The sequence below is a fragment of the Muntiacus reevesi genome, chromosome 3 (assembly GCF_963930625.1).
Source record: "Muntiacus reevesi chromosome 3, mMunRee1.1, whole genome shotgun sequence".
NCBI classification, from domain to species: Eukaryota; Metazoa; Chordata; class Mammalia; order Artiodactyla; family Cervidae; genus Muntiacus; species Muntiacus reevesi.
The window spans coordinates 220,229,203-220,517,560 of NC_089251.1; the positions used below are offsets into that span (position 1 = coordinate 220,229,203).

At 36.7% G+C, this 288,358-nt stretch overlaps 1 long non-coding RNA gene across 1 annotated transcript; it reads left to right on the forward strand.

Moving 5' to 3' along the window:
• Window positions 1-19,725: 19,725 nt before the first annotated feature.
• On the forward strand, window positions 19,726-239,730 carry LOC136163420 (uncharacterized). Its single transcript, XR_010662240.1, has 3 exons — window positions 19,726-19,832; window positions 131,917-132,001; window positions 239,485-239,730. It is a non-coding gene; the product is annotated as an uncharacterized lncRNA (long non-coding RNA).
• Window positions 239,731-288,358: the final 48,628 nt, after the last annotated feature.

Consider the following 288,358-nt stretch of genomic DNA (forward strand, 5'->3'; position numbering starts at 1 on the left):
TTCTCCAGGCAAGAATGCTGGAGTTGGCTGACATTTCCTCCTCCAGGGGATCTTCTCAACCCAGGGACTGAACCTGCGTCTTTTGTAGGTTCTGTATTGGCAGTCAGATTCTTTACTACTGTGCTACTTGAGAAGCACATTTGATTTGATTCATAGTTTCATCATTCATAAAACTTCATAGCCTTGATCATTAATTTCGATGTATTTTACACATTAGGTCAGAAGGGATGTATTTAGCTAAAATGAACATTAAGGATGCAATCTTTCACCTCTGTTTGGAAAAATGAGTGTTACATGATGCGGGATGATTTAGGAGAGAGCCACGAGAATTCCCGGCTTCTATATCATGTAATCATCAAGGGTTGGAAGTGGAAATCTCTATTAATTATCCATCCCCTTGGAAGAATTCTCTTTTCCACTCTGGCTCTCAAGTTGGGAGAAGAAATGAGGTGACTTTTAAATTGTCTGGGACATCTTTTCAAGCCACATATGCTTTTTTCTTTGTTCTCTCTATATGAACATTTCAAAATGTATTTGATATGATTCCAGTTCCCACCCCTCATTCCCTCACTCTGCACCAGTGACCTGACCTGCATCCTCTAACTTGCCTGATTCTCTTCCCCTCTGCCACTCTGGCACCTTGAGAACCATCCACAGTTTTTAAATTTTCTATGTGGGAGTGACCACTGCTGTAGTTGAATGCCCTAAATGTTTCATGATATGTCCAGGTTACATTTACTGCATAGTTTGTGCAAGAATTTATATCATCATATTGATTGCATGTTGGGCTCATAATGTTTGCATTTATTGGGTTAATTAAAATAAAATATACTATCACAGTCAATTTCCCTGTTTCTTTTCTATTTTTATATGTGACTATAAGAAATTTAAATAATTTATCTGGTTTGCATTTGTGACTTAAATTTCTATTGGACACTTCTGTTCTATCTGGTAATGAAACAGAGAGAGAGGAGAAAAAAAGAGGAAGAAATGCATGACTTCTTGGGAAAAATGAGTAATGCATTTCCTTACTTTCAGACATACTCTGTCCTAGAAGAAACAGTTTTGACTATGTGTGAATTCCACTCAAAAACAGGTTGAGCAGTTAGCAATCAAGAAGGTCAGTGACTTGAAAAGACCCGAGAGCAATCCCCTCTTGGGTGGCTGGGCCAGTAATAATGGAGAGGAGAAATGGCATTTCAGCAGGATTCATATGAGAGGATGTCCCTCTCTGGCTTGAGAACCATGTGTAAGGAGTAGTCAGCTCTGAAGAGTGTGACAGCCTCCAGGAAGGTGCAGTCCAGGTAATATCCAGATGTACATAATATATGAAGTTCTTCTGAAAAAGTGAAAAAAGATAACATGGATAAGGAAATAATACATGTGAAAGTCACTCAGTTGTGTCTGACTCTTTGTGACCCCAAGGACTATACAGTCCATGGAATTCTCCAGGCCAGAATACTGAAGTGGGCAGCCTTTCCCTTCTCCAGGGGATCTTCCCAATCCAGGGATTGAACCCAGGTCTCCTGCATTGGGGGCAGATTCTTACCAGCTGAGCCATAAGGGAAGCCTGAGAATACATGAGAGGGATGTAGTTACCTAACAATTAGAAATCATTTATTAATTTATTATTTAATTCCATAAATATCCACCAAGCTTCTGTTGAGGTCTATTGAAGCCTTTTGCAAGACATCGAGGAAGGAACCAAAGAGACAACTTCTCTATATTCATGGTGTTTGCATGTAAAGGGGGATGTTGTTCAGTTGCTCAGCTGTATCCGACTCTTTACAACCCTATGGACTGCAGCAAACCAGGCTTTACTGTCCTTTACTATCTCCCAGAGTTTGCATTTCACTAGAGATGAATTCAACTTACATTAATTGAATTGTATTCTACATAATGCAAAGAAGAATGGGGAGGATCCAGAGAGGTATAGAGAGAGGCCTCTGTACATAATAGAGGTATTATGAAGAAGTTCTTCTTCTCTTCATTCTGCTCAATTTATGTATACCTGATAATTTCATTTCTCAGAGGAGTCCTTATTTTCATGAACTTCTGTATTTGTTCATTTTGTCAGTCTGAGCAAGATTCTAGTTTTCAAAGACTTGGAGGGATATGCAGTATGTTTTGAAAACATGAGCCAACTACTTCATATAATGCTCTATCATAGAAAAATGATTAGTTCCATAGCTGGAGGAAAAACTGGTTGTGCTTTACTAAGACACATTAAAAACTATTTCAATTTTGGCTACACAGTATTATTATCCTACAGATAAAATATGAAAGCTTCAACAAGATACAACTCCCCTTAACTATTCCATAATTTAATTCAAAATCTCCATCTTATCAATGAATATATCACATATAAATTTTGATGGGAATAAAGATATATATTTTTTGCTTTTCTCTAATCTCCCAAACTGGAAACATTCGTGTAATATGAAATTAAGTTCTTGAAATGTTACATTTGCTAGCTCCCAGCTTTTCCTTTCTTTTCTTTGTGAATGTGAATTATTTTTTGTGTACATTTAGCTTTCAGCATTTTCTAGAATTTCTTTAAAACTTGGTAGTTTTTTTTTTTCTTTCATAGATTGAAATATTCTGGCATGAGCATAAAGGGAAGTACTAGATATTTCTTAAGTGAAATTTTAGTTCTTTCATCCCACAAAATGCTTAGCACTAGCTTTTTCCATGTCTGCTCATGCATGTCTTCCCCACAAGTCACAGTTTATTCTGCTGTCAAGGCTCTGGCACAGATTCATCGTTTTCATAAAGTTTTCTCTGACCAATAATGCCCTATGCCAAAAATGTCTACTTATAATGTTTTCATCACATAAAATAATCATTCACTTAAAAATTGCCTTTTAATCATTCATTCAATTATTATTACTATTTATAAATATGCATTGAGCTTATGTTAATTCAGGTATAATTTTAGGTACTGTGACTACTGCAGTAGCAAAATAAACTTTCTTCAGTTCAGTTCAGTTCAGTCGCTCAGTCGTGTCCAACTCTTTGGGACCCCATGAATCACAGCACGCCAGGTCTCCCTGTCCATCACCAACTCCCAGAGTTTACTCAAACTCATGCCCATCGAGTCGGTGATGCCATCCAGCCATCGCATCCTCTTTCGTCCCCTTCTTCTCCTGCCCCCAATCCCTCCCAGCATCAGGGTCTTTTCCAATGAGTCAACTCTTCACATGAGGTGGACAAAGTATTGGAGTTTCAGCTTCAGCATCAATCCTTCCAATGAACACCCAGGACTGATCTCCTTCAGGATGGACTGGTTGGATCTCCTTGCAGTCCAAGGGACTCTCAAGAGTCTTCTCCAACACCACAGTTCAAAAGCATCAATTCTTTGGCGCTCAGCTTTCTTCACAGTCCAACTCTCACATCCATACATGACCACTGTATAGCCTTGGCCAGACGGACCTTTGTTGGCAAAGTAATGTCTCTGCTTTTTAAAATGCTATCTATCTTGGTTGGTCATAACTTTTCTTCCAAAGAGCAAGCATCTTTTAATTTCATGGCTGCAGTCACCATCTGCAGTGATTTTGGAGTCCAAAAAAATAAAGTCTGACACTGTTTTCACTGTCTCCCCATCTATTTCCCATCAAGTGATGGGACCAGATGCCATGATCTTAGTTTTCTGAATGTTGAGCTTTAAGCCAGCTTTTTTACTCTCCTCTTTCACTTTCATCAAGAGGCTTTTTAGTTCCTCTTCACTTTCTGCCATAAGGGTGGTGTCATCTGCATATCTGAGGTTACTGATATTTCTCCCAGCAATCTTGATTCCAGCTTGTGCGTCTTCCAGCCCAGCATGTCTCATGATGTACTCTGTATATCAGTTAAATAAGTAGGGTGACAATATACAGCCTTGATGTACTCCTTTTCTATTTGGAACAGTTATAAAGATCCTACATTCAAAAATGTATCCACAATCAAGTAGAGTGAAGTTTAAGACAGAGAATTCCTAGGTGCCATAAGAACATGCAAGTGAATATTTTCCCAGCTGCATATTGAAATCACCCAGAGACCTAACAGGAAAAAAAAAAAAAAAAAAAAGGCACCTATGCCTTGGTCTCATGCTCATGGTCTGATTTAGTTGGTGTAGAGCTGACCTGAAGCATGAGTGATTGGACAGTTCCCCAGGTGATTCTAATGGAAATTCAGCATTGAGAACCATTGGTGCCCTAGCTGAATGCCTTCTGGGTGTGGGGGGCCTTAGTTTATAGGGTACTAATGTACGTCCCCAGAGAAGGCAATGGCACCCCACTCCAGTACTCTTGCCTGGAAAATCCCGTGGACAGAGGAGCCTGGTAGGCTGCAGTCCATGGGGTCACGAAGAGTCGGACATGACTGAACGACTTCGCTTTCACTTCTCACTTTCATGCATTGGAGAAGGAAATGGCAGCCCACTCCAGTGTTCTTGCCTGGAGAATCCCAGGGAGGGGGGAGCCTGGTGGGCTGCCGTCTATGGGGTCGCACAGAGTCGGACACGACTGAAGTGACTTAGCAGCAGCAGCAGCGGCAGCAACGTATGTCCCTCTGGCCAAACATCAGTACCTCACTGGACTCTTCAACTTTTCACAAAGGATAGCAATAGTGAGGTAAATTTGAAGAAAGAATGGGTACACTTTTAGCATCCATTTTCCTTGAGACCTTTGGTAGCAGTAAGTGATACACCTGTAGATTCTCTGCTAAGCAGCTGCCAGGAAGAGCAAACTCTGACTTTTTCTTTTATTATTTGTTTTTTTTTATTTTTTAATTTTTATTATTTTTTAAAATTATAATTCACTTAATAAAGTGAAGACCAGGCATCAGTGATCTTCATCCTCATAGAAACTGAATAGCATCAATATTATTTTTTTCACCTGCCCCACATAGAAATGTCATGTCCTTAGGTTCTATCTCCAGGTTTTCTTCAATTTTAAAGATGTTTTTCTCGTCCCAACACTTTAATTTCTTAAAAAATGAATAAGTTCTGTGTCTACTGTTTTTAAAAAAGACAAATAATTTTACTAGGCACTCAAGTCTACACTTCCCATACAGAAAATAGAGGCATTTACTGTTTTAAGTCAGGCTAAAAATATTATTTAAGATACACAGATAATCGAAGAAAGCTCATTTTCCCTCCACTCACCATTTTTCTGGATAACTGCCTAATTTTCCCACCCTTCATCATCCTGTGCTGTTAATTTTGCTACATATACAACCAAATCTTCCTTTTTGTGGTGTTTGCTTTTTTAAAGTATGAAAGTGAAGTGAAAGTCACTCAGTCGTGTCCGGCTCTTTGCGAACCCATGGAGTATATAGTCCATGGTAGGTACCCTTCAAATGTTTAAAAAAAAGAGGGAGACTATGCAGCTTGCATCACGACTTAAAACTATTAGAAGATAACAATTCAGTAGTTGGGACAATACACTTCAAAACACCAAAAGACAACAGGTTTAGAGAAATTGGCATATGTTAGTGATTATGCAATCACTCATTTCCCACAGATTTCTTTTTATAGGAAACTTTGGAAAATCCCAGAAGAACTGACCGAGTCATTTAAACCACAACAGGTTTCTTTCAACATCAAAATCATGGGTAGGAGTGGGCGAGGGATAGTTGTTTTTTTTTTTCTAAGGCCTGGATAGCCTTGTTATGAGTGTGTGAAGCTGTGGCTTCCCTCCTATAGATGCCTTCTAAACAGCCAATCTGACTTCCTCCCCAAACCAAGGCATCCTGAAAACATCCAAGCAGAGGAAGCATATTTTCACCATGACATGGGAAAGGGCCATGGAGATCCAAATGGAAACGGACATTTCATGTGAGTGACTGTTTCTATCCCACCTTGGCCTCTTGCCTGATTCAACAGACACTTAGGTGGCTGAAGAAGGAAATTTTTGTTAAAGTGAATCCAGCTCTGAGTTGGACACAGAGACTTTTGACTGGCAGCCGAGCTCCTTGTGCTAGCTGGCAAAATTAGCAAATTTTTCTTTTAGTTGTTGTTGTTGGGTTTTGAAAATACACTTCATTTCCTGGCAACAGTTTTCTTTCTCTAGTAGATAAAGGGAAAGATATCTTCCATCTACACTCCTATCATCTTAGAAACTATTTTCTCAACCACACAGGATCCCCTGAAGTCTCACTCTCACTCCGAGGCCTCTTGACAGTTGGCTTTTAACCAAGTGGTCTCAAAAAAGTCCTCCCTTCCCTGATTGTGTGTGTCAGTGAGAGGCTGTTTGCTGTCATCAGAGGGCTCATCTTACATGTATGGCCATGATAGCCCTGTGTGTGTGTGTGTGTGTGTGTGTGTGTGTGTGTTTAAGAGGTAGGCACAGTGCCTAGTCTTAAGTTTTTAAAAATACTCAAAGACTATAATTAAGAAAATTAGAGATTGAGGTGGCACTTCTTCCCCTGTTGCTCTCCATGAAGCTATAAAAAAACAAAAACAACTCATGGTTATGGCCATATACCATATTGATGTAACACACACCACTGTGTTAATCAAAAATAGTCTTCCACACTGGTGGAAGAGTGAATTGACACAATCTTTTTAGATGGTGTTTTAGTGCAAGTCAGCAGCTTTAAAAATGGCACATCCATACTTAGGAATTGATCTCACAGAAATGTTCACAAGTGTGCAATAAGATTTATTAGTAGTGAATTGTATGCTAAATGGTGAGAACCATTTAAATGTCTAACATTTGGGGAAGGTTAATCAACTATAACATGCCCGTCTAACAGAAGATTTTGTGGTTATGTTTTTAAAGAATATCCACTGATATAAAGTAAGGTTTTGACATAATATAGATTAAAAGAAGAATAAGATATTAATACAGTTCAGTGACAACTTTATATAAGTAAGTATTTATAATTGCTTAAACAACTAGCAGGAAATATACCAAATTGTAATGGTGATTTACTTTGTAGCTTGGTATTTTAGATAGAATGGTCAAATGGATGCATAGATAGATAGATACAGATGTAGATATAGATAGAAGAAAGAAAAAGCATTTTACTAGATATTAAAAATGTTTCTCAGTCTGTAAGTATTATAACTTATTAACATATACATATCAAACTACATTTAGGAAAATATCATCTTTGCTTCATAAGTCTAATCACCACAGAATAGAAATAGGTTTAAAAAAGATAAATTCTAGACAGAGAGCTAAGAGGCCACCTACTTCCTCTCTCTATTTTCTCAAGGAGAAAAGATAAGTACAGAGGGGTTTTTATCAAGGTTTTTTATTCCTTTTATCAAGATTGGAGTTAACTTTGTGATAAAGCCAAAATAAGTCCTAGCCCCAAACTTTTTCTGATATGCAACAGATGACATTTTATTGTTAATGTTGTTCTTTCTTTGTTTACAGGTAGGTCATGGATTTTGAGTAGCATTAGAATTATTTGGTTGGCATATTTGCCTCCCAAATGGTCTTGATTCTTCTATCATGAGTGTTTGACATTCTGAATTCAAAATGGTTGTCATAATATTAACAGCAATCTTGCACATTTTGTTGACAATGTCTGATAAATGTTGGTATGCAGTAAGACCTTCTGTCTTGGAACCTATTATTATATATGTATTTGACTTTTAACATGGATGATTTTGAATTAGAGACTATCCAATGAAAAACATAAGGAAAATAAACCAAAGTTAATGATTTCCAATTCAGTAACTTTGAGTAAGATATAAGTTTTTTCCTGCACCAGGTACAGAACCCTCTAAGAATTCAATAAATACTCAATGATGGAACTAGTAAGTGGATGTTTTCAGAAACATTTACCTGATAGTACAGAATTATATGTAGGTAGAATTGGCAGCAATATTTAATTCATGCAGGTCCTAACTTAAGAGGTATGATCAAATATTTTCTATAGCACAAGAGTAGATTTATTTTGGTTTAAACTTTTCCTTTTCCCAGTGTATAGCTCTTGTGTTGCAGAAATTAACTGTGGAAATATCATATAATACTTACCTGGTATTATAACCTTCTTAAAATTCAGTCAGTGAGTAGTCATAACTTCTAAGTAGAGGATGTTTAATGAATTTTGAATAATATTTATTAACTATATTTTGATGACCCATCCTTTTATTGAAAATATTAAAGTGTTTTAGAACTCACTTTATAAATTTGATTTTAATTCTTTTACCATATTCATAGGCCACTGATTTCTAAAGAAAGAAGATTAAATGATTCAGGTTTTGCGGAAACAAATCACTGTGCTAATCTTCAGGTATTTCTCTTCCTGATATGGCCACTAATGTCTAATTGTAGAAGCACAGGCCCCATCACAGCACTGTTTTCATTAGTGCACCATTGAATTATTTGTCAGGGATTGGAAATCTTGTGTAAGAAACATACCAAGCTGCAGCACTTTCTGAAATGGAGTGGCTTTTCTAAAATAGTTCTCAGAACTGGCTTCATGGAAAGAGGAAATACCATCTTACAGAAGGAATTCAAGTGTAATATAGGAGCTCCTGGAAGCACGAATAGTCTTATCTTCAGGATTCTTAGAATTAAAGATTCTGGCTTCTCTTTGACATGGACTATTGAAAAACCCCAGAGCAGGATTGGTAGACCTGTCCGAAGTGTGGAAGGTGTATAGTTTGACTATAAAGTTCTCTTTAACATTTTGGGAAATATTAATTAAAAGCCAGATTTTCAGCTTCCTTTGATAAACAAAATGATCTAAGATTGAGTTCTCTTCCTCTCGAGGCACTAGTCAGCTTGTCCTGGGGAGAGGCTGCCTGTTTCTATGAGGAGGGTGCCCTTTACTGGCTGCATTCCACCTCTACCCTAGTCTGTTTCACTCATATTGTAATATATTTCCTGCTTGATCAGTACAGAAATTTGATTTTTTAACTCCTGTCAAAGAAATAAAGCATTATTAGTGCTTCCTTCTGCTCCAGGTAAGTTTTGTAACTTGATTCAACATTAAATCCCATATTGTGTCGAAAAGGACACTGAAATTTCAATAGGTAAATATATTTTATATCCTTTTATATAGACTGTCTTTATTCATTTTATCTCTTCTTTTTATGATGCAAGGCTTCTTAACCAGTTTTTCATGGCTACTGCAGTTTTTGCTTTTCTCCCTTTTTTTCTAACTCTTAAAACATTTTTTATCTCTAAGAATTTAGCTCGAAAGGTTGGCACTATTACATTACTCTAGAATTCAGTTCAATACAGTGTTAAACACTTCTTCCATGAAGGGAAAGGATAATGCCTTTTACTAATATTACATATATTAGTAACATTTTTACTGTTATTACTGATGGTATATGTACTAATATTAATTTACTATTGCTCTAACATTACAGAACCTACTGTGTATGCTGAGTGCATAGCAGATCTGCAAGTGTATCCAATGACTGAATCAGTATTTCCACATCTCTACTATTTAACCTAAAACATTAACTTTCTTCAGCATGAAAGTAATATATTGGACTGTAACATATCACACATAATACATAGCAAGTCAAATAATATCAACTCCTCTTTCATGTTCTTAGGAAGGAGTGTTTCTAACAAATGCATAGTACAAAAATATAAGTTCCTGCCCTTAATTTATATTGCTTTATAAGTTTCTTCTTACTGCTACTGAGCCAATGTTTTCCTCTTTTAATTTCTCTATTAACTTTAATTAGGCTCATGAGTTTGCTGGCCAGGTGGGTTTTCCCTAAACACTCACAACTCTGTTTTCCAGGCTAGCAGTAGAATTAAGTTAAGCTGCAGATTTGAGGCAGATTCTAACATCATAAGCTATAGAAGTTTCCAATGCCACAACTCATTTCATCCACTGAGGATTTCAGCAGGCAGCACTTTTAATAAGCCAGGCTTGACATTTTTTAAGGAATACTTTGGGATCCATTTTTGAAAGCAATATTGGTTATGATTCCACAGCTGGAAGATTTCCGAGGAAATAATGTTTGTCCTCTTGAAAACATGTTTAGCCCATGCGGCATAAAGAACATAACAGTTCTCAGCCGCCATTCTAAATTTTGCCATAACATATTTCTAATATGTAATTTTCCAACAACATTGTCATGGACCCATGATAGAATAGGAGGATTAGTTCCAATTCAGTCTTTCATTTTCTTGCATTTTACTTTGTCTTCTAGGAAAGATAAACTTGCTTACATTATTTATGTATTTTAGTGAATTAAAATAGATTTCATTTGTAATTTTCTCATGAAAAATCTTAAGAAAGGGACAGAACAGAGCTGAAAATCTTCCCTCGATCCTACAGGGCATTAGATCGACTCAGGTACTGGCTGCTGGTTTAATAAAAAGATAGGATTTCCATTTACTCCAGGCAGGCTTAATGTATTGTTCTCAGAGTGAGACAGTCAGAATGAGTCAGGAGCCAAAGAATACACTTTATAGACACAAATAATCGTAAATTCAGAATGTCACCTTTAGGCAGAGGCATTTTTATTATTGTTAGTGGAGCTGCTGAGTAGGTTTGATGTTTTATTCTCTTGAGGACTCAATGTTCCCGAGTCCTGGAGCCCTGTCTTTATCAGGCTCACAAGGAGGGAGCCCAGCCAAACTTGCTTCCTATACTTCTCTATGATTGATAGCAGATGGCATGCTTTAAAATAAACCTATCCATTAGCAGTCCTCAGTGTTTTTACTCAAGGCATTTACAACTGTCTCAAGCAGAAAACACATTCACTCCATGAGCTAGTTTCAGTCCGCAACAGCTGTACAGGTGCAAACCTCTCATTAACTCTTAAATAGTGGTGAAATAAACAATGGCTTTTTCTCTGACTTTATTTAAGGGAGGATACTTCAAAGCTGCTGTGGAATTACTCTCCTCCACAGCAGAGCTTCAAAGGATAGTTTTATTAAAACTGAGCAATATTATGCAATGATACACTAGTCCAAGGAATGTACATATCATGTGGTGAATATTACAGTTTAAAAGTTTGTTTCTATGCACACAGATTTAGTGGTAAATTACCAGGCTCGCAGGAGTGTTTGTGAAGAGGAAGAAAAGAGGGAAGATCTCATCAAGGGTCCCTGGCAGCGCTCAGGTTCTTGGTTACACATACCTCTACTCAGGCACAAAGTATCCATTCCCTCCCAGCCCCTTTTCATTGCAGAGGGCGGGTAGGGCTGAGTGCTCATCATTAAACTGAGGTAATGGTTTGTTTTTAGGCAGCCATTTGAATTTCCTTGCATGTGGGTAGTTAAACAATAGCTGCTGCTGTTGCTAAGTCGCTTCAGTCGTGTTCTGTTCGACTCTGTGTGACCCCATAGACGGCAGCCCACCAGGCTCCACCTTCCCTGGGATTCTCCAGGCAAGAACACTGGAGTGGGTTGCCATTTCCTTCTCCAATGCAGGAAAGTGAAAACTGAAAGTGAAGTCACTCAGTTATGTCCAACTCTTAGTGACCCCATGGACTGCAGCCCACCAGGCTCCTCTGTCCATGGGATTTTCCAGGCAAGAGTACTGGAGTGGGTTGCCATTGCTTTCTCTGTAAACAATAGCAACACCATTTTAAAAGTTACCCATATTGAACACCGATGAGATGATTAGACTCAGGATTTTGATTTATGCTCAAGAAGATAAATAAAACTTTCTAGTTTAAAAAGTCTTATTGTTAACACTGGCAGACACCTAATGGCACTTATCTTATGCCAAGTATGGGTTTTGAATCTTACAAAAATGAACTTCTTAAATCTTATCAACAACTTGAAAAACTACTATCACTATTCCTAACATTACAGATAAGGAAGCCACTCTGCTCTGAGACCTTAACCAGAATATTTCCTGAAAGGAGGGCTTAAGAGAATGTGTTCAAAACCAGACTGCCTGGGTTCAAATTTTTGCTCTCGGTATGACAGTGGACATGTCATTTGATGGTCCGCTGTCTCCTTTTTCTCACTTCTTATCCTATAACCCTTTGTGGTTGTTGAGTCACTTTGTTGTGTTTGACTCCTCTGCGACCTCATGGACTGTAGCCCGCCAGGCTCCTGTCCATGGGATTTCTCAGGCAAGAATACTGGAGTGGGTTGCTATTTCCTTCTCCAGGGGATCTTCACAACCCAGGGATCAAACCTGCATCTTGGCATCGGCAGGCAGATACTTGACTGCTGATCCACCATTCTTACTTTGGGCTAATTATTGTCCTTACCTTTTATGGTTGTTTTGATGATAGAACAATGTATGCATAATGCTTAGAACAACTCCTGGCACTTAGGAAATGCCAGGTAAGCTTTAGCTATTGTGTTGTCATGACCATCATTACTAAAATTACTACATTGACATTAAGCCCTTAATATAAACTCATATAAATATGAGTTTTCTCTCATATCTTCTATATTTGGGGCTCTGTTTAGAAAGATTTTAATGTCCAAACAAAGTAAGTTATTTGTTTTTATTTCACACTTTATTAATCAAACATATACATGGTTGCCAATCAGAGGCTCTGATCAGCATGAGGTAATAAGAGTTTTCATATAAAATTGATAAGATTTTGCCCCAAAGGAAAGTGATTTGACACTCTAGTTTTAGCAGCCTTATTATTGGTGTGTATGTTATTCCCTTAGGCCTTCTGAAATAATGAAATTGGTTAATGGAGCCCCTCATTACCTTCCATGGGTCCCCATGGGCCCATGCTGCCATTGTAGGTAAACCTGAGCCAAAATTTCTCTTCAATGGGCAGCTGGAGAGGCAAGCAGGAAAAGTCATGAGATGGACCCTATGCCTACCCCATCCCTTGCTATTTTTTAAAAGATATTGTCTGCATTAAAGGATTTTTGGAGAAGGTTCACATAATAAGACACTTGCCACTGATTTCCCAATGCACACATAATACAGAGAGTTCTGAAAAATATGGTGGAAGAATCCAAGTGTGCATGAGGCATATGCTACAACTCATCTTCATGGTTTCTGCATGTTTCCTCATCAGGAGGCTTTTGTAGACATTTGCTCTCTCATCTTTCTGAGTGCACTCAAGTAAGTTTTAAAATAAATATGTCTGTATACAAGATAAAAAGAAAACTAAGTTATGTGGGAAAATTTTAGTGAAGAGCAACACCTATCAGTACTGCATTACTTTCTGGATATTAGATATTCAATTATTACAACTGCAACAACTGTTTGCTTACCTGAAATATTTCATTTGGATTTCTAAAAAGTAATTCTATATTGGGTTATAGAAGGTAAATGCTGGGCCAATGGATATACCATACTGCTTGCTGTAAGTTTGGAGAGAATATGGCTAGTAATTTGAGATTACTCAAGGGCACCTTGGTGTGCATTTTAGAGGAAGTTGGTATATTAATGATTCCTCTACACTTCATTACTAGTTTTTGTATCACACTGAATGGGATTAAGTCAGTTAGATTTATAAACTCTTTAAACAGAGAGGAAAAAAGGCTAAAGAATGAAGGCTAGGACTAAAGGACACTCATTGGATTTAATGTTGTAAAAAGAGAAATTTTTTAGTTGGAAATTTTTTTTCCCAGAAAAATAGATATTAGGAGCTTAAAAAAACTTAAGAATATATTTAAGCATTATGATTTTTTTTGGTAGAACAAACTAAGACTATATTCTTATAGAAGTATAGCTGTGTGTGAGTTACATTTTTGTTGAGTTCCACAAAATTAGAATTTAGAATGCAGTGGCAGAAAGAAAGGGCGGGGAACTTGACATCAGGATACCTCCATTCTGCAAAGAATAACAACCAATACTGGCCTACTCTCAGAGCAATCACTGCAGCTCTTTATTCCTAAATATAATCCCCCAATGCCTCAGATTTCTCAGCTGTAAGTGAAAAGGGTTGCCCTGAGTCAGCAAATCAAGTAAGTGGCAAGGGGACTTGGAGTTCCTGTCCAACAGTCAGGATAGGCAGCAATAATTGATTACAGGCTCTTCCTGCTGAGCCAGGTGAAAGTGAAAGTTTGCTCAGTCATGTCTGACTCTTTGCCACCCCAGGGACTATACAGTCCAGGGAATTCTCCAGGCCAGAACCCTGGAGTGGGTAGCTGTTCCCTTCTCCAGGGGATCGTTCCAACCCAGGGATTGAACCCCGGTCTCCCGCATTGTGGGTGGATTCTTTACCTGAGTCACAAGGGAAGCCCAAGAATACTCGAGTAGGCTGAGCCAGGTGAGGCCTCTGAATTCTCGAAGCAGTGATTCTAGCAGCCTTCTGAAGGTTTTCATCCCTCAAAGTGAACTTGAGATGAGACTTGTTGGCTATGTCTGTTAGTCCCCAAAATGCAAAAATTTTAGATTAACAATGTTTTTTTTTGCAATGAGGTAGTGTCTGTGTTTAAGTGGGCAGATGTATTAGAGAAATAGATATCTTGCTGAATATGGCATAAATGCTGGTGTTTTTATATTGCCTTCAGTGACTGCATTTCAATGCAGAATGCTTACTTTTAGGGAAATTTTGACATGCTTGCACATTGATTCATTCATTTACTGTTAAGGTTTTAAAACTGCTGAACCTGCTGTATTCTTTTTGTCCACTTGACCTCACATTCAGTACAACCTTAAGATACATTCTGTTAGTTTCAGCCCAGTCTATGTCCTCCTAAACTGATCCAAAAATTGCGTTCTCAGTGCTCTCTTCAATAGCTGTTTATCTTTTGGAACCCCTTTTTGTTTGTTATTTTGAGAATTTGTTCTAGTTTTGCTAAAAACTTGACATTAAGATCTCTCAGATGTGTGTATCTGTCTTTATCCCTGGGCTTTGTTTCACTGGGAAATTTTGGAAGTTGAGGTTCGTTGCAACTGCAGCCTCCAACTGGGTTCCTTTGCATTATTAGTCCTGTGTCAGATACATAGCAGTTATCTAGAGTTTTCCAATGGGAATAGCAGCCTTTGTAAAATCAGGAAATTAGTTTATGAAAGTTGATAAAATGGAACTATTATTTTAAATAATAGCAATTTCTTAATAATATGTTGAGTTTAGCACCACTCCTTATAATAATTCTTCTTTTTCATATAGTTTCAGATGGAGAGAATGAACTATCCCAGTTCAGAACGCTATGCCCATTACACATTTTAATAGCATTTTACATTTTGTGGAGTACTTTGTAGTTCCTCTTTCTGGTGATTCATTAAGGAAATGTAGTCATTTGGAAATGAAGATGTGTTAGAACTTAGGAGACAGACTTTGGGGCCTCCCTGATTCTGCCAGTATAACTTGGGTAACAATGACTAGCGGCCGTGTTTCTCTACAATCCAGCTTTCATCTCTGCAAAATGGGTGTACTAATGCTAATTTTGTGTGTGGCAATAAATATTATCCTAGGTTAATTTCCTTAAGCTCATCAAGAGAAGAAAGCCTTAAGTAGAGCGTGTGAAGTGCTCCTTACTTTGTCATCTAGGACTGTTTCCCACCTTCCTGTTCCCTTTCTAACAGAGAAATAATGAAATTGTCTCTGAGCCAGAGGGGTGACTGGAGAGTGGCCAAGGTTTTGGTTGAATCCTCGGTGGTGTTTGACATTTGTGTTAATCAGTTGGCCTTCTTGTCACCTGGAGTAATGTTAAGTTGGATTTGTATGTTCAGCGCAATGAAACAAGCAAACAGATTTTTAAAATGTTGAATGTTCAGCAAATTAACAGCTATAAGACTTCATATCCAAGAGCAATAAACCACTGTTAAATGATTAAAAATAAACAGAATTTACATTGACAATAAATAAACATATACTTTAACTTGAGGAAAATGTGAGCAAATATATTAGCAGTAATTAACATGTAATACTTTAAATAATACTTTAATTGTTTTCAAAGCTATTTTTTTTAGTTGCATATTTGCAACAGGGCAATCAGGGCTTTAATCAGTTAGGTTCTTAGTGGCTGGCTATCAGATTTGATAAAAATCAGGACAAAGGGGCTTGCTGGTACAATTTCTTCTTTGAGAAATCTTCTTGTGACTATTCCCAGGAAGATTAACAGAAACAACAACAACAAACCACTTTATAATAAACAAAATAGCAATATAACTTTATATGGAACCTTTATTTTCAAAGGATCCCAGAATGCTTATAAACTGCTATTCAAACCATATCCAGGAATCACTAAAGCACAGCCACATTTTGGAGCCAAAAGGAGAGCTGAACTGTTAGTGGGAGAGGATGTTCCTGCTCTAGAAGGGGTGTAGCTTGCATGACCTAATAGGGGTTTTCTGGCTCTAATTTCTGCAGTGCTGCGTGGGTGGAATTCCTGTGCTTTGGAGATGCACAAGGCAAGGCTGTATTGCTGCAGAAAGTGGGAAGTCAAAGGGAATATGGTAGTGGAAAGAGGAGGCACGGGAAATGGACTGTTACAGCTCCCTGACCCTGGGGTAAAATAACTCTGTCCCAGGTGCCATTTGAACCAAGTTACTTCAGTTGCCAAATGAAAAACTCTTCTATGGGAACTTTTTCAGGAGAAAAAAAAAAAAGTAATAAGAGTCAGCTGACTCACATCTAGAGTTGTAGAATGTTAGAATAGGGCAGACCCTAGAGATGATCTAGTCAAATACCTTTATCTTTGAGAAAACTAGCACCTAAAGAGAGGAAGTGGTAAGAGCGTAACCTTAGATCAATATTAGCATCTTCCAGTCGGAAGAAATCTTAGTGATTAACTAGCTACATCCCCCACACTATTATTTAATGACTTCCTAAACAAATCTTTCTAAAAGTTCTTTCAGCAATTTTGTTTACTGACAGGGATATATGACTTCTAAGAGCGACAACTCACACTGTTGGAAGTTTCCCTTTAGAAACATTCTTTAGAACATTCATTCTTTCATTTTTTTAATACATGTTTATTGAGTGTCAATCAGGTACCAGGCATTAAGCTAGGCTTTGAAACACAAAGGAAAATAATACTAAAATATAGCTCTTAATAGTTAATGGGAGCACACTGCATGTTAGTTACCATGGGCTTTACATGTTTTCACTCATTTACTCCTTGCAACAAGCCTGTGAAGTGGAAACTGTTATTTTCCCCACTAACAGGTAAGGGAGAGAGTACAAGCAATTTGCCAAAGAGAAGCAGCTAATAAGTGGCAGAGCAGGAATTTAAGCCAGAGGTGATGGTTTTAGAGCCCATGCTCTTAACCCCAACACCATGTTACTCTTTAGGGAGCAGGTGAAACCATAAATGAACAATGCAATAGTTGATTCTTGTTAGAGTTAAATAAAGACGGTTCTGTAAGAGGCTTAACGGGGGATCCCCATTAACCAGAGTGGTCAGGGAGGACACCTCTGAGGGGAAGGAATATTCCTAGGAACCAGTAATGAAAAGAGCCCTTGTCAAGGGAGGAACAAGCTCAAAAGCTTCCCTAGCAAGGTTGGGGAAGAACCTGATGGATTTTGGAGCCCAAACTTTCTTCCTCTAAAATTCTCTAATTTAGTTGTACTCTTTAACGAACATAGAGTAGATCGAACCCCTTTATCATTTACAATTTTGGTGGTGGGGGGTAAATTAGGATCTTTTCCTTGAAGAACAGTATATAAGCCACTGATCACATAAAAGGTAACTGGTAGTACCCTCATACTCACAGTTACAAACCTTGTAAAGGGACCATACTCCAGACTCTTGATTAATACATTATCCCATCTCCTAATAGAACAGTGAAAAATCATTTTTTTCTACCACACATATCAAAGATGGGCCAACTTATTAAACAGATTCAAATGAAAATATGTCCTGCATTATACCTAGAACACACTCTAACACTTAGAATGTGATATTAGAAAAACTTCACATGCTATCACTATTGATTATGATTCTAGCACAAAGCTGTATCCTTTCACATAGTAATATTGATTTGATCTTCCACAAATAGGCTTCAAGGACAATGGTTAAGATGACAGTCACTTCAGAACACATGATGTGTTCATTTCTCCTGCTAGGTTTCCCTCCTATTGTATTCCTGTTCCTGAGGGATGGGACTGGTAGTCTATCAAGTAAGGACACCTAGACAGGCACAGACACATTAAGTCAAAACACTCCGTTATCTTAGGATATGAACAAAGAAGAAAAAACTACTTGGGGAAGAGTTTAAGAATTTCCTAGTAGAGGAGTATTTTTGAAATTAAATATTTCTCTATGTGAGTTGACATTTAAAATGTGTGACTTAAGAGAGATAAGAAGAAAATTGTGAGAAACATAACCTTAAATATTTTGGATCACATTTTCGTGAATTATGCAGCATTTGGCACAACTTTAAGGAAACAGAAACACTCTGGGGTAATGATGAGTATTTGTATGTACTTTATATGAACATATATGCACACTCACACAGCTATATTTGTGACATAATGTACTAGTTATATGGAATATGTCTACGCAAAATTATTTTATATGTAATATTTCCATCCCTGGGACTAAATGTTGGCAGTTTAGAATTTGTTTTTGTGAATGCTTTCATGCTGAACTTATGGAACGTAGTTGTTGGAAAGCAAAAATGTTGTTGTAATTCTTATGGGCAGTCAAATGTCCTTTGAAAAGTCACCCTAGATCCATCCGTAGAAATGGCATGTTGTAGACTGGACAGAACAAAGCAGCAAAAGAAATAAAGTGAAACCATGTTATCATTGGCTTCCCTTGAAACATATTAAAAACTCTCAGAAGAGATAATCTACAGTAGGGAATAGCACTGTGCTGGCCCAGGGTGTACAGGATGACCTAATGGGTCTTTTCCATCTCTAATTCCTGTGATACTGCAGATCTAAGAGATGGAGCCAGTAATTGCTTACAACATAGCAGATTCCTCTCTCTCCCTCCCCTTCCCCCCCTTCCCTGGAGTTCAGCAGAGAATCTCTTAAAATAAACAAAAACTGTGAGAAACTAAGAGAAGTCAGGGACTGGCCCACTTTTGAGATGCAGAATGTGGAAAGTATGAAGTGCTGATTTGACTATGAAGGCTGGAAAGCAGAGGGGCCAGAGCCATTTACACTGCAGGCAGTAGTTAAAAAAAGAAAAAAAAAAAAAAACTTGAAAAAAATGGGTGTAACCCTGGGCTTTGATACAACTGGCCTTTCAGCCCCCACTTGAGATTTGCACATCCTCAAGGGAAGCTGTGGTTTGGAATAAGATCGTGCATTTAATTTCACTCAGAGAACTTATTGGACTTGGCACCAAAAGAAAGAATTTGCAGTATATTTTTTGTCATGATTAGTGGCCCCCTCGCCACAACATTTGATTATTTTGGAAAGGGAAAAGTTAAATCCTTGTAAAGTTGTGATTTACAATTTTCGAGCATCCAGGTAGGGAGCATGACTTCTGCCAGCTTGATCATGGGATCCACATTTTATTCTAGCTCATTGATGTGAGAAAACAAAACAGTTCTGTGGGGGAAAATAGACTTGAAAATATATCCCTTGATTAGCCTGGGAGATTTTTCTCTCCAAACTACATCTACGCTCAGTCCCATTGATTTTGGTATCCGCTGGAACTAGTAGCAAGAAACTGGCATGTGGCTGGTTAACTTTTCATTTCTCATCTGTAGTATCTGGTATTTTATTTTATCATTTGATTTCCTTGCCCTCACAGTTATGTAAATCTTGAGGCAAAGGAGTTAAAAAGAGGTTCTTATTTTATACCTGGACATTTCACTGGACATTTTTTCTCAGGCTTTATAATTAAGATTGGAGATCTTGTGGGTATTTTAAATATATACTAAAATTTGTCCAAATAGCCACAGGCAAAGGGAATGACCAGCTGGGTAGCTGATGAATATTTTCCTGGTAGATGTACAACAACGCTCCCCACAACTGGGATGCTTTATCCTTTGACATTAAGAATGCTGTTTGCAGAAGTAACATTCCTTTGAACACTCAACGCTCTGAAATCGTGTCCCGCCGCAAGGACTCAAATAGGGTAAGTCTGAGCCTCAACGCTGAGTAACGGCCAGGCTTAATTAGATTCTGTCCTGTTGTCCAGCACTTATATACAGTCTGTTTGGTCTTAAAATAAATCTTGAAGGGGAATTAATAATAAATTCCACTTCTTATACTACTTTTGAATTTTTGGGTCTATTTCTAGCTGGATTTGTACTTGTTTATAATGTTTAGGCAGGGAGTTCTCACCCTGCTTAACTAAGTGAAAGCGATTTGCTGAATAATGTCAATGTAGCAATGTTAGTGGTATTGTTGGCAGAGAGAAAACACTTTTTCTCTCATTCTAGACTTGGACAGGAGATAAAGATAAATACAAGAATTCCACTGGTATTTGGGAAGTACTATACTTGTCCCAAGTTGAGTGTGGTGGTTAAGGGAACAGATGAGTAAGGGTAAAGAGCCTGGGTTCTAACCCCAGCTGGCTGTGTGACCTGGGCAAATTGTTTATCTTCTCTAAGCCTCAGTTTTTTCATCTGTACAATGGAGTGAGTAAAACTACTTAATTTGGTTATTGAGGGGATGGAAAGAGTTAACATATCATTAATAGCATAATGATTGGAACATGATAGGAGTTCAACAAGAGTTTGCTATAATGGCTGTTTGATATTGACTTCATTAGCAGGATATTTTCTGGTTGTGTATTGTGGTAAATTTAGATTCAGCTTCTCTGTGAAACCAAGATAGGAGATCTACTTTCTCTCCACTTGCAATAATTTAATGACAATGAGTCAGTAACAGTTTTCTTATTTGACCCCACCTTTACAAAGCTATTGCAAAATTTGAAACAAGACAATTTATTCTGTGTTAATGAGGCATCTCTCAGTTGACAGTAATGCCAACTTTGTCTTCCATAATTTCTCATGTTTCTAGGGATTCTGATCTCCTTTTTCCCACTTCTCTCCTCCCCTCCCCTCTCCGTTCTCATGAGCATGTGTGCATGTGCACACACATGCACACACACAGTTTTTTTACTGTCTGACACCCTTCTCCAGGATTTACTTTCCTCTCTGATGGATTCATTCTAGGTGATCTGTCTCCATATGTTGGAAGAGCATAGGTGATTTTACAGCTAGCAATCCTAGAGGATATATATCAAAATAATGCAGCACGGAGACAATTCCCATAGCGAAAGCTAAGTTCTCCCTCAAGTATCAATAATAGGTATAAACTCACAAGTTACAACTTGTGGTTCATTTTTCTCTACATAAGATCTTTATACATGAACAATATTTTTAATGCCTTTGCCTAAAGTAATGCAGCTCTCCTATGTATTATAAACAGATTTACCCCTTCCAAAAGATATACAAACTCTAGGCTCACTCTCTTACTGCATCCCAGGTCCAAGCTGGTCTTTAAGGGACGTGTATTTGCTTTGAGTATGATACAGATGTAATAATTTCATGGTTCACTCACTGAATGCTAAATGATGATTTCAATTACCTCCTCCAGAGACAATAGACAAGGAAAAGGGGGATAAATTCATTAAGACTACCATTTAGAAAAGAGGAGGAAAAACAACTTACAGTGGTCAAGAGTTGTTGGCATATACTGTATGCTGTTGGATTAGAGTAGCAGGATCTCTTCCTTCTGGTGGGGAACACAGATTCCTCTCCACCAATCTGGCCGCTCTTACATCTGCTCTCAATGGCTCTTCCATTGTCTATCATAGCTTTATCTGAGAAGGCAAAGGTTCTCCTGCTGTGACGCATTGACTCTAACCAGCTCTTGGCATCCTCACATGGTATCAGTGCCCTGGGGAATGACTTGGGGATGGACCATTCCCTCAGACTATTAATTGTTAAACTTTGAGTTTCTTTGATAAACATCTTTACAACCTCAGTCTTCCCTGGTAGCTCAGATGGTAAAGAATCTGCCTGCAATGTGGGAGACAGGGGTTTGATCCTGGGTCGGGAAGATCCCCTGGAGAAGGGAATGACAACCCACTCCAGTGTTCTTGCTTGGTGAATTCCACAGACAGAGGAACCTGGCAGACCACAGTCCATGGGGTTGCAAAGAGTCAGATATGAGTGACCAATGCACACACTTTATAAGCTCAAAAGACTGTCTATTTGTTGTTTTAGTTTTTTTTCTAGAAGACGTTCACATATTATGATGCTACGATGCTCATTTTTTTCACCTTTTAACAATTCAGAAATCGGGAAGTGTGTTCCAATCAGTAGTAGCTTAGATTATATAAAATAAGGGAGTTTCTAAAATCAGTGAATGCCTGTAATCAAAGGCTAGATTCTAGACCCTATTATGGGGATTTCTTCTTTTAGTAAGATTCTTGGTGTGTGTTGTCCACAGTTGCCCTGCTCTGCTGCTAAGAAACACATTAAAGAAGGCAAAAATTTCTACATAATTCACTCGTTAAAGTGGTGGAATATGGAGGGACATAATGGACAAAGTCAAACACATTACCATGCCCATTTGTTATCTTTATGACTTTTAAAATCTGACAATTTATTCTTATAAATGGGCTTTCCTGGTGGCTCAGATGGTAAAGAATCTGCCTTCAATGCAGGAGACCCAGGTTCGATCCCTGGGTCGGGAAGATCCCCTGGAGGAGGAAATAGCAACTTACTCCAGTATTCTTGCCTGGAGAAGTCTATGGACAGAGGACCCTGGTGGGCTATAGTCCATGGGGTCACAAGAGTTGGACACAACTGAACACCTAGCACTTACAATGCTCTTATAAATACCTCCAATGTTCATCAGTGCCGTTTACCTTAGCACTGTCATCTGGAATACTACTCTGTTCTCTTCCAAAGCATCTCTTGATACCACTTGCAGAGACACAATCGAGGTTGGAATTGACACATGGTTGTGATCAAATCTGGCATTTTTACCATGGGCTCATGAATTTTGTCTCCATTCATAGTTTCTGTGAAGTATTGTCGTTTGCATTTAAAAAAGTAACATCACTATGATCCTCATAGCCTTTTGCAGATTAACTCTATCCTTAGAAAACTATTAGATTTAATATATTTCCAAGGAACAGAGGTCAGTCTTATTTGTGATGTAGATAATTTATCTGTTTTGTCTCCATCTAGCCCTCTCAGCTCTGTGTCCATTTGTTGTACCCACTTCCTTTTCAATCTGCACTTGAGTAACTCAGACCTTCCTGTTGCTTAAAACACACCTCTATCAAAATCTCCATCAAGAAACAGGGCTGGTATTAATTAGATTTACTCTAGTGTGACTTAAAGTCAATCTTAGTTGTACTTTCCTTTTACACTGAAATAGGAACTGTGAGGATATTTCTCACTGAGCATCCTCTCAAGTATGGCTAGTGAAGATACTGCCCACACTGACTAAAAATAAAAGTCTGCTTGGAGGATGGGTTAGATGAAGGTCTAGAACCATATCTGCCAAATATAATCATAAAAATTTATCTGGAGCATTAAAAAAAAAAAATTTCCCGGGCCCTGTTCCAGACTTACTGGATCAGACTCTCTGGAATAAGGTCTTGAGAATCATGTTTAATGAATTCCCCAGGCAGTTATTGTGTCCAGACAAATTGGCCTAAAATAAGCCAATAATGGGAGAGGATACAAACATAAGAAAGCACAGTGGATGCCATAAGACACTACATGACTTGCAAAAGGTTGAAACTGATGAATCTTCAAGTATACTCATAGTTGCTATAATCACTGAAATGATTTTGTTCCTCTTAGGGTTCATTTCTTCCTTTTTATTGCAAACTTTAATACATCTAAAAGGTAGGAGGCTGTATGCAGTTTGAAACCAAAGAGAGCAAATAAGGCTGAATCTCACATGATAGGATGGTGAAAATTGTACAGAAGCAGAACACACTGCTATTTTGTGTACATAAACAGTCCCCTGGTTTCATCTCATTTAGTTTTTGCTGAGTAACCTTACTCCACATTTATTATTTTGTGGGCTTTCATTTCTTCATTCTTTAGTCTCTTAAACATTTTAATTTATTTATAATTTTCTCCAGCTTTATTGAGGATGGATTGACACATAAAATGGTCTATATTAAAAGTGTATAAAATAATGGTTTGATATACATTGTAGAATGATTACCAAAATGAAGATAATTAATACATCCATCTCCTTGCTGTAATATCTTTTTTTGTGTGTGTAATGAGAATGCTTAAATTTACTTGCAGCAACTTTTAAGTCTACAATACTATATTAATAGCTATAGTCACCATGCTGTTTATTAGATCCTCAGGACTTCTTTCAACTGAACATTTGTATACTTTACATACATCTCCCCCCCTTTTCCCTGTCCCTGGCCTCTGGCAACCACCATTCTGAGAGCGTTATTTTAAGTGAAATAAACCAGACAGAGAAAGACAAACACTATGTAGTATCACTAATATATAGAATCTTTAAGAAAATAGTCAAATTTCATAGAAACAGAATAGAATGGTGGGTACTTTAATTTTTCTAATATGAGGTGATTTTGCAAGTATTTTTATTACTTTAGTAAACAGCAAATTTACAGGTAAAAAAATGAATACCATGATATATATTATGTTTTATAACTTTGTACTATTTAATATAGAAACATAAAATTTGTGTGTTCTGTACAGTTAAAACTATTCTAACATAAACTTCTGAATTAAGTCACTGTATACATAGGTGATACAGAAATGGTTAAACTATATTCCTTCATGTAATTTGAATACTGCTTTGTTGCAAGGATCTTGGCAGAGGGATAAAACAACAAAAATAAAAGAATTTGACAAGAGATATTCTGAAGTATGATAGTCCATTATTTAACCAGACCTTTCTATAAGAATTATTCAAACTAGTAGTAGTTCATTAAAATTTTCTAATGATAATTAATTCATACCTTTTAGATGAGCTGTAAACTGGCTTAGATACAAGAATCCTATGTTCCATTTTCATCTCTGCTTTGTAAATATGTTGTCATTACTGGTGGCATTTCTGTTGGCCTAAAAAATAGACCAAACTGCGCCAGGTCTGAGATCATCAGTCCTATGTCTTTCCAGATCTCTTCGTGTAAGAATTTGTGAATCCAGCAAAGAGAAAGAGTTAAACCTATTCTCCTAGTTGGCAGAAACTTTGTAGTTTAAAATTACATACTGACTCTGGTGTAGAGACACAAGAAATTATAGAGCAGACACTGTCCAGGACAACGTATAATTTAAAATGTACTAAAGAATGTATACCGCATGGCAAAGTAAGTGAAGTGCTTCTTCAAATATAAGTGTTTTGCATAGAAAGGCAGTAATTATCCACTCCTAGGGAAATGTTTGCATTCATTCTAAATCAATATTTACTATTCATTTCTTGTGTTCAACAAAACAGAGATTTAACTTTTTTTTAATTTTAATGAAACTCTAAGACTACAATAATTCTACAATGTAATTGTCTTGATATGAAATATTGCTAAATGGTGTTGCTATTTCGAGAAAGAGCAGTATGAAATGGAAGGGTATCCCTATTTGTGAAATGTTTCTTTGGGAACATTCAATTCATACTCAGCCAAGCAGGGAGGCTCTCCAGTTTTCAAAGATAACTTAAGCTATCTCTTTGGTAAGGCCCTTAACTAGGATCATTCAGATGAGTCCTTGCCTACATATTTTTTCTTCTTTTTCTTAACACACACTTTCTGATAATGATTCTGTTTCAGCTCAAGTATTGCCTTTTTGAGGGCATGTGTATGTGAATGTATGTAAAAAAAAAAAAAAAAACTCTTCTATACAATGATTTTTTTTTTCAGGAGAAAAGGATTTCTTTCCCTGTTTTCCCTCCCAATTTCTCCTGATTATTTAGTTCAAAAGAACCTCAGGGAAAATGGTAAAGGGAAAAAATAAGAAAATAGGACACATGAATACTGTATTCTGAGACAAGATAGAAAGTCTCTGGCATATTTTTATTTGTAGAGCTGTGATCTGATCATTCTATGACTTTTCTTTGAAAAATGACTATAATTTTTTATTACAGTGTCTAAAAAAGAACTGGGCAGTATAACAATATCTTATATTACAATATGAATACCCTTTTTCTTGGCAACAGAACAATAATGCCTTTGCCCCTAAATTTCAGGTCAAAGCAGAGTACTTTCATGCCCACCGTTATGTTTCCAAATGCTACATAAATGCCCAAGTTTCCTTATATTTCTGTCTTCCACATCTGTATATATTGTAAGACCTAAGGTATTTTGTTGTTCTTAATTTGCTTTTTTGTTGCTGTTGTTATTATTTAGTGGCCAAGGGGACGTATTTTTGAAGACCCCACCATTCCCATGAGATTTTTCAGATTATTATATTGATTTGCTTATTTGATATTAAAATTTAATCACTATTTTATTTTCAGATGCACAGCTTCTATAGTGTCTCTGTATTATTTAAAACAAGATTTAGAGCTGGAGATAAGTCAAACATAAATTATATACCTTTGCAATCTCATCACATAGTTCATGTGGCATCTCTGGCTCTATTTATTTATTTATTTTTATATAGGGAGATACATTTTTTTCCCATTTATTTTTATTAGTTGGAGGCTAATTACTCTACAATATTGTAGTGGTTTTTGCCATATATTGAATCAGCCATGGATTTACATGTGTTCCCCATCCTGAACCCCCCTCCCACCTCCCTCCCCATCCCATCCCTCGGGGTCATCCCAGTGCACCAGCCCCGAGCACTTGTTTCATGCATCCAACCTGGGCTGGTGATCTGTTTCACACTTGATAATACACATGTTTCAATGTTGTTTTCTCAGATCATCCCACCCTCCCCTTCTCCCCTAGAGTCCAAAAGTCTGTTCTGTACATCTGTGTCTCTTTTTCTGTCTTGCATATGAGGTTATCATTACCATCTTTCTAAATTCCATATATGTTAGTGTACTGAATTGCTGTTTATCTTTCTGGCTTACTTCACTCTGTATAATGGGCTCCAGTTTCATCCATCTCATTAGAAATGATTCAAATGAATTCTTTTTAATGGCTGAGTAATATTCCATGGTGTATATGTACCACAGCTTCCTTATCCATTCATCTGCTGATGGGCATCTAGGTTGCTTCCATGTCCTGGCTATTATAAACAGTGCTGTGATGAACAATGGGTTGCACGTGCCTCTTTCAGATCTGGTTTCCTCGGTGTGTATGCCCAGGAGTGGGATTGCTGGGTCATATGGCAGTTCTATTTCCAGTTTTTTAAGGAATCTCCACAGTGTTCTCCATAGTGGCTGTACCAGTTTGCATTCCCACCAGCAGTGTAAGAGGGCTCCCTTTTCTCCACACCCTCTCCAGCATTTATTGCTTGTAGACTTTTGGATAGCAGCCATTCTGACTGGCGTGTAATGGTACCTCACTGAGGTTTTGATTTGCATTTCTCTGATAATGAGTGATGTGGAGCATCTTTTCATGTGTTTGTTAGCCATCTGTATGTCTTCTTTGAAGAAATGTCTGTATAGATCTTTGACCCGTTTTTTGATTGGGTCATTTATTTTTCTGGGATTGAGCTTCAGGAGTTGCTTGTATATTTTTGAGATTAATCCTTTGTCTGTTTCTTCATTTGCTATTATTTTCTCCCATTCTGAGGGCTGTCTTTTCACCTTGCTTATAGTTTTCTTTGTTGTGCAAAAGCTTCTGCCTTTAAAATATCCATGTAACAGCAGCGTGGGGTGGGTCTGTACTGAGTTTCCTCTCTGTGCCTTCCTGCCATTCATAATTCATACAAGCTCTTTGAGCAAGTTACTATTTGGTATGCACTCGGGACAAATAATATCATTTATGTATTGTGATTGCTACTCTATCTTCTTCTTTATTGACAAGTAACAAGGGTGTTGCTTGTAGTTTTGAAACTAAATGGGGTGCAGAAATTGTCCTTCTCTTTCTGAGAAAGGCACCTTCTTTCTGCAGGAAATGTTATTGTAAACTGTACTGGTATAAATGGTGTGTTAGTTCTCAAGATATCCCTTTCTCAATGACTGGAGTATCAAAGTGTTCCTTTAGCATTCAGTGGAAACAGCCATTGGAAAAAGAGGCAGTTAAGGACATGTTCCTAAAGTCTGGAAAATCAATGGGACGCTAAAAAGGGAGCTGAAGTGGACTGGAAGGAACCTCTTGAGGGTCATTTACAAAACCAGAAACTGATTATGAACAGAGCTTTTACCCAAGGAACTGGAGGGGGCCAGCAAACGCATCCTACTGCCCTCCAGTTAAATGTCTAATAGTTGAGATGTTTTCTGCACAGCCCATAAAGGATAATGAGGAAGGCTTTGATAGCTCTAAAGAAGGTTGCTCTGGGCCTCTCACAAGACCATGATCTGAGTGTAGGTGGCAGATGCTTGCGTACCCCAAAATGAAAAGGGGCAATGCTAGTTAGGTAAGGCAGTTACCTTGCTAATGGCGCAGGAAAGGGATTCTGATGTGAATTTGTACTGGAGGGAAAAATAAAAGTAGGTGATGTCAGAGTGTAAAATCTAAGACCTCATTTCCTTAAACTGCAGTTTTCTGGAGACCTTGAAATTATCTATGATTTTACCTCTACATGATAATTATTTAATATAGGTTAAATTAAGGATTAACCTGCATTCTTAATTCTATTGTATTGTGTTTTTTTTTTTGCAGATTATGAATTGTTCCTTTTATTAGTTGTGATTAAAAATATTGTGTTCTCTTCTGTTGCACTAATTTCTGTTACTTCTCTTCTGTTGCAATAATTATTCTTGTATATCACCACCCCCCAACTCCAGTAAAGATAGACCCCATGAATAATTTAAAAAACAAAAAATAAGAACATACATGTTGAAGTATTTATATTAAGTTTGGTAATGAAGAAAGCAAGTTTCATTAACTGTTCTTTTTATGGTGCCTTTGCTACTCTCAGGGAAAGTCTATTAAAAAGAGAAACCTTAAAATCCTCTCCCAAAGCACTGAGGACACTTGCATTGACCTTGTATTCACTCTTTCAGAGTATGAGATGGTTACATTGAATAAGAGAATAGTTGAATACTTTTGTCGATAGAAGTAATTTGCTACATGGTTGATAGGCGAGTCCACCAAGAATGAAGTGATGCTTCCTTTTGGCTTTAGCCAAGAACTGATCAATTGATTAGCTTCCAAACATTGATGGCACATCTTCTTGCCCTGATACCCAAATAACTGCTGAGAATTAGCTGAGACAGGCACATAATACACACAAAGGAGAAAGAAAAGTGCTCAAAGATTCTCCTTAATTTACCCAGATGTAAATCAAAATTTAATGCCCAGTAGAGACATATTCAATAAAGTGGACTTCCATAAGCATTAAGTAACAATACTCTTTGAATTGATGATCTGAGAGAATGGGCAATGTAGTGTCCTACATAGAATGTCCTCAGCCACTTACTGCTTACATTTTCATGGATGTGCTGGTTATGATTCTCTCTTTATCCCAGCACTGCCGTTCTGGAAGACAAACTAGGAGATGGCAAGATGGGGCACTGCATCAAAATTGGTCATCAGCCACACTTGAACTCGTTTCAGCTGCAGTGATGTTCAGTGTGGGAAATCAATAATGGCTGTATGTTTCTTATTTTTATTCTACTGCCTATGTCAGCGATTCTTAAGCTTTTTGGTCTCAATAATCCTGTTATACTAAAAAAAAAAAAAGATTGAGGACATTAAGTAATAGGATATCTGTCGATATTTTCCCTAATATAAATTTAAAGCTGATCTTTAAAAAAGTATTTATTGTTCAAACAACAATAAATTCACTTCATTAGCAAACTGTTTTTCATGAAAAATAACATTTTCCAAAGCAAAAGTATTTACTGAAAAGAGTGGCACTGTTTTAGCAAATCTCTTCAGAGTCTGAGTTCTCATATCTACTTCTTCATTCAATTTGCTGTCACATCAAATAGTATTCAGCCATTGGGAAACTCCACTGTATACACATGAGAAAATGAGGGTTTTTATACTACACATAGTTTCAATTCTGTGGAATCCCTGAAAGTGTCTCTGGACCCCTCAGGTACTCTCATGTATCACACTGTTGGTCTATAATGTGTTGAAGACATGCCTATTTACCTGCCCTGTATGAGTTCAGTGTAACACCTGGCACATACAATGTCCTTAATACTATTTATTTTCTAATTATTATTCTTCAGCTCAAAATAAATCTTTCAAACTTATGCCTTAGGGCTCAGATAGCTTCAGATGTTAATGATCTTTTATGTATACCTAAATGACCAAGGAGAACATTCTCTTACCCTAGATCTCTTATCAGGACCACTTTTCTTTACCTTTGAAGAAAGTTAATAAAGAAAATGATAAGAAAATGGGAATGGAAAAAAGTAGGTTCTTAGGATCCTTAAGAAGGATGTAATTACATATTTGGGACACTAGATTTCTGTAATCCTTAAGGAGTCAATCCTAGTGGATTCTAAAATATTTTCAGAAGCATTACTAATTTCAAAGCAAATAGGGTGTTGATAGTGTGGTATGGCTGAAGTATGAGTAGAGGGGACTTCTAGGACTTGTTGCTATTTCATCATCTGATAACTGATGCAACAGGCACAGCTTATAAACAAGAGCACCATACTTTTCAGATAGACAAAACTCTCTCTTCATGGTCAGATCAATTTATCCAGTGTATTTAAAGCCTGGACAAAACAAAGGTATTTTTATGGTTTGATACTGAATTTTTGCTAAGGCAAATGTTAAGATTCATTTGTTTTGACTAATGTCTATGGATCACTTGCTATATGCTATGGGTAAAGCAATGTAAAAAAACAAAAAGTATGATTTCTGCCTTCAAATGCATTGCATTATAGTGAAATTTACCCTTAAAACATGGAAAATAATGATACAGAGTAGTGAATACTGGGATGTGAAGAAAGCAAGATGTTTTAAGAATTCATAAAAAGGGACATAACCGAGTCTTGTAGGAAGAGTAAACCTTCAGAGGGAAAGATAAATTACCTAAACAATGAATGGAACTGGCCTGGTTGGAATTCATATGGAACTAAGAAGATATGCCTTGCAAGAGAGTTGAGAGAGCATAATCCATTTGCTGATGTGAGAGAATTTCAATAGTTTAGAAGTACAAACTTCTAAAGGAGTTTGTAGAGTAGTGAGTGAGAAGTTGGAAATGTAACAAGGAGGAGGAGGAGATTTGAAAAGGAGTTACATTTAATTTTGAGATAATTATGGAGCCTTTGAAGGCTTTTAGCCAAAACATAATCACAAGTAGGCTTGAATTTTGTCAAGTTTACTCTGGTTGCAGCCCAAAACCAAGACTAGTGTTGATATATAAAAAAAAAAAAAGGGGGGGGGTGGGAATGGAGACCTATATAGATAAAACAGCTGCAAAATTGATGGCAGACAGTGGACACATTCTAGAGATCCAGAGAACATTGAACAGACTGCATTTAATAATGGTACAGAGGTTGAGATGGAGTGAAGAGGGAAAATTAGTGTAATGCTCAGGTTCCTGGCATAAGCAGTTGAATGTTTTCATTGAAATAGAAACCCAATAGGAGAAATATTTGAATATAAGTGTCAGGGAAAGCTGATGAAGCCACTATTTTTGAAATATCCAAGTAGAGATGTTAAATATTATATGACATCTATGGAATCCACTGAACTATGACATCCATTAGGTTAAAGTTTATGGGATCATATATTTTACCAGATTATGGAATCCTCTAGACTAGCCATCATTAAATGGACAAGTACACTGCTTTGTTTCTCCACTGCCTATCATATAGACGCCTAATAGTGGAAATTCACCAAATATTTGTAGAATAAATGAAAAAACAAATAGTGTGAATAATGAAATATGAGGAGAGATTTGGAATGGCTAGTTAGATTTAGAAGTCATTAGTATATGGGTGATGGCTGAAGTCAAGGGAGTAAGTGAAATAACCCATGTAGGTAACAGACAGTGAAATGAGAAGGGATGTTTAAAAGTATCCAGAAGAATTGCAACATACAAGAAATAAAGAGTAGAAAATGAAAGCTCTAAAGAAGAGCTGAAGAATTAGAAATTATATCAATCAACATTTTTTCATAAGTAACAAAGGTTGTTTTTCAGTCACTCCATCATGTCCTATTCTTTGCAACCCCGTGCAGCTCACCAGGCTTCCCTGTCCTTCACCATCTCCCAGAGCTTGCTCAAACTCATGTCCATTGAGTCAGTGATGCCATCCAACCATCTTGTCCTCTGTCATCCCCATTCTGCTCCTGCTCTCAGCCTTTCCCAGCATCGGGGTCTTTTCCAATGAGTTGGCTCTTCACATCAGGTGGCCAAAGTATTAGAGCTTCAGCACCAGCAAAGTTTCACTTTCTATTATTTTAAGCAAAACTTAAATTTACTCAAGAATATCTGGAGATAACAGAAATGAATGTGGAGAACTAGATTTGGAAAATAAGCATAAACAGATGAGCTCTGGAGAAATGCATCACATGAAATATAATAAGTGTGATGCAGCAAGAACTGTAGGGTCTTCTGTCCCTACCAGTACATGAATATGATGTCTAACCCTACCTACACCCTGACTTGATCAGGTGTTAAAGTTCCTGGAGAAAGTGTGCAGTTGGCTGAGTCCTGCCTACAAACACTGCATCCTGAGTTGGGGTAAAGAGAAGGAGGTTCTGTCCCTTCAGCTTCCTTAATGGAATGTAGCCACGATATCCCACCAGAACTTCACAGGAGTGGGACATCTCTGAGAGGAGAGAGAGGTGCCTATGGCAAAGTGAGGGGAGTAGATGGGTAGAACGAAAAAATGATAAAGATTACTATGAGACAAAAGCTAGAAAACCGTGTCCATCTTCTAAATCAAGATAAATTTAAGTGAAAGAGGAAAGCAAAGACTTCTTATTTGGCGGCAGCAACAAGGCGGTTATTGGTCATTTGGCAAAAGCAGTATGAACCATGTGGTGCTGCTGGAGACCAGACTGGAATAGGTTGGGAAGTGAGAGTTGGGTGACAGAGTGAAAATAGCTGGTGTAGAGGACCTTTTCAAGAAGTTTAACTTTAATTAATGCAAGAGGAAATTTGGTTTTACGATTTGGAAGCATTCAGTATGGCAGAGAAAACAACTTTGCCTTTTGGTAGAGGTTTTTGAATTCTCATGGTCAGGGCAAGGGTTCTTAATAGTGAATGACCCTAGATGGGTAAATTTCCATATCTGGGCAATTACCTTACCATATATTGGAATTTCTTGTTCGTTTTGCAGGGCACCAGTAAGTTGTACATCTCTGTAAATGACTTTGCTTTTACCTCAAATTCTAGGTCACATGATTTCTCACTTATGTGCTTCCATGTATGTTTGCTGTTATAATGAATATTGCTGTCTTTGTGTTTCTCTTTAACTAGAATTTCAAACACATTGAGGACAGGGAGGTGTTTCATTTCTTACAGTATCTATCACAACAGGGACGTGAAATAGTGCCCATGCTCAGGGAGTTTTGATTGATTAGCCTATGGATTTTGAAGAACATTGACTGGAATGACATTCACCCACAAATCTTCACACACAAAAAAAAGATTTTTAAATGGTTTTCCTCCTTGAAGTGTTATTCAATATCCCCCCTGGCTTCCTTTTACCATCGAAGTTGTTATGAAGATGCAGGAAAGAAAAGCACACGTTTTTGCATTTTAAGATAGAATAAACTTTTAGATTGGAAACTTCCAAAACAAACTAAAACCAATGAAAAGTGTGTTTTACTGCTTTATATCTAAAAATGGCTCTACCCAATTTAAGCTATTTTTAAAACCTGTGTATTCATGCAGCTTGCATACCAAAATGAAAATTGGTGAGCTATAAACCCTTGAAAAACAGGGTTTATAATGGGAACAGTAATTGACCCTTAAGTACAACATCAAAAATACAATACTATATAATACAAAGCCCAGGGCTTGGGATCCCATCTCTGCTCTAACCTCAGATTGGCACACTAACCCAACACCACAAAGCCAACTAATACTTATACTCTGGGATGTTTTCTTCTTACACGGCAGAAAAGTAGATATGTGATCCAATAGCCACATGCAGTTAAGCTTTGGAGAACCAGTACTCTGAATATCTTTAATGCACTCACCACTCTAGAGCTATATCACTATTAACTAATTAGACTTGCTTGGATAAACCATTCAATTAAAACAAGAAAACAGAAAAGAAAAAAAAGAAAACAACCCTACTACTATCCCTGAAGTTGTATTTCCTTGTATCATAGACTTTGAGTATGTAATATCATATCACAGGATTCGGTGAGGATAGAATGACCAGTTGTCAGGAAAGTTCATGAAATTACTCAAAATATTTTGAAATATTTAGAGTTGTCTTCAACTTTGCTCTAGTTCAGAGATGGTCCAGTTTCCTATTTCCAAGTCACAGCTATCCATTTTTAATCTTGAAAATGCAATCTAAAGGGAAAAATAATAGTACTAAACTTGACTAATGAGGTATGAAGGATAACCTCAGATTCCATGTTATATCTGGCTCTAGGCAAAAAGGGGGATATGTATACTAACGATCATAGCCTATAAGGATCATAACCTATTCTGTTTTCTTTTCTTTATAGGAGTGGGGCAAGGGGTTAAGGGAGTTTGTTGCTAAAGAAGGAAAGTTCAGAGATTCCTTTCATTTTAAAGTTGAAATGTGAGAGCACTGCCAGCTTATTCCTTTAAGAAGCTTCCAAAGAATTTGTCAACTAAGAATAGAGAAGATTTTGCCTTTTAAAATGTCATCTATTCACAAAAATTTTCAATGAGTTATGTTTATCAAGGGATGGTTGGCAGGATTTTCTGGTGTTTTCTTGTTGGACCTTCTGTTTCTTTTGCTACCTTAAAAACTAGTGAACTTGGTAAGATGAAAGTGAGTAAAACATTGTTAGCTCTGTTCATTATATCTCTTCATCAGTACCCTGTGACCAAAATACTAAGTGAGCTTTAGAGAGAGGTCCGTGGGAGAAAGTTGGGATTGGGACAGAGGAGATATTTTTCTCTGTGGGAGTTTTTAGAAGATCTTACAAGTGACAGTGCCTGTTTTGGGATTCAGCAATTTTGCTAAATACAATTAAAACGTAGGTTTTCTTTACAGTCATGTGCAAAACTGATGTGCATCTTAAAATTTTGTGCTTAAAAGTTTATTTGTTTATTATAATTGTTTTATTTAATAATCTGATGTCACAACAGAGCACTTCTAAGAATTTTTCCATGTCTTTCTTCAAACACTAAGATTATCTTAGATAACATCATGGTATATACTTCCAATTCTATTTACTCAGTGTCATACTGAAGCCTGGAAACCTCACTAACACACATATTTGAATGCAAATACACACTTTCTTCTCTATTTTCTTTTTCTCTTCCTTATTTCTTTCCTTATAGTTCTTTCATTTACTGAATTTGCTTCACCCAATTTTATGTTCTCCATTAATTCTGCAATTTTATTCATGGCTTGTAATACTGTGCATAAATAATTGAGGAGAATTAAAGTTTTGAAATATTAACAGATACTTTCTCTTTTCTTTGACCCTCTTGGTCCTTTCCAGAAAACTCTGGTAAGAAGACACATCAAAATACAAAGTAAAAATATGTAAAGTCTTAGCTTTTGAGTTTCAAGAGCCCACTCTTCAGGGAAGTCAAAGAACTCATGACATGGGCAAAATATTTGGAAAACTACCTAATAAGTAAAAAATCAAGATATCTTCTTGCTTGTTAGATAAAACTGTCTTGGGCTGGGGGCATGAAGAAAGTTCAGAAATAAATATTGAAAGTTTAGAATGGGTGGGTCCCCAAGAAAAGAAAAGGGCTCATGTCCCAGTATCAACAGCTGACTCTAGGTGGATGGGAGAAGGATGCAAGGGGGAGGCTATGTGAGGCAACAATAATATTTAGCAGGATTGCCTCTAAGTCTGAAGGGACTTACAGAGAGCCATGGCTTCAGACAAGGGCCCCAAGGATCAGGGTCACAGCCAGGAGAACCTCTGAGTTATCTGGTGTCCTGAGTTACACCACCCATTTCACGTAGACAGTTTGAGTCTTGCCTGCTGAACCCATTCAGGTCTGACCGATTTCTCTGTTTCCCTTCTTTCCCAAGCTCTTCTTGGATTCCTTTGCATACGATTCTTAGTCCTGTGTCCACTGGCTGCAATCAGTGTTTAGTAAGACTTTTCTTTCCTCCCTTATTTTGCAAAATTGTTACATTTTAATGCAAAATTATGTGAGATTCAGACCTGTACAGTTTTGTTTTGTTTTTAAACAACTTGATCTGAGTGTGATTTGAATATATGTACTGAGAGAAAGTAGTTTTCTAGATTAATGGAAAATTTCTGGCAAACTGATTGGCCTAGAACCCGCCTACCAATGCAGGAAACATGAGATGTGGGTTCAATTCCTGGGTTAGGAAGATCCCCTGGAGGAGAGAGTATGGCAACCCACTCCAGTATTCTTGCCTGGGAAACCCCATGGACAGAGGATCCTGGTGGGCTACAGTCAATGGGATCACAAAGAGTCCAACAGGACTGAAGCAACTTTGCAAGCATGCATAGTATTTATTTTTTTCTTGAGTGAAACTATACAAAGTTCACTGGGTTGAAATGAGAAACAGAGGACTCAAGGAAACTTATTTTGTTCTGAGTTTTAATTAGTCAGGTTTTTTGAAAGAATGCTTTAGGTTTTAGGTTATTCTTGGCTGAAAGCAAAGATTTAAGGTGAGTTCACCTCTGATTCTTCTGTGAAGTGTTCTTTCAGCTCTGTTGCAATAACAATTACCTGCTAAAAATTCCTACTCCCCAGGTCCTTGTACCTGCCCATAGTTCTCATTGACCTAAATGGAGGTTAAATGCATGTTGCTGGAGGGAGAATTCCAGACTCCAGAGAGTATCTCTCTTGTAAGTGACAGAATCTTGTGTGTGTTTGGTGTGATATGTCCAGAAACCACTAAGCCATGGATTTTTACCCCTGCAAGGAAAATAGTTCAATTCTGGGAAATGAAAACTAGAATAGATGTCTAATTCCAACTATATAGGACATGTAGATTCACAAAAGAAAATATTTCCACTTTAGTCATTGCTTCCTTTAAGGTATCTGTAAGTTTCCTAAAGATTGTGTGCCTGTGTGATGACTAATTTATGGAAAATGTGTGTAATTAGAATCAAAAGAGGAAAACTGTATTTCCCATAAATCACATGGCATCAGTGATGCTGTTTACTCTCCTTTACTGTGGGTCTAATTTGGGCATTCCTCTTAAGGTAAATATCAATTTAGTCATCCAGGTATAGCTTCATTAAATAATGTAAAATACAACTTTGAAAAAAGGTTAAATATTTATTGAACACACATTAAATAAAGCTACAGCTAGTGAATCTCTATTGAGTACTTACTAAGTGTCATGGTCCGGGCATGGGTTGGAAAAGAATTTCCAGACAGGAGTCAGAATGAGAGAGAAATAAAGTTTATTAGAGTGGGAGATGCTGTTAGAACAGCAGGCCAGCTCAAGGGAGAACTGACGTTGAATGGCGGTCTTTTGTCCATTTTTATACTCAAGGTACAAGGAGTGGGATAGGGGTCTTGTGGGTCATTTGCTGATTGGATGAGGCACGTATACTAGGTGGGGGAAAGAGTAAGGCAAATACCTCCTCTCTATGGGGTAGGAGGGGAGACAGGTTATACTGTTCCATTAATAGTTACAACATGGGAGAGGGAAGGGTGATAAGGGTCTGGTTTTTCCATTCCTGCATTCCAAGACCCTCCTTGGTTATCTGCTATTTGTCCTTGAGTCACCACAGTAAGAACTGCTGTATCTATACCTTTCTTTTTAATAGTTCCTTGATTTTCTAGGCAGGAAATCTCATGTCCTAGAAAAAATAGGGTGGGCTATTGTTGTTCAGTCACTAAATAGTGTCCAACTCTGCGACACCATGTACTGCAGCACGCCAGGCTTCCCTGTCCCTCACTATATCCCTGAGGTTGCTCAAACTCATGTCCATTGAGTCAATTATGCCATCCAACCATGTCATCCTCTGTCACCCTCTACTCCTCTGGCTCTCAATCTTTACCGGTGTCAGGGTCTTTTTCAATGAGTCAGCTCTTCGCATCAGATGGCCAAAGTGTGGGAGCTTCTGCTTCATCATCAGTCCTTCCAATGAATATTCAGGGTTGATTTCCTTTAGGATTGACTGGTTTAATCTCCTTGCTGTACAAGGGACTCTCAAGAGTCTTCTCTAGCACCATTGTTTGAAAGGAGTGAAAGTCATTCAGTTGTGTTCAACTCTTTGCAACCTCATGGACTATACCCCACCAGACTCCACTGTCTATGGAATTCTCTAGGCAAGAATAATAGAGTGGGTTGTCATTTCCTCCTCCAGGGGATATTCCAGATCCAGGGATCAAACCCAGGTCTGCTACATTGCAGGTGGATTCTTTACTGTCTGAACCACCAGGGAAACCCAGTTCAAATGGAGCAATCACCTAATAAATTGAACTTGTAGAGGAAGTCAATCAACAAGATTTGGTATTTTTAAAATAATTATGTAGCAAATATTTTCACTTCAGCTTTAGTAGAAAAAGAGAAGTACCTTTCCTAGATGTTCCTCAGTTCAGTTCAGTTCAGTCACTCAGTCGTGTCCGACTCTTTGTGACCCCATGAACTGCAGCATGCCAGGCCTCCCTATCCATCACCAACTCCCGGAGTTTACCCAAACTCATGTCCATTGAGTCGGTGATGCCATCTAACCATCTCATGCTCTGTCACCCCCTTCTCCTCCTGCCTTCAATCTTTCCCAACATCAGGGTCTTTTAAAAAAAAGTCAGCTCCTCGCATCAGGTGACCAAAATATTGGAGTTTCAGCTTCAACATCAGTCCTTCCAATGAACACCCAGGACTGATCTCCTTTAAGATGGACTGGTTGGATCTCCTTGCAGTCCAAGGGACTCTCAAGAGTCTTCTCCAACACCACAGTTCAAAAGCATCAATTCTTCTGTGCTCAGCTTTCTTTATAGTCCAACTCGCACATCCATACATGACTACTGGAAAAGCCATAGCCTGACTAATCACCTCCACTAGCTTTGTTCATAGTGATATTTCCTAAGGCCCACTTGGCTTCACATTCCAGGATATCTGGCTCTAAGTTAGTGATCACAACATCATGATTACCTGGGTCATGAAGATCTTTTTTATATAGTTCTTCTGTGTATTCTTGCCACCTCTTACTTCATATCTTCTGCTTCTGTTAGGTCCATACCATTTCTGTCCTTTATTGAGCCCATCTTTGCATGAAATGTTCCCTTGGTATCTCTAATTTTCTTGAAGAAATTTCTAGTCTTTCTTATTCTATTGTTTTCCTCTATTTCTTTGCATTGATTGCTGAGGAAGGCTTTCTTATCTCTCCTTGCTATTCTTTGGAACTCTGCATTCAAATGGGTATATCTTTCCTTTTCTCCTTTGCTTTTGGCTTCTCTTCTTTTCACAGCTATTTTTAAGGCCTCCTCAGACAGCCATTTTGCTTTTTTGCATTTCTTTTTCTTGGGGATGGTCTTGATCCCTGTCTCCTGTACAATGTCACGAACCTTTGTCCATAGTCATCAGGTACTCTTGTCTATCAGATCTAGTCCCTTAAATCTATTTCTCACTTCCACTGTATCATGTCCACTGTATAATCATAAGGGATTTGATTTAGGTCATACCTGAATGGTCTAGTGGTTTTCCCCACTTTCTTCAATTTAAGTCTGAATTTGGCAATAAGGAGTTCATGATCTGAGCCACAGTCAGCTCCCGGTCTTGTTTTTGCTGACTGTATAGAGTTTCTCCATCTTTGACTGCAAAGAATAGAATCAATCTGATTTCGGTGTTGACCATCTGGTGATGTCCATGTGTAGAGTCTTCCCTTGTGTTGGAAGAGGGTGTTTGCTATGACCAGTGCATTCTCTTGGCAAAACTCTACTGATATTTATATGTTCAGGATAATTCCAGAGGCTTCTTCTCAGAGTTGGGAAAAGGTCGTTTATTTGTTTTAAATTCCTGCATATCTTTTTGCACTGATTACTCAAAAGGGAAAAGTGTACTAAATATTCATTCATATTTGGAATTCTTTAAATTGTAGAGGCAGTCAATAATAGTATATTAAAAGAAATAAAAACAGTTACATAAATGCTACATCAGTCTTGGGGAATAGATCAAATTATGAAAAGTTTGAGTTTGTTGTGGTATTGACATTTCTAAAGCAGCCACCATGAAATATAACTTCAAAAGCAGGTTTTAGCAAAGACCACAAAATACATATTTATATTATAGGTTTTCTTAGTGTTTCCTACTGTTAAGGGCATTTGTTCTGCCTTTGAAATTTTGTAAAACAAAATCTAGGAAGAAAGCTCTATTTTTTGAAGTATATTTTTTAGGTGTATGTGGATTTTTTTAAAAATGAGGTTTGTTTCCATTCTTCCTCTATTTCTTTTCATCTGTTACTTATAGGAGTATTATCATTTTAGAAGCACAACTACAATCATTGTCATAAACTTAGAGGAAGTGTCACTTATGGTCTGACTCTGTGAAAAAGAAATATTCTCAATTCCTGAGGGTGCTCATATTCCTTCTCTTCCTTGGGAGATAGGTCTTAATCTTTGGAGTGGAGACTTGTCAGATGTTATTATCAAGATGTTGCTAATGGATTAAAATCTCTTCTGACTTGTTCATTACCTCCTTTTTTTTTCTTTTTAAAAGTTTCTTTCCTCTTCACCTCTACTCCCTCACACTTCCTCCTCCAGTTCTCTAAGTGTGCAAAAGCCACAGCTTCAGTCTTAATAGTCATGGCATATAGGGACCCTTGTACTGTACTTTTAAATGGGATTTAAATAATATTGCTAAGCCTTCCAAACATGTGGCCGCCTTTCTTGCTCTTATGAAGGGGTGAAGAAAATTGAAGCCAGAAGCTGTTAATTTGAACTTTTTCCAAAACTATGAAGTTTAGGTATTCATATTGATAATTGTGATGAATTTCTAAGATGTATGTGTTATGTCTTCTATGCTATGAAAGGAGAAAACATTTGTTTTGGCTGGAATACAACCAAATCTCATTAAATAAAGTTAAATATATTCTTAGTCTCAACATGTGGTACTGGAAATATCTGCATTTGTGATGGAAATTTTAAAATATAACTATAAAATTATTAAGACTGGAATATAAAAAATTGGTTTTTAATTTATATCAGGAAATATTCATTTTTGGGGGCTGAATTTAATGTATATACCATCATCTTCCACTCATATGCACTATCTATATATACTTTGAAGAAAATCTAGTTCATATAGGTTCATATAATCTTAAGGAAAACAAACTGATATAAATTTCACATTTGAACTTAGTCTGGATACTATTCATTAATTCATTCGAGAGACTGTTCTCAGCCTGTCACTGTTCTAGAATCTGAGGCTCTAAAGATAAGGAAAGTGCCTGTGAGGGGTGTGAGTGTATGTGAGTGTGTGTATGACAGTGAGAGAGAGTCCTGCATGTAGAGATGAGTACATTCTAGAGAGTATGGCATTCTTCAAAGTGCTGCAGAGATACCTAGGAAAATATAAGGAAAAAGGTGCAGTGATAGTATTGTCTAATTAGGAAGGTCAGACACTACTTCCTGTCTGAAGTCCGGACTGAAGCTGAATGGAGATCTAAAAGAACAGTAGGGGTTCTTGCATGAGGGGATCTTTAGCAGAGGAGGAAGGAAAGGGGAGGAACCCTCCAGGGAGCAACGACCCAGTGTGGGAACGAGGAAGGTGAGATGCGCTATATTCAATATCCTGTGATAAACCATAATGGAAAAGAGTATAAAAAAGGAATGTATATATGTGTGTAACTGAGTCACTTTACTGTAGAGCAGAGATTGGCGAGCATTGTAAATAAACTCTCAATAAAAAAAAAAAAAACAAACATTGCCTAAAAAAAGAAAAGCAGGCCAAGATTGGAGTATGTATCAATATTTTAGCTTTCACACTAACTAAAGGCATTGGGAAGCCACTGGTATTTTCCTCAGGAAAGGCAGAAAGGGGCACAATATCATCAGAATTTGCATTTTGAAAGGAATATTCTGGCCGTAGTATAGAAAACCATATATATCTTTGATGGGAGGTTCCTGCAATAATTCAGAAAGAGTGGTTGAGAGCTTGGATTGTGATGATGGTGGGAGAAAAGAAGAGAGTAGAAAGCAGTAGGGTGTTACAAAAAAATCCGAATGAACTTTTTGGCCGACCCAATATGTATTTATTAGGTAATGGATGGAGGCTTTGGAGGGAGGGCATTTTACAAGGTGCCCCTGGGTTACTGGCTGTGCCGTTCATGCTCAGTGGGGCCAGTGGAGAGGGGCTGAGGAAGAGAGCCAGGATTCAAGGAAAACCACGTGTTTGATTTTGACTTATTGCCCTTGAACTATCCAAGTGAAAAAATCCAAGGGGCAGAGCACTGCAGGTCTGAAGCTCAGAGGAAAGGTGTAGATCATTGTACAAGAGTACAATTTTCATGTGCTTTTGTGTGCACAACCATAATTGGTGTATAAACCTATGGACTATGAATAAAGTTGTCTAAGGAGAGGAAAGAGGGAGAAGATAAGAGGGATATAACAGGCTCAGGAATCGGCACTGTTTAAGTTATGAGAAAAAGTTAACATCGAGAAAAAAAAACCCCACAATTCAATGGTAAGGAAGATGGAAAGAAAAAAATAGGGTCTCATGTTATGAAAGCTGAGGAAAGAGAATGATTCAAGATGGAGGAAAATAAAAATAAAACTGTTCTCTGTTATCCTGAGGCATGACTGAATTAACATCCCTTTATTGAATCTGTTAATAGGTGTGTAAATAACAACAAGAACAAAAATCCAATGACACCATTTTGATTTGAGACAGATAAACAGAAACAGGAATGTGATGTGTGGCATCGAGTGAGGCTTTTGGGGTCATAAATGAGCAGCACAGTGTTTTATCTCCAGGGCACCTAATGTGGTTTGTAATTATAAGTTTGCCTGCCCTCCTCTCTCTGTCTCTCTGTACATTTCACTTTCATTGCAGGGACCATGTCTAGTTCCTAACCATTGAGCCTCGGCATCTAGCATAGTGCCTACATGTACTCAGAAGGCATTCCATGTTTGTTGAGAAATAAATGAGTGAATTTCAGTTACACAATAAAGGACAGAAAGCTCTGAATTAGGAAAGAAAAGACTTCGGTCTCCTGCTACTCTGGGTCCTATTTTCTTAAAATATTTACGTACCTCTCTTTCTTAGTATAGAAAAGCATATGCCTTGACTGGAAGACTTCCAAGATAACGTCTGATCTAAAGTTCAATGAATTTGCTTACCTAACTCCATTGAAAATTTTGGAACAGATCTCTCTGAGGAAAAAAAAAATAGCCTTTTGTAAAAAACCCGTTGCCATCCAGATTGAGTTTCACCTGTGCCAGTGAAATCTGAAGAAGGCAAACACCTTAAAGATGCTGTGCCCTATTTCACACCCTCTAGAGGCACACCTATGAGCCATCACTGGGGCATCCGTCAGAGCTCATGGGGGCCTGTTGGTGTCTGGTTTCAGCTGCATCCTCTTTCTCTTGCTTTCTGCCCTGGGCTTCTTCCTTTGCAGCCTCCGAGTAAAAGTCTGCTGCACATGTGCACATCTGGAGGGTAGGGAATTCACAACCTCAAGAAACCTTTGGCCAATGAAGGGTGAGAGCCATGAAGAAATACTTTCCTCCACTCATCTCAGGTGGAAAATTCTGGGGTGCATTCCACATGGTTTTTGCTGGTCCCCCAAAACACTGAGACCCAATTCCCACCATGATAGTCATTTCAACCACACTTTTCCTTCTCCTCTCTTGTTTTGCTCTTTCCAACCCCCCCAAAAATTCTCTTGGAAGGCTGTTTAACAGGAAGAACCTAAGTTAAGGGAGCTTTCTGTTGAATTAATATAGGCACACAAAGTTCACTTTACCCAATTAAGATATTTCTGAAATTTTTTAAGTATAATTTGAATTTTTCTAAAGCAATATTTTGCTCTTGATTTACATTTCAATTTTAGAAGCACTCTCTTGGTACTCTGTTATGAAACTTTAATTGGCATGGGCTTGTATGTCTTTTAGTAGCTCAACTAGGGTAACTTCCAACTTTTATAATGAACAAATAATCAAATATTTAAATATACTAGTAATGTAGTTACTTAATAAACTATTAAGGATAAATAGAGCTTTGCTGGTAAAAGCACAATTACTTACTTGCTAACGTGTATTTTCATAAATTTTATCTTGGACTATATTTTGTTATGTCAGGTTTGCAAAGATTTGAATCCTTATTGCTCATGCCCTTCACTTGAAATTCCCCCCCCCCCCCATTTTCATTGAAATGATAATGCTTTTCTCTGATCCACAAATATGTTAAAGTCAATAGTATATACACATAGATGCTTCTCTTTTTATTGGAAATAAGGAAAATATTTTTCTTCCGCTGTTCCCTGAGCCCGTTAATCACAGTACAATATATGCTATTAATTATGCTTAAATGTAGCTTGCTTATATAATTTGTGAACCTCAAATAACTCAAGACTTTCAAATTATTTGTCTTCCATGTGGACATTTTGATTACTAAAACATTCCTAAAGCTAGTAGAAGGAATAATAGCATAGGATTAAAACTATGAATCACCTTTTGATTAGACACTCAGCAGTCTTTGTTGCTAAATGTTCACTCAGAAGATAACTCTAAGTCTCATTTGAACTTGTAGATTTTAATTCCATATTGATCACCATAACCTGGGGAAGGCAATATATATTCGCTCCAATCATAGTTTGAATTTAAACTGGGATATTAATGCTTCGTTATAACAACAGTGCCTCTAATTGTGCAACGCTAATGGAGAAGACTGACAGAACGAAGTCGGCAGCATAAAGTGGACAGTTGCATTTGGTGACACTCTCCATTCACTGTTGAATTTGATATTCTTTTAAGTTGACCTTTTCACTCAATACCATGGAATAACCTAGACTTCCATCCTTAAAGTCTTGATTGTGGTAATAGCAATATTAGATACAAATATAAATAGAAGAACGTAGGGAAAACCACTAGAACATTCAGGTATGACCTAAATCAAATCCTTTATGAGTATAGAGTGGGAATGACAAATATAATCAAGGGATTAGATCTGATAGACAGAGTGCCTGAAGAAATATGGATGGAGGTTCATAACATTGTACAGGAGCCAGTGATCAAGATCATCCCCAAGAAAAATAAATGCAAAAAGGCAAAATGGTTGTCTGAGGAGGCCTTACAAATAGCTGAGAAAAGAAGAGAAGTGAAAGGCAAAGAAGAAACGGAAAGATATACCCATTTGAATGCAGAATTCCAAAGAATAGCAAGAAATAAGAAAGGCTTCCTCAGTGATCAATGCAAAGAAATAGAGGAAAACAACAGAATGGGAAAGACTAGATATCTCTTCAAGAAAATTAGAGATACCAAGGGAAAATTTCATGCAAAGATGGACACAATAAAGGACAGAAATAGTATAGACCTAACCAAAGCAGAAGATACTAAGAAGAGGTGGCAAGAATACACAAAAGAATTTTATACAAAAAAGATCTTCATGACCCAGATAACTGCAATGGTGTGATCACTCACCTAGAGCCAGACATCCTGGAATGCAAAGTTAAGTGGGCCTTAGGAAGCATCGCTATGAACAAAGCTAGTGGAGGTGATGGAATTCTAGTTGAGCTATTTCAAATCCTAAAAGATGATGCTGTGAAAGTGCTGCATGCAATATTCAAGTAAATTTGGGAAACGCAGCAGTGGCTACAGGACTGGAAAAGGTCAGCTTTCATTCCAATTCCAAAGAAGGACAATGCCAAAGAATGCTCAAACTATGGCACAATCGCACTCATTTCACATGCTAGCAAAGTAATGCTCAAAATTCTCCAAGTGAGGCTTCAACAGTACATGAACCATGTACTTCCAGATGTTCAAGCTGGATTTAGAAAAGGCAGAGGAATGAGAGATCAAATTGCCAACATCCATTGGATCATAGAAAAAGCAAGAGAATTCCGGGAAAACATGTACTTCTGCTTTATTGATTACACCAAAGCCTTTGACTGTGTAGATCACAGCAAACTGTGGAATATTCTTCAAGAGATGGAAATATCAGACCACCTGACCTGCCTCCTGAGAAGTCTGATGCAGGTCAAGAAGCACCAGTTAGATCTGGACATGGAACAACAGACTGGTTCCAAATTGGGAAAGGATTACATCACGGCTGTATGTTGTCACCCTGATTATTTAGCTTATATGCAGATACATCATGTGAAATGCCAGGCTGGATGAAGCACAATGTGGCATCAAGATTGCCGGGAGAAATATCAATAACCTCAGATATACAGATGATACCACCCTTATGGCAGAAAGTGAAGAATTAAAGAGCCTCTTGATGAAGGTGAAAGAGGAGAGTGAAAAGGCTGGCTTAAAGCTCAACATTCAAAAAACGAAGATCATGGCATCTGGTCCCATCACTTCATGGCAAATAGATGGGGAAACAATGGAAACAGTGACAGGCTTTATTTTCTTGGGCTCCAAAATCACTGCAGATGGTGACTGCAGCCTTGAATTTAAAAGATGCTTGCTTATTGGAAGAAAAGCTATGACCAACCTAGACAGCATATTAAAAAGCAGAGACATTACTTTGCCAACAAAAGTCTGTCTAGTCAAAGCTATGCTTTTTCCAGTAATCATGTATGGATGTGAGATTTAGACTATAAAGAAAGTTGAAGAATTGATGCTTTTAAACGGTGGTGTTGGAGAAGACTCTTCAGAGTCCCTTGGACTGCAAGGAGATCAAACCAGTCCATCCTAAAGGAAATCAGTCCTGGGTGTTCATTGGAAGGAGTTTCATAGCTGAAACTCCCATACTTTGGCTACCTGATGCAGAGTACTGACTCACTGGAAAAATCCTGATATTTTGAAAGATTGAAAGTAGGAGGAGAAGTGGACAACAGGATGAGATGGTTGGATGGCATCACCGACGGGGGATGGACATGAGTTTGAGCAAGCTCCAAAAGTTGGTGATAGACAGGGAAGCCTGGCGTGCTGTCGTCCTTGGGGTCACAAATAGTCAGACATGACTGAGCAACTGAACTGATAAATGGATACGTAAATCTTTCACATACATTATCTCATTTGACCTGAAAAAATATTTTTTGATGTCAGTGGAACAGCTAAAGTTATTTCCACTTAGGCTCAGAGAAATGGTGTTATTTATGACCAAACTGGACTATCCAGGTAGCACTAGGGGTGAAGAAACCACCTGCCGATCCAGGAGACGTAAAAGACATGGGTTCAATCTCTGGGTCCGGAGGGTCCCCTGGAGGAGGGCATGGCAATCCACTTCAGTGTTCTTGCCTGGAGAATCCCATGGAGAGAGGAGTCTGGCAGTCTACAGTCCATAGGGTCGCACAGAGTCGGACACGACTGAAGTGACCTAGCACACAGGCACATGACCAAATTAAAAGGACTAATAAATGGGAACCAGGCCTTCTGGCTCCCGGTCCAGTGATCCCAGCGTTCACTAACACTAGCCTACTGTCTTCTCAGCTGGCGCCTTGCCCCATCTCCTGCTCTCATAGTCTTCTCTACCTCCTCCTGCCATTTGCTGGATTTTCTCAATAAATGCTAAGATACATACAGGGAGTTACTTTGGACTAGCTGTGTCCTTTGTCTTATTACTCGGTCTGAACATTGTATATATTCTTGCTGTGATGGTTAATTTTATGTTCCTACTTGGTGGAGCTATAATACCCAGTAGCTTAATAGAACCTAAATCTCAGATAGATTATGGTTCACATCTGCAGTCAGTTGACTTCAAGTAAAGCAGATAATCCTTGATAACGTGAATGGACCTCATTCAGACAGTTTAAGAAGCAGCAGCTCCTGCGTGAGTTTCTAGCCTTCTAGTTTGCCCTCTAAATTTCAGACTTGCCAGTTACCACATTCCTGTGAGCTAATTCCTTAAAATAAAGCCCTTTGACATAGGAGATATATATATATATATATAACTACACATATATGTGTGTATGTGTATCCTATGTATGTATTATTCCTATTGCTTCTGTTTCTTTGGTAAACTATGACTGACATATTTGCCTTATATTTTTTTCTGAGGACATCAATTATCATACAGTTGTTCTCCAGTTATGTTTTCTATTCCTTAGATCCTTTCTATTGTCCTTCTTCCTCATTAAAATTTAAATTTTCATTTGTACTCTTAATTTCATAGTTCTCTTCTGATTCATCAGTCTTTTCTCTCTTGTAACTCCAATCTTTTCCATGTCTCAGTTAGTGAACATAATCCTAATTTATAAAACAAAATAATTGCCATTATCTCACTCCCTTCAATCTTTCTATCAGTAAAATTAGGAGCATTTCACATCATATTCCAAATAACTTACTATTAGCTAGTCAAATGGATGCATACATATTAATATATAGACATACCGAGTTCTAAAGAATATGTTGTATTTTATTTTGGGTTTCAAAATACATACCAACATATTTATAATTTCAAAATAGAAGGTTAAGTAGCAAGGAATCAGCTGTGAACTCTATCACAATACTGACTTTCATAATTAGGTGTTGAAGACTTTGGTCCTTATGCTTTTGCATACTAGGGATTCTTAAGTAGGAAGTCATTTTCGGTAGCCTACTGGAATTCACATGGATGTTTCACATGTGACTCAAACCTAGTTAAAATTTAACTCCAACTCTTTCCCCCAAACCCTCTTTCTCTTTTCTTATTTCCCTATTTGGTTGTTGGCAATCTCATTCACAGTTCTCGATGACTCTTGACTCTATTTTCTTCACTAATAGATTTGCCTTTGGTCCCAAGTTCTGTCAGTTCCTTCCCATTACTAAGTGTATCATACTCTGTTCAGTTTTTATGCCTTTTCACACTGATTCATTGATTAAAGAAATATTTACTGTCTATGTAATCTATATCAGGCACGATTGTAGATAACCAGGATACATCAAGGAATAAAACAGAGAAGTATACCTTGTGGAATTTACACTCCAGAAGGGTTTGACCAGCAATTAACAATTAATATAACTAATAAATATGTATGTTAGGAGATGATATTTTTCTCTGAAAAAAAAAAAGAAAATAGGACATGCCCCATGGGAATTGGCTAACTTACTACATATTAAAGAAACATTTACATGTGGACGATTGATTGCATGACCAGTGCTTCAAACTCTAGTATGTCTTATGTTCAATGTCGTGGAAGAAATTTATGTTTAAATATGTTTGCTTTGGTTGGGTGAATATTTGTTTTGTTATCTGTTTGTTTCTTTGTCTTTGGTAGAATAAATAGTAGAATAAATAAATGTCACCATCCTGTCAGAGGATGCTGGCAGATTAAAATACCCAATGAATGGCTTAAAAAAAATAAAGATGTATTTCTAATTTGCCTTCCCTTCCTCTCTCATGCCATTTCTCCTTTTCTTTCTTCTTTCCTTTCTTTCATTTAATTTAGCAGTAACTATGTAATTTCTCCTGAGGAGGGCATGGCAACCCACTCCAGTATTCTTGCCTAGAGGAGCCCATGGACAGAGGAGCCTGGAGGGCTATAGTCCATAGGGTCACACAGAGTTGGACACGGCTGAAATGACTTAGCATGCAAGCAAGCATGCAATTTCTACTATGATTCAGGAGCTATGTCTAGCATTGGAGACACAGGCTTATTACTGAAAAGCCCCTGAACTTAAGGCTCTCGGGGTCAGGTGTTGGATGCACAGTCATACAGGTCAACGGAAGGCTCTCTAGTGGGTGAAAGTCAGGTTTCTAGAACTCTATTCTCTGGCTGGATCCTAGGTTACTCTGTCTGTAGGTCTCAGTCATCTTTTCTGAGAAACAGAAATAAGGCTCTGCTCAGAAATATGTGTTAGGATTAAATGAGTTACTATTTGTAAATTGTATAGAAAAGTCCTTGGCACACAATAGTAATTTTCACTTTTTTAAAAAAAATTATAAGTATAATATGCTCTAATAAGTTCGAAGTGAGAACATGCCTGGAGATTTTGGAAGTATATACATGATAGAACTGAAAATACAGGGACAGTTCTTTCTTGCCTGTAAATTGAAATGAGGATTCCATAATTGGGATGAGGATCAGGTTAGTTATGTGGTTCAAGGAGACAGTGAGTTTGGGAATAGTTTTCAATGAAGAATGAAAGCAAGATGTGATAAAGGACAAGATTTTCAGACAAAACATAACCATATATAATATGGCTCACTATAGCGTCATGAAAAAAATATTGAAGTTTTACTTTAGTATTTAATCTAGGACATTATTGTTGACAGATTATCGTAAAAGTTATTGTTATCTCTTTAAATTGTAATCATTCACTTTAAAGTGCTAATTGTTTGGGATTTGAGAAACTGGGAATTTATAATTAAAAAATTATAGGATTTTTGTTGATTTTAGATTTTTAACCTATTCTATAAATTCTTAGGTTTTTTTACCCTTAAAATGGGCTTAGTCTGTGAAATCAGGTATATTATCATTGAAATCTTATTTCTAGTTAAAAGTTAACACTATAAAATACCTTGTGTTATAATTTCTGCTGGGCATAATTTCTTAGGGGATATAGTTGAGTTCAAGCACACTTTCATATAATGTGTAATGATAACATTAATTTTAATAAATTAGATAAATATTGCATTGCCGAATTTCATTTGTTAATGTAAAACTTGAAAATAATATATCTTTTCCTAAAAATAGAAGAAATAGTGACTTATTCCCTGACACAAAGTAACCTAACACACACACACAAATCTATGAAAGCTTGTATTTGTTCTCAAAGAGCACACACACACACACAAAAGATTTGGAAAAGAGGGCAAACTTGCTAGAATTTTAAATCAATATTTGTGTGACACCTTTTTATCTACTGCCTGAAAGAAATAAAAACACATTAAACTTTTTAATAAAAGTAAGAGTAACTGAGAGCATTTTCAATCACATCATAAAGATCTGTTTCAGACATAAACAGTGACTTTCTGTGAGCTCTACCCTGACATCTAAAGAATTCAGAATGACATTCGCTATCCAACAGGGATTTTCCTTCTGAAAACATCGCCCACTAAGAATCCCCAAACTACTCCGCCTCCTGCGTTGCTATGTAAGAAACCCCAGGCAAGCAAGAAAAAATGAAACTGGTTGGCTGAGGTTTGGCAAAGGAGCCTTCACAATGGGGAGGCTTAGGAGAATTTTCCTGGATCTCCATAACCGGCAAATCAGGACTTCAGATCCTGGCCTTTTTCTAGCCAGGAATGGGAAGGGGAGAGGAAGGAGAAGGGAGGAGGTAGTGGCAGGGGAAGGGGAAGGGAGAAAAACCATGGGAAAGTAGACACATCCCCAAGGTCTGTGCAGCAGCCTATCAACATTCATTCGTTCATTCATTTGATAAATCTTTGCATGCTGGGCATTGTTCTTGGTGCTAAGATAGATTAGTGAATAAAGCAAATCTCCTACTCTCAGTCTAGTTCAGGAGACAGATAAGAAACAAAGCAATATGTGGTAAATCACATGGCAGTGTATACTATGGAGAAAACTAAAATAGAAGGAGAAAAGGGAGTATTAAGGTGGGTTTAGATTGGCCAGATAAAATACAAGACAGTAAAAGGAGAATTTCAGATAAACAACAAATAATTTTTAGTCTGAGTATGTCCCATGCAGTATTTGGGAATAATTTTTAGTATAAGTATGCCCTATGTTATATTTAGATCAATATACTAAAAATTGAACTATTTACTGTTCATTTGAGATTAAAATATAGCTGACTGCCACCCATCCCCAGTCTCCACTGCAAATCTAGTAATTTTGTTTGAATTAGAAAAATGAGAGTGATTCTATTTTTATATTGAGTAGTCAAGGAAGCCTCTGATGTTATGATAAAAGAGCAGAGACCTAAAGGAAGAGAGTGAGGCAGGCAGATATTTAGAGGGGTAGTGTCCATGACAGAGTAGAACATGTGAGTGGCAAGGCCCCAGGTTAGACATATTCCTGGGAGACTAGAGTAGCTGATGGGCAGGGAGAAATCAGGTTGAAGGGTGAAAGGAAATGGACTTGGAGAGTTGGATGTTGAGCCAGATAATGTAGAGTTTTAAAGGATATCATAAGAACTTTGGCATTTACTCCAAATGAGATTAGACGTCACCAGAAAATTTAGGTCAGGAAATGCTATGATCTACATTGAATTTTAAAAATATATGCCTTCCAAATAGGGACTAAAAGAAAGGGTAAAAACTGGAAAAACATTTAGGGGTCAATTGCAAAACTTACAAAAAATGACTATATTTTTTTGAGAGTGTAGTGGCAATGAGGGTAATGAGAAGTGGACATTTTAAACCCATAGGATTTATTGACATACTGGATGTTGTGAGGTCTGTGAGAGAGGCAAGGATATTGGGAATTTTCTCCCAGTTTTAAGACCTGAACAATTAGAAGAATGAGAGAATGGAGTTGACAGGGGCTGAAGAGAAGGCTGCAGGGGTACCAGTGTGAGAGGGTTGTCTAGAGTGGTTTCTTTAAGGAGTTAGGTTACTAGTGGCTTAGTTCTCCAAATGGAGATGTCTCACAGGCAATTGTATATCTGGAGCTGAAGAGAAAGATTGAAAATGCAGATATGTTTGTGAGTTGTTAGCATAAAGGTATTAAATAAAGTTATGAAACCAGATGAAGTCCCCTAGAGAAGAGAGATGGATCTTGGGCACTACTACAGGTAGAGGTGTAATAAATAAACAATTGAGGAGTACTGAGAGATGTTAAAGGAAAGCTGAGGGAGAGTGGTGTCAGAGAAAGCAAGGAAATGCTATTGTTTTAAGGAGGAAAGATAGTCAGTTATGCTAAAGATAATTGATATTTTGAACAATAATAGTAACGGTAACCCCAAGGTCTTTTAAACTGTATTAGTTTTTTTTTTTTTAAAACTGTATTAGTTTTAATGAACAAAATGCAATAAAGGATGAGGGACATGACATGTATCATGGGGTTTGTATCCCCATATTTCTTCCTGTACCTTCATCTTTCTGGATTCGAAGCACTTTGGTAAATAATTGACAAGAGGACAAGTATGAGCTAACATTTGACAATTCCTGGCTCCTAGTTCCCTCACTGTTTCACTTTCACTAACTTTCATCTCATCTTGGACTCTCTAGGTCCCCTGCAATTATGGCCACTCATTATCTGAATCTCCATTTTGGATCTACTGTTATTTTCCTTTTTCTGGGCATACCACAAAGACTTGCAGTCTTAAATCAATATATGAAGGCAGGGCCAAACTAAAGTTTGACTTTCTTGGCAGTGCCTCCATTTATTATAGTTAATATCCACCTTGGTCGAAAAATACATCTGAGTCATTTATTTTCTGTAAATAAAAACTCATCTATTCTGTGATTCCTCAGTGTTCAGCTAACTAATCTGAAAATCAAATTACGTGTTAAACAATTAATAGCATAATAGCTTCCCTTTCAAAACATCACATTTTGAAAGAAATCTTCATAGCACCACATGCTACCAGTTGAAAAAATAATGTTGCATAATTTCTCTAGTGAGGTATGGCCCAACATAGTTGATGGGGAGAAGGTTTGAGTAGTTCCCTAGTGGCTCAGATAGTAAAGAATCTGCTTGCAATGTGGGGTTCCTGGGTGGGGAGATTCCCTGGAGAAGGGCATGGCTACTCACTCCAGCATTCTGGCCTGGAGAGTTCCATGGACAGAGGAGCCTGTCATGCTAGTCTATGGGACTGCAAATAATCGGACACAGCTGAGCAACTAATACACTGAAAAGTAATCCTCAACTCAACTGAGAGTGGGCAGTTGTTCACATCCTAACATGATGGTTCACTTTTTATGTATGAGACAATTACCTTATTTTTTTCCTCAGTTCAGGTTAAATACATAATTTGTAAAATATTTTGAGATTATTTTTAATCAGTGAGTTTCTGCTTTAGAAAAGTCCTATAAAATATTTCTCCACACATTTCTGTACACTTCCCTCTTACTTTGTTTCTTGGAGGGGTATGCAACAAGAATATACTTCTTTAATAAAAAGAAAAGTTATAGTTAGAAGTTGTGTTCACAGTTGCATTTACAAACAAAGCTGTGTAGAGCAGGATTGTCAAACATCCGATGTGGCGCCTAGTTTTGACCAGTGCATTGGTGACTAGACTCATCAAGCCACTAGAAAATCCTGTTCTGGCTCTGCGGTGAGTCTGCCCCATAATGTGGGGAATCTGCCCCGCCTGCAAGTTCACCTCGGACTAGTCTATGGAGTTAGGCAATAGGGCTGTGTGAGTTGTAAAAATGTCACCTCTGTTGAACCCAAAGAACGTTGGTGTCTAGCTTCTAGTTAAAATCTGTTGCTGAGTTGCTTATCTGTTTCTTTTTAAATGCTCAGAACCTTACAAGTTAGTTAGTCTGCAAAATTGGGTTGAAAATTTGGCCAGATTTCTAGAACATCCACCCCTGGCATTTGCCAAAAATATCAAAAGAGCAGCCTTTCTTGTGGTACTCAGCTCCTCTGATTTCAGGCCCAGTTAAATACCAGGCACTTACTTCTTCCTTTCTGGGTGGGAAAATAGGGTATGAGAAAACTAGGCAGAAGACAGAATATTTAGGCATTTAAAAATTAATCTTTTCATATTTTCAAATCTTTGATGGAAAGTAACATAAATGAATGAGTTTGAATGTTTTTTGTTTGAAGTGAAAAGATCAGCCTAGAAAAAAAGAAGAAAAAGGAGGCATCTCTGTGCCAAGACCAAAGGGTAATTTTGTGTCCTGGCAATTCAAGTTGTGGGTTGCTTTTCCACAACTGTGCTTCCACTGCTATTAGTCTGCTCGGAGTTCTACCCTGACTAGTGTCACATAATCTAATAATGAGCAGATGCTCCTGCTGTGCATATGACTCTTAGATGGTGATTTTGGAGGAGGTTTAACTCTTTCATGATACCAGGAGACAATGGAATGAAAAAATGATGAGTAACCTAATAATTAATGCAACTTTCAAATTTACCTAATGTACAGGAAAGACCTAGATCAACAATAATGGAAAACCGAGAGAGAACTGTGTCTTAGGAAACTTTCTCTTTTGTTTTCTGCAATGTTTAAGATATGGGTAAGTATATTCAAACTATCCAGTTTTATTAGGGACCATGAATTAAATATATACACACTGCACAGCTTGGTAGAGGTATGATATTTCCATGTTGTGTATAATTGAGTAATACATGTTCAAAGTTCAATGTCTAGCAGGAAATGTTAATTGGCTAGATGGTGGCCCCTAGAAGCAAGGTTTGGCATTTATTTTGGAGAAAACAAAAATGTATGTAGACTGGTTAGGTGGCTCAAGAATTCCCCCTTTAACCAGAGATCCATAGACACCTCAAGAACAATAGTTTTCCAGAAAACCCAGGGAATAAATTATGTTTAAGAATTTTGATCCAAACATGTCTCCACAAGGTATAAATTGTGAATTTTAGTTGTGCTGGTTCAACCATCGCCTCTCCTAGACTTCACCTTATAATTGTAGAAGAGAGCATAGATAGCTTCCCCTGTGGAAGATGGCAGATCCTTAGTTTGAGAATGTACTTATTTAATAATTTAAATGTTTTTTATAATTTTAACATAATGAATGGAAATACAAGAGGGTATCCCCAAGATAATAATAAAATTTTCTTCCTACAACCTCATAGGTGAACAGTATGGAATTTGTTTTTATCTTCAATTTTTCACAAAACTATATTAAATTTTTTGTTTTCCTATAAAATATCATCATATACTACAGTTTTGTTTTCTGCTCTTTTGCACTTAACATTTCATCTAGAGGGGATCTTATGCTATCAAATATTCTTAAAACATGTTTTTCAGTAGTGTCATATTAATTTGTTACATGCTAAATCACAAGTTATTAAGTCATATCACACTTAGAGTAGTAATGATGACTCCAAAGTTCTACTATTATAAATGAACCACCTTTGCATATAATTTTACAAACATTTCTCATGATTTATTTTGCAAGTCTTTTGTTCTGTGTAAACAGTTTAAAGTATAAAGTAAATTTTAAGATTTGTGATGTATATTGACAAATTGCTTCTTAGAAACATATGCCCTTTGCAAAATCCCATAGTGTGCATGTCTGTGTGCATTTTAAGTCTTTCACGATGTTGTGTTTTCTTTGATTTTTCCTCACTGAGGCTTTGATCTTTCATAAAGTTTGTTATTTGTTTTCCAGTGGCTAGTTTTATAATGAGACGTCATTGTAAGACTCTTATTCCCCTATTTTCCCAGACAGCGTAACATTTTTCTACTAGGAAAGTTCTCCTATTTATTGTTGCCTAACAAACCATCCTAGCATAAAACAACATTTTATTGTATCTTATAATTTTGTGGATAAAAATTCAGACAGGGCTCAGCTGGCAATTCTTCTACTCCTTATTTCATCAAGTGGAATCACTTGCTGGTATTCAGCTGGTAGCTTGGCTGGTCTGAAGGTTTTAAAACGGTGTAACTTACACATTGATGACTTGGAAGAGATGGCCAGAAGCCTGGGCTCATTTGGGACCCTCTCCCTTCCCGCGTACTTGTAGGGCCTTTCTGAGTGTTATGTCTATCATGGTAGTCAAACTTATATGGTAGCTCATGCCACAAATAGTATCACCTGAACACTGGGTAGAAGCTGGAAGGCTCCTTATAACCTAATGTCAACTTCAGAAGTAGTTGAATGATTCTTCAACTGTCTTCTATTGAGAAAACAAGTCACTAGATTCAGCTCTGATTTAAGAGGAAGGGAAGTAGAGTTAAACTCTCAATGAGAAAAGTAGACGATTATTTGTAGTTATCTTTAATCTACACCATTCATCCTCTGGTTACAAATTATTTATGTTCTACCATATCTGAAAGGCTTTAATCTCCTCCCAAGATCTGCAAAAATCTTACCCTTTTACTGTATCAATGTGTACTCCAGGATTTCATCATCTAAATTAGGACTATGTGAGAATTTGCATCCTACTGTTGTGTGAAAATTGTATAAATCTTAATTATGTTGAATTGCTTCATGGTGCTTTTCAGGTCTATTATGTCCTTCTACTTATCTGTATATTTATTCCATTAATTTTTGAGAGTTTGATATTGAAACTCCAATTAAAATCTTAATTTATCTACTTAAAAAAAGCAATTATAATTTACAGTGGAATTATATGTAATTTTGTTGTGTAGTTTCCAAGTTTCCTGTAAATGTGTAATCATATTTTCATAATTTAAAAAATGAAGAAAAAGTATTAATTTTAAAAAATAAATAAATAGTTCTATATGCTCTCTACTCCCACCCTCACCCACACCCCCACAGACATTGACAGGCTCAAGATAGAATCAGTAGATACTCTGACTGAAAATGAAGAACAGGAGGCACATAAAAGTCAATGGCTCACAGAAATTCTGAAATTCAGCAGTGTTCATGATCTAATTCAACTCCTTAATAATGATTCTTTGAGAACCATTGGCTATACTCTCTGAGGTCCTGGTTTTTCCCTCTGAATCATTTTTCCTTTTCCATTAGAAATTGCCAATATTTGAATCTACATAGTTTTCCCAACATTCTTTATATCTATAGAAATTTTGAGTTTTGAAGCTCAAATATCTTTTTATTTCTGTCCATTTTGATTCAGCTTAATATAATTAAACTTTTTGATTTCTTGTTTATCAATTAATAATCTACTCCATTAGACAAAAGGTATATGTACAAATCTCTTTGACGTTAGTCCTTTTTTATCTTAAGTGCCCTGTGAGATTGAAGAGGGGTGACATCCTCTAGTTTTACAAATATCATTGTCTATGGATAAAAGCTTGCTTAGTAAGTTCCCTTCTTGTGGCCCATGTCTTTTCTGCCTCTCAGAAGCTAACCCATTCCCTCAATGCTTCTGGAGTCATTTCTGTGCTTCTTCAGTGGGTCCATGGCCACTATCATCAATAGATATAGTCAATATGTAGAAGATGTTTTTATCTGACACTTTCTGAGATCTGCCAGCACTAACTTCCTCCCCTCTTGTTTTTCATTTTTCACTATCACTCCTATTGCCTCTTTCTGTAAGGATAACTGAAAGGCTTTGTCAATCTCACCTGCCTAATTAGCATATACATAATCCAAAACTTATTTTCTAATTTCCCTGGAATGGGATTCATGAATTTTGCAGTTGTTTTCTTTCTAGTATAGTTTTCAAGAGAGGAGGGATCTCAGATCTAATCTTTTGCCATGTTTCTACTAGAATTAGAATGGAATTATCTGTTATAGTCTTAAATGTTTTTTCAAATGGTCACCATTAGAGATGAATGACAGTTTAGTAAGGAATAAAATCAAGTATTTTGAAACAGTCAATTTGATTTTACCTTAATTTGTGTGGACATAGTTGATTGAGGCCATTTCTGACATCACAATTTTTATGAACAAATAATATCTCAAATGATTCACCCCATCCTTCATTTCAGTGATGAGTTCAGATGTCAGTGAGAGCCAGAGATAAGATGAAGAAAAAAAAAAAGGATGAGGAGATAGATTAAGGAGGAAGACAATATTTAACATTTCATAAGAAGTGTCAAAATGAAGTCAAATCAGCTAATTTCTGAAAGCTAAGTTCAAACGGACATTTTAATAAATATGACATTAATATTGGAGACGGGAGAATCCCACATTACACTCACATGAAAATAAGGATACACATATTATAAAATCCAATGTAAAGGTTAAATTAAGTTTTAAGTTAAAGTATGAGATGGTTTCTGAAGTTCTTTTCAATCTGATCTTTATGTATCTTGCCTACATCATTCAAGTCTCAACTTAAATGTCGCCTGCTGAGGAAAGTTAGCCCATGAGTCTGCAGCCTATTGGTCCGTTTTATTCCTTATATCACTTTTTACTCTCAGATGTTTCATTGTGTATTTTTCTTTTTTTTTAAATCAAGCCTTGCTCCACTTACCCCAATAAATGATAAAATTTATAAGAATGGAAACTTGTAGATCCTTTCCAGTGCTATTTTCTCTGCATCTGGACAGACCCTATTGCCTAGTTGGAATATATTAATACTTTTGCTTATGAATGATAGAAATATTACCAAAATTTCATATTGGTAGCAGTATGTTGAAAAGGCTTTAAATTCCAGGAATCTAGTCACTCTTTTCTGCTCTTAGACATACTGAGATGCAAATAGGACTCTGTTTCAATAAATTGACTATTTCTAATATTCAAGAAGCTAAAAACTTTATCATTTTTCTGTTGCATCTGATCACCTTAACAACATTCAATTTTGCTTTAAGGATTAACTGAATTAACATACAAAGCTTTAAGGATAGCATCTGCTACAGAGAAGCATACTGTATACCATAGCTGTTTATTGTTATAATTATCATCATGATCATTTCCCTCTTGGTTTTATTTGCAGAAGTTTTTGTTTTTTTATATTTTTATATTTATTTAATATTTCTATTATCTTTCTCTTTAATAATTTCTGCTTTTATCTTTACTATTATTTTTCTTTTATTTCACTTAAGAATGTTTCTCCAATTTCTTGAATGCTTGGTTATTTTTTTTTCTCATGTAATTATAAAAATAGTCCAAGGCTGTGATTTTGTTTTTGAGTATCACCTTGGCTTCATCTCATAAATGTTAAACTGTAGTGTACTAATTTCTGTATTTCCTAAGCCATTAATTTTTATTTCTTCTTGGCCCAAGCAAAATTATTCAGCAAAACTATTGTAAATTTCTCATAGTTAGAATTTTTGTTTTGTTTCTTTAGTGTTTTATTATTATTTATTCTTTTATAGCGGTCAGAGATAGTTCCCAGCATAATTTCTGCTTTGCACAATATTTTGAATTATTTATTAAATTATAGATAACATTTTTCTATATGTTTCATGAATAGTATATATATCACATGTTGTAGATTTTATATTTAAATATATTGTTAATTTAATCATATTACTTTTTCCAAATTGTTTTTTTTTTTATCTATGGGAGGCATCAAAGACAGAGAACAATATTAAAGTCATTCACAGAGGTTATGTTTCTATTTTTTACATAGTGTTCTTTAGTGCTATTCATTTAGCATATAAAGATTTGTGATATTTTTACAATTTTATTATTATTGTAAAGTGCACTTTTTCTGTATAAATGGCCTTTTGTAATCTGATTAATTTTTCAAATACATTTTGGTTTTACACTAATATTTTCATCCATGCAATTTAACTTATGGACAACTTTTCTGTGTAAAAGTCCTTTGATGAGAACTGAAAAGATCAAAGTCTATAATGATCTCTTTAGAGCAAAGTAACTGTCCTTATTCTTTTCAAGAAGAACCATCTTTGCCTGAAAATTTTTCTCCTGACATGCAGGTGATAACGTGCAACATTAGCATGAAAACATATGCGAAGGAAGAATTTGCTCTTGACTAGTTAAGAAATAGGCTTAACAATTCACAAATTTCTTATGGGATTAGACTTTAATACCTAGTAATCACCTTTGTCAAGCAAAATGTATTCGACACTGTGGGAAGTAATTGCAATTTATGGAAATGTTTTGAACCAAGAAAGAAAAACCCAATGTCACTATCGGGGTGATAAGATGGAGTTGGCTGCCTGTGTTAAAAGGAAGAAGTTTCTGTAGCAGCTCATCCCTCTGTTCTTCTTCTTAGACAAGACTTCATGTCTGAGAGACCTTCCCAGCTTTGGTTCAATAAACTCATACCTTATCATCACAATTAAAATCCCTTTGCTACAAAACCTTAAAGAGAGATTGCAATTAATTCCTCAGGTGTCTTTTCCTGTTAACCCTTTTTTTTCACAACTATCAGTTTCATTTTGTTTTGTTTTGTTTTACATCTACTACTTATAGAAATGATTGCTTAATGTTTTTTCATTTGTTCATGTCTATTTTTTCCATACAGAGATCATAAGCTCCTAGAGGACATAAATCTTCTTGAGTTTAGTTTGCTCTGTACTACACTGAGCACAGATACATGTTTACAAATCTAGCAAGATGTGCCAGCTATCTCTTTTAAACAATTATCAATCTCTACCTTTTCTACTCCTCCCCACCACCGCCCCCCCGGCCACAAAAAAGAACATAATAATTGATGCTTATCCAAGTGATAGTAAAAAGGTGAGGTATAAAGATGAAAGAAGTTTTAATTTTCCTTTTTACATTGTCAATCCTTGACCACAGTTATTTAAAAGCTGCATTTGACCAGTCATACAATAGAAATATAATATAAATATAGTTTTGAAATGTTTTTGTAAATATAATATAAATACAATATAATAATATTAGTATAAATACAATATAAATATAATATAAATACAATATAAATATGGTTTGAAATGTTTTCGCAAAAGTTGCAATTGCCTGGTTATTTGGGTGCAAGGGAGTAGCAGACAGTTAGGTTAGATGTAAGCTGATGTATCTTCTCATCAAAGGAATCTAAATAGCCTCTTGTCTCAAACTATCTATTAATTTTCATCTACATTTTAACCACTTGATAATCTACTGATTACTGAATGAGCTATTATCTATGTAATCTCATATTTGGGGGCCTTAAAAAGAAAATTGTCTGGAACATGCAGTACCTGTTAGAGGTTAGAATAAAAAAATGCCAAAATACACCAGCTCAATCTCAGGATAGCTAGGATTGCTGAATAGTCTGTAATTGAGGAGCTGAGGAGGAGTTGTACTTGTATTATGTAAAGGAGGGATACATAATTGAATTAAGCAGTGGGGGAAGGGGAAGAAAACAAAGATCAAAGCTCGAATAACATCAGTTCCTGTTCTTGGCGATGACATTAATGACAAAAGATTTCTTTGTTCTTTCCCATATGATACCACCCTACTTAAAGTGAACACACTATTGCAAAATTTGCAGTTTGCTCAAAGACCATTTTGAATGCTCAGAGAAAGCTTTAACAAGTTTAGCATTAGTAGTTTTAGAAATCTCCTCCTAATACTTCCTATGCAGAACTTTAAGGTTGAACATGAAAGTGGCTGACAATGTTAAGGGGGGGAAAAAACCCTTAGGAGAGAACTCTGTTATTGGTATCCGACATATAAACTGTGCAGTTGGGAATTGCCTCAGGGGGCCATTTCCAGGGAAAGCCTCACCTGGTGAGGTCAGAACCTCTGGAGTTTAAAGCAAGGGGCATACTTTATTACAACATGGACTGGAGGTGAACACACAGATCCCATCAGTCTTTAGAGAAGCTATTTCAAAGCTCACCCAAGAGCTCAGGCATAAATACACAAGCAGGAGGCCCTTTAGAAGGGGTTCAGACAAGTTATAATACTACCTGAACGTGAGCCAGGCCAAACGGCTAGGGCCCGAATTAAAAGGAAACAGTTTATAGGCTGTGGGACCTCTTACCAATACATCTTTTTCACTAGAGAGAAAAAAAATCCCTTTTGCAGAGGTGATGAAAACCTGTATTAAAAGGTGACACAGCAGAAAAAAATAAAAAAGTAGGCTAAGCCAATTGATTGAGTATTTTAAAAAACAAGGGGAAAAAAGTCAGCAAGATTTTAAAATAAGTGGGGATGGGAGAGAGGGAGGAAAAAAAAATCATGGTATATTCTATGATTAACCCAGGACAAATGATATTTACAGCAAAGAACACTTAGAAAATTCAAGAATTATATTTAGTTAAACCTGTGCTTTTTAAATAGTTACATCTATGAATGTGTTGGTGAATTTTTTCAATGATGTGAGATGCAAGATTTGTAAAATCCAAACACAAACAATGACATAGGCCCATAAGTAAATGCAATGTTCTTGATGAGTCTAGAAGGAGAAGTCCAGCCAAAGCATAAGTCATAAAATTGATAACTGTTCTTGTCTGTTATAGATATTAACCTGCAGACAAGCTTTGGCACACTTCAAACTCTCCTTCTTATCCCCTCAAGCCCATGGCCACTTGCAGATATGTGTATGTACATGCTCAGTTGATCAGTCATTTCCAACTCTTTGTATCCCATGGACTGTAGCATGCCAGGCTCTTCTGTCCATGGATTTCTCCAGGAAAGAATACTAGAGTGGGTTGCTATTTCCTTCTCCAGGTGATCTTTCCAACTTAGGGATTGAACGCCAGTCTCCTGCACTGTAGACAGATTCTTTACTGTCTAAGCCTCCAGGAAAGTCTAGGATATGGTATAGTTTAATCTAACTCATAATGATTATTACTATTTTCTATTACAGACTGAAACTTGAATGTACATTAATACATATACCTGTTGATTGTCTTTGGTAAAGTGCCCGTGTAGGATATATCTTATCCTTTGCTGTTAATGTGAAAGGTAAAAGAGGATTTGCTAGGTGGTTGTATAACTGGAAAAAATGGAACTGTGTCAGATCCCTCTACAAGAAGGGACTTACTGCCCCAAATGCTAGGTGACAGTCTCCATCTATCAGCGCTCTCATGGTTTGCCAAAGTTTCTATGGGTTTTCTCCAAGACATGCTCTTCCTCCTCCCCACCCCAACTCCATCCCTATCTAAAGACTGACTGAGCAGATATAAGCATCCATCTATTTCTGCCCAAGACAGGCCAACTCTGAAGTATATGCCCCAGAGCTCTCCTGAGCTTGTGACCAAAGCCTTATTGAACTTCCATGGCCATGTGGTGTCTCCTGCCCAAACTTCCTTCTCTCCTAATATATTCTGCTTGCCAAATTCCCTCTCAGTGCCTGCTTCCAGAAAATCTAACCTATGAATATGACCATATTTGTTAAGAGGCTTTCTAATAAGTGATCTGTGCATTCACCTTATTTTATAGATTAGGAAATGAAAATACAAACAAAAAGAACTTACTTGGGATAAACTGTGAATTACATATTAGATATCAGTGCTATGACTTTTATAATCTTCTGACTGGCCTCTCATTCTTCTCATTGTGAGTTGGCCAACTGATTGTAAGTGTTGCCAGGGACATTCAATAAGAATGCCAAACTTGGAAAGTTGTAGCTCCATTGGCAAGTGAATATCTGGGCTGTTAAGTGACTTTAATTGTATATTAAAATTATGTGTAGGGAAGCTAATGAAATAAACCTATGGGATATTAGATAATTGAGAATTACCATTAAGTTTTTATCTTTTTCTAAAATATGTTTAAATGTTCAGTAAAATTATGTAATTTGAGGAGACCTTGAAAATTAGGGAGTTCACCCTTTCTATTGGTAGATAAGTTGAACCTGAAGCTATGATCTTAGAGTTAAACATGAAAAGTAGATAACATGCTCTGACTGAGCCATAAGTAGATAAAACCCCCGAAACAGTCAATACTTATGTAGTACTGAGGGCAGATATGAGCCATGAGAGCTGTGGCAATCAAGGTGTAACTATCTTCATGCTAATTAGCAAGTTTTGTTAACCATTTATTAATATTCATTTACTTATTTTAATATATAAAATGGGTAATGAAACTATATGGCATATCTTCCCTCTTATTTTAATATGTAAAATGGATAATGAAACTATATGGCATATCTTCCCCTTTATTTTCATATATTATAAAACTTCAAATTGAAAAAAAATATGCTCATTTAGACCATTAATGTGTATTTAGTATCTGCTATGTGCTAGGCAATGTTTTAGGTGCTGGGGATATAATGATAAGCCAACACATAAAGTCTCTGACCACTGGGAGCTTAGAATTCTGGTGGAGGAGATAACACTAATTAATAAAGGAATTAAGTAAATAAATAACTATAATCTATAAGTTTGTATTATAATGTCAAGTAAATTATAAAAATAAAGATTAAGCTGGGTAGAGGATAATGCCATTAGAGGCTGCTCTAGAACTGTAAATACTGTACTCTGGGAAGTTAATTTGTCATAGGTGAAAGAAGTGAGAGGGTGGGCCGGGCAAATATCTGGGATACAAGTATTCCAAGCAGAGTATAATAGACTTTAGATGGGAAAGGCTTTGGGTTGTAAAAAAAAATCATCCAAGGAAGTGCTGTGGGAATGCAGTGAATAAGGAGAGAGATATGTAGGAAATTAAGTCAGAGAGGTTGCCAGAGTCTAGATCTTGTGTGGGTTTAGGAGGCAGAATAGTAATTTTAAACCTTATTCTAGGCATATCAGAAAGGCATTGGAAGATTGAGGGTATGGGCATCATATAATCTGCTTTGTCTTTTAAAAGGATCACCGGCTACTGTCTGGAGGTGAAACAGTGGGGAGAAACAGTAGAATCAAATAGTTTGTGGAGTAGTGAGGAGACTATTGCAATAATATAGATAAATGGTCATAATGGCTTGGGTTATGGTGATAGCCCTCGAGATGATGAAAAGTTGTTGGATTTGCTAGTGATTTGGATATTGGATGTGAGAGAAGGAGAGTAGTCAACAGTGACTCTTAGGGTTCAAGGCAACTACGTGGATGATGGTAACATTTACTGAGGCCACTATTTCAGGAAAATAAAACGGTGTCATAAGTAGCATTGACCGATTGCCAGTGTCTCATGCATGACATAATGGAGTTTTCTAGTCTCATCATGCCCAATTATAGCTATCTTTTAGTTCTTAGTCCTTCATCATTTAGTTGGGATTAAAAATAAGTACAAAATCAGAGTGTGACATGCCAGAATGCCAAATGAGGAGAGATGAGAACTGGAAAGCATACAATTGCAGAGAAAGAGAAGCATGTTAGTGGCAGAGCAATTTTTTTTTTCTTGGAATGGTTACAACAAAGCAAAAGATATATTCTGTTCTTCTATCAGGAACATGAAAGACATCACAAGGGCTCTTTAAAACTCTGTGATGTCCCTGTTTTTTTTTAAGATGACCTTTCTGATTACAGATTTCGTTTTTATTCAAGTACAGTGCTTCACCCACAGTTATGTGTTTAGTGGCAAAATAGACAAGTGACAGTCAGTCTTCTAATAATCCTCTTTGCCATCAGCTTTTCCTTGCTGGCTTGGGTGGAGGACCATTTTAATTGTGACCTCATGTATGTTTGTGAAAAGGAATGTTGGTTGCAGGTATTCAAAGATATATTTTTATTTAGGTTTCCCTTTAAATTCCATTCAGTGCTTAAATTCAGTTTGTTTCAAGAAAAAGATTGTTAAGGTCATAGCTATGGTCCCAGCTAGAATCCCTTGAGAATTTTAAGACACATTGGGCTGCAGTGTCAAGAGAGTAACATTTTAAAGAGTACATGTTGATTAATTCTACCAGCTACCATACAACTTTCATCCAACCAATAACACTACTATTAGTCAGTCAGACATGTCTGACTCTTTGCAACCCTATGAACTGTAGCCCACCAGGCTCCTCTGTCCATGAAATTCTTCAGGCAAGAATACTGGAATGGGTTGCTATGCCCTTCTTCAGGGGATCTTCCTGATCCAGGAATCGAACCCAGGTCCTGCATTGCAGGTAGATTATTTACCATCTGAGCCACCTAGGAAGCTCAACCAGTAACAGATGCCTACAAAATAAATTCTTTGTTAGTTCTACTGAGACAAATACACATTTAGCTTGGGAAGGGTTTGTCAAAAGTAGAACATGTTGGTGAGAAGCACTTACCAATATCAACCTATCATCATTACATCAGTGTTATCATTATTTTGGGGTGGGAGGGAAAGAAAATTTGTGATAAGGTGATACAGTTCTTGGACACTAGGACAATTTTCTAATTTCTTTTCCATATACTTGTCTTGTGTCTTGAAATCTTCTAAAATGCAAGTTCAGAGACTAGTAATCATTATAATAAAGCTAAACTTAATTGATGTCCTGCAGTAATATGTAGCTTCAACTAACTCTTATAAAGTGGCAACCAACCTATAGAGAAAAATTCCAATTCTTAATTAATATTACTATAGCTACCTATGTGATTTACCTCTGAAGACATTTCAAAGAGCATTGAATTTACAATATAGGTCAATTAATGTCATATTAATTGCTGTTATTATGTTGCCCCAATTGACCTATTTCATATTTGTGAGACTCCAATGAGAAGGAAGAAGAGGCAGAATAATAAACCTTTCCTTTTTAGCTGCTGTAATGTCCCATCTTTCTGCAATTGCATTCAGAGTAAAGCTTTTGCATGAAAGGGCTTCAGGAAGTTACAAAACTCCTTTACATGGCTTGTTGGATCTGTGTACAATTTCCAGCATTACCCAGAATAAATACCAGGAGACTGGTGTGGTTTATACAAGAGTTTATAGAGAAAAAAAATCCACCCACTAGCTCCCATGCTGAGGATTACAACCAGGTCCCTGCTGCCAAGTTCTGTGTTTAGGTAAAGCATGAGAAAATCTGCCATTTTTTTTTTTTTTAAGTCACACAAGGGTTTCTATAGTAAGGAGTGGTAAGAAGCTGACAGCTTTTTATGCATAAAAGGCAGCTGCTCCTTCTCAGGTAATATTATTAATAAACCCTAAGGTAATGTTTGCTCTGAAATATGTCTAATTGAAATAATTTACTCTGACCCTTGGAGAATTATGAAACTGTTTTCATCATGTTCACACACAGCAAAATAATTATGAGATGCCATATGGAAAAGCCATCATGTGGTAGATGTCTTTCTGAATCTATATTTTTGAAATGTTTCCCACAGATAAATCATATACCTAATTTACAAAGTAGAGGTGAATAGCCCCTTTTCCACATGGAGATTTGATGTGAAATGTTTGCAGTTCAAGAATATTAACAGGGGTGTTGACATCAGTAATTACTGCAGTTATGAGACATTTTTCATAAAGTATTATGAGAGCATTACTTGATCATATAGGGAGGAAAAACGTTGGGGACTTTATACTTAGCATATAAAATTGTGAGGTATCACCAGTCTCAGAAAACACCGTGGGTACATTGGTGACTGAGGTACTTTTTGCCCTTAGAATAAAATCTTTCTGGAAAGTTCCAGCAGTTTCCACTGAGATAGCACATTTGGCAAGATGAGGCTGAGCGTGGTGGTATGTAAGGACTTTCGGGAAAACTTGTCAGCTTTCACAGGGAAAGGTCCAAGTGTTTATGGGAACTATGAAGTGGGTTGGGTGGCTCTCAAAGGGATCTGTGGGGTCATTTGGGACAAGGATTTGAAAGCTTTTTTGATTGAAGCTCTTCTGAATTTATCAAAATGGTTAAAAGTCTGGCTGTGAGTCTCATGAGAGCTGATTTTCTTGTGAAATTTCTGGTATGGTACTTTCCTGCTGGGGTGAGAAAATCTTAGTAGGACAGACTTTCTCACCGTATTTTAATTCTTGAGATCCATGTCCCTGTTAAACCCAGGAAACGGAGAATCACAGGAAACTGCGATTTACTTTCAACCTCTGGGAAGTTAAGATTCAGATTTCTCTAGAGTTTCAATTGTTTAATTATGTCAACTGGCCCAATTTCCTGACCATAACCCCCACTCCCAACCCGACCTAAAAAGGTGGGGTACAAGAAAAAAAAGAAAAAAAAAAGACTTTTTAAAAAGCATAATTCACGTTTCCATAAGCTTCCAGTTTCTCCTGACTTGTATTAAAGAAAAGAATTAAAATGTGGTAAATAAACTATAGCCTGTTAATCCTACATTCCCTACCTCTCCAAGAGTGGTTCCAGAAGCTTCTTTGACCCTTAACATTGTCGCAGTCATTTGAGGGACCTCCATTTCTAATGCACATATCTGGATTTCAGAGCTCTTGGTCACATTTGCAAGAAATGAGCATTCTCTTCTTAAAACGGCTCTTTTGGAGGCGGACGCTGGGTTGTGAATTGTGAGTCTGGCCAGAATCGTGTCATCCTCATAATTAGCTAATAGTTGGCGTTTTGAAATCCTAGTTCCAGCCCCCTTGGGTCCTTTGTAGGGGCCTCCCATTTGTTTACCTCATCTTGCTTCAATTCTCAGCAGTCAGTTATCCTTGGATGTTCAAAGAATGTCAAATTTACATAAAAGCTCATGTATGTATATACAGTTCCCAAATATTTGCAGAGTTTTTTGAGAAACACGTGACAGAAAAGTTTTTCACCTTTTTAAAGTTGCAGTCCTACCTTTGACAAAACAAGACATGGAATTTTTAAGAAAAATAATGAAATGTAAAACTGGAACCTTGACAAAACGATGAAACTGCTCTTTTCTGATATATTTCAGGTCAGATCCTTGTACTTCCCATTTTTAAACAACTGCCAAGCATTTGTTTTTATATCTACTAGACATCTGTGCTATTGGTGAGCACTTTTTGTAGCTATTGACTCTCCTAAAATAAAGGTAACATTTTTGTGTGTGATTTATAGTCTATCATTATTATAGTGCAGCCTCTGAGCCCATGAACTAGAGATTTATTGCACACTCGTGTCTTCTCCCTGACTCATGTAATAGTGAAAAGGTAAAATGTCTTGGCTTGTTGAAGGCTTCCTTCTTTAAGCAGCTGTCTTTTTGGTGTGGTGTTTGCAGCTTGATTAAACTATATCGAGAAGGTCAGTGACCAAACTTCGCCTTTAACAGTTTCTCATAACATGTATTCCTCATAGGGAGCTTTTCTCAGCTCAGGTTATTTCCAGCAATGTTCTCAAACCGAAAGAATGATCTTCACCGTAAACCAATACATTCCCACTTTTTATCCTTATCTCCCATGTAAGTGATGACAGCATTTCTATTTCTTCTGCTGACTGGGCCAAGAATAACTAGATTAATGATGAGCCTGTTTCTTTTTCCTAAGTGTATTATATTCTTTCTTTGACCTTTCAAGACATGGGAATCTTCGATTTCATAAGATGGCTTAAAAAGGGAAATTCCCCACCCCCACCCCTCTCTACTTCTCATCACTGTTTCCCCCTACTTGGCTGGCTATCAGTGGAAATGATGCATTCAGAACACACACACACACACACACACTCACACCAGTCCCAACACATTTACTGGAAATTCAGAGTATATTGCATAATTATAAAGAAAAGCTTGGCTGTAAGATTGGATTCCCACCTTAATCCCACCACAAAACTTTTTGGAAGATACTGTCACAAAAAGATTATATAAACTGCATGAATGTTGAAAGAAAACAGGGTAGCCCACACGAATGAATGAAACTTAGAACAGACATTTTGACACCTAATTTCCTTTGCTGAAATACGTGATATTTTGTTTTATTCCACATTTTTATTTATTAATAGGCTCTGATTTCTGATTATGTTTTATACGTGAATGACTTATAACTATTTGGAATAGAAGCATAAGAGTATGACTAAATTCATAAAGCTAAATCTTAACTAGTGCTTCTTTTATATCCTTCACTCAAGCACCAAAGTGCTTGTAATTTTTTACTTGAGGTTCCAGAATCTCTTTCTTAGGTCATGCAGACCTCCTGTTTTTCCTCCTACTTCCCTCCTATCTTTAATCTGAAATTTAGCTGAGACTAAGACAGAAAATTGATTATGTCCTAAAAGAGAGTGTTGAATGAGGGCAGTTTCTTAAGAGCCTGCTAAATGCAATTGTCTGTTGAGTAATCAGGTCTCTCACTGCTCTCAGAACATAGAAATCAGCACCTGAGTATTGCCTCAAGGTTTCCCCATTTAGATCTTCACGTATATTTGTTATCCCAGATAAAATACTTTTTAGTAAACTGAAGCAGTCAGTCAAATTATTTTACTCTATAGGAGCACAGTGGTTTAAATGAAATTATTCCTAGAAATTCCATTTCTCCCCCTGTGAGATAAAAGCCACAAAAAAGAGTTGGGATCCAACCACTCAGGAGTTAATTATAAGGGAAAAAGAGAGTTTAGAGCCACAGGATGACCAGGAGGCTAGGTCTTTCCACAAATCTCTAGATTCCATTAACCATCTGTCAATTAAAGAAATCCACTTTGCTGTCCTATAGGGATCTCACCATGAACCCATCTCAATAAATGGCACTATTATGATTCAGTTTCCCAAAATAGAAAAGCAAGCATCTTCCTTTATTCCTCCCTTTTTGCAACATCTACAATTTATTTACCAATAAGTCCTCAACTCTGTCCAAGTCTGCTGATCAATACTGCTAGCACCCTAGTACCCTGGATTAAACCACCATCACTTCTCACCTGAACTACTGAAATAGCCTCATGATCAGGGTTAAGTCAATGCCTGTTCACTGAACTTTAGGAACATAAAATGTATTACAAAGTTATTAGAAAAGCTGAAAAGCCAAATATGAATGGTATCTCAACCACAGTATTAAGTATATCAGCAAGACACATCCATTCTTAGTTATAGAGAGCAAAGGGAGAAGAGCCAAGGAATCAGGGTCACCAGGCAGGAGAGGAAATCACAGTGGAAGAGTCTGTCTATACTCTTGATTAGAATTAGAACCATGGGAAGATGAGGTGCTAGCAGACATTCTGCCTGAAGCAGTGGGAGGGCTAGAGTGGTGGGATTGATTTCTCCCTTTTTTTTTTTAGCCCAAAACTCATATCACAGCTTCCCATTTCCCACCCTCCTGGCTAGAGGGTGGTAGACAAAAGTAGCCTGGAAATGTTTGCAAAATGCCATTTCCTGGACAGCAGAGTAAGTATACGGAAAGAATCTGTGAATAAAATTGCGATGGTCACAATCCACCCCTTTTGCTATATAGTATGCATTCTCTCCTACCATACAAAATTTATTCTCATGTAATAACAACTTCATGCTTCTACCTAAGAAACTACAAACCAAACACAAATTAAAATGGGCACATCTCCTCACACAAAGGGCACATGAGGTCTCATCATCACTCACCATTTACTCTCAAAGTTGAATGTCTCTAGGTGATGTAATACCTACATTGATCTACATGTGATTTCTCAATGTATGGTGGCCTATGAATGAAAATGTAAATTTAAGTGTCACCAACAGTCTTCATATATAGAGTGAAGAAAGGGTAAAACATGAATAATTTGTTAATATATAAATGACAAAAATATGCAGGTTATGATATAACCCTCATTTTTGACTCTAATCATGAGGGCAGTTCTTTAATTTGCCCTTTTATATTCTTCTTGCCCTTAGCCAGAACCTCAGTTGATTTGATCAGGGTTCTATATCTGATGGTGATCCAAGCCTTCTTTCTCAAAGGATCTGAATACTTCATGGTTCTAACTCTATCAGTTAATTGTTGTAGATTTTACTACTGGGTTTGGAATTATTGAGGGAGGGAGGTCCCAAGTGGATTTCACCATATTGGTAAGCAGAATCAATATTCACATTTCTTTTCTGCCTGATGGTTCAATGACAAGAGAAACCCAAATAATCCAAGTCGTGGTTTCAACTTGTAATTCGATGGGACAATTATTATGTCATTAATGAAATATTTCTCTTTTGGGAACTAAGACTTCTGAACTTCAGAACATAAAGTTATAAGGACAGGAAGCAAAAATGATTCAAGCATAGATATTTGGTATAACAATGAAACCAACAGCTCCTATTTCTATTTCTTTGTTCCTAAAGGCTTATATATTGCCCATGGGAGAAGTTGAGCTTATACTGGTCCACTATTCAAAGCAATCAGCGCTACCAGGATGTGGTCTTCCACAAGTGAATCATCAGTAAGCACTCACTATTCTATTAAGTCAGTTTCCTTTGGGCAACAGGGTACATTGCAATGCAAGTGAATCTCATGGGTGGAAAGCTGCACTTTTTGCTGTGAAATAAACTTCACCATCTTGCTGGATTCTATGATGAATGACAAGGTTTTTTTCATAAATCCATGGATGATAGTGCTGGCAGATCAAAGCAAATCTATTTACAGAATAGGTATATATTTAAGTCAGAACTTGATGCCCCTTCAGAATTATAGAGGGTCACAGTCTTCAACCTGCTATCAGGAAGTTACTGATCTCTTTGAAAATATTGCAGTGTGAGGTGTAAAGCATTGATCACTGAGGTTGTACGTTGGGCTCTGTACTGTGGGGGTAAATTTGAACCCTTGTGAACTTCTATTTCTGGCATGATGGTACCTTTGTACATGGATCCCTTGAATAAGTACTGAAGTATCTGGGAAAGGATGCTGCCTGATATCCATTGTATAAATTATTTGCCCATCTGATTTGAGAGCTTTCTCAACTGTAGATGTCTTTCAATGAGCATTTAATTTAGGATACAAACACCTTCATGCTTTGTGCCTGTTCTTAGTATGTTAATCTAACTTTTTCCCAGAAAATGTCCACCAATCTTCTAATGCTCTTCTAATTTCTGGTCAACTAGCCAGAAAGCTAGTGATGGCCAATGAATCAGTTTTTCCCTCAGGCCATTTATTATCCTGAGTAAACTAGATAACCGGATTTATTATCTGAAATTTTGCCCATGAGAGAGGATATTCCTTCATCATGTTCTTTGAGTGGGGGTTCGTATTCTTTAAGTCAACTATAGAGCTGTAGCAGAACAGAAATCCACGACTGGCTGGTTTCACTACATCATGCCACCTGTTGGTAATGAGGTCTGAGCTTTTCTTTCTCAGTCCAGTGTTCATAGGAGCTCCCTAATAGGTCACATGTGTGGATTGAAAGAAAAAAAAAAGGAGTGGTGTAGCATACCTAATCTAAATGTTATTTGACTCTAAAATGACCATCTCACTGTTCTGGTTCTCTGGGATTATTTAAATATCTATTTTTCTCAGTCATCACATCTTTGGGGGGTTAGGAAGACTTGGGTAGAAATAGCTTTATACTTCACATGAGTGCTTGTTTCAAGGCCTGAGAATTGTCTGAGTCAAGTATCCCTAGTGAAACCCTCAGAGGTTCTGTGTTGTTATGTCTGTGTAGGTTTATGCCTTGTAGCGTCTTATTTCTTGAATCTGGACCCTGACCTTGATGTTGAATTGCTCTGAGGAACTCTATGGCAGAAAGTGAAGAATTGAAGAGCCTCGTGATGAAAGTGAAAGAGGAGAGTGAAAAAGTTGGTTTAAAGCTGAACATTACGAAAACTAAGATCATGCCATCTGATCCCATCACTTCATGGCTAATAGATGGGGAAGCAATGGCTGATTTTATTTTGGGGTTCTCTAAAATCACTGCAGATGGTGATTGCAGCCATGAAATTAAAAGACGCTTACTCCTTGGAAAGAAAGTTATGACCAACCTAGACAGTATCCATTGGCTTGATTTCGTATGTTACATGTTATTAAAATTTGATCAGTTAAAAAAAAATAGACAGCATATTAAAAAGCAGAAACATTACTTTGCCAACAAAGATCCATCTAGTCAAGGCTATGGTTTTTCCAGTAGTGATGTATGGATGTCAGAGTTAAGACTATAAAGAAAGCTGAGCACCGAAGAATTGATGCCTTTGAACTGTGGTGTTGGAGAAGACTCTTGAGAGTCCCTTTGACTGCAAGGAGATCCAACCAGTCCATCCTAAAGGAGATCAGTCTTGAGTGTTCTTTGGAAGGACTGATGTTGAAGCTGAAACTCCAATACTTTGGCCACCTGATGTGAAGAGCTGACTCATTGGAAAAGACCCTGATGCTGGGAAAGATTGAGGGCAGGAGGAGAAGGGGATGACAGAGGATGAGATGGTTGGATGGCATCACCAACTCGATGGACATGAGTTTGGGTAAACTCTGGGAGTTGGTGATGGACAGGGAGGCCTGGCGTGCTGCAGTTCATGGGGTTGCAAACAGTCGGACACGACTGAGTGACTGAACTGAACTGAGGAACTCTTTCAGTAGGAATAATTGTTACATTTTTTAGTCAAAGTGTATGTGGATAATGTACAAATAGTCTAAGTGTGCATTAGGTGCTAACTGGGGAATCTAGCTTCTAGCAGTCCCCTTATTTTTTCCTTAGTTTCAGTTTATCTCAGTAATTTTCCAGTGTCTCTACGATTGCTCAAAATTTTATCTTGGGTCAGATAATTTGTATTTTATAATTCTATAAATCATGAGAATAATTTATTCTGGTCATTTTTAACAGATGACCTGAACCTCTTCCCCCATATGCTCCCAGAAGTCTGGCATGGAGAAAAACTTTGTCTCCAATAGGACTTTAGTAGAGGTGCTAAAGGACGTATATCTGTCAGGATCCTTGATCCAAGCCAAAGAAATGAGATCTGGATACATCAAGCAGAAAATGGAGTGTCTAAAGAATATTTTGGAGTTTAATGACGGTCAGAGAGCAGGCTCCACCATCTAGAATGTCCACAATCACACCAGAGTTCTAGGCATGAGGACATTGAGTTACTGCCATTCCCCCTACACCACTGATGCTTTTGGTGCTAGATGCTGGGTACAGCTAAACATGTCACATGCTACCATTTTGGTGTGCTTTTTTTAAAAGGATCTTCCCAAATATACATATACATTTTTGATTCTATCCAAACTACAATGTATTTTTTAATGTTAATGATACAATGTATTTTTTAATGTTAACAATACATTGTAAACATTCTTCCTGTGCTCAGAAGCTTTTTATTTCTATTAATTTACAGTAGAACAAATAGATTATCACATAGGTCTATCATAGTTTAGTTAACAAATCTCATATTGCTTGTGGTGTTTCCAAATCTTTATTATCTTATATAATGCTTCAATGAACATCCTTGCATTTGTACTTTATACTCATTTCAGAATACTTTTTTAGAATAAAATTTATAGAGTTTGAATTTCTGGTTCTGTCAGGCTTCAAGTCTTTTCACTGATATTGCCAAATTGCAGTTCTGAGTTATCTTGAGAAATGGAGTGCAGAGACAAGGTCATTTTTTGAGAAATGATTTGTTATAAAAAATAGAATAGTCTAAAATTTTCTTTATTCTCTTATTGCCACTATCATTCTCTAACATTTCACTCATCTGGATTGCAATCTAATTCTGACTTTCCTCTTTTTTTATTAAGATTTTGATAAGGATTAAATTATATAAAGAATAAAATTGTTGCTTACCACATACCTTGCATAAACTAAAACTCTGCAGCAGTCAGCTATTATAATAATGTTGTTATTAGTTTGTTTTTTTTCTCACTTTCCTTATTGATGGTCAACTTTTTATTTTCTGTTTTTCTTTTAAGGACTTTCAATATTCACAGTATGTGCATTAGGAATTCTACCCTCTGAAAACACTGAGATACAGCTTCAAAATGATATTGTTAAGGTGAAATAATTATAGTTACAAAACAGCATTTTTTTTCCTTATTAAATCTCATATAATCCTTAAAGTCTCTATAGAAAGTAATAAAGTGATCTCTTATAAATAGGAAAATATTATTTTCACATTTTTTAGAAAGATTTAGACTAAAAATATATTTTTAATTCATTTTGACAGAAGTAATTTGTTGCAATTACATCACCAACACATTTAGATATTATATATATGTCACCTTGACTTAATAGTGACCTGAGGAGGAAATTTGTAGGTTTAGCAAATCTCTTTTGGTAACACCCACAGAACTGAAAATTTATCCCACTTCTTGGTGGTCTTCTGCCCATCCAAAGCTCCTGAGGATCATAAAAAATATCGTTTTCTCTCCTAAATTGCTGTAAAATTATCCGGAGAGACCCAGGGGAAAATCTTTCTCTGGTTGGGCATTCCATGGAGACTCAATATTCTATATTTTGAAATGTGGCTAGAAGTGGAAATGGATTTACTTCCCATGATCTCTTTGTTTATAATTGGGGATATAAAAAATAAAGTTTAGAACGTGAATAAAATATAATTGAAAAGAAAAGCTTTGACTTTTGCATATAAAATTTCTTTACCAAATGGGTGAGCTGGTGTAACTTAAGATAGTACTTAAGATTAAATACCCGTGAATGAAACTATGAAATACAAAACTTCTGACACCATGAGCTAGTTCCTAGAAAGAAGGCACATACATTTAACAAATATTGTATTCACTACATATAAGGTATAAGAACTTACACATAATTCAGTGATAAAATTAATTGTAATTCGGTAATCATTAGTTATTACTTAATACTCAGTAATAGAGTTAGCAACCACAGTGCAGGTTAGTTTTGTTTTTTTTTTCGTTCCCCTCTGTTCTCTCCTATTTCTATTGACTTTCTTAATTTAGCTTAATCTCTCATTTAAATATAACCTATCTTGTTCCAAAAAATATTTGTGACAAACATTTTATTATATTCATTAATAACTTGAGTATTATCTCAGCAGCCTTGTCTTTCATTTTTTGCTGCATTAGTTGAGACTAAACGCTGTGATTTCTCTCTTTCTCTTCTTTAAAACCATGATTTAGAGATACATACTCCCTTGTGTGTGAAATTCTGTATTGATATGGAATTCACTTTCTTTGATAACCCTTAGTTTGGCTTGAGTCACAGTGATTCAGACTTAGTCAACACATTGACACTTGGTTAATTAAAACATTCTATATGATCAGAGACCCTGGCCAGTTGGATTCTTAGAACTACTTTAGCAGAGACACCACCTCCTTTCATTATGAGCTGGAGACATCATGCTCTTTAGTCCTCATGGCAGTTTTCTAATATATTACTTTCTCCATTTTAAAGAGAATTAAAAGAAGGTTTAGCACTAAAGGTAAACCCAGAGTTTAAATTCAAGTTTGCCTTTGCTTATTCGAACAATGAGTGTATATTATGTGCCTCATTATGTTTTACGCATTGGTGTAATTGAAGTTGTTAGAAATTATGAAGGTGTTATGGTGGTGGAAATTATTCCAAAGTTGCTTTGTATCTACTATACTGTTGCTGAAAATATTTAGGTACTTCCTTGGTGTTTCCTGAAGATTAGAATCCTAATATTGGATGTCAAATTTAATTTACAATTGAATCACACATAAACTAAGCACCAGTAGCCGAATGTACTGGTTGTGTCTACTCTGGCATTGTCATCAACAGTGACAATGTCCTGACATGGTCTGCTTTAGCCTAAGAATCTGTAGGGTCTGGAATATTCAGTGTGGACTTAGGGTAAACACTCAACTGGTATGCTTCAGTGTGGCCATAGCTAGAGGTGGATTTTTATAAAATTAATCATGATTAAGTTTCAGAGGTCCTAGGAGAGACTTTAGTAATGATGATTTTCTTTCTTTCTTTTTTTAATTTGTGAAAGGCAATTTGTATTCACTTCCTTCTTGAATATATTCCAAATTATATAAATTTTTAGACAGAAAAAATTCTTTATCCACTTCTAGTTGTATCAGTATTTAAAATATTGACCTACTCACAAAACTGGTTAATTACTAGCCAAAACCCAAGTCCTTAGGGGTCACCCCTTCCACTCTAGCTCAGTGACTTCTTGGAAATCACCCAGCTCTCATATTTATAAGCTGGCAACTGAAAGGCTACACTAGTACAGCAAGAAGATTGTCGGACTCTACTATTGGGCCATGGCTAGGATCTGTTTGGATTGGTTGTTTCTTGTACTGTCATCACTGGTTAAATGTTTTGAGTATTATATCTTGCAAACCTGAAGATCCAGCTGAACTTCAAACCTCCCAAAGCTACTGAAGGATAGTTACAAAGCAATGTCGACTATTTTATCAGGATTCCATTACTTTGGCTTAATAAGTTGGTAGAACTTGAACCCAGCTCATTTCCTGATTTTCCTAAGTAATTAAGTCAACCTGAGTCAGGGTTAGAATCAAATTATCACTTGATTCATTATATTTGTTACATTGTGATCTTTGACTGTCAGATTTCAGGATCTGGGGAGAGCAGGAGATTGAGCAGGACTGGATAATGGCTAAATCTTCTCCCTTTCATCTCTTTTCCTGAAAGAAGACTGTCTTTTTTTTTCATCCTTCTCAGGCATACACTCAAAGATTAATTTTAAGGCCTGCAATAGTAAATAACCAATATTTAAAATTTGACAGCACATTATTTATATTTTGATCTCAGATGGCCCCCCCAAAGAATTGATGGTCATAAATCAGCAGTCATAAATCCTTGGATCATAACACATTAAAATGATTGATCATGAATGGACCTCTTTCATTTATATTAATTAATTAATTGAAGTTGAAGGGATACTTATGAACACACCAATCTAAGAAATGATTCAGTTCTTATCAGTGACTTGTTGTTTAGTTGCTAAGTTGTGTCTGACCCTTTGTCACCCTATGGACCGCCAGGCTTCTCTGCCCATGGGATTTCCCGGGCAAGAATACTGGAATGGGTTGTCATTTCCTTCTCCAGGGGATTTTTCTGATCTAAGGATCGAACCCACGTCTCCTGCATTGGCAGGTGGATTCTTTACCACTGAGCCATGAGGTAAGCCAACGATAATTTGATACCCTTATCAATAACTAAGGTGACTCTAGGTCCAGTTTTTCTGGGACAGTCCCTGTTTACTATGACCATCCCTACTTATTAACACTGCCCCCACTTCACTCTCAAAATTGTCTTAGTCTTGATGACATATTATATTGTAACTCACCCCTGTGTTTCTTTCTGTCCCACCCCTCTGCCTCATTTCAGAGGAAAATACTATCCTTAATGTTGTGTTTATTGTTTGGTATTTATTTGCTTGTTGTTTTTTTTTTTTCCAGTCATATATGTGACTAAATATTATATTGTTCATTTAAAAATTTTATAAAGAGGATGTCATACAATTCTACTCTTTTGGAACTGTTTTTTTTCCCAGTCAGTGTTATGTTTATTTATGTTATTGTGCTTAGAGGTAGTTCATTCATGTTAATTTTCTCTGCTGTATTATATTCCATTGTGCAAGTATGCTATAACTTACTATTTCAGGGTTATTGTTATATGGATTTTTTTTTTTGCAAGTTTAAGTTATAACATCCAGTTTTGTTCTGAACATTTTGGTTTGCATCTATGTATACATATATGTGATACAAAAATTTGAGTAGAATTGATATATATATGTGGGTTTGTGTGTGTGTGAGTAGAATTACTATAGGGTTAGTGAGTATTCAACTTAAAAAACATAACATCAAAGCATTTTGGGGGCACTGGTATTGTTCTGTTTCCCAAAAGTGTTTTGATTTAACATCTGTCTACAAAGAATATTTATTGACTAAATATTTAAATTTTACCTATTTGCTAACAACATCATATGAAAGTTGCTAGATACACTTTCACCAAATTTGGAGTCTATATTTAAAATGGTCTGACCTAACAAAATATAGTTTACTTGAAATACAAGAATTCCTTTTGTAAGTCATGCAGTTTCACAAAGATGTAGAAATATTTTTCAGAGTAGCTCATGCAATGCCTTTTGGGAGAAAAATGGCATATAAATACATATATTAGTGACAGAAAAAACAACCTGTATTTTAAGCACAGACTCCATCTGGAATGACCCAAAGCAGACAGTTTGAATGGAAAACTTTGATTGACCGAGCACCTTCTCATGACGGGCAGGCAACACTAGGACACCTGGACTCTTCTTGAACTCCTTCACGTTCCCCATCCTGCTTTCTTCCTATTTCCTCTTTGGTGGTCTCTTTTTCTGTCTCCTCCTTATCTTGTTTGAAGTTACTCCTGATTCTGTCCAGGCCTATCTTCTCTTCTCCCTGCCTACTCTCCCTAAGTGACCTCATCATCCTTGTTTTCCAAATGTTCGCTGCAGATTGGTGACTCCCAAACTGTATTCTTTCAGCAAAATTCTCTCTTTTGGGCTCCAGATTTTCCATCTGTGCACTTATTCAGCACTCCCACCTTGTTACCTCAGGGCAGCTGAACTTAATATCTGAAGGTCAGGAGCAGCGGCGGTGAGGAGATACCCCAAGTCCAAGGTCAAATAAGCCCCAGTAATTTGGTAGGTGCTGAGAGCTGGCATCAGAGGGCAGACAGACTGAAACCACAATCACAGACAAGTAACCAATAATCACATGGACCACAGCCTTGTCTAGCTCGATGAAACTATGAGCCATGAAACTATGAGGGGCACTCAAGACAGACAGGTCATGGTGGAGAGTTCTGACAAAATGCGGTGCACTGGAGAAGGGAATGACTAACCACTTCAGTATTCTTGCCTTGAGAACCCCATGAGCAGTATGAAGAGGCAAAAATATAGGACACTGAAAGATGAACTCCCCAGGTAGGTAGGTGCCCAATATGCTACTGGAGATCAGAAGAGAAATAACTCCAGAAAGAATGGAGAGACAGAGCCAAAGCAAAAACAGCTCCCAGGTGTGGATGTGACTGGTGATAGAAGCAAGGTTCGATGCTCTAAAGAGCAACATTGCATAGAAACCTGGAATGTTAGATCCATGAATCAAGGCAAATTGGAAGTGGTCAAACAGGAGATGGCAAGAGTGAACATCAACATTTTAGGAATCAGTGAACTAAAATGGAATGGAATGGGTGAACTTAACTCAGATGACCATTATATCTACTACTGTGGGCAAGAATTCCTGAGAAGAAACGGAATAGCCATCATAATCAACAAAAGAGTCTGAAATGCAGTACTTGGATGCAATCCCAAAAATGACAGAATGGTCTTTGTTCATTTCCAAGGCAAACCATTCAATATCACAGTAATCCAAGTCTATGCCCCGACCAGTAATGTTGAAGAAGCTGAAGTTGAACGGTTCTATGAAGACCTACAAGACCTTCTAGAACTAACACCCCAAAAGATGTCCTTTATATTATAGGGGACTGGAAGGCAAAAGTAGGAAGTCAAGACATACCTGGAGTAACAGGCAAATTTGGCCTTGGAGTACAGAATGAAGCAGGGCAAAAACTAATAGAGTTCTGCCAAGAGAATGCACTGGTCATAGCAAACACCCTCTTCTATCAACACAAGAAAAGACTCTACACATAGACATCACCAGATGGCCAAGACAAAATCAGGTTGATTATGTTCTTTGCAGCCAAAGATGGAGAAGCTCTATACAGTCAGCAACAACAAGACTGGGAGCTGACTGTGGCTCAGATCATGAACTCCTTATTGCCAAATTCAGACTTAAATTGAAGAAAATAGGTAAAACCACAAGACAATTCAGGTATGACCTAAATGAAATCCCTTATGATTATAGAGTGGAAGGGAGAAATAGATTAAAAGGACTAGATCTGATAGAGTGCCTGAAGAGCTATGGGTGGAAGTTCATGACATTGTACAGGAGACAGGGATCAAGACCATTCCCAAGGAAAGAAATGCAAAAAAGCAAAATGGATGCCTGAGGACACCATACAAATAGCTGTGAAAAGAAGAGAAGCCAAAGCAAAGGAGAAAAGGAAAGGTATACCCATTTGAATGCAGAGTTCCAAAGAACAAGGAGAGATAATGAAGCCTTCCTCAGTTATCAGTGCAAAGAAATAGAGGAAAACAAGAGAATGGGAAAGACTAGAGATCTATTCAAGAAAATTAGAGATACCAAAGGAACATTTCATGCAAAGATGGGCTCAATAAAGGACAGAAATTGTATAGACCTAACAGAAGCAGTAGATATTAAGAAGTGGCAAGAATACGCAGAAGAACTGTAGAGAAAAGATCCTCATGACTCAGATAATCATGATGGTGTGATCACTCACCTAGAGCCAGACATCATGGAATGCAAAGTCAAGTGGGCCTTAGGAAGCATCACTATGAACAAAGCTAGTGGAGGTGATAGAATTCCAGTTGAGGTATTTCCAATTCTAAAAGACGAGACTGTGAAAGTGCTGCACTCAGTATGCCAGCAAATTTGGAAAACTCAGCAGTGGCCATGGGACTAGAAAAGGTCAGTTTTTATTCCAATCCCAAAGAAAGGCAATGCCAAAGAATGCTCAAACTAATGCACAATTGCACTCATCTCACATGCTAGTAAAGTAATGCTCAATATTCTTCAAGCCAGGCTTCAACAGTATATGAGCTGTGAACTTCCAGATGTTCAAGCTAGTTTTATAAAAGGCAGAGAAACCAGAGATCAAATTGCCAGCATCTGCTGAGTCATCAAAAAAAGCAAGAGAGTTCCAGAAAAACATCTATTCTACTTTATTGACTATGTCTTTGACTATGTGGATCACAACAAACTGTAGAAAATTTTTCAAGTGATGGGACTACCAGACCACTTGACCTGCCTCTTGAGAAATCTGTATACAGGTCAGGCAGCAACAGCTAGAACTGGACATGGAACAACAGACTGGTTCCAAATAGGAAAAGGTGTATGTCAAGGCTGTATATATTGTCACTCTGTTTATTTAACTTATATGCAGAGTACATCATGAGAAACGCTGGACTGGATGAAGCACAAGCTGAAATCATGATTGCTGGGAGAAATATCAACAACTTCAGATATGCAGATGACACCACCCTTATGGCAGAAAGTGAAAGGAACTAAAAAGCCTCTTGATGAAAGTGAAAGAGGAGAGTAAAAAAGTTATCTTAAAGCTCAACATTCAGAAAACTAAGATATGGCATCTGGTCCTATCACTTCATGGCAAATTGATGGGGAAACAGTGAAAACAGTGCCTGACTTTATTTTTTTGGTCTCCAAAATCACTGCAGATGGTGATTGCAGCCATGAAATTAAGAGGCACTTCCTCCTTGGAAGGAAAGTTATGGCCAACCTAGACAGCGTATTAAAAAGCAGAGATGTTAGTTTGACAACAAACGTCTGTCTTGTCAAGGGTATGGTTTTTCCAGTAGTCATGTGTGGATGTGAGAGCTGGATTATAAAGAAAGCTGAGCGCTGAGGAATTGATGCCTTTGAACTGTGGTATTGGAGAAGACTCTTGAGAGTCCCTTGGACTGCAAGGAAATCCAACCAGTCCATCCTAAAGGAGATCAGTCCTGAGTGTTCATTGGAACGACTGATGTTGAAGCTGAAACTCCAATACTTTGGCCACCTGATGCAAAGAACTGACTCATTTGAAAAGACCCTGATGCTGAGAAAGATTGAGGGCAAGAGGAGAAGGGGATGACAGAGGATGAGATGGTTGGATGGCATCACTGACTCAACGGATGAGTTTGAGTAAACTCCAGGAGTTGGTGATGGACAGGGAGGTCTGGCGTGCTGTAGTCCATGTGGTCAAAAGCGTCGGACACTACTGAGCAGCTGAACTGAACTGAAGTATTGATTCTCTCTCCTGAATCTAGTCCCATGCTGTTTTATTTTCCCATCTTGGTCGATGGTGCCTACTTGTTCAGGATGGCTGCCTGCATATTATTTTTTATCCCTTTGTCTCTCATTTTTGTCTCTGTTTCCATGTCCATTTTCATCAGTTGTGCTGGTTCAAACTGTGTCATTTTCCACCTAGAATGATGAAATATTTTCCTGCTAGTTCTCCCTACCTTGACACCTTATTCTTTCTAATCCATTATTCACTGTGCAGGCAGAATCATCTTCTGAAAAAGTACATCTTATGATACCTCTTGATGCTCAAAATCCTGCATAGCCTCACAGTAAAAATTAAAATCCTCACCATAGACCATAACATCTACATAATTCAGCCTCTGATAACCTTTCCAGGATTTTTTTCCATCCCCCCCATCTTTATTACTCTCCCATCATACTGGTTTTACTTCAGTTCTTCAGTGTAGCCTGTAGTTTCTTTTTCTCAAAATGTCTTTATTCACTCTTCTTTTGGTAATTTGTAATTACCCTTTGGGTTTAAAGAAGGTGTCAGTTCCTCTGAAAATTTTGCCTCATCCCATAGTCCGTGTACATTAGATCTCTTCACTTAGAATATCTGCTGTTCTTCCTCCATAGTACTCATCACCAGCTGTAATTTTACTCATGGTTCTGTGATTTTTGGCTTACTGTTTCTTCTATTCTGAAAATATATATGCCACCCAGGGTGAGGAACCATGATAATTTTGTACTTGGTCCATAGAAGGTGCTTAATAAATTTTGTTGAATGAATTAATAAATAAAATATTTATTGAGTATCTTCTGTTCAGTACAGTAATTATCTTGAAGAAGGAAAAATACACATTAATTCAAAATGAATTAAAACTCCTAAACCACTAAACCTTCAAATAATTAGAGGACAAAGGAAGACAGTATGCAATTAAGTGTGAAAATATGTGGTACAGCATGAAACTGCTAGAGGAATGCAAGCAAGGAAGAGATATCTGAGGCTCCAACAATTGGGGGTGTCTTCTTGGGAGTGGGTAGCACTTCCATGAATATAGGATTTGGTCACTTTAAACCACAGATATAAATTTGTAATCTCCCATAGCCCAGCCTTAATTATAATAATTATTAGTATGTTTTCTACAGCAATTTTTGGGCTGTTGTAAAGGAACTCATAAATATGTTATTATTTAAAATTCCTTTCTTCATGTTGACATAGTCATATGTTTCTCTGCTTTTCATACCACCCATTTGAGTGACATCAAGCAGTGCTGCATTCGCTCTAGAGGACTGTCCCAAATCAGAGTCTTCAGAAAGAATGGTGTTCATGGCACCAGAGTGGCACTCCCCCCACCCCCAGCTGCAGATGAAATATTTCAAAGGGGACATCTGCCACCACCACTGAGATTTTATGGAGTACCCACACATGTAGACTCACTCAAGTGGGCATGACAGCTGAAAAATATTAAAAGTGTGTGTGTTTTTAAAAACAACTTATGGTTAGGAATTAAGAAATGACTTTTAAATAAGAACAGAATTTTTTTTTTTTGCAAGCGTGTAGTTTTTTCTTTTTCTTTTTTTTTTTCTGAAGACCCCACACTTGCAAAATCTTTTAGGTCATGTGTTTGCTTTACAAAACATTTGGCAAGTAATAGGTGCCATGGGAATATATCCACTCCATCTGGAGTCAGCAGATCCTCCTGGTTCCACTGTACCTGTGTTACCACCAGTCCCCACGGCTCACAAATGTTTTTGTTTTGTTTCTTTAATAAATTTTGGATGCAATAATTAAACTGAGGAACCTTACTGAAGTGAGTTCCTCCCTCAATTTTGTAAGGCAAATCTAAAGGGAGAAAGGAAATGTATATTTGCCAATTTGATGTTTACAAAAATTAAACCTGCATAGAATGTAATTACTTCTTTTCCTGGTAGAGCATTTCCTTTCACAAAATAAGGCCCAGTGAACACACATTATTTCCGACCTAGTTTGTTTTTGTTATAATCCCTCCAGTGCAAAACTTTTTAGAAGCTTTTAATTTTATTTCGATAATAGCAAGTTATGGGTCATGTTGTCCTAACTTTCATCTTCCTTTTAAAAATTGAGCAGATATTAAAACTGGAAAAATGATTGGGTTAATCTCATTCATTTATTGTCAGAGTAAGATTGTTTCTTGCTATATCCTTTATTATTTTGTCATCAGTTGAGAATGGTTATATTATTTCACAAAGATCCTTCTGGATTTCCCATTCTTCCCATCATTTTATTTTGTTTTATTTATGTTTTATTTTATTTTAAGGGGGAGGTCATGTAGAAAATCAGGTTTATAATATCACAAATACAGCATCCCTTGTTTGATATTTGGATCTTTCTTCTTTCATTTTGGCAAGAAATACTGTGGGAATAAGTTTTTCTGCCAAGTATCAGTTATTTAAATATTTCATTACCTCACAAAATAAAAAAGAAGATGGAAAAAATTAGCTTCCCTAAGACAATTGGACAAATTCCTGATTTATCAGAAGACTGTTTTTTAGAACAACACTAGAATTTTAAAATCCTTTTTAAAAAATTTCTAGAGGTATTTATACTACTAAATTAATTCAAATGTTGACAACTGAAAACATAGTTTTCTAAGTAGGAAACATTTGGTATCAAAAAAGAACTTTTTCCCACAAAAGCAAAAACAAAACAGAATAACAGCAAAGTATCAGTCTAAATATGTTATTAGAAGAAAGGAAAACATACATACATACCCACCCACACACAAACAGTTTTCTGTGATCTTAATGCCTCCTGCCATTTTCTCGTTACCCGTATATTTCTAATTAAAAATTTGCAGTGACAGTAGTTACAAGAAGAACTTGGTATGGTGTGTGTGTGTGTGTGTGTGTGTGTGTGTGTGTGTGTGTGTGTGTGTGTATGAAAGCAAAAACTGAGCAAAACTAGAGATACTATGTGGAAATTAACTGCTTTTCATGTGTTAAGTTTTTTGTTTTAACTTCTATAAAATACAACTTTGTTTTTGGTGGAGAGCCATAAACCTAAAGATTTTGGTCTTTAAACTTAGTAGAATTATAAGTTAACTAAGAAGATCTAAATTTACTCCTGCAAATATATTTTCTGATTGATCTGGCAAGAAACAGTCAAATCATCTCAAGTGAAACACCCACTGACAGTTTCATGACGATTTTACCCACCGCTTTATAAACGCAGCCTCAATGTCTTTATTGACAATAAAGTCTGCTAAGAACATGACTTAAAGAAAAAGAAAGAATAAAAGAAAAATAAAAGACTAATGTATTTTGCAAGAGGAATCTTATGAGGACATTTCCCACAATGATGGGGTATTTAAGATTGTTTCTTTTGGACATAGATCAAGGTTCTTTATTACTGATAGTTTCAGAATATCTTTGCTTTAAATCCATGTCAGCCATCTGACAAACCCAAAGCAAGGAAACATATTGTCAAATTTCAGTATATTATTATTTAATTATATTTTAATTTCCTAATGACAGATGGAATCCCCTTTATGCCAAATTGCTTTATGCCTGATTTTAAATTTCTATGTTGAAATAAATTCCTCCCATTTTAATCTAGAATAACCAATTTCTGAATGAAAAGCATGATACCTCTGGGAAAATGGAGGTAGTGATAACTCTAGAAAGCACTTCTTGTGCATTTGAATATAATTTGAACACTTGTAGGTTTAGGTTACATATTGGTTCTATGTCAGATACGAGGATCTGACTTTAATGGGTGGAAAGATCATATTTTTAGACATTATAGAAAAGAAAAACCTTTCTTATCAACTACAATTAAAAAAAATTTTATTGCAAAATGTTTGCTTTATAATATTGTGCTCGTTTCTGCCATACATCAACATGAATCAGCAGCAGATATATGTATGTCCCCTCCTTCTTGAATCTCCCTCCCATCTCCCACCCTATCCCACCTCTCTAGGTTGTCACAGAGCACTGGGTTGAGCTCCCTGCATCATGCAGCAAATCCTCACTGGCTATCTATTTTACATATGGTAATGTATATGTTGGTGCTTCCGTCCTAGCTCAGTTGGTAAAGAATCTGCCCACAATGCAGGAGACCTGGGTTCAATTCCTGGGTCGGGAAGATCCCCTGAAGAAGGAAATAGCAACCCACTCCAGTATTCTTGCCTGGAGAATCCCACGGACAAGGGAGCCTGGCAGGCTACAGTCCATGGTGTTGCAAGAGTCAGACACTACTCAGCGACTAAACCACCAACAATGTATATGTCTCCGTGCTACTCTCAATTCGTCCCACCTTTCCCACTCACACTGTGTCCACAGACTCTTCTCTGTTGTTCACCATATCCTGCAAATAGGTTCACCAGTACCATCTTTCTAGATTTCACACATGTGCATTAATATACAATATTTGTCTTTCACCCTGACTTAACTTCACTTGGTACAATAGGCTCTAGGTTCATCCACCGCGTTAGAACTGATTGAAATGCATCATTTTTAAAAGCTGAATAACATTCCATTGTATATGTGTACCACAGGTTCTGTATCCTTTCACCTGTCAGTGAAAATCTAGGCTGCTTCCATGTCCTCAGTTCAGTTCAGTCACTCATGTGTCTGACTCCCTGTGACCCCATGGACTAGAGCACGCCAGGTTTCCCTGTCCATCACCAACTCCCCGAGCTTGCTCAGACTTGTGGCAATCGAGTTGGTGATGCCATTTAACCGTCTCATCCTCTGTCGTCCCTTTCTCCTCCCACCTTCAATCTTTCCCAGCATCAGGGTCTCTTCAAATGAGTCACAACTTAGCAACTAAACCCCCACCACCAATGTATATGTCTCCATGCTACTCTCTCAATTCGTCCCACCCTCCCCACTCACACTGTGTCCACAGACTGTTCTCTGTTGTTCTCTGTGTCTGCATGTCCATTGCTATCCTGAAAATAGTTCTTCCCATCACATGGCCAAAGTATTGGAGCTTCAGCTTCAGCATCAGTCCTTCCAATGAATATTCAGGGTTGATTTCCTTTAGGATTGACAGGTTTGATCTCCTTGCAGTCCAAGGGACTCTCAAGAGTCTTCTCCAATACCACAGTTCAAAAGCATCAATTTTTCGGCGCTCAGCTTTTTTTATAGTCCAACTCTCACATCCATACATACCTAATGGAAAAACCATAGTTTTGACTAGATGGACCTTTGTTGGCAAAGTAATTTCTGCTTTTTAATATGCTGTCTAGGTTGGTCTTTGTTCTAATTATTGCAAAAAAGTGCTGAAATGAACACTGAGCGACATGCATCTCTTTCAGGTATGATTTTCTCAGGGTATACACCTAGTAGTGGGATTGCTGACTCTTATGGTAGTCATATTCTTAGTTTTCTAAGGAATCCCCATACTTTTCTCCATAGTGGTTGTATCAATTACATTCCCACCAGCAGTGCACATCCTTGCCAGCATTTGTTGTTTGTAGATTTTCAAAAGAAGGCCATTCTCTCTGTGGGAGAAGGTGAGGGTGGGATGTTTCAAAAGAACAGCATGTATATTATCTATGGTGAAACAGGTCACCAGCCCAGGTGGGATGCATGAGTCAAGTGCTCGGGCCTGGTGGGCTGGGAAGACCCAGAGGAGTCGGGTGGAGAGGGAGGTGGGAGGGGGGATCGGGATGGGGAATACGTGTAACTCTATGGCTGATTCATATCAATGTATGACAAAATCCACTGAAAAAAAAGAAAAAAAAAAAAGAAGGCCATTCTGACCAGCATGAGGTGATAGCTTGTTGTAGTTTTGATTTGCAGAATGGGAGAAAATAATTGCAAATGAAGCATATGACAAAGAATTAATCTACAAAATATACAAGCAGCTCATGCAGCTCAGTACCAGAAAAACAAACTACCCAAAATCAAAAAGTGGAAAGGATACCTAAACAGACGTTTCTCCAAAGAAGACAAACATGTGAAAAAACTGCTCAATATCACTCATTATTTGAGAAATGCAAATCAAAACTACAGTTTTTATGTAAGATGATACTATAAAGATAAAAAGAATAGACAGTTATATTATAAGTTAAAGAACAAATCCTAAACATAATATACCAATGACTTTAGCTGATAGTTATAGGGTCTCTTCTCTAATCATTATTTTTGGGACTATCCTCTGAAGCCTAGTTAATATAAAACTCTAAACATTTTCCATTACTAAAGATCAGGGAAATTGTGAGTCAGATTAATTACACCTCTCAGATTCTAGATGACATAGAACATTAAACTAAATATTTATCAGTGCTCATGATTTTTTTCATGAAAACAGATTTTAATGGAACTTAATCATTTTTAAATGTTTGAAAGTAGTTTATTCTCTGGTATAATGACTCAGAAGGTGTTCTTCAAAACTAGCAGTTTCTAAGATCGTCCCTTTTATAAAATTTGGTTTTAGTGACTATTGGATTATCTCCTTTTCTTGAATGACTTGGCTTAGTCACAGACACAGACACACACACACACACACACACACACAAACTTGTCACATTATCAAATACATATGTTTTAAATTTTGTTTTCTTGACTGATAAATTTGGTCAGTTTATTAAAAATCTGGGACATGGGCAGAGGTAGATGCACATTTTTGAGGCTGAAACATATACAATGCGTGGGGGACCTCCTCCTTGAGAAAAAGAATGCAAAATAACAACAACAACAAAAATAGGTTCAGGATCTTGAAAGGAATTCTTGCTAGTGAGGTGCCAGAATCTTATACTTTATTGGCCTTTCAGAAATATTTCATTTATTATAGGCCATAGATTGGGACCTATATGTGAAATTTCAATCCCCTGTCTAATCTCCTTGTTCTATTCTGCACTTGATTCCCAAAAGGAAAGGTTAATGTTGACAGTCAGACATTTATGAGATTAACATGCTAATGTGCTAATCTCTCTGTTTTTGTTTTTGTCTCAGGCCCTCTATTCATTTTCTGTCTCTTTCTTTCTCTCTCTCTCCTCAAACTCTCTTTAGTCTTTCTAGAAACTTTTTGCTATTGCTTCTTCTTTATGTGTTCACAGATTGAGACAAGTCTTGAGAAAGCCTATGGGGAGCAATCATTTTGTTTTTATTGAGTAAGAAGCCCTTACTTTTCCCCTTGTCTCTTGAAGTATTTTTTCTCTGAACTCCTTCTCACTTGTCATTGATGTTCTTAGGTAGAGAGGGTCAAGACTTAGGTAGAGAGTTTAGGTCAAGCGTATCAAATCCGTAGCCAATTAGGTGATGAAAATGGGCAAAGAAGTCCTGGTATGAGACACAGCAGTGAGTGACAGAGGTTGGAAGTTTTGCCTCATAGAGCAGCAGAACTTCAGCTCTGGAAAAATGTTGCAGGTTTGCCCATATTTCCTGGGGTCTAAATCTTTTTCATTCTTCCCCAGAAAAAAATAACAGTATGGCTTTCAAATATAAAGTCTTCCGATTTTTAAATGTCTGCAAATCCACATTTAAGAATATGGGCAGGCTAAAGCTCTTCAGTCGTGTCCGACTCTTTGAGACCCCGTGGACTATAGCCTGCCAGGCATCTCTGTCCATGGAATTCTCCAGGAAAGAATCCTGGAGTCAGTTTCCATGCCCTCCTCCAGGGAATCTTCCCAACCCAGGGATCAAACCTGTGTCTCTTGTGTCTCCTGCATTGGCAGGCAGCTTCTTTACCTCTAGCACCACCTGGGAAGCCCTTTACATTTAGGGCCAATACATATATCTGATGCAACTCATAGTCACCAGTTCATAATTTCAGGTCTATAAGATATGGATTAACAGGGCTGGCATTCCAAATAGGCTGGAGGCTACTTAAGTCTGTATATAACTTAGAGAAGAGGAGCTTTCTTCTAGTCCAGCCTAGATTTTCAGGGCATTTCCTACTTCATTGGAGGAATAAAGAACATTTATTTGTTTAGCCATAGCCACTGAATGTATATCTCTCCTCCAAGACTTCATATTGTGTGAATATGGAGTTAGAAACTGATAGTGGTTGATGGCCAATGTTCAGAAATTCATGATCCTGGATTTCTAATAAAATACATTTCAATTTTACCTTTAAGATTATTAACATGGCGTGTGCTTTTCCTTTCACAAAATTTCTGTAACTTCCTCTTGGACTTTTGTGTTTTGTAACTCTGTAGCTGTGGCATTTTGTGGTTTCAAATCCATCCAGGAACGCCGTGCTATTGAGGATTTTCCTATTCCCACATTAAACACAAGAGCAGCATGATTATACAGAATGCATTTCCTGTCATTTGGCCTCTTGACATTTCCAGTATGCTCTATAGCTGAGTCTGGAAGGGGTTTTTATGTAGTTGAAATCTCTTGCACACACACACACACACACACCCCCCCAAAAGCAGGTCTGGAATCTCATTTCTTTTTTCTCTAGGGAACATCCATGCTCTCAATTGACATCAACACATGATAGAAATTGGTCATTCCCTGAGACAGTCATTTAGGAATTTTTGCTATTTTAAGGCCTATTATTATTTCCAGCAGTTGCTACTTCATCATTCAGCAAAATACAGCCATCCAGAATTTCCTGACATACCAGTAGTCCTGTTCAGAGCCTTAACTCCCCAGTAGCCAGCATTGTTACTCAATGCAGACCTGGTAGGGGCAAGAATTCATGGGCTTGGCTCTCACACAAAATGTGATCCACTGGGCCTCAGCCCTTGCTCTTTAACTTCCCAAGGAGTCTAAGTTTCAGAAGCCTTATCTGAGTAAAATCAAGCAGGCTTTGAGACTGTACCTTGTTTATGCTACTCCAGCTGCGTCTGCAGCTTCTTTTTGTGCAAAAAAAAAAAAAAAAAAAAAAAATACAAACAATGATAAAAAACAAAGAGAGCAGAAAAATAAACATGTAGAGTTAGCTGCAAAATACACAGGAGCAGAGAACAGAAAAGATGAGGAAGAGAAAAATAGGGGACTCAGAATGAGTCAAAGGAGGGAATTAAGAAGACACATATGCTCAGTTTCCAGCTGCCTTTTCTGTTTTGACTTCTAGAGAGTATTTGAGTGTCTTATAGAACTTCTTCAGTTTTACAGGAAGCAACTCAATCGAATGATTTTTTTAAATTACAGGTTTCCCCCCCGCCCCCACTATAATGCTGGTTTACTGTAGATTTTACAACCATCTAGTTGCTAAATTAATGCTTCATAGAAGGTAATGCTTGCTGATAGCCTGATCTTCCATTCTTCCTACAAATGCCTTTGTTTGATGTTTGAGGTTTTTGAATCTTTATGATTTCAAAGTATGGGTAACTAAAGATTCATTAACTTAAGCACTATTAAGTTTCTAGACAAAGTTTTGTATGGATGTAGCTTTATATACATAAAAGTTTAAGCAACTTCAGATAATAAAATGTTTTAGATCAACTGAGCATAGCTGGGAAGAGTATGTGAGTTCTCTACAGTTGTGAGGATTTTTTTTTTTTTTTTTTAAGTAATTGAAAAGAGGTCATTTGCAACATAGTTTGGTGCATTATCAGTTTTTAGTAGGTAATACAGACTGATTCTGAGCTGTTGTTTGCTTAGATGACTAACTTGTCATTTTTAATTAGCTTTTGTTTTTCTTAAAGGCTAATTGCTTTTTTGAAAAAATTCAAGGTTACTTGATTGCCAATGACAAGAGTATTATGGTTACATTAAAAAAATAAAAACAAAAAACCAAACCTACCTAATTGTACAGAACTATATTACTTTTAATTTGTTTTACAACAAAGTATATATATTTAAAACCAGAAAAACACATGTTTACTAATGATATTAGTAAAGTAAAATGCCTTGTTTTTGGCAAGAGGATCACTGCTAATATGTTTAATGAAACAAACAAAATATTCATGGTTCTCTCAATTTAAAATATGTTTTATACCTCCTTATGACTATCATAACTTTCTGGACAAATGCATGCTGGTATTTAAATGCTTTTGCTGATACCTGCTGTTGGTGAGTATATGCTACAAGGATTTTCCCCTTTCCAGATCACACCATGAAGGGTGGGCCCTGTGTCACCCACATTTTCTTGTTGTTGTAAACACTGTATACAGTGTTTAGTGGAGGGATACCAATATGGTGTTGTCACTGACTATAGGAAAGAAATTCTTCTTTCTACAGAGCAAATTGGGCCAAAGATTAAATAGCTAGTTAGGCTTGTTCCTGTTCTAGGAAGCAGTTAGTGAAATTAAGCACCTCAGAGCCTTAATCGAAATCTCCTGGACTGCTTGCTGGGGGCACAGGTTCTGAGCAGCTACCACATGCCAGGCACTGTTTGCAACAGTGAACAAAGCCGATTAAAAAGCATTGTCCCCGGGGGTGCAGATTCTGGTGGGAGAAGATAGATTATAACTAAGATGAGTAAGTAAATTAAGTAGAATATTAGAAAGCTGTTGTGTGCTATGGCGGAAAAGTGCTATGAGGAAACAGGAAGGGTAGGGTGCAGGTAGGTGAAGAAGAAGCACAATTTTAAGTAGGTAGGCAGGAGATGGTGTGACTACAAAGATGATACTTGAACAAAAACTTGAAGAAAGTGAAGAAGTGAGCCATAAGGATGCTTGGGGAAAGTATACAGCTAAAGACAATTATCAGTGTCTTCCTGGACTCTCAAGGCCACTGGAGTATAAGAAGACTGAACCAAGGGAGGGACACAGGAAGTTAGGTGAGCGTGATGCCAAGTGCGGTGGACCTTAGAGGGCTTGTAAGTCAGGGAGAGATCATGCTTTCAGCTCCGAAGAAAATGGGAAGAGGGGCTGCTAAGGAGGAGGCTCACTTAGGATCCACTAAGAACACTCCATTTAGCAGTGAATGGATGGGGCAGGAAGGAGCTGGGGGCACAGGGGATCATATAGGAGGGTATATGGCAATGGCCGAGGCAAGAAGAGAGAATCTCATCAGTTACCTTTAATGTGTCTCCAGTTACACAGTTGAGAACGTTGGCTACCTACCCTCACATAGAACACTGTAGTCAAGCATTGAGAAGTTACTGGAAGCTCTCCACATGGCTCCACTCTTCACACACTCCCCATCACAGAAATGACCACAAGGAGAGCCTCCCATCAAACTCTGTGACATTCTGGTAAATATGTACTTATACATGCAACATCTTCATATGTTCTTTCAGCAACCAATATAAACCAGATGTGCAGCGGGCCAGCATCTGCTCTGGAGCTTGTCTGGGGAAAGGAAGGATGTATTGATTTAGATTGCACACCTGCACCTCTTGCTGCCATGTGCTGCTCCTGCTGCAGCTTTGACATCAGCTGCTGAAGGAGAGCCTCAGCTTCCAAAATCCCCTCCTGTTGATTAAGTAGAAGAGCGTTGGGTCAACAAGGTCATCTAATGACCTCACTGCCAAGCACAGAGCATCAGGGCATGGCATCTTCCTCTAAGAAGTCCCTAGCCCCGCCGTGTTTAACATGATCTGCTCTAGAGTGAGCTTGAAGCGATCACTTCTTGTTATTTGTAAAAATAAAGACTCAGAAAAAAACAAATGTAAGAACAGGTAGGGAGTATTTGAAAGGTTATGAATAAAAATGTAACCTTGCTCCATTCTCCAAATAAGTCAAGAAATACGAGCTTTTGGTTTAAGCTAGATCATGGATGAAAGAAAGATGAAGAAAAATGACTTTATTAAATCAACAAATTATCAGAAGAAAAGGATGAAAATCTTGGGATTTAAATATTTATGAGAATAATCCAAAACCATCACCAAACAAAGCAATAAACATAGTTAGATCAAAGTGTTTATGTTGTTTTGTAAATTTCCCTGTTTAAGTCTGAGTGGAACTTTATAACTGGTGAAATATGCATAATTAGAACATTCTTCTTAAATATTAAAAGTCCAATACTTACTGAGGATATCAGCAATAATTCCATCTCTCGAGCTTTGATTTTTTCCCAGATGTTATTTATGTTCACCAAAATCATTAATATGAAATCTTTACTTCTATGTTATTTTATTAATATTTTGTTAACCCATCACTCATAGTTTATTATCATTGACTCTTCCCCTGTATAAAGAAACTCCAATTTTATAGAAACCATGCAATGTCCAAGGTGGAGTAATTTATACACCTTGTGAGGCAAGCAATCTGAATTGCTTTTCCACTTGGTCAGGATGAACTTGTCTTCCCTCCTTTTAATCAATATACCAAGAATATTGGCAATGGAATGATAGGCTCAAAAAAGATTAGTTTTAGGTGATGGAGGAATCATACTCATGGAGATGAGTCACAAATGGGATCGTGGACTACTCAATTCCTTTGGAAAGTCAGAGTTCTTTTCTGTGCTGTCCACTCCTCTTGACATAGCTATGGGTCCTGAAAAGAATGCTCAGCATGCTGAACTTCTCTTCTTCCTTAGTGGAAATCCCTTGGACCCTGTGTTTTTCCACTTCCTTTTTTAATAGAATAAAGACATCTTCTTCCACAAATATTAAGGGTGATAAAATGATAGTGCTTTATTTTTTAAATCTCTGGACAAGATATATGATTTGAGGGCAAGGAAGTGTCTGCTTTTTCTTATTCCTTTTTTTTTCTTTCTTATTAAAGAAAAAAGAATGAACTAATTTCATTTGAAGTAACCCAGATGTCTTCGAGATAGAACCTGTCTGCCAAAAGAGTTCTTTAGAAATTCTCTGATGAGTCAGAATTCCAAGATTCTTTTCCATATTGGCTTGTACAGTTCCCTAATACTGCTTTGAGTTAGGTCAGAACGATAAAGTGTCTCTCACTAAACTGTTCCTCTAATCCTCTCAGTAGCCACTTGATTCTGTGAATCCAGGATTTCTCCAGAATTTTATCCCAAGATGTCATTCGTCATTTCCCACTATGTCTGTGCAGATCCATAAACTGGACAACGAAGAAAATAATGTTTGTATGAATGGTGATTGATTCAACTACTAATTGGTAATATCTGTGTGCAGTTGTTTCCTTCAATATAATTTATATTATACTTAACTAGTCTCCTGTCTAAGATATCAGCCATTATGCATTAGGACAATATTTGTTATACTTTGTTTAATTATCTTTTATAGATTATCAATAAAGCATTAAAAAAAAAATGAATGAAGTGTTTGCAGAGTGCACTCCATAGCTGAATGGATGTGTTTAATTTTCTCCTTGGTAAAATTTCCCAGATACCCTTCTCTGGAGTAGTCATTTAAATGATAGTGATCTTTGGATGATGCTGTTAAGATTAGATAAAAAGAATATGACTCATAAACATGTCATTTAAACATGGGAACAAGTAACTAGAATCCACTCTCTCTGGCCAAAAACCTCTCATTTTTATGGCTTTTCCACCCCCACATAAATGGCATACACCTCAAGCCTCTAAACTGGCAGGTTTTCTTAGAAAAATGACCCATTCTATGATGAAGAATACCTAAATCCCACAAGTAAAAGAAACAGCCTGTTATTACTCTTCCGGTTCAGCTCATGAAAAGCAGAAGTACGTGAGAACCAGACCCAACCTGTAATTTGGTAGCCAAACAACTGATCTGTGCTGTAACAGGAAAAATAAAAATACAGCTCCATTTTGGTATTCTTGGCTGGTCTACCCTGGAGGAGTGAAACCTTGATTTCCTCATTTCCAGAACAGTGTTCTTGTCTGTCATTAGATTCCAAATAGAGAAGCTTGTGCACATGGGGAATTCAATGTTTGCTTCCATTCCAAGGACTGAGATTGAGAGTATATAGTTTGGGTTTCTTTTTTACATCTATGGTCTTCCTCTCCTGCACTTTCTTGCTTTTCTCTTTCTTTTTTTTTTTTTTTTTTTAATAAAAAAAAGAATGAACTAATTTCATTTGAAGTAACCCAGCTATCCTCAAGATAGGTTCTATCTGCACTTAGGAGAAAGAAAGTACATTTTAGGGTTGAACTGTTTTAGGCTTTTTTTTTTTTTTTTTTCCTTTAAGCAAGTGATAAAAGTTAAACTGAAATATATTACAATTTTCAGGAGTTTATTTGTGCATATATGGATTTGAATTTGGCAGTGTCAAACCAGAGGTGGTTAGGAACACTCCACCCACAGGAGCAAAGGGATGGGTTTTTATACAGAAGGAGAAAGGCAAAGGAAAAAAATTATTTGACTGGCTATAGTTTAAGCAGTTGCCTTATTTAGGAAAGCTTATTTGGCTGTTTGTAATTGTTTGTTTGTAACTGTCATCTTTGTGGATTTTAGTTCATTGTCTCTGGCTTAGATTTCTGTTTGTTTTCATAGGCTGCCAAGGCACTAGAGACCTCAATTTGATGGCCTTTTGGCTTAATTACTTTAACACAAGGAACACAGTTACCTCACTATTGAAGTAACCAAAGTTCCTCACATCCTTGACTGACTACAACTTGCTTAGTGAGAGAAAGGACAACTCTTCCTAGTTCAGCCTATAATGCAGTAAAATGGAGATTGATGAGAGTTCTTGTTTTATCAATACCACTAATACATAATAAATACACACATAAATATATGTACACCTATATACACATATATGAATACATACATATGTGTGTATAATTTAACTGGGAATATTCATATTTTTCTTGGCCTCTATAACAACAGCAACAAAAGTAATGAAGACAGTGTTATTCTATAACTGTCATTGAAGACAAGATTTTGTCATAGACAAGTGAAGAAAGGGGACACTGTTTTAAGAGAAATAGCTTTTAATTGACAGAGTCCCCAAAGCACAAATCATTCCATCAAGATGCTGGGAATCTGAAGCTCAAAAGAGAGGCTTGGTCACTTATCTAGTAAGTGATCTGGAGTCAAACCAGAGATTTGATTCTTAGGCCAGTGAGTGCCACTTTTTCCAGGTCGCCTTGTAACCTGAGCTATTTAGATCCCAAGTGTTACTGGTTTCTTATTTCCTTAGCTTTTTACTCCTACTGTCATTTTTATTGAGTATTGTGTATACTAATAGAACCCTGACATTCTAAAAAATATGCAGATTTGTTTCCATCATTAGATAGAACATACCAACATCATTCTAGAAATCTGAGTGTAGTATGTGTTCATAAGACAATATTACAACATAGATATAATATTTTCCTGGGAGATGTTTAATTTAAATAATCGTTTTGGTGAATACATTTGTTGTGGGAAGAATGTCACTAATTTCAGCCAGTCTCTGTCTTGAAAATATGTTAGCAGGCTAAGACAAAAACTAGCTTTGTCTATTCTTTCCCTAGCCTTATCCTAATTTGGTGTTGTTGACATCTGTGTTAATGGCTAAGTTGCCGTTGCTTTCCCATTCACCTCTGGAATAAGGAAAGGGGAGTATGAAGAAGTGAAAGACTTGTATTTCAGGACCATTGGAGAGGATTAATGAGAGCACCAGAACTCAGCGTGTGCTTTGAGCTGATGAGGTTGTGCGACAAGGAAGCCTGGAGAAAAAAAGGTGTTTTCAGGGTGTTAGAAGTCTTCTCAAGGCTGGAAAGTAGACTTCGTATCTCCTAGCCCTAAGGTGATCTATACCCCCAACCATGTGAGATGCCTGTATCCCTCAAGAGGTGGTTTAGGGCTTGGAAAGGTGTGACTCATACTCAGGAATGACCATGGCCATGACGGTCACAGGGAAAAGTACATGTGCCCAGCAGAGAAGGCTCCTAATGGTCTCCTGTGATGAATGTAACAGCAATGTCCAGTATTCACTGGTGATCAGCGTGCCCTGCTCTAAATGATCCCAGGAAACATCATGACTAAATCACAGCTTCTTTCCAGAAAAACAGGAGGAAATTCCGAGCAGAATGTTTGATGAGTAAGAATTTTTTTTTTAAAGTTGAGGACCAAATTTCATTCACATGACAGAAAGTCTAACACACTCAGATGGGTTCTCTTCCCCTTTTTTGTCTATGTGCATACCTTTCATCCAAACTTCGAGGTGAGAAAGATGAGTTGAAAAAAAAAAAAAAAAACCATGAAAGTTATTTTCTGGCATCTTACCCAGGAATGAGTGATGAATAGACCCTAGAAACAGCTTTAAAAGCCATTTTCTTTGCTCATGTGAGGTCATGAGGTTTCTCTGTGCAACTCTCTGGGCACTAGAATGAATGAAAATGGCCCAAAACACACTCAAGGTCTAGCATTGATTTAAAGTGATTGATGGCTGGTCTTGTCTGATTGTGCTATATTGTCGAACCATCCATCATTCCAAACAAACCCTGTACTCCATAGTCCAATATACGGTTACTTGTGGCTGAAGAGTTGAGGGTTTATTTATTTATTTTTCCCAGAGAGCTGTTGGTGGTGGGATGAGGGAAAAGAGGACATGCCACTTCCTATTACAAAACTACAAAGTAGTTGTCTGTTAGGAAGAAAGTACTCTGATGACACATGCTACATTTTTGCTAAGTTTATGTAGGAGTGTGTTCATTTCCATTGAGCAACCCACATTTCATTCATTTCCCACACTTTCTTCAGGTTGTGTCTTTCCCAAGTTTTTTCACAAGACTTAATATTTGTCCTACTTAGAAAACCAGCCTTTTCTGATTCCTAGCCAATCCTGCTTTGAGACAGGAAGTTCACTTTTTAAGACTACCTAAAATGATTGTAAAAATATTTCATCTGTATTATCTAAAACATAGAAGTTATGAAGAGAGAAAGAAACATCAGACATGACTCCCTCTTATCTCACATCCTAGAGGATCTCTGTTCTTTTCCTCCAAGGTGTTTCCTAGGTTTTGTTTCCTTTTCCCCCATGCAATGTTATATCTTGAGTGTTTCAGCTAAGGTCATTGCAAAACCTTCCCAGGAGTGATTCTTTGGGCAGACAGGGAGTGTTAGCCTCTCCTGACTCACTCTGCTAGGTTAACAGGGCTGCGTAGGGCTAAGTCCACCCATTCTGAATCACCATTGCTGCTTATCTCACCCGTGACACGGCATCTCCTTCTCACCTCTGGGCTTCAGAGTTGAGGCCAGAATCTAGCTTGCCATTCAAATCCTGCAGTACTTCCAGTCTCATGAAATCTCAGATCCAATCCTGCTAGAGGTGCCATGGTTCCTAGAACTTGGTTTTTTCTTCAGTCATCACTGAGACTTCTATCTTTATATAGTAATGAGAAGCCAGCTTTGCTCTTGCCAGATGTAACACCTCCCTCCATCTCTTTTTTGTGCACCTATCCTTCTAGAACCTAGAGAAGAGGGTTGTTTTGCCTTGACATCTGAGTACCACTAGCTTAAACCCCATCCCAGCCCTCCTTGCTTCTATGATGCTATATTATGACTGTCTCTCAGCAAGTTCCACTGTGTCTTGGTCGCTTGTCCTAAGAGTGCATTATAAATATGTGTGACTCTATTCAATAGGAGTAATTCCTTTTCCTAGTTGTTAACCTTAGTCAGGCCTTCTGCAATAATTAGCTCTTAAGTCCAAAAGAAACAGGCTTGTTGTGGCGTCAATAGCTGAAAGCTAGCTGGGGGAAAGAGTTGCTCTGGGCTTCTCATTCTCCTATTCTCTTCAACATTTCTCCTCTAATGAGTTTCTTTGATACCTGAATTTTCCTTCTTTGGGAAGGTCCTTTAAAGTGACCTTTAATCTGGGTTTTACATGAATTTTAGGATGCAAATCTCCTGAGTTTCTTGTCTTGGGTTATTGCCTTAAACCAGTTGTTCTTGATTGGGCATAATTTTGCCTTACTGGGGACATTTAGCAATATCTGGAGATATTTTTTATTGTTTTAAGGGAGGAATGCTACTGGGATGTGGTGAGTAGCGGCAAGGGATGCTGTTAAACATCCTACAAAGGATAAGACTGCCCACATAAGAAAGAATGAACTGGCCTAGAATGTAAATAGTGCCACGTTTGAGAAAACCTACCTTAGGCTGTTCACATAAAGTCTAATAAATATACAAAGTCACACTCAACTTTGGTGGACGGCATGCTGAGCCTTCCTTTCTCTGTGATCTTGGAGAAACACTCAACACCCATTCACCTACCTAACTAGACTGCAGTGGGTCAAATTATACCAGGCTCTAAGTTCTCTATGTTGAAAATAAACTGCCAAAGAATCCTGAACTCTGCACCAATATAGAAAAGGCACCAAACTAGGTATTGTGGATCAGACACACTCTCCATACTCCAGAACTTTTAGTCCAACATGTAAAATAAAATGTGTCCACAGATGACCACATAACATACATCAGTATATTCCAACATGAATCTCTCCAAATAATTAAGTATATGGAATGTGGTTACTGCTAGTCTCTTTCTTCCCTTCTAATTCTAAGAAATATCTTCAATTCTAGATAGGCACTCTGACACAAAATATTCTCAATAAAGCTCAAATAACATCCAAAATAATGTATAAAAACCACTTCAGTTCAGTTCAGTTGCTCAGTCGTGTCCAACTCTTGGTGACCTCATAGACTGCAGCACACCAGGTCTCCCTGTCCATCACCAACTCCCGGAGTTTATTCAAACTCATGTCCATTGAGTCAGTGAGGCCATCCAACCATCTGATCCTCTGTCGTTCCCTTCTCCTCCCACCTTCAATCTTACCCAAATCAGGGTCTTTTCAAATGAGTCAGTGGCCAAAGTATGGCAGTTTCAACTTCAGTATCAGTCCTTCCAATGAACATTCAGGACTGATTTCCTTTAGGATGGACTGGTTGGATCTCCTTGCAGTCCAAGGGACTCTCAAGAATCTTCTCCAACACCATGGTTCAAAAGCATCAATTCTTCAGCGCTCAGCTCTCTTTATAGTCCAATTCTCCCATCCATGCATGACTACTGGAAAAACCATAGCTTTGACTAAACGAACCTTTGTCAACAAAGTAATGTCTCTGTTTTTTTAATATACTGTCTAGCTTTATCATAACTTTTCTTTCAAAGAGCAAGCGTCTTTTAATTTCATGGCTGCAGTCACCATCTGCAGTGATTTTGGAGCCCAAGAAAATAAAGCCTGTCAGTGTTTCCATTGTTTCCCCATCTATTTGCCATGAAGTGATGGGAACAGATGCCATGATCTTAGTATTCTGAATGTTGAGTTTTAAGCCAAATTTTTCACTCTCCTCTTTTACTTTCATCAACAGGTTCTTTAGTTATTCTTCACTTTCTGCCATAAGGGTGGTATCATCTGCATATCTGAGATTATTGATATTTCTCCCAGAAATCTTGATTCTAGCTTGTGCTTCTTCCAGCCCAGCATTTCTCATGATGTACTCTGCATAGAAGTTAGATAAGCAGGGTGATGATATACAGGCTTGACCTACGCCTTTCCTGATTTGAAACCAGTATGCTGTTCCATGTATAGTTCTAACTTGCTTCCTGACCTGCTACAAATTTCTCAGGAGGCAGGTCAGGTGGTCTGGTATTCCCATGTCTTTCAGAATTTTCCATAGTTTATTGTGATCCACACAGTCAAAGGCTTTGGTGTAGTCAATAAAGCAGGAATAGATGTTTTTCTGGAACTCTGTTGCTTTTTTGATGATCCAATGGATGTTGGCAATTTGTTCTCTTGTTCCTCTGTCTTTTCTATATCCAGCTTGAACATCTGAAAGTTCACTATTCACGTACTGCTGAATCATGGCTTGGAGAATTTTGAGCATTACTTTGCTAGAGTGTGAGATGAGTACAATTGCGTGGTAGTTTGAGCATTCTTTGGCATTGCCTTTCTTTGGGATTGGAATGAAAACTGATGTTTTCTAGTCCCATGGCCACTGCTGAGTTTTTCAAATTTGCTGGCATATTGAGTGCAGCACTTTCACAGCATCATCTTTCAGGATTTGAAATAGCTCAACTAGAATTCCATTACCTCCATTAGCTTTGTTCATAGTGATGCCTCCTATGGCCCACTTGACTTCACATTCCAGGATGTCTGGCAATAGGTGAGTGATCACACCATTGTGATTATCTGGGTCATGAAGATCTTTTTTGTACACTTCTTCTGTGTATGCTTGTCACGTCTTCTTAATATCTTCTGTTTCTGTTAGGTCCATACCATTTCTGTCCTTTATTGAGCCCATCTTTGCATGAAATATTCCATTGGTATCTCTAATTTTTTTGAAGAGATCTATAGTCTTTCCCATTCTATTTTTTTCCTCTATATTTTTGTATTGATCATTGAGGAAGGCTTTTATATCTCTCCTTGTTATTCTTTGGAACTCAGCATTCAAGAGTATATCTTTCCTTTTCTCCTTTACTTTTTGCTTCTATTCTTTTCACAGCTATTTGTATGGCCTCCTCAGAAAATCATTTTGCCTTTTTCACATCTTTTTCTTGGGAATGGTCTTGATCCCTGCCTCCTGTACAATGTCACAAACCTCCATCCATAGTTCTTCAGGTGCTCTGTCTATCAGACCTAATCCCTTGAATCTATTTTTCACTTCCATTGTATAGTTGTAGGGAATTCGGTTTAGGTCATGCCTGATTGGTCTAGTGGTTTTTCCTACTTTCTTCAATTTAAGTCTGAATTTGGCAATAAGGGGTTCATGATTTGGCCACAGTCAGCTCCCAGTCTTGTTTTTGCTGACTGTATAGAGTTTCTCCATCTTTGGCTGCAAAGAATATAATCAGTCTGATTTTGGTATTGACCATCTGGTGATGTCCATATGTAGAGTCTTCTCTTATGTTGTTTGAAGAGGGTGTTTGCTATGACCAGTGTGTTCTCTTAGCAAAACTCTATTAGCTTTTGTCCTGCTTCTTTCCGTACTCCAAGGCCAAATGCCTGTTACTGCAGGTGTCTGTTGACTGCTTACTTTTGCATTCCAGTCCCCTATAACTAGAAGGACATCTTTTTGGAGTTTTAGTTATAGAAGGTCTTGTAGGTCTTCACTGAACCATTCAACTTCAGCTTCTTCAGTATTACTGGTTGGGGCATAGACTTGGATTACCGTGATATTGAATGGTTTGCCTTGGAAAGGAACAGAGATCATTCTGCCGTTTTTGAGATTGTATCCAAGTACTGCATTTCAGAGTCTTTTGTTGATTATGATGGCTACTTTATTTCTTCTCAGGGATTCTTGCCCACAGTAGTAGATATAATGGTCATCTGAGTTAAATTCACCCATTCCAGTGCATATTAGTTTGGTAATTCCTAAAACGTTGATGTTCACTCTTGCCATCTCCTGTTTGACCACTTCCAATTTGCCTTAATTCATGGACCTAACATTCCAGGTTCCTATGCAATATTGCTGTTTACATCATCTGACTTTACTTCCATCACCAGTCACATCCACAACTGGGTATTGTTTTTGCTTTGTCCCTGTCTCTTCATTCTTTCTGGAGTCTTTTCTCCACTCTTCTCCAGTAGCATATTGGGCATTTACCAACCTGTGGAGTTCATCATTCATTGTCCTATCTTTTTGCCTTTTCATGCTATTCATGGGGTTCTCAAGATAGCAATAATGAAGTAGTTTGCCATTTCCTTTTCCAGTGGGCCATGTTTTGTCAGAACTCTCCACCATGACCCATCCATCTTGGGTGGCCCAAAATGGCATGGTTTACAGTTTCATTGAGTTAGACAAGACTCTGGTCCATGCGATCAGATTGGTTAGTTTTCTGTAATTGTGGTTTTCAGTCTGTCTTCCCTCTGATGGAGAAGGATAAGAGAGACAAACTGTGGGGGAAACTGAGTCTTGTTCTAATGGGCGGGGCCATGCTCAGTACATCTTTAATCTAATTTTCTCTTTATGGGCGGGGTTTTGTTCCCTTCCTGTTATTTGACCTGAGGCCAAACTATGGTGGAGGTAATGAAGATAATGGTGACTTCCTTCAAAAGGTCCCATGCATGCACTGCTACACTCAGTGTCCCCAAGCCTGCAGCAGGCCACCGCTGGCCCAGGACTCTGCAGGAGACTCCTGGACACTCACGGGCAAGTCTGTGTCAGTCACTTGTGGGATCACTGCTCCTTTCTCCTAGGTTCTGGTGCACAGAAGTTTTGTTTGTGCCCTCCAAGAGTCTGTTTCCCTGGTCCTGCATAAGTTCTGGTGGCTCTATGGTGGGGTTAGTGGTGACCTCCTCCAAAAGAAGTATGCCATACCACCAATCCAGTAATTTCATATGGAAGCCATACTCCTTATGCTGCCAAAATTCTCATCTGTCAATGTCCTTCACCTTGCCTAGTAATTCATGTGTTCTAATGTATGGGAAAATGAGATAGGTTGGTTTCTGTCTCGGTGCAATGTATTTTTATTCTCTGTTACCATTGTCCTCTTCATCACCCTTGGTTTTTCCTTTACTTGCGTCCTTCAGCTGAATCCAGAGAGGCTTATCTTAGTCAAATCTCAGCTTTTCCCTCAAATTCTTTTCCCCTGATATCCTTTCAATCTCACCTCTCTCTGGTATTTACTAATTTTTCTTTATTACTTTTTGTCCTCTTAACATTTTACTATAAGAGTTTTCTATAAGTTGAAATAGAATGAACAGCTGTGCAATCACCACCTAGACTATCTAATAATGCTTTGCTTTTATAACATAACTATCTATCCTTGAGTTTTGATGCACTTCAAGGAATGTTCCAGTTATCAGTGTACTTTATCTTTAAACTCTTCAGCCTGCATAGCTTTACTAGAATTTATATCTAGTATTTCTTTTCACACATATTTGATAAAATTTATATGCAGTGATGTGCACATATCTTATGTGTACCATTTGATGAGTTTTGACAAATGAATACACCTGTGTCATCCAAACCAGAAAGACATTTTTTGTCTTTAAACAACAAAGCTGATCTCATTATTCATTTATTTTGACCTCAGTTCCCTGTTTGAGTAAATTCAGCACAACATAACCTGCTGTAGTGATTCACATATCTGGAACTATCTGAGAAATTGCTTTAAAAACATAGATTCCTGTCTTTAGACCATGATTCAAGAAGCCCAAGGGTCCAGAAATCGATGAGTCTTAAAGTTTCTCTAGGTTAATTATGATAATTAGTTAAGTTTGAAACTTCTCTCCTAAGGTAGTATGCCCCAAACTTGTGTGATCACACTCATCCAGGGTTGCTTATTAAGTGTACAGATCACTATGCCTCCCCCTTGGAAATTTTGACTCAGTAGGTGTGGTCAGGACTCAGAATTTGTGTTGTCATTTGCTTTGTTGTTTTCCTACTAGCTATTCAGTCACTTTCTCATTTATTAAACACATATGTTCTGAGCACCTATTATATGTCAGGCATCTGGACAGTTATGAACTTTGGGCAAGTGTGAAAATCACTCTATAAAACATCAAAATGATGTCATGGTTAGAGATAAAATATGACTTGGAAGTATTGAGTGGTAACTTTAATCAACACCACCTTCATAGCCCCTCTTCTCCCTCCTGCAAATGCTGCTGCAGTCAAATGAATGATGTAGAAAGTGCATCTGAGAAGTGAAGTCTTATGCTGAATTGTCCATCACCCAGCCCCTAGCCAGGAAACTGAGTTAGAAGAAAGACATTCTATTGTCAGGTTACAGAAGCATAATCCTGGAACTTCTTGACCACATCTATAGCCTTAATATCTGTTGATTTTTTGAAGGGTCTTGGGTCCAAAATAAATTCATGAGCTGTACAGTCTCCTGAAATGTTGAAAAAAGTCTGTAGTATTTTTCTAATTACTTGGCCATGCCACTGGTATGTAATACAGCAGTTTCTATATCTCTCTAAGGCCCTTGCCTCCCATCATCTTAATGTAAACCCGTGAAATGGGCAGGATGGAACTAGGGTCCCAAAGAACTGAACTGATGGTACCTACAGACCAGGCACTGTGATTCAGGTTAATTGAAATGATAGATAATTGTGCAGAAAAGTAGCAAGGTACTTCTTATTTGATTGGTTCCATGTCAGGGCTGCATCCTCTGTGGGGAATGCAAAAGACTGTGCCCAGCCTCCCAGCACCTCTATGTGTTTACCAACTCAGACACTCAGGTATTGTCCCCACTTTAAGCAGATTGATTAAAACTATAAGGTGCCTATCTCCAAACTACTATGGAGGTACAGATGGGGATATTATACAATTATCTGAGAGTGAAAGCATTTAATGGTGGAAGTGATACTAGGTAGAAGAATGATCTAGCAGAAGGGACAGGCATGGGCTAAGGCAGCCTTGCAGGGAAATATATGACATGTTTAGAAATGAAAAGTTATATGTTTTGATTGGAGTGTAGTGGGTGTGAGAAGGATCAATGAGTAGAGAGGCTGGAAATGTAGATTTGGGCCAGATTATAGTAGGCTTTGAATTTTAAGGCCAAGGGTTTAGGCTTTATTTTATGGGCAATAAGGACCCATTGAGCTGAGTGCTATAATCAAAGCTGCACTATAGCTAAATTACTTTGGCAGCAGCTTGAAGGATAAGAGGCAATATGGACTTTAGACTCAGAAGAAGACTAAAACTGTGTGTGAGACATGCCATGTAACAACTGAGTGAACTAGAGTAGATTACCAAACTTTTCTACACCAATTTCATCATTTCTAAAATGTGTGTAGCAATAGTTATCCTGCAGGGGCTCTGACATGGGTTTGAGATAATGGCTTTAAAATACCAGTACCAAACTTGACAAATATGGACAACCAGTAAGTTACTCACTGAAAAGGAGGTGGCACTGAAGAGGGTTTCTCTACATTTTGACTGAAAAACATAAGAAAAAGGAGAGGGAATGGATAAAATGAAAGGAATATGAGATAATATAAAAGAAGAGTCTCCAGACCTTTTAAGAATGTGGAAAAGAATGAAAAATGACTGCTATGTTGACAACTGGTAACAGCAAGGATGAAGCCATGTCAGAAGTCAGTGTAATAAAGGAAGGTATTTAATAATTCCAGTAAGAATCACAAATGACATATAACTTAGTTCCTCAACTAGTTATTTCTGGAAATAATATCAATTGTAATAGTAGCTAAGGAATAAATAACAATTGTCACATAATTCTCCATGGCAGGTGTTATATTAGATATCATAGATTATTCCTATTTTAAAAATTAAAAAACTGATGTACAGAGAGGCTAAGTAAATTGCTTAAGGTTCTACAACTATTAAGTATCTGAACCAAGCATTAATCATAGGCACTCTGACTCCAGAATTAGGGAGCATCTCTATGCTATATCAGAGGGTAATCTCTATGTTATACCCAAGGGAATTAACATCCTAGGATAATTTCTAGACAACTCAGCTTTGGTGAAGGACTGGTCAGACCTGGCTGGTCTGTTGTGGAGAACTCAAGATATAGTGTGCCAATGACTTCCTGTTCAAACAGATACAAATTTTAGTCAGCAAATTAAGATGCTTATTTTTATTTTATTTAAATCAGTTAAAATCCAACAAAGTCCCTTATTCAACCATGGGTTTTAGGTAAAACCAAAGTTTGTGGGGACTTCTCCAGCCATTAGTCATTATATTACACATTGCTGAGGCCATGTACAATATATACTGTTGTACATAGTTGTGTCTGACTCTTTGTGATCCCATGGACTGTAGCCCGCCAGCCCCCCATGTCCTCTGTCCATGGGGATTCTCCAGGCAAGAATACTGGACGGGTTGCCATGCCCTCCCCCAGGGGATCCTCCCAACCCAGGGATCCAACTCAGGCCTGTCACATTGCAGGCAGATTCTTTACTCTCTGAGCTACCAGGGAAGCCCCTATACTGTTGAAGTTCCATGTATACCAGCCTACATAGGCACCCTGAAGTCAGGTGTGTCTGCAGCTCCCAAGAGCCTTAACAACAGGGAAAGCTGGAGAGATTCTGAGAGTCAGACTTCATGTCCATTATCTTCACCATTTTGGCCCCTCCATAGGACTATGTTACAGTGCCTGATACCCCTAATATCTCCCTAGTTGAGGAAAGTATCTTCTCTTCCTTACTTGCTACTTCATTTGGAAAAATTCTCCTCCTTAGCTTCCCACATAAAGATACCCACATAAAGAAAAAAAGATTATTTTTCTTTTTTTTTTTTTTTTTTTTTTTTTAATATTATTTTATTAGTTGGAGGCCAATCACTTTACAACATTTCAGTGGGTTTTGTCATACATTGGCATGAATCAGCCATATAGTTACACGTATTCCCCATCCCGATCCCCCCTCCCACCTCCCTCCCCACCCGACTCCTCAGGGTCCTCCCAGTGCACCAGGCCCGAGCACCTGACTCATGTATCCCACCTGGGCTGGTGGTCCGTTTCACCATAGATAGTATACAAGCTGTTCTTTCAAAACATCCCACCCTCACGTTCTCCCCCAGAGTTCAAAAGTCTGTTCTGTACTTCTGTGTCTCTTTTTCTGTTTTGCATATAGGGTTATCGCCACCATCTATCTAAATTCCGTATATATGTGTTAGTATACTGTAATGTTCTTTATCTTTCTGGCTTACTTCACTCTGTATAATGGGCTCCAGTTTCATCCATCTCATTAGAACTGATTCAAATGAATTCTTTTTAACGGCTGAGTAATATTCCATGGTGTATATGTACCACAGCTTCCTTATCCATTCATCTGTTGATGGGCATCTGGGTTGCTTCCATGTCCTGGCTATTATAAACAGTGCTGCGATGAACATTGGGGTGCACGTGTCTCTTTCAGATCTGGATTCCTCAGTGTGTATGCCTAGAAGTGGTATTGCTGGGTCATATGGCAGTTCTATTTCCAGTTTTTTAAGAAATCTCCACACTGTTTTCCATAGTGGCTGTACTAGTTTGCATTCCCACCAACAGTGTAAGAGGGTTCCCTTTTCTCCACACCCTCTCCAGCATTTATTGCTTGTAGACTTTTGGATAGCAGCCATCCTGACTGGCGTGTAATGGTACCTCATTGTGGTTTTGATTTGCATTTCTCTGATGATGAGTGATGTTGAGCATCTTTTCATGTGTTTGTTAGCCATCTGTATGTCTTCTTTGGAGAAATGTCTGTTTAGTTCTTTGGCCCATTTTTTGATTGGGTCGTTTATTTTTCTGGAATTGAGCTTCAGGAGTTGCTTGTATATTTTTGAGATTAATCCTTTGTCTGTTTCCTCATTTGTTATTATTTTCTCCCAATCTGAGGGCTGTCTTTTCACCTTACTTATAGTTTCCTTTGTTGTGCAAAAGCTTTTAATTTTCATTAGGTCCCATTTGTTTATTTTTGCTTTTATTTCCAATATTCTGGGAGGTGGGTCATAGAAGATCTTGCTGTGATTTATGTCGGAGAGTGTTTTGCCTATGTTCTCCTCTAGGAGTTTTATAGTTTCTGGTCTTACATTTAGATCTTTAATCCATTTTGAGTTTATTTTTGTGTATGGTGTTAGAAAGTGTTCTAGTTTCATTCTTTTACAAGTGGTTGACCAGTTTTCCCAGCACCACTTGTTAAAGAGATTGTCTTTTTTCCATTGTATATCCTTGCCTCCTTTGTCAAAGATGAGGTGACCATAGGTTCGTGGATTTATCTCTGGGCTTTCTATTCTGTTCCATTGATCTATATTTCTGTCTTTGTGCCAGTACCATACTGTCTTGATGACTGTGGCTTTGTAGTAGAGTCTGAAGTCAGGCAGGTTGATTCCTCCAGTTCCATTCTTCTTTCTCAAGATTACTTTGGCTTATTTTTCAATGAGTTTTGGGTTTTACAAATAAAGCAATAATGTCTCCACTTTAGACCTGCAAAAATACAGTTTTTGTCATACAGGAGCAACATATAATAAGCAAAGAGATTGAATCAGTAATTTAAAGCTTTCCTACAAAGAAAACCCCAAACCCAAATGGCTTCACTGATAAATTATACAAATGTTTAATAAGAATTAGTATCAATCTTCATGAACTCTTAAATAAATTAGTATAGAAGAGATTTCCCAATTTATTCTGAGGCCTGTATTACTCTGACACTGAAGCCAGACAAAGACATCACAAGTAAACTACAGACCAATAGACATGAAAAATTCATCAATAAAATACTAGCAAGTCATATTCAATAACATATAAAAAGGATTATATACCAGGAATACGTGGGATTTATATCAGGAATACAAAGTTGGCTTAATATCTAAAAATCAATAATGGAATACACAATGCCAATAGAACCAAGGGCAAAACTATATGATCATCTCAACAGATGCAGAAAAAAGCATTTGGCAAAAAATTCAACACTTTATCATGATAAAAGCATTTAATAAACTGGAATTTAAAGGATCTTCTCTAACTTGATACTGGACATTGATGAAAAACCCATGACTATCTCCATACATAGTGGTGAAAGACTAAATGCTTTCTCCATAAAATCAAGAACAAGACAAAGATGTTACTCTTGCCACTTACATTTAACTTTTTACTGAAAGTTCTAGCAAGGGTAATTAAGCAATAAAAATAAATGCACCCTGATTGGAAAAAAAAAAAAAAAAACAAACAAACTATCTGTATTTGCAGAAGCAATGATCTTCAATATAGTAAGTCCTAAAGAATACACTGAAATATTCAGACCAAAAAGTCAGACACAACTGAAAATGCACACATAAATAAATGAATCAAACTAGGGTTCAGGGTACAAGATCAAAATACAAAATTCTACTGTATTTTTATATACTATTAATAAAAAATCTGAAACAAAAGTAAGAAAAAACTTTCATGAAAAATACTTAGAAATAAAGTTAGCAAATGCAGAACAAAATTTACACTCTTAAATTTGAATACATTTATTAAAAGAATTTAAGAATGGTTTGGGCTTCCGTGGTGGCTCAGATGGTAAAGAATCTGCCTGCAATTCAGAAGACCTTGGATGGGAAGATCCCTGGAGGAGGGCATGGCAACCCACTCCAGTATTCTTGTCTGGAAATCCCCATGGACAGAGGAGCCTGGCAGGCTACAGTCCATGGGGTTATAAAGAGTCAGACAAGCACACAGCACACACACACAAGAATGGTTTATGTAAATGGGAAAACATCTGACATTCATGGATCAGAAAATTTCATATTGTAAAGATGGTAATATTCCCAAAATTGATCTACAGATTCAATACAATCTTTATCAAAATCCCATTTTTTTGTTTTAAACAAACTGGTCCTAAAATTCATTCAAGGGACCTAGAACAGTCAAATCAATCTTGAAAAAGAGGAACAAAGTTAAATAATCCACACATCCTATTTTAAAGCTTACTACAAAGCTAAATTAATCTAAACAGTTTGTAGTGGCATAAGGACAAACATATAGATAAATGAAGTAGAATTGAAATCTCATACATTATTCTGACAGGAAAAGTCGGGGGTGGGAGACACGAAGCAAAACCTAAATTTCTATCTTGAAAGAAATAATTCTATATATTATCTGTTTATCATGCTATGATTTTTTTTTCATGATTCTCTATGGAATGATTTGGAATGAGCATAATCAATGAGAATATATATTTTCCATTTGGCAATTGAATAATTTTGTTGCTTCAAAGAAAATAATCAGTATTTCTTTTCTTCACTACATTATTCCCTTCCCACCTCATTCACCCCTGGCCCCATGGTCAGTCACCTGGTGAACTCTCTGGAAAGGAGGAGCATTGGCTGATTTAAATGCACACTGAGGTATAAACTATTCATATCCCAAATTTGTCTGAAGCTCACAGGTCCTTGGAGGTTTAGTGAGCCAGAGTATCCCATAAGAAATTCTGCAGTCTCTGAAGTTTGCAGACAGACCCAGGCGAATCACCATGATATCTAGGATTAGAATTTAGAGCATTTCAGGTAATTTGGTAAGAGAAATTACCTAAACTCCATTAAAGTTACTATAAAGTAGCAAGTGTTATAAAAATTGTGTCTTGAACCAGAACCAGAGGTTAATATTTTAGGAGAGTTGGGAGGATTTTAGAAAGAAGTGAGGGACATTCTAAGGTATCAACTTTGAGAAAAATATAAAGGAAAAAATGTTCTTTTTAAGAAATTAAAAGTAGGAAAATGAGGTGGATTTCTCTTGTTTCAGAAGGGGCAGTGAGGGGACAAAACAAAACCAATAATTAATCTTACAATATATGAGACTGAAGGAAATTAAAGTAAAATGAATACGAGCGACTTGAGTTTGTTTTGGAATAGAGACCCTATTTAATAATGAGGCAACTGCCCAGACTGAAGTGAAATGTTTTGGGAGGGATGAAGAAAAGTTTATAAAGGCCAAATTTATTGAGCTCTTAAAATATGATCATGTTGGAGTGATTTTCAGAAGTTGTCATTATTAAAACTACTTACTATTTCTCTTCATTTTTACCCTGCCAAATACTAGCAGTTAAAGAGCACACAAGTTAAAGCTATTGTAACAGAGTTGATAGAATCCGTAAAACTTCATTTAATGTCCCCCAAAACACACTGAATCTACAAAAATCAATTCTGCCTACCTCTCAAACATTCCTTTCATCTTGAAGTATCTGTAAACAGTGTCTGTAAACTCTGTATATAGAGTTGTAATGAAAAGAAAAACTGTTAAGTTGCAATTGTTCTGAAGATACTGTGATATTCATCTCCAAAAGAAAATATTTCCCATTAGTGCCCCTCCTTCCACCTAGTATTCTAGCAAATACAGATGATATGTGCTAAGTCGCTAGAAAATCATAATCTAAATACCTAAGCATAATTTTTTAAAAACCCAAACCAGAAATGTTTCTTCCTCTGAATTAAAAATAAAGCAGATGAACTTAAAGAGAATATACAAACTTGGTGGTAAGAGTTGGGGAAAGAAAGATGGAAAGTCAGGACAGAGGCACAGTACTGCTGTAAATATACTGATGGACTAACAATTAAAAAATTAAATAGCATTTTATTTAGTGCAATTGCCTGCTCACTTTTACAGGAGAAGGTTAATCTAAAATGACACCAGTCCTGAAAATGTTAACTGTCACACTCAATAGCAGGGACATACAGTGGCCCTTGGCTACCTAAGGGGAGAAGTTGGTAAATCACTTTCTCCAATTCATGTACTTTCCAGAAAGACCAGCTCTTTGGTGTCTTTGGCTGGCCTGCATTAGGAAGGCTTCCCCTCCCATGGAAGGTTTTGTTAACCTAGCTAGCAGCAGGTCCTGATTGGTCATGGGAGAATCTGGGCTAAATGGTATACATTTCCGATGATGTAAAAGTAAATTAGAGAACAGGGCAAGTTATTACACCAGAGAATGTGGGGCAATGGGGAATAATAAAAATCAGGCTACTCTAATTTCCTTTGAACAACTAAATATATACAGGTCATTATTTCCTGTAATCCTCAGGCCTCCCAGTGCAAGTCCTGGCCCTGCCTTAAAGCCTCCGAGACAAAAACAACAAAACGCAGCGTGGAGAGAAATGAAAAAGGCTGTAATGCTATTTAAAGAATGGATTAAGTACAGTTTTCAGATGCTGGATTTCTTCTCCTATTGGAATGTTAGATTAGACAACTGAGAAGGAAAACTCACCTTGCTTGAAAAATTCAGATGTTTCCCTAGTAATTTCCATGTATATTCGCTGCAGTCTGTTCCTGAACATCACTGATGTGACTGAAACACATTTGAATTTCTCTTTGCCAAGGCTAGATCATGAAGGGAATCACAGTTTCTTTCTGATTGGGGTTTAGGCTATACTTAACATTATTTCTCTGGAGACTAAGCTTAGTTCTTAATTTCAAGTCTATGCCAAAATTGGTCTATTTTCTTAGGACACACACCATGCCATTTTTATAGGAATGAGGGAGTCTCTTTCTCAGTCTTAGGTAGGTCTACACATCCCTGCCAATATAGGAGGCCTCCAAGGCAACCAGAAGAGGCTACTACAGGCTCCTGGCCTCCTGTGTATTGGTAAGAGAATGACTGAGAAAGATGAAGCCTTTACCAGTGCTTTCGTTTGTAGGGACCCTTTATATCCAAACTGCCTGCGAGGTTTATTAAGTATATTGATTTGGGAGCATCTAAGCAAACCTGCTGAGGGGGTGGAAGCTAGTAACCATTTACAGTAAGGACCCCAGGTGGTTCTTAAAATAAATACTAAAGTTTAAAACCCACTCACTGCCAGTGATTCTTTACATTTTCACAAAACTTATACAAAGGAACCGCTATGAACCTTCTCTATCATAGTTGTATCTGGAGACAGCTACAACCAAATTCATCATGGCTATGCCAAGTTTTTTTTTTTTAATAACTCAACTAGCTTTATTTACAAAATATTTGTGAAGCATTTTTTTAATCTACAAGTGTTTTATTTATTAAGAAAGTTTTTTTTCATTTATTTTTATTAGTTGAAGGCTAATTACTTTACAATATTGTAGTGGTTTTTTGCCATACATTGACATGAATCAGCCATGGATTTACATCTGTACCAAGTTTTTACACTATAATATTGTGGAAAATAGCATTTTTTCCCCATACTACTAAATTCTTGTTACTACTAAGCCAACTTCTAATAGAGTCTTACTGCATTTTCACATGTCCTTATTGTTTTTACCCATGGAACAAAGAATAATCCATAAAGTTTCCTAATGTGGAGATTCTTGGCTACCAGGCAACTAGACTAGGACAGAGGGGATACCGAATGATGGTAGAGAGTTCCCACTCTGGCCTGCAGACACCAAAGTTTCACCTGGTTCCAGTTAGTCTACCTGGAAAGATTGGAGAATATTTGGTGATAGCAAAGGTTGAGTTGAGAACCTAGGAAGCTAGTAGTGTTGATCCAAGAGTTCAGCTTAAATGAATGGGGGCAATAAATGAAAAAGGCAAATGGACTAGCCTGGCCAAGAAAAGAAAAGATCCAGTCATCTAATGTCCAGTAGTCCTTTATGCAAGGTTTTGCCTTCTGTCATGTTAGTTATCCAGTTTGAAAATATTAAATGGGAAATTTCAGAAATAACTCACTTGTAGGTTTTTAATTGTGTGATTTTCTGAGTAGCATGACGAAATCCTCAGCCTTCCTGTTCTGTCCACTCAGAAGGTGAATCATCCCTTTTTCTAGCATATTATGCATTAGTCACTTAGTAGACATCTCTTTTATCAGGTCGACCTCTGTGAAATCACAGGGATTGTGTTCAAGTCACCATTATTTTACTTAATATTGGTCTCAGAGTGCAAAGTCACGGTGCTGGCAACAAGGATATGCTAATTAGAAGCCTTAAAATGTTTCCTTTAAGTGAAAAGGTGAACGTTCTTGACCTAACAAAGAAAGAAGAAGAATGATATGCTGATGTTGCTAAGATCTGTGGAATGAACAGATTTTCTATTCATGAATTTATGAGGATGGAAAAATAAAATTTGTACTAGTGGTACTGTTGCACCTCAAACTGAAAAAGCTATAGCCATACAGTGAGTTAATTGCTTAGTTAAAATGGAAAAGGCATTAAATTTGTACAATAATATATTTTGAGAGACATCATATTCACATAACTTTTATTACAGTATGTTTTAATAAATTGTTTTATTATTAGTTATGGTTAATCTCTAACTGGGTCTAATTCATAAATTAACTTTATCATAAGGATGTATATATAGGTAAAACATAGTATAAATAAGATTTGGTGCTATCCGTGAACTCATGACATAAGAGTTGCAGGTTTGATCCCTGGTTCAGGAAGATTCCCTGGAGATGGGCATGGCTACCCACTCCAGTAATCCTGCCTGGAAAATTCCCTGGAGAAAGGAGTCTGGTGGCCACAGTCCACAGGGTCGCAAAGAGTTGGTCTTGACTGAAGTGACTTAGCATGCACAGCACGCATGTGGTTTCAGGAATCCAAGGGGGTGTTGGAATATAAAGGGGCACTACTGTATGTCTAAACATAAATTTCTTTACTATCAAGCAATTAGGTAAAAACATAATGTGTCTCATTTTACCTGGAATAGTTCTGGTTTAGGCCTCTTGTCCCAGTTCAATCACCAATTGTTCCATTTTTACTCTCAAAGGTGTTCAGTTTGCATAAAAATGGTATGTATGTGTGGCAATATCTAATCATCCCATTACCTTTACTGGTCTCAAAGGAGGACATATATTCACATTCTATTATTAAAAGATTACCATCCCTTTAGAGTTTTAGCTTTTAGCATTACATAGCCTCAGAGCAAGTTTTAGCGAGGTCAGAGAAATCATGGGTCCATTGCTACCAGATGTTGAGTGAAGGGTAGCATCTAAGAGAATGGTGTTAAAGAAGATTGAGCATAACTTAGTGTCTGATTCTACTGAAGACTCCATTACTTTTGAGAGTTGTTATTTTTTTTTTCTAAAGACGTTGTCTTCATAATTCAGAGCACACAAAATGGAATTCTCCAGGCAAGAATACTGGAGTGGGTTGCCATTCCGTTCTCCAAGGAATCTTCCCAACCCAGGGATCAAAACCATGTCTCCCACACTGCAGACAGATTCTATGCCATCTGAGCCACGTGGTTCAGATAAAATTTAGAAATGTTCTTTTTTGTCAAACCATTGAACATACTTATTTTTCTAACTTTTCCTGATTATTAATAATACTGAATATTAAATAATAACATTTGAAAATCTCACTTTTACTCTGATTTATCTAGTATTAATATTTCTAGTAACATTTTCCAACTTTTCCCTCCTCACCATCTTTGGTAATAGCCTAAATATTATTAAAGACATAGTAGAGAAAAAAAAATGTCCTTTCCAAAAGATGGAATTATTCTAAAAATCACAGAAAATTGGACATTATTGCTTAAAGAAAGATATGAGTTCTATTAGATGTAAGAGGCATAGAAGTTAAGCAAAATAGAGGGCTAATATGTATTATTTTGAAATCAGGTGGTAGGGGGGAGAACAGAACTCGTAGAACTAAGTTCTGCTGTCACTACCAGAAAGTGTCTCTGAGAAAATAAACATATACACCCCCACCAAATAGAAAAGTGAGAGCAGGATATTTTTTCCTCTCTTAATTTGCCATTTGTTTCTAAAAAAATAATCCACCCCCACATAGATCAGTTGGAATTCATTTTGTCTACATCCTGGACAGCACGTAGGGAGACAAAAAAAAGAAAAAAAGAAAAAAAAAAAAAAAAAACCGCCTGGGATCTGAAAGAGGAATGTGGTAGGGCATGGGAATTGCAATGTCGTGGTGGTCACCAGAGCATATTTTGGCTTGTGTTAAAACAAGCAAGCATCGTTGGGCCTTTGGAATAGGAGCAAATTAGTCCCGCTATCAGGCTACCTATCAGAAGCTGGCTGCCTGAGAAAAACTGTGTGGGTCTGGAGCCGCAGCCCAGGGCGCTGGCAGACCCTCTGTCAGCCCTGCTGCCTTCTGACTTGCAGAACTGTTCAGCGACCTCTGCCCCTATTGGGTGTACTGTTACAGTTCATTTCAATAATTAAGCAGTTCAGGGATGGCCAGACTTTTATGCTGTCAAGAGAAAATCAGGGCAGTGGCTTTCTCTTGATACTGAAATCAGGAGTGTTTGGGTTTAATTATATTAGCTAGGGCCTGTTCATTAATTTTCCCAATCACAGGAAGACATGTTCGCAGAAAGATTGGCAATGGGTTAAAGTGGTTATTAAGTCAGGGCATTTGAAAGGCGAGGGATCCGAACTCTGGCAAAATCAGATGTCTGAAACTTCAATCAAGCTCCCTGGGTTCTGATGGCAGCTTTACTCTTTGAAATAAGACAGCTTCTCTCCCATCTGGAATCCCGTCTCTCAGCGCACTGGACTCAGTCATTGGATGCCAACCCCAAATATGCTGAGTTCTCAATGCCAGAAATATAAATGGCTCCTTTCAAACTCCAAGTCATTGGTTCATGGTACCTCTTTGGAAAAGTCTCTTACATCCTCACTTACTATTACTCACTGAAGCTTTCCCACATCCCCATGTCAAGGAAGAAAAAAAAAAAGGCAATATAATGTGCTTAGTGAAACCAGCAAATTTACCATTTTTGCTACTTTAGCAGAAGTGTTAATACTTCAACTTTTTGTTGGGGATGTCTTAGAAATTTTGCTTATTTTTTTTCTCTCTGGAGAGTTTAATGTGTACCTTTATGCCCCCTTTCATTATTGGCCTGGCTTCCTTCCCAGCGCTTCCCTGCTGACTCCAGACCTATCTTGGTTATTTTGCAGCGGTAGCTGGCTCCTGGTCATTCAGACATGTTTGTGGCTTATAAGTGTATCAAATTAGATGCTACAGTCTCCTAGGTCTCCTCCCTATGCTCTGAGAAAATTTGTGTTGCTCACAAATCTTCACTTGCCTCCCTATACTTTTTTTTTTCATCATCTATTTCCTTTGTGAGCTTGAGAAATGCCCCAGCTTGCCTCTACTCACAATGAAAATGGGCAAATTATAATAATTCAAAGGTGTCCTACTAACCCTTTTTAATCCTTGAGGATACAGTTCATCAATGAATAGCTTTGGTGTTAAAGCTTGCAGCCAGTTGTGTTGATTATACGAAGGCTCTAGAGAATGAAGTGATGGCTATAATAACCCTATGTTTCTTTTGTGACTAGCTGAAAATTCCTGTAGCGATAACCATTAGGATCTGTGCAATATTTCTCATATTTAGTTCTGCAGGGTTTTATTTTAGTTTGGCTCTAACTCCTATGCGCTCTTGAGAGCTATGCAACAGAGTGTTAAGAATGTGGATTTTGGAGCTAGATAACCTAAGCTCAAATCCTAATCTTGTTTCTTTTTATCTGTAAGACCCTGGGCAAGTTACTTAAGGCCTATCACCATTTTCTCATCTGTGAAATGGCCTTTATAATAACATCTATTTTAGAGCATTGTTGAAATTATTAAATAATACATTTATAGAACTGAGTCTGTCACAAGGTAATGCATGTCAGTTCTTAGCACCACCAGCCTTAGTCTATCATAGCATCTAAGATTCTGACTTGTAAATTTTATTTATATGCCTTTGTTCCTTTGTAAACTCTAAGAAGAAAGACTTGAGTTCTTTTCATGGTTGTGCCCTTAGTTTAGTAACATAGTGTTTTGTGCAAAGTTATTTAACACTGTCAAATGGATGGACAGATGGAAATATGGACATCTAGCATTGGGGTTGGTCTTCAGCCATCATTTTAAGGTCATGAGGGGTGTCTCTAATGATATCGTCTTTATATCATTTTCTTTATCTGTTCACATCGTGCTGCCTTTCCAAGCTTGGACATGCTCCAAGCCTTGTTTCTCCTCCACTCTCCTATCACAGTTTTCCTTCCTTTAGTCTTTCTAAGTGACTGATTATCTAGTTTGATCAGTAAGTGAAAGGAGCTTTATGTGCCATGACTTAAGATAGCTTGTATATTTTATCAGATAATTTTTTTTCTCACTGCTTCATTCCAAGGAAGTGACTAATATGGGAATTTCAGTAAGGCTGTTAGAAAAAGTATTTTTGTAGGATGTTTTTGGGCTTTAAAAAAATCATACCCTATAAATATCTGCCTTCTTTACCTGGGGCTAATGCTGACACTGAACAGTGCTTTGTTCCAATATAGGAATGGCTAATAAATTCATACTGGATGAAAAAGTAGGGGGTGGATATTGAAAGACTGAGAGGCCACCAAGAAGCCCCTGTGGCATAAGCTGAATTATAGTTTAGCAAGAGGTTTAACACGTGTAGTTTAGCTTCCCCTCCAAACCCCAAGGGAAGTGAAGCTGGAGTGTCAACATGAAATATTCAAGCCTCATATTTTCCAGGTGTACATAAGCCAAATCTTGCAATGATATTGGCGATGTCTCAGAGTTGCAAAATAATGGAGATATTTTCAATTGAATGATTCTCTGGCTTTTTAAAGAATATCCTTTATTTCTACTTGTTCTTTCAAACTTAATATTTCAACACTGGTGAAAGGTCAAAGTGGAACTCAGACAAGTGTCACACATGTTGCTGTGGCAACAAGTATAAAAGCTAAATATATAATGCATGAAACAAGAGTTGAAAAAAAACTTTGAAAGTTAACATTTACACTATGGAGGCATTTAGTAGCCAGGTTGGGAATATGTCACTATCAGTTTTCCAAATGCCTGAATAATGGTTGCAATAATGTTGAGAACACTGTTGGGAGGGGCCTCAAACTACAAGGGGAAGTACAAACTGCTGGTATCACCTTTTCATTATAAACAATACCCACTCTGTGGATGCCCTGAAAAGAAGTTTGTAAAAGAAGATGCAGAGGGGAAAAGGGCAAGGTATCTTGATTTCACTCTTGGTGAAAGGGTAAGGACTGAAGGCAACCAGTATAAGAGGTGAAAAAGGAGCAGTCAAAGGGGAGAGGGGAAGATTGATGAATTTAATCCGACAGATACAAGGGAGAGAAATAATGACCACTGAAAAGTATTACCTGCAGAAAGATCAAACTGTGAAAAATGAGGAACAGAGAGAAGATATATTTATTATTTACCTAATATATTCTGAGCAGAGTTGACCGTGTTCTATCACACAATTAATCCTCTAATGTAGATACTTTTGGTCCCCAATTCATAAAATAATAAGTTGGGGCCCATTGAAGTAAAGTCACATGATTTATGTCAGTGCTAAATAAAATCTTAGATTCTAAGACTCCAATGCACATTGTCTGGCCACATCTAATTTTTTTTTTTTTTTTTTTGTAGTTTGTGCACTTTTTCCTGTACTTCCTGCCTCAGGGAGGGCCTATAATTTGTTCCTTAACTTCCTAGGTAAAGGTGGAAACTCTACAGTGGGTAGCATGATATGGTGAAGAGAAAGCTGTTATGGGAGTGATGGATCCCTTGGCTCTAGTACAAGTTTTGTTGCTAACTAGTTATGTCCTTTTAACCAGTAGCCTAGGTTTCTTTCTTCTTCATCTGTGACACAGGGGGCTAGGGACTCAGTGTTGTCTTAAAGTAGCTTCTGGTTTCAATAATCTGGGGTTCAATTAAATTAAATGGAAGTGAACATAACTGGACAAGGGCTGGGCCTCTAAAAATAATGCATTAGGGTACTCCTTGACAAGTCAATGTTGTTAAGGTCATTTAAAAAATACTTCAAATTTAAATTCCGTTTAGAATAGCACGTTAGTAGACGAAGAATAAATTACATGAGAATACTGAACAAATATGAAATTCAAAAGACAGATATTTCAAAACTTTTTGGAAAGCATTTGAAGGGAAGAAAGAAGGGAAGTCGGTAGGAGAAAGGTTGATTCAAATATTTCCCCCCTTTGGGGAAACAGCTGCACTACCAGTGTTCTCTCCTCATACCAGAATTGTGTACTTATTTCAGAGTATGGAACCACTTGTAGAATTTTTTTCCTATGCTTAATAGTTTAAGCAAGTAGATTATAACCCTCACTAAGTCATCCCATATTCTTTGTTTATTTTATAATTTTCCCTAAGTGCCTTGAATATTGATGATTAATCTATCTTTCTATTCCATTCAGAGACAACTAAACTAAATTAATACAAGTTATAATCTTACTCTGCCTAATCATCAGATCTTAAATCTCTAATGTATTTAAACATTTCTAAGCTATTTTCTATATAACAAGACCTCTTTAGATCTTTTATGCAGTAAAAGTGGTATGAATAAATAGATTAAATTACAACTACATTATGAAATTTGATTTTCACACAGTCTTATGAAGGAGATAAAGCAGATTTATTATTTAGATGATAAATCTGAAGCACATAGAGGTTAACACACTTGCCTGAGTTTCATCAGTTAATTAGTGGAAAGATGAGTCTAGAACCCAGGTACTGTAATTCCTATTCACACTTTACTCCCTTGATGATGGCCTGCCTAATATTCTGTTTTACACTGTAGTTTGTCTTAGGGACATCATAAAACAGAAACATCAGACATTGGAGAAATAGAATAGAAGACAGAAAATAGGATGAAAACAGCTTGCTCTGGTGCCAATGTGAACATCACCAGTTAGGAGCTGTTTGGCTTCGGGCAACTTACTCAGCTTCTCTGAACTTTTTCTTCATTTGTAGAATGTGAATGATTACACATAACCTGAAAGGCTGTTGTCTGAAAGAAGTAAAGATTATCTCTTTGAATATAATTTTAATAGTACTTTTATTATCAATAAAAATGTTGAATCCAATTGAATAATTTTATACTTAATATACATCACCTATAGTACTATAATTGTAAAGCCAAATCTTTACTTGTCCTTGTTTCTGTCATATAATAGAACATATATAATTAAGTAATTCCAATTTTATTCACTTTTAGTTTTAATATAATTTGTTTTCTGTAATTAGGTATATAACATGGTCATATTATCAGAAGGAAAACAAACATTTAAAAATCAATATGGCCTTTCTATCCCTAGATCTTTCACTTCTCCTTGTGCCTACAGAAAACAGCACACTTCTTTGATCAGTGGTTCATTTTTTTTTACTTAGAGTATAATTGCTTTACAATGTTGTGTTAGTTGTACAACAAAGTGAATCAGCTCTAAGTATGCATAAATCCCCTCCATCATAAGTCTCCCTCCCAAGTCTCATTCCTCCAGGTCATTACAGAACACCAAGGAGCTGAGCTCCCTGTGCTATGCAGCAGCTCCCCACTAGCTCTCTAGTTTATCCATTGAAGTGTATATATGTTAACGCTACCCTCTCAGTTCGTCCCACCCACTTCTTCCCCTGCTGCTGTCTCCACAAGTCCATTCTCTATGTCTGCATCTCTATTCCTGCCCTGCAAATGGGTTCATCAGTCATTTTTCTGAATTCCACATATGTGTGTGTGTGTATATGTGTGTGCGCATCGCTCAGTCATGCCCGACTCTTGTGACCCCACAGACTGTAGCCTGCCATGTTCCTCTGTCCATAGGATTCTCCAGGCAAGGATACTGGAGTGGATTGCCATTTCCTGCTCCAGGGGATCTTCCCAACCCAGGAATCGAACCTGAGTCTCCTGCATTGCAGGCAGATTCTTTACCGACTGAGCTACGAGGGAAGCCCATTCCATATATATATATACACATTAACATGTGATATTTGTCTTTCTCTTTTTGACTTACTTCATTCTATATGACATACTCTAGATTCATCAAAAATCTGTAAACAATAATTGCTGGAGAGAATGTGGAGAAAAGGGGACCCTCTTATACGGTTGGTGGGAATATAAATTGATACAATCAGTATGGAGAACAGTATGGAGGTTGCTTAAAAAATTAAAAGTAGAATTACCATTTGACCCAACAATCCCACTACTGAGCATATACCCTGAGAAAATCATCATTCAAAAAGACACATGCACCTCAGTGTTTATTGCAGCACTATTTACAATAGCTAGGACACAGAAGCAACCTAAATGCTCATCAACAGATGAATGGATAAGAAAGATATAGTCCCTATATACAATGGAATATTACTCAGCCATAAAAAGGAATGAAATTGGGTCATTTGTAGTAATGTGGATGAACCTAGAGTCTGTGATCAGTGGTTTTTGAAGTGTGGTCCCCAACCAACAGAATCAGCACCACCTAGGAACTTGAAAGAAAAGATGAAGTTTCTAGGATCTCTTACCAGACCTACTGAATCAGAAATTCTGGGGTTGAGGTCTAGTTATCTGTGTTTTAAAAAGGTTTCTAGGTGGTCCTGACTCATGTTAAGATTGGAGAACCAATGCTTTTGATTAGTGTAGCTACTATATTTCAAGTTCAGTTCAATCACTCAGTCATGTCTGACACTTGGCAACCCCACGGACTGCAGCATGCCAGGCTTCCCTTTCCATCACCAACTTCTGGTACTTGTTCAAACTCACGTCTATCGAGTTGATAATGTCATCCAATCATCTCATCCTCTGTCATCCCCTTCTCCTCCTGCCTTCAATCTTTTCCAGCATCAGGGTCTTTTCCAGTGAGTCAGTTCTTCACATCAGGTGGCCAAAGTATTGGAGTTTCAGCTTCAGTATCAGTCCTTCCAATGAATATTCAAGACTGATTTCCTTTAGGATTGACTGGTTGAATCTCCTTGCAGTCCAAGGGACTCTCAAGTGTCTTCTCCAACATCAATTTTTTCAAAAGCAATTCTTCAGTGCTCAGCTTTATGGTTCAACTCTCATATCCATGCATGACTACTGGAAAAACCATAGCTTTGACTAGATAGACCTTTGTTGCCAAAGTAATGTCTCTACTTTTTAATATGTGGTCTATGTTATTCATAGCTTTTCTTCCAAGGAGCAAGTGTCTTTTAATTTCATGGCTGCAGTCACCATCAGCTGTGATTTTGGAGCCCAAGAAAATAAAGTCTGTAATATTTAAAATAAATCCTGCCAAATCCACAAATATTCAGTGAAGGGCTACTAAAGGTAAGGTACTGGGCACCCAAGTAAAGAATTCAAATATAAAGCAGGTCTGTGACTCCTCAATCTGACTTTTTACAGTCTAGAAGCAAATAGGGAAGGAGAAAGGGCTGTGTCAAGTACACAAGTACTTAAAGCCCACATCATCCATCAAGTCAGAAACGGCAATTCACTTCAGGATCCAAGGATGTCCCTGTCTGTAACAAAGGAGACTTAGCCCACATGCCCGAGAGCTGGGCCTTGACAGGATATGTTTCTCTCCTGCTAGCATCATGGATCAGGAACATACCTCAGAACAGTCAGGAGAGGGAGAGGGAACACAGTGTTTGTTCAGTCACAAGACATCTTTCAGGACAGAAGTGATACCTTTTGTGCTCAGCCCTTTGAGCAAACATACGTTAGAGGAGGGATGGTGAAAGAAAGGGGCAGGCCAAACAAAGGAGGTGGAAGTGGCGGTTCCATGCAGATAAGCTGAAAAACCCCCGCCGAAGGCACCGCAGCCCCGTGGCAGTCCCGTGGGGGGTTGTCTCAATAAGTGGGCGAGGAGCTGCCACTGCCCGGAGGACATTCCCTGAGTGTGTCATCAGAAAGCCGTTCAGGAACAAAGACTTCCCATTAGTTTGAAGTCATAAAAAGTCAGGGTTACACTCTCACAATGTATATCTGTTTGGGTATTTACTTTTATAACTTTTATAAATGTACACTCAGTAAGACACAGACAATAGCATGTAAAGGATAAACGCATGCCAATAAAATGGCTAATATTGTCTCTACAAGCTCACTGGTCTGCCTGCTCACTTCACTGTGGAAGCTCCTGTTTCTGACTAAAGTGAAAAGGAGCTGGGTCTGCAGTGGGAAAGGAAAGATAGGTTTGCTCACTGTATCCTCAAGCAGCGGTGATCCAAATAGATGTGTCAAGATTGCAGTTAATACGTATATGAGTATGCTTGGTCCTGCACATACTAATAGCATAAGATAAACCTTCCCCCATCCTGGTACTTTCTCACCAGGTTCCTTGAGAATCCAGCACAGCTCTGTCTAGTGGCGGGGTGGTCACCATGGCATGTGAGGACAGGGATGTCTCTGAAGGGACTTAAACATATTTGGCTGACACAGTACCCCTTTCCCCATGACTCACGAACCCACAGTTCCATAAACAAGACAAAACAAAACGATATAAAATTAGCCCTGTGTTTGCGGCTGCTTTGGAAAGGTGGGAGGGTGTTAGGTTACTTGGAGAAACCCAAGGAAGGTTTAAAGGTAGACTTTTAAATAGCAGTTCAGTAAGGAAGAATTCAGGGAACACAAGGAATTGGAGCCAGATATGACTCATAATCATTTGAAGAAATCTTGAGTAGGTTTTGGAATAATTTCTGTTTCTGTTAAGTGTGTGTGTGTGTCGTTTATGTGCAGCAACGTCAGATACATGAAGAAGATGGTTTTGTTGGGGGGAAAACAGCAGGAGAAATAAATCAGTTTGATCTAGAAATAAGAGGTAGGCAGTTCAGAAGGCGCTCTCAGGTTCTTTAAGCTGGGGATTTAACCTATCACAGAGAGAATATCCATATTATTCATAATCATGCAACCCAAGTCAGAAAATTAAGAGGCTTCCCATGGTATCTATTTTGGGGCTGAATATCCTCTCTGTATAATGAACTGCCTAATACTATTTTACTTTATGGACAGGATCATGACATTCAAATTCTTCTCCCCGTGTCCTTTCATATGTACCTTGTGAGTACTCACCTTAATGTGGCAAGCATTGTCCTATTTGCTGTGACTACGTGGTCAAGATCAGGATGACTAAATCCTTGCACACAGTCATTTATCTCCACTGCATGAATTGTAGGAGTTTATGTAGAAAAGAGAATATGCCAAAAAAAAAATATGCTGATTAGTAACTTCAGATGGAATCCAACGATGTATGTAGTCTATTTTTTGTGAACCAAACTTAACTATGTGTGAGCCTCAAGAATTCCTTTGGCTTGTTATTAATTAGATGGAAGAAGACCCCAGACCCCACTAGTACTGTGAGAGGGAAAAGTGAGATGGGGGGTGGTCCAGTAGACAAGCTACCTCAAAGAGAATTTTCCATAAAGAAGTAACAGCTTCTAACACTGTCTCTTTCCTCTCACAAGTGAAAATCACTTATGAGACACTAGTATAGGACTTGAGGATGGAATGTGAGCAGAGGGAAGGGGGACAGGGTCTATATTGCTTTTCATAATTACAATAGTTTACTTTTTTGTTTGTATGAAAATTATCACTTTCAAAAGTCATTGGGAATCCTCAAATACTAGATCTCTATATTTGAGGAGTAAATATGAACCAAACTGAAGATACACTATCATCTTCTATAATAATCTTGATTTGACAATCAGGTTTACTATCATTATTGAAGCAAGTATATAAATATGTTCTTCACACAATTCAGAGAAGCATTTTGGAAGCCTTCTGGATTCTTAAGTTTTCACATTCCTAACCAAGGATGCAAAATATCCACTTCATTTCAAATCTCAATTCTGCTCTTTAGTGGTGACTTCTTGGAATACATGTTGAAAATAATTCCTATACCATAAAATTTCCACATATAATTTGCAATGTCTTCCACTGGAATAGAAAATGGGAATGGAAGGATGTATTCATGTATTTGACATTCAAGAAGAATGGGAGTAGAAAGTGAAAAGAGTAAAGAAGTATAACAAAGGCTAGTGGATATTTATAGTGTAAACAGAAAGTAAAATAGGAAGAAATATCATATGAGGAAAAGGAAGATTCCCAAGGAAAGGACAAGGTTTATCCTTCAAGATCACACAGCAAGCAAGTACCAGATAATTGATATAAAACAATTTCATGATGCTATTATCAAAAAACTTCAATTCTATGCACCCTTAAAAGATACTAAAAATAGGCTCTAGTGAGAACAACTTTGTGACTCTTTGATGTAGGACAAATTCAGGAAAGAGCCATTGGAGCCCTGCGAGTGAATTTTCCCAAAGCATTATAAAAGGCTGCAGTCCTGGGACAGTGCACATTCCTTCTCACGGTCTCTACCTTTTCCCTGCTTCCTTTCTGCTGCTGCTGCTTGTTTATGGCTGATCATTTAAGGCTTCTTCCTTTTAATGAATTCTTTAGCCTTTGACTTGCCTGTCACCACTGAGTTTTATGCCTTTGTTATAAGGCAGTGAGCTTGCTCCACACACAGTCCAAATTGAGCAAAACCCCCTTCAAAAGCCCCCCAAATTATAGTATTGTCCTTTTAAACAATGTTTCATCCCTTGTGTTAGAACAGCTGGAATGAAATGAATAGAAGGGATTGAGCAGTTCTGCAAAATCTTTGATAATAGAGAAGTACAAGTGTTCCCCATCAGCAGTTGAATGATAATTTCTCTGGTATGAGTGATGTAACCAAGTGGTTGTATATTACTGCCCCATTCTTTCCTGTCCCAAAACACCCTTGGAAAAGCGATGCTGCATCTCAATGAGATTTTCCAGTACAAAAATTCTTTTCAAATAACATAATTGTGGATACACACCACTCCTACAGAGGTAAATATACTGAAGATGTGCCAAAACATTAGGGCAGAAATTCAGTTCCCATGGCACACAAACAGGAATCTAACCGTTTGCTGCAATAAATACATTTTGTGAACTCAGAGATGATAAAGTATACACTCTCTATATGACTCAAGTTGCTTGTTCATTTGTTTTGGAGTAGAACAACCTGAAGATGAAGCAGGAGAGAAAAATATACAGGAATACAGATTTTTTTTTGCTTCACAGCTGAAATTAGTATATTTCTATTTCTGTCCAACATAGGAAACCTTTAGGTGTGAGTAGTGATGTAAATAAATAATTTGTTGCTACACATTGAAAGTCAAGTTCTTCCTTGACTTTCAGAGACTATATAAATTAAACAAGCAAACTAAATAGCGGCAATAAAAAAAAAATCTTCTAACATGAGATTCAACCAAAATGTTGTTCAGGGAAAAAATGTGGTAAAATAGTTGGAGAAAAAATGAACATAATAGTTGGATGTCAAATTTCTGGAAAGCATGTTATATACATAGCAGTTGCATAAACCTGCCTTTAAACATGTGAAAAATCTATTATGTACAACACAAATGAACATAACCTGGATGGGTTTAGAAGCAAAAATTAGAACCAGTGGGTAACACATAGAGGGAGAGATACCAACTTAAGAAAGTATGTTTTAACTACATCTACTTAAAAGTAATGATGATCAGTATCATTGGGAGTTCTTCAGCAGAGATAGGAGTAAGGAAAGCTAAAGGACTTCCTGCCATCATTCCTAAATTTCCTAGGTGTGATAATGAATCTACAATGGTACAATTTATACTTGAGGAAGCTGATTCACTTAGGAGCAACATGAAGAATGAAATATAAAGATTTCTTCTTTCTTCTGTTAAGAAGTGGAAGTGGGAGGTAAGGAAGGGTTGGACCATGGATCACTCTCCAGAGCTGCAGGCTTCACTGGATACTTGTTTTTTGATCTAGCTCTCATTCCTCCCCTCTTTTGGGGGCAGGAGTAAGACTGATTTTTCAGGAAAAAAAATCTCTCATCCCTTCCCTCTCTTTTGGATAAAAGTCACCCTGATTTTTAGAAGAAAGAAAAACCCAGTTTCTCTCTTACTCTTACATCATTCTATTGAGGTTCACATCCCTCAGTTCTAGAAGAAATCTTGACTTGGGTGTCCTCATTAAAATAATGACTTTCATGGCTACAGTGATTGGTTAAGCAATGAATGTGCGATTCATAACCTGGCCAATAGGGTTAAATGAGGAGTCTCTATGCTATAGTTGTTGAGAGGTTACCGCAAAAGCCTAGCACTTCCGGAAGCCATCTTGGTATCCTGACTGAAGAGATTATGTTAAAGTCAACTCAGGGTAAAACAGCTGAGATGGAGGCAAAGTAAAAAAGAGTTAAATTATGTGTAAGTTTTTGAAAGTGGCCATGTTAAAACTAACTCTACCCCTAGAATGTTTATTTTTGAATTCTTCTCCCCCTAAATGACTGTTGTTCTTCAGGTTATGTGAGCGGGTTTCCTGTTGTTTGTGTGCTGTGCTTCGTTGCTCAGTCATGTCCGACATTTGTGACCCCATGGACTGTAGCCCACCAGGCTCCTCTGCCCATGGCGATTCTCCAGGCAAGAATACTAGAGTAGGTTGCCACCCCCTCCTCCAGGGGACCTTCAACCCAGGGATCGAACCCAGGTCTGCTGCATTGCAGGTGGAATCTTTACCATCTGAGCCTAAGAATACTGGGTGGGTAGCCTATCCCTTCTCCAGGGGATCTTCCCGACCCAGGAATTGAACTGGGGTCACCTACACTGCAGGTGGATTTTTTAAAAAGCTGAGCTACCAGGGAATGCTACCAAAGTGTTTTGATTACTACAGCAATGTCCAATGAGAAGCATAGTGTCAAGTCCTTGGACAGCCACCAGTCACCAAGGGCCAGGAAAAAAGCAATAACAAATTTGGTCTCCTCACAGTTTCTTTAGGACCTGGTACTGAACTACATTCACTACTGATCTAACCAGATTCTCTCTTCACATTATTGATTAAATTTGGATTTTTTTTCTCTCAACCTCTGCTAAATAATTTAGTTTTCTTTTACTTTTTCCAAACTAATCACATCTGATTTCCTTTGTTCCAGACTTCAGTCCATCTTACATTTTTATAGGCCCAGATATGCAGATGTAATTTGGTGCAATGAAAAAAGTTGATAATTAAATTGATTGAAAATGTTTACCTGTTATTGTCTTTCTGTATCCCACACTCTCCATTTCCTTATTCTTATATTATTTATTATTTTTTATTACTAATGAGTTTTGTATTATCTTTGTGTTTCATTTGCATACTCTAGAAACAGGGAATTACAATGATGTAGTATTTATACAAACACTTTATGTGTGTTTTGATATTTGTAAATTTTAAATTCTCCTTAAAATACTTTGGTCAAGCCCCTGGTAAATATTGTTTTTATTTGCATTGGAATTTAATTCAATTTGATTAGACATAATTTCTGATACATAATGAATCCTTAAGCAGATGTATTTTCTTTCTATTTTGTTTCTGGTAGAGCGTGCCTTGCAATGACAGAAGATAGCATGGTGAGAAAGCTCGAGAAGTAGGAAAATGAAAATTTAGTATGTCAGCATCATGAGGTAGGTAAATGCTATGAGTTTCTTAATTTCTCACCTTTTTAAGATTTATTTTTTATTGAAGCATAGTTGATTTATAATATTGTGTTAGTTTCTGGTATATAGCAAATTGATTCAGTTATACATATATATGTATATTCTTTTTATATTCTTTTCCATTATGGTTTATTACAGGATGTTGAATATAGTTCCCTGTGCTATACAGTAGGACCTTGTTGTTTCTCCATTCTGTATATAATAGTTGACATCTGTTAATCCCAAACTCACAATCCATCCACCCTTCACCCCCTCCTCTGTCTTGGTAACAATAAGTCTATTCTGTATGTCTGTGAGTGTATTTCTATTTCATAAGCAGGTTCATTTGTGTCATAATTTAGATTCCACACATAAGTGTTATTATATGATATTTGTCTTTCTCTTTCTGAATTATCTTAGTATGATCATCTCTAGGTCCATCCTTATTGCTGCAAATAGCATTATTTCATTCTTTTGTTTAACTGCTGAGTAGTATTCCACCATGTATGTATAGCACATCTTCTTTAGCTATTATTCATTTGTTCATGGACATTTAGGTTGCTTCCATGTCTTGTCTATTGTAAATAGTGTTGCTGTGAACATAATGGTGCATGTATATTTTTGAAATATAGTTTTGTGTGGATGCATGCCCAGGAGTAGATTTGCTGTTCATATGGGTACTCCATTTTTATTTTTTTGAGGAACTTCCAAACTCTTTTCCATAGTAGTTATACCACAACTTCTCACTGTTGACTGTTGGGAGAAAAAACCTAGGAACTCATCTCTTATGAAATAGTGAAGGAAATTAGTACCTTTTTATGATTGCAGTGCTTCTTAATTTTTCAATAGTAATACAATTATGGAAAACAATAATACTTCTCCTGAATACTAAAGTTAAAAGACAAGATTGCTGTCACTGAGGGGACTGGCTCAGGTTCCAGCTCATCTAGTCTTATCTGACTAGTCTTAGGGCAGAAGAATGCAACAGTTTGTGTTTATTTTTAACTTCAAATGATCGCCAAAATTAATTATTCTGAAGTTTTGTTGCTTTTAGTGACCAAATGATTCCAAGAGGAGCAGAACTCCAGTTTATTTTCCCACTCAGTTCCATTTCAAACCTTTTCAGTAAAGAGAGAATGAGAAGATCATTTTAGTATTGCAAATGCTTGTTGAGATAAGAACAACTTGTTCATATGGAATTATCCCACATAAGCATCTCTTTCTTTTAAGAGGAGCTACCATGTACTTTAGTGATTTAGAATCTTGTTTATAGAAGGTTTTAAAGTGTGTCTTTTCTTGCCTTCATTTAATCATTTGTCAAATATAAATATAACAGCTAGGACCTCTGACTTTGTATAAGAATGTACTAAATCTAGAAAGTTATGGTTGAAGGTTATACCTGCAAGAATGTAAAAGTGTTCCTTTTATCTGAGGAATAGTACAGATAACATATGCAAAAACTATAGTAAAAAGCACACACATTTTTTTCTTTATGGTCTCCCTAAACACTTTATTAATACAAAACCAAAGACCCAACATAAAGATCAAATTGAAGTTTAGAAAAAAGAAATATTACATTTGCATAGTTGAGAGAAGTCTGATTTAGAATTCAGGGACTATGGAATTTAGCCTGACTTTGACTCTGCACTCTATCCTCTGTCAGGAGGCAGTTTAGACCAAGAGTGCTCAGCTGAAATGATTGTGGGAATCACTGGTCAGGCTTGTTAGAAATACAAATTCCCAGGTGGAACCTACCCTTAGAGATTCTGACTCGGCCAGTCTGGTGGGAGGGCGCGGTGGGTGAGAGGGATTTATTCACATACCCGGTGAAGCTAATGTGCTGATTTTTGAAAATTCACTGGTCTAGACCTCAGTTGTCCTTGTCCTTATAATGCAGAGATCTCATTAGGCCTATTGATTATAGACCCCAAAATTAAAGGAGGCAACAATTTCTACTTTTGAAAGGGAAAACAATATCTGATTATAAGTTCCATATATTAAAATAATAATAAAATTTTAATTTATATTAATAATAGAACTATATATCTCACAAATGCCTTGTAAGAAAATACAAGATGAATATTGGTATTAGGGTCCAGAAATGGTGATAAAAGCATTGAATGTCTAAATTTATCTAGCTGGATGGCAGGAAAGGTAGGACTAGCCTTGTCTCACAACTTAAAGGCCTATTTTCTTTCATTTATACTTCACAGCTTTTTATAAGTGAGCCATATTCTCTTATAGCCTGTTATTATTCATGGTATTTAGAAGGAGGATTCTGTTTTGCATGGGTCAACATGACCCTTGAACATAGCTCTGTGGCAGAGACAGGTGATAGCTGAAGAAGAAGAAGGAAAAGGAGAAGGAGCAGAAGAAAGAGGAAGCAGAAGTAAAGCAAAGCAAAATTAATGATAATAATAGCATTTTCTGGAATAAGATACTTGTCATCTTTGAAGGTATCAACAGTGCTAACAAGAGAGTCCCCATCTGCATTCTTAAACAAGACTCCTCAAATCGATTCCTGTGGCTTTGTAAGTGGTGGTGCAAAGTTGTGTCTGACCCTTGCAATCCCAGGATCTGTAGCCTGCCAGGTTCATCTGTCCATGGGATTTTCCAGGTAAGAATACTGGAGTAGGTAGCCATTTCATACTCCCAGGGATCTTCCCGATCCCTGTATATTATATATATATAATACATATATATATAAAATACATGTGTGTATATATGTATATGTGTGTATATATATATAAATGTATATATATATATATATACACATACTAATTGAGATGAGATACCAGATATGAACAGTGTTAGCTAAGATTGCAGTTCTGTACCTTCTGCCTAAACCTTAATTACTGTCCCACACCAACAAGTGTTTGCTCTGACCTCACCTTTAATATCTCAGCTGCTGGGAAATAAATCCCCAAACATTCCTTAAGTTCTTGTTTCATGCTTGTGAGTTAATAATGAGATGCTAAGCCACAAGGTGGGGGCATTGTTAGTGACAACTAAAATTAAAAACCAAGTGAGAACTGATTGTTTCCATAGGTGTCAATGGGGACCCCTCCGAAGGGAAGCCAGGATGTAACTCCAGTTGCTATGTTGTGTTAACAGGGATTACATCAGTTTGTATATCACCCATAAACACCAGCCATTTGGTGCATAATGATATTTTAGGCTATCCAATAGGTTGGGTCCCATGAGGCTTTGTTTTCTTTCTTTGTTTCAGGCATATTTTTATAGACACTTTTCACACAACAGCTTTGCTACTCTTAAATATGAAAACAATTTGCAAATGATATTATTTGACTTCCATTCTTTTAGTTGCTATACCTTTAGCCCATTCATTTTAATCTTGATTTTGGAAAATTAATTTTGAAATGTATTTCTGAATTGTGTACAAGGTAAAAGGAATGATAATAGTTATTTTGTAATAGGACTCCCTGACTTATAGTTTATAGACCAGTAAAATTAAATAAAAATAAGTACTTACATTGAATTGGCAATTTTCTACTTAATGAAAAGAGCAATGAAAACATAACACCTCTTATTATAAATCTCTCATTTATCAACAAACATTTTTTAGAATAAGTAGAAAAAGTATGAAGTCAAACATTTTGAATTAGCTTTATGAAAAATACAAGACAATATCTTTATTGTTTTTTGTTTAAGATGCACTCCTGAAAACTTGGTTGAATACCTATTAATGCCAAGAACCCCTGTTTTATTTTTTTACCTTTACATTTTATACTGAGGTATAACCAATTACGGAGAAGGCAATGGCAAATCACCCCAACACTCTTGCCTGGAAAATCCCATGGACGGAGGAACCTGGTAGGCTGCAGTCCATGGGGTCGCGATGAGTCAGACATGACTGAGCGACTTCACTTTGACTTTTCACTTTCATACATTGGAGAAGGAAATGGCAACCCACTCCAGTGTTCTTGCCTGGAGAATCCCAGGGACGGGGGAGCCTGGTGGGCTGCCGTCTCTGGGGTTGCACAGGGTCAGTCAATACCGAAGTGACTTAGTAGCAGCATAGCCAATTAACAATATTGTGATAGTTTCAGAGAAATGGTGAAGGGACTCAGTCATACATATACATATACATATACATGTATCCATTTTCCCTCAAACTCTCCTCCCACACAGGCTGCCACATAACATTGAGCAGAGTTCTTGCTTGTTGGAGAACCACCTGTTTTAGAGAGTGTGTCATTTATCTTGTCAACAGTTGAGGAGGAAGTCATGTGATAAGCATACTTAAATGATGATTTTATATAAAAAACAGCGCTTGGGAAAAAATGATGTGCTTAGAGACTAAGGCTCTTAGAAATCTCAACGCTTCCCTCAGTATTGACTAACTAGTGTGCATGGCTCTGGCCAATAGCTCTATCTTTTCTCATCAAATCTTGAAAGGCTTATTAAGTATTCTATTACCATGAACATTTTGAGAATTTTATGCTCAATGAATTATCATAATACTAGTAGGAAAATGAGATTTGTCTTTAAAAACTTTACTTTGCTATGAATATTTGCTTGCATTCTGTCATATGATATGAGTGTTTTTCATGTCAGAAGAAAAAGTGGCATGTATTCAGACTGTATATAGATTTTGGCCCATGAAATTGCATTATCTGGTAGAACCCTGTGTGTTCAGTAAAGCACAGGCTGGTGGGCCCCTGTTTGGTCAGGACCAGAACAGCTAGACATCATGGCCTATTGCCTGTAGGCTGTATATCTTGGCCTTAAACACCCAGCCAGGCTGGGTCTGATAGTGAAAGCTTGCAGATGGTCAGCAGTAGAGTAAGGTCTGGGATCTGCTTCTTTGCTGTGGTTCTCTAGGCTCAGCAGCAAAGGTAGGACACATCCACTTTAGGGGCCGGGTGCAGAGCTTACTGTGTCCATTGTGAATAAAGACCTTTTGGAATTTATTTCAGGTTTCCAAGGAGGAAGCTATGTAGCCCCAGTTGGAGTGGGAACTCTGCTGGTTGACTGGCAGTGAACTGGAGTCAGAGTTGAGGGGTTGGCATTACATTGTTGTTTTACGTGTATTGAATTCATGTATCTTATTGTGGACTAGTTGTGCTCTAAAAGGCTAGCATGTTGTTCATGCTAGCTGTATGACAGCTGCACTAATCATATATATGCTTATAAACTGATGGGAAAAAATCTGTTGGATTCAAAATTATTAAAAGAAATTTCAACATTTATGAATAACCTTTATCAATAAAGGTTACCAATATCAATAATCTTTCAGATTCACTAACCCTAATTTTTTAGCTGTTTTAATTTCTAAATGGTTTTAAATATTGATTTTAAAGTTGTAACATCTGTCTGTGATACACACACACACACATATATATTTTTTTTACTAGTGATAACTATTAATGGTTTGAAGATGCTATTCATTGAAGTGTCTAAGGCTGGGATGTGCTTATATCATTTTAGGTATGGGTGTGATATAAAGTTTTAGACATGCACCCTGGTACTCCTGGGCAAAGGTGGAAGTTCTGGCTACTTTCTTGTTCTCTACTGATGCTACTCTGACACCATGTGATTTCAAACCCCCGTGAGTGTGAATGGAGGCTGAGCTGGGGAACTGGAACTGCTTTCTCAAACTGGTAGTGATGCAATATGCCCCATATTCCCTTGCCAGAGTGGGTACTAGAGGAAGTTGGCAGAAATAAAAGATTTAAATAATATCCAGAGTGTCATAACTTGATAACCCAGAGTCCAAGTTCAATAAAAAACTAGTCCTATCAAGGTCTGGGCAAATCTTTGAAAAAAATACAACCAATAAATGTCAGTTCCAAGAAGACAGAGCTGTTAGAATTATTTGATAAAGATTCTAAAGCAGTCATCATAAAATGCTTAAATGACTAGTTGATCTTTGACCAATAATACGCAGGTCAAATGAATTTGAAAATTCTAGTAAAGAGAAAGAAAATGTCAGCATATAAATAGAACACAAAAGAAAAACCAAATGGAAATTTAGAATTGAAAAATGTAAAAAGTGAATGGGTTCAACAGGAGGAAAGAGGGAATAGAGGAAAGAATGTAGACAATAAAATTTTCCCAATTTGAAAAATGAAGAGAAAATAGACTGGGAGGAAAAATCAGCGAGACTTAATCCCTTTAGGGCTGTATCTAAAGATCTAACAGTCATCTATGGAGTGTTAGAAGGATAAGGAGAATAGGGCAGGGCAGAAAAGTAAATCGTATGCTGGGCCAAAAAACAATCTTGATAATGTTAAAAGAATTGAAATTATACAAAATTTGTTCTTTGACCAAATGAAATCAAGCTAGAAGTCGAAAACAGAAAATAATAGGAAATTCTCAAGAGGGTGGTGGTATAAGTATAATTATGGCTGATTTGCGTTGTGTACAGCAGAAACCAACACAACATTGTAAAGCAATTTTTCTCCAATTAAAAAAAGAAAAACAGGAAGTTCTCAAATAACTAGAAGCTAAACAGTTGACCTCTAAATAATTTATGGATCAAAAAGAAAGTCTCAAAAATTAAAAATATATCACACTGTATAAAAATGAAAATATAATATGCCAAGCATTTACAGGACACAGCTAAACCAGTAATGGGAGAGATATTTCTAGCACTAAATACTTATGAGAAAAGAAGTCAAGTCTCAAGTCAATAATTTCATGTCCTACTTAAGAATTCAGAAAGAAAAGATCAAACATAATAATAGCAACCAGATAGAAGGAAATAATAAAATAAGAACAGAAATAAATAGGAGTAAAACAATGAAGTAAAAACTTTTTTTTTTTGCAAAGATCAATAAAATTTACCAACTGACAAAGAAAAAAGACAAAATTTACCAGTATCATTAATGAACAAGGGATTTCACTACAGACCCTACAGACATCAAAAGAAAAAATAATACAGTGTTTATAACAAATCTACTCAGATAAATTTGGCAGCTTAGATGAAACAGACCAATTTCTTGAAAGCACAAACTACCACAAATGACCAAATGTGAAATAGATAATTTGGGTAGTCCTACAACTATTAAGAAAATTGAGCTCATAATTTTAAAACTCATAAAGGAGAAATTCCTGGCTTAAATCATTTCATTGGGGGAATTCCACTGAATTTTATAAAAGAGTTAATACAAATTACATACAATTTCTTTCAGAAAAGAAAAGACATGGAATATATGCTGCCTTATCTTATTAAGCTAGTATTGCACTAATATTAATACCAAATGTAGATAAAGACAAGAAAAAGAAAACTATGGTCTGATATCCTCATGGGCCACAAAAATTTTTAATATTGTGTTAGCAAGTAGAATTAGGTAATACATAAAAATAATCATATGCCATGACTAAGTTAGGTTTATTACAGTGATGTGAGATTGCTTCAATATTAAAAAAACTATGAATATAATCCACTGTATTAGTAGGTCAAAGTAGAAAAAGCATATGGTCATATCATTGATACAGAAAAGACATTTGACAGAATTCAATACCCATTCATGAAAAACTCTAAGAAAAATAGGAATTGAGGAAATTTTTCCAATTTGATAAAAGGCTCCTATAAAAAAGTCTTACAGTCAATATTTAAGGATGAAGAATTAAAATGCTTTTCCCCTGCAGTTAGGAGCAAAGCAAGCATATCTGCTTTCACTGTTTTTCAACACAGTGCTGGAAGTCCTAGCCAGGGCAACAGGGTTAGCAAAGGAAATAAAATAAATGGCACACAGTTTGAAAAGGAAGAAATAAAACTCTATTTGCAGATAACATAATTGTCTACATAGAAAATTCCTAAGATTCTTAACAATTCCTAGAAAATAAGAGAATTCAGCAAGTTTGCAGGATACAATATAAACATCCAAAAAGGAATTGTCTTTCTACATGCTGACAATGAACACAGTGGACACCAAAAGTAAAAATATAATGACACATTTGCTCACAAAAAGAGAAACACTTAGGTGTAAACCTAAAACTGTATGGATAGGACTTATATGCTGAAAAATATAACATACTGCTGTAAGAAACCAAAGATCTAAATAAATAGATAAACTGTGTTCATGGATTGGAAGACTCAACATAGTAGAGATTTCAAGTGTATTCAAATTGATAAATAGGTTTACTGCCATTGTTATTAAAATGTCAAATTATTTTGTATATACAGAGAAGAGTATCGTGAAATTTGCAACAAAAGTCAAAGGAGTTAAAATAGTTAACACAATTCTTTATAAAAAGAGTGAAAAGGGAGGAATCAGTCTACCCAATTTTAAGAATTATATATAGCTAAATTATATAATATAATATATATATAGCTAAAGCATTTAAGACTACGTGGCATTGGTGATCATACATATAGATCAATGGAATACAATAAGGAAGCCATAATTAGATCCACACAAGTATGCTTAACTGAATTTTTAAAAAATATAAAAGCAATTTAATGGAGGAAAGATAGCCTTTTCAACAAAATATGCTGGAGCAATTGAACAATCATAGGCAAAAATATAACCGTGACCAAGACCTATTATCTAAAATAAAAATTATTTGAAAATGAATTATTGACTTAAATGTAAACATAAAATTATAAAACTTTTGAAAAAATTATAGGTGTGAATATTTAGGATCTAACAGCATGATCCTTAGAAGAAAAGTTGAATTAATTGTGTTTCACCAAAATTAAAAACTTTTGCTCTGGAAAAGACACTTTTAAGACAGTGAGAAAACAAGCTAGAGACTTGGAGAAAATATTTACAAATCACATGTCTTACCAAACTATACTATCTAGAACATGTAAAGAGCTCTGAAAGTTTAACAATAAAGTCTCAAACAATACAATTAGAAAATAGGCAAAAGACTTGATCATACATTTCACTGAAGAGGATATATAGGGGGCAAATAAGTTCATTCAGTAAGTTCAACATAATTGGTCATTAAGGAAATGAAAATTTAAAAGGTAAGATATCACCACATGTCTACCAGAATGAAATTTAAAAAAATAGTCATAAAACTAAATGCTCATAAAGATGAGGAGAAATTGAATCACTCATACGTTGCTGGCAAGAATGAAAAATTGTTCAGGCACTTTATAAAAAAGTTTCTCAGTATAAGGAATTTAAACATGCAAACACCATACAATGCAGTAATTGCGCTTGGGAGCATTTATCCCTGAGAATTAAAAGCTCATATTCACACAGTAAGCTCTATACAAATATCCAAAGCATTTTTATTCATAATAACCAAATACTGGAAACAACCAAGATGGTCTTCAGTGGATGAATGACTAAACAGTCTTAGGTATGTGGAATACTACTCAGAAATTACAAAGGAATGACCTGTTGACACACAGAACAACTCGGGTGAATCTCCAGAGAGTTACACAGTGAAAAACGCCAATCTCCAGAAGTTACATACTGAATGATCTCATATGCATAACCTTCTTGAAATGACAAAATTATACAAACAGAAAATAGACTAGTGGTTGCCACAGTTTAGGAATGAGGGAGGCACGGAGACTATAGAGAGAAATGTGAGTTGTTTGGGCAGTGACAGAAATGTGCTGGCTGTATCAGTGTCAATATCCTGATCGTGATATGGTACTATGGTCTTGCAAGATGATACCACTGGGGAAAACGGAGTAAAGGGAACATGGAATCTGTGTATTATTACTTACAACTCCGTGTGCATCTACAATTTTCTTCAACAACAGCAACAAAAAGTTTAATTAAAGTATAGAAACAAGCTCAACTTTCTCATAGATATTTTATAAAATATAATCCCAAAGTTTAAAAATTCATTTTAATAATCCCTTAATATTTGAGATTTGTTCTTATCACAGGTATTTAACATAAGGAAAAGAATGATTAACTATTTTCTATAAGCCCAAACTGAATATCCACCAGGCTTATGCCAATTTACCAGGATATATGTTTCAAAGAAATGAAGATTTTCAGGATAGAGGGAATTGCACAAAAAAACAAAAAAATACATTTTTTTAAATCACTGTTTTCCAACTTCCAATAAGTATAGTGCATTTTCCTGCTGACTTGTCATATGATACCAGAAAGCTATATTCTTGTTCAATCTCATGAAATTAGAAAAAAAAAACAACAACATGCAAATTAAGTGTGAAACATAAATTATTCTGAAAACAAACAAGAAAAGCAATATTAAAATAACAGGGTCATCAAGGAAAATTCAAATCCAGGACACAACTGTGTAAAACCTTAGAAAGTAAAAAGCAGCAACTTTCATGTAAGGAGGGAAAGGATTGCATTAAAAGAGAATGCTTGAATAAAAAGAGACTAAATATATTTTTATTTAGAGGAGACCATTTCAAGCTATTTTATTAACTGTTTAAACATATCTTTAAGGAGCAACTTTCATTTACATTATAGATGACACAATGAAATTTTTCTTTATTTTGCATGTCTTTATAACTACAGGATGTATAAAATGAATATGCTGTTACCTAATGTAGTCAAAGTAGAGATTACTCATTCATTCATTCACTAATTCAACAACATTTTACTGTTTCCCTGCTATGTGAGAGACATTAGTTCAAAATTAAGGAGGTATAATTCTCAATTTTCATGTACTTGAAATCCTGCCTGGGATACTAGATATCAAATAGAAACAATTATCACAGGAAAATGTTATCAAGAGAGATATACCTAAAGCTCAAGCAAAGCACAAAGAGGCCCCTAGTCATAGAACGCACATGGAAATTAAGTTTTGGAGACTAGAAGAGTTAATCTACTGCGGCAAAAAAGATGATGATGGCTACAGTGGTGGTGGATGGTGAGAAGTTACTGGCCCTGCAAGCAGAAGAAACCATATGAAACATCTGTGGTTGTTCAGTCGCACAGTCATGCCCCACTCTTTTGTGACCTAATGGACTATAGCCTGCCAGGCTCCTTTGTCCCTGAAATTTCCAGGGAAGAATACTTGAATGGGTTGTCATTTCCTTCTCTAGAGGATCTTCCCAACCCCGGGATTGAACCCAAAATGTCTCTTTCATTGGCAGGCGGGTTCTTTACCACTGGGCCACCAGGGAAGCCATATATAAGACACAGTTGTCTGCAAAAGCTTGAAATGTTCTAAAATTTAAATGATTTAGGTTGGGCAAGAGGATATATTTTGGTGGCCAGAAGGAGGTGCTGGAGGTGAAATGGGCATAAAGCACAAAGAGTCTGTGTGATAAACTGTACTATAATGTAATATAAACAAACTAAGGTTTATATTATAAAGCATAAAAATGAATTGAAGGATATAAAATGGAGAGGACTGATATGAACTCATAGGCAATTCAGAATGATATCCCCATTCTCAAGGAGAATGGCAGTGGGTGTTAGAATATCACAGAGTTGGTAAGAAAAGCAGTGAAGTGTCTATTTTAGTAATGTTCTCCTGTATCTAATATTTGTGGTTAATAAGAAATTATTAATTATGAAATTGTGCTAGTCATTCTCATATCTGTTTTGTGCCTTTCTCCTCCTCTGCTCTATGAAAATGTAACTGATCTCTGCAAAATATTACCTTTCCCAGCCTCCTCTGTCCACTGGGCTTCCAGTGAAGCTTGCCCAACTAAAGTTACTGGTGGGAGACTGGAGGCAAGAAGTAAAGAGAAGTCAGTCTACAAACATTTCACTTTACTATAATTTAGGACCCAGTGTACTTTTCTTTTTTGTTGTTTTAAACAATGCCCCAAGAATAGTTGAGTACTGTGATAAGATACCCCCAAGTACAGTTCAGTTCAGTCGTGTCTGACTCTTTGTGACCCCATGAACCACAGCACATCAGCCTCCCTGTCCATCACCACTGCTGGAGTCTACCCAAACCCATGTCCCTTGAATTGGTGATGCCATCCAACCATCTCATCCTCTGTCATCCCCTCCTCCTCCTGCCCTCAATCTTTCTCAGCATCGGGGTCTTTTCAAATGAGTCAGCTCTTCACATCAGGTGGCCAAAGTATTGGAGTTTCAGCTTCAACATCAGTCCTTCCAATGAACACCCAGGACTGATCTGCCTTAGGATGGATTGGTTGGATTTCCTTGCAGTACAAGGGACTCTCAAGAGTCTTTTCCAATACCACAATTCAAAAGTATCAATTCTTCGGCTCTCAGCTTTCTTTATACTCCAACTCTCACATCCATAAATGACCACTGGAAAAGCCATAGCCTTGACTAGACAGACCTTTGTGGACAAAGTAATGTCTCTGTTTTTTAATATGCTGTTTGGTTGTTCATAACTTTCCTTCCAAGGAGTAAGCATCTTTTAATTTCATGGCTACAGTCACCATCTGCAGTGATTTTAGAGCCCTCCAAAATAAAGTCAGCCACTGTTTCCACTTTTCCCCATCTATTTGCCATGAAGTGATGGGACTGGATGCCATGATCTTAGTTTTCTGAATGTTGAGCTTTAACCCAACTTTTTCACTCTCCTCTTTCACTTTCATCAAGAGGCTCTTTAGTTGTTCTTTACTTTCTGCCATAAGAGTGGTATCATCTACATATCTGAGGTTATTGATATTTCTCTGGCAAACTTGATCCCAGCTTGTGCTTCCTCTAGCCTGCGTTTCTCATGATGTACTCTGCCTATAAGTTAAATAAGCATGGTGACAATATATAGCCTTGATATACTCCTTTTCCTATTTGGAACCAGTCTGTTGTTCCATGTCCAATTCTAACTGTTGCTTCCTGATCTGCATACAGATTTCTCAAGAGGCAGGTCAGGTGGTCTGGCATTCTCATCTCCTTCAGAATTTAGCCAGTGATGCCTCTGTCGTCAGATGATGAGATGGTTGGATGGCATCACCAGCTCAGTGGACATGAGTTTGGGTAAACTCCAGGAGTTGGTAATGGACAGGTAGACCTGGCATGCTGTAGTTCATAGGGTTGCAAAGAATCAGACACAACTGAGTGACTGAACTGAACTGAAACTTCCTGATGCAAGTGAGCATAATCTAAAGCAAATATTCAATAGATGGATGAGTTTTTTTCATATTAAAATTTAAGGAGGACTTTTTGGTCTTAAACCCCCACACTCTTACCTCCAGAAAACCCTTGCTCATTGGAATTCTGTGTTTTCCAGTTTATATATATTGGTAATACTCTTTCTAAGTATTTTTTTGCTCTGGATCCAGAAATTTGTGACTAGGCTCTGATCCCAAAGCTTTTATGCTGCTCCCAGTCCACATCATTAGTTCTAGAACCCTTGTTAATTATTAGGTTTCCTGGCTGCCTACATCTTTCCTATCAGATACACACTGATACAGGAAATAAAGAAAAAGGGCCCATAATAGGCATACAGAGAGAAATACCAGGGAACTAGGAATCATAATGGTCAATGATGCAATGGAGACAAAACTTTGAGATGCTGTCGACTCTAGCCCTGAGAATAAACTGAATCATGGTTTGAGCTAATTAAAACAAAGCCTATAAAACCCATTTCTTTTTGATCAGCTGATAGTCTCACTCCATACCTGAGCCCTAAGAAAATTTTGTTTCTCAGGAGACAGGTCAGGTGGTCTGGTAATCCCATTTCTTTCAGAATATTCCACAGTTTATTGTGATCCACACAGTCAAAGGCTTTGGCATAGTCAATAAAGTAGAAATAGATGTCTTTCAGGAACTCTCTTGCTTTTTTGATGATCCAATGGATGTTGACAATTTGATCTCTGGTTCCTCTGCCTTTTCTAAATCCAGCTTGCACATCTGGAAGCTCATGGTTCACATACTGTTGAAGCCTCCTTAGAGAATTTTGAGCATTATTTTACTAGCGTGTGAGATGTGTGCAATTGTGTGGTAGTTTGAGCATTCTTTGGCATTGCCTTTCTTTGGGATTGGAATGCAAACTGACCTTTTCCAGTCCTGTGGCCACTGCTAAGTTTTCCAAATTTGCTGACATATTGAATGCAGCACTTTCACAGCATCATCTTTTAGGATTGAAAATAGCTCAACTGGAATTCCATTGCCTCCGCTAACTATGTTCATAGTGATGCTTCCTAAAACCCACATGACTTCGCATTTCAGGATGTCTGGTTCTCGGTGAGTGATCATACCATCATGATTATCTGGGTTGTGAAGATCTTTTTTGTACAGTTCTTCTGTGTATTCTTGCTACCTGCTTCTGTTAGGTCCATACCATTTCTGTCCTTTATTGTGCCCACCTTTGCATGAAATGTTCCCTTGGTATCTCTAATTTTCTTGAAGAGATCTCTAGTCTTTCCCATTCTGTTGTTTTCCTCTATTTCCTTGCACTGATCACTTAGGAAGGCTTTCTTATCTCTCTTTGCTGTTCTTTTGGACTCTGAATTCAAATGGGAATATCTTTCCTTTTCTCCTTTGCTTTTTGCTTCTCTTCTTTTCACAGAAAGGTAAATCATGTATAGTAGAGGAAAAGGACCTGGAGAGAGTACCCACATTTCTGCTATGCCAAAAAGGAGAAAATCAATGATAGTCACACAAGCAATAGGGAAAAACCACCTATAACAACATGCTCCACTTCTTTTTAATGTTGGGAGGCTCATAGTGCTTGGCACACTCAATAAATAATAATGTACAATAAATTGGTTTAATGAATGAATGCAACATGAATTACAAAGTATATTTTTAGTATCCCTTGAATAGAGCATAATTTTTAAGACTTGTTGCTGGAAATAAAGCATTCTTTTAGTTATCCTTAAATCCAAGTCATTTCAAGCAGGTACACTGAGATCAAAATTATTTATATTTTTTTCTATTTTTTCTTGGTTTGATAAAAGAAATAAAATTTTATAGGTACCTCAAGTGAGTCCAATAAAATTTTTCCCCTTGAAATGGTGAAGACCGAAAGTGTAAACCTCCTGCAAGATGCAATCATATATTGATATCTTCATTCCATTCTCAAGGTATGAAATTAAGCCTTCTTTTATTTTAGGGATGAAAATATTAGATCTAAGGTTAGGAAGGATAAACTTGAATTTTCTTAGTAATAAAAATTCAAAGTACCATTGGCAAAACCTCTATATCCTTCCAAAAAAGTGAAGCACCATAGATAGAATATTCCAGTGGGCAGATGTTAACTTAAAGTGTGCATTGTTTGGAAAAGGAGTTAATTAACAACTTATTAATTGGATAGAAAATCTGAAACTGTTGTACTTCTAGCAAATACATAATTTTCTTCAAGTATTATTAAAGCGTTTTTGTTGTACCTATTAAAGATTCTTGTCTCTAAGTTAATTTCATTATGCTAATAAGCTATCATCGTTACAGAACCTAAGCTTTGATCCATGTTAATTGTCGTGATCTTCAAAGACAAAGTCACCACTTACTTTAAATGAATTTTACATCTTTTTAAAGAATCACACGGAAATTAGGGGAAGTAATTAATTTTTTATTATGTGTCTCAATATTTTTAAGGGAGGAAGTCAATGGTATTGGCTAGAATTCATTTTAACATTTAACTAGGGAAAACAGCATGAGGCAAAAAAAAACGTTCAGATGCAAAAGATTAAAGAAAATTTGAAACTGGGACCTAATTTGTCTTGATAAACTTTGGTGTTTAATATGCTTCTTTTGTTCTCAGTGTGAAACTGCAGGGTTTTGATTTGTAAAAACTTTTTGAAGAATTAATTCTTTCTAATTTTTATTCATTCCTTTGCCTTTCTTTTACAGTAAGACAGACAAGTTGACCTTCAAACCATAGCACTTTTAAATATCTATGAACTTACAAGGTTAAATCTATTAGTGATCTGATATTAGCTATTGTACACTAACAGAGTATGTTTCTTCTGAAGCAGATTAGACCTAGCTGTTCCTATATAATAACTAGTTATTTGAACCTTAAGGGGTATAAGCAAATAATGTTATTAAATTATTTGCCTTTCTCTTTGTAACAAGAAAAAGTCAAGTGTAGAAATATTAATGCCTTCATTTTAGAAAATATTTTTTGTATGAAGATAAAATACCCTTTAAGAACATATCTGAAGTGGAAAATTACTGGTTTTGCCTTTGTTGTAACCAGAGTGATGGGCAGGTTAGAGACATTCTTTAAGTCCCTGTCAAACTAGATACAAAAAGGATTAAACAAAACAGGAAGGTGAAGCATAATAGAACACATTTTTTTTCTTAAACATTCAGAGAGAAGGAATGAACTGCCATAATTTAGTTTTATAATCATTTATACTATATCAAGCCACCTGACATTCTTTTTGGAAAGATATGGGATATGAAAGAAATATACATACATGTAAAAAATGCAGAATTCATTAGCTGATGTAAATAGGTACTTCACTGTAAATGGAAATATGTCAAATAATTTTTTAGAGAAAATCTAGTGGCTCTAATATAATGGTTAACAAAGAGAGCCATCTCAATGTAACAAACAAGCTAATGGTGAAATTCTGCCTTGCTGTGAAGAATTTCTGACATCCATTGCAGATGGATGAAATCATCATAATGATTTCTTGATATGGAAACCAGTAGTCCGTAATTCTTTCTGTTCAAGAAAACCACCTAGGGATGGCAAGAATGAAAATTCCATCATGATGCCCAAGAGTTCATGTTCTTAACAAGTATTGTCGGGTGATTCATATACATTTGATTCATAGACCACAAACATTCAACCGTTGATAAGATTTATAACTAACTCTGTTTTATCTGAATTTAACTTTATCAGACTTTAAAATACATTTCAGTTAGTAAAATTATTTACTAGCCAAGGTGCTAATTATCTGTCTAGAAAATAGGCATGTAAGTATTACTCATCAACACTGAGAACCTATATACCTTTTATGGTATAATTGTCATTTTATAATGTTTTCTTTGCATGTTATAATAATGGCAGTTATGGATATTTGTAATATGGAGAAATTGGATTTTCATCTTTTATGTTGTAACCCAGTATATGATCCAGTTTGTTTATTCATTTTATTTACTAAACATTGCTGGTTTTTTAAGCAAATCATAACTACAGAAATAGAATAGGCATTGTCTATCCTTGAGATTATTCTAAAAACTGTGTCAAAGTTTCTGAAGATATTTATATGAGTTTTTGTGATACCTTAAGTTCTATACTAGCAAATGAACATGATTTCCATGTGCCTTACAATTTTAATAGACAAAACCACACATTTGCATTTGTACAAAGGTATAATTTCTCGCAGACTTGTTGGGATGTTGTGGTGGTTCTACACTATATTTTGAGATTGAATTTTCACATAATTTAGGGTGGAAAGACTTACAAAGAAAACTTATTTACACTTAAAAGTATGTAACTCCTAAAGCCCTACTAAAGACCTCTATTATTCTTTAACATCTCCCTCAAACAGTTTAAATCACACTTAAGATGCATTCTAGAAGTAAAAAGTAGTGTATGAAATCATCCACACGTTAAAGACGTTGACTTTGTCATACAAAAGGATTTGCAAGGGACAGAGTAAGTGTGGCTTTCTTGATGGTGCCTCAGCAGTAAAGAATCTGCCTGCAGTGTAGAAGATGCAGGAGACACAGGTTTGATCTCTGGGTCAGGAAGATCCTCTAGAGGAGGGTATGGTAACTCACTCCAGTATTCTTGTCTGAAAAATCTCATGGACAGAGAAGCCTGGTGGCCTACAGTCCTTTGGGTTGCAAAGAGTTGGGCACGACTGAGCCTGGCGTGACAGATGTGACAAAGACCTCAAAGCCCATCCTTTGTAGGACCGTGTTAAAGTAGGATTGAGGAGTGAAAAGGTCAATGACTCATATCTAGGTCTATCAGTCTCTTTCCAACTTGTTAGAGGGAACTGATGGAGGGAGAAGTAAAATTTTAGGGAGATTTTCCACCTTTGTAACTAAGGAAAGAGTGAGGTGTGCACTTTTTTACTCCCACATATCTTATTAATAGCATGGACATTCATAGCTTCACATAGGTCTTGCTGTTCCAACCAAAGCTGCCGATGGTAACCCAAGAGGTCACTGTTGCATATAATGGCTAAGAGCAAAATCCACTATGAACAAGTGGCATATCAGAGGAGAAATATAAGAAACGTCAAACCCTCTGGATATAGTGCTGCTAAGTTAAATATTTTAGATCAGGTTTCCAATTGATAAAAATTATGAAGCAGTATATTTGAAGTTAGGAGGCAAAAAGCTTAGGAAACTGAAACTGCTGAATCATTTAGTCAAAGATGGAATTTGTTGAATAAAAAACTTTGTTGTAAGATTTTTTTAAAAACTGTCAGAACTGCACTTCAATGGCTTCAAAGGTATTTGTGATCAAAGGTGTAACAAATTCTATGATTAAGGACCATAACCCAGACTTTGTCAAAAGCTGTAAGCATTGAAGAGCAAACCTCTAAATGACATCTGATTTATTTCTAAATATCCCATGGCTTTCCATACAAAGGAATATAATATGTGCTGAAAGAAACAGTCATTTTTCCAGCTTTTACTTGAATTAGGAGATCCTTAACATTGTTTATTATATTTTATAATACAGATTGCAAACTGGTATTAATCATATGTTTGGCTTACATAATATATAAAATATTTTAAGGTTAGTTTCTAACATTTAAAAATTGTGTGATTGAATATAATATCTGGATATCTAGATTTAATTGAAAAACATTCACCACCTGAAAATATTGAGCATTTCCTCTTACATAGCAAAAGTAGGAGATGAAAGAGTCTCAAGACCTAAAGACATTTGAGTTTTCCACAAACTGATAAAAAGGCCTATTAGAAATAAATATTAATCTTGTATTCACTGTTGGGGATCCCTCTATCTGAAATCACTGGAATACTTTAAAATTCAAAAAGATACAAAGGGCAATATTGTAAGAAATGAAAAGAAAGTAAAAGAATGAGAAGAGAATAAACTATTAATTAAGAGACACAGTCAGATAGGTTCATGCTCCAGTTACATTTTTTTGAGCACTTCAGAAAACCGTGGGTGAGTCTTTGAGTATTTGGCAAAACTTAGTTTAAGGAAAATGAAACCTTAAATTTTGGAGCAAATAATCTTAGTTCCTGCATATAATATGTAACATTCTAACTGAAAATTGTTAAAATACTTCTGACTGAAGATTGTTGTAAGATGTTTGGGGTTAACTGTGTTAGATGCTTTCCTCTTCTAAAGACCTTTGCTTTTAACTAAATGCTTGCTTATCTTTCTAATTTAACATAGTCCCACATTCTTCTTTGTAGTAATTTTGGGCTATCTGATAACATATAATGGAAAACATGTTTATGTCTTCCACCCGTTCTTGTTGCATATTTCAAATGCTTAGAACAACAATTTTCAGAAGCTTTCATTAAGGTTAATTTAAAAACTACATTAAATACAAACAGATTTTCTCACAAACAAAATGCAATGTGTACTTAACAGACTTCTGTATGTTATATTTGATAAACTACCTCATATAAATGCAAATTTTGACTTTCTGCCAGAACCAGGTGGTATGGAAAATATTTCTATTAAACAAATAATGCTGGAAGAGAAAACTTCAAGCGCTGGTATGTTGCATAGGAATAGAGGATGTTTTCATTCAGGTTTGATGTATATTTTCATATTGACCTTTTTGTATACAAAATGAAAGGAATATATTGAAGAATAATATGTGGTGAGCGCTTGTCTCTGGTGTGAAAGAAATTTCAGAAAAATATACTTTGGGAGGGATTTTACATATTCTGAGAAATAGGCTAAAATAATTTCTTCTGTTTTTTGTGGTTATTCGCGAGCATCATCTCATCTCCTCTGTTATCAGAATAGCTTTCATCTCAATCACTAAGACTGAACAAGGAGAGCTAAATAAAGCAGGATGAGCCCAAATGTTGCCTCACATGGAAAAGCTTTTTTTGAACTCTCAGCCAGACAAAATACAATCAGTACATAAAAGAAAATAGAAGACCTCCCCCAAACTGATAACTGTAAGTCTCACCATGAGAAAAATATTAGGGCAAAAGCATAATTAAGAGACTTCCTACAAATTATCTAATTAGTATTCCCCAAGATTTTTCAAGGTCATCCAAAATAAGGAAAGTGTGTGATATTCACAGACCAAAGGAGACTAGGAAGATGTGAGGACTATATGCAATGTAGTATTTTCTGTAGGACCTTGAAACAGAATGACATGGAAAACCTAGTAAAATCCAAATAAAGTGTGGATTTTAGTTAACAGTAATGTACCAATTTTGGCTCATTAATTCTGATGAGTGTACTGCAGAAATGTAAGATATTAATACTACGAGAAACTGGGTATTAGGCACATGGGAATTCTCTGCACAACCTTTGGAATTTTTTGCTAAATCTAAAACTGTTCCCTTAAAGTTTTGTATATTAAAAAAACGACAAAAACAAGATAAACAGAGGACATATTATGTGGCCCAATGGTCCATTTTGATCCTTACAGGATGCTTCTTGTTCACTCTTAATTGGGAAAGCCCTCAGAATTGCTGTATCAGAGGTAATGATGACTGTACACAAACTGTATATATTTTCTTGATTAGTTACACACACAGTGTCTAGCAGAGAGCTCAGTGTCCATCTGAGAGAAGGTTGTTGCCACATGATGTGCAACAGGAAAATCCATGACCTTGATCCCACTAGTACTGGATTGTCCATGATCTTGACCATCCTGGTACTAAGTGCTAAATCAAAATGGTCATGGGTTGTATTTGTGAAGTGTTGTTATAAAATTGATCTGAAGACCCTAGATAAATGTTTGATTCAGGACAAAGTAGTAATATTTAAGAAAGTTGCAGATCATTTAAACACTATATTGTTGATAATATGCAAAACTGAGAACAACATAATGATACCTTTGGGGTTTTCTATAATATTTTAAGTATCTAAAAATAAAACACTAAAATATTATATATATACACACTCACACACACATATGCACAAAATGATGAAGGAGGAGGGAAAGTAGGGGAGGAGGAAAAAGAAAGCTGCTTTTTTGGAGCTCTCTATTTAAGCACTGAGCTTCAAGTGTTACTCTGTCCTATTTGGTATATATATGTTATATATATACTCTACCTATTTGGTATTACTGTCCCTATTTCATAGACAAGCAATAACATTCAGAAAGAACAAGTAACTTACATTCACAACTTGCAAATAACATAGTAACTTTCCTTTCATCAATCACTCATAACAACATCTATGACCATCCTTGTCAAACTTTTTCATTTATCAAGTCCCCAGGTTTTAATCTTCTTGGTATTTGTTCCTGACCCTCCCTTTAAACTAGGGAAAGGCTACCTACTCCAGTATTCTGGCCTGGAGAATTCCATGGACTGTAGAGTTCATAGGGTCACAAAGAGTGGGACACGACTGAGCAACTTTCACTTCACTTTCTCTTCCTTTAAACTAAGGACTCACTGTCATGGTCTCAGAGATCTTATGTGATAAACCTAAGGTTCTCACTCAAGTCCAGACAACTCTGTCTTAATCAGTTGAACTGGTGTATTAACATGCCCATGATAGAGTGTATTTACCTTTGAAATATTATTAAATTAACACATTTAATTCCTGGAAATGTTAAAGGTATTCCTGACTAAAGGGTCGGTTACCAAAATTTTTTTTTGAAGAATATAGAATTCAGTATTCTTATTGGTGACATATTAACTTCAAAATGTATATGTTACTGTATATATTAACTTCATAATGTAAAATTTTTTAAGAATTATAAAAGTGAGTAGAGAACAGAGGAAAAAAAATGAGGATGACACATTGATACACTTTGATAGGTCTTAATGAATTAAGTTACCAGGAAGGGAACAATAGATTTTGTTGTTATTATTGTCTGTTTGCTTAATATAACACTTTTAGATTTTCATTCCTCTAAAAATACCTAATGTTGTCATACAAAAATGTGTTCCTCCTGCTAGAGAAGATAAACTAGGCTAGTTGAGACTCTGAAGATTTCATTAGACCTCTGGTCTAATCTGTTATTTCTGCTAAACTGAGATTAGCATTACTGATTCATAAAATAACTTCAAAATTGCCTTTAATGACAACATCTGACTGAGCGTACACATCATATGGGACAATCAGTTTGAATAAAATAATTCTCATTAGTATCATAACATGTTTAATTTTATTTTAAAATCAAAATGGAGCCAAGGTTTAAGAGTTCATGAATTTTCAAAAAGAGTTGTTTTCTGTCCTATCAAAATGTAAACAGTTTCCTAAGAAATCCTTGTCCTCAAAGAACTAGTAGATGTACATATAAATAGTCAGCATAGCCATTATTCTAAGAGGACGTTAAATTTCAAAATTAGAGATATTTTATTAAGTATTCATATTAAACATTTTTCTTAATCCTTGAGAGAATTTGAAAGTCAGAAAAGGGTTTGATTATATGGCACATGAATTTAGTGGTGGCTTAATAAAATTATGTGTACTCTAGAATGTTTAATGTAAGGAAAACTGACAAATGGCATCGATTTTATTACAAAATAAATATTTGCCTTGCTAAGTTGGGTAAATTCATTTCTGTAAATTTTATTTAATATCAAAAGAATGAAATTCAAAGAATATGCAAACCAAGAGGCTTCCAAAATTAAATATAAAGTGAAACATTATCAAAAGCTGTATTAAGCTGGTCCTGATTAGTTATTATTTAAAGCAGATAGTCATATTCAGCTTTTAAAAGGTAAAGTTCTCATATATTTTAATGTGAGTGACTTCAAATTTAATACTATTATTATTTCTTTATATTTTTCCAGGGAAAATTTCAGATTTTGAGCCAAGTATAGAATTATATGGTTGGAGGTTACATAATGCAGACCTACAGAGTGTTTTATATTATGTCTATGAGACAGAGCATTAGGTTTCACAGAGAAAGTCACAGAGATGCCACATTGTTGAAATTTCTGATCTGGTTGCAATACTTAGGTTTGAATGAAAAACCCAAGAGCCAAATTCACAGAACAATTACATTTGCTTCTTGCATGCTTGATGCCCCCAAAATGCTGGAATATGCACTTTTAAACTGGCAAAATAAATTCTCTCTTTCCTACTTACTAAACTTTAAACTTACAAATGTTTCTTACCTAACTTTAAGTATACTCCTTAGGGTATCTTCTGGCCTTAAAAAACTGCAGGGAAGCAAGAAAGGTGTTCCCTGCTCAGCCATCTTATTTATCTATCTTCTCATCTCCAGTTCAGTCCAAAACACAGGCACACAAAGAATCCTACTGAGGCATCAATAAGATAGGTAACATCACTTAAAAAGTAGTTTATGTCATTAGTTTTTAACACATTGTGTTTATTTCCAAAAGAGAATTCAACAGTATTACCAACCAGACTCCATTTCTCTTTACTATTAAATATCAAGTTGTATCCATTTAAAGTTTACTCCTAACCATCGTTTTCGGGAAGTGTATATGTACATATTATATACAATATTATACATATTCAATAGACATCAAAATTTCTTCAAATTCTAGAATTTTTCCTTGATATTGTACCTTTTTAATGTCAGAAATCTATTTGTAATTCATACTACAAGTTTTTAATCAGCTATAAGAAAAACATAATTTTTCTTGCTGATCAAAAATAAATGGAAAATACATTAAGAATTGACACAAAGATGGCATTTGTCTGTGTGGATGAACAATTTTAAAGTTTTTCTTTCTGATCGTTCCGAAAGCTACTAATACATTATAAGTACTTCAATAATTTTTCCCTCATCAATTGTTCTTAATAGGTCCTTGTCAGTCTTTCTCTCTTATCAATTCTCCTTGGTCTTCATCCTCTTCTATTGTTTTCTGGTTCTTTCTTTAGACTGGGTTCTCATCTTCGTAGTCTCATATTCAGGTTTTTAGTTGTATATGCTCTAAGAGAGTTCTTTAGACTGTATCCAGTGCTGAACTACACTTTGCCTGGATAAAGGACTATCCCATCATTAAAATACCTGTGAAGCAAGGTTGACCTGTAAGTATACCAGTGGTGAAATTACCAGTACCTAAGGTGGCCACACATCTAGACTTGCTGAGGCAATTCTGTTTATGTGTTTACCAGTACCCACTTGTACTCTTAAAAGTCCTTATTTGATTACTATATCAATAGCTAATTTATTAAGATAAGTTGATTGGGAATAAACTCATGAGTCTTCAGGGACAGTTTTTTAGGTAGAAACACTCTTTAAATTATGTACAATGAATGTCCCTCTACTCCTAATAAGAATAAATGAATAAAACCCAAACTGTAGGGTAAAGGGTGTTCTATTCTGATTCCAGAACAAGACTTTAGAGAAGGCAAGTACACAGAGATTTTTCAGTCTAAAAGCTTCAGTGATCAGGTGCTAATAATTAGCATTTATAAGTTAAAATATGCCAAATTGGTCTAAATGACAGGACTGTGATAAACAATGAATAATAAAAACACCTAAATTATATTTTTAATGATAAGTTCTGAGATGCCTCCAATAGCAGTCTGAATTAAAAAAAGAAAATATCACATATTAAGGGACAATGATGTGTCAGTCTTCATGATATACATTATCATTATGCAAGAAATTGTAAATATAGATATGTTAACACAGGGTGGGCAGAGGGCCTCGTGTAAGGTCATGGTAATGAGATGATCTCTTGGGATAAATGAAGAATCATGGCAGAAGAGAAATAAGGCAGGTAGTGACAGGGTATGATGATTTCCCTCTCTACACATATAGTGGAGAAGCTCAGTCACTGCTGCTGTGGAAAGCTCACGCTGTCTTAACAGGTGGGAAGGGAAATGGGTCCAATAAGGGGTTGGCACTGGCAGAGAAGTCAGATAACTGTCTCTGAAACATCTGAGACAGAATTTCTGACCAATCTAAGTACTGGGAAATGTAAAGGCTGAATTTAACATAAGTGTATGCCAGGTTAGCTTATGCACAGTTGAGGACACCCAGAAATTCCTGGGATAAAAAGACAGTGTATTTATTTAATGCTCATATGCATTTTCTATGTTATGTGTTTTGTTTCCCTGTAATTTTTGTGACAAAAGTTACAGAGTGGAAAGAATCTGCCTGCAATGCAGGAGACTGGGGTTCGATCCCTGGGTCGGGAAGATCCTCTGGGGAAGGGAATGGCTACCCACTCCAGTATTCTTGTCTGGGAAATCCCATGGACAGAAGGGTCTGGCAAGCTACAGTCCATGGGGGTCGCAAAGAGTCAGACATAACTGAGTGACTAACACTTTCACTTTTTCTTCAGGGAGAGGAAGTGAGAAATATACTATTCAGCAGTGTCCTGTAACAGCGGTGCCCAAACTTTTGGGCACTGGGGACTGGTTTAGTGAAAGACAATTTTTCCACTGACCAGGGTGGGGGTGGGAGTGCACACAGTAATGCAAGTGATGGGGAGCGATGGGGAATGGCAGATAAAATTCTGAGTCCACCTCTCACCTCCTTATATGCTGCCCAGTTCCTACCTGTCCTTGGCTCCCAGGAGTAGGGACCCCTGTTGTATAAAACTTTCATGAACAATTGCACGAATGTAAGAATGAATCTACTTCATAAATTATGTATATTCTATCCTCAAAACAACCTCCAAAATAGACATTACACTCGCATGAGAGATGAGACTGAATATAGGCATACCGAACAGCTTATCCAAGGTTACACAAACAGTTAATGGCAGAACTACCCTAACTTGAGATAATTAAAGTATATTAAGACCATAGAGCAGTGATTTTGATTCAATGCTTGCAGCTATCACATGGTTTTTATTTTTGTATATACTGTGAAGCAGGTGGTCTGAGATAGGCTTTGGATGTAATGATGACCAGTGTGTAGGTCCCCACACATTTTGAATAGCAAGGGTGTAGGGTAGTGGATAAGACAGAGTATTGTTAAATTTTTAGGACTGTTGATGTATCTTTTGTTACAAGTTATTTACAGATTTGTTTGCAGGGATTTCTTTTGAATTTCATTGCTTATTATTTTAAGGAACTCTAAACTATCGTTTATGAAATCAACTCCCATCATTTATATTTTCCAATCAAGCATAATATTTTGTTGGAATGAATAACTGCAGATGTAACCCTTTGTGAGTTAATGATATATTTTCAAAATTAAACAGGGTCATCATGCAGGGTTGGTGTAAGGTAATATTTCTCAATACTCTGTTTTCAGAGTTACTACCAAATTGCCCACTAGCAATATTTTAGTTGCTGTAAGGTAGCACTCAAAATATCTCCAGCCTAAATATAAATTTTAGTGCAACGGTTTCATGTTTCTTCTAAAACAAATTTTAAAATTCCAAGTAAATACAAAGCAATAAAGCAAAAACCAACACCCCAAAATTAAAATGCTATGATTAAACCAGGTATCACCAAGATAGTTTTTAAAAATAATTTTTATTTATGTATTTATTTTTGGCTCTGCTGGGTCTTCATTGCTACGTGGGCTTTTACCCTAGTTGCGGTGAGTGGGGGCTTCCGTTCATTGTGATGTGCAGGCTTCTCACTGCTATGGTTTCTCCTATTGTGGAGCACAGACTTTAGGGCACGTGAGCTTTAGGGGTTTGGGCTCCAGGCTCTAGAGCACAGGCTCGATAGTCATGGCACATTGGGTTATTTGCTTCTATCGTGTGGGATCTTCCCGGGTCAGGGATTAAATCCGGGTCTTTTGCAGTGGCTGGCATTTTCTTTATCACTGAGCCTCCAGGGAATCCCCACCAGTATAGTTTCAATGAGACTATTTTCATGGTACAGGTACTGTATGTTGAAAGAATTCCCTCCTCTATTTATTTCACAGTTTTTAATGTAATTTCAGTTACAGTATTATTATTATTTTTTTCTCATTTGAGACATTTAAAACACCGTTGTTCAGGAAGCAGGGAAGATCTTAACCATCAAATATGTACCTGGAGAGCAAGCTATGAGAAGTGGAATATTTCATCGAACTACTTAAAAAAGAATTATCTCAGAAGTTGATTTAAAATAATAGGAATTTTAAATAATTTCATTTTTGTTGAAAAATCCCTTCCTTAGACTATAACCTCTTTAGAAGAAATTTCAAGTATTTTATTCCTGAAATGTTCAAATTTTACAAATTACAGTAATTACTAGTATAAGCAATTACTACTAATCAACAGCAAAATTTTAATATGAAAAAAACATAAGAATTATCCTTGCCAATAAATCAGTTTGTGTGTTAGTCACTCAGTCACGTCTGACTCTTTGCAATCCATGGACTGTAGCCCACAAAGCCTCTCCTTCCATGGGATTTTCCAGGTAAGAATACTAGAGTGGGTTGTCATTTCCTTCTCCAGGGGATCTTCCTGACCCAGGGATCGAACCTGGGTCTCCTGGTTACAATCTGCATTGTAGGTAGATTCTTTACCGTCTGAGCCACCAGGGAAGCCCAACTTAGAGTAACACTATCTCTCAAAGTAGTTCTTACTTACAGTTATTTTCTATAAAGGAGAGTTCTTTTATTTGTACACATTAATTTTTAGCTGACATAAAAACAGAACATAATATTTTAAAAGTCCTCTAAAAAAAAAAATAAGTGATTTGACAAAGTAATTCAAAAGTATATATGGAGAGGTAAAAGACCCAAAATAGCCAATACAATACTGAAGGATAAATATAAAGTTGGAAGACTCATACTATTTGACTTAAAGCATTACTGTATAGCTACAGTAATCAGAAAAGTGTGATATTGGCAAAAAAAAAAAAAAAGATAATTTGATCAGTGGAACAGGATAGAGGTCCCCAAAGTAAACCCATACAAAGATATTCAATTGATATTTGACAGAGGAGCAAGGGCAATTTAATGGAGAAATGAGGTCTTTTCAGTAAACAGTGCTGGAACAATTAGACATCCATATGCAAAAATAATATCATCATCATCTAGACATCAACCTTACATCCTTAACCAAAATTAACTCAAAGCGGATCACACTCCTAAATATAAAATGCAAAACGATGATATTCTTAGAAGATGATATAGAAAGTCTAGATAAAATCTTGCCTTTCATATTCATATTTTAGATTAAATATCAAAGGCACATTTCATGAAAGAAAGGATTGATAAATTCTACTTCATTGAAATTTAAAATTTGTGTTCTTGGGTCTTCCCTGGTGGTCCAGTGGTTAAGAATCTGCCTACCAATGCAGGGGACTCAGGTTCAATTCCTGGTTGGGGAAGATCCTGCATGCTGTGGGGCTGCATGAAGCTTGTGTGCCCTTTTCCTGCTTCGCAGGAAAAGAAGCTACCACAATGAGAAGTCCATGCTCTGCAACTAGAGAAAGCCTGTGCATAGCAATGAAGGTCCAATGCAGCCAAAAATAAATATACTTAAAAAAAATTCTTTTCTCTTTTGAGAAACACGCTGTCAATAGAAAAAGACAAGTCACAGACTGGAAGAAAATATTTACAAAAGACTTACAAAGTATTGTTACACAAAATATACAAAACACTCTGAAAACTCAGTAATAAGAAAATAAAAAAAAAAAAACAAAAAATTAAAAGATCTGAACAGACACTTCACAAATGATGATAAACAGATAGCAAATATACATAAGAAAAGATGCTCAAAATCATTCATATTAAAATAGCAATGAGATACCACTACACATCTAATAAAATGGCTAAAATCTAATCTACTGACAACATGAAATGCTGGTAAGGATGTGAAGCAATAGGAACTCTTATTTTTGGTGCAAAATGGTACAACCACTTTGAAAGGTAGTTTGACAGTTTCTTACAGAGCTAAACATACTCCTTCCATATGATCTATCAATGATGCTCTTTGGTATTTATCCAAATGAGTTGAAAAGTTATGTCCACAAAAAACCTGCATATGGGTTTTTGTAGCAGTTTTATTCAGAATTGGCAAAATTTGGAAGTAGCCAAGAAGTTCTTTAGTAGGTTAAATAGATAAAACTGTGGTACATCCAGACAATAGAATATTATTTAGCGCTGAAAAGAAATGAGCTTTCAAACCAAGAAAAGAGATGAAGGACCCTTAACTACATATTGCTAAGTGAGAGAAGTCAATCTGAAGAGCTTACATGCTGCACGATTCCCAACTGTATGACATTCTAGAAAAGGAAAAATCATGAAGATAGTAAAAAAATACCAGTGTGTGTCAGGGATTGGGGGGAGGGCATGAGGATGAAGACTGAAGCAGAGAAGATTTTTAGGGCAGGATACATACCAGTATATATTTATCAATATCCATATAATGTATAACACAAATAATAAACCCTAATGTAAGCTATGTACGTTGGTTGATAGTGTTGTATCAGTGTTGATTAATTGATTGCAACAAATGTACCACATTGATTACAGATATTTTTGGTGGGGGTGTTTGTGTATATAGGAATTCTCTGAACTTTCCATTAAATTTTGCTGTGATCCTAAAAGTGCCCTAAAAATTAATACTATTAATTTAAAAATAAAAACAAAACAAAAAGGATGTGATGAATTTAACTTACATAGTCTGTTAAAGAATGTATAGTATTGTGGGTTTTGTTTTGTTTTCCTAACATGGGTGAATTCTTCTGACATTTATCCCCCAGATGAACACACACACTTTTCCTATGCATGTTTAGCACTTGTCTGCTTATCTCCCACACAGATTATTTTTCATTACCCGAGAGATACTGTATTAAGGAAAATGTATTGTGGTGGATTGTGATTAATTGTAGGTCTAAGGCATTGGCTTTCTTTGCCTCAACCCAGTGGGTGTGATGATGTAAAGGAGAATTGGTCTATTTAAATGACTGAATCTATCAAAGGAGCAAATATATTTTAGACTCTATCATGAATTCTTAATCTAGAAAGGTTTTAGTACTAAAATTTCATATCTAAATGTTAAAATGTAAACTGATAATGACAATTGCCCAAGATCATATAAGCACAGGCATTGATGATCACAGGCAAAAGATTTTCTGACTCAAGTAAGGTGATGAGTGATGGATGAAGCACCTTGGTCTGTGACATTCAGATAAAGGACACTTGAGAGGACATGAATGAATTCCTGATCACCAAAATTTCATATTTGTTTCAGTGGTTTATTAATAAATGAAAGTATTATAATTTAATATACAGAAATAGAAGCCTGTAGCAATGTGTATGTGTTAGCCTTTTACAAAGAAAATGTAACAGCAATGATTTTATTTCCTATATTTTTTTCTCCAACTTTAAAATTTGATGTTTGTGGTGAATCATAGATATAAGATTTCAAGCATATGGAAAAAAAACAAATATATGCAATATGTACGGAATCATCTCTGGTGCTTTGAACTTTAACCAATTCATTCACCATTTAAAAACAATTAAAAAATTCATTAAGCTGGATTCTGCCCTTGGATACACACAACAAAACCCCCATTGAAATCAATGGAAATTGTACATGCATATCCAGGGGCAGAATTTGGCCCACTGTGTTTAATTCACTCTGATCATTCCTATTAATTCAATATTAATATTTCCGTTCATTTATTCAATTAGTTCTGTGGTATTCAAAATTCATTGTATGTAATACATTGTGATCAGTCAATCATTTCATTTCCAGTCCACTTTCTAACAATCAATATTTGAAGTTAGTCAAGGCAAAATGCACTTAAAAACCAAACAGAAATAGAAATAGTCCCTCTGCAGAGCTATCTCCTACTTTGTTTCCTGGTTTCTTGGGCCTGACCTCTCCCTGGAGATTTAGTCAGTGCGAGAGACGTTAGCAAATTGTGGGGCAGAGTTGGCCCTTAGATCAAATGCTGCTTTGTTGGGTAGCCAAGTAGGGCTATCTAATAACAGCCAGATGTGAGAGGCTAAGCTCATGAAATACCCACCACTTAATTAGGTCACACAACACCACTTGGCTCCCAGTCACATTTGGGCTATCTCTGTTCTGAGCAGAAGGATCTCTTCTGTCTTCAAGGAACATAGATCAAAATGAATACAGTATGTTAACATTGTGGTATAAACATTACATGCATGAATAAGTGGGACTAAACTCAAGAAGTGTAATGATGTCTAAGTTCCAAATTTATCTAAGTATTATTTCTTTAGGTAGGCTAACTTAAATTTCTTGCACAATTTTAAATGTATTATAAATATCCATAGTATGTGTGATTATCAGCAAACTGGTAGAAAGGAAGTATATGAAACTTGACAATTCATGTTTCGATATTCATTAAATATTCTAAAAAGAATTATGTTCACCATTTTTGTTTTGTGACAGATTTATTGAGTTATAATTGACATTAAAAATAAACCACATATTAAAAAGGCACAATTTGATAGGTTTTAGGAAATGCATACACCTGTGAAACCATCGTTGCAATTAATATATACTAAATATATTTACCATCCCCAAAAGTCTCCTCATGTCTCTAAACAACTCCCACATCACTGTCCAGGCAACCCCTGAAGTGTTCTCTGTTATTAGAAATTAGTTTATGTTTTCTAGACTTTTAACTAATCAAAAATACATATTCTTTAGTGTCTGGCTTCTTTTATTCAGAAGAAATGTATTGAGATCCAACCATGCTATTGTTTCTGTTCGTAGGCATTTGGAGTGTTCGCAGTTTGGTCTATTATAAGTAAAGATGCTATGAACATTTATGTACCAATCTTTACAGGGATATCTTGACCGCTGACCTTGAGAAAATAAGTAGGAGTGGAATGGCTAGTTAGTATTGTATATGCATGTTTAACTTTTTAAGAAACTGCTACCGTGTTTTCCAAAGTGATGTGCAATTTTACATTCCTACTAGTAGTGTAACAGGTTTCCAATTCCTCTAAATCCTTAGCGATGTTTGGTATAGTCAGTCTTTTTAGTTTTAACCATTGTCATAGTGTGAAAGTGTTGCTCAGCTGTGTCCAAGTCTTTGCAACCCCATCAGACTGTAGTCCACCAGGCTCCTCTGTCCATGGAATTCTCCAGGCAAGAACACTGGAGTGGGTAGCCATTCCTTTCTCCAGGGGATCTTCCCAATACAGGCATCCAACCCTGCAGGTCTCAACCCAATGCAGGTCTCCTGCATTGCAGGTGACTTCTTTATCTTCTGAGCATAAGTGTACAGTAAAATCTATTGTTCCTTTATTTTGGATTTCCTTAATGACTAATTATGTTGAGCATCTTTTCGTTTCTATTTTCCATCTACTTATCTTCTTTGGTAAAGTGCTCAAATATTTTGCCTATTTTTCATTTAGTTTTGTTGTTGTTGTTCAAAATTGCTTATTTTCTTATTACTGATGTCAAAGAGTTATTTCCATATTCTGAATAAAAGTCCTTTATCAGATATATAGATGGCACATGTTTTCTCTGAGTCTGTTCTCTTATTATCTTAACATTACTATTACAGAGGGAAGTTTTTTCCTTACTTTTGATGACAGCCAATTGGTCAGTTTTTTCTTTGCCTTTTAGGCATCATACTATTGGTTTTATATCTAAAAAGTGTTTGCCTAATAAAACATCAAAATATTGTCTTCTGCAAGTTCATAAATTTATATTCTGTATTTAGGCACATTCATTTAGATTTAGTTTTCATATATTTTACAAGATAAAGATTAAAGTTCAATCTTTGTGCATATTAATATTCAATTATCCTAGCATCATTTTTTTGTATCAACTAACCATTTTCCACTGAATTTTGCACTCATGTCAAAGATAAATTGTCTATATGTTGTGGATCAGTTTCTGATCTAATTATTCTGTTCCACTGATCAATTTTCTGTTCTTTATGTCAATACCTTTCTATCTTGATTGTTGCAATCACTTTACAGTAGTTTTAAAATTAGGTAGTGTTTGGCCTCATGTTTTTTCTATGTTGTTTTGGCTATTTAGATCTTTTACATTTCATGTGATTTTTGGAATCAACCTGTCGCTGTCTCCAGAAATACTCCTGGGATATTGCTTCATTGACTCCACTAAAGCATTTGAGTGTGTGGATCACAACAAACTGTGGAAAATTCTTAAAGAAATGGGAGTACCAGACCACCCTACTTGTCTCCTGAGAAACCTGAATGTGGGACAAGGAGCAACAGTTTATAGTTGGACATGAAACAATGGACTAGATCAAAATTGGGAAAGGAGTACGACAAGGCTGTATGTTGCAACCCTGCTTATTTAACTTCTATTAATTTCTATGCTGAGTACCTCATTAAAAATGCCAGGCTGGATGAATCACTAGCTGGAATCAAAATTGCTGTGAGAAATATCGACAACCTCAGATATGCAGATGATACCACTCTAATGGCAGAAAGTGAAGAGGAATTTAATAACCTCTTGATGAAGCTGAAAAGAGGAGAGTGAATTTTCTACAGTTTGTTGTGATCCACACAACAAGGCTTTAGTGTAATCAATGAAGCAGAAGTTTTTCTGGAATTTCCTTTCTTTCTCTGTGATCCAGTGAATGTTGACAATCTGATCTCTGATTCCTCTTCCTTTTCAAAACCCAATTTGTACATCTGGCAGTTCTTGGTTTATGCACTTCTTAAGCCTAGATTGAAATATTTTGAACATAATCTTGCTAGCATGGAAATGAGCTCAGTTGCATGCCTCTTTGAACATTCTCTGGCATTGCCCTTCTTCGGGATTGGAATGAAAATTGACCTTTAGCAAACCTGTGGTCACTGCTGAACATGGTATATTTCTATATTTATTTAGGTCTTCCTTAGTTCATTTCAGTGATATTTCAGTTTCCAGTATACAAGAGTTAGGCATCCTTCTTCAGATTTATGTTTGAGCATTTTCTATGCTATTGTAAGAGGTATTTTTAGAATTTAAACTTCAGATTGTTAATAATATATGATTAGTGTTTTTTTATATTAAAATTGTATCCTTCAGTCTTGCTCAACTGACTTATTAGGTTTTGGAATTTTGTTGTAGATTATATGGAATCTTCTGTATAGTGAATCATGTCATCTAAGAAAAAGGACACTTCTTTGATTCTAATTTTTTTTCAAAGCTTATTGTGATATCCAGAACCTCCAGTAAACTGTAGAATAGAAATGGTGAGAGCAAATATTCTTGTCTTGTTCCTGATCTAAGGAAAAATGCAATAAGTCTTTCACCCCTAGTATAGTAGCCGTAGGTTTTCCCTAGATGTCCTTTATCAGACTTTGAGCATTTCCTTCTATTTATAGTTTGTTGATTTTTTTTTTTAATTAGGAATGAATGTTAAATTTTGCCAGATGCTTGTGTGTGAGTGTTGTCTATGTGTGTGTGTCTGTTAAGATGATCATATGGTTTCCCTTGTATGGTTTATTAACATTTAATGGTGAATTACATGGATTGATTTTTGAAAGTCAAATCAATAAGCAAAGCATTATTCAGATAAACTCCACTTTGTTATAATATAGTATTATACTGCTTTATATTGCTGCAGTTGACTTATATTTCAGAGAGAATTTTTGCATGCATGCCATAAGGCATATGCATCTGTAGATTTCTTTTCCGTGTAACTATTTTGTGTAGTTTCAATATCAGATTAATGCTGGCTTTAGGATGATTTGGGGAAGCAGTTGCTCTTCTTGAAATTTTAAAATAAATTTGTGTAGAAAAATTGTGTAGAAATGATGCTTTTTTTTATTAAATGTCTGAGAAAATATAATAGTGGAGACATCTTGGATAGAAAAAAATTTGGAATGTTTTTATACCTGAATTAAATTTATTTAAAAGATATAAGACTGTTTATAGAATCTTGTTCAGTTTAAGTGAGTTTTGATGGCCTTTGTCTTTCAAAGAATTTCTCCATTTCATCGAACTTGCTGAAATTTTTTGCATAAAGTTTCTCATCTTATTCTCCTTTTTATTTGTAGACATTTTAGTGAACTACTTTTCTCATTTCTGATGTTGATATTATATGTCTTTCTTTTTTTATCTGAGAATTCTAGTTAAATGTTCATCAGTTTTACTGATTTTTCACAAAGGAAAATATTAGGGTTATCATTTTTTCTATTGTGTTTTTCTGAATCTTGTTTAATTAGTGTCTGCTCTGATGTTTACTGTTTTCCTTTTTCTCATTACTTTGGGTTGAATCTCTTCTCTTACTAGTTTTATTTTTTTCTTTTTAAGATAAAACATCAAGCCGTTGACTTATGATCATTTCTATTCTTTAATATGGCCATTTAGTGTTATAAATTTCCCTGCTTATACTTCATTGTACTTCTTTATCAACATCTCACGTATTTTGACATGTTGTGATTTTATTCTTATTCAGTTCATACTACTTTTTTTTTCTTTAGCCAAATAGTTACTTAGGAGTGTGTTGTATAGATTCCAACTATTTGTCGTATTTATGGAAAACTTTACATAATTGATTTCTAATATAACTTTTTTATAGACAGTGCTGTGTTCTCAGTCACTTCAGTCCTGTTTGACTTTTTGTGACCCTATGGACTGTAGCCCACCAGAGAACATGGCTGTTTTGACCTTTAATTATACTGAGCCTTGTTTTTTGGACCAAAATTTAGGATATCTTAGTAAATGTTTCCATGTATTTGGAAAGAATGTATATTTTAACTGTTGTGTGGATTTTTCTATATATGCCAATTATATCAACTTGGTAGTATTTATCAGTTCCTCTGCATTCTTTCTGAATTATATTTAATCTATCAATTTTTGAAAAAGAATTATTGGCATCTCTGACTATGACAATGGGTTTATTTATTTTTTCCTTGTGATTCTTTCCATTTTTGCTTTGCTTAGTTTGAAACATTTTTCTTGTTGTTAAGTCTCTAAGTCATGTCTGACTCTTTGTGACCCCATGAACTGCAGCACGCCTGGCTTCCCTGTCCTTCGTTATCTCCCAGGGTTTGCTCAAACTCAAGTCTATTGAGTTGATGATGTCATCCAACCATCTCATCCTCTGTTGCCCCTTTCTCCTTCTGCCCTCAATCTTTCCCAGCATCGGGATCTCTTCCAATCAGCTGGCTTTTTGCATCAGATGGCCAAATTATTGGGGATTTTTCAAGTATTGCTATTAGGCATATCCAAGTTTAATAGTGTCATGTCCTCTTATTGAATAGATGTGATTATCACTATGAACTTATTTTCTTTGGCTATATTCTTTGTTCAGAAATCAATTTTCTCTGAAATTCATATAGTGACTTCATATTTCCTTTCATTAATGTTAGTATGGTAAATCGTTCATTCTTTTAACTTTAGCCTATCTGTGTCTTTATATTTAATGTTGATTTCTTATAGGCATTTACAGTTAGATCTTCCTATCTTCTTTAATCTGATTATTTCTGGCCCTAAATTGGAATTTTTAGAGTATGTCTATTTCACATGATTATTAATATAATTAGGTTCAGATCCATTATATTTTGTTTTCTGTTGGTCCTATATACTATTTGTTCCCATTTTTCTTTTTGTCTTCTTTTTGACTGAGTAGCTTTCATGATGTCATTTTAGTTTACTAACTGTGACTATTATTTTAATGATTGACTTGTGGTTTAGAGCATGTTTCCTTAGCATCACAGTCTACCTTTCTGTATAAGAACCTAACTACTGTGTACTTCTATCACTCTTTTCATATGAACAAACTATTATTGTTTAAATTAATAAACCCCACAATGTATTTTTACTGTTTTTTTTGTTGTTTAAAGAGTCCATTATATCTTAAAGAAATTTAATAGTAAGAAAAAAATTGTTTACCCACATATTTATCTTTCCCAGTGGTCTCCACTTCTTTGCGTGCTTCTATGTTTTCATTTGTTAATGTTAGCTTGAATGAATTCCTTTACTATTTCCTATAGTACAGGCCTGGTGATAATGAATTCTTTCAGTTTTTATAGACATGCAAACATGTTTTGTTTCATTTTGATTTTGAAAGATATTTTTGCTGAATGTAGAATTCTAATTTGGCAGATTTATTCATTTGGTTCTTTAAGGATGTCAGTCTGCTGTCTTCCTGATATCACTGGTTTTGTTAAGAAATCTACTATATCCTTGCCTTTATTTCTCTGTATGTTATTTATCATTTTTTTCCCCTGGATGTTTTTAAATTTTTTCCCTCTTTATCCCTGCTTTTAAGTAATGTGATTATAATGTGACCTAATGTATTTTCTTTGTTTTTTGTGCTTAGCATTTATTGAGCTTCTTGGATCTATAGTTTATAATTTTTATCAACTCTAGATAATTTTTAGTCATTATTTCTCCAAAATTTTTTTCTATCTTCTCTCTCAATAGCTCCAATTACATAAATATTAGGATATTTGAAGTGTTTCCACAGCTCTCTAATATTTTGTTCATTTTTTTCAAATTTTTCTTTATATTTTGTTTTGGATTTTTTTATTCCTATGTCTTTCAAGTTCACTATTCTACAATGTTTTATCTGCTGTTAGTTCATTATAGCCTAGTTTCATATCTGACATTGTACTTTTTATCTGTAAAAGTTTGATTTTGACATATATGGGCTTCCCAGGTGGCTCAGCTGGTAAAGAATCTTTCTGCAATGCAGGAGACCCTGGTTCAACTCCTGGGTTGGGAAGATCCCCTGAGAATGAATAGCCTATCCACTCCAGTATTCTTGGGCTTCCCTGATAGCTCAGTCAGTAAAGAATCCACCTGCAATGTGGGAGACCTGGGCTCAATCCCTGGGTTGTGAAAATCCCCTGGAGAAGGGCATGGCAACCCACTCCAGTATTCTTGCCTGAAGAATCTCCATGGACAGAGGAGCCTGGCAGGCTGCAGTCCATGGGGTCACAGAGTCAGACACAACTGAGTGACTAAGCATATATATATACATTATATATATGTTTTATCTCTTTCCTTAACTTTTAAACTGGTTATAAAGTCTATCTGCTAATTCTAATATCTATGGAAGTTCTCGGTTAATGAGTTTGATTTTTCTCCCAATCATGGGCCATAATTTCCTACTTCTTTGCATGTCTGGAAATAGTTGATTAGATATCAGATATTCTGAATTTTATCTTATTGAGTGTTCAATATTTTTGTGTTCTTTTAAACATTCTAGAGCTTAATTCTGAAATACAATTAAATTATATGAAAACATTTTGGTTATTTTGACTTTTTCTTTTAAGATTCATCACTTGGAACTTAAGCAGAACTCAGCCTAGGCCTAATTATTCAGGCAAGATTCTTCTGAATATTCTATTCAGTGACATATTTATTATGAGGTTTTCCAGTCAGACTGGAAGAGTTAGGCACTATTCCTAGCTATGTGTTATCACTAGACACTGTTACTTCTAATCCTTTTTGGTTCTTTCCCCCTCAGGCTTAGGCAATTTCTTCAATAATCAGTACTCAGCTTAATACTAGAGGAGAACTCTATAAGGGTATCTGGGGTTCTTTCTATGTAACACTCTATCTCTGACACTCTGTTCTGTAGCATCATACCTTGGTCTTTCACCTACCTGGTCTCCTTGACTTAACGAATTTGCTTGATTGACCTGGATTCCCCGTTCCTGGAAAATACCCTGGAAACACTTTCAAGACAGTAATCTAGGGCAATTGTATACTCACCTCATTTTTTTCTTCATCTTTCAAGGATCACTCTCATTAATAATCTGGTGTTCAGTGTCTTAAAAATCATTGTTTCATATATTTATTAATTTTTTTGTTTGCTTCAATTACAAAGTCAAAGTCGGTTCTTGTTACTTCTCCACAGTCAGAGGTAGAAGACAGGCTCATCTCTGAGTCATTATTTATTGTGCCTTGGCCTTTTGATTTGACTTCCCTGCTAGCTCAGCTGGTAAAGAATCTGCCTGTAATGTAGGAGACCCTGATTTGATTCTTGGGTCAGGAAGATCCTCTGGAGAAGGGATAGGCTACACACTCCAGTATACTTGAGCTTCCCTGGTGGTGTATGTCAAACAGGGCATTCAAAAGATCAGTTAAGGGTTCTTTTTTTACTATGATCCATCTGAATTTTCACAAGATGAAGAACTGGGAGAACTGGCAATTATTAGGTTGACTAACTGTAAATAAGATCCATAATTTGTAGCAAAAATGACTTAGGGTTCAGAAAAATTTAGCTTGGCTAAAGTAATTCTAGTCTGAATTCAGTTACAAATTCTCATGTGACTATGCTCTTTGGGGGTCTTCCTACATGATACTAGTGGTAAAGAATCCACCTGCCAATGCAAGAGACATTGCGTTCAATCCTAAGACCTGGGTTTGTTCTCTGGTTTGGGAAAATCTCCAGGAGAAGGACATGGCAACCCGTGCCAGCATTCTTGCCTAGAGAATCCCAAGAACAGAAGAATCTGATGGACTATAGTCCACAGGGTCTCAAAGAGTCGGACATAACTGAAATGACTTAAGACTATGGCCCCCCCCTTTTTTTTAATCAGTGTATAAGTGGATGTGATTCCAGTCATGCCACAGTAGCTTAGCAGAAGCGAATTCAGTAATTAGCTCAATCATTTCACCCTTCTCTTTGGGGACATTGCAATATACCAATCAACAGTTCAGTTCAGTCATTCAATCATGTCTGACTCTTTGTGACCCCACGGACTGCAGCACGCCAGGCTTCCCTGTCCATCACCAACTCTGGAAGCTTACTGAAACTCATGTCCATTGAATCGGTGATGCCATCTAACCATCTCATCCTCTGTCATCTCCTCCCACCTTCAATCTTTCTCAGCAACAGGGTCTTTTCAAATAAGTCAGTTCTTCACATCAGGTGGCCAAAGTATTGGCATTTCAGCTTCAGCATCAGTTCTTCCAATGAATATTCAGGACTGATTAGGATTGACTGGTTTGATCTCCTTGCAGTCCAAGGAACTCTCAAGAGTCTTCTCCAACACCACAGTTCAAAAGCATCAATTCACACTTCAATACCATCTACAGAATGAATTAAAGATTCAGATGATTATAAAGACTACTGAAGGTCTATCTGTACTGGTTATCTTGCCATTTGCTTTAAAAAACAAAACATAGCTACAAGTTTACTTTCCAATCTCTAGAAACATCTACTTATTTTTCTCTTATTTTATCTTTAAAGATATAGCTAAATAAGATAATTATCTTGCTCACTTAAAATAGTCATTTCCTCTTACCACAGTTCAAAATTACATAAAGGTTTCCATTATTTTAATCCAATGATTTAAACAACCCTTGTGATTTCATAAGTGGAAGAATTTGACTACAGGTGGGGATTAATTTGCAAAGGCAGGAAAACTGCTGAAAACAAAGAGCTAGTGTCCAAGTAAATATCTCTTGAGAAATTAGGAAATACAAGCTACATTGCAAAGAATTATTGCTAAGTATTATGATTTAAAGAATTCCAGGTGGTCTGCGTGGGTCATAATGCTAGCATTTCATCTTGGAATAATCTTTGTCCTTTCCAGTACATTTTTTAAACTAGTCATTCTCCTGCAAAGTGCTGGGAAGTTTGTTCATATAGGCTCATTAAACCTGTAGCTATATAACAAAAAATTGAATAGTGAAGAAATGATCTGATGGAGAATTGTTCTTTTGTACAAACTATAGAGATAAATAAAGTAAGAAAATTGAGGGCAAAGGAAGATTGAATTATCTGAATCAATGCTTAATTCACCATTTAGCTTTCCTCATGCAGATATAGCACTGTCTCCATAGTTTGAAACTTTATCTTAATTCAAGGCTTTTCTAATTTTAGTTTGTGAAAAGAGAAAGGGATTGAAGTTCTTTTTACTTTCAAAGAAGGAAATAGATATTGGTAAATCGTAAACAAGAGAAAGTGGGGGTAGGTGTTTAGGAATGATGAATAGGATAAAATATTCATGGCCTCCATGAACGTCTATCTTTTCTTCATCTATCAAGATGGACCTTATAACTCAGTCTACAATAAAATCTAGCAAATCCTGCTACAAATTCAAAACAGGCTGTTCTCTACAAGACAAATGAGCAAATTTTATTTACCTATTTAAAGTCAATTATTTCATGCTCTATATAAATCTTCCAATCCTTCCTATTGCCTGGAGAAAAAAACACCTTGGCATAGACTGATCTCTTTTGCAATCTAGTTCCAACTTGCCTTTCTAGCTGCATCTCATGTCATATCACCCCTTGCACTTTATTCTTCAGTTGCAATAAATGGTAATATTTTTCCAAAATGTCAAGAAGTTTTATGTCTCTTTCCTCTTAGGATCTTTTCTCTACTCAGAAATTTTTTCTTTTTACTTACCAAGTATACTCTTGTTCCTCCTTCAAGAAACAGATCAAATGTCTTATTCTCACTGAAGCCATTCTCAAATACCTTAGGAAGAGTCACCTCTTTACCTATTCACATACATTTATTATTATTTTTGGTTGTATTCATTTTTATTTTTAGATTCCACATATAAGGGGAAACACATAGTATTTGTCTCTATATGACTTATTTCACTAGGCAAAATACACTCTGTGCCTACCTATGTTGTTGCAAATGGCAAAATTTCCTTTTTACAGCTGAGTAATATTCCATTGTGTATGGAATCTTCCTTATCCATTCATGATGAATATCTTCTTTATCCATTCACAATGGATGCTTCGAGTTGCTTCCGCATCTTGGCTATTGTAAATAATTCTGTTAGGAACATTAGGGTGCATGTATTTTTTCAAATTAGTATTTTTATTTTCTTCAGATATATATCCAGGAGTGGAATTACTTTATCATATGGTAGTTATATTTTTAACTTTTTGTGTAAGCCTCATACTATTTTCCATAGTGTCTGATTTACATTTTTCTATTACATTTACTATTTTCCATAGTATACTGATTCATCTTCCCACAAACAGTACATGATGGTCCCCTTTTCACCATATCCTCAGCAGCACTTATTGTTGTCTTTTTAATGGTAGCCATGCTGTTCTGTTAGTTATGGGGCAATACTTCCTTGTGGTTTTAATTTATATTTACTTCATGATTCATGGCGTTGAACATCCTTTCATGTTGGACATCTTACTATACCTTTATATTAAGGCTTAACATGTACCATTGACTATCATTTCCAGAAACAAGATGTTCTATCTCCATCTTGCTATCTAACATAATTGGTACAAAGTAGACCTTAAGGAAATGAGCATATGAATGCATTTACTTAAATTAATGGATAAATGGATTCTTTCTTTCACACATAGAGACACCACTCAGAATTGACCATGTTCAGTCTTAACTTTTCTTTTCAAAAGCATAAACAACACACTGACTTCATCAGTAGAAATTGCTCTAGCTCATTTGGGAAGGATTTTGTTGCATTAGGTAGCTAGTACCAACAAAGAAGCCTGGGTGTCCTTGTGTCTTTACAGCTTGGATGGCAGAGTAAAATAAAAACTATGGAAGTTGAGATTGTTGCTTAGCTAGCCACCAAAATGATACAATGAGCAGAAAAGTAAAAAGTGGCAAAGCAATGGAGACTTCATATAAGGGAACAGCATAGTCATGCGCCTGTTTATTGCTTTGACCTTTGTTCAAAGACTTCATAAAGTTGTTCTAGTAGTAATCTCCCAGTTATTCGTGCAGTGACTACCAGTAAAAATAATAACAGTTAGATACTGTAACTGTAGCCACCTGGAATTGTAATCCCTTTACTATTTTCCATCAGTATCTCCACTGCCACTTACAGCTCCTCAGAATAAGCAAATAACATCCCCTTTATAGTGGAATTACTGAAATATTTATCTATCAAGTAATATCCATAAATAAGTGACAAATGAATTTTTAAAAAATTGCTTCTGTTCTTAACTTAATGCTTTGTTTAAATAAATAGCATCTACTTTCCTTGTCATGGGTATTAGTGTATAAAAATTGTACTTGTTCAGCCCAGTGAATAAATGACATAATTATGTTTCATATTTTGTTTGTTTCTTAGGCTAAAAGAATAGATAAATACAGTATGTCTGAAACTGCTGGTAAAAGCTTATAGTATGGCTGAAAGAATATATGTCTGCTTTCATTTTTTTTAGATCTCTGAACTCTAGTATAAGTAAAAGATGAAATTAAGGTAAATCAAATTAGTAAAGTGCATCCAATATTTTAAGAACAGATCTTAGAATTTAATTTTTCTAACTTCTGGCCTGGATCTTTGGAACTATTGCTACCTCTCACATGCCCCCTTTAAGTACAGTAAAGAGGAAAAAAAAATGCATGAGACAACTATGAAATATTTTACAAGATTTTAACATTACTAAAAAACTTTCATTCCCTTTGTTTAGTGACCAGCTGTAGCTGACACAATATATGGTAGCTAGTTGCTAGCCTGCCCTGAGAGTGAGATTTTATATAAAGATTTATTTATGGCTAATTTATTTATCTTTATATTGAGTGTAATACTTGCCAGTATCTTTCAGCTTGTAATTATTTTTTTTCACATCAAAGAATAGCCTTAGAAATTAAAGTCCATTCAGTGTCATTTATGATTCACAGCCTCTGTTGTTGATGCTGTGAAAGATGCTTTTTTGTTTTTTCCTTTTCTGGATCTTCTTCCCTCTTCCTTCTGCTCTCTGCACCTGTCTACCCCCTACTTCCCATTATTAGGTTCTTTCAGTGTTAGAAATATGTGCTAATATATATTATCAATATATAAATGCACGGGAAAGAAACATTTTCCTGCCCATAAACCTGATACACAATCCAAATAAACCTCTTTCTTGGCCCTCAGCATCTAACTTTTACAGTTAGGTTGTTTGTGCAGACATCCTAAAGAGCTTGCTGCTTAAGAGTGACTTGGTTGGTACTGAGATGCCTTCACTTTCTTCTCCTTAGTGTGGAATCCTATAGCACTATGAAACTTATAAATAATTGAGTTATTTTTAAACCACTGGATGTTTTCCAGTCACTCTATTTCACACTGGATTAATTATGTAAGAAAACTGAATTGTTCCTCACCAGTGTTACAACTTTTAAAAACAACATGCTGTTTAAATTCAACTTTGGCAACTCCAGCCCAAACCCCCTCAAATTTATGGCACCACACCCATAGCATAATAAAACCTTTAGTGGTCCTTTGTCTTTTAGCTCGCCTTCTATTTTTTCTCAAGGGTGTTTTAGGCTGGAAGATGCAAACAAAAGTTGTCCAGATGTTATTTGTATCAGAGCAGGATTTCAGTCCAGCTATCTGTGGTTGCAAATGTTTATTTTAATGGGTTATTGTGCAATCTTGCTGTGTAGACCTTCATGGCCTTGTATGCATGTTCTCAGCAATGCCAGGACATTGTCTTTTAAAAGATATGATTTTAGTCCAGTTGAATGATTACCAGTCATTAGGGAAGCAAAAAGTGTAACACCTGTAGAAACATAGAGGATATTTTTGCCGATGCCCCCATGGTGACACTGTGAAACTGCCTGATTACAAAACCATGACCAATGGGCTTTAGGTAAGCAGGAGGAAGGTGTGGTCCACACCCTAGCAACAGCCTGGGCCTGAGACAAAGTTACTCAGTTACATGACTGCAATAAACATAGCAAGCAGGCAGGGAAAAAAAAAAAAGACCAGCTGCTACCCCATACCGGTTGATGGAATGAAAGAGGCACTCAGCTAAATCACCATAGTGTGAGCTGCAAGTTTATTTTAGCTATTATAACAAGCACAGGGCTGGGCTTATTATTCATATTTAGAATTCTAATAAAATCTTAACTGATGTTTCCTTGATACAAGAGTAAGTTGTTTACCCTGTATCTAAAAACACGTTATGTCCAATGCACCAAATAGAAATGGGGAATTTCTAGTCCTTAAACTAAATGTGGAAACTAAATTACATCATATGAAAATGGATTTAGTTTTTCAGAATGTGCTAAATTTTAGAGCTACTAGTTTTCCCTGAGAATTTATTTAAAATCAAAAGATACTTCTAGTACATTTGTAAAGGACACATTCTCCACTATTGGGGAAAAAACACATTTTAAATCTATTTATTTTTAAGAGGAGTTGAATAGACATTTTTGTCTTTATTTCTATTTAATGAAGTATAGTTGATTTACAATGTTGTGTTAGTTACAGGTATGCAGCAAAGTGATTCAGTTATATATACTGATATACATCGAATTTTTCAAGTTAGTTTCTAAATCTGTGGGTCTCTTTTTTTTAATATAAGTTCATTTGTATCATTTAGATTGCACACATAAGCGATATCATAAGTTATTTGTCTTTATCTGGTTTATTTCAGTTAATATGATAACCTCTAGGTCCTTCTGTTACTGCCAAAGGCATTATTTCATTCTTTTTTCAATGGTTGGATAATATTCCATTGTGTGTGTGTGCATGTGTGTGTGTGTGTGTGTGTGTGTGTGTGTGTGTGTGTGTGTACCACATCTTCTTTATCCATTCATCTGTCAGTGGACATATAGGTTGCTTCCATGTCTCAGCTGTTGCTAATAGTGCTGCAATGAATATTGGGGTGCATGTATTTTTTCAATTATGGTTTTCTCTGAAAATATACCCAAGACTGGGATTGCTGGTTCATATGGTAGCTCTATGTTTAGCTTCTTAAGGAACCTCCATACCATTCTCCATATTGGCTGTACCAATTTACATTCCCACCAACAGCGTAGGAAGAGTCCTACTTTGCCACACCCTCTCCAGCATTTATTATTTGTAGACTTTTTGATAATGCACATTTCACTGGTGTGAGTTTTGATTGTAGTTTTGATTTACATTTCTCTAGTAATTAGCTATGTTTGAACATCTTTCCATTTGCCTTCTGGCCACTTGTATGCCTTCTTTAGAGAAATATCTGCCCATTTTTTTTATTGGCTTATCATTTTTTTTTTAATTGAGCTATATGTTTGTATACTCGGGAGATTAATCCCTTGTTAATCATATTGTTTGCAACTATTTTCTCCCATACTGTAGGTTGTCTTTTCATGTTATTTATGAAAAGACCTCTAAGAGGAATATTATTTTAAGATGTTTAATACCAGCAAGTGATATAACCTCACACTAAAGATGTCACTTGGAAGTTTTGATTGACTTTCTAAAAGAAAGCTAAATATTAAGTTGAAAGTAAAAGTTGATTATAATAATTTTATAGATCCACTCTGAGGTAAATTAAATATTGGCATAGTTTCATAGATATAAGAAGCCCTGATAGTCTAGAAATTAGAGTGCATGATAAGAAAATGTTTTTAAAACTTGGGAAAGACAGATTTTTTTGTTATTTCATATAACAGTATGTATAGTCAGTCAACATTATAATAAAACTACTTTACCTTTGTAATAGTTTAGAAAGTACATTGGACATTACCTTGCGCCTTTATAGTTTTGGATATTTTATAATGCCATACTGTTGTCCCTACCTGGATTCTGAAATGTCCTCATGTACTGACTTGTTTTCCACAGGTGTGTGTACAGTGTTATTGATAATTTTCTCTAAAAGTTTGAGATCATGTGATCCTGTGGTCGTAACCATAGTTCTTCAAGGAAGAGTAACACTCAAGTTGTTCAAGATGTGAGGAACAAAGGTGATTTTGCACAAATCTCAAAAAAATATTTCAGCACTTTATTCTGATTATAAATTTTAAAATGTGTTGAGATTTGCTACATTCTATTAAAAATGGACTATAATTTTTTTTAAAACCCAGTTAATCAAAGTTGTACAAAATTAATTTTTGTTAGTCAAGGTTTGATTATGGCTGCCAAAAGAAAGCAGAGTCATTAATTCTAGAGCTCATTTTATAAAATATTTACCAAGTATCAGGGAATTATAAAATGAATAACATTAAACTGGACCAGGCAGTGGTCAAGGTTTTCAGAGTAGTTAAGATTTGATACTGAAATCAACTCTATGGCTTTCTGACTAGGAAACCCAAGCAATTTACCTTCATTCTCTGAGTCTGAATTTCCTCATCTGTAAAATAGATAGAGGAGTTAAGGGATTTAATGAGCTTGAAAAGTGTTTAAGGGTATATCTGGCACATATTAAACACTTACTACATTTCAGTTTCATAATGGTGTTGATGGACGTGCTAGGATTGCTGCCATCAAAGTCCTAACAATCTGCTAAAGGGGACAGATGTGATGCAGGGCAAACTACAGGTGTTCAATGATCACAAAGAATGAGCACAATTAGAGAAATATCTTCCAAGAAGGTGGAATAAATAAATGGTTCTTAGAACACAAAGTTTCCCATAAGTAAGGTCAAGAGTCAGATTGAGGGGCTGAATATAAATCAAAGCATAGAGTTCCAAATGTACAGGTATGCCTGGAACATTTAAGGGGCCCACGTTCCAAGTGAGACACAGCTCTCTTATATCGTTGGAGAGTCCCAGGCCTCAGACCTCAGACTCGAACCTTCCTGTCTACCCTAAGTAGAAGGTAGACTTCTAGAAGGCAGACTTAAGTAGAAAGACTTCCCTTACAGTCCTTAAGCTGATCGTATCTATTCTTCATAGTTTAACACTGGCAGTCCACTGAGAAACTCCAACTTTGGGTTGAAGAATCCTAAATTTAGGCTTCCAGATAAGCTCTTTTCCATGAGCTTCATTGTACATTTACACAAATTCATTTGAATATCTAATGAGTATCCCACAAGTAACATGGACAAACTCAATTCTTTATATTTTCTTCAGAAAATATTTATCCTCCCCATAGTATTTCCCAACTCAGTAAATGGAAACTTCATCCTACTAACCATTCAGGCCCCAAACCATTGTGTCTTCATTTTCCTCGCTCTCTCAAACAACATATATACTTCATCATCAAATCTATTTTCTCAGCTTTGAAAAAATATTCAGCATATGACCTCTTTTTACCTTCTCTACTAGCATCATGTTGATATCCCTCCTAGATTATTGCAATGGCTGCTTCCTTTTGAGAACCCTGAATGTCTCTTCTCCATATAGTAGCAAATTTAATCTTGTTTGAGGTAGTCATTGCTTCTTTTCAGGGCACTGCATGCCTCTAGCCCCATTTCATCCATATAAAAAGCCCAAGTCCCCACATGTTCTAGAAATCTTCTCTAATGTCACCTTTGATTCACTGCTTTATTTATTTCCCTCTTGATTATGTCATGCCACTCATACTGAGTTCCTTGTTCAACAGATGTGGCTTCAGTTTCTCAACTTGGGCCTTTGTTTTGCCTATTACATTTACCAGCAACCCCTAGACATTTTTCTGGATAATATCCTTACCTTTTTAAAAATCTGTTCTTAAAATTCATCTTCCTCTGCTAATCTATACTGACTATCTTATTTAATTCTGTAACTTGCACTTCACTTTCAGTGCTTGCTTCTTTTTCAGAAGGATTCTGCTGTACTTATTTTTCCATACCCCTTACTATCTTATAACTGGTATATTATTTACTAATTTTAGGTAATGTTAATCTCTTAACATTATTCCCCTAGGATATAGCTTCATGAGGGCAGCAGTCATTGTGTGTTCTGTTCACTAAAAAAGTATTCGGCACATGTAGATGTTCAATAAAGAAAGAATTAATTAATTAATTAATTCTTCTGACATGTGTCATTAGTACATTAACACAAATCATTCCCAAGCAAAATCAATGCATGATACTTATTATTTAAAAGATCTTGGATATGATTTCTATACTCTTTAAGCATTTTCTCCATTAGAAAGTGAAATATGATATGAAATAAAGAATTATTATTTTAACTTTGAAATATTCTTTTCTGGAAAAAATAATACTGCTAGAACCATGTTAGGAAAAATTAATATATAACACATTGAGTAACTCCATTATGTTAATCATTATATGTATTATTTCATTTAAAAATAACACTATGAGTGGGTGTTTTCTCTACTTAATGATTTGAAAACTGGAGATCAGAGAGGCTAAGTAATTGTCAATATACACACAGTAATTGGGATTATCTGGAGTTGGAATATAGGTGTTTCTGAATCCATGACTCTTATTATTGACTGGCCATTTTGATTTAATAAGCTAATAGCTATTTTGTAGATACAAGAAACATTAAAAATGCATAAATATCCCTGAACCTAACAAGGGAAAGATCAGTTCAGTTCAGTCGCTCAGTCATGTCTGACTCTTTGAGACCCCGTGGACTGCAGAAAGATAAGTTCTTTTAAATAAACATTTATCTTTATGAAGGGAATTTATCATATACTTATCTTGCTTTCAGGCCATTCCATAGAGAACAGCTCTGTAGATGTAGAAAATAACTTAATTATAGATAAATAGGCTTATGAAACTTAAGCATCTGTATAGAAAAAGCTAATTAGTAAGTTATACTTACTAATTATTGCAAAGATGTATAAACTATGACAACAATAGGATGCAGTCATACTAAATTTTTCAAAAAGCTCTTTTTATTAGCACCTCATGATGTTTAATGTCAGAAAATGGTCTTTGAAGTATTTTACTTTTGGTTTCGATAGTTTTAAAGTTTGTTCAAAACTTTGGTCTGAGTTTTCACAAGATTTTATTCTTGTATCCTGTATTTAAGCAAAATACTTCCTTTTATTACTGATACCTCTCCTATTATGTGGAAGCTACCTATGTTTTTAAAAGTCTCTTTCATGTCTCTCTTTATATATTGTTATTGTTCAGTTGCTCAGTTGCGTTCAACTCTTTGTGACCCCATGGACTGTAGCCCGACAGTCTCCTCGGTCCATGGGGTTTCCCAAGCAAAAATACTGGAGTGGGTCGCCATTCCCTTCTCCAGGGGATCTTCCTGACCCAGTGATTGAACCTGTGGATTCTCTACCACTGAGCTACCTGGGAAGCCAATATATGTCAACTGTATTAGGAGGCAGAAGCATTCTGTATAAATTTCTCTCCACTGATTTTACATTCCATGTCCTAAACTCATATTAGTCATATGTGTCATTTCCCTTATGCTCTCCTAGAGAAGTCTTATTTTCTTTCTAAAGTAATAAGTGCTACTTGCGGAAGGAAATTTTTCAAATTTACTTAAGAAAAAAGATATTTTGTGTTTTTTTTTCTTTTTTACTTCGTTTCCAATCTCCCATCAGCCAAAAGTAAGCAGATTCAGCCCCACAATTACTTTATGCATAAACATAGATGCATAGAATCTTGTAAAAGAAGGACCTTTTGTCCACAGAAGAAGCCGTGTTGCCCATTTTGCTCCAAGTGAAGCACAGTGGGCTTAAATGATTTCCCCAGATAAGCATGTTAGCATATTTCAGTTTGGGACAATGAAAATAATTGCCAATGAAACTTCAGACTCATTTGAGGAAGTTAAAATCTGAAAAGAGAAATTCATTTGTTAATTTTCAAATAAGATTCAGTATAACAATCTATGTAGATTTTCTTCTTTTTTATCTATGTATGCAGTAAACAAAAACCATGGTTAACTTCATATGCTTTCCTTTTTAAGCCATACTCCAGAAAAGAAGTTAAAAAAATCAAATTAGATAGCAAGATTTCCAGTGAGAGAAGTTTGCACATCCTTAGTTTATCTTCTGCAAATGAGCATGTGTAAAATAGTCCACCTACTGTTCTAGTTGCCATGGTTTAATGCAGTTCCACTGAATGATCCTGTTAACCTAACCTTCAATTTGCTGGGGTCTGAACTCTGAATTACAGCTTACGAACATAGTTTAACAGCTGGTACAAGGGCTTCCTTTGAATTTTTAATCATATGAATTAAAGATTACTGGAGATGCTTTTTTATGCTTCTCCTTGGAATGATCTAATGTATAGAAAGTCAAGTATAGATAAACTCAAGGAAACTGAATCACAGAGATACCAGACCTGGAGACATGAGGCCACACACTCTGCCCACCAGATTGAGATAACAACTACAAAGCATTCATTAAAAATTGCATCTTCAACAATTATAACATTATCAAATATTATACTTTCCTCAAATGTATAACACATATTTTGTAGTTAGCTTCAGAGAGACATTAGTCAAGTAGAAGTGAGCATATCGTCAAAATTCTCATTACATCAAAGTCTTTAACTGGTCCGGAGATAAATCAGAAGGTAGTTAATCCACATTCTAAAGGATTACTTGATTGTGACTATAGAATTTCTTGAAAACAGCAGTGTTTTTCAAAGAAGATTTTTGCAAAATGTACTGAATACTGAAATTAATTTAGTGGGACTTAAACCAATTTTTTAAAGAACAAAACAGAATAGAATAGAAAATAACTGAATGTATCTCATTTAGCACAGTTCAATTGTGTGAAATTTTGTGTTAGCTATTTATGTTTGTGTGTCTCTGTGTGTATGTGCTTGGAAAATGTATTTTTCCTCCTCTGAGAACAGTTTGAAAAACTATTCAGGCAGAATGTTTTAATTTGATTTGAATTTCCAATATTCTTACTATTTCAATGCATTGTCTTAAGAGTATATGTAGTACCGACACAAAAAAGAATATATGTAGCATGTATGAGCAAATATATACAGAATTGTAATAGTAATAGGAACATAGTAAAGTTCAGGTGTTTAGTAACATCTAGAAAAATGCCAGGAATATGTTAATTGTCTATAAAGTATAATTTGAGGGCAGAAATATTTAGTATTAGCTTTTGTCATTTTCAAAGTTATATACATGTGTCTATGCATTTAATAAACTCTTTTTTTACTGTTTATTTCAGCATAATTGTCCTTACATACTGAAAGTTGCAGGGCTTCAGTGTAGTACAATTGACCATACTCATGCATATCAACAGACTGGTGGTTGAAGTAAGAGACAATTCTTTGTTATTTAATATTTCACATTTGTGCCCTTGTCAAGCATGAGGACAAGTGTACACCTGATCAAATAATTTTCCAAAATACTTAGAAAAGAATATCAGGGTTTTTGCTGGTGGCTTGGTTGGTAAAGAGTCCACCTGGAATGCAGGAGACCCAGGTTCAATCTCTGGGAGGGGAAGATACCGTGGATAAGAAAATTCAACCCACTCTAGTATTCTTGCCTGGAGAATCCCACGGACACAGGAGCCTAGTGGGCTACAATCCATGGGATTGCAAAGAGTCTGACACTATTTAGTGACTAATCCACCACCACATCTGATAGAATATTGATAGAATACCAAAATACTTAGAGAAGAGAAGTTAAAAACAGACCAAAATATTAGAGCATTAACCAAAATGATTCACGGGTCTTCTTCATTCAAAATTCTGTGACTTCTCTAAAAGGTTCCTCTCCTAATGGTTGCCATTTGATGTTGTCTTATTGTCTAGACAAATGCAGCTTAACTCTGTCTTCATAAACATGAAGATGTGTGTGTTTCTTTTGTACACCACCATATCTTTTTAATAACAAATATATTTTTGAGAAGCTTGGATCAATACAGAGGTTGAGAAAAGTGATGTATTTTGCTCTTTGGAATTGTACAACTCTTCTTTCCATCCTGAGAATCTGTACATTACTCCCTTATTCCCTTTAAGTCTTCAACAAGGCTACTGAGAGAGGAACTTACCATTCTTTGTGGCTGTGTATGTTTTGTTTCTTATAATTTGATATGAACAGATCAAAGTTAGATAAATGCAAAGTAATAACTTAAGACAGTTTAGTTAATTGAAAGGGCTCAGGACTGGCCCCAGAATAAGGAATTGCACTGAGACAATGGTTTCAATAACTGATATGGCTCCTTGTGGTGAGGCAATAAGGCAAGAGTAACAGAGGAGAACCGATTTTGGAGAGCTTTTGAATACTTTTCTTACCATGTGATGAAATGGTTGCTTAAAGCAGCTGGCTGCACTTAATTATTTTTATTTCAATTTTATTTTTTTTAAATGTGGTTACTTCATAGACACATTTATTTTCCAACATCAGCTCCTTAGTAGTATAATATAGAATGCCTCATTAGCAATGGAAAATGGGCTTAAGTTCGTAGCAGGAATGTTCTGAATAATGTTTTTAGATGTGGAAGAAGTTAGCAAGGGAGATTATAGAACCTCAGTCTTCCCCCCGGAGGACTTTAAAACAAGTAAGAACTTTTAACTTAATCCACAAATCTCCCATACAGCCCATCCTCATTTACTGGTACTGGTTTTAGTTCAGTTAAGTCTCCCTAACCCTTGCTCTGAATTATGCTACCTTTGCTTGGAGAGGCCACAGGGAAAAACAGAAACATCCCTCCTCCACGGGGAGGAGGGCATGGGCCCGGCTCCAGCAATGTACTGATCCATCCCTCTATCCACACTCTTTCTCATGTTCTAAATTGTCAATCAGAGGCTGGATTAGTGCCATGGTTTTCAAAATGTAGTATCCAGACCAACAGTATCAGCACCACCTGGGAAACTATTAAAAATGCAAACTTTTGGATCTCATATCAGTTTAACTGCATGAGAACTCTTCAGTGTTCCAGGAGGCTGAGCTTCTGTAGACTCAGGTATGCAATGTTCTATCATGATTGAAGTAACTTAGCAATTCAAGGAAATGTCTGGAAAATATGGTGAAATAGCAGCCACAAAATGACTGCAAAGGCTGATAAAATTTTTTACCTGGCAATATCCTCTGCCCAATATGACACAAATATTTGCATGTTGAATGTCTGCTCACACTTTAGACCCAAAGAACAAATTCATCCTAGGTGGTTCCAAAAAAATTTCCTCTGTCTAGTCAACAAATATTCATTAAACACTTGGTATGGGCCAAACACTGTTCTATGCACAGAGGATGTAGTTTAAAGATGACAGTTGTAGGTTCATTGCATCAGATCCTCTGCAGAGATGAGAAAATTATTTGTAAAGCTGAATCGGGCCCTCTTTTTTTTTTTCCCCTTGGCTGCTGATGCTACCACAGAAACTTTTAAAATTTCCAATAGTTTATGCCCTGCAGGTGGAAAAGCCTTTCCTATCAGAGAGGATGGTTACATTCCCCTGATGAAATTTCCTCTGCCTGACAGTGTGTTTACTGAGAATGCTATCTTTAGGGCATTCTAAAGAAAGGAAACAACAGGACCAGAAAGTGCAGCAGCTGAGAGGCTCACATGTGCCTCTAACTCAGATCTGAAGGGTGAAGCTGAAGCATCGGCCGCAGCTGGGAGAATAGGGAGCAGAGAACTGGCGATGGGCAAAATGGTTATTCATTTCCTCTCTTGTGATCTTTCAGATTTCATTTTTTGTGCATCTCAATACATAGTTGAGACTTTTCCCAGATTCACAATCAACCCTGATTATCTTCCTCCTCTCTCTACTTTTCCCTTTTTAGTTTCTTGGAAGCTGTTAGAGGAAGATTAAAAACTATCTGGCATGGAACATTCTTGCCTTTTTTTTTTTTTTTTTTTTTTTAGGTCACTGAATATTTGTCTAAGAGTTGAGAAAAAGAGACAAAGGAGAGAATAAGGTCAAAGGATAAAGAGAGACAGAAAGTTTTGTTTCTCTTCAAATATGTTTTTCATCTCTGACCTCACATAAAACTTTGCAGTGCATCCAGTCATAATATTTACATAATTTTAAACAGGTAGTGATTCTTTTGGTGACAAAATTATTTTACAATGTTAATCCCCTCTTATACTCTCGTGGTTTGGTAGCTTTTTATTTTCCTTGGTATTTAGTGCATGTGTACAATTTAGTTTCTGTGGACAACCTAGCAACAGCTTGATTGCTTTAAGCTGTTCATAGTGTATGTTGTTTTTTTTTTCCTTTTGCTTACCTGAGCTCACCTAAGCATCAACTCTTTAATTCTCTAGAACTATTCTAAAGCTATATATGAACACAATAAGGTCCACATAGTGGTTGAGGATATACTGTTGAAGGTGACATTGAGAGGCACAGCTCAGGCTACAGCCTAGAAGCTCCATCTGCCTTGGGACCTGTGTCTTTATCTTGAACAGGAGTTTCCAGTGGTCTGCAGGAAGACTTACCCAGTTAAGAGATTTACCAGTAAATTCTATATATGTTAAAAGTCATGGAGCTAGTTTTCCAAAATCAGAAGGTTTAAGTCATGAGAGCAAGTGAATATATCAAATGGGAGATCCACAATCTCTCCCCCACTCTACCCTGCCAACAGATGCTGAAAGATGTGGGAAAATGCTGAAAATCTAAAACCCTGGACAGACTCTAATATGATTAAATTTTATAGGAATAGTTGTAAGGTCCTACTCTGGGATTCAGAAACAAAACGCACAAAGGTAAGACTGGAGGAGATAATACTTAACAACAGCATGTGTGAAAGAGGCATAGGCATTTAGTTGACAATAAGCTCAGTAGGAGTCAACAGTAATGTGGCTGCCAAAACAGCTGATGGGCCCGGAGGCTGTATTAATAGGAGTATTGCCTTGTGCTAGAATTAGGGAAATTCTAATTTCTCTACTGGAAGCTGCGCACACATTTCCTGGAGACGGCAGGCAGCCGTGTGGGCTCCTTGTGGACCCATTTGCAAGGACCAGTGATAAGGCAAGTGAAAGTAGTGGGAATTACTATCTGTGAGGAACAGTCGTGGTAAGTGAGACTTAACTTTAGAAAAGTCTTTAGAAGTATGTGATGCCATGAGTGATGGAGTTGTCAAAAAAGATTAGACTTATTCTTCATGATTAAGAAGAAGAAAGAGAATCACTCGTAGAAATCTTGGAGAGAGAATCTAGAAAAATAATATGGTCATTGCAGTCACACAAATCTGACATGGGCTTCCAGCTTATAGGTCTACTCTATGAGCTTGAACAAAGTTTTTTTTTTTTTTTACCTCTTCTTATATTCACAATATGTGGACAATACCTGTCTTGTAGATTTGATATGAGGATTAGAAATAATGCATTCAAAATACCTAGCACCCTATGCTTGTCATCACATGTACAGCAGTGAAGAAATGCTATTCTTCAGAAGAAACAGAAATGAATGAAACTATGTTCATTAGAAATGGTGGTGAGAGTGATGTACCGAAGAAGATATAGTGTTGGGAGTGGACAGGTGACTAATCAAATGAGGTATAGGGTTTCATTGGATCTTGAGTGCTATGATAAACATAACATAGTGATATATACAGAAACATACCACATTGAAAATAGAACTAAAATAAACATCAGTCAATCAAAGAAATTTATTCAACTTTTGGTCTTAGGTATTTTAAAAATATTTGAGAATATATTTCCCTTTAAAAATCAGGAACTTCTTAAAGGACTTCAGGAGACTGTAAAAGCATCACTTAGTAGGGAGCAGAGATAAGATGGGTTTAATTATTGTGACTTATAAAACATTTTTTCTAAATTCTTTGAATAGATAATTTATTTCATGGAGCAAAATCAACCCTTCTCACCCAGTTGACATCCTGCTTTTTTCAGTATTCTGAGGACAGAATTATTCACATCCGACTAACACTGCGCACATTATTTTCTTTCATGCAACCTTAAGTCAGTTGACCTGTAATAGGACTTGCCCCTTTGCTGTTTACTTCCTTTCTTTATAATTAAGAAGAGCCTGATACATATCTGAGATAAACTGTGTTCAAGTATAGTCTTTTAAATGATGTTCAAAAGCTACTTGTGGTGTTTAAAATTCTCAATGAGCTTGTTGCAATTCTGACGTTGCTTCAAGACAAAGTCATCCCCTAAAACCCACAGCTGCTCAGGGAGAAAATCCAGAATCCACAAATGACCTTCCACAGTAGGGAGGTCAAGTCATACAGGAGGCACTTAAAACCTCAGACCAATCCCAGCAAAGGGCCATCCATTTTTATAGTTCCTTAAAATACTAAAGAACTATGTATATACTCATGAGGATATATTCTGCATCTGTTTCCTTCATGAGTGTGTGTATTCTAACACTTGCTCATAGTAGGTTACAATAAAAATTTCTTAACAAATGAACAGATGACTCTTTATTAGTGGTTCTCAATCAATTACACATTAGAATCACTTGGGAAGCCTTTAAAACCATGGATGCCTGAGCCCACCCAGAATGAGGGAGAACACAACCCTGGGAGGTGGAGGGTAGCCAGGCTTGGTGTTTTTCAGAAGCTTCCTGTCAACTTACTTGAAGGCAGGATTGAAAATAGCTATATTATATAATCCTGTTTGTACTCCTGGCATCTATTATCTCCCTCAGGTCTTATAAACCACTTTTCTGTACATTTGATAAAGGATGCTAAGATTTGGTAATCCCCAAATCATAGGGTTTACATTTATACCTTAGAATTTTCAGACAAGCTATTCTTTCCTTCTGGCAGTTAAATGAACTAAACAATATAAGTAATCTGTTTAAAAACTATGAGACTTAGTTTATTTTTGGATAGCTATTTAGTGATTGCTTTCTTGGAAGTTTTAACTATTAAGTAAATCAGAATTCAAGATTATTTGTATTTTAGCTTTAAACTAAATACGTTGAAGCACATTGGTTCTGTTCAAAATTGTTCACGAGGGAACTTTTTTCTTATTTTGTTTACTGATATATCCCATCCGCCAAAAATACTACCTGACAGAAAACAGTTAATAAGTATTTGTTGAATAAATGAATGAATAAAATTTCCATGATTCACAGAAATCCATGCTTAATCTGAAATCACAGAGCTATAAGTCACACATATAAGAGCATGGAGAAAATTTTCCTTTAGAGAATTTTCAAACTGGTCAGTAAAGTATTTTAAAATGAACTGTATTACACATTTATTTAGGTTGAGTATGCTCTCTCATTCATACAGACTCCTCATTCCTTATTGATGTTGCTGTTTAGTCACTAAGTTGTATCTGACTCTTGTGAATCTGTGAACCGTAGCCTGCTAGGCTCCTCTGTCCATGGTATTTCCCAGGCAAAAATACTGGATTGAGTTTTGCCATTTCCTTCTCCAGGGGAGCTTCCTGACCCAGAGATCGAAGCTGCATCTCCTGTATGAGCAGGCAGATTGTTTTATCCTGATTCATGAAAACATTTTTGCGGGGGGTGCTTTACAGACATTTGAATATGTAACCAGTCTACACAAGTGTTTTCCACTTTTTTCTTATCCCTGAACCAAAAACATCAGTATGGTTCCATGTTACCTTGGAACTTGCCAAAATGTAAATACTCCGGTAATACATGGGTTACCAAGTTACTATAGGTGATTATAATACACTCTAAAGTTTAAGAACAGCAATCAATTTTAGGAAAGCATTACCTGGTAACATCTTTCAGTTAAGGCATACCTTGGAATGACAACAAAACAACCAAACAAACACAACGAAAATAAAGCAGATTCCTATGCCTCATCCCAGACATACTAATAGAGCCAGAATCGATGGGATGAGGTACCAGAACGCTGGGCTTTAAGTTAATCTTTCCTGTACAACCTCACAGAACAACTCTTTTGAAGTTAGGCTAACAAGGTCCAAAGACTGGTGTTGAGGGACCCGTGGGCTAGGTAGCTTGCCTTTGCAAAGCGGGTCAGTCACCTTTCATGCTCCATCAATGAGAGAAGCTTTAAACATAAGGATTCAAACCAGATGAATGAACACTGTACTGCTTTCATCACTATGAATACTGACTCTTGTCTTTTTTCCTTCACTTTATGAAGCACCAGGTTCTCTCTGCCCTTTGCTGACTTTCAATTTAGTGACAAGCCTCATGCTGATGAAAGTGTTCCTGGATCTATCCTAATAGAAACCAATTAACATGTCACTCACGTAATCTCTCAGGATATGGCAATAGAGGATCCCCTGGGAGTATAGTTTTATGGAAATGTGCACACCTCTTTTATTCTGGTCTCCATTTCCATTCTATACTTGTGCAATGAATCTGCTTGGCATTATGGTTATTACTTTTACTTTTCCACTAAAAAGTTGCTGATTAATTAATCATTTTGCCAATGGATTTCTTCTATAATCCAATCCCAAAATACCTTTCCACTCGTGGCTCTTGTTGATGTTGTTCAGTTTCTAAGTTGTGTCCAACTCTTTGAGACCCCATGAATTGCAGCATGCCAGGCTTCCCTGTCCTTCACTTTGCCCAAACTCATGTCCATTGAGTCGGAGATGCCATTCAACCATCTCATCCTCTATCACCCTCTTCTCCTCCTGCCCTCAATCTTTCCCAGCATCAGGGTCTTTTCCAGTAAGTTGGCTTTTCCTATCGGGTGGCCAAGGTATTTGAGTTTCAGCTTTAGCATCAGTCCTTCTAATGAATATTCAGGGTTGATATCCTTTAGGATTGACTGGTTTGATCCCTTTGCTATCCAAGAGGCTCTCAGAAGACTTCTCCAGCACCACCATGTGAAAGCATCAGTTCTTGGTACCCAAATATGCAAGTCTTCTGTGTTACCCAGCAATTTAAGTAAGCTCTTCCACCTCCTTCCCATATAGCTGCTCATTGTTCATCTTAAGCGGACCATGTTGAACTACATGTCTTCTGGACAGCCTATACACTGCCCAGAGAAGGCTGTGACATTATTCTCAATCCTCCAGTAGTCATTCCTGAAAGAGTTTGAGTGGTGTTTGTATTAGGAATAAAATGCAAAGAATGATGGTATAAGAAACACTGCAAAGATGATCATAAAGCCATTTATAAAGGCATCATGGATGTATATTTTCCTTCAAAGAAGATTCAAATAAAGCTATTACTTGCCTTAATAACAATGACTAATTAGCAAAATTCAAAGGAACCAAACCTCTACATCACATTTTTTATATTCAAAATGTCAAGTTTGACTTAATACTACAAACAGCAGTAAAAAAAATCACTATATAAACTTATTGCAAGAAGGAGATCCTCTGTCCTGTTCTTCCATCTTTCATTTCTTATAGAAATTTCTATGGTGCAATGAGTGTAATATAAATCAAAACACTTAGTGGTGAAAGCCAAATGCAGAACTTAATTCAAACAAGATAATTCAAATATTTGCTTCACTGAAGTAATATAAAGTATCATTTTATTAGGTCATGTTTTCACTTATGTAAAATGAATATGGTAAAGATATGCGTAGCATATATATATGTGTGTATATATATATAAATTATTCAAAATGGCACATATGTATGTGTACTTATAACAAACCATAGGAGTTAGGGAAACTTTTGAAACATTTTAGAGTAAAATACAAAGTAAGATAAAAACTTTATCTTTTTGATTTGTAATAAACTTATGGGTCCTTAAACCTAATTTTTTAATGTTAAAATGATTAATATGTCAAAAATGATAAATCTTTTTAAAATGTCCATAGAGACCTCCAAAAGACTACATCTTCATAACATACAAGTACACCAGTGTTTTATGCAGGTATTAGATGTTGCTATTTTATTATTTAATAAAATAGAACTGCTGAGTGGCAATGATTCCTAAGACATTTTAATCTGATTTATCCTGATTTCTTTTAAAGCAGTATACAAATACATGGCTACTCTTCTTATGTCCTGAGTCTCACACTTAGAACAGAATTTATCTACTCTCTCTTTTAAGTCACTTGTCAATAGAAGAAAGAAGATATTGTATATTGATGAGAGTTTTTCCTAAACTTGATTCTGAGAAAGAAGGAAGAGAAGAGAAAGAAAACGAAGACTATAATTCTGCTTCTTAGCACTTCTCATGCCCTTGTCAACGTGTTGGTGCTGTTTCATGTGCTTTCCTCTCAAACCCTTCAAAATGGCCCTAAATGTGATCTTAACTTAAAGGAAATTTAAGAAGCACTGAATTACTGTATTAATCAGGTTAGGTATGGAGTGGATGGTTGCAGCATGTCTGATACTTTGACATGCCATGCAGAAATCTAATCTGGGTTGTTGCCTTTATCAAATCAATGCATTGGACAATGGCTGCTACGTCTTCAAGGAATAGAAGTGTTAACAGCTAAGTTCTGGTGTAATTGCAGGAGATAAAGATAGATGTTAGGCCAGGTGGAATTTAAGACTCATGAACTTATAATGTGATTTGGAATGTAAGAAGAACCTATTCTGTGTTTTGTATGGCAAATAGCTGGGGATAAAGTATATCATAATACTAATGGCCTTTGTTACAAATGAATGACTTAAATCAAAAGAAACAAACCTTTAAATCTAGTGAATATAAGTCTATCAACCAAATAAAAAGGATAGTTGGAAAGGCAGACATATCTAACAGAATTCCTTTTCACAAAATCTATAGTTTACTGGGGAGAAAAGAATAAATATATGGAATTAAAAACAGCATATATATATATAGATATGTATGTTTCTACATATGAGTAGTATATACATGTAAATTCAATGCTATATTGCATAATGTAGGCAAGAAGTGTTATTAGTATTAGTAGAATTAAATTATAATGCATTGAAATAGTTCCACTGAGGAGGTAGACATGTAATCCGATCTTTGAAGAGGAGCAAGAGGTATAGCAGCAAGATGACTGGACATTCCTATCAGGAGAAAATATAGTACAAAATACAATCCTTGGCCTTTTTGATAAAGCATGGCACATATACCTGGCTGAAATTACCTTTGGGACCATGTTGGGTAAGGATGGTGGAGGGGAGATTTATGCTGATGAACTTAGAAGAGGTAAAGATGGATGCTGAAATTCACAGTGCTGCCTACCCTCTATTCCTTGAGCCTGAACCGAAGGATTGTTGCTTTTGAGCTGTGGTGTTGGAGAAGACTCTTGAGAGTCCCTTGGACTTGAAGGAGATCCAGCCAGTCCATCCTAAAGGAAATCAGTCCTGAACATTCATTGGATGGACTGAGGCTGAAGCTGAAACTTCAACACTTTGGCCACCTGCTGCAAAGAACTGACTCATCTGAAAAGCCCCTGATGCTGGGAATGTTTGAAGGCAGGAGGAAAAGGTGAAGACAGAGGATGAGATAGTTGGATGTCATCACTGACTCCATGGACATGAGTTTGAGTAAACCACAGGAGTTGATGATGGACAGGGAGGCCTGGTGTGCTGCAGCCCATGGGGTTGCAAAGAGTCGGACACGACTGAGCGACTGAACTGAACTGAACTGAACTAACAGGAATAAACCTTACTCTATTTTCCTGTCTACTTAGCATAGGAAGGCAAAGTAACATTTTCCTGACTGAGAAGAACTGTATGCACATTTAAAAGCACTTCCTGTTAAGATCTCATCTTACCTTTATGACATTTCCCATCATTTAGTTAGATGTGGAGTAATGAAGTTATGATGAGATGTAATTTTGAAGTAGAGATGTTTAAGTCAGAACTGCATATACTGTGTTATTACATGTATATTACACAGATCTCAGTAGCAACTGAAATAGTACAGGTTGCTCTTCCTACAAGCACTTACTTCATTTCCCTAGTGCTTAACTTTCTCCAAATGTTTATATGGAGGCAGGGAGCTGGGCCAGAAGAGTAATGTGACTGTAACTATGAGGCTTTCTGGGGCACAATAAACCAAACAGCAATGCAGAAATAATTTGAATACAAATCCCTGAGAGCAAAACTGTCCCCCAGAAGAAAAAGGTAAGAGCTGGTCATCTGAGTATAGACATATAGGTCACAAACATGGCCTGTGGATTAAGGAACTCAAGAGAATGCTTGCTCAGTGGTTACCAACATAAGTCACATCTTCAGAGGCAAACTGCCTGGGCGTGTCATCAGTTGTTACCTGTGCAACCTGGGACTGTGACTTCGCTTTTCTAGGGCTCTGTTTTCCCATCATAACTGGCTTCATAAGGTTGTGAAGAGAGTTAAAAGAATTATACTTTGTGAAAATTGGAGCACTAAGCAAGCCGTGTCACAGAATGCTTGTGAACATGTACTGTATCACCGTAATTATGACAGCTTTAAGAGTTAAAAGGGGTGCTAAAAGCATTAAAGTTTATAGATTATTTTGAAATGTTTATTGGTCAAAACCACAGTTTCATCATAAACACCAGTAGTTTATTAAAAAATAATTTTAAAAATAAGCCTTTTTCTTAAAGATGAAATAACAGATTTATACCAATTAAAACAAAAGTACTTATTTATTGACTATTATGAAGGAACATAAGTAGAAAAATATTTTTGTTACATTTTCATGAACACAGTCAGTTTTGTTAGTGTATTTTCATTATTATGTTACTGGTTTTGTTCCCTAGAATGTGTTTTGTTTCTTAATGTGGTTTTTTAAAATGTTTTAAACAGCTTTATTGAGGTATAATTTACATGTTGTAAAAATTCATTTACGTGTATAATTCGGTATTTTTAAATAGATTTCAGAGTTGTGTGAATATCATCACAAAGGTTTTCTATTTTTAAGTTCTTCATAAAATTACCTCTAACATTTTTCCAAGTTTCTTTTTTTCTGATTAATCAATTTGAAATTGTTAATGCATTCAATTACTCTTCTCTGCGGACCATAATGGCTTCCCAAGTGGCTCAGGGGTAAAGAACCTGCCTGCCAATACAAGAGACACGGGAGGCACAGGTTGGTCCCTGGGTTGGGAAGACCCCTGGAGTAGGAAATGGCAACCCACTCCAGTATTCTTGCCTGGAAAATTCCATTGACAGAGGAGCCTGGAGGGCTACAGTTCATGGGGTGGCAAAGAGTCAGACACAACTGAATGAATGAGCATGCATACATGGACCATGATAATTTTAAATGAGAAAACGATGTGTTAGCAGATACTAAAGTACTTAATAAGCTCATGGTAAATTCTAGAAAGGAAACATATTCAATTCTAATTTTCTTTAATATAAATATATATCCATGGTACTATCTACTTTTACAGGTAATTGCATTTTGTTTCATTCACCTTATCTTTAACCAATATCTAAAATCTCTTTTCATAAGACTACACTTTTCAAACACATTAGCTATTTGTAACTGTTTACCATATTTAAATCCTATAAAACTATTAGCTTTCTAATTTTTTTCCATTTCAATATACTGTATACAGTATTTCAATTTAAACAAGGAATTCCATATTTTTCCCCCCACAACTTATTTTGCAGTCCAGTATCTGGATTTACAAATTAAATAGTGCAGGCTGTTTGGGTATTCACTATTTAAATTTCTCTATTTTCCCATTGTTATCACAAGGATAAATTTTAGTTTCTTTCCATTTGCAGAAAGCTTCCTATTTTTTTTTAAGGTAGATGAACCAATTTTCATTTCCACCAACAGGGCACAGTGTTCTCTTTTCTCCATGTCCCCAATACTCATCTTTTGTCTTTTTGATTCTGTCCCTTTTAATAGGTGTGAGTTGATAGCTCACTACAGGTTTGATTTGCATTTCCATGGTGATTAGTGATGATGACCTTTTCTTTACTGACCATTTTACATCTTCTTTGGAAAAATGTTTATTTAGATCTTCACATTTTTAAGGGACTAGTTTGTTTTATTGCTATTGAGTGTATGATTATTGCAAATATGATTTACAAATGTTTTATCCCATTGGATAAGTAAGTAGCCTTTACATTTTGCTAATGGTTACCTTTGCTGTGCAGAGCTATGTAGCTTAATGTAATCCTAATTGTTTGTATTTGCCTTTATTGCCTTTACTTTGGTATTAATTATAAAAATTAAGCCAAGGCCAATGTCAAGGAGCTTACTTGACATTTTCTTCTGGTAGTTTTATGGCTTCAGGTCTTTTATTCAAGTTTTTCTTTCATTTTGAGTTGATTTTTGTTCATGGCAAAAAAAATGGGGTCCAATTTCATTCTTGCATGTGACTGTCCAGTTTTCCCAACATCATTTTGAAGAGACAGTCCTTTCCACACTGTATATTTTTGTCGTATTTTATATCCTAGACTCCTTTGCCCTAAATCAGTTGACAGTATATGTGTGAGTTTGAGTTTCTCTGTTTTGCTATATTGATCTATGTGTATGTTTTTTATGCCAATACCAAAGTACTTTGATTACTGAAGCCTGAGAGTTTTAAATCAGAAATTGTGACACCTTCACCTCTATTCTTCTTTCTTAAGATTGCTATAGCTATTAGAGATCTCTTATGGTTCTATACAAATTTTAGAATTTTTTTCTATATCCTTATTTTTAACACAGTGATACCAAAAATATGAGTTTTAATACCATTTTTAGAGTACTTAGGTTGACTTATGAAGCAGTTCTTCAATGGGTAAACCATTTCTAAAATCTGTTTGGTGATGGAAAACAAAAAGAGAAAGCATTACTACCAAGTTACTTTTTAAATTATTCATCATTAACTTCATCACAAAAATTCTGTATTTTAGCTAATCCTACTTTACAGATTTTTTTTAAACTCTAAATCCTGACCACACCTACTTCTATTTTAATTAGAGATTTTCTGTTTGTTTGGAAACAAAAGGATAAAATATCAGAAACAAACAATATCACAAACAAACAAAATATCACAAACAAAAGGATAAAATATCACCACAACTAAATCCAAGTATATTTCTGTTCCATAAGCTTCCTAATTTAGCAAGAATATTTTTAACATAACTTTTTTCACCAATATATATACTTATGTTATCTTTACAAAATAAAATAATTTTTAAATTTATTTTTATCCTTTTTAAACTAAATTTACAATACCAGGTGTTTCATTTCAGCAAGATAAACTACCCTAATTTTTACTTTGTTTTATAAATAGCATTAAAAAATGGAACCATTATTGGAATTAACATGTTGATTTAAAAAACCTGATAACAAGGATATAAAATTAATATAATATAATATACCATTTGTAAAGTTCTGGTAATAGAGTTAATACATAAACAGGTATCACTTTAACTTTTTTATGTGAACTAGAAATTTTGGACTTAAGTGGAACATAATTAATAATATTTACTTGATCTAAATGAAACACGTTCTTTTAAGAGTAATATAAAAACCTACCTTCTTTAATTACATCTTTAGTGTATCATCTTTGGCAAGTCATCTATACATTGCTACCTTTTGAAGTACTTGCTGAAGCTTTTCCAAAAGACTTACATCTTATTTTCTCATATTTTCAGTGATTTCATTAAAACCCCTATAGTGAATAATAACTATCAATAAGTATTTTGTGCAAGTTAAAATTTCATCCTCATTCTTGGCATATAAAAGTCAATAGCTTTCCATTAAGAATATTTTTAAAAATAATTTTTATTTATAGAAAAAGGTAAAAAAGCCAAAAGAAATTTAAGGAAAACATATATAATATATAGTAATTATTACATATTAAAGTTATATCTATATATCCAGTGACTGACTGACTGAAAGGTAGAGTTGTAACAAACGATCTTGATGTATTTGATGCAACTATGAGTGTTAATGCATTGCTTGTGAATTAAAAATCTAGGACAATGCTAACAGGAAGCAGGGACAACAAATGTGAGTTTAGACTCTCTGGGCAAACTGGGTATATGATTCCCGCCTCCCCCTCAACAAAAGATTCACCACTATTACTGTCTGTGCATTGAGTACAGACATGAACTACACGTGGAGTAAAGCACAATCCCAAATCCCATTAGTCATGTATGCATTTTTATATGATTTACATTTTAATATTGGATTGCCTATGTGTGTGAAAACACCAAATTTCAAATTGATTTAGGGCTGGCATGATTTTGCATATGCTAACCTAGCTCCCTCCCCAGTCACTCACCATTCATCATTCTGTTAGCTGAAGATTCAATTAAGTCTGCTTTTTTGTGACTTTTAAGCATGCCTACTGAGTGGAGACTTAATACCTTTACTTTATTTCCTTTTTGATGCTGCACGTAGGATAAAGACAAGCATATATGCTGACAGCATCATTGAAGGGGTTAGCAAGCAAGGAAAGTCTGTGATTTGCTTGAACATCAGAGGGTCATATTAAGTAGTATTTGTTGACTGTTTCTATAATAAGGTATTAGAAAGTTTTTATGATACCCATATGTTGCTGGGTCAGTCCTATCATCTCTTCAAATAAATATTCTCATCTCTTAAGTAGATGTGTATGATTGTCTAAAACGTCTATATAGAACTGAGTGTATTAGGAATATCAGTTACTTTGGAAAAACATGTTTATTGTGAAAAACATGATTTGGTCCCAATAAATTGTTAGTATGCTTGATCACTGATATCTTTAACAATTAAAAAAAAGTATTTTTATTCCCAGTTGCACTGATGAGGAAATGAATACAGAAAATTCAGAATAGATTCTACTAGGCCACACAGTGAGGTCTGATAGAGCCAGGAGAGACTTTATGAAATCCAGACTTCCAAACTAATGTCCTATCAGCTAGACCTCCATGTGAGCCTCACAAATTGTAGGTAGGAATAGCTTTCCCTAAAATGCTCATGAAGCAAAGCAGAGCAGTGCCTCATTTCATGTGATTTCTAATTTGAAATGCAAACAATTGCCAATTTGTTTGACTTGTATTTATAATTATTTCCTTGTGAATTACTCATCACTAAATGCTTTATAAATATTTTCTCTTTCCCAATGTCTATGGAATGATCATAGCATAGAAAATGTTGGCTTTCAAAGATTTATTAATATCTCTTTTTGAAATAAAATACATTTGTAAGACAAAAGCACTTTTAAAGAAACAAATCTTGAATTTGAATTCTCTCTCAGATAATGACTCATTTGATGTGCTTATTAAGATGAACTGCATAGTGACTTTGATTAAAGGTGCATATGAAGTCGTTTCAGTTGTGTCTGACTCTCTGTGACCCTATGGACTGTAGCTCACCAGGCTCCTCTGTCAGTGAGATTCTCCAGGAAGATGACTGGAGTGGGTTGCTGTGTCCTGCTCCAGGGGATCTTCCCAACTCAGAAATCAGACCCCTGTCTCTTATGTCTCCTGTATTAGCAGGCCAATTCTTTACCACTAGTGCCAATGGGAAGCCTTGATACAAAGAGAGCCATTGTATAGCAGCTCAGTTCAGTTGCTCAGTCGTGTCCAACTCTTTGTGACCTCATGAACCGCAGTACGCCCAACTCCCGGAGTCCACCCAAAACCATGTTCATTGAGTCGGTGATGCCATTCAACCATCTCATCCTCTGTTGACCCTTCTCCTCCTGCCCTCAATCTTTCTCAGCATCAGGGTCTTTTCAAATGAGTCAGCTCTTCCCATCATGTGGCCAAAGTATTGGAGTTTCAACTGCAACATCAGTCCTTCCAATGAACACTCAGGACTGATCTCCTTTGGGATGGACTGGTTGGATCTCCTTGCAGTCCAAGGGACTCTCAAGAGTCTTCTCCAACACCACAGTTCAAAATCATCAGTTCTTTGGTACTCAGCTTTCTTTAGAGTCCAACTCTCACATCCATACACGACCACTGGAAAAATCATAGCCTTGACTAGACAGACCTTTGTTGGCAAAGTACTGTCTCTGCTTTTTAATATGCTGTCTAGGTTGGTCATAACTTTCCTTCCAAGGAGGAAATGTCTTTTAATTTCATGGCTGCAGTCACGATCTGTAGGGATTTTGGAGCCCTAAAAAATAAAGTCAGCTACTGGTTCCACTGCCTCCCCAGCTATTTGCCATGAAGTGATGGGACCGGATGCCATGATCTTAGTTTTCTAATGTTGAGCTTTAAGCCAACTTTTTCATTCTCCTCTTTCACTTTCAAGAGGCCCTTTAGTTCTTCTTCACTTTCTGCCATACGGTGGTTTCATCTGCATATCTGAGGTTATTGATATTTCTCCCAGCAATCTTGATTCCAGCTTTTGCTTCTTCCAGCTCAGCACTTCTCATGATGTACTCTGCTATAAGTTAAATAAGCAGGGTGACAATATACAGCCTTGATGTACTCCTTTTCCTATTTGGAACCAGTCTGTTGTTCCATGTCCAGTTCTAACTGTTGCTTTCTGACCTGCATATAGGTTTCTCAAGAGGCAGGTCAGGTGGTCTAGTATTCCCATCTCTTTCAGAATTTTTCACAGTTTATTGTAGTCCACACACTCAAAGTCTTTGGCATAGTCAATAAAGCAGAAGTAGATGTTTTTCTGAAACTTTCTTGCTTTTTCGATGATCCAGCAGATATTGGCAATTTGATCTCTGGTTCCTCTGCCTTTTCTAAAACCAGCTTGAACATCTGGAAGTTCACTGTTCATGTATTGCTGAAGCCTGACTTGGAGAATTTTGAGCGTCACTTTACTAGCGTGTGAGATGAGTGCAATTGTGCAGTTGTTTGAGCATTCTTTGATTGCCTTTCTTTGGGATTGGAATGAAAACTGACCTTTTCCAGTCCTGTGGCCACTGCTGAGTTTTCCAAATTTGCTGACATATTGAGTGCAGCACTTTCACAGCATCATCTTTCAGGATTTGAAAGTAGAAAGCAAATTTATGTAGTTGAATTTAGTTGAGCAAAGTGTCACTATCAGCTCCTTTTGATAGATTCACTACCTTGTGTAAGGTGAAGGTATTGCATTGAATGCATCAGTAAATCTGGTTTTACTTGAACAAGCTAGTGGCCATAATATGGCAGCATGCACCATATACTTACCATAATCTAAAATGTTAACTCTAGGTGAAGAACTGAGCCTTTTATTTCTCAGTATTTTTGAACATGAGACATAATTTAAAGCATTTCTAGATTGTAACATAATTATCCCTAATTTACAAACTTAAATTCAGATTAGAATACAGAGCTCAATTATGTGATTCAGAATATTGTTTTTACTCTGTGTGTGTCATAATTTCAATATTAAATACTTTTTAAAGAAAAAAGGAAACAGCAATTCTCTCCCTTTTTGGTCCTGGTTACTATCATATGGTGATTATATATGTATTTTTCAATATTTCTCATGAAAAACTTGTTATGAATTCAGATCATCCTAACTACTAAAAAATCTAATATCCCATTTTAAAAGCAGAATTAAAAATTGTTAAACATTAACAGCAATTCCCTTAAGCAAGAGAAAAAGGAAAATCATTAGAAGCAGTGAAGAGAAAAATAACATACTTATTAAAGGGCCACAGGATTGACATATAAGGAAAGGTTAAAGAAAAAAAAAATTAAATAAAGCTAGATTTGTTGCAGGAAAAGACCATGATGATCAGAGCTGCAGTGGTAATATAAACAATCTGGGTGGAGACACTTCAGATTTTAGTGTGAGGGAGGAAAATGATCCAGTTCATTTGCTCATGGTGAGTGTTATTAGCTGCCAAAGGCAGTAATCAAAAAGTAAATCCACAACTTTAAATATTATTTAAAATATCTAGAATAAAGACAGTTTGAAGTGATAAAATATGATAATAATCAAATGAATAGGAAGTTTTAAAAATATTTATTCAACTCAATCTCTACTTCCCCACCCAGATCCTCAAATAGTGGAAGAGAGAAAGCAACATAGACATAAAAGTCTCAACTCCATATCTTAACAGAGGTTCCCTTTAGATGACTGAGAGAAATGCTTGCAAAGGAGTAAGATAATATGAGGGACAAGGCAAAAAGGAGAGGACAATGTTCATTTTAAAAAAGAAAAGAAAAGATTGTGTGAAACATGAAAGCCACCCCATATCTGAGAGAGGTTATAAAGAGAAGACAAGGATATTGTGCAGTTTCCCATTCCCCTTACCTGATTCTTTCTTCTTGCCACTGCATTGGTTAAGTTTTATAGGTTGCAGTAACTGGCACGGAAGAGGTATGCCTGTCAGCGGTTCACAATGCAGAATTTTGAAAAGGTCAGCATAGTAACAATATGACAGGCCATGTAAGTCATTATGTGACTTATAACTCATTTGTAAGTAGAATGAGATCTAGAGCAAATTAATGTAAACTCTGCCACAAGAGCTCTGAAAACATGTTAGCTATATTGAAAGCTAGGTTTTCCTTTTTATCTTGAAAGACAAATAGATATTTCCTCACAAATGCATTGCCTTCCTTAGGAGCAGCAGAAATGGAAAATAAGTTCAATATTCTGTGAAGAGGTTTAAAGAAAAGATATTAGCCGAAGGAAAGCAGTTTTAGGGATCTTATACGTAATAAAATATATACACAGATATATGTGTTTTGGTTCTGTTTGGTGCCATTTGGAAATCATTTCCTAATTTAGAAAAGAGTCTTAAGTCTTCAAGTCACACATTTTCAGGAATGTTAAAATAACATTGTTAGTCAAGAGAAAATATTTATGATATTCCCTGGTTTTATTGTGATGGATCTATTAATTGTGAAACTTGATTTTATTACCATATGCCTAATTTTATACCACTAACCAAATATTGTTTTTTGAATGAAAACTAGTAATGTACACACATATCATAGCACTTTCTTTAGTCCTGAACATGCTGCAGGTGATTGATATGGAGTAGTGAAAGAGTTAATTATCCATAATACCATCTTTCCCACCAGGCATTCCACTGTGCCTCTGTTAGACACTTAGGCACAGTTCCTAATGGCAAAATCTATTAGAATGCACAGTATTTTCCCAAGGGAGGTGGTGGAAGTCCTGTCACTTGAGACAGTTAAAACTACACTTGATAAAGCACTAGAGAGCCATGAGTGCATGTTCCCCAACCCTCAGGATAGAACATGACCTAATGGGTGCTTTTCTGCCCTTTAATGTCTTTGATTCACTGGGTGTTTTAATAGCTACTTCATATTTAAGTAGATCTAGAACAACAGTCTGTTTTTTCAGTGGGAATTCAGTTTGGTCTATAAAGTGTCAAGACGGAGGTGACAAGGCAAATCACAAGGGAATGAAGGAAGCCTCGTGGAAATTTAATTGATTTAGAGGAGGTTTGAGCAAACACAACAGTGTATTAGGGTTTAGCAAATGCCTCAACTTTTTTCAAATGTTTTCAGTTCAAGGAAACCCAAAACACATTTGGCTAAACACTTTTCCCTTGATTTTCAAACCCATGTGTATTTCAAGGGAAATTTAATCCATGTGTTTCTGATTCATTTACACTTAGCTCATCAAAATGTGGTTTCGTAAGACCCATTTGATGTCTAAGAAGCCTTGTGAGTTTTTTGTAAGCCTTTTTTCTTTGAACCAGGAAGTTGCTTTTTGCCAAGAGTCAATGGAACTTCAGCCCGAAAAGAGTCAGTTGTGTTTGGGATTTTGGAATCCTCGAAGTTGGTGGGAGCTAATGAGAGAGGGTGAGGACCCTGATTCGGCTATAATGAATGTCCCCGTTTCTAATATATTACCTATTCAGATATCTTAAAAATATCTATTTTTTCCTCAATTGATAGGGCAAAAAAAACCCATCTCAAATTCTTGAAAATCTTGTGGAAAACATAAGGATGAATTTTATTACTGGATATGCTATTGCCATGTGTTCTGATAATTACCCACTAATGTGCCTCTTGGTGATGAGTAATCAGGGCAGTAATTCATATTTATCTCAGAACAATTATAAAGAAGTGACTCCGAAAGGTGTTTAGCTTGGCCATCTTTCTGTATTGAAAAAAAAAAAAAAGAAATCCTCTGCCTAGCTTTTCTTGCTCTGTACACAACACTACTTGTTCTGAAAACAAGAAGGGAGACAAATAAGACTCCGTGAGTGTGCTGATTCAGGTGCACACAATCCTCTATCTCATTGCCGTTGTGCTTAAAGAGCATCTGGGGTAAGGAAACATACATCCGGTCCATCCGTCAAGAGTCCATGAGAAAGCTAACAATGTTTGCACCTGCAGGATGAATTACATCTTTGGTGAGTGTGGGAAGCTACATAATGAGACAGCTGAATAACTGATGCATTTCTTTCCTCTTGCCTTACCACACCTTCTTTTTGCACCAGCTTTATTTTTCCTAGTTCTTCCTCTTCAATTTCCCCCACCTTTACACTTACCACTAGATAATAGAGCAAATGTGATGCGTTCATCCAAGGATGGGTTGACATGGTTTACACATTGCTTTCATTTGGTTGTTCTTTGGATGAATTCTTCGTTGAGAACAAGATAATGAAAACCATACGGTCATTGAACACAAAATGTGCCGTCACTTTGGCTGTTCCCTTCCAACCCGTTTCATTTCATGTAGGCTGGCCCCTGAGTTTACTCCCATATAAGAGCCCAGCCAGGTGGAACCCTGCCCCCTATGGGTTTCGATCATTCAGCAAATACTGCCAATTTAGTTCTTGCCTGTCACGCATGTATCAGGGAGCTCATTTGAATGTAGCACCTCTTGCTAGCCTGGTGTAGCTTTAGAAACTTGGCCTTTTAAGTATTCATGGAGTTCTGTTCAGGCACCTTCATTGTGAAACCTGAAGACAGAAGAACCAGGATAGGTGACAACAAAGAATTAAAAGAACATTAAAAATGGTTTCATGCATGCTGACCTCAAATTTTGAAACACTGCCTAAAGGAAATGAATATTTTGAATGCTATGGTGAATGAAGGCAAATGTGTCTTTAGTTCCTGGACTGAGTTTTGACAGTATACTGGAAAATTATAAATTTTTAACTGTGGCAGCAAGTTCAGACTACAGGTGTGAGGATAAAGAATTATTTATTGACTCATACTCCCATATCAGTGAGCAAAAAGGCTCAAAGGAACAAAAATACAGATGAGGTCCCTGGCATTTGAAGAAAAGAAGTGTATTTTCATTTCTAATTTGTCACTTGCTTTACACAGACACCAAAGACATCTTAACTATATAAATTCATCTCTGAAAACACAAAGGTAAAATTGTTACTTGTGGTTTAAGATGCAAAAATATTTTCTCTTAAATTTGGCTGCAGAGACTCTTTTTGCACTGACAGAATTTATGAAAATATGAAACTTATTATATCCAATTTCATTTCCTTTCTCACAGACATATAATTGAGAATAAAAACTACAGTCAATATTAAAAATGTAACCCATACATAATGCAGGAGAAATGTTGTCAATTTCTTTCTCAGTACAAATATATATTTTGCTTTTAATTATCAGAAATCTTTGTCATTATTGATCAAGCAAAACAAACTTTGTACAGTATAGAATTATCTTGTTGTCTCTCCCCATAACTGGAGAAATGGAAACAAAGTGATTAATAACAAAATATACAAACTTCTGTAATTTATGTTCCTGAGAGATGGAAAGGAATCTGGAATAATTTTGTCCAAACTCTGAATTTTATGTGTTAACATACAAAAAATGTAGCAACTTTAGGAAACTTGTTCAAAGTTCACCAACTAGCTTGTATTAGACTGTACATTCGAGTTTCATTTTCTTAAATACTAGTCCAGTGCTGTTTTAATAATCAATAAAATTTCTATAGGAAGGATAATGTTCCTGGGGTAGGGCCCACCAGATAAGATGATAGGGAGTCATTCAAAAAGTTCTCACTAGGTAGAATTTTCATATTTAGAACAGCTTAAAGTTGAACTCATTCCCTAAGGTGGAGTTGGGAGCCCTAGATCCTCATGTGTTTTATCTCTCTTACCCCCATCTCCTGGGAGGACTCTAAGGCATCTTAGAAGAATATCATGATTTTCCTTAGGACCATGTCTTGAAAACTCTGTAACTTCTCCAATTTTAGAATAAACCCTAAAGTAACCCCTAATACTGACTGCATTAGTTTGCAATAAAAAAAAAAATTACTACAGAGTGAGTGGCTTAACAACAGAAATTTATTTTCTGGGGCTTAGAAATCTGAGATGGAGTTGTGAGCAAGGTTGATTTCTTCTGAGACTACTCTCCTTTACTTGTAGATGGCCATCTTTTCCTGTGTGTTTTACTTGGCCTTTCCCTTGTACTTGTCTATCCCCCACCCTCCTTTTCTGATAAGGAGAACACCAGTCATATTAGACTAGAGCCCACCTTAAAACCTAATTTTGATTTAATTACCTCTTTAAAGACCCTATCCTGAATTTTTTTAATCTTTCATTTTTATTGAAATACATTTATTTCCAATGTTGTGTTAATTTCTGCTTTACAGCAAGGTGATTCAGTTATAGATATACACTTTCTTTTTATATTATTTTCCATTATGCTTTATCATAGAATATTGAACATAGTTTCCTGTGCTATATAGTAAGACCTTGTTGTTTATCCATTATATATACAACAGTTTGTGTCTGCTAACCCCAAATTCCTACTCCATCCCTCTCCCACGCCACTTAGCCCTTGGAAACCATAAGTCTTCTCTATGTCTATGAGTCTTTTTCTGCTTCATAGAAGGTCATTTTTGTCATATGTTAGATTCTACATATAAGTGATATCATATGGTATTTGTCTTTCTCTTTCGGACTTACTTCACTTAGTATGATCATCTTTGTGTGTGTGTTAGTCGCTCGGTCACTCAGGGTGACTGTATAGACTGTAGCCCACCAGGCTTCTACGTCCATAGGATTCTCCAGGCAAGAATACTGGAGTGGTTTACCATTCCCTTCTCCAGGAGATCTTCCTGACCTAGGGATCAACCCTGGGTCTCTTGCTTACAGGCAGGTTCTTTACCATTTGAGCTACCAGGAAAGCCTGTGATCACCTTTAGTTGCATCCATATTGCTGCAAATGGCATTATTTCATTCTTTTTTATGGTTAAGTAGTATTCCATTGTATATATGTACCACATCTTCTTTATTCATTCACCTATAAAAACCCTATCTTAAACGCTGCCACATTCTGAGGTACTGGAGTCGCACTTCAACAAATGAATTTGGAGGATCACAGTTCAGCCTCTAACACCTTCTCCCACTTATATCTTTGTTATATATAATCTCCTCCTTTGAGAGTGGGTGAGGATTTTTCCTTGACTCCATCTAGTGGAATATGGCAAAGGTGATAGGAGTCACCCCCATGATTACACAACATTTTCTAATAACCTGCCTATTTTGCTAGCAGACTTGCTTTAGAGACTTTCTCTCTTTGTCTTCGAACTAGTAAGTGGCTATGTTAGGAGGTCTGCATGACAAAGAGGTGAGAAAGGCCTCCAGCCAATAACCAGCAAGAAGCTACTTCCCTCAGTCTTATAGTCCCAAAAAGAAAAATTCTGCTATCAACCTCAGTGAACTTGGGATTGAATTCTTCCCCAGTCAAGCCTTCAAATGAAAATCACAGCCCTAGCCAACACCTTAACTGCGGCCTTGCTGAAGAGTCAGCCAGGACATGCCCTGACTACAGCCCCACAGAAAGTGTGAGATAGTAAATATACGTTGCTTTAAGCCACTAAGGTTGTGGTAATTTGTTACATGGAATAGAAAACTGACACCTAAAATTCATGAGTGGCTTTGGAACCAGGCTGTGGATGGAGATGAGAGGAACTGTGATGAGTAGGATAGTAAATGCCTTTATAGTTTAAAGCAGATAATTGGCAGATGTCTGGCCAGCATTATTAAAGACACTGTCGATGAAAGCTTATGAAGAAGAGGGAGGGGCATGTTATTGAAAGTTAGAGGAAGATGGATCCTTGTTATTTAGTCAAAGAAAGCATAGCAACATCGTCTCATATAGATACATGGAAAGCAGAACTTGCAGATGATGAATTTGTTCACATAGCTGATGTCCAAGCCAAGTGGTGAAGGTGCTGATTGTAGTAAAATGTGAGAAAAGAGGCAAATTGAAGGAAGAACTACTAAAAAATATTGAACATTAAGAGATTTATTTCTAGGAAATCTTGCTCTGGAGAAAAAGTCAAGGATTTGATTCTATAGCCTTTCAGTTAAGCCGCAGAAAATTAAAAGGTTAAGGTATCCTGTCACCAAAAATGGGCCTTTCAAGAGAGCGACAATATGCCTAACTGATCCTCCCAACCAAACCATTAAGATTCTACTAAGTTAAGTGTGGTGTCCTTTAGCCATTTTAGCAGGACACCAAGGTTGGGAAGGATTATCACAAAAAGCTCTGTGAGCCTGTTCTTTGTCTTATGACATGAAGCCCATTAGAGTTCACAGGAGACCCAGAAAATACTTGAGTTAATGGTTTCAATGAAGAAGTTACTACCAGATTAAAAAGGGCAGTGAGTATAATATGAAAGAAGACAGTCCAAACCCCCAGATTCTACTGTCAGAAACTCCTGGTACAGTTTCTCAGCTGTAAATCTGTGCTTACTTCATGAAAGAGGAAGGGTGATCAAAAAGCTGAAGCAACAGCAAGGGGATGGAGCCTAGAGCCACAAAGAATTATTCTCAGTCCTTGAAATCTAATCAAGAAACCCAACATTTGCCTGGCTGAGTAGTGACTCCTTTTTATCTTGGCCCCCTCCCCTTTTGAACTTGACTGTCTATAAATGTCATTTTTTCTGCCTCACTATTTTATAATGAGTTTGTTAAAGGCAGACAACTTGCATTTTTAGCGTTACAAGGTTACAGATGGAGAGACTGCCTCAAGAGTTAGCTTTTCTTAGCAGATTCTACCTGGAGACCTCATACTTACCTAGACCTGGCTTACATGATAAGATTTTGACCTTGTGCTATAATGGGATGAGACTCTTGGGGACTTTGGAAGGGGTGATTTTATTTTGCATGTTGGAAGGACGTGAATCATTGGCTGAATGATGGCTTTTGGTAGACAGAAGCTAAAGTGAAAGTGAAGTCACTCAGTCGTGTCCAACTCTTTTCAACCCCATGGACTGTAGCCTACCAGGCTGTCCGTCTATGGTATTTTCCAGGCAAGAATACTGGAGTGGGTTGCCATTTCCTACTCCAGGAGATCTTCCCAACCCAGGGAGTGAACCTGGGTCTCCCACATTGTGGGCAGATGCTTTACCGTCTGAGCCACCAGGGAAGTTCCAGATGACAGAAGCTAAGATGACCCTAAAGAGCCCTACTTTCAAGCCCCTGTATAATGGTTTCCTCTAGATTGTGGAAGGAACCTCTCTCTACCTTACCTCTAACTGTAACGTATGTACAAGGTGAGGATGGGGTTCAATCCCTGATTCAGGAAGATCCCCTGAAGAAGGAAATGGCAACCCACTCCAGTATTCATGCCTGGAAAATCCCATGGACAGAGTACCCCGGTAGGGTACGGTCCATGGGGTCACAAAGAGCAGACACAACTGAGCGACTCAGCACGTGCTACCGCACATGAGGAGGGGGTGTCCCTCCCAAATTTATATTACGTTATATAAGAATCATGTTGCTGAAAAATCTGTTAACAGCCTGAATCATCTTGTAAGTGAACCTGTCCCCAGGCAAGCTTGCAGATAAGAAACATTTGTTGTTAATCTTTTTTGTGTCCTCTCACTCCTATGTACATATGGTATCTTCAAAACAAAGAGATTGCAAAATTTTGAAATTAAGGATTATGGCTGCCACTTCTATTAAACCCTGGCATTTAGTGGGGTGGTAGTAGAACACAGTGAAATGGTTTTAAAAAGTCAGGATTAACTTTTTCAATGACCTGAATCTATCTTCTCTAGCAAGATCAGCAAGTTGGATTTTTTTTTTTTTAAGCCTATAAGATGGGTACCCTAGTTCCAAGTATAAAATGAGATAAAATGATATAAAGCAGAAGATAAGGAACCACTTCTCTAAGTTTATTTTCTCAACAACGAAGCATTTTTCTGGAGTCCCATAGAACCATCTCTCTGCATATCTCCTTGGCCAGTCCTGGGTCACATGGCCAGTCCGGGGTAACGTGCCCACCACACAACAGCTCCCTAGCGAAGCAGAATGATAGGACAAGCACAATCTATCTTAAGAATCATCACAATTCTCCTGAATTGCTGAGGAAGAGCTGGTTGACAAATTTGAACAAAATTGACATCTGCCAATCTGGGAGAAAAGGTGAATTGTTGATCTTTTAGACAAACAATAGTATTTTCTTCAAGAAAATAACATATTTTTAAAAATACCGATATTGCAAAAATGCCTATAAAATCCATAAGTATTAACTGAACACCTGCCATAGGCAGTACTCTAGGAGCTAGGGTTACTACAGTGAAAAAACAAATATATATATATATATTTTTTTTTCTAATTCAAGTGAATAAAGTCACATGTTAGTGGTGTAAAAAGATAAAATTTATAAAGATCACATTTATAGATGCCTTGGTCAGGTGCTTGAGGGCTGATTTGTGTAGTCTGGTAGTGTGTATATCCATGGCAGAATTGCAAGTGATAAATATAAACTGACCTGAATTCACATTTGTCTAAATAAAAAGCCATGTACCACTGTGGCCCATTCCCCTGTTGCATTTGGGTTTTGTTTGTTTGTTTTGGCTGCACTGGGTCTTAGTTGAGACATGTGGAATCTTTAGTTGTGGCATTGGAATTCTTGGTTGCGGCGTGTAGATTCTAGTTCCCCAACCAGGTATCAAACCCAGGCCTCCCGAATTAGAAGTGGAGTCTTAGCTACTGGATCACTGGGGAAGTTTCCCATTGCACTTGTTTAGAATCTCCCTCAGTTTCCCTAGAGTCTCTAACCTGTTCTTCCCTATTAGCCACTTTTCATGAACAACTCAGCAGGCCCTCAACTTTCTCACTTGAAAAACGAAGACTAAATAAATAAGCCCAGTGCCACTGTATAGGGCTGCAGTGTCTGAGTATTGCACAACTCTAGGGGGATCCATACACAGACAGTTGTACAAATAGTTCCAATGTGGAGTCTCTGAAATCATCCCTGCTCTAGCTATGGTCTTATCCCTCTACCCTCTCCAACACTGAAAAACTCTGTAAGATAATTTTGTGTACTAGTTGCTTCTCCCTGATATTCTGTTTGTTTCTAAAACCACTATAATCTGGCTTTCATTCCACCACTCCTGCAAGATCAACAATGACATATTCTTACTAAACCCTTTTCTGTCCCTATGTTGTTTGATAGTTTGATAGCATTGGATTCTCTTTCTTGAAATACTCTCTTCCCATTTCACATTTCCCTAGCTCCTTCAACCCCTCTGACTCTTTCTTCTCAGCCTTTCGGAGAATTTCTTGGAATTCTGTGAGGCGCTACTTCTGCCTGGACTCCTTTTCTTCTCATCCATGTGGTACAGATAGAACCCTACAGACTCAACTAATCAGAATCTTGTCGGGCATTTTAAAAATTGGTACATAAAAAGTTATTGATGGATTTTTGTTACTTTAATTCATGTCAACTGTGTTCAGTTTCATTTTGGACTTTAAAATGGATATTTTTGAAATGAGATGAATAAATATACAAATAGATAAATAGATATAGGTTGATCAGTCTAAATTAAATCTATGCAACAATTAAGGGTTGTTTTACCTAAGACACTGTGATCTGGCACCTGACACATCTTAGATGCTTAATTAGTAATTGATGAATAGATTAATGAATATCATTTTTAGGGGAGATTATAAAAAATATAAAGGTATGGTCACAATCTGTAAGGTATAGATGTGTAATGGCAAAACATGAAATGTAACTTGGATGGTTTATTTTCCACCCAAAAATATTCACTTAAGTGAATGTAAATATATAAATTTATATATAAATAATCTGGCACTCTGGAGGACTAGAATTTTATATCTAATATGAGATGGATTATTTATTATTTCACATCTGAGGTTAAAGGTCAAATACTTCTTATATTCTGTGGCATGTCCTTGGCCACAGTTATAAGAAGACAAACATAAAAGTTAATAGAGCAGAGAGATTTGTTTGGCATTTGAATATAAGATGCAAAGTCAAAAGACACCAAAGTATTTTAGGGTACACTTCGATTATTTAGTTCATGATTTATGAACAAGAAAGAAATCTCAAACTTACTGAAATATCAAAGAAAATATGAAGCTGAAGAAATTACATTCTTGTATTTTTGAGCATAAAGAGGAAGAAAAATGAATCAGACTTCTAAACTTCCAGCCAAGCTTCCCAAGGGTCAGTTAGACATTTTTATTAAAAGGAAAAAACACACAATATAATACATCCATTATTCTTTCATTTTGCAAAATGTCAAACTCCATGTGATCCTTTTAATTTCTATGGGTGTTCTAAACAGATTCTATCTAGAGATGGAGCTAATACACAGCTTGGCAAGTATAGATCAGAATGTGCATAAAAAGCCATCATGGCTTACACACACACATACACACAGCACAGTGTCAAAAACCCTTGAAGTGAAAGTTTTCTTTCTTTTGAATTTGCCATATCTAACATATCTATTTTTTGACCAATTTTTCTAATGAAAATGATTTTTCTGTCTAAAGGATATGAATTCTACAATGCATCTATTCTCTTCTTTCACTTCCTAGAGCTGAGAAAAGGTCACTACTTATTCCTTGAGTAGCCAAATTGATATTATTTTCTGAAGTTGTTCATGGGAGTTAGACAACACAATGGTGAGACTGGATAATTTCATCTGAAATGTATCGCTTCCTTTCATCTCTTCTTTGCCCGCCCAAGGCTAGAAGTCACTTATTTATGCTCATCTTAATATTTGAGATTTTAAACAATTCCTTGATGCAGTGAATAGACTGATCAAACATATGTGTTTAAAAGTGAATAAACTTTATACCACGTCCACAGAAACCGAAGTGAATGACTTAAATGTGGAAAAACAGAAATTTCTCTTCCTCACTTATCAAAAACCTTGAGGACTTCCTGTTTCATCCTTCTTTAAGTCTAAGTATAGTGGTCTGGAGGTGAAATGCCTGAATATTAAGCCATAATCAATCATTGTACACACACTAATTACTTTCTGTCCTCCCCTTTCCTTGTCATCATGGTCCAAAGCAGGTTTTTGAGACTGAGTACATTCATCTGAGCTGTTAGCTGCTATGCTCCGCTGCATCCTCCTATGATCTGCCTGGTCCAGACCCCTGGAGAAAATTTGTGCATGCATACAGTATGTGAACTTTAGATAAATAAATAAACACGCGAACCAGCTTCCAGATAATTGAAAGCGAATGAAGGAGGGAGCAAAAAGAAAACAATTTCTCTGGGGATAAGCAGCTAAGGTGGCAGGTATGATTAAAATCCATATGATTTATGGGCAGGTGGATTACTAACATGACAACCCTGTTAGTGTGTGTTTGTTTTGGTGCATTTGACAATAAAGTTTTGTTGTTGTTGTTGTGCTTGCTGTGGGTTTTGCTCAGGAGTTAGCCACTCAGGAATTCCTAGTGCCTGACTGAGCAGTAATTTAGCAAGCTCTCTTGTGCTCTTTTCCTGTCAGCATTAACATGTCAATTCATTTTAATAGTCTGGGCATGCTCAGTGGGCAGGCATTTTCTCAGTAGGCATCCCAGGAGCCCACCCCGCAGTGAAGAAATGTGTTACAGCTTGTCTCAGACCTCGGAGACTTCAGCAGGTTTATTTTCATTATGGCCAAGTGTATTTGTTAAGACAAAGCCAAAATAATATAGAAAATCAAGACCTTAACAAATGAAATGGGTTATGTATATTTGATTGGTAATCTAAGTTCCTTCAAAGATCAGGTTGGACAATCTTTATTTATATAAAATTATTACATAGAGCTTTGTAAAAATTTGTGCTGTCACTGCCTCTAGCTTTTGGAAGTTAAATGATAATCTGTAACAATGGGGATTTTCTCTAATCATGATTAATAGTTGAAGTGGCTTTTATGTTAAACAAGAATTTGCCTATGTTTCTCATTAAAGTGGGTTTTTGTCTAATGTTCTGTCCATAAGGACGTGGATGGATGAATGTAGAAATAGTACATAAGGACATAAACAAACACAGGCACAAACACACACTCAAATCAAACTACCAGTTAGAAATCTTGATGCTTCATAAATCCATTGTGACTCAACTTGCAATGCAGGAGACCTGGGTTTGATTCCTGGGTTGGGAAGATGCCACGGAGAAGGGAATAGCAACCTACTCCAGTATTCTTGCCTGGAAAATTCCATGGACAGAGGAGCCTGGCAGGCTATAGTCCATGGGATTGCAGAGTCAGACATGACTGAGCAAATTTCACTTTCTTTGTCAAAGTAGATCTCAAATTAAATCCAAATTTCAGATATGTTAGCAAATACCTTATCAGAAAAGGAAGTGAAAAAAGAAAAGAAAGAAGAAACTTAATTCCACAACCTCAATAAAATTTGATTCACCATTGCAGAAGAGTTGGTAATTTATGGCACTTATACAAGTGACCGCTTTAAAAAGCAAGCTTTTGAGGGCATACTTTAAAGCAACTAAAAAATTCAAAGTGTCGTAATGTTGACAGTTTTGAATCTCAGAATTTTTTAAACTGCTGAACAATTTTGTAATATCAAAGTAAACAAAAAAGTTGGGAGAAAGATATCAGCATAGAGAATACATCAGCTTTTTCTTTGGATTATTGTTTAGACATTAAGTCATTGGAGAAGGCAATGGCACCCCACTCCAGTTCTCTTGCCTGGAAAATCCCCTGGACGGAGGAGCCTGGTAGGCTGCAGTCCATGGGGTTGCTAAGAGTCAGACACGACTGAGCGACTTCACTTTCCCTTTTCACTTTCCTGCACTGGAGAAGGAAATGGCAACCCACTCCAGTGTTCTTGCCTGGAGAATCCCAGGGATGGCGGAGCCTGGTGGGCTGCCGTCTATGGGGTTGCACAGAGTCGGACACGACTGAAGCAACTTAGCAGCAGCAGCAGCAGCAGCAGCAGACATTAAGTCATTTCCAACTCTTTTGTGACCCCATAGACTATAGCCCTTCAAGTTCCTCTGTTCATGGGATTTCCCAGCCAAAAATACTTGAGTGGACTGCCATTTCCTTCTCTAGGGGATCTTCCTGACCCAGAGATTGAACCCTCGTCTCCTGCATTGGCAGAATTCTTTACCACTGAGCCACCAGGAATACCCACCTCAAATTTTTCTCTTCCATCCCTGTTTTCTTGATCCTGAGTTGCAAACTTTGTCTATACAGTTATATTGGGAAAGTGAATTGATGGTGGGTAGGCCCATAAGATTTTTCTGTAGTACAGTTGGTGGGAATGGTCTGGCTTTGGTGCATCATTACACAATAGAACAAAATTCTGGTGAAAATTTAAAGTTCAATAGAGGGTGTTTTACCTCAGCTCTACCCTTGTCTCCCACAAAGTATTATTTAAAATAATATCAAAGGATAATTTTATAAATTATTTTACTATAGGTCATTTTAGAAATTTTTGACACAAACTTCTAGAATTCTCCATAGTGTCATAGTTTCCCTTTTTATCTCCTTTAAGTTTTAACCATGGATACTGACTAGTTATACATTAGCAAGGATTCTCTTAAGGCTTCAAATATTCAGTGGCTGGAAATATAAACCTGGGATATTTAAGCAGTGATAAGTTATTCCAAAATCATTTTAATATTTTAACTAATACCACCATTCATAGGACATACAATGCTTTTTACAGTCTAAAAATATTCACTGAACTCAGGAAGTAGCAGCTCATAAATACTTACTCAGGTTGGGGGAAATGTTTCCCATACTCTGTATCCCAAAGGGCAAAGTGGAAAGATAGTGGATCATAGGAAGTGGATACAGAGGAGATTAGATGGATGTGAAGGCAGAGGTCAGAATAGATGGAGTGGCTCTTCTTCCTGGGGCTTTGCTTCCCTTCCTGCGCTTTTCCATCACTGCCTCGTGCAGACCTTTAGAATCTTCTAGTAGCCCTTCTAGGTATGCCCGCCCGCACACCTCCCTGTGCATGCATATGTCTTTGGGTGTACATCTATCCATATATTACAATAAATGCATGTTCACCTTAGATGATTAGAGAAAAGGAAAATGAAGGAGCAAAAGACATTTCTTGTCTTCTAAATCTTAAACCACACCTATCCTTTATGGCACTTCTTAAGTTTGCACACTGGGAAAATCTTGACTAGCATTTAGTCTTTTTGTCAAGATGAAAAATGGTAACTTTTGCCCCAAAGTAGTGAATATTCTTTAACTCGAAAAAAACTTTGTTCACATAAAATAGAGTCAAAAAAGCCCTTTGTTTATAAAGTGCTTTCAGATGCTCATTGAGAGGCACTCTATTTTTGTGATTCAGTTTCCTCATGCATTCATTAATATTATTATGAGAAAACAATTATAATTTTAATAAAACAAACTAGAGAATATATTCTGCCTGTCTCCTTCTCTCTGTGTTCAGTATACAATGGATTACCTGGTAGCAATAAATTCCCTGGCTTGTATTTTAACTCAAAATATAATGTTTCCAATTTTTTAAATAAAATTTTTGCAGATATATAATTTGCATAATCTATGATTGATGGTGCTTATTAACAAAACTCCAAATTTCTGTCTCATTTTCTCTTATGTACAAATAACACTCCCCCCAACCCACCCACACACACACACGGAACACGCACACACAGACACAAACATGCTCTCTCTTCAGGGCTCATCCCAATCTAATAAGGATTGTTTTCACAGCATTCCAGACATAATGCTCCAAATTATTATTCTATATTCCTTGTTCTGCTGCAGATAAAAGGAGAACACATTTAAAGGACCATTGCTTAGAAGTCTCTTTTATTTAAATGTTAAAACAAAAAAAAGAATTAGCTGTGAAATATACAGGAAGGTTCCATGGGATTCTGAATGACTTCTTTTAACAAAGTGTTTACATATGTTATCTGTGACTAGAATAATGGAAGTGGTAGAGAATACCATATTTTAATCAATTTTCAGAATTATTTTGTAAAGGACTTTAACTTTAGAACTAATAAAAATGTAGCACATAAATGTCCAATAGCCAAAATATACTATCTCATCATTTGCTTTTTATGGAAGTAGTGGTGAGGATAGTAAAATTATTATTTTCTTTAAATATCTTTGTCAATTTCTTTTAATCTTACAGTTTACAGCTTCCTTTTTACAGTGAAACTACCTTTCAAAGAATTACTTATTCTTTGAAAACTTTACAAAGGCATCCTACATGATTCATTTTCATGTTATTTACAGCAAATACGTAAATCATATACTAATGACAGTAGCATCTTTGTAGTTCATTCTAAAATATGGATGAAATATGAGTTTTCTTCCAAGGTACAAAAACGTCATTAAGGGCTCAGGTGGTTAAAATCAACATGAAAAATACATGCTGCATTTTCTCCCCTTAAATGCAATAATGTAATCAGATTTCAAGTCATCTTACCTACCTCACTTACAGCTTTATGGAGATTAATTAGTTTTTAGACCCCAGTCACATGATCTTTTCTGACTGCCATTTAGCTGGCTGACTAGAACCTGTAAGCTGTCTCCTGCCCCAAAGGACAGATTAAATTTTAGTATTGTTTGTCTTCTTTCTTTGATTTAAAGTTGTATTTTGAAAGTTATGGTTTATTTTATTTTGTTGTTAATTGGAAATTTACTGTAACCTTGTTTGGGGGAAGTTAAATATTTGAAATTATAAATATTAGGTAAAACAAAATGTTCTCCCTCTTTTGCTATAAAGACCGTTATTATACAGACACCTAAAAAATAGGCTTTCATTATTTATGATCCAGATGTTACAAGTATTCAAATAAGTTTTCTACCGGAGAATGGCACTTCACAGGGGAAGTTACTCAGGAGCTCCAGGTTAAGAACACTAGTAGTTGGTGGTCTCAAAACAAATTTCTAAGATCAAAATGATGATAAAAAATATTTCTAATTACTTGGAAATTTAAAAACCAAAAAAGAGGATAAGTTGCCTCAGTGACAAAATTCATACCCAGAAACATAGAAAATAAAATTCAACACAACAAAATTTAATAGTTATGCATTTGTTATTCATTAACAATGTATTTTCTATGATTACAATTATCATTTGTTAACTGTTGCTGACTGAGTTGAGGATTAAAATGGAAAGATCACAGCCTTAGTTTTTATTTTAGTACACTTAGCCGTGGATTCTCAGTAGGAAAAAAGAAAAAGAAGAAAACATTGATAAAGTACTTCAATCTGCTTTACAATATGTGATTAAAGAAAAAAAAAGAAACCTTGTCTGCTACAGTTGTTAAAACATTGATATTTCTAGCTGGGGTCCTAATTAAGGTGTAATGAGAGATTTGAAGTGCAGTGAATTCCCTTCATTCACGTCACTAAACCAGTGAACCACAACTACACATAGAGTTTCAGGGAGAAATAGGACCAAGTGAATTAGTTATCCTGTAACTTATGAGCAATTGGTTCTGCATTGGAGCCACTGGGGCGTAGATGCGCAAGGAATGTGTGACGTCTGTCTGCTATTTGACTGCAGATTTCCTTTTATGGATACTAAGCAATAAATAGTCACTCCATTTAGAAGAGAACTTGATTCCATAAACACATGGAATTTCCTGGCTCTTAAATAAAGACTCCACAGGATTTTCACTGCTCAGGTGTTAGTGGACTCAATGCTGATTCAGGAACTGAAATTATCTATTTCCCTTGTCTGTGAAGTTGGATCTTTGCCTTTGGCATAACCCCAGACTCCTGTGAATGACGAAGACATCCCTCCATGCCTACCTAGAAAATAGCACCAACATGGATGCCCTTAGAAAAGATTCAACTGAGTGAATGCTAAGAAAATTGCATCTTCCATACCTTGAATGAAGAGGCTGGATTGAGAACAGGTTGAAGCTTGTTCCCTTGAATAGAATCGTTGGGCTAATCAAAGTCTCTTTAAGGACACTGATATCAGATTTTCTCACCTTTTTTTTTTCTTCCAACACATAGTTCGTCTACTTGTGTTTCCTGCGTGACTTTGGTGTTAAGAAATTAATCACACCCCTCTATGTTCTTTAAATAATTAGAACAGAGATCAATGATATGAAAGAAATCTCAATACTCATCCTGGAGTATTTGTATAAGTAATAGATTTGATAAGGTTTGTATTCATTTTCTTCATAATGAACTTTGGAGAGTAAATTTCATTTCAAATTACCAATTTGTAAATAACAAAAAGCCAAAAGCAAGGGATAGGTAACAGAATAATCCAACGCCTCTATAGATTCAGTGGTCTCATCGACCTCTATGTCATTCCTAGGAAATGTATTATTATGTTTGAGTTCTTTACCAGGAGGCATTGGTTCTTTACTCCATGACATTCTTTTGGCCCTATACATAGCTTTTGTGCATTCCATGGTCCTTGTTTTCATTGTTTAGTTGTCAAGTCATGTCTGACTCCTTGCAACACCATGAATTGCAGCATGCCAGGCTTCCCTGTCATTTACTGTCTCCCAGAGTTTGCTCAAACTCATGTCCATTGAATCAGTGATGCCATCCAACATCTTATCCTCTGTTACCACCTTCTCCTCTTGCCCTCAATCTTTCCCAGCATAAGGGTATTTTTCAGTGAATCAGCTCTTCGCTGCTGCTGCTGCTCCTAAGTCACATCAGTCGTGTCCGACTCTATGTGACCCCATAGATGGTAGCCCACCAGGCTCCTATCCCTGTGACTCTCCAGGCAAGAATACTGGAGTCGGTTGCCATTTGCTTCTCTAGTGCATGAAAGTGAAAAGTGAAAGTGAAGTTGCTTAGTCATACCTGACTCTTCGCGACCCCATGGACTGTAGCCTACCAGGCTCCTCCATCCATGGGATTTCCCAGGCAAGAGTACTGGAGTGGGGTGCCATTGCCTTCTCCGTCAGCTCTTTGCATCAGGTGGCTATTTTCTGGCATTTTTTTTTTCTTCCAACACAGTACTGGAGCTTCAATATCAGTCCTTCCAATGAATATTCAGGGTTGTTAGCCTTTAAGATTGACTGGCTCAATCTCCTTGCAGTCCAAGGGACTCTCAAGTGTTTTCTCCAGCACCACAGTTCGAAAGCATCAATTCCTTGGTACTCAGTCTTCTTAATGGTCTAACTCTTACATCCATACATGACTACTGGAAAAATCATAGCCTTAACTATATTGACTTATGAAGGTAAAGTGATGTCTCTACTTTTTAATATGCTGTCTAAGTATGTCCCTGGCTTTTCTACCAAGGAGCAAACATCTTTAATTTCATAGCTGCAGTCTTTAGTGATTTTTGAAGTCCAAGAAGATAAAATCTGTCACTGTTTTCACCTTTTCCCCATTTATTACCTATGAAGAGATGGAACTAGATGCCATTATCTTCATTCTTTGAATGTCGGGTTTTAAGCTGGTTTTTTCACTCTCCTCTTTCACTTTCATCAAGAGGCTCTTTAGTTTCTCTTCACTTTCTGCCATTAGTATGGTATCATCCTCATATCTGAGGCTGTTGATATTTCTCCTGGCAATCTTGATCCAGCTTATGATTCATCCAGCCCAACATTTCTCATGATGTACTCTGCATATAAGTTAAATAAGCAGGGTGACAATATACACCCTTGAAACACTCTTTTCCCAATTTTGAACTAGTCTGTTGTGCTGTGTCCAGTTCTAGCTGTTGCTTCTTGTCCTGCATACAAGTTTCCCAGGAGACAGGTAAGGTTGTTGGGTATTCCCCTCTCTTTAAGAATTTTCCATACTTTGTTGTGATCCACACAGTCAGAGTCTTTAGCAGAGTCAACGAAGCAAAAGTAGATTGCTTTATCTACAATCCCTTGCTTTTTCTATAGTACAGCAGATGTTGGCAATTTGATCTCTGATTTCTCTGCATTTTCTAAATCCAGCTTGTACAACTGAAAGTTCTCAGTTCATGTATTGCTAAGGCCTAGCTTGAAGGATTTTGAGCATAATCTTGCTAGCATGTGAAGTGAGAGCAATTGTATAGTAATTTGAACATTATTTGGTATTGTCTTTCTTTAAGCTTGCAATGAAAACTGACCTTTTCCATTCCTGTAGCCACTGCTGAGTTTTTCAAATTTGCTGGCATATTGAGTGCAGCACTTTCACAGCATCATCTTTTAGGATTTGAAATAGCTCAGCTGGAATTCCATCACCTCCATTAGCTTTGTTTGTAACCAGATTTCACATTCCAGGATGTCTGTCTACCTCTGAGTGATCACTCCATCGTGGTTATCCAGCTCATTAACAACATTTTTTTTTTTTTTTTTTAGAGTTCTTCTGTGTATTCTTGCCACCTCTTCTTGATCTCTTCTGCTTCTGTTAGGTCTTGACATTTCTTTCCTTTATTGTGCCTATCTTTGCTTGAAATAGTCCCTTGGATCTCTAATTTTCTTAAAGAGATCTCTGGTATTTTCCATTCTATTTTTTTTCATCTATTTCTTTGTATTGTTCACTTAAGAAGGCTTTCTTATTTTTCCATTATCCTGTTTAGCTAAAACAATAGAAATCCCAATATCCTCCCATTGCCATGTAATCAGTTGTCTCCAGCAGTCTTAAAGCTTCAGAGTTAAAACTGCATAGTTACATTTTTCATTGGCACCTGTGAGCTGCCTGGTTCCCCACAAAAGAGACCTATTTCAGCAGCAGTGGAAAGGAAATGGCAACACCCTCCAGTTTCCTTGCCTGGAGAATCCCATGGACAGAGGAGCCTGGCAGGCTACAGTCCATGGGGTCGCAGAGTCGGACATGACTGAAGCAACTGGGAAGACAGTAAGCACCTCTCCAACCCCTCCAATCCATGGAAATGGCTATAAATAAACAAATGCCTGGATATGTCCATTTCTATCACTAGTAGGCAGAATTCCAAGCCAGGCATGTTGATCCTAGGTTTCTGTTCCATTGATAAAAGGGAATATGCCATTTTCATTCCAGTCCAGAGCCGTCCAGTGTGTTCTTGTGAGGCAGGTTTCCATGTTGAGTGAATAAGGATCATTGTTCCCTACATAATGAACCTCCCTCTCCTTTGGCTCTCAGTGAAAGGCTGCCACCACACTGGCTAAGAAATAGTCCTGTTTAACCGCCAAGTGTCTGCTGAACACAGTGTGGTAATGGGAATGATTTTCTTATCCATCATTACATGACTGGCATGTGAATAATTTTGCCCACCAGGTCATCATGTCACATCCTCCATGGTAACTAGCTCAATCAAATGGAAAAGCTGTATTACTCCACCAAAATGATCATTTTTGTAAGAAAAATAAGGAAATGTCTTCATGTCTACTCCCTTCCACCTCCATACATTGAAGATGTTGGTTTCAGAGATGAATAGTTAAGAAAAGCCAATAAAGTACATTGATGAATTCATCACCAACTGAGCTATCAGGGAAGCTAATGAATTCATACTGTAATTTAAAATATGTTCTCAAGTGGTGCATATGTTTTATACCTGTTTCTGGCTGGGGTAGCCAAAGTAAGGATCTAGATATTAATACTAGATCCAGTTCACTAATATTTATTGCTCTAAATCCAATCTATATTAGCATGTCAGCCTTGAATCAAAGCAGAAGACAGCAGTATTTATGATTATTAGTACAATATTGAATCATCCTGAACCAATTACTGATCCAATTACTATGTCATTATTATCTTCTGAATAGGGCTTGATTTGTCTGTGATAAATAAGATGCAATTAAACCACCTTTTTACATAATAAAACACTGCAGGTGTTTATTCTTAAGAGTTCACAGATACCAACAACCAATAGATTTAATTTAAAAAAATCCTTGATATAATTGTGAATTTCATTGCTTTTTTCTATCTTTATTGTACATTTAAAGTGTATCTTATTGAAAGATACAATTGTGTAAATCTCTCGTCTGGCTATTGTTTAAAAACTATACTGTTAGACCAAACAAAAATTAACATGGTTGTTTAATATTCTGATTAAAAATGTCATTTATTCAAGTCATATAAACATTGACTAAATTACTAAAGAAAGTTTTTAGTAACAGTTATGTTACAAAAAGAGACTGATGACAAAAGCATATATGCAATTTTGAAACAGTTTTAGCTGCATGTTTAAATATACTCTATTTGAATGACCCACTTTTCAACCAATCTAGATATTAATAATTCTAAGAACCTTCATCTAAAAGACAAAAATCTTAAAAAGGAAAATAATAAAGTTATTATTTTAAATGTTGAAAATATCCCAAGAAATTGTCTTAGTTCTTGATGTGTTTCCTTCCTCTCCTCACTCTCTCTAGCCCCAAATTTAAAATCAACATTTATAAGAGGAGAAGAAAAAGATTATCAATATCAGGGTTACAATTTAGGGGGATTTTACAAAGATATCTTGATTATCATAATAATCAATATATTTGATAATTATTATATATTTTAAAGCACTAAAATTCAAGTTAAATCAGAGATTTCTTTTTGTAAAGATGAACATCATTGATCATCAATTTTCAAAGGCATAAACAAAGTAAATGAGGAATTATGACCTTATAAAAAAATTGATTACAAATAATGCATTCAGAAACAAAACCACCTTGACAGGTTCAATTTATTGCCAGCTGGGTCTATTATAGTATTTCTATCCTGCATTTTTCTTGATACATTTTGGGGAAAGAAAATTTGATAAAAATCTTCATCTATCTCTCAGGCTAGTAGCTCTTTAACTAATGTCATTTATCAATGAAACAGTGGTTGCCACCAACACCTTTTATGATGATGTTCTTCTAAATGTGGTCATGGAACAGAACATGTGTCAGTGTTTACTGCCTGCATTATTGTAATCAGTCAAGGATTTCAAAGTGGTTGACAACATATAGCTTTTATTGTACACCTTGCTATTGGCCTGTCCAAGTAATTATCAAAAGTTTGTTATTGCTTTGAGACTATAATTATATAAATTACAGTTTTGTCTTCTTTCATCTGCTTTGCTTCTGTCTTTCCCTTCCTTTCCCTCCCTCTCTTTTCATGAGTAGTCCTAAATAGGAGGGAGGTCCCATTTTTATTGCCAGCATTTCAATAATTGTAGATGTGTTCTTGTAGAAATCAATTGATAATTCTGAACACCTACCATCAATATCCAATTTTCTTCATATTTTGAAAAGGCAAGAATAAATTCAAATCCATTCCAAGTAGATTAACAAAAATGCACTTAAAAAAAAATCACATTGTATATAGAGCAGGGGGGAAGAGTCTGTTGTGCCTCACACAAAGGAGTATTAAAAATTAAAATGAACATTTTCATTGGTGCAGACTAAAATTTACTCCTGTAACTACAGAAATTCAGTGTGAATTAAGAGTTTGTAAAAAATTGAAAATAGGTACTAGATTCCAAACAATATTTAATTTAATCTAAGTGTGAACATAAAAGCAATAACACTGTGAATAAATTAATGAACTACAATTAATTATATTTACAATAAGTGGGTTGGGTTTGAAACACCTACTCTCTGTACTGATAAAATAAAACCTACATCCACAGAAGCGAAAGTAAGTTAAATGAAGATGCTTTTAACAAGGTTATTACTTAAGCAATGACAGGTTTACAGATTTTAGCACCACTGGGTTTTCACAGGAGCTACAGTAAGTGCTAAAATAACACACACCTTCAGGTTCATTAAATTCACCAGTGTGATGAAATAACTGATATTTTGCTATATTACTATAGTTCCTCAAAGTACCATCTATAAATAAGATACACTAATAACTGATTGTGCTGGAAAAAATAATCAAATAATTCTTCCAAGGCTTATCTGCAAGAGAGAAAGTGTTTAAGCAATACTGTGAGCATAGCTATATCTAGTAATTTTTATTTCTTTGGAGTCACATATTTATTTATTTACCTAAAATAGGTATGTTCTATAAAAGGTTTTGCCATGGGGCTGTACTCAGAAGGAAACTTGTAAAAAGATGGTGTGTATTAAGAGGAAATAAACTGAATCTAACCCCCAAATATTTACTTTACTGTCTGATGTTTTCTAGGATATTTATGGAGACTGTTTTATTTAAAGAACTTATAAAATCCCAACAACCGCCAGAAACAGCAGCATCTCTGATAAATCCTTTACTGTAGTCTGTTGTGAAATGAGCCAAAAGCATAAATAGTAGGTTTCTTATAAATCAATGGAGCCTGGCCTTTGGAGACCCAGAAGACATATGGGCAGTAATAGACTATCTCAGGTTGTCTCATGAGTGATTCCATCTGGATGAAGTCTTGGTGTTATTCACAGCCTACTTCTCCCCTAAAACACCTTCAATCTTATCCACAGCCTCCATCTCAAATGTCAGACCACCTGGGATATGCAGCTGTCAGGCTGAAAGGGGAGCTGCCTGGGACTGGCCCTGGCCTGCTCATCAAGGAGATCCGGCCACCAGCCTGCAGGCAGGGTTAGGTGCCCAGGGTGACTGCCCTACAGAAAACAGGGGCTCCGCCCAGATCAGGATTTGCAATTTTAAGGGAAAAAATAGAGAACTTAGCTGAAACTATCAATGTTGCTGCAACAGAGCTGCCTCAGATGTGAGGATGTGATATTCTCTCCTTTAAAATCTTTTCTTCTTTTTTGTCAGTATTCATGTAGAGATCCATATAGTTTGTTTATAAATCAGTAAAAATGTTTAATAATCACAAGTCTATTTTTTCGCACTTCACATCATTCTTGAGTTTTTGCCATATGTTCTCTTACACTGGCATTTATATTTATCATTATTAACCACATTTACCTTGACCAGTACGTGCCTTCCAAGGTGATCTTTTCTTTATTATAACTGTGTTTATTGACCTCCTTTCTCCTTCCTCCTTTCTTCCTTGCCCCCTCAGTCTCTGCTGGTTTGTGGCTCTGACAGCCTGGCAGAGGGCAGAACCCTAATCCAGGTGAAAATTTTAGTTAAGAAACGACTAGTAAGAATTCAATCAATTTAATATTTCATGCTCCCTTCTTCACTCCCTTGAGCCCTCCCTTTAAGCAATTAGAAAACACAAAATTCCTATTTCAACTTCAATAATTGCTCTCCTCTTTAGGGGCTGAATTATACTTCGATCATTCCGATTCTTCTCCTTTGCAAGGGTATTGAGGGTCTCTTAACCCCACTAAAAACTGACCCCTTTTATCACAAATGGTGGTTTCTACAAAAGGACAGATTTCCAGCTTCTTTACTTGTACTTTTAAGTTTCAGCAATGATTCTTGGCACTCCAACATGTTTATCCAATGAATGACTGAATTTGTGTCCTCCTTTTTCCCTATGAAAGACAAATTTTCTTCATGGATAATCAAGACCCAATGTGTTGTGAAGTTTTATTTGCCTTAAAATATTTCTTTCCTAAATTTCTTTCCTGTGTACACTCATTACAATCATTTTATTCCTTGTTTAGATCTTTCCCCCAGTATTAGGAGATGCTTATTGGTTTTTATTTTCTGTTTCTAACCCCTGATCTATTGTACTTGGTTTTAAGATAGGCTCTGATAGTTATTTGTTGGTTGGTTTCCAGTTTTATGAGAAAGGAATTATAACTTTTTCAGGGAGGCAGTGCAGCATAATTGTTAACAGCATGGATTCTGGAGTCAGGTGGAATGAGTGTGAAGGTCAGCCGTACACTGAACAGCCTGCATGATACTGGGCAGGACTGGAGTGGGTGCTTAGGTTCTCCACACTAAGGACATGACATGACATGACCTGCCAGGTTAGGTGGTCGAATTCACTGTGACAAGTGTTATGAAGTTCATGTCATAGAGTGCAGCACTACCACTGAATACCTAATAGTTGCTCTACGATGTTGCCTTACTCTGTGAGATAAATATTATCATCCCCATTTCACTCTTAGGAATCTAAGCATGGAAGTGTTAAGTTCGTTCGAAGTCACATTGATGGTGAGATGGGGTTTGAATTAAGGTTAATCTGGTTCTAATGTCTTCATTTCTTCTGCAAGTTACCCAGGAGGCAACTTGTATCCCTTCGTGTAATTTCACACTCTATATACATAAAGAGCAGGAAGACTACTGGACCCCCCTCTAAAATAGATCTGGAATCTGACCACCTCTCCGTCTCCAATACTAACTCCTTGGTCTCAGCCTCTGTATCTTTTGCCTGGAATTCTCTATTGACCTCTTAACAGGTCTCTCTCATTCTAATACTCTTGCCCTGTATCTTTTCTCCTCAACACAGCCACTCCTGTGATCTTTAGAAAGTGGAAGACCTATCTTGCTGTTGTTCTGCTGAAAATCCCACACTGAAACCCCATTGAATGGAGCCCAAGAGCCCCAAATGCTTGTAATGGCAAACCATGTCACATAAAGGGTTGGCAGTTATGACCTTCATACCAAATCTGCCCATTACATATTTTAATAACCCGTGAACTAGGGATGGTATTACATTGTTCAATGGTTAAAAAAATTGTAACTGTAGAATATGTGAAATTTAACTTTCAATGTCCATGTTCATACATGCTCAGTCTCCAACACTTTGCAACTCTAAGGACTGTAACCCACCAGACTCCTCTGTCCATGAAATTTTCCTGGCAAGAATACTGGAGTGGCCTGCCATGCCCTCCTGTAGGGGATCCTCCTGACCCAGGGATTAAACCCATGTCTCCCATGTCTCTTGCATTGTAGGCAAAATTTTTACCATCTGAGCCACCAGGGAAGCTCTTCAATGTCCATAAATAACATTAATTGGAACATAGACACTTATATTTACTTACATCCTGCCTATGGTTGCTTTGGTACTACATAGGTAGAAATGAGTTGTTGGCAATAAAGACAACGTGTTGCAAAGGCCAAAATTTTTACTATTGGGCTTTTTAAAGAAATGTCTGCTGACCTAAAAAAATCTGGCCCCAGTTGTTTCCATGACCTCACACACTACTCTTCTCTACTCACTGCACTTTAGTGGCACCAGCATTCCTGTTCCCACCTTGGGGCCTTTGCACTAGCTGTTTCTTCTTTCTGGAATACCCATCCCCTAGATCTCTACTCGGATAATTTAATTTGTCTTTTTCAGCTTTCACTTGCTGCATGGGGTGGCCTACACTGAGCATCTGCTTTGTTACCACAATGGATACGCTACATTTTAGAGTCCAATTCTCCTCCCTCCACCTAACTTGCTCCATGTTTTCTTCTGTCATAGTACTTACCACTTTCTGACAGGCCATACCATTTCCTTACTTATTATAATTGTCTTATTCTTTTATTCTGTCTCTCCTTGCTAGACTAGAAGCCCCAAGAAGACAAATGTCTGTTTTGTTCACTAATATACCCTAAGAGAATATTGCTGCAAAAACAATTGCACTCTGCAAGCATATCTGTTGACTGTTGCAGGTGATGCTATAGTGCCTCTTACTAAGAAAAGGATTTTAATATTTGACCTCTGGCACCTCACTAGAGCTGCTATTTAGATTCAATATCTTCCCTCAGGTTCATAAGTCGCTCAGTCGTGTCCGACTCTTTGCGACCCCATGGACTGTAGCCCCCCAGGCTCCTCCGTCCATGGGATTCTCCAGGCAAGAATACTGGAGTGGGTTGCCATTTCCTTCTCCAGGGGATCTTCCTGATCCAGGGATCGAACCCAGGTCTCCCACATTGCAGGCAGATGCTTTAACACCTGAGTCACCAGGGAAGCTCCAAAGGAAAATATACTTAACTATATAGTTAACTAATTTGATCGTAATAGCATTTGATACTATTCTCCCTTTTTCAAAAGGAGTCCATCCTTCTATTGCCTTACTTCAAAAACAATGGAATAACTTTTAATTCTTAAATATATGGAATGTCTGATAATTAATGCTTTTATAGTCTTGAGTTGTGTATACAGTTATTTTAATGTCTTTTATGCAGGGAAAAGATTGTCTAGAATATTTAAATAGTATAATTCTTTATAAGATATAACATTAAGAATAAATTATTCATATATATTTTTGAATAGTGTTGTAGATACTCATATTAACAACATTTTTTAAAATGATAAATAATGGTAAATAATGTATGATTTATTTTCTATTTTTGGCTTATATGTGGCTTGTGTAGTTTCCCTACTAAGGACAGAATCCATGCTCTTGCCAGTGAAAGTTCGGAGTCCTAACCGTGGACCATCACTGAACTGCCAGGGAATTTCCAATATATGGTTGATTTTAAATGAAATTTTATAAGATACTTTGAAGAAAAGTATCTTTACAAGATACTTTGTTCCAAAATAATGATTCCTTCATTGTCTATATAAAGTCTTAAAATTTTAAATTTAATTTGGCCTTTGTTGTTGTTCAGTTATGTCTGACTCTTTGCGATGCCATGGACAGCAGCACACCAGGCTTCCCTGTCCTACACCATCTCCTGGAGTATGCTGGCTTTATTCATTTCAAAAATATTAATTAAATGTAACATGAAGTAAGTTTTTAGGTGAAAAGCTTAGCCTTTCTCCTATAAATTTAATTCCTTGGACCAATTTTCATTGACTGTTGCCAAATATGTCCAAAGTGAGCAGAAAATTCACATTCACCTATAGCAAAATTTACTGAAAATGCATAGAGAAACATGTTTCATGTAAGAATTTGAATAATTTATTTCAACAAAGAGTCTGAGGATATAAAATACAAAATATATTAATCAAATGACTTGCTAAAATGTTAAAAGCAGAAAATTAAAGCTATGGCATTCTACGAAATGAAAAAGCATTTTACCCACTTGTTTACCCATACATAATAGAATTCGGTCTGATATTCAAAATGACACCTCGAAGAAATTTTAAAATCCTACAAGCCCATTTGAATCATCTCATTACACTTTACTATCTTAGTAAATTTTGTATCATTCTTTTCATTTCAAACTTAGCCAACTACTCTAGAATAAATACAAATGTTTTAGACAGAGTCTCCACTAATGTGAGTAAAATAGAGGCTATACACTGATCTTATCAAACATACATCACTTGTTTTGAGACTGGTAATAATCCATTATTACTGGCATTCAAATTATCCACTGTGAATAATCACACTACCTGCAAACAATTAACTGGCATCCTCCTTCCGGCTTCCCCTGTGAAGCTTCCCATAGCTCTTAAAATGAGGGAAGAGAGCCACACTTCAAAGCTCAGAACTGACTACTTCTGAAGTGGCAACTATTTTAGGAAGAAATTATCAGGTGTCAGTGACTCTCTGATACTATGTTTTGTATGAATGCAATCAATGCAGTCAATGAATGCAAATTAGTAATAGCAATGTGTCGATGACTATAATTCCATCCAGGGATAATAGAAATTGAAGGAAGTGGGGAAAACCACTAAACCATTCATGTATGACCTAAATCAAATCCCTTATGATTATATAGTGGAAGTGAGAAATAGATTTAAGGGACTAGATCTGATAGAGTGCCTGAGGAACTATGGATGGAGGTTTGTGACATTGTACAGGAGACAGGGATCAAGACAATCCCCAAGAAAAAGAAATGCAAAAAAGCAAAATGGCTGTCTGAGGAGGCATTACAAATAGCTGTGAAAAGAAAAGTGAAAAGCAAGGGAGAAAAGGAAAGATATACCTATTTGAATGCAGAGTTCCAAAGAATAACAAGGAGAGATAAAAAAGCCTTCCTCAGTGAGCAATACAAAAAGAGGAAAACAATAGAATGGGAAAAACTAGAGATCTCTTCAAGAAAATTAGAGATACCAAGGGAACGTTTCATGAAAAGATGGGCTCAATAAAGGACAGAAATGGTATGGACCTAGCAGAAGCATAAGATATTAAGAAGAGGTGGCAAGAATACACAGAAGAACTGTACAAAAAAGATCTTCACGACCCAGATAATCATGATGGTGTGATCACTCACCTAGAGCCAGACATCCTGGAATGTGAAGTCAAGTGGGCCTTAGGAAGCATCAATACAAACAAAACTAGTGGAGGTGATGGAATTCTAGTTGAGCTATTTCAAATCCTAAAAGATGATGCTGTGAAAGTGCTGCACTCAATATGTCAGCAAATTTGGAAAACTCAGCAGTGGCCACAGGACTGGAAAATGTCAGTTTTCATTCCAATCCCTAAGAAAGGCAATGCCAAAGAATGTTCAAACTGCTGCACAATTGCACTCTCTCACACACTAGTAAAGTAATGCTCAAAATTCTCCAATTCAGGCTTCAACAATACATGAAGAGTGAAATTCCAGATATTCAAGCTGGTTTTAAAAAAAGCAGAGGAACCAGAGATCAAATTGCCAATATCCACTGGATCATCAAAAAATGAGAGAGTTCCAGAAAAACATCTACTTCTGCTTTATTGACTATGCCAAAGCCTTTGACTGTGTAGATCACAATAAACTGTGGAAAATTCAGAAAGAGATGAGAATACCAAACCACCTGACCTGCCTCTTGAGAAACCTGTATGCAGGTCAGGAAGCAACAGTTAGAACTGGACATGGAACAACAGACTGTTTCCAAATAGGAAAAGGAGTACGTCAAGGCTGTATATTGTCACCCTGCTTATTTAACTTATATGCAGAGTACATTATGAGAAACACTGGTCTGGAGGAAGCACAAGCTGGAATCAAGATTGCCAGGAGAAATATCAATAACCTCAGATATGAAGATGACACCAACCTTATGGCAAAAAGTGAAGAAGAACTAAAGAGTCTCTTGGTGAAAGAGGAGAGTGAAAAAGTTGGCTTAAAGCTCAACATTCACAAAACTAAGATCATGGCATCTGGTCCCATCACTTCATGGCAAATAGATGGGGAGACAGTGGAAACAGTGTCAGACTTTATTTTTGGGGGCTCCAAAATCACTGCAGATGGTGACTGCAGCCATAAAATTAAAAGACACTTACTCCTTGGAAGGAAAGTTATGACCAACCTAGATAGCATATTGAAAATCAGAGACATTACTTTGCCAACAAAGGTCCATCTAGTCAAGGCTATGGTTTTTCCAGTAGTCATGTATGGATGTGTGGAGAAGGCCATGGCACCCCACTCCAGTACTCTTGCCTGGAAAATACCAGTGATGGAGGAGCCTGGTAGACTGCAGTCTGTGGGGTCACTAAGAGTCAGACATGACTGAGCAACTTCACTTTCACTTTCTACTTTCATGCATTAGAGAAGGAAATGGCAACCCACTCCAGTGTTCTTGCCTGGAGAATCCCAGGGACGGGGGAGTCTGGTGGGCTGCCTTCTATGGGGTCACACAGAGTCGGACACGACTGAAGCGACTTAGCATCAGCAGCAGCAGCAGCATGTATGGATGTGAGAGTTGGACTATAAAGAAAGCTGAGCACCGAAGAATTGATGTTTTTGAACTGTGGTGTTGGAGAAGACTGTTGAGAATCCCTTAGACTTCAAGGAGATCCAACCAGTCCATTCTAAAGGAGATCAGTCCTGGGTGTTCATTGGAAGGACTGATGTTGAAGCTGAAACTCCAATACTTTGACCACCTGATGCTAAGAGTTGACTCATTTGAAAAGACCCTGATGCTGGGAAAGATTGAAGGCAGGAGGAGAAGGGGATGACAGAAGATAAGATCGTTGAATGGCATCACTGACTCAATGGACATGAATTTGGGTGAACTCCAGGAGTTGGTGATGGACAGGGAGGCCTGGAGTGCTGCAGTTCATGGGGTCGCAAGAGTCAGACACAACTGAGCCACTAAATTGAACTGAACTGATAGTAGAAATAGGGGACAGGGAAGAGAATGACCCATTTAGTGAACTGGACAGGAATTAGAATCTTGACGGAATGGGCCTAGGTAGCCAAATACTATAGTTAGTATGCATTTAACTTTATACATTAGTTATAATTTCAGTTGACTTGACGTGCTGTCCTTGACTTTTGAGGGAACTTTGTTTTCCTCAAAAAGAAAAAAAAAAAAAAAAAAGCTAGGGAACCTACAAAAACTTGTCTATAAACTGGAAAAAAAAAACCACTCCAGGTCACATATTTTCAGCATCTTCTAAAAATTAATGGTCAAGTGCCTTAAAGATTCTAAAAGTAGGTTTTAAGAAAATGAATGTTGAGAAATAATGCTTATGAAAATAAATAAAAATTGCAGAAAAATATTGATCTTGGTTAGGTTCTAGATATTTTTATATGAATAATGTAGAAAAGGCCATGAGCATGTATCTATAAGAGATACTGAAAAACTATAGTATTGTACACGTACAATTATACAGTTCCAGCACTACAACTTTGTAGGTATTCATTGTATGCCAAGAAAAATAAAACACCTAAAGTTGGTACTGCTTTGGGGAAAGCTGAGTCATGGGAAAGACAGTTAAAAGTGAAAAATGTGGAAGTGAAATAATTAATGAAGCCAGAGGCCCTGTGGAAATTTATCCTCAGAGCCTTAAACAGAGAGGAGTGTCATCTTTGGAAAACTCATGGACCCTACACGGAATTACAAGTGAAAGATGTGGGAAACCAACGCAGTGTTGGAGTTGTCATAAGGACAGAAGATTCTCTATGCTTCTGGGGCTTCAGGGAAGGTAACCAGGTTACATATTATCAATCCAATGTGTGTGTGTATGATGTGTGTACTGTGCTTGAAGTGAAGTCGCTCAGTCGTGTCCGACTCTTTGCAACCCCATGGACTGTAGACTACCAGGCTCCTCCATCCATGGGATTTTCCAGGCAAGAGTACTGGAGTGGGGTGCCATTTCCTTCTCCAGAGGATCTTCCCAACCCAGGGATTGAACCCAAGTCTCCCGCATTGTAGGCAGACGTTTTACCGTCTGAGCCACTGGGGAAGTAAGTCATGTCCAATTCTTGGCAACCCCATGGACTGTAGCCCCACCAGGATCCCCTGTCCATAGAATTTTCCAGTCAGGAATACTGGAGTGGGTTGTTATGTCCTACTCCAGAGGACCATCCCAACCCAAGGATCCATGCTTCTCGTGTCTCCTGCATTAGAGGCAGATTCTTTACCACTAGCACCACCTGGCAATCTCGTCAGTCCCATGGTTACCATCAATTTTTACTTCCTCCAAAATGTACTCAACTATGAAATACTTTTTAATACCATTTTCAAACAACTTCCATATTTAATAAATTCTGTTTTAAAATGTTTTAGGCCTTTTATTATCAATTTTAAAGGAAACTTTACTTGGTGTATGCTTAGTCACTCAGTCGGGTCCGACTCTTTGCGACCCCATGGACTGTAGCCTGCCAGGATCCTCTGTCCTTGGGGATTCTCTAGGCAAGAATACTGGAGTGGGTTGTCATGCCCTCTTTCAGAGGTGTCAATTTTAAAGGAAATTTTACTTGGTAGCAGAGTTCTAATAAAATTAAGATTGTGAGGTTAACAAAGGTCTTCTTTGGGAATGGACCTCTTGGTGCTTGGATCCCAGGAAATACTATTTTTTATGTAATATGTTGAGATGTTTTGGCTTTGGAGTGTAAAATTAAGCTAGAGATTTAAATAGTTTTCTTCAAATAGTTCTGCGCCTATTTGTTGCATTCTCCTCAATGTTCTGTGTATATTATTTTCTAGAAAAAAGAAATTTGTCTAGTTTTCTGAGCTAAGACTTGCTTGGACACTGATTGCCTTCTAAGCAAGTGAGGTTTATATCATTTTTCCATAACTTCTTACTAAACATTTGAATATTTCTTTCTCCTGTCCTTTTCCACCACAGTGGAGGAAGGGTGTCCTTGAGACTCCCGAAAGCAGACCAGTAGGAAAGGAATTATATCAAACATGCAGTTATTGCACAAGATAATTTGTCAAGTTCTGCTGGAAACAGTGATTAGTGGAGAATGGAAATTGCTTTCTAATCCTTGAAGTCTAGGAATTTTGTGGGAGCTTCTCTGACTTCAACCCTTACTATCTTTGAATAGATTCCAGGGCATTACTTTCTTTAGAAATGAAACAATTCATTAGTAATGCATTAAATGTTTTATTTGTTTGTTCATATGTTTCCAGTCAATACAGTATAATTATCAATTTAAAATATTTCATCCTTAAAGAGCATGTGATATGTCTGTGTGTGTTTGTGTGTGTAATGGAATATTACCCAGCCATTAAAAAAAAGAATGAAATAATGACATTTGCAGAAACATGGGTGGACCTTGAGATTATCATTGCTAAGGTAAATAAGTTAGAGAAACACAAACAGCATATGATATCACTCATGTAGGATCTAAAAAAATACATGATACAAATTAACTTATTTACAAAACACAAATAGACTCACAGACATAGAAAACAAAGTTATGGTTACTAAAGAGGAATAGGATGGGAAAAAAACTAGGAATTTGGGATTAATACATACACACTACTATATATCAAACTGATAACCAAAAAGAACCTATTGTATAGCACAGTGTGATATTATATATACATATGTGTATATATATATATATATAATTATGTGTATATATATATAATTCAGTAATGCTTAGGTGAAAAGACAAGACCTGTGACTTAGCTTTGTGATCTGGCTTCAAAAATCCATCACCTTAGTTTAAATAATATTAGCACTTTAAGTGGGCTTCCCAGGTGGCTCAGCAGTAAAGAATCTGCCTGCAGTGCAGAAGAGGTGAGTTTAATCCTTGGGTCAGGAAGAGCCCCTGGAGAAGGAAATGGTAACCTGCTCCGGTATTCTTGGGAAATCCCAACTCTGGGAAATCCCATGGACAGAGGATACTGGTGAGCTACAGAGTCGAATACAACTTAGAGACTAAACAACAACAACACTTTAAGTGGTAAAATAGCTACAATATGATTATTTCTTCATTCATTTTAGGATATTTTCATTTGAAAGAACTCTGTTCGTGTAGGTTGCTCAGTCGTATCTGACTCTTTGCAACCCAGTGGACGATAGCTTGCCAGGCTCCTCTGCCCATCGAATTCTCCAGGCAAGAATACTGCAACAGGTAGTCATTCCCTTCTCCAGGAAAGAGAACTATATGGGTAACTAATATCATGGCCATATCTGCACAGAGACAAACATCTTGGAAAGGGGGAGAGAAAGGAGAGAGACCCAGATCTCTGGGTCTTTGGTCCACATGAATGATTCCACATACCCAGATTCTTAGAAATATCTACATACTTGAATGGGGTTAACACAATATTTGGATGACTGAAACCATTGTTCTCTTTACATAGAAATATTTGAACATTTTTGCATAGGTTACCCCCAAAATAGATTATATAGTGTAACATGTCAAAGATTTATACGTTTTTATGTGTTTGTGAGAAATATATGGGTCCCAAACCTCCAACTATGTCGGCAGAATGGACTTGCAATTCTACTCTGTTAGCCTAACTCACTGTAAACCGATGGCTAAAACAGACACAAAGATTTACAAAGAATGACAACATTGATGGGACACCATAGAAATTCATGCTGCACCTGTTCTCAAAAATAAAGTTTTCTCTCTTTGAAGCTTTCAATATAGCACCTTTCACTGATGCTAAATTTGTTGATTATTAAAAAAAAGAAAGAAAGAAAGATACGGACAGATAGGGAAATAAGGTGCTGCGACACCCCCTGTTGAAGGCTGCATTGCTTATTCCGCTTGGATGAATTTGTATTGGATAAATCTAGTACGAAGTGAAAACCCTATTTCCAGCTGAGACTTAAAGATGTTTTAGTAAAACATGCTTAAGCAAATGCATTTTGATGCCTCACAAGGAAGATACACACAGAGTTCTTTTTACAGAAGTTCAATAAATTGTGTAACAGCAGCTGAAGAAAGATGTTCTCTTTCTGATTTGCACTCATCGTTTGCATTGACTTCATTTAAAATTCATGGTATGCAAGGAAGAAATGGTTAAATATGACTTTTGGATTATACCTAACAAGGGAAAGTAACTTTTTCTTTCCTATGCAGTTGTTAGCCACGCTGCTGAAATTCCACAAGCTCACCAGAAGCTACTTTTCACGGAGGGTCCCTTCCTCATAAAAGCCTAGGACAGTAGAATTGCACCTTCAACTGGCATCTCTCCACCTTACAGGGTTCTAAAAGCTTTCAAATCCACCTCAGGCCCAGGCAGTGGCAAAGTGGGAGAGGAATTGAAGAAGCAAAAATAAATATTAAAGTACATAAGAATTAAATGTTACCTATTTAAATGGCAATTATGCAGTTGAAAACAAGATCATCACACCTGTACAAGAAAAGGCATGCAAGCCCAAAACATCTGCTTGGATCCACCTGCCAGGCACCTGTTTTGCTGTTTCAATGCCATTTGATTGCTGGAGATGTAGAGGCTCTTGTGAGGTAATGAGTGATTTTACATTATGCATGATTGAAAACAGGTGTTCTAATGCTGTTCAATTCTATGCATGAATAATTCAGTTTGTTTAGAGCAAGATCTTTAAAAGAAGTACTGCATGGGCTTTATTATTTCTATAAACATGAAGGTTTTTTTTTTTTAATTTACAACGATTGTTCCTTTTTAGTCAGCTTGTTTATGGCAATTTTTGTGTAATTTTATGGATGAGGAGTAATATCTTGAAAGGTAAAATTGATCACATTTAAAACATGTAAGAAATAAAATTGAAAGGTCTGTTAGCAAGAGGAAAGATGGTATTAACGTTCAATGTTCTAAGTGAAAATGCCTGATTATTTCCTTCCTGCTTTGCCTGCTTTCTGATGGTAACAAAACATTTGTCTGAGGGCTATAATTAGGGAGGGGTGAACTATTTGGGAAAATAGAGAAATTGTTTTGTATCTCAGCCCAAACATCATGCAGAGCCCAGACTTCCTTAAAGACAGAATTGATGTTAGTCAGCAGCCCTCTGTTCTTAGATATCACGAGTTCACACCCTCCTGTAAGCCATGTAGGATGCCACTGAGAAAGACAATCTCTTTCACTCCAATTCCCACGTCGTTTTTTCTACCCTGGTTTTCTAGAGTCAGAAATATTAGTATCAGATTATGGTGTTTCAAATAGCAAGTAAAATCCCCACACTCCCAATGTTAAGATTTAGAACCTCACCATGATGCACGAGACTTTATCTCTCAGAGACTTGGTCTCTTGGACACCAGAGACCAAAGACACTGTGGTGTCTTGAAGCACATGTTATTAAATATTTTACACTTCTAAGGTATGAGAGAAAGCATATTTGCTTCAATTAATATTATTTAAGTAATAGAAATGCAAGACCAAAGAATTATAGTCATTATCACGTTGCTATTACTAATTTACATCTGTTGAATGTTTCATACCACACAAACCATAGTGTAAGAGTTATTGACACATAATAATCCCTTCCCAAAATATACCACCTCAGCAAGTAGTCAGCTTCGAGCTTTGAGGTTTGGCTCTCTTCCCTCATTTTAAGAGCTGTGGGGAGCTTCACAGGGGAATCTATTATTGAAAAGCTTTTCAGTTAGAAGTAAATTGTAAGACTGGTCCTTCAAGTGGGGAGCAACACTAGGAAAGTCACAAAGAAAAATAGAAGATTTAGTATGAAGGAGAACACTTTCACTGCTATTGACACAGGGAATTGACCTTATTCCCTCCCTTGGGGATAAGGTTGGCGAGGAGGCCTTTACAAGTATTCACCAAATATAAGCGTTGGCCTCATAAACTCAGAGAATCAATGCCAGCAAGGGCTTCAGGAATCTAAACTAAAGGATATAAGTAACCAGAAGATAAAAATGTTGGTCTGGCAATTGTGACCTAGCATTAAATGACCTCTGTCTCTAAAAGTTAAGATAGCACAATTTTCTTTTTAAATCTACTAGTTATTTATATAAAGTCTCTTTTTTTGCTACACAGTCCAATGTGGAAGGACACCTAAAATATTAAGTTGAATCATATGAAATTGCAGTTTTCATTAGTCAGAGTTGGTTGAAAATTAGCCTTTTCATGTGATCTGATCTATCTCTGCTAAGGATCCCTCAGTTGGAGGCATCACTCATTCTTGAACGCAATCAACCATACCTTCCATTGCATGCTAGTAACAAAAGCCATGCTTTCTGATAGGAAGAAACACAGAGACAGTCAAAGTGTAATAAACCACTTTATGAGCACATCTTGCAACCATGATAGAAATTGGGAAATGTTCCACCTCGTATTAAGAGGTGATCTTGTTTCCCATGACTCAGCTGTTCTTAACGAATAATTTGACAAATAGATTGAGGTAGAGCTGTGCAGTTCTGTCCCTGTATCTCAGAATGAGAGTTGGTAGGATTCTTTCTCTAACATAGTGAGATTCTGCTTAGGGTCACACAGGTCAAAAGACTCAACTGAGCTTTCAACCCATTCTCAACATCATTTCACGTGCACATGAGGGAGTCAACTTCACTGTCTATCCTAAAGGAGGCTTCAAATGTCCCCAACCCCAGTATCCTCTGCAAATACTTACTTGATTAAATATGACTGCCAATATATCGACACTCCTACAACCGACAGGCATGGCCTATCTTTCCTCTGACTTTGGATGACTTTGATCTTTAGAAAGTGGTAGAAGCGGTGTTCTGATCTACTTGTAAAAGGTAGTTGTAGACCTACTTATAAAGGGATTGACAGATTTTGCTCCTTCTCTCTAGGAATATTGGCTCTTAAAAGGCAATGTCCATTAAGAAATAAGACTTTTCAGCCTGTAGCCCAGTGAGAAACCCGAACCACATTGAGAAGCTATGGATGATGTGATGCAATGTTGGCCAGAGACAAGAAGTAATGGAGGCCACAGGTTTGAGTGGAGAAATCATGGAGGAAGAAGTTTCATTGTCCTGTGATGCTCCAGAGGAGGCCCCAAGAATCAAAGAGGAACCCTGCCAAGCCCTTTGCACACCCCTGACCCACCAACATGTGAGTAAACAAAACGGTCATTTTAAGGCACTATGTTTTGTGCAGGTTTGTTATGAAGCAACACATAACTCGAACGTGCTTAAGGAAATAACACAGATTCAGCCACTGAATGTGACTAATATGGGAACTTAAGAAAACTACTCTCTCAGCCTCTATTGTCACATCTTAAAAATGGAGCACTAGGGGGAAAATGGAGAACTGGTAGATTCTGCCTGCTAGGAGTGTTTTGAGAAAGAAAATATATGATGCTGTGAGAACACTGCCCAACACTTAAAAATTCTCAAAAATTGTGAGTTTTTACAATTAGAATTTAGAGCTGTACAAAGAATAGAAAATAGCAAAATTCTTAAAACCAGTGTGTCTGAGTCACTTTACATTGAGATGCAAAGCTTCTTGAAGTGGCCCTAGCTTATTACCTTCTGCTTTTTTATGTGACAATCGTAGGATTCCTCTTAGTATGAGGCGGGGAATTTCCCAACTTCTGTCATTTTTTGCAAGGCCTTCTCATAAAGTGGTTGCTGACTGTGTGTTAGCACGTTGTCTGCTTCTGCATTTGCTTCTTTCAGAGATATGTAACTTTGGAAATCTGAAAGACTGAAGTCAGGTGCTGTATGAATGCAAATTTTTAATTTAAGTGGCAAATTTCACTCAGAGCACAGTGAGCATAAGACAGTTCTTTGTACTTATCTGAGGTGTCCAAAAGGGTAGCTGCTGCTAGGAGAGGTGGTGTTAAAAGATGGGAAGCTGGCAAAGAAAAACTATTATCTTTTAGCTTTATCCAGACCCTTTTGGGACCCCTGGTGTGTGCCCATGGGCCGATGTGACAAGTGATAATTTTTCTGTGGACCAACAAATGGTTAGCAAGCTTTTTAGAGTGTCTTTAGTATATAGTTACAATAATCCCACATATAAGGCTCAATTTCTGCTAAATGTATTGTCAGTGTTTTGAAAAGTTTTCATAAGTGGTGAGTTGAAGTAGGTGAATATTACTGATCATTTGATTATAATATTTATACGAAATTGTCAGTAACTTTAAGTGTTAGTTTTTTAAGTACTGATTTAAATTGTCAGCACCTTACTAGTAGAAATCATGTCTGTTGATGCATTCAAAGTCTTAAGCATTTAAATTTATTATTTAATTGAAGGATAATTGCTTTACAGAATTTTGTTATTTTCTGTCCAAGCATTTTTAACTGGACAGGCAGCGTTGTGTAATGGCTAAGAGCATGGGCTTAGCTCTGGTTCGTGACTTACAAGCTGTGTGGCCTTGAACAAGTTACTTTACACTTGTGCGCTTGCTTTGCTTCTTTATAAAGTGTATATTCTAGAAGTATCTACTCATTGAGCTCCTACGAGAACTAAATTAATATTTTCAAGGTGCTTGGAACAAAACTAGGGCCAGTGCAGAGTGCCATGTTAGTATTCCTTAATAATTAGTCTTAATATTTATACTTTAGAAATGAGGAAATTGATCCTAGACAAGATAAATAGCTTGGATACCCTTCTTTGCAATGTCATCATAGGGTGCCAATTAGAACACATATCACAGAAATGGAAAATAATTATTCAAATACTGATAAAAATATATGAATATAGTAAAATGAAGTGAGGATTAATATAACAGTTTTAAGGTCCTCAGTGTTGGCAAACGTGGTACTGATTTTGCAATTCAGAACCAAATCAAGGTATCTGCTTAATGTTCCTAAATTTGGAAAAACATAAATGAAGTAAACACAACTGAAAACTTCAGAGAAGCATGGTATAAATTGAATTATCACAATAGAGTGTATTACTGGGTGAGGCAATTGTGCAAAGAGTTCAGAAGAAATTGAAAAGCAGAATGCCGGCTCCTGAATTGCTTGGAATGTGCTAAGGAATGATGATCTGAATATTTAAACCACCCTGAGGACAGTTTAGTTAGGACCAGTCCAAGAAAGGACTAGAATCATTGTCCATAGCAAATTCACATGTGGAATGAGCAGACCACAAATTGAAAGAAAATGGAAAATGCCCTTTAGTCATCATTCACAGAAGTTATGACAAAAAAATAAGCACTTTTATTTGGAAAGTGAGTAAATAGGTGTGTGTAAATATTTGTAAAATTATCATATAGTCCATTTATGAGAAAAATATGCTTATTATATAGAAGTTGGTTCTCCCCATCCCAGTGTTACTGCTTCTTCCCTTTTCTAGTTCCTCCTAATCTCCCCTAGTTGATTGCTCCTTTTTAATTCCACTCAGAGTGCACACTTCCAGTTTGCTTATACATTGCAGATAAATACACAAACGTACATATACACAATAAAACTTTGGTATGCCACAGGCATGAATGCCAAGTTACAAATTAAGGTGATAAGGAATTTAATTTTTCTAGAACTGAAATTCTCCATTTAAGCTTTGTTTCACACTTATTGAAAATTAAGTCCACATCAAACAGTCTCCCATCCCTAAACTCAATCCTTGAGAAAGGAGTACCTGGTATTAAGAATGTATGGTGTGAGGTGAATGGGGCAAGAGGAATCTGGTTCAGGTTGTTAGCACTCATCCAGAGTTGGACATGACTGAGTGACTTCAATTTCACTTTTCACAGTGATATCTACTGACACTTCAGTCACCCATAGGACTTCTGCTCCAAAATAAATGCATTTTATTGCTGCTTTCTCCTTATTGCAAACCCAAGACCTTTCCAGACCAGCTCTCTCACAGAAGGTATCTTGCTCTTCTTGGCCTCACAGATGACCTTGACCTGCTTTCATTCTGGGATTCCTGGAAATGTGTTCAGTCAAGCTCTATCTAGATGTTCCATGAAGCTGTATCTGTGCTATTCCGCCTTTCCATTGCTGGGTAGTTGGCAACTGTGGATCTTGCTGGTGCTCTAGACTTGATATGATTTGTGGGCATATTCACCTATTTCTCAGAAAATACCCAACCATAGTTTAAATCATCCCTACTTTCCTCCCTGTCCCTTTCCTCAACCTGTGGAATAGTTTGTATTTCCAGAGGAGACCTTCTCTTAACCAGGGATTAGTCCAAGTTTTGTTTTTTTTTGTTTTTTTTCTTGGTAAAAATCTTATGCCATAAGTAACTTCTATGTTGAGAAACACAATAATCCGAAGGTTCTCAGGGCAACTGATGCCTCATGGTCCAGCAGATAAGGAGCAATAACTGGATAAGCAGTCATTAGATGGGGAGATGGCAGGGAAAGTAAATTAGTTAATATGAAAAGTTATACAGTTATTTGTAAATCAGCAAATCCTGGCATTTCTGAACCTGGCTCTAGGTTACTTTTCAATAGCTTCTCCTGTATATTTCCCCCAAATTTTAGATCTCTGAACACAAAGCATCTTTCATGCCTTTGTACCTTTACTCATGTGACGACTTTGGTTCAAACTACCTCTCCGTCATTGTCATTCAGTTGCTGAGTCATGCCCAACTCTTTGCAGCCCAATAGACTGCAGCACACCAGGCTTCCCTGTCCTTCACTCTTTCCCATAGCTTGCTTAAACTCATGTACTTTGAGTTGATGATGCCCTCAAACCATCTCATCGTTTGTCGCCACCTTCTTCTCCTTCCCCAGCATCAGGATCTATTCCAGTGAGTTGGCTGTTTGCATCAGATGGCCAAAGTATTGGAGTTTCAGCTTCAGCATCAGTCCTTCCAATGAATATTCAGGGTGATTTCCTTTAGGATTGACGGTTTGATCTCTTTGCTGTCCAAGGGACTCACACAAGTCTTCTCCAGAACCACAGTTCAAAAGCACAAATTCTTCAGTGATCAACCTTTTTTAGGATCCAACTCTCACATCTGTATGTAACTACTGGGAAAGCTATAGCTTTGACTATATGGACTTTTGTCAGCAAATTGGTGTCGCTGCTCTTTAATATGTTGTCTAGGTTTGTCATAACTTTTCTTCAAAGGAGCAAGTGGTCTTTTAATTTCATGGCTGCAGTCACCATCCACAGTGATTTTGGAGCCCAAGTGAATAAAGTCTGTCACTGTTTCTACTTTTTCCTGTCTATTTGCCATGAAGTGATGGTATCAGGTGCCTTGATCTTAGTTTTTTGAATGTTGAGTTTTAAGCCAGGTTTTTCACTCTCCTCTTTCACTTTCATCAGGAGGCTCTTTAGTTCCTCTTTACTTTCTGCTATAAGGGTGGTGTCATCTGCATATCTTAGGCTATTGATATTTCTCCTGGTAATCTTGATTCCAGCTTGTGCTTCATCTAAACTTCTGGCATTTCACATGATGTACTCTGCATAGACGTTAAGTAAATAGATAGCAGTATACACCTTGATGTACTCCTTTCCCATTTTTGGACCAGTCCACTATTCAATGCTTATTTAACTTATATGCAGAGTACATCATGAGAAACGCTGGACTGGATGAAGCACAAGCTGGAATCAAAATTGCCAGGAGAAATATCAATAAGCTCAAATATGCAGATGACACCACCCTTATGACAGAAAGCGAAGAAGAACTAAAGAGCCTCTTGATGAAAGTGAAAGAGGAGAGTGAAAAAGTTGGCTTAAAACTCAACTTTCAGAAAACTAAGATCAGGCATCCGGTCTCATCACTTCATGGCAAATAGATGAGGAAAACAATGGAAACAGTGACAGACTTTTGTTGTTGTTGGGGGGGGGGGGGCTCCAAAATCACTGCAGATGGTGACTGCAGCCATGAAATTAAAAGACACTTCCTCCTTGGAAGAAAAGTTATGACCAACCTAGACAACATATTGAAAAGCAGAGACATTACTTTGCCAACAAAGTTCTGTTTAGTCAAAGTTATGGTGTTTCCAGTGGTTATCTATGGATGTAAGAGTTAGACTATAAAGAAGGCTGAGTACTGAAGAATTGATGGTTTTGAACTGTGGTGTTGGAGAAGACTCTTGAGAATATCTTGGACAGCAAGGAGATCCATCCCCAGTCCATCCCAAAAGGAAACCATTCCTGAATATTCATTGGAAGGACTGATGTTGAAGTTGAAACTCCAATACTTTGACCACCTGATGCGAAGAGCTGACTCATTTGAAAAGACCCTCATGCTGGGAAATATTGAAGGTGGGAAGAGAAGGGGGACGACAGAGGATGTGATGATTGGATGGCATCACCAACTCATTAGACATGAGTTTGAGTAAACTCTGGGAGTTGGTGATGGACAGGGAGGCCTGGAGTGCTGCAGACCATAGGGTCACAAAGAGACAGACACGGCTGAGCAACAGAACCAACCTGAACTGATTGTTCCATGTCTGGTTCTAACTGTTGCTTATTGATCTGCATTACCTGGGCAATTCTACACTTAAGAGTAAATAGTCATGGGAAAGGGGTCTCTGGGTTCAGGCCTCAAACCCACTTACAACTTACTCCATGTGAGGAGGTATTAAACAAGTTACTTAACTTCTCTTGCCCAGTTTCTTCATCTGCAGATTGTGAATTACAAATGTGCCATCCAAAAAAGTTTGTCACAGAGATTAAATGAAATAATATATATAAATTACTTAAAGTGGTATTTGGTGAATAATAAGCACTGGCTATTTCCACTCATCTTTCAAGACTCGCTCAATACCATTGCTTCTGGATGGCCTTCATGAATGACTCAACTTGGACCTCTATCTGTCTTCGGAGGCCTGACATCTCCTCGTGCTCACCCCATGTACCCCCATTCTTCTGCCTCTGGGAGTCAATTAAATACAGCGGCTAGCCAAACTTCAGTGCAGGAGGGTGGAGAAAGAAGGGGTCAGAGGCATTGATTGGGAAGGACACAAGGTGCATTTTCTCAGGTGAGAACAGTCTTTCACATTCTGCAGAGTAGCCTCTTGTGAATATATTTATGGCAGTTTTGATGTTAAAAGTCTGTTTCCTTCCTCAATGCAACATAATATTATAAACTCCACTTCTGCTAGATTAGCACACCAGGTGGATTGGGGGGGGGGAGTGGAAGGACAGAAACAAAAAGATTTGTATCAAAATATTAGTAGAACTAGTATCTAGTAGAAAAATATCCCTACTTTTTCAAATAAAGGAAAAAAGGTTAATAGAGACAGAATGACATATTCAAATTTATTGGTCACATGGCAAGCAGCAAAGTCAAGACTCAGTTTAACTCTTAAGACTTCTATCATCTTGGTTTTAGGTAACTGTAATTCTACTTCTCCTGGGAGTGTGCCTTCCTTGAAGAGTGTATTATAAGTGATACACTCTTCTGTGTGTGTATCACTGGAAAATGAAGACAGAAAAGATTTTGGTTCTAGGAATTGGACTCTGGTTTCTTTCACTGTTCTGCAGGCCTGCCTGGCTTGATTGGGATGTAATCCCAGTTTCTTAAAGTTTTACTATTAAACTTATTGACTTGAATTTTGTCCCAATGTCTCAAGTTTCTTGTCACAGATACAGTTTTTATCTTAAAGCAAATCCTTCATTTTCTTTGTACAAAATTCCAGGGCCTGGATATCATCTTGTCTTTGGGTAACATCTTCCAGATTTGTTTTAAGCTGATTACATGTTGCTGAACAATCAGATTTTCTGCTCTAAGCCACACAAAACCAAGTGATGACAGCTCTGGCTCCTGGCCACCAGCAATGTGATGATGCAGCATGGGTCCTTGACAGCCATGATTTGATCTTGGGTGTTCTGAAATGGTGAAATACCCCTAAAGAGTAGAAAATGGACTCTCGTGCATTATGACACAGTGACTGTGTCATGGCTCTTTGAGGCATCTGCACTCCCCCTTCTTGTTCTCTGTTGTACCTTTCACAATCTCTTTGCATGACTTCTTACATTTTTATACATGCTTATATTTCTAATGGATGCCTGTTAAATGTTTTTTAAAAGCTACTTTAGGAAATAGAGTCCAGTGGAGGCTGTATTCTGTTTGGAAACACAGGAAGCACTAGACATGTATTTTTAGGAACTACTGAACCTGAAGGGTAGAAAATCTTGAGCTAGGACTCCATTTTTCTGGTCTAAAGTCCCATTCAATCGCCCTTCCTTGTTTTGCTGGTCTGTCATGTCCTGAGCTTTAGTCACTGATGCCATGTGCCAATGCATGGCAGTGATTCCTGTACTTTTCAACCCACCACTATAGGGAAGCAGAAATGTGTATCTGGAACACATAGTCAGCTTATTCAGCCTCTCTGTACCTGAATGCTTAATTCTGGGAAGTCACAGGGACATTTGCCATTACAGAATGGACCGCTAATAACTTAAAGAAAATGCACGGAATGAGAAAATGACAATCAAGGAAACATTCATTGAGCTTTATTAAATATTTACTAGGAGTAGTGTCCTGAGGTAGGAAGTGTAAAGTATACTAAGAGAATGCCCCCATCTTTCAGAATCTCAGTTTGGGGAATTCCAGCACATTGAAAGTAACTGAAAATACTGAACATGACATACAGAGTTGTAATTTAGTTCTTAAGGAATTAGTTCTTTAAAACATTTGAAAGTAAAATGGAGATCATTATGATTTGTAGTGATTAGAGGATCCTTTAAAATCTGGAACATAAACTGGGCTGTGAAGAGCAAGTAGGAATCAGAAATTTCAGAAGTAAAAGGAGTAACATTTCAGGAGGAAAGGAGATGTGAGCAAAATTTTCACCTGGGTGGGGGAGGGGAGGTTTGAAAGAGTGGGAAAGTTGAGGGACTGAATTTGGCTAAAGCCACGTGCCTTTCATGGCTTGAAAGGCATGTACATTTCAAGTACATTTCAGGCTGTACATTTCATGTACATTTCAAGCTGAATGACTGTGCTTGCCACTTGTGAAATACTTGATAAAATGTTTAAAAGATGGGTTGATGTCACATTATGATACATGGCTATTTTCTGTGTACTTTTTTAGTTGAAGGTGACTCTTCTCTGACTTGAGCCTAAAAAGCTCACAGGTGATGGATTTCCTAAGCACGTTAATGTTTGAGAATATGTGTTCTTTCATGTTGTATTTAAACAGCATTTGTTCTGCATTCTATACTTTCTGATCTTCTTCCCATTGCTTCCCTGTCTTCTAGCTTTGAATTAGAGAAAAGATAAAGTCTATGAGGAAAGAGTTTTGTCTGTTTTCTCTTGTGGCCTGAAACCATTGCACCAATTGGAAATGCTCCCAAAGCATTCATGTAACTAATGAAGGAATATTGTGTAAAGAATCCTGATACTGGCCTGGATTTTATTCCTGTTTGGGTATCTGAAAAATTCTTTCATAATTTTTACCTTTTAATAGCTTAACTGGGATGTATTCTGGCATTGGCTTTCTTTATATGCTTCTTATTGAACAAAAATGGACCTTTCTGTAATTTCAAGTAAATATTTCTCCTTTTTTGTGAAAACTATCAAATTTAGACAAATTGTTCGCTGAAAAAACAATGGGGATAATAATGGTATCTACCATGGATATTTAAATGAGTTAATACAAGTAAAATATTCCAGGGACATAATTTTTATTTTATCTGACACATCCTCCTAACATTATTCTATTACAAAAGATCCACATAGAAGACTATGATCACATTTCTCATCTTGAACAATTTATGATTTTCCCTAGTTAATAATTACCTTGCTTTTTGTTTGCTTTAGTTTACCTTGTATTAATCACTAAATCTCCCTAGAAACCTTACCTAGAGTAAACTTCAGTATGTCTAAACATATCAATAGTCTATCAATTGTATGTTGTTCAGGACACCTCTCTCTGAGCCTGCTCACCTGGTCTAATATGGACTAGAGGCTGTGCTTCGCACCTGCCTTACAGCTATCACCAGTCTTGCCCTTGACAACTACCTCTGTTCTTAGATAATGTATCTGTTTTGAATTACTATTTTGTTTGCCCATCTTCTAGGAATTTCCTAGTTCCTAGTACTGTAGTTCAATAATTTGAGAGCGTACATGTTGGGAGATAAATCACATTTATTTTCACATTCTACTGAATTTTCTGCTGAAATATACTTAATTTCCAAAAGCTCTGGACTTTCTTTGCTGTTGTTCAATATTTGTTTTTAAATAGCTTACTGCTGTTTAATTGATCTACCACTTACTCTATGATCTACCTCTAGTCATTGCATGCTTTTAATTTGCCTCAGTTTATCTTTTTATTGACTTGATAAACTTAAATCCACATTGTTGTTGTTTAGTCACTAAGTCATGTCCAACTCTGTGAGCCCATGGACTGCAGCATGCCAGGCTCCTCTATCCTTCACCATCTCCTGGAGTTTGCTCAAACTCATGTCCATTAAGTCAGTGATGCCATCCAACCATCTCATCCTCTGTTGTCCCCTTCTCCTTTTGCCTTCAGTCTTTCCCAGAATCAGGCCATTTTTCAAGGAGTTGGTTCTTTGCATCAGGAAGCCAATGTGTTGGAGCTTCAGCAACAGTCCTTCAAATGAATATTCAGGGTTGATATCCTTTAGGATTGACTGATGTGATCTTGCAGTCCAAGGGACTCATGTCTTCTCCAGCACCTCAATTCAAAAGCACCAGAATTCAAAAGCATGAATTCTTAGACATTCAGCCTTCTTTATGAACCACATCTGTAACTGACCACTGGAAAAAACATAGCTTTGACTATACAGACCTTTGCCAGCAAAGTGATGTCTCTGGTTTTTAATATGCTGCCTAGGTATTGTCATAGTTTTCTTTCCACCGAGTAAGCATCTTTTAATTTCATGGCTGCAGAAACTGTCTGAAGTGATTTTGAAGCCCAGGAATAAAATTTGTCACTGCTTCCACAATTTCTCCTTCTGTTTGCCATGAAGTGATGGGACTGATGCCTTGATCTTAGTTTTTTAATGTTGAGTAAATCCATATGTATAATTAAACATCATTAAATGCATCTGTTAATTGGGAGCTTCTTTTCCATATGTTCAGATCTCTTTTTTGGTAATATCAAATACTTTTGTGTTATCCATATGCCCCCAATTTTATTAACATTGTTATTTATTAAAAATCTCTATCACTTTCTCTGCAATCAGAAAAATTTTATGACACCTCCCTCACTGTTGGTGGTATAGTTCTCATGCACATTCTTTGATTTTCTCACATTAATTGTAGGTGTTTTCTTAGGTAGACCAAATCCATTTTCAGCTAATTCTCCTTTTTACCTGGGTCATTCATCTTTGAGCCCTAATGCTGTTCCAGTTTAAAGTCTTCAGTAGTGTGAATCAGTCATAGGAAATGTTATTTTGATCCTTTTGTTGATTGTTCTGGATTGTGGCCTTTATCTTTTTCTTTTCTTTCTTTCTTTCTTTTTTTTTTTTTTTGCATCCTATATCCTTTATGTTTTCTTTTCCTAAAATATGTCTTCATACTTTTCTTTGTACTTTTTCTTTAATTGTTCTAGCTTAACAGAGTTTTTAGTCAAGTTTTTATGCTCTAATATTAAACTGCTCAAAAGATTTGTTTGAGTTTTTTCATGGAAAACCCAAACAAATGTTTTGACCATCCCAATATAATAGGGACAAATTCTCCTGTATCATTTTTCATCTTAAGAACAAGTTTTTCTCACTTCAGAAGTGCAACATGCTTTCTCTACAGTCTATGATGTTGGAAGGAGGTGTGTGTACGTGTGTGTGTGTGTGTGTGTGTTTGTGTGTGTGTGTGTAGCAGATTAAGTAGAGGAGTGAGGGGGAGAGGGCAGAGCTCAGTTGGAGTATGTACATGCTGTCTTGTTAGAAGTAGATTCTGCTCCCTTTTCTAAAATTTTGGCATATTAATAATTAGTAACATGAGAGCAGTGGTCTAGGATTTAAACAATTTTTCTCTCTGTTCTCTCTCTGTTCTCTTCTCTCCCGTCCTCTCCCCTCTCATCTCTCTCTCACCCCTTCCTGCCTTCTCTTTCTGGTTAAACCTAAGACCTATTCTTCTATCATGGAACCCAATTCACTTGTTAATTTATTCTAATTCCTTGCTGCTTGAAATATTCTTGGACCAGCAGCCCAAGCATCGCAAGGGAGCTTGTTAGAAATGCAGAATCTCAATCCTTGCCCCAGATTTCTTGAGTCAAAATCAGCAGTGATTAGGAAACATATTAGGATGCCCATAGCACCAATGCTGACAGTTAGAGATGAGGATGTCACATAGCCCCCGGGGCTTTTTATGTGCCTTCCTACATTTTCTGTTTCCAAAAATACTATCGTCTTTATTTTTTCTTGGTATTCAATTCTAATTAAATGAAGTGAAGTGGCTCAGTCCTGTCCGACTCTTTGCGACCCCATGGATTGTAGCCTACCAGGTTCCTCCTTCCATGGGATTCTCCAGGCAAGAATACTGGAGTGGGTTACCATTTCCTTCTCCAGGGGACCTTCCCAACCCAGGGATCGAACCCGAGTCTCCCGCATTGGAGGCAGACGCTTTAACTTCTGAGCCACCAGGGAAATTGTCTAAGATAGTCAGCTTCATTTGATTTTGATAATGGGCAGCTACCTCTCTGGCCACTCCCCTAATCTGAGAGTATAAATAATAGGGGAATCCCAGTGATCCTTTCTAAGTTGTCCCCTGAGGTCCTGCCACTGTAGATGGGTAGAACTTCTCCTGATAGATTTTTGTAATTGACCACCTGTCATCCCAGGTTTCTCTATGGACTGAGTGGTTTGCTTTAAAGTTAGCTCCTTCACATTGCCTCTCCAGAGCTATATTTAGAGAGAGAGGGAAAGCATAGCTGACGAGCAAATATACAAGCCACATTAGACTCGTCCTTTTTCTCTCTTTGGCTGCCGTATTGAACTTCTCCCTTTTATGTTACCCTTGAGGTAGTCATGGCAGTGATGGGCTTTCCTTTCTTTCCTGAAGCAGATAGGATGTATTGTGGGAAAGAGACACTGAGTTTTAGTTTTACTCTGCCTCCTTTACCCTTAGGTACCATCTATAGTTACTTTAGGATTAATGATGTTTTTACAGAAGCACAATCTTATTAAGACAAATATACTTGTACATTTTGTCCTCTTCCCAAGGAACATGGGAATAAAAGCAACAATGGGAAAAGGCATTCTGAATTTTAAATCTGTTTTATCTTACAATGCATTTGCAATTGGACAATGCTAGTATTTTTAAGGTTTACGTATTGATGGCACTCTATCACTATGGGCTTTGCTGGCAGGTACTTTTTGCTGATATATCCTTACTACACTCCTTTCAACCTACTCAAAAATGTCCATGGAGTTGCCCTTACTAAAGCTGTGTTTTATTCAGAGCCTGGTAAGCTGTGAGCAATATTACTGTGAGCATCCATACATTTCTTACAGCCTTTACCAGGAAAGGTCAACCTCCCAGGGTGAGAGAGAATTCTGTTTTCATGATCACTTCTGCTGAATTGTACTGTAGTATGTGTGATCTGACTGGAATGGTGTCAGTCAGGAGCATGCCACTCTACCTCTAACACAGAGTAACAGAACATGAAAGAACAAACAAATTATTGTTATTTATAGGAAAAAAAAAAAGACCCATGTGCTGTATGCTGGAGATCTACCATATATCATACATGGATTTGCAGCAATTCAGGATAACATCACGTAGCTAATGGGTTCATGTTGTTAGTCAACTGGTTAGAAAGGCAGTGTATTTCAAAATATAAAAGAAGTTGTGGTAGCAAAGAATAAGGGGGAAAGAATAGGGGAAGGGGAGAGATAAAGAAGATTACATTTTCAAAGCTTATTCGATTAGATGATTATAGTCTATTTGAGAGTGCAAACAAACATGCAAAATTCATATCCTGGAATCATAATTTTTTCTTACCCTGTTACTTCTCTGAATGAAGCATAATTCATCATTGAAGTTTTAATTTTATAATTAGAATGGATATTCGTACCATTTGATCCCTCTCAAGAAAATTCAAATTCAAAATATTTCTCCATTTTGTCTGAATGGTTCTTTACACATTAAATGGTTTGAATCTCTTTTTATGTAGTAAGTTTCCTAATAAAAGTGTGTGTTTCTAGTAGAAGAATCATAAATTTCCATATGCATCTAATAGCAGGCAAAGCGTGGGAGTAAGCAGAAGAGGTTTTTAGTAGATTTTATGTAAAGTCAGAAAGTATGTTTAGAATTAACCTTGACTTTCCTTCTCTGCTCATCTTCCAAATTCTGTTCTTCCCTAAATGGGAGAGTAGCTGTCTATTTATGACCATCTACTTAATTTAACCAAACTACTGTTATGAAGCAGATAGTTTCCTTCAGGATTATTAAATGAGAATAGCCATTGATTTCACTGACAAATGTCCCCTTATTACTAATATTTGAGAGCAAAATTTATTAAGCAAATAATTCTACTACTTTAGGAATATGTCCAAAATGAAGGGAGGGAACTTCCCACATTGCCTAATTAAAAGAAAAAAAAGCAACTTGCATCATTTTGAAAGAATCACAAAAATTGATTCCCTAATAACAGTGGGAAATGTTTTATTCTTTCATATCACAAGCATTTACTGAACACCTTTTGGCTTCTAGGTACCATATCAGGCACCAATAAGCTCACTCCTTGCATCATAATTAAATGCAAATATAGAATAAAATAAAGAACTGTCTTATAGCTTCTATATCATTAAATCTAATTGAAAAATGTATTGGGTTAAAAGTCCCACACTAACTTTTATCAATTGTTTATCAAGTTATTCATGTACATTATTTATATTTATTTTCTATTTACCTTTCATTACTTATTTCCTCCTATTGTTTTGAATTCTTTTTGTCAAAAAAAATTGATAAATATACGAATCTCTCAATGTCAGAGGTATAAGCCACTCAAAATTACTTGTCCAAACTTGTTTATTTTACAAGTTGGTTGACACAACTCAGTTCAGTTCAGTCGCTCAGTATTGTCTGACTCTTTGCAACCCCATGAATTGCAGCATGCCAGGCCTCCCTGTCCATCACCAACTTCTGGAGTTTACTCAAACCCATGTCCATCGAGTTGGTGATGCCATCCAACCAAACCATCCTCTATCGTCCCCTTCTCCTCCTGCCCCCAATCCCTCCAAAAATCAGGGCTTTTTCCAATGAGTCAACTCTTCGCATGAGGTGGCCAAAGTACTGGAGTTTCAGCTTCAGCATCAGTCCTTCCAATGAACACCCAGGACTGATCTCTTTTAGGATGGACTGATTAGATCTCCTTGCAGTCCAAGAGACTCTCAAGAGTCTTCTCCAACACCATAGTTCAAAATCATCAATTTTTCGGGACTCAGCTTTCTTTATAGTCCAACTCTCACATCCATACATGACCACTGGAAAAACCATAGCCTTGACCAGACGGACCTTTGTTGGCAAAGTAATGTCTCTGCTTTTTAATATCCTATCTAGGTTGGGCATCACTTTCCTTCCCAGGAGTAAGCATCTTTTAATTTCATGGCTGCACTCATGATCTGCAATGATTTTGGAGCCCCCCAAAAAATAAAGTCTGACATTGTCTCCACTATCTCCCCATCTATTTCCCATGAAGTGATGGGACCAGATGCCATGCTGTTAGTTTTCTAAATGTTAGTGTTTAAGCCAACTTTTTCACTCTCCTCTTTCACTTTCATCAAGAGGCTTTTTAGTTCACCTTCACCTTCGGCCATAAGGGACACATAAATAGGAAAGATATCATTGAGCCCTGCCTGAGACACTCCAAGAATGGATCCATCAGAGAAGGAATTTCTAGGTGATGGAACTGACAAGTAGCCAGTGATAAGTAGAGATTAGGCTTTCTTAGCTTTCCTTGCTATTGTTTGGAACTCTGCATTCAAATGGTATAACTTTTCTTTTCTCCTTTGCCTTTAGCTTCTCTTCTCAGCTATTTGTAAGCCCTCCTCAAACAACCGTTTTGCCTTTTTGCATTTCTTTTTCTTGGGGATGGCCTTGATCACTGCCTCCTGTACCATGTCAGGAATCTCTGACCATAGTTCTTCAGGCACTCTGTCTATCAGATCTGATCCCTTACCAGAATACCAGACCACCTGACCTGACTCTTGAGAAATCTGTATGCAAGTCAAGAAGCAACAGTTAGAACTGGACATGTAACAACAGACTGGTTCCAAATTGGGAAAGGAGTATGTCAAGACTCCATATTGTCTCTCTGCTTATTTAACTTATATGCAGAGTACATCATGAGAAATGCTGGACTGGATGAAGCACAAGCTGAAATCAAGATTGCGAGGAGAAATATCAATAACCTCAGATAGGCAGATGACACCACCCTTATGGCAGAAAGCGAAGAACTAAAGAGCCTCTTGATGAAAGTGAGAGGAGAGTGAAAAAGTTAGCTTAAAAAACTCAACATTCAGAAAACTAAGATCATAGCATCCTGTCCCATCACTTCATGGCAGATAGACGGGGAAACAATAGAAACAGTGACAGATTTTATTTGGGGGGGGGGGGCTCCAAAATCACTGCAGATGGTGATTGCAGCCATCAAATTAAAAGACACTTGCTCCTTGGAAGGAAAGCTATGATCAACCTAAACAGCATATTAAAAAGTAGAGACATTACTTTGCCAACAAAGGTCCATCTAGTCAAAGTTGTGGTTTATCCAGTAGTTACATATGGATGTGAGAGTTGGACTATAAAGAAAGCTGAATGCCAAAGAATTGATGCTTTTGAACTGTGGTGTTAGAGAAGACTGGAGAATCCCTTGGGCTGCAAGGAGATCAAACCAGTCATCCCTAAAGGAAATCAGTCCTGAATATTCATTGGAAGGACTGATGCTGAAGTTGAAACTCCAATATTTTAGCCATCCGATGCAAAGAACTGGCTCACTAGAAAAGACCCAGATGCTGGGAGAGATAAAGTGAAGGGGAAGGGGACGACAGAGGATGAGATGGTTGGATGGCATCACTGACTCGATGGACATGAGTTTGAGTAAGCTCTGGGAGTTGGTGATGGACAGGGAGGCCTGGTGTGCTGCAGTTCATAGGGTCGCAGAGTCAGACATGACTGAGCAACTGAACTGAACTGAGCCAGTGATAATATGGGACGCTTTGTATGGTGTCTTTTTCAGCTTTCCTACTTCACTTAAATAGTTACTTAATTAGGCTTCTAAATCATGAAATTATTGAGATTTGGGGCAGATAATTATTTTTCTGTGGGGACTGTCCTGGGTGCTGCAGGATGTTTAGCAGCATCCCTGGTTTCTGCCCATTAGATGCCAGCAGCAACCCCTACTTGTGCGAACCAAACATGTACCAGACGTCACTGAAGGTACTCTGGGGGGAAAATCACCCATATTGATAATGACTGTTCCAAGCAAATTCCTCCTTGCTAAAGGGATAGACAAACCTGAACATTGGTGGCCAGTCTCTTAGCAAAATGTATTGAATTATTTGGAAGTATTTTATGGCTAGGAGAAGGCAATGGCACCCCACTCTAGTACTCTTGTCTGGAAAATCCCATGGATGGAGGAGCCTGGTAGGCTGTGGTCCATGGGTCGCTAAGAGTCAGACACGACTGAACAACTTCATTTTCACTTTTCACTTTCATGCATTGGAGAAGGAAATGGCAACCCACTCCAGGGTTCTTGCCTGAAGAATCCCAGGGACAGGGGAGCCTGGTAGCCTGACATCTATGGGGTCACATTAGTTGGACATGACTGAAGTGACTTAGCAGCAATACTATAATATCAATAAATGTGTATTTTCATATGTGTGTGTATATATATATATACACTTTGTATTTTCATTAGTGAACAGTTTTGTAAGCTCATGTAGGATTTTTGGAAGGTAAGCAAAATATAACTTTATTTTTGGCTGCCAGTATCCCATTAAAGTTTATTTAGAGAAAGTCTTTTGCAGTCGCTAGAGAAGTACAGTAGCAGGTCCATTTTTTCCTCTGGGCATTCACTGATAGTAAAGGTTCTCTGGTAACGTTAAGTCACAAACCCATTCTTAATTCAGAAACTAGAACACCCATCTTCTGGAATAATCCTGATTTTCACTTGATGTGGCACTTAATCTTCTCTCCCCCAAGCCAGGGTCTGCTTGGGGCAAAGGAGAGGACAGGATGGTCTGGGCTTCTCTTTGCCATCCATTTCTCCTTCTCCTCCAGCATTTTGTTACTTCTGACCTCTTAAACATCAGCCTGAGGGGGTTGAGAGGTCAGGGGGAAGAGTATAGCTAACCCCATGTGGAGGGCGCCATTGTCACTGGCATGGAGACCCTCTGGTGGGCAGATGTTTAATACTGACTTTCACTTCATGGGCGCTTTCATGAGTTCTTCCTGCCCTTTATTGGTCCCTCTGATGATACTTTGTGTCATAGATATTGCATTCTTTATGCTTATTGCCCCTGCTCCTCACCTCCTGGCCTTCCAATGGCCATTCTTCCCAAACTCTCTAATGTCCTGCTAGGTCTTCTATAGCAGGTACCCAAGAAGCCATGAGTGAGTCCTCTTCCCCCTGTGGCCTGTGTCTGGTGAATGGGAATACTCACATCTTCTGCCATTGGGAACTTTGGGAATGCAGGTCTAAGCCCTGCCCCTCTTTACTGCTGGAGGTGAGTGTAATTAATTATTAAATAGACATAGACACCAGTGTTCTGGGTCTTCCAGAGTAAGCTCCCTACTTAAGTAATTTCCTACTAGTTCTGGGGTAGCTGATCGAACCAAGATCCCTGAATAAATATAATAGCATTTCAGTAGTTCTTTTAAAAAGTGACCATAAAATAATCTCTTAATTTTGAACTCTTGATTCTGTTTTGAATCCCAAATAGGAGGTGAGTCTCTGAGTATCTAGTAACCTGGTCCTAGATTACCACTTTCATTTTTTTCAGACTGGTCTGCCTCTCCTTCAATTTGGTGCTTGATTTGGTAAATCTAGGTGTCTATGTCAGACTGTTGTTTAGATCTTCTCATCTGTCTTTATAAGTAAAGACTTTATTTTTATACTAATTTTAAACTAAAACGTAGAAAATTAGCTCCAAGAGAATGGTGTACTAATATACTAATTCCCTATTGTTTTCAAAATTCTGAGAAAATCCATCTGGACCTCTATATAATCATCTATAAAATGACTGCATTGCACCAGATGATACTCAGGTTCATATAATACTTAAAATTCTGAGTCTCTATATACTACAATTCCCAGGACAAGCCTGTATGAATAAAATAACTGATTCTATATTTCTTAACTTTTATTCATTTATTTTCTTATTAAGAAGAATCATTTAATATTTAGGACTATAGGTATTTTAAAGCATGGGAAATAGTTTAATAAATATTGAGTGCTTACCATGGACTAAGAACTGTGCTGTTAGAGCATATGAATGTTGTTATACAAGTTAATTTACTTTGCCATTTAAAGAAAATCAATTTCTACTCTAAAATACTAGAGTATTTTCCCATGGGTATTTGGGTAAATTAACCTGCCATTAAACCACCTTATGATGGTAAGAGACATCTTCTCATATGAAAGTACAGTGATCATCTTGCCAAAAGGTTTGGTAAATCTTCAGGACCTACATAGAGTAGTGGTACTAGCTAGAGATATCACCAGAAGTGGCTAGTTCTTTATGTTTTATATTTATAGCTGCTTCTTAGGAACTTATAACAGTTATTCCCCAATGGAAACAGTGTCTCTAGTAATTATCTTTCCAATGTCCCCAATTTTATTTTCATGCACCTTAGTATGCATTGCCAAGATACATGGAGAACCAAATAATGAAAGTAATCCTTTGAGTGCAAATACTCAGTGTTCACTGAAAATGAATGCCATCTCTGACTTCATCCCAGAAATATGACTGGTTCAGACACCTTAGCTTTCAAAACAATTAAATTTACCTCTATTTGCTCTAGATGCAAAAGCAGGCTAAATAACTGTTTTCCCATTTTACGAAATTTGAAAGTTCTCGATCTGCCATTCATATATACTTTTGGAAGGCTATAGACAAAGGTGGACTGTCTTTAGCAGAGAAACTGAAGAGAAGTCTTTCATGCCTAAAATTTCAACTTTAACATGCTGGACCACATGAAATCTTTTTATCATGTATCTGTTTACACATTTCATAAATAATAAAAACTGTTGTGGTTGTTCACTTGCTAAGTAGCTTCCAGCTCTTTGCAATCCTGTGGACTGCAGCACACCAGTCTTCCTTGTCCTTCATTATCTCCCAGAATTTGCTCAGACTCATGCCCATTGAGTTGGTGATGCCCTCCAACCATCTCATCTTCTGTCGTGCTCTTCTCCTCCTGCCCTCAATCTTTCCCAGCATCAGGGTCTTTTCTAATGAGTTGGCTGCTTGCATCAGGTGGCTAAAGTATTGGAGCTTCAGCATTAGTCCTTCCAATGAATATTCGGGGTTGATTTCCTTTAGGATTAACTGATTTGATCACCTTCTGATCCAAGGGAGTCTCAAGAGTCTTCTCCAGGACCACCATTCAAATCTATCAATTCTTTGGTGTTCACCCTCCTTTATGAACCACATCTCACATCTGTACCTGACTACTGGAAAGACCATAGTTTGACTATATATACCTTTGTTGGCAAAGTAATGTCTCTGTCTTTTAATATAATATGTTTGTCATAGCTATCCTTCCACGGAGCAAGCATCTTTTAATTTCATGACTGCAGTAACCATCTGGAGTGATTTTGGAACCCAAGAAAATAAAATCAGCTGCTGTTTCCACTTTTTCCCCATCTATTTGCCATGCAGTGATGGTACTGGATGCCATGATCTTAGTGTTTTGAATGTTGAATTTTAAGCCAGCTTTTTCCCTATCTCTTTCACCGTCAGCAAAAGGTTCTTTAGTTCCTACTCACTTTGTCATCAAAGAGGTATCATCTGTGTATCTGAGGGTGTTGGTATTTCTCCCAGCCATCTTGAATACAACTTGTTCTTCATCCAGTCCAGCATTTCACATCCAGCCCAGATGTGTTCGTCATATATGTTAAATAAGCAGGGTGGCAATATACAGCCTTCATGTACTTGTTCCCCAGTTTTGAACCAGTTCATAGTTCCATGCAAGGTTCTAACTGTTGCTTCTTGTCCTGCATACAGGTTTCTCAGGAGGCAGGTAAAATGGTCTGCTATCCCCATCTCTTTAAGAATTTTCCACAGTTTGTTGTGATCCACACAAAGCTTTAGCATAGTCAATGAAGCAGAAGTTGATTTTTATTTTATTTTTTAAAATTCCTTTGCTTTTCTGTAATCCAGTGCATGTTGGCAATTTGATCTCTGGTTCCTCTTCCTTCTCTAGATGGAGCTTGCATATCTGGATGTTCTTGGTTTACTTACTGTTGAATCCTAGCTGGAAGGATTTTGAACATAATCTTGCAAGTATGTGAAATGAGTGCAATTGTACAGTAATTTGAACATTCTTTGGCATTGTCTTTCTTTGGGATTGGAATGAAAATTGACCTTTTCCAGTCCTATGGCCACTGCTGAGTTTTCCAAATTTGCTTGCATATTGAGTGCAGCACTTTAACAGCATCATCTTTTAGGATTTTTACATAGCTCAGCTGGAATTCCATCACCTCTACAAGGTTTGTTTGCAGTAATGTTTCCTAAGGTCCACTTGACTTCACACTGCAAGATTTCTGGCTCTAGGTGGGTGACCACACCATCATAGTTATCTGAGTCATTAAGACCTTTTTTGTACAGTTCTTCTTTGTATTCTTGCCACCTCTTCTTAATATCTTCTATTTTCGTTAGGTCCATACCTTTTCTGTCCTTTATTGTGCCCATCTTTGCATGAAATGTTCTCTTGGTATCTTTAATTTTCTTGATGAGATCTCTAGTCTTTTCCATGCTATTGTTTCATCTATTTCTTTGCATTATTCACTTAAGAAGGCTTTCTTATATCTCCTTGATAGTCTCGGGAACTCTGCATTTGGTTGGGCATATCTTTTCCTTTCTCCTTTGCCATCTGTTTCTCTTCTTTTCTCAGGTATTTGTGGGCTTCCTCAGACAACCACTTTGTCTTATTGCATTTCTTTTTCTGAGGGATGTTTTGGTCACCACCACCTGTACAATGTTACAAACCTCCATACATAGTTCTTCAGGCACTCTGTCTACCCGATCTCATCCCTTGAATCTATTTGTCACCTCCACTGTGTAATCATAAGGGATTTGATTTAGGTCCTCCCTGACTGGCCTACTAACTTTTCCTGTGTTCTTTAATTTGAGGCTGAATTTTGCAATTAGTTCATGATCTGAGCCATAGTCAGCTCCAGGTCTTGTTTTTGCTGTCTGTATAGAGCTCTCCATCTTGGCTGCAAATAATATAATCAATCTGATTTTGGTATTGACCACCTGGAGATGTCCATGTGTAGTGTCGTCTCTTGTATTGTTGGAAGAGGGTGCTTGTTATGACTAGAGCATTCTCTTGGCAAAACTGTTAGCCTTTACACTGCTTCATTCTGTACTGCGAAGCCAAACTTACCTGTTACTCCAGGTATCTCCTGTCTACTTTTGCATTCTAGTCCCCTATGATGAAAAGGACATCTTTTTTTGGGTGTTAGTTCTAGAAGATCTTCTGGGTCTTCATAGAACCATCCAAGTTAAGTTTCTTAAGCATTATTGGTTGGTGGATAGACTTGGATTACTGTGATGCTGAATGGCTTGCCTAGGAAATGAACCGAAATCATTCTGTTTTTGACATTGCAGCCAAGTACTGTACTTCAGACTCTTTTGTTGACTATGAGGGCTACTCCATTTCTCAGGGATTCTTGCCAAGTAGTAGATATAATGCTCATCTGAATTAAATTTGCCCATTCCCATCCATTTTAGTTCACTGATTCCAAAGATGTTGATATTCTATCTTACCATCTCCTGCTTGACCATATCCAATTTACCTGAATCCATGGACTTAACATTTCACGTTCCTATACAATATTGTTCTTTATAGCATCAGACTTTACTTTCACCACAAGACAGACACATCCACAAGTGAGAATTTTTTCTACTTTGTCCCAGCTGCATCATTCTTCATGGAGTTATCTCTTCCCCATTAGCATATTGGACACCTACCACCCTGGGATGCTCATCTTCCAGTGTCACACATTTTTGCCTTTTGATGGGCCTTTGCTCTGGCCCCCAGGCAGCATGTTGACTGATTCCCAGCAGTTGATGAATGTTTACATGCTCAACAAGGACCAGCAGGGGGACAACCAGGGTGCTGGCCATGTTGTCTGGCAATGTGGAGCAACTGAAGGGGGCATATCCTTACTAGTTAGGACCTGAAAAAAATGTGGTTCATTGGAGAAGGGAATGCAAACCACTTCAGTATTCTTGCCTTGAGTACCCTGTGAACATAGTGAAAAAGTCAGCAAGGAATAGAACAGCTGAAGCTTTGGTTGGTCCCATGGGATATATACACAGAAGAACCTTAAAATATATGCATAAAGAAAAAAAAAATCACATTTCTTAGTGCTTCCTTCTGTCTACAATACTTTTCTGACCTTGAGGGAATTATACTTAATTATATATATTCCCTTGAGGGAATTATCACCACATACTTAGAGGTGATCTAAGTAACAAATTACCAAGATGTTTGTTAACTTTGTTGAGAATTGAAATGATTCCTGATTTTACGAGCACCTCATTGACATATCTCTAACCTAGTCTGCTTGTAGGAATCAATGCCATTTTTTCCCTTTTCCCTTGTTGTTATTATTGGACAGTGCCACTGATGCAATGACCATGCTTTTATGTCTTGTCTACCAAGGTTGGTCTATGGGCTGGGAGAGAAAATGAGAACTCTGTCAGGGAAGGAGTATCCATAGTGTAGTCCACACATTTCCATGAGAAAGTAGGGAAAGCAGGTGGGATCTTAGTTGGGATAAAAGAACAAATGACAACTCAATTCAAGACAGTTTATATTTTTGGTATCTGGATCATCATGCACTTTCCCATCATCTCACAACCTGTCCCCCACTCTACTCCTTGGTTTGAATTTTTTTTGCCATCGTGATTTCTCTTTTCCCCTTCCTTTTCTTCCTTCTCAGTCCCTTTCCCCCTCCAATTTCTCCCTCCTTCATCTTGGTTTCTTCCTCCTCTTTCTCCCCATCTCCTCTTTGATCTTCCTCTTTCTTCTCCATTAAGCTCTTTCCTCTGTCCCCATTTATCTCATATGGAGAGTATAATTTGTTCTTTGTTCTATAATTTCTTAGCTCTATAGTGTGTTCATTCCTCCCTCCTCCACAAACTTTGCCTTTGCAGTTGACAGAATCCCTCCCATTAAGAGCAGGTAAGCCCTAAGAAAGGCATTGAGAAGAGTGGCTCTGCTCTGGATAAGAAATGGAACAAAATTTCTCCAGGACAGATATTAGAGTGGGTAACCATTCCCTTCTTCAGTGGATCTTTGCATCCTAGGGATTGAATCTGGGTCTCCTGCTTTGCAGGCAGATTCTTCATTGTCTGAGCCACCAGGGGTGCTCCTAACAAGCCTTAAGCAAAATATTGAGAATTGTGGCTCTGCTCTGGATAAGAACTGGAACAAAATTTCTCCAGGGCAGGTAGGCAGATGAATGTGGTTGCTCAGGGCTCTCTTTTCTTTAAACATAGACTTGACTTTCCTCCAGGAATTTGGAGTAGGAACTCATCCCCAGCACTCTATGGAAACAGTTTGTTCAGATAAGTGAATGCTAACCATAATGGACTCCTTAATTTATTAGTTGTGGGTAAGGAAACAAAGGCTCTCTGCAGTGGAGACTTTATTCCTCTTTTGTATGGATTTTAATGATGTGGCACAGGCATTCATTCCCCATCCTGGACACAGTTGTGAATGAGATTAGTACTTAAATCTACATTACTGCAAAAATAGACCACGTGTGAGAAACAAGTTACACAAAACTTTGCAAAGCAACGTGTCAACAAGTCAAACTCAATTTGGCACAGTACAAATTGAAAACAGAACTGCCTGCTACCTGTATTATTTGCCACAAAATGGCTTTTTAGAATAAGTATAGTTAAGGTTGCAATGATTTCATTGATTAAAGTTAACATCTATTTAAGGGAAGATAACTGAAGTGCCATCAGAAGTGCCAGGTTCCAATCCTGTTTAGCTGTGAAAATTTTGGTAAGTTAAAAATTTCAATTTCATAATCATGAAATAAATGTAGAAACAGGATATTACTGAAAAATAAAGTAATTTAAATCTTGGGATCATGGGCAATGTAATACATAATTTTAAAATATTGACTTAAGGAATAATAAGTGCAGATCAAACTAAAAGTAATACCAAATCTTCATTCTTTTACAGATATTTAATATATATGTTTGAAGTGTATTTTAATTTTGATGGCCTTTTAAGAAAAATATAGCATTGTGAAATTGATTTACACTATTTATTTACCAAACTTGATGTCATATAAGAAAGTTTATCTAAAATGTGGGTAAATATTTGCTCTATTCTGTAAATAAATTATAGCCATCACTGTATTTGATTTTTCTTTGAGACTGTATAGTCCATGAAATCCTCTTGGCCAGAATACTGGAGTGGGTAGCCTTTCCCTTCTCCAGGAGATCGTCCCAACACAGTTCTTCTACATTGCAGGCAGATTCTTTACCAGCTGAGCCACTGGGGAAGCCCAAGAATACTGGAGTGGGTAGTCTATCTCTTCTGCAGCAGATCTTCCTGACCCAGAAATCAAACCAGGGTCCCCTGCATTGCAGGCAGATCTTTACCAACTGAGCTACCAGGGAAGCCCTAGCAAGGCTTCTCCAAGGGCAAAGTATTAGCCCTAACAAGATGGTAAGAGGGGCAAAATCACGTTTTGAATCAAACCCCATACCCGCCAGAGACTCTCAGAGGGCTCAAATAAAACCTTGTGTGCACCAGGACCCAGAGACCCCACAGAGACTGGGCCAGGCCTGTGTTTGAATGAATGTGTTTGAGTCTCCTGTGGCGGTACTGGTCAGCAGTGGCCTGCGGCAGGGGCAGGGGCCCTGGGTGCAGCTACCCGGGTCACACAGCCTGTGGCATAAGCCCTCTTGGAGGAGGTCGCCATTAACCCACCATAAAGCTGCCAAGCAGACGACCCACACACTGCAGAACAATTATACCAAAGAAATTCTCTCACTGTTAAGAGAGTTCTAGGACCCACAACAAATTTACCACCCTGGGGATCTGTCAAAGGGACTGAGAATGCCCAGAGAATTTGACCTTGGAGGCCAGTGGGATTTGATTACAGAACATACCCAGGACTGGGGAAGCAGGCTCTTGGGGCACAAACAAAACCTTGTGTGCACCAGGACCCAGAAAAAAGGAGCAGTGACATCACAAAAGACTGACCCAGACTTGCCTGTGAGTGTCCAAGAGTCTGCGGCAGAGGGGTGCGTCAGGAGGGGCCTGCTGCAGGGTGGAGGGCACTGCATGCGCAGAAGCCTTTGAAGGAGGTCACCATTGTCTTCATTAGCCGCACCATAGTTTGGCCTCAGGTCAAACAACAGGGAGGGAGTAGAGCCTGCCCATCAACAGAAAATAGGATTAAAGATTTACTGAGCATGGCCCCGCCCATCAGAGCAAGACGCAGTTTCTCCCACAGTCAGTCTCTCCCATCAGGAAGCTTCCATAAGCTTCTTATTCCTATCCATCAGAGGGCAGACAGACTGAAAAACACAATCACAGAAAACTAATTAAACTGATCATGTGGATCACAGCCTTGTCTAACTCAATCAAACTATGAGCCATGCCATATAGGGCCAGCCAAGAAACAGACGGGTCATGGTAGAGAGTTCTGACGAAACGTGGTCCACTGGAGAAGGGAATGGCAAGCCACTTCAGTATTCTTGCCTTGAGAACCCCATGAACATTATGAAAAGGCAAAAAGATAGGACACTGAAAGATGAACTCCCTAGGTCAGTAGGTGCCCAATATGCTACTGGAGATCAGTGGAGAAATAACTCCAGAAAGAAAGAAAAAATGGAGCTACAGCAAAAACAATGCTCAGTTGTGGATGTGACTGGTGATGGAAGTAAAGTCCGATGCTGTAAAGAGCAATATTGCCTAGCAACCTGGAATTTAGGTCCATGAATCAAGGCAAATTAGAAGTGGTCAAACAGGAGATGGCAAGAATGAACATCGATGTTTTAGAAATCAGTGAACTAGAATGAACTGGAATGGGTGAATTTAACTCAGATGACCATTATATCTACTATTGTGGGCAGGAATCCCTTAGAAGAAATGGAGTAGCCCTCATAGTCAACAAAAGAGTCCAAAATGCAGTACTTGGGTGCAATCTCAAAAACGACAGAATGAAGACCTACAAGACCTTCTAGAACTAATACCCCAAAAAGACGTCCTTTCATGATAGGGGACTGGAATGAAAACTAGGAGGTTAAGAGATACTTGGAGTAACAAGCAAATTTGGCCTTGCAATACAAAATGAAGCAGGGCAAAGGCTAACAGAGCTTAGCTGAGAGAACGCACTGGTCATGGAAAACACACTCTTCAAACAACACAAGAGAAGACAATACCCATGGACATCACCAGATGGTCAATACCGAAATCAGATTGATATTTTTGCAGTTAAAGATGGAGAAGATCTATACAGTAAGAAAATCAAGACCAGGAGCTGACTGTGGCTCAGATCATGAAGTCCTTATTGCAAACTTCATACTTAAATTGAAGAAATAGGGAAAACCACTAGACAATTGAGTTATGACCTAAATCAAATCCCATACAATTATACAGTGGGAGTGACAGATTCAAGGGATTAGATCTGATAGAGTGCTTGAAGAACTATGGAGGGAGGTTCATGACATTGTACAGTAGGCAGTGATTAAGACCATTCCCCCACCTCCAAAAAAAATTGCAAAAAGGCAAAATGGTTGTCTGAGGAAGCGATACAAATAGCTGAGAAAGAAGAGACATGAAAGGCAAAGGAGAAAAGGAAGGATATACCCATCTGAATGCAGAGTTCCAAAGAATAGCAAAGACAGATAAGAAAGCCTTCCTCAATGATCACTGCAAAGAAATAGAGGAAAACAATAGAATGGGAAAGACTAGAGATCTCTTCAAGAAAACTAGAGATACCAAGGAAACAGTTCATGCAAAGATGGGAAGAATAAAGGACAGAAATGGTATGGTCCTAACAAAGCAGAAGATATTAAGAAGAGGTGGCAAAAATACACAGAAGAACTGAACAAAAACAATCTTAATGACATAGGTAGCCAAGATGGTGTGATCACTCACCTAGAGCCAGACTTCCTGGAATGTGAAGTCAACTGAGCCTTAGGAAGCATCATTAACGAACAAAAGTAGTGGAGGTGATGGAATTGTAACTGTTAGCCTTTGCCCTGCTTCATTTTGTACTCCAAGACCAAGTTTGCCTGTTACTCAAGGTGTCTCTTGACTTCCTACTTTTACATTCCTGTCCCCTATAATGAAAAGGACATCTTTTTTGGGTGTTGGCAATATTTCATTCTCTTTTATTGCTGAGTAACATTCCATTGTACATATATATCACAACTTCTTAAGCCAATCATCTGTTGATGATTACTTGGGTTGCTTCCACATCTTGGTTATTGTAAATAGTGCTGCTATGAACATTGAGGGGTGCGTGTATCTTTTTGAAATTATATATATATACTTTTTTTTTTCTATATGTACATATAACCAGGATTGAAATGACTGGATCTAGTGAATTCTAGTTTTAAAACTAAAACTAAAACTTCATACTGTTTTCCATAGTCCTTACCCCAATTTACATTCCCACCATTAGTATAAAAGTGCTAACATTTCTTCACATCCCCTCCAGCACTTGTAATTTGTAGACTTTTCAGTGGTCACCATTTAGATAGGTGTGAGGAAAAATCTCATTGTAATCTTGTCTTTTTTTTTTTCTAATTAGCCATGTTGAACATTTTTTCACATTCCTGTTAGCCATTTGTATGTCATTTTTGGAAAAATATTCAAATCTTCCCATTTTTTGATTGGATTGTTATTTTGATACTGAGATGTATAAGCTAATTATAAATTTTGGATATTAGTCCCATTATTTACAGATACTTTCTCCCATTCCCTTAGGTTAACTTTTCATTTTGTCAATGACTTCCTTACTGTGTATAAACTTTAAGTTTGATTAGATCCAATTTGTTTTTTCTTTTATTTCTTTTGCCTTAGGGAAAAGATCTAAGAAGATATTGCTATGATTTATATCAAAGAGTGTTTCACCAGTATTCTCCTCTAGGAGTTTTATGGTGTCGTATCTCATGTTTAGGTCTTTAAACCATTGAATTTCTGTATATGATATGAGGAAATATCCTAACTTCATTGTTTTACATGTAGCTGTTCAGCTTTCCCAGCACCACTTATTCAAGAGACTCTTTTCTCCATTATATATTCTAGCCTTCTTTGTCATAGATTAATTGACCATAGACGGGTGGGCTTAGTTCAGAGCTTTGTTGTCTGTTCTCTTGATCTGTGTGTCTGTATTTATACCTATACCATGCCATTTTGATTAATATTGCTTTGTAGTATAGCCTGAAATCTGTTTTTTTCCTCAGGATTGTCTATTCATGGTTTTTGTGTGTGCGTGTTTACATATAAATTTTAGGATTATTTGTTATAGTTCTATGAAAAAATATCCTGGGTATTTTGATAGGGATTGCATTAAATCTGTAGGTTGCTTTGGGTAGTATGAGCCATTTTAATAATACTGATTCTTCCAGTCAAGGGTACAGGCTACCTTGTCATTTCTTTGACTCATCTTCATTCCCTTTATCAGTGTCTTATAGTTTTCAGTGCATAGGTCTTTCACCTTCTTGGTTAAGTTTATTTCTAGGTAATTTTTGATGAAATTTTGAATGAGATTGTTTGTTTACTTTCTCTGATATGTTGTATTTCTTTACACAAAAAATGAAATATTTCTGTATATTTAATTTTGTATGCTACAATGTTGGGCTCATAGAATGAATTTGGAACTATTCCCTCCTCTTCAAAGTTTTGGAATAATCTGAGAAGGCTTGGTATAATCTTTTATATGTTTAGTAGAATTCCCCAGAGAAGTCCAGTGTCTTTCTTGATAGTCCAGTGTTTTGAGGAAACTGGCATGGATTTTTTTTTTAAGAGGACAAAATAGATGAAGTTGTGGTTAAAAGGAATGTATGTGTACCAAGGCCTTTGTAATTATATAATGAGTTTGAGTAATATACTGCATGAAAAGTACCTTGCAGCATTTCTTCTCAATAACATAATTTCCTTAGAAATTAGTTTGAAAGCCATAAAAAGGGCCTGTAATAGCGGAACTATAGAGGTGTCGTTTGTAATTAAGACACTTATGTTAATAATAGCATATGTACTTCTACAAGTTGCCAGGTGTTGATGTTATTATATATTATAGACTGTAATTTTTAGTATGTTTTTGAAAAGAAATAAATGTTTTCAAAAAGTTTAATGAAATGAATAGTGGCCAGAAAAGTCAAACTGCTTAAAGCCTTATAGTGCTAATACTAAAAATGGTTTTTTTTTTTTTTTTTAGGAGATTAGTGTTATCACATTAAAAGTATGGGTTGTCCAAGACTATTGGTGTTGTTAAAAAAAATTTTTTTTTAAGGTGTTCTGCAAATTTAGGATAAAGTCTTGATGTGGTTCAGTAGCTGGAAGCATTGTAATGAACAATGTTCTGGCCTTTAAATTAGTTGCTAGGAAACTGAGACCAAAGTCAACTTTCCCAGTACTGCTGCGGTTCCGCTTTACTGCGACATGTTCATAGAGCAGGGTCATTTGCTTCCTGCCTTTGAAGACCTCTGTCCAGAAGGGGCTTTTGCCAAGTCACTGAGATTCATTCCAAAGGGTCAGATGCTGAACACTCAGACGGATGGCATGAACCATGTGATAAAAATGGAGGCAGTATGTGCAGCTGAGATCTTGAATGCAAGGGCTTTTTCTGTCAGCTGCCATGATTGACAATGCTACTTGTTTAAGTTGTTCTTTCCCAGAAGGCTCCTTGAGAATGACTTTGTGGTCCTTCCTGACACCTTTAAACTTTCAATAACCATTATTCTTACACTTATTTTTTAATCCTGTCATAACATTTTCCATCAGAATTATATTGATTTTTGTGAAAAATATAATAATCCTCATAATGACTGGATTTCTTCTATTTCTAGCAGAAAAAAAATAAAAGGTATTAAAATGCTTGCACATCTCCCTCAAACTGGTAGTATGCATTTAAAATACTTTTGTAATAATAAATACCACATGGACATATGTAGCCAGTAAAGGGTTTCCGTTTTTATGACACTTGCTTCTCAAAAACAGACATATTCTTTAAATGAAAAAAAAAAAAAAATTGCCAGCTCTGAATTGATTGACATTTGTTTACTTAACTCTCTCCTTTTGAAAGCCTGCACACCTATTTCAACCTTGAACAGTTTCCAACTGTGGTATACTGGAACATTTTTTCATTTATTAAGTTCAGTGTTGCCAACCCAAACAAAGTATAATCAGCGATGATCCGAGCAGACCAAGCTGTCTAGCACCATACAATGTATCTGCATACTAATTTCCAAATTCCCTCACATTTCCAGAGAACTAATGGGATCATTTTCATTCTGTTACAGCAACTCAACAGTTACTGAATCACCATCTGTGTTTTCGTTAACCTGAATCAGATATGAATTCTGTTATTGCAAGGTAGAGCAGCTTGTTTAATGATTCTTAATCTTTTCTTTAATTAAATCATGCAGCCAACCTGAAAAATCTATCTTAATGCAAATTAGGAGCTTTTTTGGCATTCGCTTACAGTAATGCACTAATAAGGTTAATTTATGAAGGTTCTCTTCCAGTCTGTACAGATGATATTTGTTCACTGCATATTTTTAGCATATTGTCCCTTTTTGTAATATTTTAAGTAATAAAAACATAGCTATTTTTCACTTACACAAATGAGAGATACTGTAAGCAGCACCCTGTTACCCAAAACTAAGTACAAAAAATATAAAGAATTCTAGATAAGAAGAGAATTCATTTTGTTGAGTTTCAAATACCAGTTCCCTGGAAATAACTGTCTCTCTCTAATCATTTTCTAATCATTTTCTTTTTTCTTAGATATATGAGAAGGCAGAGAACTGAATAATTAGAGGAGTACTTACCTTGAACATTTTTTTCCTTTTGGATGTGAGTTAGTAATATAAAAAGTAAATAAAATACTATAAAATTATCCTATCAAAACTTTGCAGTTACATACTTATTACAAGTTATATTTTGATAATTTAAAAATACCTCATCTACATGATATTTTCAATTAGGTATTATAATAATTATTTCTTGTAATGCTAAATTCAGTATAAATACACAATCATGGTGCTGGAATAGATTATAGGAAATAGTTCAGGATAAAAACAAATAGCAGCTTGTAAGAACAGTGGGATTAAAAGTTAATGAATGAAAGAATAATACCAACTTTACTATTCTAATATTTACAAATGGGGCTTTTCTTTATGAAAGAGTTAGCCACTGTATGAATTAGTCTTCTCTATATCTAGATTTAGCATTTGAATAACACCAAAGATGGTTAATTAAAGAAAGAAAGAAAGTGAAGTGGCTCAGTTGTGTCCGACTCTGTGACCCCGTGGACTGTTGCCCTACCAGGCTCCTCCGTCCATGGGATTTTCTAGACAATCCCTGTAGTCTTCTCCATTTCCTTCTCCAGGGCATTTTCCCGACCCAGGAATTGAATCAGGATCTCCTGCATTGTAGGCAGATGCTTTACTGTCTGAACCACCAGGGAAGATTAATTAAGGTAGAATACAAATAATCTGCCTAAATTGGTTATGGTAAGCATACGAAATTGAGAGCAACATATAGGCTAAGCTTATTACACACATATACATGTAGTGATGTGAATAAAACAAGACATTGTTGTCCTTAAAATCTTTAATTATTGGAAGGATTAGTAACTTTGCACTCACAAGGTTTTCAAATGTGACTTCAAGTAGGTGGCAGTATTTTCTGAAGTAGTTATCTTCCTTGCCTGCCTGCCTGTATGCTAAGTCACTTCAGTCATGTCTGACTCTTTGCAACCCCGTGGACTGGAGCCCACCAGATGGGATTCTCCAGGCAAGAATAATGAGTGTTTTGCCATTCCCTCCTCCAGGGGATCTTCCCAACCCAAAGATCAAACCCTCATCTCTTACGTCTCTGTCTCCTGCACTGGCAGGCAAGGTTTGGCTAATTAGCATGATCGTATACTAGTTAGATGGTTATTCACTAAGGATGAACTAATCTTTTTAAAGATTACTAACAATGTCTATCCCATGTTACATTTCAAAATATCCTACAGTAGAATGCACCTAACCTATGAAATAAACTGTATAATTGTTTTTTGTTTTGACCTCATCTTTCTCCATGATGTATAGACTCAATTCCTAAATAGTTGTGTGATGAAATTATATTTTAATAGCCAACTTGTTTCTTTAGAACATAATTGAGTATAGATTATTTCCAAAAGGAAATTTCCTTATCTGTTATTTAGGTGGAAAATTAAAATTAAAAAAAAAATACCTTTTAGGTGATTTCATTATGGAATTCTGTAATACGAGTATGTCATTCATCCCCCAAAGCACTGGAACATGGTATAAGTAAAAGAGGAGTGCTGTGGCCTTAAACAAAGTAATAAATTGTAATGCAAATCTTGACCTGTGGGTTTATATCTACTAGACTCTGAAAAGATAAAAACAAACTGATTAATGAGGTAACAAATATATTATTGCCTTTAACTTCTAAAGTCCAATATGGCTGTTGACTATATTATACCTCTAGGTTAAATTCATTCCAGAGGGAACTGGGCCCAACAGAAAGCACCAGTCATTTAGAGAATAATGATATAGCTTAATTATAATTAGAAGCAAAGCAAGACACTGGTGTTCAATTGCCACTAGCAAACGGGATAAAGTATTTCAAATACTTTGGGTCAGAGATTAGAAGATATATTAAAGATGTTCTTGATGTGAGTGAGATCCTCTTATTTGAAACCAGATGACACAGAAATAGTTTTATCTAGGAAATTTGTAAGTTACATTGCCTTTTTATTTCTTTGAGGCAGAATCTATAAAATACTGAATTATTACCTTACAGTAAAGCTGCTATTTTAAGAATTTTAAACTAATATTGACTGCTGTCAGATCAGTTTCTAGATTTATTGACTTAAGAAGTAAATATAAACTGAGGTGAAGGCGAGGTCAGGTCAATATTTATCTTGTGAATCAATAGATTCTGATATTACCAAAATTGAAGCTCAATAAATGTATGTGGCTGATAGAGGAAAAAAACTTATCAGAAAGTTTAGTTTTGAAATTTCCTAAGCAAGATTGACTTGTCAGTTTTAGATATGGGATTTTATCATGCCATCAGGGTATACAGAAGAAAGTAATTCTGCGTAGTAGCCCTGAGAACTTACACTATATAATAGACATTGGCAATGTTCCTGTGTAGAATCTTCTCTTGTGTTGCTGGAAGAGGGTATTTGCTATGACCAGTGTGATCTCTTGGCAAAACCCTGTTAGGCTTTTTGTTGCTTCATTTTGTACTCCCAGGTCAAATTTGCCTGTTACTCCAGGTATCTCTTGACTTCCTACTTTAACATTCCAGTCCCCTATAATGAAAAGGACATCTTTTTGGGGTGTTAATTCTAGAAGGTCTTGTAGGTCTTCATAGAACCATTAAGTTTCAGCTTCTTCAGCATTACTGGTTGTGGCATAGACTTGGATTACTGTGAGATTGAGTGGGGTGCCTTGGAAATGAACAGAGATCATTCTATCGTTTTGAGATTGCACCCAAGTACTGCATTAGTGGCTCAACATTTGGAAAACTGACATCATGGCATCAGGTCCCATCACTTCATGGCAAATAAATGGGGAACAATGGAAACAGTGACAGACTTTTGGGGGGGGGGCTCCAAAATCACTGCAGATGGTGATTGCACCCATGAAATTAAAAGATGCTTACTCCTTGGAAGAAAAGTTATGATCAACCTAGACAGCATATTAAAAGCAGAGACATTACTTTGCCAACAAAGGTCCATCCAGTCAAAGCTATGGTTTTTCCAGTAGTCATGTAAGGATGTGAGAGTTGGACTATATAGAAAGCTGAGCACTGAAGAATTGATGCTTTTGAACTGTGGTGCTTGAAAAGATTCTTGAGAATCCCTTGGACTGCAAGGATATCCAACCAGTCCATCCTAAAGGAAATCAGTCCTGAACATTCATTGGAAAGACTGATGCTGAAGCTGAAACTCCAATACTTTGGCCACCTGATGTGAAGAACTGACTCATTGGAAAAGACCTTGATGTTGAGAAAGATTGAAGGCAGGAGGAGACGTGGATGACAGTATGAGATGGTTGGATGGCATCACTGACTCAATGGACATGAGTTTGAGCAAGCTCTGGGAGCTGGTGATGGACAGGGAAGCTTGGCGTGCTGCAGTCCATGGGTTCTCAGAGTCAGATACGACTGAGTGACTGAACTGATTGATACTGAATGTTTCTGTCTCTATGAGACATATGTTTTTCAATCATATGTTATTAAAGATTTTTCCTTGTTTCACCTGCCTCAGAAAGAAAAAAACTGGAGAATGTTTGCTGAAGAGGAATTTTGTTCAACTTGTGATGCAACATCATTTGAAATGTGGTTCCCGAGATGAACTATAACTGCTTGGTTTAGTTGTATCTTCATCTTTATAGCACCTGTGAGCTCTAAGGTACCAATATGTCTTAGTCCATTAAGGCTGCTATAACAAAATATCATAGACTGGATAGCTCATAAAGAATAGAAACTTATTTTTCATGGTTCTGTAGGCTAGAAGTCTGAGGTCAGGGTGCCAGTATAGTTGAGTGAGGGCCCTTTTCCAGGTTGTAGACTTCTCATTGTGTCCTCACAGGACAGAAGTGGGCAAGGGAGCTCTGATTTGTCTTTTATAAGGATATCAATCTCATGACCTAATCACTCCCAAAGCTTTTAAATGACTAATATCATTGCATTGGCTTTCAACATAGGAACTTAGGGGAAAAATAAACATTCACACTGTAGCACTTGCATACTGTAACACAAAATTTTATTTTTTTAATTTTTATTTTTATACAACTTTAAAGGTTACTTTCCAGCTAGTTATTACAAAATACTGGCTATATTCCCTGTGTTGTACAATACATTGAGCCTTATACCCAAGAGTTTTGTATCTCCCATTTCCCATCCTTATATTGTCCTGTCACTAGTAACTACTAGTTTATTCTTATATCTGTGCATCTGCTTTCTTGTTATATTCAGTAGTTGTATTTTTTAGGCTCCACATATGAATTATACCGTACAGTTTTTTCTTTCTCTTTCTAATTTCACTTAGCCTAATGCCCTCCATCCAAATCTATCCATGCTGCTACAAATGGAAAAATTCAGTTCTGTTATGACTGAGTAGTAGTCCACTGTGTGTGTGGAATGTTTATTCATTTGTTCATTTTTTTCATTCATTTTTATTCATTCACATTTTTATTCATTCATCTGTTGATGGAAGCTTAGGTTGTTTCCACATCTTGGCAATTGTAAGTAATGCTTCTATGAACACTGGAATGCATGTGTCTTTTCAAATTCATGTTGTTTATTATTTTTCAAATATATACTCAGGAGTGGAATTTCTAGGTTTTATGGTACCCAGAGCCTTGGCAGCTCACACAGTAAAGAATCTGCCTACCTATGCAGGAGATTTGACTTCAACCTCTGGGTTGGAAGGATCCCCTGGAGAAGGCAATGGAAAACCACTCCATATTCCTGCCTGGAGAATTCCACGGACAGAGGAGCCTGGTGGGCTATAGTCCATGGAGTCGCAAAGAGTCTGGCATGACTGAGCAACTAAACATGCATGCATGGTAGTTCTATCTTTATTTTTTGAGAAAATTCCATCCTGTTTATTTCACAATGACTGTACCAATTTACGCTTCTACCAGCAGTGTACAGGGGTTCTCTTTTTTTCAAATAGTTGTCAACATTTGTTATTTGTGTTCTTTTTTATGATAGTCATTATGACAGGTGCGAGTTGATATCTACTGTGGTTTTCATTTGCATTTCCCTGATGATTAGTGATGAGCATCTTTTCATGTGCCTGAAAGCATGAGCATCTTTTTATCTTAATTTCCACTTTAGAAAAAATGTCTATTCAATTCTATGTTCAACTGAATTGTTTATTTTTTGCTATTAAGTTATATAAGCTGTTTATGTATTTTGAATATCAATACCTTGTTTGCATCGTTTGGAATTATTTTCTCCCATTTGCTCTATTGTTTTTTTCATTTTCTCGGTGGTTTCCTTTTCTGTAAAAAGCTTTTACAGCTTTTCATTATTTTAATACTTTAATTTTACTGGAGTATAGTTGATTTACAGTGTTGTTAGCTTCAGGTGTGCACCAAAGTAATTCAGTTATATATGTACATATATTCAATATTTTATAGATTATTTTCTCATATAGGATATCACAGCATACTGAGTATAGTTCCCTGTGCTATACAGCAGATCCTTGCTGGTTATCTGTCTTACAAATAGCAGTGTGTATGTATGTATGTGTTCATCTAAAGCTCCTGATTTATCCCTCCCCTGCCACGTTTCCACTTTAAGTGGAAATTTGGTGACTTAAGTTTGCTTTCAATATCTGTCTGTTTATATTTTGTAAATAAGTTCATTTGTATCTTTTTAAAAATTAGATTCCACATATAAGTGGTATTTGTCTTCCTATCTGACTTCAGTTAGTATGATAATATCTTGGTCTATCCAAATTTCTGCAAATGGGATTATTTCATTTGTATGACTGAGTAATATTCCATGTGTGTGTATATATATAATGTAAATCACTGGGCTTCCCAGGCAGTGCGATGCTAAAGAATCCACCTGCCAATGCAGGATACACAAGAGACATGGGTTCGATCCTTGGGTCAGGAAGATCCTCTGCAGGAGGAAATGGCAACCTACTCCAGCATTCTTGCCTGGAAAATTCCATGGACAAAGAAACCTGGCAGGCTACAGTCCATGGAGTCACAAAGAATTGGACATGACCGAGCAACTGAGCACACACAGATAAATATTAATATACCCCATCTTCTTTATCCATTCCTCTGTTGATATTTCATTTACGTCTATGCCTTGTCTGTTGTGATGCAGTGAACATTGGGGTGTGTGTATCTTTTCAGATTATGGTTTTCTCCAGATATATGACCAAGAGTGAGACTACTGAATCATAGGAATAGCTCTGAATTTAGTTGAAGCAAGTTTCATCTTGTTCCCAATAATGGCTGTACCAATTTACATTCTTCCCAACAGTGTAAGGGGAGCAGTTCCCTTTTCTTCACACCCCTTCCAGCCATTTATTGTTGGTAGACTTTTGGTAAAGGCACTTCTGACTGGTGTGAGGTGATACCTCATTGTAGTTTTTATTTGCATTTCTGATAATTAGTGATGTTGAGCATTGTCTCATGTGCCTCTTGACCATCTGGATTTCTTCTATGGAGAAATGTCAATTTAATTCCTCTGCCCATTTTTTGATAAGGCTATTTGTTTTTTGGATATTGAGTTATGTTAATTGTTTATTCTGGAGATTAATCCCTTCTCAGCCCCTTAATTTTCAGATATTTATTCCCATTCTGTTGGTTTCCTTTGCTGCACAGAAGCTTTAAATTTAATTATGTCCCATCTGTTTTTTTTTTTTTTTTGTTTGTTTGTTTTCATTTTGATTATTCTAGGAGGTAGATCTAAAAAGTTCTTGCTGCAATTTATGTTAAAGAGTGTTCTTGTGTTTTCCTATGAGTCTTATAGTGCAAGCCAGGAGGCTTGCATTTAAATCTTTGATCCTTTTTGAGTTTATTCTTATGTAGAGTGTTAGAGAATGTTTTTTTTTTTTTTTTTTTTTTTTTAACATATCACTGTTCAGTTTTCCCAGCACTACTTACTGGAGATACTTTTATCCATTGTATATTCTTGCAACTTTTGTTGTAGATTATTAACCAGAAACATGAGTTTATTTGGGACCATTCTGTCCTGTTCCATTGATCTATGTTTCTTTTTTTGTGCCAGTACCATACTTTTATGATTACCATAACTTTGAAGTGTAGTCTAAAGTCAGAGAGGCTGATTCCTCCTGCTCAGTTTTTCTTTCTCAGGACTGTTTTGGCTCTTTAGGGTCTTTTGTGTTTCCATGTAAATTTTAAATTTTTGTGTTCTACTTCTGTGAAAATGTCATTGGTAATTTGCTAGAGACTGCATTGAATCTGTAGATTGCCTTGGAAAATGTAGTCATTTTGACAATATTGATTTTTCTAATTCAAGAACCTGGAATATCCTTTCCATCTATGTCATCTTTTGATTTCTTTCATCAACATCTTATAGTTTTCAAAGTACAGGTCTTTTGTCTTCTTAGGTAAGTTTATTCCTAGTTATTTTATGCTTTTTTAATGTGATGGCAAATGAGATTATTTCCTTAATTTCTCTTTATAATCTTTTGTTGTTAGTGTATAGGTATATAAGTGATTTCTGTGTATTAATTTTGTATTGTGCAACTTTACTGAATTCATTGGTGAAGTCTAGTAGTTTTTTAGTAGCATCTTAAATTTCTATATATAGTATTGTGTCATCTGTAAACTGACAGTTTTACTTCTTTTCCAATTTGGTTTTTTTTCCTTCTGATTGCCATGGCTAGGATTTCCAAAACTATATTGAATACAAGTGGCAAGCGTGAACATCCCTGTCTTGTTCCTGATCTTTGAGGGAATGGTTTAGGCTTTTAGTCATTGAGAATAATGTTAGCTGTAGGATTGTCATATATGGCTTTTATTACATTGAGGTATGATTCCTCTATTTTAATTTTTTGGAAAGCTGTTATCAAAATGAGTGTTGAATTTAGTCAAAAGCTATTTCTGCCTCTGTTGAGATAATCAAATGATTTTTATTCTTCTAATGTGGCATATCACACTGATTTGTGGCTTTTGCAAAATTCTTGCATCCCTGGGGTTAATCCCACTTGATTATGGTGTATGATCCTTTTAGTATATTGTTTGATTTGGCTTGCTAGTATTTTGTTGAAGATATTTGCATTTATGTTCACCTATGATATTGGCCTGCAATTGCAATTGGCCTGCAATAAATAAATGGTCCCATTTGTTTATTTTTCATTTACTTTAGGAGACAGATCCAAAAAATATTGCTACAATGTATGGTAAAGACTGTTCTGCCTGTTTTCCTCTAGTTTTGTAATATCTTCACCGCTGTTTAATTAGCAAATCTATTATACTCTCACAATTCCTGATTTCAGATTCTTGAGTCTTCTCAATCACTCATGTAAGTTCCAGATAATAAAAGGTTGGTCCAATGTCTATTAAAGGCCACACATATGGGTAGGAAAATATAAGTGAAAAATTCACAGAACATATGATCTGTGCCCTTCACTCTTTGTTTATCAAATATGGAATGGCAGCACATCCTAGACACTGAAAAATATTTAGAAAGCATTGTGTAGTTAATTAGGGATTGTTAAATAGCAAAACATGTGCATGAGGCCCAGAGATATGAAGTGTGGTTGCATCAGGGAAGACTGTTGGGGTCCTAAATAAAATGAACAAAGAAAACCCAAGAGATCAGAGAAGAGATGAATCATTGTCTTTATCAGAACACTTTATGAAATGAATATTTTGATATAGAAAGTTATCACAGAAAAATACTTGCAGACAAATTTACCAAATCTTAACAAACAAATTCTAAGCTGGAATATGACCTTCATTATTACAGATTGTCACATTTTTCCCAGTCAATAGGAAATTTGTCCTTGTCTCAAATTCTGTATCCTAATGACTAAGCTCTTCTCTTTAGTCATACTTCTTTCAGCTTTTGGAGAACAGAGAATATGATTTATGTATTCATTGTACCACCTTCAGTGCCAAGGAAAGTACTTTGTACATAGTAGGCCCTTCTTCAACAAATGTTATTGGTCAAATAAAACTTCGATGAATTTTCATTTCTGTGGTACATCAGTACTGTCTTCAACTAGAATTGGTTGTTAATGTATTCCCCTAAAGTTTCACACCTAGATGTCTATGAAAAAAGATACTGCTGCATTTCTTAGTTAAACTTGTTTTATTTGTACTCTTTTTTCATGTGTTCCTAAGGCATTTTCCATATGACTCCAATATAACATACATCACAGTTTAAAGAAATATTTATCTGTCTACTTGCTATGCTAGATTATGCTTTTCTGAAGAGAATGGACTGTATCTTCTTTTCTTGGCGTCTATGGAAGGAAATGTTAGATATTAAGTATTGGTGACTCCATCTTTGTTGAAATAGAATCCTTAAATATAGAAAATTGTGATAAATGAGTTATTATAATGAAACAAATTCTACCAAATGAGGAGGGAAAACTTTTAGGACTGCTTCTTTTTGCTGTGAAGACACCTGCTTAATTTGTGAAAAGTAGGAGGAAGATAGAAGACTGTAAATTCTTTGGTTTTTAACATGTCCTTTAATTTTGTTCTTATTGGCAGATTTTATCAGGTCTTTTGCACATAGCTGATTTACTTTCAAGTATGAAAACAAGTTCTTATAGGTTTACAGGCTAAGTGAAAAAATTTTATATTTTAGTGTGAATGCTAGTAACTTTGAAGTACATGCTTATCTGAATAATCCAAACATAAACTAATGGGGATTATTTTTTTTTTTTTAAAGAATGCAGCAAAGAAGAGACTGGTAAGTGTTAGCAGGTAGAGAGTGGGGGGGGGGGGGGAGGGGGAACCAGGAAGAAGACAACCATTTCAAGGTATAGAAGTTCATTGTTAACTTGACAGACAGTTCTAGTTGACAACATCAAAATGCTTCTTTGAAACTTAGGAGCTATGCTTTACTCAGATGTGAGGGTTATGTTGTTTTTCAAAGTGTGGTGTGAGTAGGGTGACCATATTATCATCCAAACCTAACACTCTCAAGAGTTAAAGGGGGCATTCTTAATATGCTTACCACTAGCATTAAGAACAGGTCTCCCTGGTGACCCAGGTGGTAAAGAATCTGCCTGCAATGCAAGAGACCTGGGTTTGATCCCCAGGTTGGCAAAATTTCCTGAAGGAAGGCATGGCAACCCACTCCAGTTTTCTTGTCTGGAGAATCCCCATGGACAGAGGAGCCTGTGCGGGTGGGCCACAGTCCATGGGGTCACAAAAAGTTGGACACGACTAAACAACTAAGCCAAGCAGAGCATTAAGAAGAATCTAGTTCAGTTGGGGTGGATCATCATCCTGGATAGACCACTTGTAATGGTACTATCTAGGGTATTTTAAAATGTGAATTCCAAGCTCTGGTCTAATCTCACTGGATAAGACAAGATCCCACTTTCTAATAAGTACCCTAGATGGTACAAATGTACATTTTTGTGTTGCAGAAGTTGGAGTTGAAATGATTAGTCAAAAAGGTGAAATTCTACAACCTGCCCCTTCATGCTGAATTCATACTTACCAGAGACAATTTACTCCTAACAACACCTAATATGTCAGACTCATGGTTCAGTAAGATTTGAAAGATTTATGATATAAAATTTTATAATGGAGACATGTATTGACCTACAGATTCCCTATTTTATAATTATGGTCCATAAAATCAGGCTGAGAAAAGATGAATTCTAGCCTTCAAACAAATTTAGACACTTTTGCTATATACCAGCAATACCTCCTGGTGACACCCCTTTCCCCTACAAAGAATATCACTCGCAAGCCCTAGGATCCCCAAAACAGTAACTATACAATAGAAAGAGACAAAGTTTCTGCCCCTAAAAAATAAGGAAAAATACAGAATCTTGAAAGCAAGTATTTTAAAATCACAACTTTTAACTGAAAATACTTCAGTATCACATTATTTTAACTTAACATACATTCCAATAGATTCAACTAAAATATCTTTCTCAGAAAATATATATTCTCAGAAAAAGTTTTTCAAAGTCTGTCACTATTGCACATATCACTCACTACAGTGATTTCTATCCTGTAAAAGGCAGAGCACAACATCAACCAGAACCCAAGAAGAAATAAATTTATATTCAACTTTTCCAAAGCATGACTCTTATTGTGCTTTTTTCTAAAGATTGCTTATCTGCCAAGAAATAAGCAAGGGCAGGAACAACCAACTATAACAAGAGGAAGGTTGTTATTTTAGCATCACTTGTGATATATGCAGATTTCTATATTTAAAATGAAAACATTAAAATTACAGTTTAAATGTTTAAGTATTATTTGACCTAAAATAAAGGAAATAAATTTGCCAGTTGTAGTTTCTCAAAGCTGAAAAGACTGTCTCATCTAGAACAAAAAAGGAACCATTTGTTTGATATCATTTTTGATGAATTATTAATTTTATCACAGCTAAGATGACAGCTAATATTAGAACATTGAATTATTAATTTTCAAATGTGCAATAAAAAAGCAGAATAAACATAAACTGAGAAGTGTTTTACGTATGGGTTACATTGCTTACATATTCTATTTAAGAAAAATACCAAAGGAAACAGAAGGAATTAAAAATCTTGTCAACACTTCTGATGAATTCGTTTACTCAGTACTTTCTATGCCACTTTAAAATATAAAGCACAAATAACATTACATCCTGTCTGATAATAAATGTTATTATTGAACACTAAAGATATACATTATCCATATTGCAAATCATCTTTGTGTAGTTCCAAGCAGGATAGTTAAATTACAAAGTGCTAATAAGAGTGAGAAACATCTGTGGTCTTAAAGAATTCACCTCTAATCTTTCCAGGATTATTTTATGGAGAGATGAAAATTGTTTCTTCAGAATAGCTTCCAGTTGGTTTTTTAGCCATTATGTTTTGTCATGACAATTATTCCTGTTATTTCATAGAATAAAACTCACAGAGCCTCCGGTCTTCCTCAACTGTTTAAAGTGTTGAAGTTTCAGTCCAAAAGTAAGGATAGTATCTAAACAGCTCTGTCACATTAAGGACCAGCGCTGCGTCCTGTCAAATTCCTTTCCATGAACCTCCCCTGAACTCTTGAGCCTTCAAAGCCTTAACACTCGACTTCTGAATAAGCAAGTGTTTTCTTGGTATTGGTGTCATAAGCACTCCAGCAGTGTACCGCAGAATCACTGCTCAGAGCAAAGGGAAAATTACGGAAGAAACAGAGTGGAATGTAGACTGATGGATGTTTTTAGGACATGATTCCCTGTCAGAAGGAAGAAACCAGTTGTTCATCCCAGAGTTCACAGGGTTTACTCTGGATAAAGGGTAATTTTTTTTTTTATATCCATTAAAACATTTGTTTTAAATTATGCCATTTGTTATTTAGGCACATGGAACAGGGAGTACACAAAGAAAGATAGTTTCACAGTAGGTAGATTTTGTTTTTCTTTTCAGTGAGGTAGGACTCCAGGTAATAAATTTATAGTTTTTGTAATTTAGATTAAAATGATTTTAGCCAGATATGCTTCTGTGATAATATTCAAATCAATAGTTTTAATCACTCCTTTTACATTTCACTATTGCTATACATGCCCCTACTGAAGGTTCTATGTAACCTGCTAGATTATTTTATCATTTATTCTATCTTGTAATTAAAACATATGCTTTACATATTATAATACATATCAAGTGACAAGCTAGTAATCCAGTTCCTATGTTAAAGGAGAATTAGCTTCTGCTTTCTAAGCCTTCTTACTCTCATTAACTCTGTAAAATATTATATATGCATCTGTTTTTTTTTTTTTTTAAAGATTAAATAACTTCCCCAATATGGCATAACTGGTAAGAAGCTGAGGTAAAATTCAAATGTGTATCTGTGTGGATTTAAATATTTTTTCAGGTCAAATATTTCCCTTTTGAAACTTCATAATATATGTTAAATTATTAAATTGTCTGAAAACTCAACACTGTGTAAGTTAACCTAGCATATGCTACATTGACTTTACATAATTCACTGAGTCCTTTGTAAAAACTCCTAGGCTCTGTACTATTACTACACTTTTACTCCAAAGGGGCGTGAGATTTGAGAAGTGAAGTAAGTTTTTGGTCACTAACAGAACTGGGCTTTGAGCTCAGAATGGTGACTCTCAGCTGTGGTTGGGTATTCTGCTCATGTGACAGACTATATTGAGAAAGGCATGTATAACACAACATTCTAAACTGAAAATATTGAAAATTATAGGCAAGAGACTAATGGGTACTGTGGCTCCTGGATTCATCAGGAAGAAGAGATTTCAGTTGTATCCTTCAACAGAAAGGAGAATTCAATCAACTCCCTCCTAGATTATGGTGGGTGCTCCCTTCTCCCTGAAAATACTCATCTTTGAGTCTCAGGTCTTCCGATTGTCCCACCCAACATCCCTCCATGTTACAGGTTTGTTTCTTTGTTTGTTTGACAGATGAAATAGGTTCCTCTCTCTCTTTGCTTAAAGGTTTAATTTGTAAGGTGGTTGTCATTTTACCCAATAACACTCCTGACATAATGTCTGAGGATTTCAGTATCCACATAGTCATAGATGATCTTCCTCATACCCTGACCTCTCTATTCCTTGACCGTCTCCCTAACACTGACTTTGGCCTCTGTCTTTTTCCAGTTACCCACTCCTAATGTCCTGTTATATCTTACCTGTTATATCTCTTATCTGTAACTCAGCTCTTTCTAATCAGCTCAAACCCTCTCATTCTTGCAGAACCATGGCATAGTCTTACCGCTGGTTTCTCAGCTCTAACAGTTCTTCAGACACAACCATCACACCATGTTTTCATTTTTCCTCACTCCTTTAAATCCTAACATATTATCATATGCAACTTAATTCCATAACAATTATCATAAAAATTCCCTTACGTATACCCTCATTTTGCTTGCCCTCTTTTCTCCTCCTGGCACTTACTTGACAATTCCTCGATCTTACTTTAAACTCAGGTGAGCCCTTAATATTGTCAGGCAGTCACACTACTTTCCTCTAATGCTTTCATTCTCTCACATTCCTAAATGACTATGACCTTTGTCTCTTTCCTCCATTTCCAACAACTCATCCCCCATCATCACTCACATAGATAACAGCCTTGCTTCCCTATTTTAGTGTGAAATCTGAGCAATCAGAAAAGTACTTCCTAGGGCTCCCACTGCCATATTTATTCAACCACTAGCTACTCAGTCTTTCCTCTTCTTTCTATGCTCTTGACTAAGGCCAAACATTAGATCTCATGCCTTCTTGTATAATGAAGGATCTCACACCAAAAATTCTCTATTTTATATACTTATTACATTATATATATTCCATTTGGTCTAATGTGTCATTTAAGGCCAGTGTTTCCTTATTGATTTTTCTGAATGGATGATTTGCTTATTGATGTAATTGGTGTATTAAAGTCCCTTACTATTATTGTGATACTATCAATTTCTCCCTGTATATCTGAGACATTTATATCTGAGATAAGAAGGATAGCATAAATGATCAAGGAATCAATCCAACAAGATATAAAAGAAATGTAACTGTATAACATTATATGTTATTATAACATTATTATATATATAACATATCAAACATAGAAATCTCTGAATACATAAAACAAATACTAATGGATATATAGGAAGAAATTGACAGCATCTCTCCTCTTTTTAATCATGAACTATTTCTCTCCATTCTGGATCATTTCTAACAACATACAAACATGCATTTAATTGCCCTACATTTTATCTAAAAAATAAATGCTTCTTTTTATTTTGCCCTCTAACAACTAGTCCGTTTCTCTATTTTTCTTTACAGCAATGTCTGTATTCACTTTCTCCAGTCTTTCTGTTTCTCTTTTTCTTTGAACCCACTGCCATCAGGCTTTTACACCCATCTTTCTAAAAGAATTGAATGGCAATGACATTCAGACCTAAATCTGACAACTAATTTTTAGACTCCATTTTATTGAACCAGCAGTAGACATAATATTTTCCTAGAAAGATTCTTCATTTGACTTCCAGAGCATCACATCTACTAGTTTTTTTCCCTAACTCAATAGTTGCTTTTCTTCTAATTACTATGTTGATTTTTCATCTTCAAGACTTCTTTTTCAACCTCTATTTGTTTCCATCTAAACTTCAGTGACTTTCTGAAGACTTATGGTTTCTAATACCATAAATAGGCTATATATCACCAAATGTTTATGTCCATCCAAGACCTTTGCCATGTATTACAACTCAATAAATCCAACTGCATAGTAGATACCTATCCTTAAATATCTAATAAGCAAATCAATTTTAACACATCCAAATACAGTTCTTCTTCATCTCTCAGAAGTCTTGTTCTGCACCTTTTTTCATCTCTAAGTATTTAGTTCTTCCTATTGCCTAGGACGGATATCTTAAAATTGATCTTAATTTCTCCTTTTCTTCTCAGTCCACATTAAATCACAAAGCATATCCTATTAGCACCATATTTAAAATAGATCCTGGTCACAGTCACCCCTATTTCTTAAGATTCTAGTCTCATCCCTATCTGTTCTCACACATATTATCTCTGTAACCTTCAAATTGTTTTTCCTTCCTTTGTGCTTGTTTCCTATGGTAGAAATGGTATATTTATGTGTATGGTTTACTTGGAGGTAAATGCCCAACCAAGGTCTAAATTTCCTAGATTTATAGCATATAGATGGAGTCATGTGGATAATTCTAGCCAATACAATATAAGGTTGTTAATTGTGCAGAACTCATTTCTTATGTTCTCTTTTCCTTCTCCAGAAACCATGAAGACGTTTGCAGACCACTGGAAGACAAGAGGGAAAGAATACCGATCCATGTGTCACTAATTAGAAGAGAGATCAAGAAATCTATCCATTCAGAAACATCCACATTGGGTGTTGTTATGATCAGTTCATATTTTTTTAAGTCCCTGAGATTTGGGGATTCTTTGTTACAACATTTATACTATCTAACTTAGACATCAGATAGTACATCCTATTCTCCACCAAGCTGTCAGAATGAGCCTAATAAAACATAGGTCAAATGACATAACTCTTTTCCTCACTTACTTTACACAGTCACACAGGCCTCCTAACTGTTCCTGGAATGCACCAACCACTGCTTCATTGAAAGCCTTTTTCTCGCTCTTTCCTATGCCTGGAGTGCTCTGCCAATAAATCTTTGTATGTCTATTCCCTTATCTCTTTAGTCAATCTCTTAGTGAAACTTTCCTTGACCTACTTATTTAAAATGGAATCTGACTTTCACTCTGACATCTTATGTTGCCCTTACTCTTAGAATTTTCTCCAGAGGAGTTGTTACTATGTCACATACTCAATTCTTTGTTGGGTCTGTTTGACTCCTAGCACTTATAAATGTGTCTAGAACATTTCAGGAACCCAGTAAACATTTGTTAAAGAATGAATTGGCTCAACTAACTCATTACATTTTTCATCTTTTCAAGCATTCAACATATATTCGTTCAAAACATGTGGGGTTCTCTGGCCTAGATAACCCTAACCCACTCACATATATACATCTTATCTTCTTAACACACCTGTAGTACAGGTACCAATTTAGGTATCATTTCCTAAAGTCAGAACCCCAGTTTTCTTCTGTTGATGCCTCTCTGCCATTACCTGTTATGCTCTGCTCATCTGTTATCACACAAGTTTTCCTATGGTACTATAAAATAACTTATCTAGAGCCAGACATCCTGGAGTCTGACGTCAAGTGGGCCTTAGAAAGCATCACTATGAAAAAACATAGTGGAGGTGATGGAATTCCAGCTGAGCTATTTCAAGTCATAAAAGATGATGCTGTTAAATTGGTGTGCTCAATATACCAGCAAATTTAGAAAACTCAGTAGCGGCCACAGGAGTGGAAAAGGTCAGTTTTCATTCCAGTCCCAAAGAAAGGCAATGCCAAACAATGTTCAAATTACTGCACAATTGCACTCATCTTACATGCTAGCAAAGTAATGCTCAAAATTCTTCAAGCAAGGCTTCAAAAGTATGTGAACCGAGAACTTCCAAATGTTCAAACTCGATTTAGAAAAGGCAAAGGAACGAGAGATCAAATTGCCAACATCTGTTGGATCATTGAAAAAGCAAGAGAGTTCCAGAAAGACATCTACTTCTGCTTTATTGACTCTGCCAAAGCCTTTGACTGTGTAGATCACAACAAACTGAAAAATTCTTCAAGAGATAGGAATACCAGACCACCTTACCTGTCTCCTGAGAAATCTGAATGCAGTTCAAGAAGCAACAGTTAGAACTGGACATGGAACATGGATTACTTCCATATTGGGAATGAAGTGTGTCAAGGCTCTATACTGTCACCCTGCTTATTTAACCTAATGGTAGAGTACATCATGCAAAATGCAAGACTGGATGAAGCACAAGCTGGAATCAAGATTGCTGGGAGAAATATCAATAACCTCAGATATGCAGATGACACCACCCTTATGACAAAAAGCAAAGAGCAACTAAGGAGCCTCTTGATGAAAGTGAAAGAGGAGAGTGAAAAAGCTGGATTAAAACTCAACATTCAAAAAACTAAGGTCATGGCATCCGGTCCCATCACTTCATGGCAAATAGATGGGGAAACAATGGAAACAGTGACAGGCTTTATTTTGGGGTGCTTCCAAATCACTGCAGATGATGACTGCAGCCATGAAATTAAAAGTCACTTTCTCCTTGGAAGAAAAGCTATGACCAACCTAGACAGCATATTAAAAAGCAGAGACATTACTTTGCTGACAAAGGTCCATCTAGTCAAAGCTATGGTT